General features: G+C 44.7%; 2 protein-coding genes and 1 pseudogene across 3 annotated transcripts; all 3 read right to left on the reverse strand.

Annotated features, from left to right (window-relative positions):
• Window positions 1–20488: 20488 nt before the first annotated feature.
• On the reverse strand, window positions 20489–28173 carry LOC148473253 (uncharacterized; annotated as a pseudogene). Its single transcript, XR_015872987.1, has 4 exons — window positions 28016–28173; window positions 26635–26793; window positions 25048–25168; window positions 20489–21761 (listed from the first exon to the last, which is right to left on the reverse strand). The product of XR_015872987.1 is annotated as an uncharacterized LOC148473253 (transcript).
• Window positions 28174–56098: 27925 nt separating this feature from the next.
• LOC148473254 (uncharacterized) lies at window positions 56099–100998 on the reverse strand. Its single transcript, XM_088459848.1, has 5 exons — window positions 100845–100998; window positions 74069–74249; window positions 71253–71382; window positions 61379–61483; window positions 56099–59754 (listed from the first exon to the last, which is right to left on the reverse strand). The coding sequence occupies exons 2-5, from the start codon at window positions 74135–74137 to the stop codon at window positions 56306–56308; spliced, it is 3753 nt and encodes a 1250-aa protein (XP_088315974.1). The 5' UTR covers window positions 74138–74249; window positions 100845–100998; the 3' UTR covers window positions 56099–56305.
• An 11251-nt stretch (window positions 100999–112249) lies between these two features.
• Window positions 112250–211095, reverse strand: LOC148473255 (NACHT, LRR and PYD domains-containing protein 12-like). Its single transcript, XM_088459849.1, has 12 exons — window positions 211016–211095; window positions 166992–167150; window positions 155700–155868; window positions 148795–148860; window positions 145092–146796; window positions 144417–144503; window positions 141197–141367; window positions 137582–137752; window positions 124500–124670; window positions 121970–122140; window positions 119280–119447; window positions 112250–114556 (listed from the first exon to the last, which is right to left on the reverse strand). The coding sequence occupies exons 2-12, from the start codon at window positions 167148–167150 to the stop codon at window positions 114472–114474; spliced, it is 3123 nt and encodes a 1040-aa protein (XP_088315975.1). The 5' UTR covers window positions 211016–211095; the 3' UTR covers window positions 112250–114471.
• Between the last annotated feature and the right edge of the window lie 77263 nt (window positions 211096–288358).

Consider the following 288358-nt stretch of genomic DNA (forward strand, 5'->3'; position numbering starts at 1 on the left):
GGACTGGAGTGTACTTTGGGGGTTACAGCACCCTTTAACGGTCAAGCCAGCCGGCCCTTTACTTATGACACAGGCGCACGCTTGGCACTACTTTGTTGATGCACGTGCGGCTACAGCGCACACAATTCACAAACACAGAAAATAATTTTTTTTTTGGTTTGGACTGGAGTGTACTTTGGGGGTTACAGCACCCTTTAACGGTCAAGCCAGCCGGCCCTTTACTTATGACACAGGCGCATGCTTGGCACTACTTTGTTGATGCACGTGCGGCTACTGCGCACACAATTCACAAACACAGAAAATAATTTTTTTTTGGTTTGGACTGGAGTGTACTTTCGGGGGTTACAGGCTACAGCACCCTTTAACGGTCAAGCCAGCCGGCCCTTTACTTATGACACAGGCGCACGCTTGGCACTACTTTGTTGATGCACGTGCGGCTACTGCGCACACAATTCACAAACACAGAAAATAATTTTTTTTTTGGTTTGGACTGGAGGGTACTTTGGGGGTTACAGCACCCTTTAACGGTCAAGCCAGCCGGCCCTTTACTTATGACACAGGCGCACGCTTGGCACTACTTTGTTGATGCACGTGCGGCTACTGCGCACACAATTCACAAACACAGAAAATAATTTTTTTTTTGGTTTGGACTGGAGTGTACTTTGGGGGTTACAGCACCCTTTAACGGTCAAGCAAGCCGGCCCTTTACTTATGACACAGGCGCACGCTTGGCACTACTTTGTTGATGCACGTGCGGCTACTGCGCACACAATTCACAAACACAGAAAATATTTTATTTTTTTAGCACTTGGGGGGAGCACCCCTGATGGACAGAGCACCCCCTGGACAACACTACAGCACCCCTTTAGGACTGGGACACTGCACAGGACTTTGGAGTGGACACAGCCTCTATGGAGAACTGACTGCACAACACAGTCCAGCCAGCCCCTATGGACTTTGAAGTAGTGGACACAGCCCCTATTAACAACAGCAGCACAGCACAACACAGCCAGCCCCTATGGACTTTGAAGTAGTGGACAACAGCAGCACTACACTACACTACACTACACTACACAGCCCTAACTCCCACCCTCCCTCTTCACTGTCCACAGCCGAGTGAGAAAATGGCGCCGACGCGGGTACCTTATATAGGATCCAAAACCCGAGAGACTCGGAAGGCGGGATGATGATGTTTTGCCTCGATTTCAGATCCGAGTCAGGCGGGAAAAGTCGAGCCTGACTCGGATCGGGGGGGCTCGGGGGGGTTCGGATTTCAGAAATCCGAACCCGCTCACCCCTAATATATATATATATTATATATGTGTATATGTACATATATATATATACACTTAAACGATCACATGGGTATCCACAATGCGTGCACACATAGATATACAGTTGCAATTATAAATAGAAACACACAGCGCACCTTTTTCCGCTGCATGAAGACACACAACGCATACTTACATATAATCATAAATATACACGCACTCATAAAAGGTTCCTGCACATTATGGTTTATATTAAAGTTATTGATTATGATATAAAATGCATGTATTTAATATTTATGGTATACAACATGATAAACATGGCATGTTTGGTACTAAACTGACACACTGTTTTTCTACTTCAGGGTCCATAGGGGTCCACAGGGTGACCTTGGGGTATAGCTGGATCCTCGGGCACCACGGAGTTAAAGCCTTTAGCTGCTCCCAGGATGCACTTGGGTCCATCCTCCTCTACACCCCGCCCCCGAGCCACAGGCACCTCAGTTTAAGCTGTTGCCCGGCCGGAGTCGGGTCACCCTGCTTTTTAGTTTTTTAACTTAGTTAAATTTTTTTACTACAGTTTTTTTCTCCAGAGCGGCAGCGATGGGCTGTCTGTACAGATGCCCACGCTGCCGCTCCTTCTCCCTGCTGGCGCCGCGACGCCAGTACTGAACTGGGGATCGCAGCGGGGGAAGCCAGAGTCTGTACTAGCCGGACTCTGATTTCCCCGAGGACTGCTGCCGGGGAGATCAAGGTAAGCCGCGCGCCGCTGATTAGCGGCGGTGTGCGGGTTCCTTTTAAATGCAGTCCCATGCCCCGGTCTAGGGGACAGACCGGGGGCGCTAGCGGTGGCGGCGGGCTCCCCCTCCATTGGAGGCATACCCCGCCAGACCACTAGACGACCAGGGTGAATAACGCGGCAAGCGGGATGCCGGCAACCCGGGGGTTAATATGCTAGCCAGGGGAGGAAGCCTTCCCTGTCTAGCGGCTCCTCCCCTCAGCTCAGTGCGCCTTTCAGCTCCTAGTCTGGCATCGCTGAGCTGCAGATACTCGGCCACTCCTCCTCTGAGGTCTCCAGCAGCCATTTTCTCCAGTGGCAGCGCAGATACTCTCAGAGAGCACGCGGACCGGTCCCCCTGTGTAGCTCTCCCCTTTAAAAGAACAATGTACACAGCACTATAGCCCTCCCAGACAGTGAATCTGGGCAGGTTGATTGTAGTGGAAAGGTGCAGTGAGTATATCTTCCTGCATGGTATGTGACTTTTGCTAGTGCTGCCTGTCTATGCTAATTTCTACTTACTGTCAGCCTATACCTATCCCTTTCCTTCTCCTACAAGCCCTACAGGTGTGCGGGGGAAGGGTGTTTCTACTGACCTCACTTATATAGATCACGTATTTGTGAGGTCCGTCACATACAGTTGTGTGCTACACAGGGCCATATTGTGGGCTGTTGTCCAGCACACTGGTGAGTGCGCACGTTTTCTTCCTATGTCATAACTGTATATTTAATTATATAGTCTGTCATGTCTGAGGAGGAGATTGAGCACTCCGTGGCTCCGGTATTGTTCTCCTGCAGGCTCCTGTTCTGCAGGAGTGGATTGGGAGGATTTGTCACAGGACGGCCTATGCGGACGGTGCCAGGCGGTCCCTGGTACGTCTAAACCTCCTATGTCGCAGGAGCCACCATGGGCGATGTTTTCCCAGGTGCTGGTGTCCATCGCGGACCGTCTGTCGGTCCCGACTACCGTCCCTACTAGGGCGTTGCCCCAGCCTACCATCCCCCATTCCCCGGGTGTCCCACACTTATTGCAGACTCCCCTGGGGTCTCAGCCTGTTGGTCCCTATGCGGGGTTGCCAATGTATATACAGTCCACCCCTGTGGCGCAGCAGGCTGTGGTGCCGTTTCAGGCTCCTGTGGCAGCTCCTCCACCCTGGGTGATGCGCTTTCCCACACTGTCCAAGATTTGGCGGCAGCATCTTCGGCTTTTCAGTCGATGTTGCGCAGTGAAGTGCCCTGCAGGGCATCTAAACGCACAGTTATGGCGCAGGCTGCGCATTTTTCGGACTCTGAGGGGTCCTCGGAAGATGGTGAGGTGCAGGATGACTCAGCCTCAGATGCCTCAGTCCAGGAGGTAGACACTAAGTCTTCCATCAATGTGCGGGCTCTGGTTAGGGCGGTGCGGGCCATCCTTCTGATTGAGGATGAGGCACCCGCTCCCAAGTCGAGGTATCCTAGTTTTAAAAAAGCTAAGGTTACTTCTGCAGCATTCCCCTTGTCTGATCAGTTGACGGATCACATGGCGGTGGCCTGGCAGACGCCCAGTAAGCGATTCCTGCCACAGAAGTGGTTGGCGTCCAATTATCCATTTCCGGAGGCGCATTGTAAGAAAACGGAAACTCCGCCTGCGGTCGATTCCCATGTAACACGCCTCATCAGGAGTGCTACTTTGCCATTGCCGTCTATATCCTCGCTGAAGGATCCTACAGACAGGAAAGTGGAGACTTGTCTAAAGTCTATAGTCTATATACTCTCTCTCAGGGGCTGTAGCCCGGCCGTCCATGACCATCTCCTGGGTGGCCAAGGCCATTGAGGGTTGGGCCAACGCCTTGGAGGATACGTTTACGGATGAAGCTCTGGATGTCCAGAGGGCGTGGTTAGGACAGATGAGAGATGCCGCTTCCTACATTGGAGAAGCATCTTTGGATGCTAGCCTGCTGACCTCTAGGGTTTCGGTGGCAGCAGTGTCTGCTCGCAGATCCTTGTGGTTGAGGTCTTGGAGAGCAGATGCTGATTCAAAGAAAGGCTTGGAGGCCTTACCTTTTAATGGAGAATTACTATTTGGTCCGGACCTGGACAAGATAGTAGATACCCTGGCAAAATCCAAGTCAGCTTTCCTCCCTTCAGCTACGACACCTGCTAAGGTCCGGAGCTCGGCCTTTCGCTCCTTTCGGGTTGAGGGCAAGGCAAAGGGTCAGTCCATCCCGAGGCGTCCGCAACCAAGACCGCCTCAAAGCCAAAGAAGCAAGCCTGGAGTGCTAGGCGCCCTTCTTCCAAGCCTTCTGCATGATGGGAGGTGCAGAAGATAAGCCTTCTGCATGATGGGAGGTGCCTCCCTCTGGGGGACCCCAGAGTGGGAGGCCGACTTCTTCAATTCACCCAGTGCTGGCACAATACCACCACGGATGCCTGGGTGCGAGAAGTGGTCTCCCAGTGGTACGCCCTGTCTTTTCGGCACAGGCCGCCTCGCCAGTTTTTTTGCACGAGTCCTTCTCAGGACAAAACCAAGGCCTTGAAGGTTCAGGACGCCATAGAGGCCTTGCTGATGGCGGGGGTCATTATACACGTACCACAATCTCAACATGGGATGGGGTATTACTCTATGCTGTTTCTGGTGCAGAAACCCAATGGCTCTCATCGCCCCATCCTCAATTTGAAGTCCCTGAACAGGTTTCTCAGGGTTCCCAAATTCAGGATGGAAACTTTGCGTTCCATCATTCTGGCGATGGAACCGGGGGATTATATGGTCTCCCTGGATATCCAGGATGCCTACCTCCATGTGCCTATAGCAACATCGCACCAGCGGTTTCTGCGGTTTGCTATCCTCCACAACCACTACCAATTCAGGGCTCTACCCTTTGGCCTCTCCACGGCACCAAGGGTATTTACCAAGGTGATGGCGGTCATGGCGGCTCACCTTCGGAGCCAGGGGATACGGTTGCTACCGTATCTAGGCGACTTCCTCTTGCTGGCAAGCTCCACGGAGGTACTGATCCAGCATCTCCACCTGACGGTCGCTTGTCTACAGGCGCACGGGTGGTTGATCAACTGGAAGAAGTCCTCCCTCATCCCATCACAGCGGATGGTTAATTTGGGGGCCCTGCTGGACTCTCGTCAGCAACGGATTTTTCTGACTTCAGAGAAGGTCTCCTCCTTACAGCTGCGGATTCACAGTTGTCTGAGCAGTGGCAGAGTGTCGGTGCACTCAGCAATGAGAGTTTTGGGGTCCATGGTGTCGGCATTCGACATGGTGGAGTTTGCCCAGTTCCATTCCAGGCCCCTGCAGAGGCTGATTCTTTCGGAATGGAACGGATTGCCACACAGGATCCGCTCTCAGATGCTGGTGTTGTCCTCGGAGGTGCGTCTGTCCCTGGCCTGGTGGCTACAGACGGCTCATCTCCTCGAGGGGCGCCCCTTTTGGATCCCGGAATGGGTTCTGCTCACGACAGATGCCAGTCTCCAGGGTGGCGTTGACAGGCTCCTTGTCACTTCAGGGTCGTTGGTCGGCGGAGGAAGCAATTCTTCCCATCAACATCCTGGAACTGCGGGCAGTGTACAGAGCCCTGCAGTCGTCCGGCACCACTCTTCACGGAAGGGCCGTTCAGGTGCAGTCGAGCTGCAATGTCGGGGGTGCCCCACGTCCTGGCTTGGGCAGAGCGCTATCTTCCAGCTCTCTCGGCAGTCTTCATCCCGGGAGTCCTCAATTGGGAGGCAGACTTCCTCAGCCGTTACGACGTGCATCCCGGGGAATGGTCGCTTCATCCAGAGGTATTCCAACTACTCGTGGACAAGTGGGGGCTGCCAGAGCTGGACCTGATGGCGTCCCGTCACCATCACAAGCTGCCCGTGAACGAGTCAAGGACAAAGGACGCAGGCGCAAGTCTGATAGACGCGCTGTCGGTGAAATGGCTGTTTCACCTGGCTTACTTGTTCCCTCCAATATCTCTGCTGCCTCGGGTCCTGCACAAGTTCAAGCAGGACGGAGGCACACTGATCCTGGTGGCCCAGAAGGCCGTGGTACTCCGATCTGCGGAGCCTGTCCATCGACGCTCCATACCTCCTACCTCAATGGCGGGACCTGTTGTCTCAGGGGCCCTGTCTTCACCCGAATCTGGGTCGACTATCTTTGACGGCGTGGCTCTTGAGACAGCCGTCCTGAGGTCTCGGGGCTTTTCTAGCTCTGTTATTACCACCATGCTGAGGGCGCGCAAGCCTGCTTCCGCGAGGATCTACCACAGAGTGTGGCACACTTACTTTCAGTGGTGCGAGGCCAGAAAATATGATCCCCAGGTGTTCCGGGTTTCACGTATTCTGGCTTTCCTTCAGTCGGGTTTGGAATTAGGATTACGTCTTTCCTCACTGAAGGTGCACGTGTCTGCTCTGTCGGTGTGGTTCCAGCGCAGGATTGCTGCTATGCCGGACGTACACACCTTTTTCCAGGGTGTTTTAAGAATCCAGCCTCCCTTTGTGCCACCTGTGGCCCCGTGGGATTTGGCGGTGGTTCTTTGGGCCTTACAGGGTCCTCCTTTTGAGGCCTTGGAGTCAGTGGAGCTCAAGTGGCTAACTTTTAAGACGGTTTTCCTCTTGGCGATTGCTTCTGTCAGGAGGGTTTCGGATTTGGGGGCGCTTTCCTGTCGTCCCCCTTTTCTGGTTTTTCATCAGGACGGAGCGATGCTTCGCACTCGTCCTGATTTCCTGCCTAAGGTGGTTTCCAGGTTCCACATTAATCATAAAATTGTTGTACCAGCCTTTCAGTCGCCTGATCTTTCGGCTGGGGAGGCTTCCTTAGACGTTGTCCGTGCACTCCAGGTTTATGTGGACCGGACTAGTTCTGTGAGGAAGTCGGATTCTTTGTTTATCCTCTTTGGTTTTCACAAGAGGGGTTGGCCTGCCAACAAACAGACTCTAGCCCGTTGGCTTTTATTGAGGTTTATATGCAGGAGGGTTTACCTGTTCCAGCCTCTGTTAAGGCTCATTCCACTCGGTCTGTGGGCCCTTCTTGGGCTGCTAGCCGTGGCGCCTCTGCTGTTCAGCTGTGTAAGGCGGCTGCCTGGTCTTCCATTCAGACCTTTTTGAGGTTCTATGCGTTTGACACCTTTGCCTCTCAGGATGCATCCATTGGACGCCGGGTTCTCCTATCAGCACAGGAGCGTCCCCGCCCTTAGTTGGACTGCTTTGGGACATCCCCAAGGTCACCCTGTGGACCCCTATGGACCCTGAAGTAGAAAACAAGAGATATGGTAAGAACTTACCTTTGTTATCTCTGTTTCTACGAAGTCCATAGGGTCCACAGGGCACCCGCCCTGACACACCTGGCTTCATATGGGCTCTGTGACTGGTCACCGGTTTTCCATCTCCCAGTTCTGTGAGTATGGTTCTTGTGTGTTCCAGTCTTCCTTCTCTCTGTTTCGTCTCGTCCTCCGGCCTTGGCTGCTTACCAACTGAGGTGCCTGTGGCTCGGGGGCGGGGTATAGAGGAGGATGAACCCAAGTGCATCCTGGGAGCAGCTAAAAGCTTTAACTCCGTGGTGCCCGAGGATCCAGGATCCAGCTATACCCCAAGGTCACCCTGTGGACCCTATGGACTTCGTAGAAACAGAGATAACAAAGGTAAGTTCTTACCATATCTCTTGTTATTTCCAGATATCTGAATCTATCAGCGAGGGAGTCGCATCTTGCGTTCAATGGTTATGGAATATAGGAAATTATTGGTTAGAATGTGTACACTGTAATGTAGTGTCTCTATCTAATTTAAATCAATTAAAGAACGACAATGTAATCTGGAGAATTGAGACATACCCCTAGTGAACTGCCCTATGAACTACAGCGTACTACAAAGACCAAGAGCAAGAACCAATGGAATTATGTTTGTCTGTCTACATTGTTGTTATCATGATCTGTTAGGGTATATAGCCTGTGTCCCGATCCCAGTTAGTAGCCATTCTCTAGGATGGCCACAGACCTCTGGATTGATGACTGTAACTGGGACCAGTGCGCTTGCGTATGTATCGACTATACCTTGTGATTGTATAATTTTTTTGTGCTAATTGTATTTAGATCACAGCATGTGCTGTGGAACCACAATCAAAGTCTGGAGAAAATTATTTCATATGCGTATGCAGCGCTAAACTGTGACTTTATGGTATAGAGGTTAAATGCTAACGCTATTTAGCGACATTTAGAGTGTATAGATAGGTAGGAATCAATAAATGGGGGCTCATAGTGAAATCACGCTATCATTCACACGGTAACACACAGTTATCGATCTCTCAGCAAATGGGTGGAGGCGCCATACGCAGGAAAGAACGCATTGTGCCTTCGAATATCTGCTACCACTTTGTTGCTGAGAGACCGCTATCCGTTATTATGTGAGTTCAAGGAGCGCTGATTAGAATCCAGGGACAAGGGAGGAAAAAGTTTGTTTTCCTTCATTGATAAAAGTTCATGTTAACAGTGGCGTCACAAGGGGGGTGCGGCCCGCACCCGGTTGTCACCCGCCGAGGGGTGACACCAAGGTGCAGGCTCCCCCTCAGTGACAGGAGCCGGGTGCTGCACTTTAGTATTAAGTGCAGCACTCGGTTCCTGTCAGTGAGGGAGCCAGCACCGCACATGCCCACGCCTCCTGCATCCCCCACCGGCACCATGCCATTCATTGATTTTGGTTACCACGGCCACGGGCCGCGGGACCACGCCCCTCGCTCAGTGTCACGCCCCTTCCTTGAAGACCAGGGCCGTGATGTCACGCCCCTCGCCTATTGTCACGCCCCTCCCAAAGGTCACGCCCCCTTTTGTCAGGTGCGCGCATAGCGTCTCTCCCCGCACCGGGTGTCACCGCGGGGAGAGACGCCACTGCATGTTAAAAAGGGGAAGTCGCACAATAGCGTAAGGGTAATAATACGTTTTGTGTAGCGGTCGCATTATTGTGTATGCGACTAGTCGCACAATAGCGTATATGTATTTCCTGTATTGCTGCCATGTGTTTAAACAAAGCCGTTGAGATTGCATTGTGATATTGATAGCGTGATAACATTGTTGTAAGTACCTTAGTCGGTGCTGCCATTGTCTGGGAAAACGTGTATTTTTCTGCGCAGGAAAAATGTGTGTAACAGTGAACGTGTATTGGTAGGGGTAACATGTTCCCTAGCTAGGGGTGTTGTAAGACTCTTAGGGGCTGGGCGCCTGGTGTCAGCCTAGTGGCTCGGTAGTAGATACCGGAGTCTATACACAAAGCAGGTGTAGTTGTTGTATTGTGTTAGGTATCGGCTCTCAGTGTGATTGCAGCATCCAGTGATCAGTTAGGGTTAATGGGCATTGTGATTGAACCGCACATTTGTGGCATATTGTGATTGTGAACTGAGCAGTGGTGGACGAAATCACTGAAAAGGGTAAGTGTTATTGGAATGCTTAAATTCTAGCAGTGCAAAGTACTCGAAAAGGGCTTAGGTGCGTGGAAGCAGCCTGGTTATTCTTCCATAGGTGTGTGGGCGCATCCTGTTAATATCGTCCACAGGTAAGAGTAGCCTTGACATTCTTTCACCAATTTAAATCTCTATTGAAAAGCTTAGTGTTATTTTCCCAAGATGGGAGCCAAGCAAACGGTAGAGATGTTAGATGATGTGCTGCTTTTGGAAGCGCCGATCGGGTCGGCACGGCATATTATGCATACTAGGTACGGTGCTTCTGCAACTAGGTACTGTGATGTATGGTTTAAAATAACGAAGAAAGAGTGTGAAACCGTTTCCCAGAATTGGCAGCTTTGATAAGGAGGTATAGAACAATGTACGAGATATCTGTATGATGCACTCTCGAAAGAAAAAGATAAAGTATATCGATTGTTTAAAGTTATGGCAGCACGAGGGGTATACGTGGCTTAAGGGTATGCACGCGACGCAAACCAGCGTCGCACACACGATGCAGGGGAGTGCGCACGCAGCGCTAAACAGTGTTGCGTATGCGCCGCAAAATAGCACGCAAGCGTAGCAAGGTAGTGTTGTGGAAGGTAATGTCAGTAGTTCACGCACACCACAACCACCTTATGCGGATGGGGGTGTAGGTACAGTCGATGTAAAAGCTCCGAAAAATGAAACAAGTAACATGTACCCTCTCTTGAGTAATCACAAGGAAAATATTTATGATGCGGATGATGAACCTGTTGTTATGTCTGCCATTTCCCATGCCGTACAAATGTTAGATGTTCCATTACAACGAGCACAGGAGGTGGCCCCTTCCTCATCAGTGGTAGTACAGGAAGTGTTAACATCCGCCGTACCTGTAATGGAAGTTGTTAATCCTGTACGTAGCAGTAATAGACTGAATCTCCAGCCAGGTAACAAATCCAAAGGTAGCAGTGCGGCCGGTCTCCATCCCGTCTGGACAATAACTGTTCCCAATGGGAATCCGGATGCGAATGGTGTGGTGCCCACAAGAGATGTAGTGATGCATTGTCCTTGGACAAGAGCCGAACTAAATTGTATAATGACCGACTTCCCTGACCCTAAGAAGGAATTAGCAAAATGCCAAAGATTTGTGAAAAATTTGGGTAATGCTCACGAGCCAACCAATAAAGATTGGCGAGTGGTGTTAAGGGCGTGTCTTCCGCACAATACCGACGTGAAAAAGTTTATCACGGATTGCGTATTGGAGGGACATGCTCCCTTAACAGACGAGGATAACCAAGGTAACATTACCCGCATAATAACTCAATTGGGTGTATATTTTCCGGTAGTTAACTGGAGTAAAATTTTCACCATAAAACAAAAAGACAGTGAATCTGCAGAAGATTACTGTACCCAAGCTCTGCAGGCTATATCACCCAGTACACTGGGATAGAAGATATTGAAGATAGCACTCACCATAGGGAAATGGTCATCACGGTACTTATGGACTTCACGGTACTTAAAGACAATCTGAAGACCCGAGTCCAGACATCCGTACCTGGCTGGAGGGGAGTTACTGTAGACACACTCAGGGAGTCTGCTATTGAGCACGATAAAAACATCCTCAAGAAGAGAAAGACCCAGAGCGAGAAGCTAATGGCTGTTAGCATTCAAGCTCTAGATGGAATGAATATACCATCACAGCCACCAGACACACATGCACCTGCACAGCTGCACGCGCTCACCAATCCCACACCACCACAAACAAAGCCTTACCCTACTTATCACACTCAACCACAAAGCCCATACTACCCTCAGCCACCATATTACCCTCAAAATTCATACCCACACTCACAATCTTTCTCTACCGCCCAACCTACACAACAACCTTTTCCCCCACCCCACTCACGAAAGTGTTTTAACTGCAACCAAGTGGGACATGTAAGTAGGAACTGTAACGTGAAGAGGGTAGGACCCCCTAACCAGGGAGTACCTAGATATCCATAAAAGGGATATATGCAGAATACAGGGAATTTTCCACAGTCACCTGTTTCAATCATGGCCTAAATGCTGTATTGGAGAGTGAGAGTCAACGATAGGGGTCAGGTCACACCTGTAGTCTACAGTCAGTCGAGTTAACTGGGAATGTTAGAGAAGAACCTGTAATGTTAATTGATATAGCTAGTACTAAACATTATTTTCTTGTAGACACAAGATGACCAGATCAGTGATAAAATATCCAACTAATTTACAGCGAAACAGTACCAGCAATGGGTGTAACGGGTAAAGTTCAACATTATCCTTTAACCAAATCCACAGAGGTTACTATCGGGCAATTGCATACCAGGCATTCTTTTCCCCTGGCAGCAGCGGCCCCTACTGGGAAGGGATTTGTTATGTAAGATGGGATGTGTCATATATTGTACCCCTGATGGTATATTCTTAGATATCCCATAGAGAGTTGCACACGAGGTGAGGGATATATTGGACACTCCCCAAAGGTTAATGTATCATTCTACTGGTTCAGGTAAAAATCCATCTCTGGTCGATCAAATGTTATCCCAAATACCAGATTCACTTTGGACCAAAGATGGACAGAATACTGGATTGAGGACAAATGTAGTTCCCGTAATGGTAAATTCAAAAAGTGTTAGGCAAGCTCCAAAAATTCCCCAGTACCCGTTAAAACAGGAGGTAGAGATAGGGGTTTATCCCATAATTGAGCGGTTATTACAACAGGGAATTTTAGTCCGTACGGCAAGTGTAGCCAACAGTCCCATCTTTCCTGTGAAAAAGAGTGGTGGGAGAGGTTATAGGCTGGTACAAGCCTTAGAGGGGTTAATAAGGTAGTAGAAAGCCAATTCCCCGTAGTGCCGAATCCAGCTGTCATTCTCATGCAGATCCCACCTATGTCTGAGCGAGCAGATCCCACCTAATGCAACCCATTTCACTGTCATTGACCTCTGTTCTGCTTTCTTCTCTGTACATCTTCATCCTGACTGTCCGTATCTATTCGCTTTTACATATAGGGGTGTACAATACACATGGATATGATTGCCCCAGGGCTTCATAGACAGCCCCAGTATCTTCTCCCAGGCCTTACACGACTGTTTACTATCTTTTCAACCTGCCAATGGATCTGTTCTAATACAATATGTGGACGATTTATTGTTATGTTCTGATTCGTTTATGTGATGTTTAAATGATACTAAACTTTTATTGTTTCATCTCTCGCAAACAGGACACAAGGTTGCTAAGGACAAACTACAGCCATGCCAGTCCAGGGTTAAATACTTAGGACATTGCCTAACCCAGGGGTTATGACATCTGACCACTGACAGAATCCAAGCCATACAGACCATGACACTGCCGCAGAACCAACAGCAAATCCGCACCTTCTTGGGAATGTGTGGATACTGCAGAATGTGGATCCCAGGTTTTTCTATTTTGGCCTTGCCATTACAGGACTTAGGGCCCGATTCAGACCCGGACGCTATTTGCGGACGCTCGTTCTTAAAAAGGGGCCAGATATTTAAATTGAGCGCTCGCTCTTTGCGGTGTGTTGATGCCTCTATGTCTTACATTTAAAACCATGTTAATTATTGCAGTCTATTATAGATATTTTGATCATTTGTATTCTTAGTGCTTATAGTGTGCACCTGTTCTTCCCCCCCCCCTCTCCTTTTTGCTGTAGAACTACTGGTCTCAGCATGGTAGCACCTATTATCATGATTAATATTAGGATGTGCAGCCCAGCCCCTCCCATTGCCTGTGTGTGTGTATTTAGGGTACATTCTGAAGGTGACCCCTTCTTTGGGCTAGCACTCTTCCTGCCTGCCCCAGGTGATTTTAACTGGTATGAGTCCTTGCATTGCAGTACACACATCTAATGGGCTCTATGATAGGTAAGTCCTAGATACATTAATTAGTGTGTCAGTATTAGAGATGTTAGGGACCCACCTGTATAAGGTTCACCGTGACGTGGTAGGTGGGTAAACATCTTTGGCCAAACATGTACTAAGAAACCTTACATTTAAAACCATGTTAATTATTGCAGTCTATTATAGATATTTTGATCATTTGTATTCTTAGTGCTTATAGTGTGCACCTGCTCTTTCCCCCCCCCCTTTCCTTTTTGCTGTAGAACTACTGGTCTCAGCATGGTAGCACCTATTATCATGATTAATATTAGGATGTGCAGCCCAGCCCTTCCCATTGCCTCTATGTCTGAGCGAGCATCCGAAAAATGGGCACGCTATTTTGTAAAGACGCCCCTTTGCCGTTCGCATCACACGTCATCTCCGTTATTTATTAGATTAAACGGGAACATCGAAAGGCATCTGAACTGCTCGCAGTGCTTGTGGTAGGATTTACTTCCCGCTATCACTGCGAGCAGTTCAGGCTAAAAGACAACCAAGTGACGTGGTCGATGACGCTCCTTTACTAATTATGCATTCCCATTAAACGCCATTTTGACCGTTAGGCACGCCTGCGTTCGGATCTCCACTCCTCCGTTTTCAAGCACCTTCCCCTGTTACCACCCACAAACGGTACAGTCTGTCAATCAAATTAGCAGCCCCTCGTTTTTACGAGCGCACGATTTCCGACCACAATGACTGGTATGCGCATTGCGAACCATACGCATGCGCAGTTGTGCGAACATCGCCCAGAGCGAACGAGCGTCCGCTTACGAGCGGCTCTGAATCAGGCCCTTAGTCTCTTGCCCGATCGTGTCATACACACAGAGAAATCAGAGCAGGCTTTCCTTAATCTTAAGGATAGTCTGACAAGAGCACCTGCATTGGGAATACCTGATTATGAAAAACCTTTTGATTTGTACTGTACGGAAGCTAATGGTTGTGCAGCAGGTGTCCTCACACAAAAACATGGTGATGCCAGTAGGCCCATAGCATACTACAGTGCACAATTGGACACTGTGGCAAGATCACTCCCAACGTGTAGAAGTGTAGCAGCAACTGCTCTATTGGCCAGTAAGAATTAGGATGTAGTATTAGGCCATGATATGATTGTTTATACTCCCCATGCTGTCTGCTTTGCTGAATTCTGCCCAGCTAGGTTCGCAAAATTGGAACTAGCCCTAATAGCACCTGCTAACATCACCATCAAATGGTGCAGTACGTTAAATCCAGCAACGTATTTACCATATGTGCAACAGGATGCACAAAGGGTGGAGAGAGGTGAGTCGTTGGCGGAAGGTGAGTTCTGCAGGTATATTGATGCACATGATTGTATGGAATATATGAATCAGACCTTTACTGCAAGACCTGACATATGGGATACACCTTTAGAAAATGTAGATGTGACATTTTACACGGATGGGAGTTGTCATAGCCAACTGACACTGGAGAGTTATGTACAGGTTATGCTGTGGTAAATGACGAAGACATCATAGAAGCCGAACCACTTAGTCCACCTCACTGGGCCCAAGTGGCGGAGCTGGTGGCACTAAAAAGAGCTTGTGAATTAGCAGAAGGTAAATCTGCTAATATCTACACTGACTCTAGGTACGCCTTCGGGGTGGTACATGATTTCGGTGCTCTATGGTGTCTGAGAAATTTTATGACAGCAGCAGGCACACCAGTCGCACATTCCAGACATATAAAAGGACTACTGACAGCGATCCAATTGCCTAAGTCAGTGGCGGTAATGAAGTGCAAAGCCCATACATGTGAGGATGATCCGGTGTCACTGGGCAACAACAGGGCAGATGAAGCTGCCAAATGGGCAGCAGGGTTAAAAGTGAATGTGCCAATTAACCAAATGACGTTTCAAATGATTGATATGCAGAAATTAATTGAGATGCAAAATTTTGTGTTCCATTCAGGAAAAGGCAGTCTGGAGGTCTAAGGGATGTGGGCAGGAATCCTATGGACTCTGGAGAGATGGACAAGGTAAGCCAGTGGCCCCCATGGCGTATTACCCAAGCCTGGCTGAGGCAGCGCACGGTCTGACTCACTTGGGAAATCAAGGTATGTGCAAATTGGTGAGAGCATACTGGTGTGCACCGTATTTTTCTTCCCAAGCGGAAAACAGAGCAATGTCCTGTTTGACCTGCTTCAGGAAAAACATTGGGAAAACAATCCCTACCGAACTATCCCACCATCCCCGACCGACGGACCTTTTCAGGTAATACAAATTGATTTAATCCAATTACCACCCTGCAGGAATCTCAAGTATGTATTAGTGTGCACTGGTGTGTTTTCTAATTGGGTTGAGGCATACCCAGCTGCCACTAATACTGCTGCGTTTACTGGTAAGAAAATTGTTCAGTAGTTTGTATGCAGATATGGTATCCCTAGAATTATTGAAAGTGATAGGGGTACTCATTTCACTGGTGATGTCTTACAAAACATATGTAAGCTGATGGGTATTAATAGTAGACTCCACACCCCTTACCGACCGCAAACCAGTGCCAAGGTGGAGAGGATGAATGGTACTATTAAAAATAAATTAAGATCATGGCAGAAACTGGACTGGGGTGGCTAGAAGCACTACCACTTGTCCTCCACAGCATCAGGACAACTCCTAGACCCCCTCTCAATCTGTCCCCCTTTGAAATACTGTTTGGTAGACAACCTCATTTAATTATAAGCCCACAGGAAGATTTGAAAGGTAACAAGGTAACTGTAAGGTATCATATCAATGAGTAAGCAGTTAAAGCAACAGCAGCAGAAACTGAAATTGTAGTCACATGATATGCCTGAAACAAACTGTCATGATGTTGAACCTGGAGAACTTGTTATGATCAGAAATTTCTTACGTTCAGGTTGTTTGACAGATCGGTGGGAAGGTCCATATCAGGTGTTGCTGACAAGTACGACTTCCTTAAAAGTGGCGGAGAGAGATACCTGGGTCCATTCTACTCACTGTAAGAAGGTCAACCAACCGGTGGAGAGACAAGGCGGAATTGAGGCAGATAGCGTAGACCTATCGATTGCGAACCTGTTCCAGGAGGGTTATAGGTTACAGTGAGATACCTGAGCTAAAGAAATTTGTAGATCATTGTTATCAGCAATGGATTGGTCTGCTGTGGTTACCTTTGTGTTTTCTCCCAGATTTCTCATTATCTTGGGCTGTTTCGGGATCTCTGGTTTCTGTGACAGAGGACAGAGGACGGAGAAGGGAGCTGATGGTGATATCAATGGAGTAGAGTCGGGAGAAGGAGTGCTAAACCAATCGGGGGAGTATCTGACCAAACCCAGTCCAGTAATTGTTAAGAGATCTGCTATTTTGGATACTCGGAGACAGTGTGAAGGTATATCGTCTGAGGATTATTGTATGTGTGAGTTCGGTGGATCCATAGTCGATGATAGATGCATCCAACAGTGCCAACCTAAGTGTAACCAGTATTGGGGTGGGTATCCTTTAGAGGATTATCATACCATAGTGGGCAAAGTTTTAAACCAAACTGACTGTTGGGTGTGGTCTCACGTGCCTCAAGGACAGCATAGTGTATTGTTAGTGCCATTCCCATTGAATGTCTCTGAGGTTTTCGAATCGCAAAGAGGGCATGCACTGGATGGAAAATTTCTTAAGTCCAAACCACCTCATTTTAAACTCCACCAGTACCAAGTAGATAAATCACTTTTATGTTTGAACATCACCAACTCCAATCACCCAGAGTTGGGAGGTGACGGGGAATAACCAGACGATGACCTTCTCACTAAGAGCTGATAATGAGCCTATAAATTTTGAACTGTTACGCACAATTCGGTTGGGTGGAAGACACTTCCGGTATAAATATACTCTAAGTAACATCAAAGAAATGATTGGTAGGGTACCAGAAGGATATTGTGCCAAGATATTACAACGAGAAACTTGTATGAGTCAAATGGGAGAACTTGAAGTAGGATCACTTACTAGGGAAATGTGTGGGTTACTGATGTTTACTATTCCTTTTGTTCTCCACGATGATGTATATTTTATATGTGGTAGAGAGGCGTATAAGTGTCTCTCTCCGAGTTCCGAAGGTTTTTTGTTATCTGGGAAGAGTAGTCCCAGAGGTTATGACCCTTACACATGGTGAAATGCTTGGTATTCATAAAAATACACCATCACCATATCTTCACACACAGTATGAACATAGAGACAAAAGAAATATGATACCTGTTGATGTGCATAAAGCCACACAGTTAATTAGTGAAACAACTGGCTTTCAAGTTTTGTTAGCATTGGATCCCACCAGGATCGCTCGGGGTACACTAAATTTGAGATACATCCAAGATCTTGCTAAATTAATAGTTAATATCACCGAGATGTATGATGACACGTTTAGGTATACAGGTAGGGAGTTACAGGCTTACAAGAAAGAACTGGTGCAACATAGACTAGTGTTAAATTATTTAACAGCTGTCACTGGAGTGTATTGTGTAACTTTGGCCACCCAATTTGGTGTAAAGTGTTGCACATACATTACAAATAACACTAGTGACCCCAAGGAGGTGATAGAGCGGAAGATGGATGAAATTCTGCAGCTGAAATGGGAATTTCGGAAGAACCATAATGCTTCAATGGCTGAAGTAGAGGAATGGGTTTCATGGTTGAACCCAGAGAAATGGTTCTCCAGTCTAGGGGAGTAGGTCCAGGAAATGGTTGCTAGTATAGGTAAACTTCTGATCCTCATATTGGTTGTCATCTTAGTAATTGGCTTATGTGTCAGGTGTGTTCCTACTGTGTTGAAATATGGAAAATGTAAAGATAAGGTAAACCGAAAGAATGAAATTTTGATGGTAGTTAGAAGTAAAAATATGAATATTGAGGTAAATGTAGGACTGCATTCCAACCCTGAACTAGAGTGTACCATCAGATGATGTATAAATTTAGCCATGCATGAAATGTGTTATTAAAATGTTATTTTAAAACACCTTAAATAATGTAAGTCCCTATCCCCTTCAAGACTTCCTTTATAGGTTAGGTGAATCCCCACATCTTTCCCATGATCTCCCAAGATCCGCGGTGTGCGTATAAGGGTAGTTTTGTGTAACCCCCCCTAGAGACACATTATTGATGGTTTAATGACCACACCCGGGTCCTAGCGCCTGCATCACCGTCGTCCGCACTGCCACCCGCATCACCGCCGCTAAAACCCGCTACTGTCCCCGGGTTCTAGCCGCAGCTGACGCCCGCGCCTTTCCGCCGGCTCCCGCTGCAGCTAACGCCAGCTTCTACCCCCGGACCTGGCCCCCGCTACCGACCGCAAATGACAGCCATCTTGCTGCACCCAAGTGAAGCCATACTTATTACACCTGCTGGAGGCTCCTACTGCGGCTGCGCAACAAGTTATCTATTCAATGGCGCATTCTTGAGGTAATAGTTTAAAAACTGTAACTTTCTAATTTACCTGAACCCCAAAAGCACGTACCCTGGCACAATAGCTACCTAATAAAACAAACCCCTACCCCTACCCTGAGTTTTGCCTTACCAAAAATCCCTCAGACTACAGCAGAAAAAGGTTCCTAATTGAGAATGTCAGAAAAATGTGACAGTTGGAGCTTTAGATTACTCCCAAATCCTCATTTTTTTATGTTTTTGCCCTGAAATTTGTCATGCAGCCCCCAGTGACAGTTCTACCTGGCCATACCAAATTTCAGATCCGTACCTCCTACAGCTTTTGAGGTGTAGCCCCTTAAACACCCTGCCCCCCCTTCAGAATTCTCTATGGAGAAATCTGTTTTTTTAGATGCAGCCTTAATATAAGGGCACAACTGTGCCCATATATATATATATATATATATATATATATATATATATATTTGTGTGTGTGCAGTTATTTTTTTCCCCTTCCCCCGTCTTCACATCTCTCTCCACCTGTTCCTCCTCCTCCCCACGTTCTCCCCTTTTCCTTATGTCTCCCCAAGTTATCTCCCCATTTTCTTTCTGCATTCCTACTGTCTCCCTGTGTTCTTCTCCTTCTGTGCCCCCATGTGTTCTCCACTGTCCATCCTGTCTCCCCATGTTCTCCCCCCCCCCCCATTTTCCTCGTCTCCCCATGTTCTTCCCCTTGTTTACCTCTTCCGTGGTGTGACTGGAAGGGGTGTTAAACGCGCGAGGAGGCTAGATGTATGTGGACATATATGTAGATTGCATAGTATAGAAACTACAGTTTAAGAAATTTCTCCCACAGAGCAGGAGTATAAGTTCATGCCACGTGCCCGGATGCAAAATAAAACAGCCCTTCTGCTCCACGGGAGGTTTCTGCCCTCCCTGAGCTCGCCTTAGGACACCTGCATTACGGTATGAGAGGTGTACCGCCCCAGTCAAACTCCCCACCTGCCACTGTCCCCGGAGCGGGTCGCGCGCCGGCCGGGTGAAGGGCCGGGCGCTTGGAACCAGAAGCGAAAGGTTCTTTGTTTTATGCAACTAGCAGGAAGCAGGCTCATTGAAAGGAGAAATTAAAATGCACCCCACAGATAGGTCCATCAGCAGCGCACAGGAAGCTGTTATAGATGGATTTAACTGTGTGCTCCTTGTAAAATGGCGGCGGCCACTTTCCCAGAGATCTGCGCATGCGCAGAAAAGACGTCCCCGGGAATATAGGCGCAGGCGCGATTTTTCCAGAGACCCGCGCATGCGCAGTAGATTTTGGCATGAAGCCAGAATCTACAGCGCTCAGTGCGCTGACAGAGAGGGGGGGGGCCCAAACAGGGGCTGCACACTGGCCCCCTCCTCTGTTAAAATGCCCCTGATTCTACCTATCATTTTATAGAATGTACTTGATAAATGCAACCTCAAAGCTGATTAGTTGCAACAGGCAACTTCGCCACTCTTTTAACTGCTTCATACATCTACACCAGTGTTGCCACCTGAGACAACCATCAGCTCTCTCTTCTGATATCTCCATTTTAAAGTCTTAATAGTACGTTTGCCAGGCTATGGATCATCGCTGCTGTCTTTAAGATGGTACTAATATCGCATAAGCAATGGCCTCTGATGCACCTATTTGTGGAATATTTTTATTACTTTTTTTTCATAACACATAAAAAAATCTTTATAGGAAACAAAGCGTTTTTGCGAGATTCCGTTGCCGTGCGATAAATGTCCGCAAACTTAAGACTTCTTCCGGGTATGAATTCTCCTGTGCTTTTTTTTAGAAGAGTACAATTGATAAAACATTTTCTACACTCTGGACAGGAATACGGCTTCTCGCCAGTATGTATCATCCGATGTTCGGTCAGACTTGTGTTGCGGGTGAATGATTTCCCGCACTCAGAACACTGAAAAGTCTTCTCGCCGGTGTGAATCTTCTGCTGTCTGGTAAAATTAGAGTGGTACCTAAAACACTTATCACATTCCTTACATTGAAAAGGCGGCTCGTCTGTGTGTATCATCATGTGCTGGATTAGCTGGGCACTCCTATGAAAACATTTGTCACACTCAGAGCACGCGTATGGTTTCTCTCCTGTGTGGATTCTCCGATGCATAACAAGGTGCGCGATATATGTAAAACACTTCCCACACTCGGAACAGGACAATACTTGCTCTGTGTGAAATCTTTTATGTGCAACTAGATGTGAGTGATACCTAAAGCTCTTCTCACATTCCGAGCAAGAAAAGGGCTTCTCTCCTGTGTGGGTCCTGTAATGTGCGATAAGATTTGCTTTCTGTGCAAAACCTTTCCCGCATTCGTGATTCTGAAGGCCCGAGGTGCTACTAGTTTATTTGCCACATTCAGCACACCTGAAGACTTTCACCAGGGAGTGATGGCGCTTTACGTGTCTGTCACAAGAGAGTTTGGAAGCAAATCGTTTCCCACACTCAGCACAGGAAAATGAATTAATTTCAGAGCCAGCGTCTTTGGAAAGACTGGACTGTAGATTCAGGCATTTCCCACAGGCCGCTCTGCCAGTTTCGGATGCTGAATCGTCAAACTCTACTATAGAACTGTACTGATTTCCGCAATCAGGACAGGTCGACCTCAGAACCTTGTGAGTTCTCCGATGTCTAATCAGATCCGTGCTGCTGGGACAACACTTCTGACACATAGAGCAGCTATATAGTTTATCTGTATCCTGTGATACACCACGATCTACAGCTAAAGACTCAGGATCACAATTTATCTCTTTCTCCATGAGTGATACATTGTTTGCTTTGCTAAAACTACCCCTCACATCAATGTATCCGTCTATACGGCTGTCTATGTTCTGTTCCTGTTTCCGCCTGACGACAGGTTCTTCGGTCACGTAGCTCTTTAGTTTTTTCCTTATATTCTGAGGTTTACTAAAAATCCTCCATTGTTCAGTATTATCATCATAATGATCTGCAGTTCCGCCATCGAGCAAGGTATGAAATGTGTCACCGGTGTAAGCCGAGGGAGGTCCATCTGTTGGAAAGACGCAGTTATTATATACATAAGACAAACTTTCTTTATATATAGAGGCTTAAAAATGGCCTCTGTTCAATGAAAAAAAAAAAAAGTGTACATCTTTATATGTAACATGTTTAATCCACTAAACACGCAATTCTGCTTACACCTCCCCCGACTCGTCCTTAGACCACTAAAGCTGGCCACACATCTAAAGATTATCTGTCCAACCAGCCAAGTAGTCGATTGATTGGAATGAAAATCTGGTAACGTATGGGAGTAACTGATGATCAGCAAATTGCTCCTAAATGCCGGAAAACTGATGAAAATGGTCGTCAGACAAGTTTGTTAAATGTTTGATCTAAACAATTTGTTCAAACAACAGTTTTTGTCCATTTTCCAGCGTTTGGCATGAAAATCTGGTAAGGTATGAAAACAAATGACAATCAGCAATATGCTCCCAAACAATCAACTAGTTGGCCAGATAATCTTTAGCTGTGTGGCCAGCTTTAGCCTACATGAAAACAGCCAATCACAGCGCAGTTAAACCCACTCAGATGCAATTGAGATGCACACGACTGTATACCGCCTGCAGCTGCTCTGACACATATGCGGCGCTAAAAGTCACAAGATCTGTCCGCAAGATGGATACAGGTGCAACTCTGAATCAAGTTCTTTGTCACTAAGACGCTATTTATGTAGGACTAAAACCCACAATATTTAAAGTTGGATATTTTGAGAACTCCATCCAAATCGAAAAAAATTTACTTTTGGGAGGAGATCCTTAGGTTAGGAAAGTTAAAAGGGTAAAGTCTCCAAAAGTCGAGTGCTGCTCTGCCTTCTGCTGTCATCTTATGTAACAAGGTAGTTTACAGAGGAGCAGCACTGACAATACTGCTGCCCATTTGACCTGCCAGCATACCGTAGAACAGTGGTGACCCATTGTATCCTTCATGTAACCCTCTAGTTTGGGAAAATACCAAACCACGGTAAGGTAAGTGTTCTTAGGTTGACTGTGACTTCCAGGGTGGTTTTGCGCTATGCTCTTCCCGACATCTTGTCAAGATGAGCAAATTTGGGATAAAAAATTAAAATGTAGCTATTTTAGGACTGTCCGTCTAGAGCCCAAGAGTTTTATGTAGAACACTCCCATTCTGGGAGGCATTTTCTTCCTTTATGGATATGATCTGTGGTTAATTCCACAAAACTTATTGACCAAATTAAGCGGGTTGATCTAGAATACGCAGGTCCTCAGGTTAGAACTTCAGCCAACAGGCATAGATAGCATAAAGCTAGAACGATACATGGCGCCGGCTGTACACACTGCACAATCCGGTGCACGACTGTGCAATGTATTGTTAGCATTGCAGCATGGCGTCGTTCATTGCATCGGCCTATTCACGGTGTGATGAACGACTGCTGTGCATGCACAATCGGGTGTACACATGAAAAGATGCGCACGATATATTGTTTCGAACCCCGTCCTCTCACTCCCACATGCTGCGCACTGCTCTGGAACTCACTTCCTCACCCGTCTCCCATTTCCCACCAGTGACACTGAACCTGTGTGTCTTGTTAGGTACAGATTCATTCAATGCTGATTTGCTTCCTAACCCCCCCCATTCCACCAGCAAATTTCTATTCCTTTCTTTCACTAGCCATAATAGTTGTTTTGCCCGACCCCTCACATCCCCCATTAATTCCACCCTGCATTTGTTATATCGTTTTGTTGTAGTAATCCTATGTATTGATGTATAATAGTATTGTTAATCTCTGCACAGTGCCATATAAATAAAATATAATAACTCTATTTTAGCCGTCTTATTACAAGGGAACATATTAACACTTACTAAGACCATCCTATACATCTAGGAGGTGAAATTGCTATGACTTATTCTGTATCTCGTAAGAATCTACCCAGATTTCTACCCAGACTGCATTGTGCATAGTGTGGAAAAGGAGATTGTCTGAATGGCATTCGGTATGAAATCCCGGCTGCCGCATAGCCGGCAGTTCGATTCCCGGCAGCCCGACAAAAGAGCAGAGCCCGGCAGCGGAAGCCCGGAAGCGCTGGAAATCCCTTTTCATCCCTAAGGTAAGTAAAAACTAACCTAACCAACCCCCCTAACCCTAACCCTCCTTAGGGATGCCTAACCCTAACCTCCCCCCCCCCAAGTGCCTAACCCTAACCTCCCCCAACCCCCCAAGTGCCTAACCCTAACCTCCCCCCTCTAAGTGCCTAACCCTAACCCCCCCTTCCCTACTGCCTAAAGCTAAGTCCCCCGGGGGGGTGCCTAACCTAACCCTCCCTCCCCCTAGCCTAACCCTCCCGGGGGGGTGCTTCACCCTAAATCCCCCCCAGGTGCCCTAAACCTAACCCTTGCGGCGTCCGGCATCCATTCTAGATGTTAGACGCCTGTCATTTAACCCTAGCTGGGATTGAGGATTCGGGAAGCCGGAGGTCGGTATTGTGGCCGCCGGCTTCCTAAACGTATCCCGTCTGAATGATGTGCAGTACTTGAGTGAAAGGACTCTATCCATAGTAAACGCTCCTATAAATGACATGTATTTGTGTAACATCAGTAATTATTATGCTATTTTGCATACATTTGATGCACTATGTTGGTTTGCAGAAACCTTACATTTTGAGAGGATGCATTTTAATTTGGAATAAAAATTATGTTTTTTTTAATTGTTACATAATCATTTCTGTATATATTAACATTGACCACTGTCCCTTTTTTCATATGTGTAATATGAATATTATCTGCTCACAATTTGAGGTGTTGCATTCTTACATAGCAAGAAATATCCCATTTTGGGGCTGACTTTGAGGCCGCTTATCCCTACGGCCGCCGCACTGTACTTACTTTCATAGGCTAATGCGATAAGATGCAAATCTGTGCCGCGCAACCGTCATGATTAGTATGGGCACGAATACCAGCCCCACACTGGTTGCAAGAGAACCATCTGAAACCGGCATCCCTTCCCCGTACATGGCATTCCTGTAATAAACAGACACTCCGTCTGTTTTAATACTAGCCACCCAGAAATGCCTACTTCACGCACATGATCTATACTGCCTGCACCAACTTGCATCTTCGAAACATCTTTCAGGACATCATGTTTTGCGATTCAGATGCATGTGGAGTCTGCTCGAAATTGGGAGATGCCTCTGTTTTCACAGATGCATCAAACTCAGTCATCCCCTAGATGGGCATGTGTTAGTGTAGTGAAACGGAATTTCATCATGTGACAAATTTTGTTGTTGGCGGCTGACTAAGCCACTACCAAATTCACTTACCATGCGGCACAAGGAGTTGGTGGCTTCCCATTATGTCCTTGTAGAGATCCCTGTGTCCTTCTACATACTCCCACTCCTCCATGGAGAGATAAACAGTGACATCCTGACACCTTATAGGAACCTGATACACACAATGATACAGTCATTACCCAGACACATCCCCTGATGTTACTGTATAATGTCCCATTCCCTGCAGTCACCTCTCCAGTCATCACCCAGACACATCCCCCGGTGTTACTGTATAATTTCCCATTCCCAGCAGTCACCTCTCCAGTCATCACCCAGACACATCCCCCGGTGTTATTGTATAATGTCCCATTCGCAGCAGTCACCTCTCCAGTCATCACCCAGACACATCCCCTGGTGTTACTGTATAATGTCCCATTCCCAGCAGTCACCTCTCCAGTCAGCAGCCAGACACATCCCCTGGTGTTACTGTATAATGTCCCATTCCCAGCAGTCACCTCTCCAGTCAGCAGCCAGACACATCCCCTGGTGTTACTGTATAATGTCCCATTCCCAGCAGTCACCTCTCCAGTCATCACCCAGACACAGCCCCTGGTGTTACCGTACAATGTACCATTCCCAGCAGTCACCTCTCCAGTCATCACCCAGACACATCCCCTGGTGTTACTGTATAATGTCCCCATTCCCAGCAGTCACCTCTCCAGTCATCACCCAGACACATCCCCTGGTGTTACTGTATAATGTCCCATTCCCAGCAGTCACCTCTCCATTCATCACCCAGACACATCCCCCGGTGTTACTGTATAATGTCCCATTCCCAGCAGTCACTTCTCCAGTCATCACCCAGACACATCCCCCGGTGTTACTGTATAATGTCCCATTCCCAGCAGTCACCTCTCCAGTCATCACCCAGACACATCCCCCGGTGTTACTGTATAAAGTCCCATTCCCAGCAGTCACCTCTCCAGTCATCACCCAGACACAACCCCCGGTGTTACTGTATAATGTCCCATTCCCAGCAGTCACCTCTCCAGTCATCACCCAGACACATCCCCCGGTGTTACTGTATAATGTCCCATTCCCAGCAGTCACCTCTCCAGTCATCACCCAGACACATCCCCCGGTGTTACTGTATAATGTCCCATTCCCAGCAGTCACCTCTCCAGTCATCACCCAGACACATCCCCCGGTGTTACTGTATAATGTCCCATTCCCAGCAGTCACCTCTCCAGTCATCACACAGACACATCCCCCGGTGTTACTGTATAATGTCCCATTCCCAGCAGTCACCTCTCCAGTCAGCAGCCAGACACATCCCCCGGTGTTACTGTATAATGTCCCATTCCCAGCAGTCACCTCTCCAGTCAGCAGCCAGACACATCCCCTGGTTTTACTGTATAATGTCCCATTCCCAGCAGTCACCTCTCCAGTCATCACCCAGACACATCCCCCGGTGTTACTGTACAATGTACCATTCCCAGCAGTCACCTCTCCAGTCATCACCCAGACACATCCCCTGGTGTTACTGTATAATGTCCCATTCCCAGCAGTCACCTCTCCAGTCAGCAGCCAGACACATCCCCTGGTGTTACTGTATAATGTCCCATTCCCAGCAGTCACCTCTCCAGTCAGCAGCTGAATGATCTTGTTGGTGAGTTCCAGGATCTTCTGCTCACTGTCTCTCTCATGTATCGCGATAGGGATCCGGGTCCTGCTCCGTCCTCCTAACCAACTGAGGCGTTTAACAGAGTCTCCAAACCTCTTCAATAGGACACAGTCCTATATATTGAAAGGGCAACGTTTTCAAACGTGAGCTAAAATTTGCCATATACATTTTATTAAAAGCAGTAATCCCAGAGCAGCAGGAATCCTCAACACTAAACAGAAGCCTATAAATATTCACTCAAAATGGCAGCCAGGCTCGCGGTTTTAATGATGTGACCAGGAACAACTGGTCAATGCAAACAGCACTGAAATTGAATGGTGGAAACCTATACAAAATTACATAAAATAAGAAAGTAAAACAAATTGCAGAAAATGCGTTTCTGTTTATGGGCCCGATAGCATAAATATGTACGGTAAGTACACGTTCTGTATGCTCACACTAAGGATGGGTGCTTGATTCACTTTTGATGCAACTTCCTGGAAATGTACTGGGGGGGTCATTCAGACCCGTTCACGAGCAAAGGACGCTCGCAAACGGGTCGATGTTGCCCCACTGCGCATGCACACGACGGAGGGAGCTCCATCGTGCGCATGCGCGAGACCCGGATAGCGACGGGCTCTCCGGCGTTCCGGGTCTCGCACCAAAGGGGACGTGCTGTCGATGTTGATTGACAGCACGCCCCCTTTGGTGGGCGTGCCAGGGACGTGACTGCCAGACGGAGGCGTTCCCATGGGTGGTCACCCACAGCTATGCGAGCGGCCAGGACGCCGCTCCAAATTTAGCTGGGACGGCCCTGATTCAGAGCGAGCGCTCTGGTCAGAGCGTTCAGCTTTGAATCAGGCCCTAAGTGCATAAAAACAACAACCTGATATAACAACCAACCCATCTACCCTGTGAGTGCAATCTTGCTATGAAGCCACACCTGTTATCTGAAGCAGAGAGCCGATTGGTCACCTTCCCTGTCGCTCACATTGGGGTATTCTGTTCTGGACTGTCTCCTTGGATCACTATTTAAGAAGACTACATTGATGGGAGCACTCCGGCTGACACCTTTACAGATAATTAGCAGCCTGACCAAGACACACTGGCTTACTTTATGGAGATGAGGTTTCGGTTGATCTCGATACACGGCTCTGAACAACCGTTGTTCTTGAAGAGAACATTTATTATATCTGTAGGGTCTGGGGGGCACTGTAGTGCTCCACAGAAGTCCACCCCAAACTCAACAGGTGTTTTTCCTGGTTAGCCCAAGACCCTCGGCGAACAGTGTCCTGACAGGTCAGAAGTAGTGTTATTGGCTGGTTAATTGTTCTGTGACATTTCCTAATCACTCACCTCTCCGGTCAGCAGGCACATGAGCTTGATGGCATGTGTCAGGGCTCTCTCAGTCCTTTCATCCCGGCCACTGTCCATGGTACACTAGTCGGTCAGACAGTCGGTGAACATGCCGTGTAAGAGGGGCGTTACATTTCTGCCAGTAAGTTTCACCCTAATGTGACAAGTGAAAACATTAGCAAGTAGCAGACAGAGAGGAGCGTTTGTCTCAGCCACAATAAATCAGCCCATTTTGGGATAATATACATGAACCTAGACTTGGCCCGGGGAAACGTTACGAAATACCGACAGTCGGGATCCTGGCGGTCAGAATCCGAATGCGGGATCCCAACTGGGTTAACATACCGGCACTTGTTGGTGGGTATGCTAACCCTCCCCCTCTCCCTAACCCTCCCTCTTTGGTGCCTAACCTCTCCCCTAGTGCCTGAATCTAACCCTACCCTCTTAGTGTCTAACCCTCCCCCTAGTGCCTAACCCTTAAACCTACCCCTAACCTTCCCATCAAACCCATTACTTACCTTCAGGATGCCGGCACCGGGATTATGACCGGCATTGGTATTCTGAAGCCGGTAATGCATACCTTGGCCCGGGTTTTAAAATATAGGATTTTCCTCACAGCAGATATTCCAAAGCAAAAAAATAAAAACCACGCACACACCCAATCTGACAGGGGTCAATTAAATCACTTTTAGTTCTTCTTGATCCTTATAGTCTGATGATGCATAATAAATAAAGATAAATCCTGTGTGAGAATATTCAGACTTTTATGTCTCAGGATCTGAAACACTATAGAATAGGAATTTGTTCAATTACAGGTTGAGTCTCCCATATCCAAATATTCCGAAATACAGAATCATTTTGGCATGACGGAGATAATGAAACCTTTGATTTTTGATATTTCAATGTACACAAACTTTGTCTAAGGCACAAATTATTAAAAGTATTGTATAAAATGACCTGCAGGCTGTGTGTATAAGCTGTATATGAAACACAACTGAATTTCATGTATGTACACAAACTTTGCTTAAGCCACAAAATTATTGAAAATATTGTATAAAGTGACCTGCAGGCTGTGTGTATAAGCTGTATATAACACATACATGCATTCTGTATGTATATTTGGGCCCCATTCCCAATATCTCTCATTATGGTATGCAATTATTCCAAAATACGGAATATTCCGTTATCCAAAATATCCCTGGCCCCAAGCATTCTGGATATGGGAGACTCAACCTGTACATATAGAGATCTACAAGTGCCAGCATAACAAGCAGTTTACGGCTTTCTGGGACCAGTAGTGCTACAACTTAAAATGCTATTTGGAATTTACAATAATTACCCCAACACCCACTGCCCTGGGGGTGTTCAGGAACAGAGGCTATATTTTATTTACGAGACCAATTCCTCTGGTAAATTCAGCCTCGTTTTGGACAGGCAACATACGGCATTCCAGCTGCTGTGGAACTACACATCCCAGTATGCCCTGCTACACTTTTAGCATGCCCCAACAACAAAACAGTGGCATGGCATGCTGGGAAATGTGTTTTAAAAACCAGAACAGATATTTGCAGAGGTTGGGCACCCACAAAAGATGTGCCTATTTCATCTGAAGTTGTGGCCTACACAGCAAACGCCACATCGCCACTTTCTGCAGTAGCGGAGTGTCACCAAGCCGCGATTGAAGGGAAAGATTTTCTACAGGGCCACGTACACGGAATTCCACCAAATCAAACCGAATTTGTCACACGCACAGGGCTTATACTTAGTTTCCATTGTGCACATATTAGTCTTCATCCTAGCACCCTGCACCTGTCACAGCCCCTGCAGTTCCTGTTTCCAGCCTGGGGTGTCACACTCTGCTCTGGTGCTTCTAGCACACTCAACTGATGCAACAAACGGTTGAGATACAGACCAGAGTGTGCTAGAAGCACCAGAGCAGAGAACGACATCCCATGCAGGAAAGAGGAACTGCACAGGGTTGGGTGCAGGGTGCAAGAATGAAGACTACATACTGTATATCACTCAAAGATTAAATAAAAAATCCCGTGACACACTACTCACTAACCCTTTCACTGTGCTCTGCCTCTCCCTGGTTTTCCCTTAGTGTTCTCAAACCACCCTATTCTTCTTTTCCCCCTCGTCTAGCGTTCCACTTTAATGTGACTGTGCCCTTTGCTTCCCCTTTATTTCAACACTTGTTTAACCTGTTTCTCTCTTAGGATATGTTGTTCCTCGCCATCTTTGCTATCTGTCAGCTCTACCCCTAAGTACTTTTTGGTCTGCCTGCCCCTCTGCTTCTGTGGTGCTTTTCATCAGCCACGGCCTGGCAGGTCAGCTATCTGTAAACGACCAATAATCGGCGTCTTCCAAGGAGTGGTGATATAGGCGCTTTAGAAGCACTGGGCCACCCTAGACACTCCTCCCCTAAAATCTGACAGTTAGGCACGTGCCACTAGCAGGTGAGCGCTCCCAACTTTCCAACCTATGGGACATACAGTAGATGCAGACAGTCAAGTTCAATCCCTCAAACCAGTTGGGAGGTATGTGTGTGTACTAGTAGTTTCTGCTTCAGGGTCCATAGGGGTCCACAGGGTGACCTTGGGGTATAGCTGGATCCTGGGGCACCACGGAGTTAAAGCTTTTAGCTGCTCCCAGGATGCACTTGGGTCCATCCTCCCCTATACCCCGCCCCCGAGCCACAGGCACCTCAGTTTAAGATGGTGCCCGGCCGGAGTCGGGTCACCCTGCGGGGGGGGGGGGGGGCTGCAGGAGCAGCCCCCTAAAGCTTTTTATTTAACTAGGTTAAATTTATTTTTTTTACTTTAGTTTTGTTCTCCAGAGCGGCAGCAATGGGCTGTCTATACAGACGCCCACGCTGCCGCTCCTCCCTGCTGGTGCCGCGACGCCAGCACTGAACTGGGGATCGCGGCGGGGGAAGCCGGAGTCTGTACTAGCTGGACTCTGGTTTCCCCCGGGACTGCTGCCGGAGACGCCGGGGAGATCAAGGCGTCTGATTAGCGGCGGTGCGCGGGTTCCTTTTAAATGCAGTCCCATGCCCCTGGTCTAGGGGACAGACCGGGGGCGCTAGCGGTGGCGGGGGGCCCCCCTTCAGCGGAGGCATACCCAGCCAGACCACTAGACCACCAGGGTAAATAAACGGCAAGCGGGATGCCGGCAACCCGGGGGTTAAATTTGCTAGCAAGGGGAGGAAGCCTTCCCTGTCTAGCGACCCCTCCCCTCAGCTCAGCGCACCTTTCAGCTAGTAGTCGCTGAGCTGCAGATTCCTCGGCCACTCCTCCTCTGAGGTCTCCAGCAGCCATTTTCTCCAAGTGGCAGCGCAGATCTTCAGGGAGCACGCGGACCGGTCCCCCTGTGTACCTCTCCCCTGCAAAAGGACAGTGTACACAGCACTATAGCCCTCCCAGACACTGAATCTGGGCAGGTTGATTGTAGTGGAAAGGTGCAGAGAGTATATCTTGCTGCATGAGATGTGACTTTTGCTAGTGCTGCCTGTTTGTGTCTTTTTTCTACTTACTGTCAGCCTATACCTATCCCTTTCCTTCTCCTACAGCCCTACAGGTGTGCGGGGGAAGGGTGTTTCTACTGACCTCACTTATATAGATCACGTATTTGTGAGGTCCGTCACATACAGTTGTGTGCTACACAGTGCCATATTGTGGGCTGTTGTCCAGCACACGGGTGAGTGCACACGTTTTCTTCCCAAGTCATGTCTGAGGAGGAGATTGAGCACTCTGGGGCTCCGGTATTGTTCTCCTGCAGGCGCTGTTCTGCAGGAGTGGATAGGGAGGATTTGTCACAGGACGGCCTGTGCGGACGGTGCCAGGCGCTCCCTGGTATGTCTAAACCTCCTATGTCGCAGGATCCACCATGGGCGATGTTTTCCCAGGTGCTGGTGTCCATCGTGGACCATATGTCGGTCCCGACTGCCGCCCCTACTAGGGCGTTGCCCCAGCCTGCCATCCCCCATTCCCCAGGTGTCCCACAATTATTGCAGACTCCCCCGGGGTCTCAGCCTGTTGGTCCCTATGCGGGGTTGCCAATGTATATACAGTCCACCCCTGTGGCGCAGCAGGCTGTGGTGCCGTTTCAGGCTCCTGGGGCAGCTCCTGCACCCTGGGTGGATGCGCTTTCCCACACTGTCCAAGATCTGGCGGCAGCATCTTCGGCTTTTCAGTCGATATTGCGCAGTGACGTGCCCTCCAGGGCGTCTAAACCACAGTTATGGCGCAGGCTGCGCACTTTTCGGACTCTGAGGGGTCCTCGGATGATGGTGAGGTGCAGGATGACTCAGCCTCAGATGCCTCAGTCCAGGAGGTAGACACTAACTCTTCCATTAATGTGCGGGCTCTGGTTAGGGCGGTGCGGGCCATTCTTCTGATTGAGGATGAGGCACCCGCTCCCAAGTCGAGGTATCCTAGTTTTAAAAAAGCTAAGGTTCCTTCTGCAGCGTTCCCCTTGTCTGATCAGTTGACTGATCACATGACGGTGGCCTGGCAGACGCCCAGTAAGCGATTCCTGCCACAGAAACACTTGGCGTCCAATTATCCATTTCCGGAAGCGCATTGTAAGAAATGGGAAACTCCACCTGCGGTCGATTCCCATGTAACACGCCTCATCAGGAGTGCTACTTTGCCATTGCCGTCTATATCCTCTCTGAAGGATCCTACGGACAGGAAGGTGGAGACTTGTCTAAAGTCTATTTATTCTCTCTCAGGGGCTGTAGCCCGGCCGTCCATGGCCATCTCCTGGGTGGCCAAGGCTATTGAGGGGTGGGCCAACGCCTTGGAGGACACGTTTATGGATGAAGCTCCGGATGTCCAGAGGGCGTTGTTAGGACAGATGAGAGATGCCGCCTCCTACATTGGAGAAGCATCTTTGGATGCTAGCCTGCTGACCTCTAGGGTTTCGGCGGCAGCAGTGTCTGCTCGCAGATCCTTGTGGTTGAGGAGCAAACGCGGATTCAAAGAAAGGCTTGGAGGCCTTACCTTTTAATGGAGAGTGACTATTTGGTCTGGACCTGGACAAAATAGTAGATACCCTGGCAAAATCCAAGTCAGCCTTCCTCCCTTCAGCTGCTACACCTGCTAAGGTCCGGAGCTCGGCCTTTTGTTCCTTTCGGGTTCAGGACAAGGCAAAGGATCAGTCCTTCCCGAGGCAACCGCACCCAAGACCGCCTCAAAGCCAAAGAAGCAAGCCTGGAGTGCTAGGTGCCCTTCTTCCAAGCAAGAAGATAAGCCTTCTGCGTGATGGGACGGGCCTCCCTCTGGGGGACCCCAGAGTGGGAGGCCGACTTCTTCAATTCGCCCAGTGCTGGCACAATACCACCACGGATGCCTGGGTGCGAGAAGTGGTCTCCCAGGGGTACGCCCTGTCTTTTCGGCACAGGCCGCCTCGCCAGTTTTTTTGCACAAGTCCTTCTCAGGACAAAACCAAGGCCTTGCAGGTTCAGGAAGCCATAGAGGCCTTGCTGACGGCGGGGGTCATTATACCCGTACCACAGTCTCAACGTGGGATGGGGTATTACTCTATGCTGTTTCTGGTGCAGAAACCCAATGGCTCTCATCTCCCCATCCTCAAGTTGAAGTCCCTGAACAGGTTTCTCAGGGTTCCCAAATTCAGGATGGAAACTTTGCGTTCCCTCATTCTGGCGATGGAACCGGGGGATTATATGGTCTCCCTGGATATCCAGGACGCCTACCTCCATGTGCCTATAGCAACATCGCAGCAATGGTTTCTGTGGTTTGCTATTCTCCACAACCACTACCAATTCAGGGCTCTACCCTTTGGCCTCTCCACGGCACCAAGGGTATTTACCAAGGTGATGGCGGTCATGTCGGCTCACCTTCGGAGCCAGGGGATACGGTTGCTACTGTATCTAAACGACCTCCTCTTGCTGGCGAGCTCCCCGGAGGTACTGATCCAGCATCTCCACCTGACGGTCGCTTATCTACAGGCGCACGGCTGGTTGATCAGCTGGAAGAAGTCCTCCCTCATCCCATCACAGCGGATGGTTCATTTGGGGGCCCTGCTGGACTCTCATCAGCAACGGATTTTTCTGACTCCAGAGAAGGTCTCCTCCTTACAGCTGTGGATTCACAGTTGTCTGAGCAGTGGCAGAGTGTCGGTGCACTCAGCAATGAGAGTTTTGGGGTCCATGGTGTCGGCATTCGACATGGTGGAGTTTGCCCAGTTCCATTCCAGGCCCCTGCAGAGGCTGATTCTTTCGAAATGGAACGGAATGCCACACAGGATCCGCTCTCAAATGCTGGTGTTGTCCCCTCAGGTGCGTCTGTCCCGAGCGTGGTGGCTGCAGACGGCTCATCTCCTCGAGGGGCGCCCCTTTTGGATCCCGGAATGGGTTCTGCTCACGACAGATGCCAGTCTCCGGGGTTGGGGGGCGGTGACAGGCTCCTTGTCACTTCAGGGTCGTTGGTCGGCGGAGGAAGCGATTCTTCCCATCAACATCCTGGAACTGCGGGCAGTATACAGAGCCCTGCAGTCGTCCGGCACCGCTCTTCATGGAAGGGCCGTTCAGGTGCAGTCAGACAACGCCACCACGGTGGCGTACATCAATCACCAGGGAGGGACTCGCAGTCGAGCTGCGATGTTGGAGGTGTCCCACGTCCTGGCTTGGGCGGAGCGCTATCTTCCAGCTCTCTCGGCAGTCTTCATCCCGGGAGTCCTCAATTGGGAGGCAGACTTCCTCAGCCGTTACGACGTGCATCCCGGGGAATGGTTGCTGACTACTACTCGTGGACAAGTGGGGGTGGCCAGAGCTGGACCTGATGGCGTTCCGTCACAATCACAAGCTGCATGTGTACGGGTCAAGGACAAGGGACGCAGGCGCAAGTCTGATAGACGCGCTGTCGGTGAGATGGCTGTTTCAACTGGCTTACTTGTTCCCTCCGATATCTCTGCCTCCTCGGGTCCTGCGCAAGTTTAAGGAGGACGGAGGCACACTGATCCTGGTGGCCCCAGCATGGCCCAGAAGGACGTGGTACTCCGATCTGCGGAGCCTGTCCATCGACTCTCCGTACCTCCTACCTCAACGGCGGGACCTGTTGCCTCAGGGGCCCTATCTTCACCCGGATCTGGGTCGACTATCTTTGACGGCGTGGCTCTTGAGACAGCCATCCTGAGGTCTCAGGGCTTTTCTAGCTCCGTTATTACCACCATGCTGAGGGCGCGCAAGCCTGCTTCCGCGAGGATCTATCACAGAGTGTGGCACACTTACTTTCAGTGGTGCGAGGCCAGAAAATATGATCCCCAGGTGTTCCGGGTTTCGCGTATTCTGGCTTTACTTCAGTCGGGTTTGGACTTAGGATTACGTCTTTCCTCACTGAAGGTGCACGTGTCTGCTCTGTCGGTGTGGTTCCAGCGCAGGATTGCTGCTATGCCGGACGTACACAATTTTTCCAGGGTGTTTTAAGAATCCAGCCTCCCTTTGTGCCACCTGTGGCCCCGTGGGATTTGGCGGTGGTTCTTCGGGCCTTACAGGGTCCGCCTTTTGAGCCCTTGGAGTCAGTGGAGCTCAAGTGGCTAACTTTTAAGACTGTTTTCCTCTTGGCAATTGCTTCTGCCAGGAGGGTTTCAGATTTGGGGGCGCTTTCTTGTCGTCCCCCTTTTCTGATTTTTCATCAGGACAGAGCGGTGCTTCGCACTCGTCCTGATTTCCTGCCTAAGGTGGTTTCCAGGTTCCACATTAATCAGGAAATTGTTGTACCAGCCTTTCTGTCGCCTGATCTTTCGGCTGGGGAGGCTTCCTTAGACGTTGTCCGTGCACTCCAGGTTTATGTGGACCGGACTAGCTCTGTGAGGAAGTCGGATTCTTTGTTTATCCTCTTTGGTTTTCACAAGAGGGGTTGGCCTGCCAACAAACAGACTCTAGCCCGTTGGCTTTGTTCTGTTATTATTGAGGCTTATATGCAGGAGGGTTTACCTGTTCCAGCCTCTGTTAAGGCTCATTCCACTCGGTCTGTGGGCCCTTCTTGGGCTGCTAGCCGTGGTGCCTCTGCTGTTCAGCTATGTAAGGCGGCCACCTGGTCTTCCATTCAGACCTTTTTGAGGTTCTATGCGTTTGACACCTTTGCCTCTCAGGATGCATCCTTTGGGCGCCGGGTTCTCCTATCAGCACAGGAGCGTCCCCGCCCTTAGTTGGACTGCTTTGGGACATCCCCAAGGTCACCCTGTGGACCCCTATGGATCCTGAAGTAGAAAACAAGAGATATGGTAAGAACTTACCTTTGTTATCTCTGTTTCTACGAAGTCCATAGGCACCCGCCCTGACGCACCTGGCTTCATATGGGCTCTGTGACTGGTCACCGGTTTTCCGTCTCCCATTTCTGTGAGTATGGCTCTTGTGTGTTCCAGTCTTCCTTCTCTCTGTTTCGTCTCCTCCTCCGGCCTGGGCTGCTTACCAACTGAGGTGCCTGTGGCTCGGGGGTAGGGTATAGGGGAGGATGGACCCAAGTGCATCCTGGGAGCAGATAAAAGCTTTAACTCCGTGGTGCCCGAGGATCCAGGATCCAGCTATACCCCAAGGTCACCCTGTGGACCCTATGGACTTCGTAGAAACAGAGATAACAAAGGTAAGTTCTTACCATATCTCTTGTTTTTGGACCCATGCCCTCACCCTTTTACATTTACCCTGTGCCAATGCTGCAGAGTTCTCCTATCCTGGCTTGTGCCGTCTCCGTGTGGGAAGGCTTCCTTCTCCGGCTGTGTATGACAAAGATGGGACAGGTCATCTTCTATAACAAAGTCTGCTGTAGTTGATACTATCACAGCACCATATTTTCCAACATTTAACATGGCCACAGGGCAGTGTGGTTGGGTGCCCTGTGCTGCGGCATAATCAGGGTCAACATGGGTTGGTGGTCCAGGACCAAATTATTTATGGTCAATGTGCCAGGCAAAACCAGTGCCAGTGGCTGCCAATCATAAAATATGTGGTCAAACAAGCGCAACCCTGTCCACCACCACATAACTCAACCGTAAGATGACATGCAAGCACAATTTACTTCATTTAATAGGAAAAAATTCTGAATTTCTCAATGAGAAACTTTTGGCCCAGGGCTACAAATTAATGATACTCTAGGTCACCGTGATTCAGGAAAGTTTGGCAACTACTGCCCCAGGAGGACACTTAGAACCTCATGCACTTCCTCATGTGACCACACACAGACTGCCCCACACATAACCCCAGCAGCAGTAGCAATACCCCAGTTACACACAGGTCACATTCAGGGGCATTGCTAGGGTGAAGCCGGAGGAGAAGTGCTCCAGGCACCGGCCACTGGTGGGGTCGCTAGAACGGAGCTATCTACATTTGTGTTTAGGGTAACTTACGGCAGTTTATTACTTTCCAGGATGTGAGCAAATTTGGCATAGAAGTAGCATCATGACTAATAACACAGGGGACGCAGCTCTTCCTATGTACATGGGGATGTAGTTAACATCCCAGTAGTCAAGATTCCGGTGCCGGTATTCTGAGCGCTGGCATCCCAAACTTAAGGATTAGGTCTAGGGGGAGGGTTAGGGCAGGGATGAAATAGCGGCTCATCTGTATACATAGAGGTGACTCAGCTGTATATTATACACAGAGTAGGCGCCCAGGCACTTTCCGGCTCCCCAGCTGATGGTGGACTACATGACCAAGCATGTCATGGCGCCGAGATGATGGTAAGGACTTACTGCTCTCCCTGTACACGGTCCTCTGACAACATACCTGCCACTCCCGGGCCCCGCACCCTCACAACAGGAAGTAAACATCCGGCTCCAGCAGTCGTTCATTGCTTCCTGACAGAAACTGGTGAAAAAACACTCCCCAGAGGTCACTGTGCCTAGGAGTGCCGTCAGCAGGACTCACCACGGGGGAGGTGTCATGGCGGGTGACTGACAGTGGAAGGGCTGTGGTTGCTATGGTGACCTGATTTCCCTTTCTGCCCAGGACCCGGATGCCTGTGTGAAGCCAGCGAAGAAGAGAGAGGAGCGCTGCTATAGACACACCTGGGAGCCACTGCTGGAGGTGAGCTGATGTCATCGCTCATATGACATCTCGTCTCGGCGCCCCCTTAAATCCGGCACCCGTGAGACAACAGGTGACTGCTATACATCTGTATGGTAGCCATATCTATCCAATATTTCATCTACATTGGATGCAGGTTATTTTCTTTGTTATTGCCGAGATCAAATCTCTCGATCTCTGCCAAAACCCATGCATAGATCAAAGTAGGAATGTCTTTGGTGGGGTGCCAGTCAATGGTTACCATCAAAGGGTCCATCGATGGCACAAAAAAAAAAATCTATGGTGACCATTGATGGTTTGCACTTTTCGACGGTCACCACTGCTGGGGGCACAGCGGGCTGCGGACCAATCAAATATGGGGGAAGGGCTAAGCTCCATCCTGTCAAAAAAGAACAGAAAAAAACACATTCGCTCTCAGCCATCGACTGATAACACCGTTGATTGCTATCAATGGTCTATGGCCATCCCTAGATCAAAATCTGGTAACAGGAGGGGAATAGCATGCTGAAAATTGTTGTAACGTTTCATGGGCCCCTATAATTGCATTTCTCCATTGGGCCCTTCAAGCCTCCGTCCCTTGCTGGCTTTTTATCACTTTATGCTGGGTACACACTAAATGATGTTTATTGTATACAACATTAGCGGGAGTGCCAGCATCACAGCGACGGATCGACAGTGGGGGGCATGGTCCCCGCTAACTATATCATCCGTCGGACCTGCATACAGGTCCACAGGAGGATGCCGCATGGTAGCACGCATCATCAGTGGGTACGCATCATCAGCGACATAGTGGGTACACACTAGATGATGTGCCCGATATGTCGCTCCGATCCTCTGAAACGGACGACATATCTTCTAGTGTGTACCCAGCTTTACTCCCAAATGCTGGCCATGCCCATCCCCATGTGCACTTCATTAGGAGTGGGTGGAGGGCGCCGTAGCATGCATTTGCTCCAGGCTACACCTCTGCTCACATTACACAATAACACATACTAATAGCACACAGGAGTCACTGGTAGTTTATCTCTGCAGTGGCCAGAAATGTAACACTGCTGACCTGGGGATCGGGCTCTGTACTCACCACCACGCTGCGAGTTGGAATATATATATATCTATATATAGTAAGTGGTAGAAGAGGAACTTACAAGAAGTTTCAGCCCCACAGCCGTGTCTCTGCAAGAGGTATCTGCTGCTAGGGATCATGGGAGTTGTGGTCCCAATATCCGTGGAATCACAGGCTCAAACGTGGAGTGACGTAATCGGCATGCAGCCGCCCTGTTGTACTCTTCTTACCAGGCTGAGGGCTGGATATGGGGTATCGGACACTGGAAGGATAACGTTTTTCCACAATGTGTCCTCCCTACGAAAGTCGCCGCGGCCATCTTGTTGTAGACTCTCTGCATAGGACAGATTTGTTTTTACGAAAAAAGTATATGGGGAAGAATGGGATCTATCCACTTCCATTAGGAGGGGGGTTACTGCATGTCCTGGACCTGGCTGTTATGTTTTTTTCACCGTAGACGGTGGTTTGCTTTCATTATAGATTTGTATTTGTTAGATTCTGTACATAATGTAGGTAATTTATTTTTCAAATTTGACTAACCCCCACCCTAAACAATTTTCTTGATTAACTGCAAAGTGCATTTTTTTAGGACAGTACTTAGGGGGTGATTAAGAAAAGGATGGAATGGCAAACCATCCACAGTACAAGCAGCTTTGCATTTCCGTCCTTGCTAAATTGCAAAAGCAGCAGGAGGTGTCTGACACCCCCTCCTGCATCTGCGGTCTCAGCCTGGGATTACCATTGGTCGCGATGTTGGACAGCGCCGACCAGCTGAGTAAGCCTCAGCTTGCGCAGCCTGGCTGGCTTGCGAGGCCAGAAATCGGCGTCTGTGCAAGCGCAGATTCACAATAACCACCCATGTGCAAGCTTCCCTGCTCTCCTGAAATGTACGGGAGACTCCAAACTGCTGCCTCAGGACTGCTTGAATTTTGATGGTGGATCTTCAATTGAATAGCTCCAGTTGCTTTATCCGGTAGATGAGATCGCACAGCAAAACCTGCGGGTAATTAAACCTGCTCCTAATGCTGGGCATACACTATACAATTATCTGTCCAATCTGGCTGGTTGGAATGAAGATCTGGTAATGTATGGGAGCCAATGACATTAGACATTTGCACCAAAACACTGGAAAACAGATAAAAATGGTAGCTCAGAAGAATTTAACCAATTTGAACATTTGTTTTTTGTCCGTTTTCCAGCGTTTAAAACCATATGATCGACTGTCATTTGCTCCCATACATTACCAGGTTTTCATTCCAACCAGCCAGATTGGACAGATGTCTGACAGATAATTGTATAGTGTACGCCCAGCATTAGGAGCAGGTTTAATTACCTGCAGGTTTTGCTGTGCGATCTCCTCTCCCAGATAAAGCAACGGGAGCTATTCAATTAAAGATCCACCTTTTATGAATTAAGGCATACATGCCTACTCTCCCGGAAGTCACGGGAGGCTAACGATTTTTCGGGTAACCCCCCGCACCCCTGGTAGAGTAGGCATTTCTCCCGCATTCTGCCCACTTCCTACTGTATGCCCAGTATTAGCATTTAAATAGCTAGTTGTTTTCCCCAAGTTCCTAACCATTAAACTACGTGCAGTCACTCATTACCATGTGCCATCCTCCTTTGTAGTTCTGTAATTAGTCTTCTTGCTGCGCTATAAACAATATTTAGAAAACCTTTATATTCAGCAACACAAACCAAAAATGTTTGCAGGAATAATAGGCTTACCACACAATGGTGTATTATGTTGCTGAAATCCTCACAGGTCTGCATCTTGACTCTATTGTCATATAATAATGGAAAGAAACAACTGTAGACGATGATGAAAAGACATGGCTTAAAGACACAGAGGGGATCTAGAAAGTGAATGCAAGAGGTATCAAGTAAAATATTCTAATAGATGCATCCTATTCTGTCAGTAGTGTGTAGCTGACTAAGGGCCCTGAGTCACTACGGATCGCTGCTGCGATTACGCACGCAGACCCGCTGCAAAAATATGCTAATGAATGCTATTGCAATGCCGTCGCACAGCCAGCGTAGAGACGCCCACTGTTGCTATCTCACATCAGTAATACCTTGCAGTCCTGCGTATACATCGGGAATGTCGAGTAACATCGGCCCCTCACGCACAGTTGCACTCAGAAATTTCTAACCTCGACGCACGCAGTGAGTACTCAAGCTGCGTATGCCATTGCAGTGGCTAATTTATACACGCCCATGCAATGGCGTTCAAACGTACAGGCACACCTGCGTTTCTCCAACCACTCCCCCGTTACCACCCCCAAACACTGACGACCTGTCACTCATTCTGCAATGGCAAGAGGGGGGGAGAAGGTACTAATTACATAGGCCTGGGCTTGCTGGACGGGCCAGACAGGAGCCTGGTTCCGACACTGCTCCCTTCCTCTTACCTGTCAGCAGCCCAACACACACTGCTCCCTTCCTCTTACCTGTCAGCAGCCCAGCACACACTGCTCCCTTCCTCTTACCTGTCAGCAGCCCAGCACACACTGCTCCCTTCCTCTTACCTGTCAGCAGCCCAGCACACACTGCTCCCTTCCTCTTACCTGTCAGCAGCCCAGCACACACTGCTCCCTTCCTCTTACCTGTCAGCAGCCCAGCACACACTGCTCCCTTCCTCTTACCTGTCAGCAGCCCAGCACACACTGCTCCCTTCCTCTTACCTGTCAGCAGCCCAGCACACACTGCTGTGTGCTGGGCTGCAATGGGAGACTGCTCGCTGCTGCTAAGCAGCAACAGTCTCTGCTCTGCCTGTGTGGGGAAGCGATCACAGCACCCCCTCCCCAGCTTTTCTCTTCTAAGGCTTCCCACAATTAGGTCTCACCCCCCTCTTCCCCCACACCCGATATGCAGGGGCATACTTACCGACATTTGGCCAACCCCCTCCAGGAGGGGGCTGCCAGGTCGGTGTGGGCGGATTAGGCAGGCAGAGCGGGAGGTGCCGACTCGATCGTGTCATCACGGCCCCGCCCCCACTTTATAATGCCGATAGTGCCGGCATTATAAAGCAGGGTGCGGGGCTACGATGACGCGATTCAGCTTGAATCGCGTCATCGCACCCCTGGACCACCCACTTTGCGGGGGACTTGCCTACTCTTGCGGGTTGCCGGGAGCGGCACCCGATTTTCGGGAGACTCCTGGCAGTCCCAGGAGAGTAGGCAAGTATGGGCAAGGGTGGCCCTGGTGGAGCTCGTGCTCCGGGCGCCTGCTCTAGCCAGGGAGGAGGATGGAGTCAGAGATCTCTCTGTGTAGATGATCTGTCCCTCATCGGATGCCAGATCTGTGCCCTGGATGTCTGATCTGCGCCCTGTGAAAGTGGGGAGGGGACATAGGAGCAGAGTGAAGGGGTGAGCTGTGTATGTGTTTGAAGGGAGGGGAGCTGTGTGTGTGTGTGAGCATCAGTCACACAGGAGGAGAGAACATGGCGGCTGTGCCCCTGCTGCTGAGGGGAGGCCTGAGCCGGGTGCTGCTGCTGAGAGCCCAGGTCACAGCGCCCGTTACTGGAGGATTGCGCGGTAGTACACACATGTTCCGTCACCATGGGTACATGCTACACCTCTGCCGATATGGATAGGGCAAAACTAATGTAGGGGAACACTGAAGCATTAAGATTTATAAAAGCTCAGGCCTCAGTGTTCCATGGTCTCTTGCATCCAGACAACAGACAGGACAAGTACTTATTCAAATTATCCCATTTCCCTACTTCCCTTTCCCCCTCTTTCCCTTTCTTTTACCCTACGAGGATGGGACAAAGGGGTTAATGATGCAAAGCTGTTACCTTGTGGGTTATGGCTGAAAAAGAGTTAACTAGGTGCAGAGTGGATAAAATGGCTGGGTGCTATGTGACGGCATATCTGTAGTTTAGTTCTGTGTAAAGGCCTCCATACACTAGCAATGGATTGTCATGATCCTGAGATACAGAGATGCTGGGTTGGTGAAATCCAACAGATTCGATTTCACTGATTTGAGATTTAACATTTAACTTCAACCATCCTCCGATGGATCACGGAACATGGATGGCATTTCAGATCGGACAATCAGTCGGTAGGCGTATGGGGCCTAAAATCATGAGTGTCCCGCTTTAAAGGTATAGTATGGTAAGCCTACAATATTATTATTATTATCCTTTATTTTGATGGCACCACAAGACCGCCTCACAAATGAGCAATACAGTACAAGAACACAGTGACTTACAGTACAAAACAATGCATGACAAGGACATGATATATAATCATTGCTGTATCCGTGATCATTGTAAGCTTGCGAGCAGGGCCTTCCTCCCTATATATCTGTCTATTATTACCCAGTTGTTTTCTATTAATGTTTACAATTGTAAAGCGCAACGGAATATGCTGCGCTATATAAGAAACTGTTAATAAATAAATAACACTTAAATAAGCAACAGGACGACAACTACAAAAGGTTAGGTGCCGTGGTAGGGAGGTTAAGTTAATGTAAGTAAGGGAAAGGAAAAACACATGAGGGAAGAGGGCCTTGCTTGTGAGAGCTTACAATCTAAAGGGGAAGGGCAGACAGGGGTGATACAGATGGGGTAGACAGTGAGCAAGGAGCAATGTAGCAGCGGGTTAGGATGAGAGCTGGAAGGCTTTGATAAAGTAGTGGGTCTTGAGAGCCTGTTTGAAGATTTGTAGAGAGGTGGAAAGTCTGATAGGGAGTGGGAGGAAGTAATCTGTTTGCAGGAAAGGCGGCATACATTTGTGGAGCGAAGTGGGCTGGCGGAGTGTGAAGGGAGATAAGGTCAGAGATGTAAATTATGAGAGGATTGGATGAGGGCTTTGTACAGTAAGTGAGTGTGATAAGCTTGTATTAGGTTCTGAAGAGGAAGTGGAGCCAGTGTAGGAGAGAGGGAGGCAGATGTAGAACGTTTGGAGAGGAAGATGAGCCGGGCAGCAGCATTGAGCATTGATTGGAGTGGAGGGAGGTGGGAGTAAGAGAGGCCTGATAGCAGGAGGTTACAGTAGTCCAATCTTGAGATGACCAATGAATGGATTAGTCTTAGTTGCCTCCAGGGTGAGAAAGGGTCCTATCCTAGAAATATTTCTGAGATGGAAAGATGGATGGATGGCAGGACTGTGAAAGGTATTGAATGAGTGGTATGAAGGAGAGGGAGGAGTCAAGGATAACTCTAAGACACACTTGGGGGATAGAGGAGATGGTTGTCTGCTACTAGATAATGAAATTGTGGAAGATGATATTATGAGAGAGTGTGGGAGGATGATCAGCTCAGTCTTAGACATGTTAAGTTTAAGAAAGTGCTGGGACATCCATGAAGTAATAGCAGAGAGACAGTTGGAGATAGGAGATAGGTCAGGGGTGGAGAGGTAGATTTGAGTGTCATCAGCATAGAGATGATATTGGAGGCCAAAAGAGCTGATGAGCTCACCTAGAGAGGACTTGGGGGACACCTATTGTTAGTGGAAGTGGGGGCGAAGTGGAGACATGAGAAAGAGCGGTCAAAGATGTAGAAGGACAGCCAAGAGAGGGCAGTATCCAACAGATCGAGGGAGTGAAGGATTTTCAGGAGGAGAGAGTGGTCCACAGTGTCAAAAGCAGCAGAGAGGTCAAGAAGAATGAGTAGCGCATTGTGGCCCTTGGATTTGGCAGCAAGGAGATCATTGTTGACTTTCGTGAGGGCAGTTTAAGTGGAGTGGACAGAAGCCAGTTTGAAATGGGTTGAGCAGGGAATGGGAGGAAAGAGCGGTTGTAGACAATCCGCTCAAGATGTTTAGAGGAAAATGAGAGGAGAGAGATGGGGCGGTAGTTGAAGAGAGTGTTAGGGGTAAATTTACTAAAGTAAGAGCTTTTAGAAGTGGAGATGCACCAATCAGATTCTACTTAATTAACTAGCACCTTCTAGTAGATAATAGCTAGAATCTGATTGGTTGCTATGGGCAACATCTCAACTGCTAAGAACTCTCATTTTAGTAAATTGACCCCTTAGAATCCAGGGTGGGTAAGATAAGGGAATGTTTGAATGCAGAGGGGACAGTGTCTAATGTGAGGCAAGGTAAGAACAGGCAACAGGAGAGGGGTAGTGAAGGAGGCTGGAGGTGATAAGGTCAAGAGGTGAGGTGGAAGGAGGGAGGACAGTATGAGGGCCATTACTTCATCTCCAGATACAGGGGGGAAAGATATCAAAGTTGGTAAGATGGATGGGGACGGGTGGTCTTAGAAAGGATGGGGTGGGGTGAGGTAAGTATTATATAACGGTGTGTGAGCAACGCACAACCTGCACCCATTATAGATGGCTATCCACAGTACAAGGTGCGGGAAATGTGAAAGAAGTCATCCATACTGGCACCCATCCTGGATTTAATATAAAGGTGCTCCCATAATTCCCCTACTTTATCCTTGGGTCCCCCCACCACTTCTATTATAGGGTAAATTGTTTGCTAAACATAGCTATTCCCTGAAATGCTGAACAGATGTGTTTATGTGCTATACTTCTCTTCAGTTGGTTCTATACTCTTGATGTTTAATATGACATTTTAGCACCTTCCTTACCACATGTTGATATTACTTTGTGCAAATAAACATTGCTAGAAGTTACAAGAACAACAGGCTCCCCAGGTCAAAGTTCTGACCAGCGTACACCAACGTGAGGTCCGACAAGGACCTCAACCCCCTAGTATGTCTTCTGGGATCCAATGTTATCACTCTGTGAAGTTTTCGTCCAAATCCATGCAATGGAAGGCCCAGATCAGGCTCCCCTGGGCAAAGTTCTGCCCAGTGTACACCAATGGGAGGTCCGAACGGGACCCTAATTCCCCTAAAACCTGTCCAGAATCCAACTGGACCACCTGGCGCTGGTTTCATCCCAATCAGTGGAGGGGTGTCCAAATGCATAACCGGACAGACAAACAAACAAACCAATGAATTTTATATATAAGATTTGGACACAATCAAGTGATTTGTACCAGAAAAAGGGTTAGAGGTTTAAGATCTTGTTATCGACTTGTTATTGTGGGTGTCTCAATTTTCATTTTCTCAAAGGAGAGAATTCCTCCAGTTCATGTAATGTATGTAGTTCATGTAATGGATCGCTGCATTAGTCCTTGATCCACCTGCAGTGGCATAAGCAGCTTTTGACATGAGAGGGAGCGAACATGGAAAAATAGCCTCCCCAGGTCCTGTTTTTTCCCATGTGACCCTTATAAGGATCCTTCACATGCCCCCATCAGACCTCCTACATGCCCCCAATGTCCTTTGTTGCGCCCCCATAATCTGTGTCCAATATTGTGCCTTTACTTGGTCTGTATTGTACCCCCCTCGATCTCCATATCCTATTTTGTGTTCTCCCCCCCACCCACACAATCTGTATTATATTCTCAAAAAATCAGTATGTACTGTATTATACCGCAATCCCTTCCCCTCATCTGTATGTTCTGTAGCGTACATTCCCCAATTTCTGTTTTTGTATGAGCCCCCATACCTATGTCCTCTACTGTGCTGCCCCACATCTGCATGTATTGTATTGCCCTCACCCCCGTCTTTGTACTGACCTCTCAAAGCCACCACCACACACACACACACGTAAATTATTTTACCTCATGTACAGCATCCTCCATTCCTGTCTGCAGTTCTATCGCTTGCGACTCTTCCAGTCTCTGATTGCCGGAAACTGGGGATCTGGGCACCGTGAAGCCCGGCTTAGGCACGGATTAGGCGCTGTTCTTCACCTGGGGGAGCGGTTGTTTTCACATTCAAAGAAAGTCAAACAGGAATTGTCATTTTTGTGACACACTAACTATAATGTAACTTATTTCATCTCAATAAAATATAGATTCAATACAGCGAAATATTAAAAACCATACATAAAGAAACATACAATTGTGAAGACAGTACGAAAAAAGAATGGACTAAAACTAAAAAGTCCCACTGTGTGTTATTTGGATATTAATTTAATTTTGCCTCTGATATGTGTCGATATATGTTCTCAATTTCAATAATATTTATTCAAATAACTTGTTCTAGCACATATTAGAGAATAGGATGATACTTATTTTCATTTCGATTATCAATGTGCATCCTATGTCCTGAATATATTAACTCAGGCCCTGATTCACTACTGATCACAATGCAAACTCAGCACAACATAAGGACGCCCACTTTACCTTACACACATCCCTAATCTTTTGCAGAATAGCAAAACCATCGGTACAATCGAGTACCATCGCAGCCTCACGCACACTTGCACAAGCCCTGACCTTACTCAGAAATTGCTAACAGCCACGCACGCTATGAGACCTCACACTGCGTAGGCCATCACAGTCGATAATTTATGCACGCCCCTGCAACGGCGTGTGAACGCGCTGGCACGCCTGCGTTTCCCCGACCAACCCCCCACCCCGTCACCACCCGCAAACGGTGCCTCCTGTCAATCACTCTGCGTAGCCTCTGCGGTCACAGTCCCGATCGCAATAGCTAGTTTACACACTGCGATGCATATGCATTGTGCAGAATGCAATAATTGGCCGATTGAATGCGTATTAGCAACTGCGATCCTTGCTGAATCAGGCCCTCAGCGCATAAATCCCCTTGTGAATTCACAATAACTTCCCATTGGGGTATAATTCATCCTGGTTTATTACCCTCTAATTAGTCCGTTAGCATATGGACAATTTACTCGTATGCACCTTGTATCCAAAATAAAATTATTCAATGCATAAATCTCCTTAAGTTAAGGTGCCCATACATCTGCGACAGATCGTCACGATGCAGGGATGCGATCGGAAATTTCCGATCGCCATCGGAAACTTCCGATCGCCCACCACCGATGTTCTGCGATCCGTCGCCGGATCCCAGACATTTGTCATGTTAAATGTCAGCGATTTGACGATTGCGATCATTTTTTGATCGCGATCGTCAAAATCCAACATGTTGGATTCCTGCGATCCCGCGAGGCTGGGTTGCAGCATTGCGAGATCGCTGAAATCCATCGCAAATGGATGGGGCCCATTAGGGATTCAAGATAACCATCCACTGGGGTATTTAATCCTGGTTTATTTCCCTCCAGTTAGTCCACTAACAAATGGACAGAAAATATAAGGAGATTTATGCATTGAATAATTTTACTTTGGATACAAGGTGCATACGAGTAAATTGTCTTGGAACTCATTAAATATTTTTTGTCCATATGCTAATGGACTAATTAGAGGGTAATAAACCAGGATGAATTATCCGCATGTAGCTTTGAAATTGTGATCCTTGCAGATATGGTAATGCAGCAGGAGGCATCACACCCCCTGTGCATTACTTATCCGAGCTGCGTTGTCCAACGCAGCATTGAATAAACTGCATAACATCGGCCGGCTAAGGTGACTTATGGGGTCCCGCAGCCGGCCGCCAAGTTGGAAGAGACCAGGAAATCTCTGACAGCCGACGGAGATCCTGGCCTCTTCCCTCCCCCCAACAGCGGCGACACACATTCGTTTCAGGAAACGGAGGACATCGCCGCTGAAAAACGGCAACAGACTTTCAATCACTGACAGTCCTGCGAGCGGGATCGCATACCCGTTCTACACATGCGCAGAATTGGTCATGCGCCTGTACAGATTCCCAAACATCGCCTTATGGTGCACTGCTGATCAGGCCCTGAGTTATTATGTTCAGGACATAGGATGCACATTGATAATCGAAATGAAAATAAGTATCATTCCATTCTCTAATATGTGCTAGAACAAGTTCTTTGAATAAATATTATTGAAATTGAGAACATATATTGACACATATCAGAGGCAAAATTAAAATAATATCCAAATAACACACAGTGGGACTTTTTGGTTTTAGTCCATTCTTTATTCGTACGGTCTTCACAATTGTATTTTTCTTTATGTATGGTTTTTAATATACCGCTGAGTATTTAATCAACATTGAAATTATCTTTAATTAAGTTTTGAGATTTTACAGAAGTTCACAAATCTCTCAAAAAGACACCCGAACGTTTGCACATGACATATTCACAGTCGTATTTGTACATTAAAATGTGGGCTAAGGGGGGAATGTATCAAACCTGCTATAGAATGGATAAGTGGACAATAACAACCAGCCAGCTTCTACCTATTATTTTATATAATGTACTTGATAAATGCTAGCTAGAATCTGACTGGTTGCTATGGACAATTTCCCTATACAGAAGGTTAGATACATTTTGCTCATGATCATGTTTAAGTTTGTAAGTTTTGCGCTAACTTCATGTCACTTGCTGCATACGCCTGGGCAAGGGGTCGCAGGAGAACCCAGCACCGGCTCTGGCCCCACTAATATAATTGACACCCTAATGTTAATGGTTAGAGCTTCAGTGAGCCTTATCTTTCAACTGGGGTCTAGAATGACAGAGGCATCTTCTATATTAGTAAAGCTGGTTACACACTCATAAATATATGCATTTCCATTGAACGACCGATATATTTATAGTACATCGGCCGGTGTGTACACCCAATATGTCTATAAACAATATCGATCACAGACATATCGGATCAGCTCTGTAGCACATGGTGGATATAGCTGAAAGATATATTTGTCATCTGCTGGTGTGTACTGACGAACTGCTGATCACCCGTACACATGCTGCAGAGACCCGGCGGTGATTGACAGCTCAACTGGGCGGGCAAATTTAAATGCCCGCCCAGTTGTGACATCAAGGCCAGCACATGGGGCAGACGATTGGTGTGTATGCACTTACCAATCGTCAGATAGGTCGGCGGGTGAGTCAAAACGCCGACCTAGGAGTAAATTTACTAAAGTGAGAGTTTTTAGAAGTGAGTTTTAAAAGTGATGTTGCCCATAGCAACCACTCAGATTCTACATAACATTTAACTAGCACCTTCTAGAAGATAATAGCTAGAATCTGATTGGTTGCTATGGGCAACATCACTTTTAAAACTCACTTCTAAAAAATATGAGATATGGTAAGAACTTACCCTTGTTATCTCTATTTCTACGAAGTCCATAGGGTTCCACAGGATACCTTGGGGTATAGGTGTGACGTCAGTCATCGGGCACCATAGAGTTAAGCTTTCAGCCTCCCAGGATGCACTAGGGTCCCCCTCCTATACCCCGCCCCCGAGCCAAGGCACCTCAGTTAGTTACCAAGCCATAGGCCGGAGGAGGAGAAGGAAGAGAGAGAAAGAAGATCTTGATACACACAAGAATCACAATCTCACCAGAGGGAGACGGAAAAACCGGTGACCAGAACAAAGCCCATCTGCAGCACAGGTGCGACAGGGCGGGAGTCCTGTGGAACCCTATGGACTTCGTAGAAATAGAGATAACAAGGGTAAGTTCTTACCATATCTCATATTTTCTACTTCAGGGTCCATAGGGTATCCACAGGATGCCTTGGGGATGTCCAAAAGCAGTATCCTTTAAGGGTGGGGACGCTCCTGTGCTGAAAGGAGAATCCGCCGCCCGAAGGAAGCATCCTGAGAGGCGAAGGTGTCAAACCTGTAATACCTCACGAAGGTATGGACAGAGGACCACGTAGCAGCCTTGCAGATCTGGACTGCAGAAGCACCACGTCGAGCTGCCCATGAAGGACCCACAGACCTAGTGGAATGAGCCTTCAAAGAAGGAGGAACCGGCAGACTTTCATGAAGATAAGCTTCAGAAATAGCCATACGGATCCAGGCTGCCAAAGTTTGCTTTGAAGCAGGCCAACCCTTTTTACGGAAGCCATAGAGGACAAACAAGGCGTCCGACTTCCTAAACGAAGAAGTGCGGTCAACATAAGTCCTTAAGGCCCGCACAACATCCAAAGTGGCCTCACCCACTGAAAGACCAGGTGAGTTAAAGGCCGGAACAACAATTTCCTCGTTAACATGAAACTGGGAAACAACTTTGGGAAGAAACTGCCCTGTTCCCATGAAAAATCAAGAAACAAAGCTATGGCCAGAAGGAAAACAGTCTTAGCCGTTAGCCATTTAAGATCCACTGAGCCCAGTGGTTCAAACGGCGGTCCGTAGAGAGCCCTCAGGACCACAGCCAAATCCCAAGGTGCCACAGGTGGAACAAAGGGCGGCTGAATGCGGAGAACACCTTGCATAAAGGTGCGCACATCCGGGATTGTAGCAATCCTACGGTGAAACCAGACAGACAGGGCCGAAATCTGTACCTTCAAAGAAGCAAGGCGAAGCCCATGATCTAGTCCCGCTTGTAGGAAGGCAAGTATCCTAGACAGACGAAACTCCCGCGGTGCATAACCTCTCGGTCGACACCATTGGAAGAACGATGCCACACGCGATGGTATATCCTCGCGGACGACGGTTTCCGAGCTCGCAACATGGTACGCACCACAGAGCTGGAAAACCCCCTGGACCTCAACATGGCTGTCTCAACAGCCACGCCGTCAAAGACAGCCGAGCCAGGACCGGGTGAAGACAAGGACCCTGCAGAAGGTCCGGCCGTAGTGGCAACCACAGAGGACTGTCCACGGACAGACCCTGAAGGTCTGAGAACCAGTGCCGTCTGGGCCACGCGGGAGCTATCAACAGGAGCGTCCCTCCTTCCTGTTTGACTTTCCGGATTACCCGTGGAAGAAGGGAAACCGGAGGAAACAGGTATGCGAACCGGAACGTCCACCGGACGGACAGAGCATCCACCAGAGACGCCTCTTCGTCTCTTGTGCGAGACCCGTACACCGGCAACTTGTTGTTGTGCCGGGACGCCATGAGGTCGATCTCTGGAAGACCCCACCTGTCCACCAGCAGTTGAAAAAGTCCGGGTGCAGGGACCATTCCCCCGGATGAACGTCCTGGTGACTTAGAAAGTCCACCTCCCAGTTTAGCACTCCCGGGATGAAGACCGCTGATATGGCCGGAAGATTGCGCTCCGCCCATACCAGGATCCGAGACACCTCTACGAGAGCCACCCGACTTCGGGTTCCTCCTTGCCTGTTTATGTAGGCCACGGTGGTAGCGTTGTCCGACTGGACCTGCACCGGATGACCCTGGAGAACCCGATGTGCCTGCTGGAGAGCATTGAAGCCCGCACGGAGTTCCAAGATATTTATTGGAAGCTCCGCTTCTGTCGGCGTCCACCTGCCCTGGAACAAGTGTGGACCCGAAACTGCTCCCCAGCCCCGAAGACTGGCGTCCGTTGTCAACAGGACCCAATTCGATACCCAGTACGGACGTCCCTTGCTGAGATGGGTCGTCTGCAACCACCAGGCAAGGGACAGGCGAACCTCCGGGGTGAGCACTATCGTCTGGGACTTTAGAGACTGAGGCAGCCCGTTCCACTTGGACAGGATCAGGTGCTGCAGAGGTCTGGAGTGAAACTGGGCATATTCCACCATGTCGAACACCGACACCATGGAGCCCAGTAACCTCATCGTCGAGTGTAGAGACACCCGGCGGCTGTGCAGACAACTGCGCACCCTCTACTGTAAAGCAGAGATCTTTTCCTCCGTCACAAAGATCCTTTGCTGTCCCGAGTCCAATAAGGCTCCGAGGTGCAGAATCCGCCGAGACGGGATTAGAGTGGACTTCTGCCAGTTGATTAACCAGCCGTGCCGTTGCAGCAGCGCAATGGTCAGGTCCAAGTGGCGTAGAAGGAGCTCTGGAGATCCTGCCACTAATAACAGGTCGTCCAAGTACGGCAACATGCGGACTCCCTGCAGCCGCAGAGAAGCCGCCATGACCGCCATCACTTTGGTGAACAGACGCGGTGCTGTCGCCAGGCCAAAAGGTAACGCCCGAAACTGAAAGTGGTCGCTGCGGATTGCAACCCTGAGGAACTGTTGATGGCGCAAAAGAATAGGGACATGCAGGTAAGCGTCCTGTATGTCCAATGACACCATGTAGTCCCCAGGTTCCAGCGCCAGAATGATGGACCGTAGGGTCTCCATCCGAAACTTCGGCACCCGCAAAGACTTGTTGAGAGCTTTGAGGTTGAGAATTGGACGATACGACCCATTGGGTTTCTGCACCAAAAAAAGATTTGAATAGAAACCCTGGCCCCTCTGGGAGAATGGAACAGGCACTATAACTCCAGCCTGGAGAATAGTGTGCAATACCTTCCGCAGCTCCGTGGCCTTGTTCCGGTCTGATGGTAGACCCGTGGTGAAGAATCGAGCCGGGGGTCTGTGCCGGAAAGAGAGGGCGTACCCGTGGGAGACCACCTCGAGAACCACAGTGTCTGTCGTGGTGACCGACCAACACCGGGCGAACTGCAGTAGGCGGCCTCCCACTTTGGGATCCCCCAACGGGAGGCCCGGACCGTCAGGCCGCAAGCTTGTCATCAGGCTTAGGGGCCGGACGTCTGGTACTCCATGCCTGCTTCCGGGGCTTGGCCGATTTTTTGGGACCAGCCTGTCGGGGAAAAGACTGTGGTTTGGGCCTGCGCTGGGCCCTATAAGACCGAAATGACGATGGTCCTGAACCAGAAGGAGCCGCGGCCGACGGGAGACATGCCGATTTGGTTGCCGCCAGCGTGGCCACAATCTTGTCCAGATCTGGACCGAAGAGAACTTCTCCGTTAAAGGGCAACGCCTCCCAACCCTTTTTGGAGTCAGCGTCCGCCTTCCAGGATCGCAACCACAGGGTGCGACGAGCAGCCACCGCTGCTGAAGAAATTCGAAACACCAGTGTACTAATTTCTAAGGCCGCCTCGTTGATATAAGTGGCCGAATAACGGAGATTACCAATCAACTCCGTTTGTTCGGCCGGACAGTCGAAATCAAAGTACGCCTCAAATGAATCCGCCCAGCGCTCCATCGCTCTGGCAACCCAGCAAATGGCCATAGCCGGCCGCGCTGCCCCCCCAGCAAGGGCATAAGCGGACTTCAGGCAGATCTCCACCTTGCGGTCCGTAGCATCCTTAAGGGAGGACATGGATGGCATAGGCAATGTGGCACTACGGACAAGACGTGTCACATGAGAATCCACCTGTGGAGGGGATTCCCACTTAGCAAAATAATTATCCGCGAACGGATAAGCCACTGCCAGGCGCCTCTGCGGCTGGTATCGCTTGCCAGGCTGTTTCCACGCCTCCTCTAAATGGTCCATTAACTGGCCCGAATGAGGAAAGACTGTGGCGTCACCTTCACATCCTTAAAAAAGGCATACTTAGATTTAGCAGCTGGGGGAACTTCGTCCTCAATCACCAAGGCTGTGCGGACTGCTCGAATAAGTCCAGGAATATATACCTTGGACCTAGCGTCAGCGTCCTTAGTATGGAGAGGTTCCTGATCGTAAGGATCCAGAATCTCCCCATCATCAGACGTCCCTTCGTCATCCTCATAAGGAGCCGACAGAGACGCCACCGGCCGTTTATGTGGCCGCACCACAGTCTCCCCCTGCAACACATCCGACAAGTGCTGTACTGAACTCGTCAGGGAGTTAACCCACGCCGGCTCCTGAGAAACCGGGAGAGGGGAAATAGGGAGACTGCGGGGTACCACCAATTGTCTTGGGAAACCCTGCATGGGTGACGACACCACTGACTGCTGGGACAAACCCATCTGAGTAAACGCGGGCTGCGGAGCTAACTGGCCCACTAAGGTTGTAAGCGTCTGAGCGAAACAAGCCCAGGGCGGCTCCTGTATCGGTGCTGTAACCGTAATAGGCCGCGCCATCGACAAACACTGCCGGCAGAGGCCCTCCGTGCTACCCTCCCCCTCCACTAAAGGTACTTTACATGTAGCACACTGTAGCCGGAGAGGAAAATCACTTTCAGACATGATGGTACTAAGTATGTGACCCCTCTCACCAATTGTATTTTAAAGAGGTGAGAGACCACCCTGCAGCACCGCACCGCAAGGGCTTAGCAGAAAGAACAGGGACAGTAATAAAGCTGAGTCAGAATAGAAGATACAGGTAGCAGCGCTAGCACAGTCACATACAATGCAAAGAAAATCAATTCCTGCACTAACCAGCGCTGATCACTCAACTACGCAGACACAGGGTCTGGTAGGACACAGCGCTGCAAACACAGACCTGACCACAAGCGGAGGAGAGGTATGCGGGGGGACCCAGACCAAGAGGCTTCCTTCCAGGCTTCCAGCAGCGTTCACCATGCGTTCAGGAAGATGGCCGCCGAGGAGCAGAGAGGAGGCTGGCCTGGGGGAGGAGCGCTGCCACAGGGCCAGTCGGCAGAGTGCAGAGAGGGCTGTGTGCAGCGGGGGAGGCGCCGGCTGTGAGACAGGGAAGGCGCGCTCCCCTGGCATGCATCTATCCCCTGGGACGCCGCAGTGCTACCGCTCTGCTGCGGTACGCTGTCCCAGGGGGGTAGTGGAAGCGCAGGTTATATACCTGGCTCCACGCTGCAGCCAGTCCCCAGGGAGCTCCCTGCCCGGGGACTCTGGACCATGTAACAGCGGGGACCCACCGCGGGACCCCGCTGCTTACCTTGCTGTCCCCCTTGAATCCGGCCATGGTCCAGAACATCAGGGGTCACCGCTAGCTGTGACCCCAGATGCTCACCAGCATCCCCGGATCGGTACCGGCATTCTGGTACCGGCGGGGGTGTAGGGAAGACAGCATGGACGTCAGGACTGTCCATGCTGTACAACCAAATGTGCAGCCACAGCTGCATGCAGAAAAGCTTCAGGGGCTCTTCTTAGCCCCCACTCCAACAGGTGCACCCGACTCCGGCCGGGCACCAAACTAAACTGAGGTGCCTTGGCTCGGGGGAGGGGTATAGGAGGGGGACCCTAGTGCATCCTGGGAGGCTGAAAGCTTAACTCTATGGTGCACGATGACTGACGTCACACCTATACCCCAAGGTATCCTGTGGATACCCTATGGACCCTGAAGTAGAAATTGTCACTTTAGTAAATTTAAGTGTGTATCTAGCTATAGGACACTATAACGAATGATTTAGGCTCTTAAAGCTTTGCCTTATCACTTACGCAAATAATGCAGAGGGAATGACATTGCTTTACTCTATAAACATTTCTAGAAGGAATATTCAATAATTTTTTAGTGTTGAAAGTTAAGTTTATTTTTAAAGAGAAATTAACACACAATACCATAACACTCAGGAATTAATAACGAGAGCTACAGTAAAAGATTTTTTTTTTTCTTTTTTTTTTACTATATTATTTCTCTTTTCTACTACAAAAGGTGACATATGCAGTAACTATCGCTAAGATGACAAGACACATACATTGAGGATATAAGCCTTGTACATGCAGTAATCAAGTACATGCAAATGGTTTCCCGTCTATATGAACTTTTTGATGTGCAACGTAACTATCTTTCTTGGTAAAACACATCCCGCATTCAGAACATATAAACGGCTTCTCATCGACGTGAAGTTTTTGATGCGCAGCGTACGTTGCTTTCTGTGTAAAACATTTCCCGCATTCAGAGCATTTAAAGGGCTTCACGTCGGCGTGAATCAACTGATGCCTGGCCAGGTATACTTTAGCACTAAAATATTTGCCACAATCAGCACAGCCGAAGGGTTTCTCCCCCGTGTGAATCCTTTGGTGTACTACACAGCTTGCCTTCTGGGTAAAACATTTCCCGCAGTGATTGCACACAAATGGCTTCTCGCCCGTGTGAACTCTCTGGTGCGCCATAAAGCTGGCCTTCTGAGTGAAACACTTCCCGCATTCGGAACACTTAAAAGGCTTCTCGTCGGTGTGGATTCTCTGATGTGCGTTATAACTCGCTTTCTGGGTGAAACATTTCCCACACTCCAAGCATTTAAAGGGTTTGATGTCTGTGTGGATTAACTGGTGCCTGACGAGATAGACCTTAGAGCTAAACCGTTTCCCGCACTGACAACATTCAAATGGCTTCTCCCCCGTGTGAATTCTCTGATGTACAATGCAACTTGCATTCTGTGTAAAGCATTTCCCACAGTGAGCACACGCAAACGGTTTCTCCCCCGTGTGAATCCTCTGGTGCGCCACGTAGCCAGCTTTCTGTGTAAACCGTTTCCCACACTCAGAACACTCAAACGGTTTCTGACCTGTGTGAATAATCTGATGCCTAACAAGGTATATCTTACATGTAAAGCATTTCCCGCACTCGGTGCACAGAAAGGGTTTCTGGTCCGCGTGGATACGTCGATGCACAATAAGATTTGAGGCACTGGTGAAGCGTTTCCCACACACAGAACACACAAACGGTTTCTCTCCTGTGTGAGTTCTTTGATGCGAAGCAAAGCTAGCTTTTTGCGAAAAACATTTCCCACACACAGAACACGCGTAAGGTTTTTCCCCTGTGTGAATCCTCTGATGTATGATACGATTTGCTGCATTGGTAAAACACTTCCCACAATCTGAGCAGGGAAACGGTTTCTCTCCTGTGTGAGTTCTTTGATGCTCATCAAAACTTTTCTTAAGTCTGAAGCATTTACCACAAGCAGAACACTCAAAAGGCCTCTCGCCTGTATGAATCCTCTGATGGACAACACAGCTTGCTTTCTGGGTGAAGCATTTACCGCACTGAGTACACACATACGGTTTCTCACCTGTGTGAACTCTTTGATGCGCGAGGTAACTTGCTTTTTGTGAGAAACATTTTCCGCACTGAGCACACACAAACGGCTTCTCCCCCGTGTGAATCCTCTGGTGCGTGATGTAACTGGCTTTCTGGGAAAAACATTTTCCACACTCGGAACACATGAACGGTTTTTCTCCCGTGTGAATTCTCCGGTGAGCAAGAAAATTTGCCTTTTGAACAAAACACCTCCCACAATCATCGCACTTAAACGGTTTCTCGTCTGCGTGGATTCTCAGATGCGCCATATATCCCGCCTTCTGGGCGAAACGCTTCCCGCACTCGGTGCACTGAAAAGGTTTTTCCCCTCTGTGGATAAGCTGATGTCGAACCAGATATATTTTAGAGCTGAAGCACTTTCCACACTCTGAGCACGCAAAGGGCTTTTCCCCTGTGTGGATCCTCTGATGAACTATACAACTGGCCTTCTGGGCAAAACATTTTCCACACTGGGAACACACAAACGGCTTCTCTCCTGTGTGGATCCTCTGGTGAACTATGCAACTGGCTTTCTGGGCAAAGCACTTTCCGCAGTGCGAACAGACAAATGGTTTCTCTCCTGTGTGAATCCTTTCATGCGCGAGGTAACTGGCCTTCTGAGTGAAACACTTACCACAGAGAGCGCACACGAAGGGCTTCTCTCCTGTGTGGATTCTCTGATGAGTAAGGTAACTGGCCTTCTGTGTGAAACATTTACCACAGAGAGAACACACAAATGGTTTTTCACCCGTGTGGACTCTCTGGTGGGCAATATAACTCGCTTTCTGGGTGAAACATTTGCCGCAGTCTGCGCACTTAAAGGGTTTCTCCTCTGTGTGGATTCTCTGATGTGTGTTGTAACTCGCTTTCTGCGTGAAACATTTTCCGCAGTCAAAGCACGCAAACGGCTTCTCCCCGGTGTGAGTGATCTGGTGTCTAGCCAGATAGATCTTAGAACTGAAGCACTTTCCGCAATTAGAACATTCAAACGGCTTCTCCCCCGTGTGGATTCTCTGATGCACAATACAACTGGCTTTCTGGGAAAAGCATTTCCCACAGTGGGTACAGATAAACGGTTTTTCGCCTGTGTGAATTCTCTGGTGCGCCAGGTAACTCGCTTTTTGGGTGAAACATTTCCCGCAGTGGGCACACGCAAACGGCCTTTCGCCCGTGTGAATCATACGATGCCTTACGAGATACACCTTAGAACTAAAACATTTACCGCATTCAAAGCAGACAAAAGGTTTCTCACCCGTGTGAATCCTCTGGTGTACGATGCAACTGGCTTTCTGGGAGAAACGCTTCCCACACTGAAAGCATACAAACGGTTTCTCTCCTGTGTGAATTCGCTGATGTGCCAGGAAACTGGCTTTCTGGGTAAAACATTTCCCACAGTGAGAGCACACAAACGGTTTTTCCCCTGTGTGAATTCTCTGATGTACTAAGCGGTTCCCGGCACTGCTAAAAGATTTCCCACAATCGGAACACGGGAATGGCTTCTCATGTTCGTGAGTTCTTAAGTGTCTAGTAAGATAAAGGCTAGAAATGAAACATTTCCCACATTCGGAACATACATAGGGCTTCTCGTCTGTGTGAGTTTTCCTATGACCGATGAGATCCGAGGCACTTACAAAACATTTCCCACATTCTGTACAAGAAAATGCGTTCTCCCTCCTGTGAAGTTTCTGATGTTTAATGAAACCTAACTTAGAAATAAAAACGTTCCCACACACTGGACATACAAATTGTTTCTGGTCTTTGCGGAATATCTCGTGAAGTTCGGACTCATAAGGGAACGATTTCCCCCCATCGAGACACGCAAATACATTTCCTCTGCGAAATATGCTCTCGTGCTTAACGAGACCGCCACTCATTATGGACAAGTTGATAGGCTTGTCTCCGTGATCATTTCTTTGGTTATAATGAGCTGCAGAATATTCTGTCCATGGGTTGAATTTGTGCGGAGACATGTGTAAAGGGAGATATCCGTTTGGTTCCTCCGATTTTATCCTGACAGGTATGATTGAAGCCTTGCTTCTTGTAATCCTGGAAGTAGGAGGATAAGCATGGGTCTGGAAAGAGTCGTCTGTTATCCAGTCCAATGGAAGGAAGTGCACCGAATTTCTGCCAGGAATACTTGAATTCATGGAAGTATCTGTAAAAAGAAATAATACTGTTTAATAATAAATTGAGAGAGAATAATAAGTGTCTAGTAAGTAATAATAATAATAAGACATAAAATTCATATGATGGTATGATGATTCAGCACTGGGGCTATGAGTTCAATTCCATCTAGGGCACTAATGTCCTCATTTATCAATGAGTTTTATTATTCTCAACGAGTGATAAAAGTCGCTGTGTATGATTAATGGTGCTCCAGCCAATCAGCTCCCAACTGTCACTTTTCAAACAGCTGGGAGCCGATTGGCTGGGAGCACCATTTATTGTATACAGCTCGTTTTATCACTCGCTGTGAATGATAAAACTCGTTGATAACTGAGACCTTAACTGTGTGGGGTATGTATGTTATTCCCATGTCAGCATAGGTGTCCTCTAGGTTCTCTGCTTTAGTCCCAGAGTAAAAAATGGAATGGACCCTTCTATGTTTGTGTAATAGAAAATTTAGACTGGAATCTCCATTTTCTGTGATGTGCTACATAATACATGGGCGCTGTATACATAAATGTTACTAATAATATACTAGAGAGAAACTACCAACATATGGTGCCACATACCTCAGTACTGTCCAGCTGACACTTGGACACAGAAGATAAAAAGTGAGAGGTACAGTACGTGAAATATGCTGAATTAAAGGCCCGAAACCTGTACATTAAATAAAAACCCCTTAAACTGTAGATTAAGCTATACATTTCTAGGCAACATTCACAAATGAATGAAATATTTGTTATATTGGGCCAGATTCAGAGCTGCACGCATTGACGATGACCATGGAGTTGAGCGATCTTTTGCTACTGTGTTTACGCAAATATCCCTTAAAATGGCGCATGTGCTGGTGTGTATGCACAAAGCCGCTGTCGTGATTGAGGCGCCTGGTATCAGAAGTGTCTTCAATTTGCGTCCGTAATCGCACTTGCATACACTACTTAATCAGGCACTCAGAAGCTCAATCATTTACACTGGAGGCCATACATCTGCACCTGCCATAGAGCTGGTACAGGTTTCGATGGTGCGTCTACAGACGCTCATAGTGGGCGTCTCAGTCCTGGTGCATTCATGCGCACAGATGTACACCAGGGAAGGGCTTCCTAGTGGCATTTGCATAAAGTCGCCAAAAGACAGACACGTCTGTGTCCACCTCTGAATGAGGCCCATTGTCTCTGATATAGGATACAATTGTCCTATGGATATAATTTGTCCCTTTTGTAAATATATTGAAGAAAATGGATAATTTACCAGAGAGTAGTTCTAACACTTAATGCAGCTAACTAGGCAATATACTATATCAAATATTGTCATTTCTACCATATACGATAAATATGTGATTGTTGATTTAGAAATATATCTGCTGGTCCTTGGTCTATTTGAATTGTAGGTATTTGCTTTTCCTTAATAAAACAGTATATTACCATAATAGCTTCGTAAACTCATTTTTCAGTCTATCAAGAAAGAAAATGTCCTTACAGTCCTCAGGAAAATAAAATAGTCCATACTGTCTGTCTAGATTTTGCTGCCCCCTTCAAAGAGCTTACCATAGAAACATTTAAAGATTCTACATCACATAAGCCCGAAGGCTTTCATTTTTTTGCGTGATCACTCACCTGTACTTGAATTCTCTAGAATTGTCCTGCGCTGGGGGCTCCTCAAATATGGCTCCTCTCCTCGCTCAATTACTGATACAATAGGTGGCTTCACATTGTCCCAACCTTATGTGGAAAATTAAATTGATCAATTACTTTATTGTACACCAAAATGCTCATATAATTGTACTTTTTGCTTTATTATAATATCCGGAAAAAAATAATAATAGAAAAAATGCATTTTATATATGTACAAAACCTCTCCCAACACAATATGAAATTGCAATGCCACTAGAGGGCTAATAGTGTGTGCTGCTTTATTCAGTCAGAAGCATGAAAGCAGTACATAGAGAATAATGAAAACAAAACAAGACAGGCACTGATTAATTCTCTAATATTCATCAAGAAAAATAATTTCCTCCTCTGCAACTTTACTAGGTGATTACGAATATATAACCTGACAGAGGTGCGCCTATGAGCACTAGAGATATATTTACACAGCAATATTATTATTTTTTTTTACCAAAGAAACTTTATTATCTGTCAACGGTATCCCAATCCCTTCCTTCTGGATTTCACTTTTACAGTCTCATTTTTAAGTCATATCAATATTCTAAAAAGGGACACATCTTCAGTTAACTTTCACCTAATCTCCTAAACAATTTATTTATAATCTATGCCAATGGTCTAAACCAGCACCACACTGACAATCATTGCTTGGAGGTAGACGTTACCCATTCTTCATCAGTGTCTAACTTTTCTAGCGCCTGTTTCACAGAACACCTGGGTTTTAATTTCCCTGCCTGCTAGAACAGATTATAATGTGCATTACCTCTTTGGAGGTAAAAGGGCATAGGGAATGAAGATAGACTGCATGATTCAGAGACACAGTCTTGAATTGTAATTGAGAATGTTGTGCATTATAATTAGGGATCCTGATTTTTAATTATAACTAAAACTAAACCACATTAGGGGCTTTCCTGGATTTTTAATTTAAATTAAAACAGAAAAAGACAGAAATCTTCACCAGAACTGGCATTACCCTATTGCAATCTGAATCTTCCCTGTGACCCTTCCCTCTTTTCTTTGGCAACCCAAATTCTGTTCCCTGTGATCCAGTCACCCACCCCTTTCTCACCCCTATCGTGACCTATGACACCCTCACCTCTGGCCTTGGCACCTTCTTTTCTGGGTCCCTTGGGATCATGTCCCCTAACATCGTCAACTCTGTTTAGAATAAAAACCAGATCTACACCAAAGTATAAGGAGCTGTTCACTTTGTATGGTATATTTACTGTGAAAACCACTGATTATTTTTATTTGCATGTGAACTGATTACCTAAAATACAGGCTTAATAATAAGCTCTGGAAGCCATCACTGTATCCTATAAAGCTGGCCACACACTAGACCAACTTTCATCCAACCATCCAACTAGTTGATTGGTTGGAATGAAAATCTGGTAAGGAATGGGAGTAAATGATGATTAGCAATTTGCTCCTAAATACCAGAAAACAGTTGAAAATAGTCGGTCAGACAAGTTTGTTAAATGTTTGATCTAAACAATTTGTTCAAACAGTTTTTGTCCATTTTCTGGTGTTTGGGAGCAAATTGCTGATTGTCATTTGCTTTCATACGTTACCAGATTTTCATTCCAACCAATCAACTAGTTGGCTGGTTGGATGTAAGTTGGTCTAGTGTTTGGGCAGCTTTAGACTATATCATAGCAATAGAGCACAATAATCAGATACAGTTATATCAGTCATGGCTGGCAGAAGAGCAGGGTAGAGCCAGAGAATTGCTGTCTAACATATTACAGCTAGGAACCCGGGAGCTGTGTAGAGATCACTGCGTTGGGCCACTGTGTAAGGTTAGCAATTTCTATCAAATGACTTTCACTGATGGCGTGGTAACTATAGTAACTGGGATTTTTTTATTTTGTCTCTATGAAAGTAAATTTACATCTCTTCCAGCACCCGCAATCTATATCACCGTCGGCATCTGGGAAAACCTGCATAATGCAGTGAAAATGCTCTTTGGTGACATCCATTGCATACTGTTATGTAATTGCATCCAGCTTTATGAAGTGCATGGCTTTGCAGTCCAACACAGCAGGGTCTCTGTCCCCCTCACCCAGCCTCCCATCTGCTCCCCTCACCCCCGTCTCTCATCTCTGTCCCCCTCATCCCCCTAACACCCAGTTTCCCTCACGTGTCTTCTTCTCCATCTAATTTCTCTCTCCCCTCCCTGTCTCTGTCATTTATTGAAGGGGTGCACGCCTGGTATGGAACAGAGGTGTCGCTGGGGGGTTGCCAGCTCCAGGGATCCAAACAGCACTGGTGGAGAAGAAAATAGAGGATGTTTAAGAAACTCAGCCAGACAGTGAGAGCTGTGAAGGGTGGGAGGGGGCTGGGCCTCCCTCAAGCTCTCACTGCGCCTGCGCAAGACAGACGTTTAGGATATATTGCATGCATGCATGCATTTATGATTCTTCCCAACTATACTCATGTATACTGCTTTCATGTTTGTCATTTATGGTTTGTCCTTCCCAATCTGTGGTGTTATAGTAGTGTTTGTACTTACACTATTGTTAGCTGGTGTTTTGTCCTTATACTTGTAGGGGCGTATCTATAATGGGTGCAGGGTGTGCGGGCCCACACCACACACTCTGCACCCATTTCTTTAATACTTACTTACCTTTCCAGAGTCCCACGTTGGCGTTATCAGCTCTGCGATTTTCCTACTGCGCATGCGCAGTACCCAGAGTCTACATCTGCGGCGCTGCACTCAGTGCGCTACCAGCCGCCGGAGAGAGAGGAGGGGGACCTGGACGGAGACTGTACACAGGCCCCCTCCTCTCTTAATATGCCCCTAGAGTGCAAGCATGCAGACAGGGCTCTCTTACCTCTATATCTATCTGTTATATTACCCAGGCTTGTTACGGTTTTGTTTTCAATTGTAAAGCACAACAGAATATGCTTGCGCTATGTAGGTCACTGTTATTATTAATATTGTACTTACACTCTGTTACATGTATTTTGCAATGTTTATAGGATTACCCCCCTGTACGGCGCTGCAGACACTTTGTGGACTTTTATAAATAAAAGATAATATTAATAATGTATACTGACCAATGATCATATACATTGTTATATCCTTATAGTCTTGCTATGGGGCTGTATATGACACAACTCTATGATAGTCGCATCAATGCATGCTCTTTAGGTACTGTAAAAAGTTCTTTCTGGTAATCTGGTAAAAAAAAGCAACACAAAACAGGATAATCATAAGATGTGAATAATGTTACTGTCACGGCTTAATATTACCCTATCCTGAACTTTGGAGGTACTGTTGCTCTTTTATCTCCGTCTCTCTCTTTCTTAAATGCAACCAGGTCACCTGATACATTTTTTTTATCATTTCTGTTGGTTCAAGCAACATAGTTTAGATTGGAGCGTAATGTAAATCGCCAAGCATCATGGGTAATTGCTGGGGTAGGATGCTGACAGATATATTTTCAAGGGATCTGGTCAAAATACCGACAGTTGGGATGCCAGCGCCGAAATTCCGACACCTGTCAGAATCCTGTACTGGGGTTAGGGGCAGGATGAGGGTTAGTGTTAAGGTGCGGGGAAGGGGAGGTTAGGTTTAGGCACCGGGTAGAGAGGGTTAGGGAGAGGGGGAGGGTTAGGATATTGACCGACAAGTGTCGGTTTCCTAACCCTGTCAGGATTCTAACCACCAGGATCCAGAGCGCCGGGATCCCGTACCCAACCCACTATCAGTAGCACCAGCTATTGCTGGGACTTTAGGGAGAAACCACATAGAGAGCTCCACAGCTGCAGTGAGGAAGATGTTTATGATATGTATAACAGGAGCTCAATCATTAACACAGCCTTCAAGTCTACTGTATGTAATACCCTTTTCAGACAGAGAAAAGGACCTGCTAATTTTCCGGGTCAACCCGGGTCCTTTCCTGTGTGAAAGGGTCAATCCAGGGTGAAATTTCCGGGAATTGCAACCCGGGTTGACCCTTTCACACAGAAGGATCCATGTTGACCCGGCAGTTTCATCATCTGTCTGAAAGGGGGTACTAGCCTGGGACCAGGAACAGACCCGTGCTCCAAAAGCCCGGGCTTCTGTGTGAAGGTGGTATAAAAAACCCAGGCATGAAGACACACAGAAGGTGATTTACCAAAGAGAGACTTTGATAGCAGGTACCAGACATCACCTTGCCCACGGGTGCCAGCTATTAATGCCTCCACAGCGCCGCATGTCACACTATTAAGCTTTATTCCATAGGAGTAAACCACAGATCACATCTCCCAGCTTTATCCTGGATTGCATCACACAGTATTCATTGTTCTTCAGCAGAATTCGAAGTGAAAGAGACTTGTTATAAACCAGATATAAATGTAACTCACCTGTTTGCGCCCCATAATCTATAAAAGGTACATGTTGGGTGTATTCATGTTTTTATGAATTGAAGTGTTGTTTTCACTTTCTATCCTATGAGTATCACTCATAAAGTGTCCATGTTGCCATAGACTGCAGTCTACTCACCAGGGACATCACTAAGCATTAGAGGTATCTTGTATGGATAACCTGCAACTTACTAAATAATTAGGTATCCCATCCTTATAGAGTTGGGTATAGAACTTCTGTGCATTCCTGACGTATAATATGGTACCTACTACCTCCCGGATTACTAAACTGCTAACACTTGGGGAGCGGTATGAGGATTTTAATAGCTCTCTAATAAAGTACCTCATATAAAATAATGAAAACAATTAACACTACTTGTTAATTATAAGGGCACCACTTAAAGCAGGAATGCCACCCACCAGCCATTTTGGATATGAGCAATCAGAAAGTAAGGCACGCTGTGTCTGGTATTTTGATTATGGGAGCCCCTTGTATGAGCTCTTTGTGTCTTTGCTATTCCCGACCTCTGATGCCCACTTTGTGACTTAAGGAACTATCCGTGCCCCTCTGATATGCTCACCCTTACAATGGGTACAGGCTCATTGAGTGCCAACCTGCCCTCTCCCTGCGACTAATGCTTGCCCTTACTCTTGTCCTACCTAGTTTGTTGCTTTATTGCTCATAAGACATGTCAACTTCCATTTTATTGTACTTATGATATGTCGTTACACTGTTCTATGTAAATTACCTGTACTTTGCTGCGGACACTATGTGGTGCCTTAAAAATAAAAGATAATATTACTGGCTTCAGACAAAATGGACCATAGTATGTGTGTGCTAGGGAATGTAGACTGTAAACACCAATATGATATGACTGCCATTATATATGCAATTGATAACAGTAACATGTATGAATAAACCGGTGTTAAACATCGATCTTACCCAGGCTCTGCAGCTTTCATCCTCACTCCTCACAAACACCAGACACCACGTACAGCCGATATCAGGGTAAGCAGAGCATGCTTCTAAATCTCTACATAACATTTAACTCATTCTTACCCAACACTAATTTATAAATCAATCCAACTATATTTATTACTTAAAAATAGTACTTCCCAATATAAGGAACGCCTGCCGTTTGGGGGCGGCCCCACTGACATCATTCGTGATGTCAGTGGTGAGCTTCCGGCTCTAAATTAGAGCCGAAAGCTCACTGGGGCTTGCGGCAGACGAGACCCTACCACAAGGGTCTCGTCGCAAGCCCCGATGGTCTTGACCATCGCGACCATCAACCTGGCCGCTCGCTGAAGCTGTGGGTTGTCACCCACAGCTTAGCGAGCGGCCAGGAGGCCGGCTCATTATAGAGAAGCGGCCGCCCTCCTTCAGAGCGAGCACTAGCATTTTGCGAGCGGCTCTGAATGAGGTCCATAGTCTTTACAGTTATTTATAATTATAAAATTACCTGCTCTATCCTTCCTCTACCCCATACTTCCCTAATGTCCCAATCTGATGGCTCTGTCCCGATGTTTCAGTTGGGACAGCATTGTCCCGTGGGTCAGGAAATCAGAGGGTATTGGTCTTTCAAAGCTGCACAGCAGTGGTGAATGGGTGCAGCAGCACTGGTGTGCACGGCAAGGAATGGGTGGAGAGGGAAAAGGACAGCCTAACACTTTGGGATGTGGTCACGCCATGTGTCCCCATTCCCAGCAGTAAAGGTGGGAGGGTATGCTAGCATATTCCATAATTGTTGCAATGTGACACTGCAGAAAGAAAATCACAGGACTTCTGGCTCTCCACTGCTTATTAGCAATAAGATGGTTCGAAGCACACATTGGGGCAGATGTACTAAGCTCTGGAAAGTGATAAAGTGGAGAGTGATACTAGCCAATCAGCTCCTGTCATGCTACAGGCTGTGTTTGAAAAATGACAGTAAGGAGCTGATTGTTTGGTCGTTTATCACTCTCCATTTAATCACTTTCCAGAGCTTAATACATCTGCCCCATTATTCCAAATCGCTACCTTGATACTTTAGAGCAGAGGTTCTCAAACTCCGCCATTACAGTCCAGGTTTTAAGGATATCCATGCTTGAGTCCATCAAATTGGCTGAGTTACTAATTAAGTCACCTGTGCTCAGGCATGGATATTCTTAAAATGTGGACTGTAATGGCAGAGGGCCTGATTCTGACCCGGTCGCAAGCGCTGTGCACTCGCAACCGGGTCGATGGTGGGCCAGTGCGCATGCGCGAGACCCGGATAGCGACGGCAATCCGTCGCTCCGGGTCTCGTCCCAAAGGGGGCGTGCTATCGATGTTGAGTGACAGCACGCCCGCTTTGGTGGGCGGGCCGGGGGAGTGGCTGCCCAAACGGAGGCGTTCCCACGAGTGATGTCAGTGGGAGAGATTTCGGCTCTGTTAGAGCTGAAATCTCTCTGGGGCTTGCAGCAACGAGACCCTACCACAAGGGTCTCATCGCAAGCCCGATGGTCGCGATGGTCAAGACCATCGCGACCATCTTCCAGGCCGCTCGCTATAGCTGTGGGTGGTCACCCACAGCTATGCGAGCGGCCAGGAGGCTGCTCTAAAAAAAAAATAGCCCGGCCCTGATTCAGAGCGAGCGCTCTGTCAGAGCGTCCGTCTCTGAATCATGGCCAGAGTTTGGCAACCTCTGCATTAGAGGACTGTGTGATAGGGCAGATGGAAATTTATTGAATGTCCAGCATATAGGACTAAGATTGGGTCCTAATAAACTGAAGAAGCCCTACACAACAGAACATAAATCTGCAAAGGCATTAATGTTCAGTAACTCCATGAAGAAATATGTATATAATCTTACACACACCGCACAGTTAGAAAGAGACACAGACGTGATGATATATGGATTTATTGAGATACTGTAATAGTAAGTGACTGCTCCCAAACGTTCACAGTTAGCGTGTTGCGTGATGTTATATAACATGTTTTTACAACATTTCTAATTGACGATGTGGTTTGGTAAAAAGAGCGTCGGTGAGGATTTCCTGAAAGGTGCTATTGTTTATTAAACCGATGAGATTTTCTCAATATAGAAATGAAGTTTAAGGATCTGGCAAATTTCAATAACAATTTTTTTCGTGTGACATTTTTCTTTTGTAGAATATACTGATCCGGAGCTAAACCTGGTGACTACAATTTAGAATTCAGGAGCCTGCAAGATGAAAATGAGATGAGCTGTTCTACTCGGTTCTTTTTGTCAAATTAGCCCAAGTTCGGATGAGTTGTAAGATGGTGACATTGCCCACAACAAACATACAAGCCACAATTATGCCTCTTATCCAGTGTTGCTAAGTGCAATGATGTCACAATATTCAGAAGTGTTAAAACATTTGGTGAAAAGGTTTAGATGTTGTTATGATCAGATTTATCCAAATTGAAGGTGAAATCATGGAAAAGCTGAACTCGTCCTGGAAAAGAAAACGCAAAACTTATGACGATTTAGAGAAATCGGCACTTCAGGTGGAAGTAACCAAGGCCTCTTCTCAGCGGTGATTGTACCATCAGCCATGGTCCTTAGAGCTGCAGGACTCCACTTCTCTTCCACGTTCTCGGAAAGCTCTCTTAATACCGACACCGCATTCATATGATCTCTGCTCGGACTAGACTCATTAATCCTGCTGTCTCCAAAGCTGGTACATTCACTAAAAGCAGGGACCTGCTGTTAGATTGACTCTACCTGTTTACAGCAGGCATTGAGAGTGCAGCCAATTCTGAATGATTGTCAGTGGGCCTGTAATGAAGGGCTGTTTGCAAACTACCTACTCTACATCATACAGAAGTCAGTTTATAAGTTTACTTTACCACAGTAATTTATGACAGGCAATCAGCTCGTGTGTAGTGAATAACCTCTACAGGGGAGCTAACAAACACTACTGATAATGACACTACTGATAATGAAACCATGACGGGCAGATGACCCTGAGTCCAATTCTGAGCTGATTGCAAAGGGACTGCTTGTAATATAATAATACACTAACCTAAACAAGCCCATTATCTGCAAGTTCTGAAGATGGGGACAGGGGGAATCTTACAGGGATGTAGTTAGCATCCCGACAGTCAGGATGCCGACAGATTGTGGAGGTTAAGTGTTAGGGTCAGAGGGAGACTTAGGGTTAGGGGGAGGGTTAGGGTTAAGCTGCAGGAGGGGAGGGTTAGGATGCTGGATGGGAGGGTTAATGTGCGGGGGTAGTAGGTCAGGGTTAGGCTGCGCTATGGAGGGTTAGGCTGCGGGACAGGAGGGTTAGGGGAGAGTTAGGGTTAGGCTGCGAAGGGGTGGATTAGGTGGGGACTTAGACACTAGGGGCGGGTTAGGCTTAGGGAGGGGTGGGTTAGGCTGCGCGAGGGGTGGGTTAGGGGCACGGTCAGAGTAAGGGTTATAATACTTAAAAAAATCTACTGGGATTCTGATCCCGTGTACTCAACCCATCGTACACTGTCTAAGGCAGTGTTTCCCCAAACCTCGTCCTCACTTACAGTCCATACATTAGGGGTATCACTGCTTCAGCACAGGTGATTAAATTAAAGTGACTGGGAAATAATTCAGTCACCTGTGCTCATGCATGGAAACCCTTAGTACCAGGACTCTGAGTGGGCCATGAGGGATGGGTTTGGGAAACACAGTTCTATGGTCCAAGAAATTAAACACCTAATCCAAGTCTTATGCTGGGTACACAATTGGGCATTCAACTGAACGGCCGATATATCGTGGGTGTGTCGGCCAGTGTGTACAGACGATATATCTGCGAGCGACGTAATTCACAGACCTATCGCGTCGGCTGTGCAGCACAACCGATGACAGACATATTTGCAGATATATCATCTCATTGTGCTGTGTGTACGGACGGTCAGCCGCCCACCCGTACACTTGCAGCACAGGCTGCTGGGGAGAGGGACCCCGGCCAGATAGCAGTTCGATGTTTATGAACAAGAATCATCTGCAGATATATCTTCCAGGTGTGTACACAGCTTAGAGGGGGTATTTATCAAAGCTCGGAGACAGATAAAATTGTGAGAGATAAAGTACCAACCAATCAGCTTCTAATTTACATTACATTTTACTTGTTTGAAAAATGACAGTTAGGAGCTTTGATAATTACCCCCCTAAATGAGTATCATGACACAGTATTGGCCTGGTAGATTAATGGAGAGCGATACAATGAGCCATAATTAATCTGTATCTGTAAAAGGTATTAGTGTTACACGTGGGGTTGATTCAGAACAATCCTAACTGAACTCTGAATTGCAGTGTAAATATAAAGCTGCCCAGCATTTGTGGACTGCATGCAAAAGCAGCCAGTATTTATCCTGCATGTAAAAAATATAAATTTGAAGCATCTGCACCCCTTGCATTGCAACATGGTTTGATCCAGGTGCAAAGTTACTTGCTTTTCTCCCAACTAAGTAGCCAGACCTTTTGAAAATAGCGTGTTAATGTCTTACCTAGAGATCGGAGGGTCTGGTAATTCTCCAACATCACCTCCCTGTACAGTTCCTTCTCCTCATTGCTCAGACAGTCCCACTCCTCCTTTGAGAAGTAAATTGCAACTTCATCAAACGTAGACTGTGGTTCCTATAAAAGAAGATTCCTAGATGAATGCAGTTATTCTCCATGCCAGGCGAGTTTCCTCCCAGAATGCAATTCTGCTATTGTCTCTACGACTGTGTCAGACAGATCCACATAGAACAGCTTTATGATCCAGAATCTGCCACACTAAAAAGCAAGATCTTTATGTACAACATAATAATGGGCTCCCAAAATCAGACACCATCACCTGCTAAGCTCAAAGCTGCTGCTAAGAGTCCAGATAGAGAGGGCGCGGTGCTGTGATGATCCGATTCAAGGTGTAACTCTCCCGACCCTCCCATCTGGACCTCCTCGGATCTCCCAGAGGCCAGATAGGAAAAAAGTTGGCCAGCATGGCACAAAGCCTTTTTGTCCTCGCAAAAAGACTCAAACTCTCCGGCTGGTCAGACATGCCAGTAACGTAACCTCTAATGAAATGCGCATAGCACCTTACAACTGTGCCTGTGCAGGAAGATAGATATCATTCTAGGTACACCTGAACCAACATAACAAAAAACAGAAATACACAAAAAAATAAAAATAAATTTAGATTAAAGATGAAGTAGGATGGATTTTATAGTGAACTTTTTACGTCTTTCACCATGCGTAGTTTGGCGCAGATTTCTTTAACATTTTTAAAGATCGGGCAATGGCTGATCCAGGGATGGGTGTCAAGGGGTCTAGAGGGGGCAGGCTCCCAGCGGCTGAATACTACGTAGAAGCATCTGGTAGCCGGGAGGCAGACAGAGGATTCTGCATGGCTGCCATGTGTTTTAAACACATTGGAACAGCCAGACAGCATCCTCGCTCTTCATCTCAGGCGTAGACATGCACTCTGATTGGTAGTTGGCACTGGTCATCAAACAGTAAGGGTACATGAGGGAGCAGGGTTATGCTAAACCACCCAATTTGGATCTGCCACTGCATTTGGCAGACAACTGTGTACATATGCGGAATTAGTAGGTAGGGACTGTGGCCCTCATTCAGAGGCGGTCGGAGGATGCAAGCAGTCGTTCAGAAACTGGGCGGCCGCTTGCATCCTGACCGGCTGCCTCTGTTTCGGTCGTTAGGCTGTGGGTTTACACCCACAGCTCTAACGACAGCTAGGATGATGGTCGCGATGGTCATAGACCATCGCGACCATCGGGGCTTACGACGAGACCCTAGGGTAGGGTCTCACTTGTCGTAAGCCCCGGAGAGCTTCTGGCTCTGTCAGAGCCGGAAGCTCGCCACTGACATCATTAGTGATGTCAGTGGGGCCTCCCCCAAACGGCAGGCGTTCCCATGAGAACGCCTCCGTTTGGGCTGCCACCCCCCGGCCCGCCTTCCAAACGGGGCGAGCTGTCAATCAACATCGACAGCTCGCCCCCTTTGGAAAGAGACCCGCTACGACCGGCGCTGTCGGTCGTAGCGGGTCTCACGCATGCGCACGAAGGAGCCGGCTCCCTCATGCGCATGCGCACTGGACAAACATCGAGGCGGCCGTGCGGTCGTAGACCGTACAGCCGCCTCTGAATGAAGCCCTGTATTCTGTGTGCTTCTAAAAAGCGAAGGAGGCACGGCCATAAAATTCAACTGCAAAGCTGCGCAGGTTTTGGGCGACATCCTGAGTTTATTCACTGGAAATCCATCAGTCACCCTCTACTCACTCTCAAGAAGGACGAATGTAGAAGCTTGGGGAGGGAAGGATATAGCAAAATACAAATAATCATAATTGGTATATTATTTAGCTACATAGTATACATAGCTAGTATTTACAAAAAAAAAAAGGGGGGGGATTTCATGTTCTTCTAGAATACTAGAATAGGATTCCCACTAAACAAGACAATCTCAGGGAAACTAAGAGCAAGAGAAATCATACGTACCCAGGACTTGCGGCCCAGCCTGCCTCCTCTGGGGCTGCTCCAGGTCATTATTTCCCTGCCGTGCCGGGGGGCGGTCACAGCCGCAGCAGAAAAACGGTAATAACTGATTAATTGTGTTATGAATGCAGCTATATCAGGGATACATATTACAGCTGTCTGAGCTCCAGGGGGGATCATTTATTGTATTTCAATAGTTTTATATACAACCAGGACCAAAGAGAAGAGCTGCACACTGTATGTACAAGGATAGCAATGCAATGTAATAAGAGATGAAAGCTATGCGGTATAGGTAAATGCTACTGAAACTAACAGATCTAGAAACAGAGACCATATAACAGAGGCTTTCTATCTGGCAGCATGGAGCATGAGAATACCGACGCAACTTGTGATTGGCCGCAATTGTACGGGGTGATCCATAAATGTGGAAACAACCTTATAGAAAGGAAATGAGTATGGAAATATTAATCCAGTGTCTACACATAGGATATGGGAGTAGGGGAAAACTTTTTAGGGTATGTCACCAGTATGGCGGCTATCTTGAATGCAACTTTAATTTTATTAATTGAGAAGGTAGTCATGTGACATACCAAACAGATGTAGAATTTCATAAGAAAAACAACAGTGTTCTTCGTTTTAACATATCTTTATTCATTCTCGCGTTTTAACAATCCTAGCTATAAAATACGATCACCCGTAAACTACATTCCTGCTGGAATTAAGTGATTTTTGTGGAAAGTTACTTATGTGAAATTGATGCTTGAAAATTCCATTTGGGCCTCGCTCCGCTATAGTTTCTCATGTGTTGAGTAGAGTATGACCTCACGTACCTTTCCGTTCAGGTGGTATAAATCTGAGGCGTGGTTCAGGATCTCCCCGGCAGCTGGCATGATGTCCATCTTCAGGAAGCGTTGTATAGTAACAATTAGTTCCTGTTCCTCCAGTTACAGAGATACATTCCTATGGTCAGAGACAGCTCTGGGGGGCTGCAGGTCCTGCGTGACCATCTTTCTGCAGGAGGGAAAACTCTATGTAACAGCCATTCATAAAACAAGTAACTACAACCCTGAGACTGGACCAGATAATCATTTCTAAAGGTACAGTTCCACCAGACAAAAGCTACATTTAAAGACAAATTACAGCCCTAAAGAACACTAATCACTTAATTGGATAATGTATTGCTTCATGTATGGTAGCTCAATCAGCCCTAGCTTCCAGAGAGGTGGTCAGGAGCCCTCACTATCATGATGTCCTCTGGAAATTGATTCAATGGGCAGAAAATTGGAGGAGAAAAGGGTCTGAGACCTCCCATGTCACCACAGAGAGATCCTATAGTGTGTGTACGCCAGCGACAGTTTCATCCAGGTTACAATAGATCTACATATTTGTCCTCGTAAATCTAGCCTCAATACGCCTCGCAACGTGACTTGCCTGGTGTGAGTGAGCCGCCAGGTCTCGTGCTACTCTGCTAGTGTCGGCACCTTTTTTTGCTGAGCTATTACGCACCAGCAGACTGTGCTGATTAATTTGCTATGCGACACTTGTATATTTGTGTGCACCTGAATCGACTAAGGCATTTTCGGCAAAAAAAGACGCCCGGCGTTAACAGAACATCACAGGACCTGGCTCACCGGGAGGGGTTTTTTAGCGTGACTGCAGCAAAGATGTGTAAGGACACATCTGTATCAATGCTGGCAATAAGGGGACGCATGAGATAGGCTTCACAGAATGTCTTTAAATAATCAAATAAAACTATATATATATTTTGATATGTTGTCCTGAGGAAGGGGTGAAAGACCCCGAAATGTCGACTCACAATAAAAATCTCTCTGGTGAGAGTATTGGATTTATTAGGTCTCTGAGTGCCGCCTTTGTATATGGATTCTATTATTTGGGGGTGCTGACCCCAAAGGAGGGCACGGAGCAAGTCCCAGGGGATCAGCAGTTTCTGAGATACTCAAAGCACAATGTCTAGTAACAACTATCATTCCACTGTCAAAGTTAAGGCGCATATCCACTAGACGATATGCTCCATGAGCGATATCGTCTAGTGTTTCCACGGCAGTGATGTGCTCTATGTCATTAACGACACTGAGCACCCACACTGAACGATATATCATTCAGTGATGTCACCTCTATCATCCCCGTACTTGCAGAACCTGACAATGTCGTCGGGTTGCCCTGCAAGTACGGGCGATGAAAGAGGTTGCCAACGACCAGCGGGAGCGCGCATCGCTGGTCGTTGACAGCATATCCACTGCAAGATATTGTGGACAATGAACGATAATGATATCGTTATCGTCCAATTTATCATGTAGTGGATATGCGCCTTTACTTAGATCGTATTTCTTCCCCATTCTATTTTTTTATGTGAACTATAACTGAACCTCTTCACCATTACTGCATGTTTTTATGCATTGAGATGCTGTCACATGATTGACTAATATTTGCATTATCGAGCAGTTGAGCTGGTGTACCTAATACAATGGCCACTGAGTGATATACAGTCAGGTGCATAAATATTGGGACATTAACAGAATTTTCATATTTTGGCCTCTATTCACCACCACAATGGCTTTGATATGAAACAAACAAGATGTGCTTTAACTGCAGACTTTCAGATGGTTTTTCTTCACAAGGGAAATAATTCTTCTGTCATCCACCACAGTTGTTTTCCGTGGTCTTCCGGGTCTTTTTGTGTTGCTGAGCTCTCCGATGCGTTCTTTCTTTTTAAGAATGTTCCAAACAGTTGATTTGGCCACACCTTATGTTTTTGCTATCTCTCTGATGGGTTTGTTTTGATTTTTCAGCCTAATGATGTCTTGCTTCACTGATAGTGACAGCTCTTTGGATCTCATATTGAGAGTCGACAGCAACTGATTCCAAATGCAAATGTCACACCTAGAACGGTGTAGGAATTACAACGGTTTCTATATGTGCCTCCCACTTTTTAAGGGACCAAAAGTAATGGGACAAACTAAACAATCCTAAATCTTACTTTCACTTTTTAATACTTTGTTGCAAATCCTTTGCAGGCAATTACAGCCTGAAGTCTGGAACGCATAGACATCACCAGACACTGGGTTTCATCCCTGGTGATGCTCTGCCAGGCCTCTACTGCAAATCTCTACAGTTCCTGCTTGTTCTTGGGGCATTTTCCCTGCAGTTTTGTCTTCATCAAGTGAAATGCATGCTCAATCGGATTCAGGACAGGGGTTTGAGTTGGCCATTGCATAACATTCCACTTTTTAGCCTTAAAAAACTATTTGGTTGCTTTTGCAGTATGCTTCGGGTCATTGTCCATCTGCACTGTGAAGCACTGTCCAATGAGTTCTGAAGCATTTCACTGAATATGAGCATATAATATTGCCCGAAACACTTCAGAATTCATTCTGCTGCTTTTGTCAGCAGTCACATCATCAATAAATACAAGGGAACCAGTTCCATTGGCAGCCATACATGCCCACGCCATGACACTACCACCACCATGCTTCACTGATGAGGTGGTATGTTTTGGATCATGAGCAGTTCCTTTCCTTCTCCATACTCTTCTCATCCCATCACTCTGGTACAAGTTGATCTTTGTCTCATCTGTCCATAGGATGTTGTTCCAGAACTGTAATGGCTTTTTTAGATGTTGTTTGGCAAACTCTAATCTGGTCTTCCTGTTTTTGTGGCTCACCAATGGTTTACATCTTGTGGTGAACCCTCTATATTCACTCTTGTGAAGTCTTCTCTTGATTGTTGACTTTGACACATATACACCTACCTCCTGGAGAGTGTTCTTGATTTGGCCAACTGTTGTGAAGGGGTTTTTCTTCACCAGGGAAATAATTCTTCTGTCATCCACCACAGTTGTTTTCCGTGGTCTTCCGGGTCTTTTGGTGTTGTTGAGCTCTCTGATGCGTTCTTTCTTTTTAAGAATTTATTTATTTATTTTATTTATTTATTTTATTTATTAACAGTTTCTTATATAGCGCAGCATATTCCGTTGCGCTTAAGAATGTTCCAAACAGTTGATTTGGCCACACCTGTTTTTGCTATCTCTTTGATGGGTTTGTTTTGATTTTTCAGTCTAATGATGGCTTGCTTCACTGATAGTGACAGCTCTTTGGATCTCATATTGAGAGTCGACAGCAACTGATTCCAAATGCAAATGTCACACCTAGAATCATCTCCAGACCTTTTACCTGCTTAATTGATAATGAAATAACGAGGTAATAGCCCACACCTGTCCATGAAATAGCTTTTGAGTTGATAGTCCCATTACTTTTGGCCCCTTAAAAAGTGGGAGGCACATATTGAAACTGTTGTAATTCCTACACCGTTCACCCGATTTGGATGTAATTACCCTCAAATTAAATCTGAAAGTCTGCAGTTAAAGCACATCTTGTTTGTTTCATTTCAAAGCCATTGTGGTGGTGAATAGAGGCCAAAATATGAAAATTCTGTCAATGTCCCAATATTTATGCACCTGACTGTATATACCAGTAGAGTTCCTGCTAGGAAACGGGGAGGACATTGCGCAGACTCACGGCCAAGGGCATCCTATGCGCGCACGCTTCGGAAAAGGGGCGTGGCCAATCATGGAGGGGGCATGTCCTTGCAGAACACCCCCAATTGGTCATACTTGGGGGCGTGCCCAGCACTTACGGAGGTGCTCGGCTTCCCCCAAGCTCTCCCCTGTTCACGGCTTCTATTCACACGGCAATGATCAGTCACTGCAACTTTTCCCACCCACGGGACACTGCGACCCGTGGGTGGGGAAGCCTCAGAGCATGATGCTTTAGCTGCCTAGTGGGAACACTATACTAGAGATGAACGGTTCAATTTTGGCTCAGATCCTCCCGCCAAGTTCGGATCTCAGAACGAGGCTAAATATCATCTTTCACAAACAGAGATGACATTTTGTCCATGAAAGATGATGTTGTGCCTCGTTCTGTGATCTGAATTTGGCGGGAAGACCTGAGTAAAAACCGAACAGTACATCTCGAATATATACTTACAGTGTCATCATACACCAAACCACAATATGTCGTGCAGAGCACGACGCCTAGCACGAGTGTGCCATGCCGTGCTGTGTAGTGTCTTTTTCTTTAAATGTGCATCTTATTCGAACCACAGACACAGCAATCTGTACCAAAGACAACTGACTGAAACTCTAATCGCACAGGAATTCGTTTTAAATATGTACAAAGTAACAGCTGAAGCACAACGGAACTTGGCATGAAAGAAAGACGCAGCCGCTGCTTCGTAGCAATTTGTATACAGATTCAGATATAAATTTAAGAAGTGCAGTCTCGTTACACGGTTTTGTTACATTGAACTGATAAAAACATGCTGAGCACAAGTCGAGTCGCACAGGACCTGGCGCGCCGAGAAGGGATGTTTGGCGCGACTGTGGTCAGATGAGAACACATCTGTAATAATTTCCTTAGCCTATTGGCATCATATCAGCATCAAACAATGGGCCTGATTCAGACCCTCTCGCAAGCGGGTCAATGGCTGTGCAGTGTGCGCACTGCGAAGTGCGCGAGCCCCGTAGCGAGTAAATTTTCACTCGCTGCGGGACTCGCCACAAGATGGGGCGGCTGTCGATTGTGATTGACAGCTCGCCCGTTTTGTAGGCGTGTAGGAGGGGGGTGGCTGGACAAACGGAGGCGTTCCTGAACGCCTGCCGTTTGTGGGCGGCCCTACTGACATCACCAGTGATGTCAGTAGTGAACTTCCTGCTCTATTAGAGCAGGAAGTTCACTGGGGCTTGCGATGGACGGGACCCTACCACAAGGGTCTCGTTGCAAGCCCGATGGTCACCCACAGCTTACCGAGCGGCCTGGAGGCCAGTGAAAAAAGAAAAACGTCCCGCCCTGATGCAGAGCGTGCGCTCGCAAATAGCAGGCGCCTCTGAATCAGGGCCAATATACTCACTGTGTTCATTTACAGCTTTAAATAAAGCAATATATTTGGAAGGTTGGAACCAATTCCAAACAATGAATGAAGACTAGCTTACACTACTATTAATAAACTGATTTCCATGTAACAGATAAATGAAGAATACCTGTAATATCACTTATTATCACCACCTTGCTAGAAGTTCATTAGGAAGGGAAAAATAATAAAAAACAAGACACTTCTGTTATACGCCTGAGAAAGAGAAAATGTCCAATGTATTCATAAATGTAGTCTCCTTTAGTACTGGCAGATAATTACTTTGAGGTTTTAGCAATGCCATTTTTGTTTCAATGCGTTCTATTAACACTAGTAATATTAATGCAAACGGATCTGACACTAGAAGCCATTGTGTCACCAACTCCACTGGCAGTTTACTTAATTTCTCACAGCTAAATGAGAGAGGGAGAGAGAGAGAGAGACAAAAAGGGAAAGAGAGGAGAGAGAAGAGAGACAACAATGAGAGGGACAAAAAGGGAAAGAGGCGAGAGAAGAGAGACAGCAATGAGAGAGAGAGGGAGGGAGAGTGACAAAAAGGGAAAAAGGGGAGAGAGAATAGAGACAGCAATAAGAGGGACAAAAAGGGAAAGAGGAGAGAGAAGAGAAACAGCAATGAGAGGGCAAAAAGGGAAAGAGGAGAGAGAAGAGAGACAACAATGAGTGAGAGAGAGGAAGAGTGACAAAAAGGGAAAAAGAGGAGAGAGAAGAGAGACAGAAATGAGTGAGAGAGAGGAAGAGTGACAAAAAGGGAAAAAGGGGAGAGAGAAGAGAGACAGAAATGAGAAAGAGAGAGGAAGAGTGACAAAAAGGGGAAAAGGGGAGAGAGAAGAGAGACAGAAATGAGAGAGAGGGAGAGTGACAAAAAGGGGAAAAGAGCAGAGAGAATAGACACAGCAATGAGAGTTAGAGTGACAAAAAGGGAAAAAGGGGAGAGAGAAGAGAGACAGCAATGAGAGAGACAAAAAGGGAAAGAGGAGAGAGAAAAGAGACAGCAATGAGAGGGAGGGAGAGTGACAAAAAGGGAAAAAGGGGAGAGAGAAGAGAGACAGAAATGAGAAAGAGAGGGAGAGTGACAAAAAGGGGAAAAGAGGAGAGAGAATAGAGACAGCAATGAGAGTTAGAGTGACAAAAAGGGAAAAAGGGGAGAGAGAAGAGAGACAGAAATGAGAGGGACAAAAAGGGAAAGAGGAGAGAGAAGAGAGACAGCAATGAGAGGGACAAAAAGGGAAAGAGTAGAGAGAAGAGAGACAGCAAAGAGGGAGAGTGACAAAAAGGGAAAAAGGAGAGAAGAGAGACAGCAATAAGAGAGAGAGGAAGAGTGACAAAAAGGGAAAAAATATGAGATATGGAACCCTATGGACTTCGTAGAAATAGAGATAACAAGGGTAAGTTCTTACCATATCTCATATTTTCTACTTCAGGGTCCATAGGGTATCCACAGCATACCTTGGGGATGTCCCAAAGCAGTATCCTTTAAGGTTGGGGACGCTCCTGTGCAGAAAGGAGAATCCGCCGCCCGAAGGAAGCATCCTGAGAGGCGAAGGTGTCAAACCTGTAATACCTCACGAAGGTATGGCCAGAGGACCACGTAGCAGCCTTGCAGATCTGGACTGCAGAGGCACCACGTCGAGCTGCCCACGAAGGACCCACAGACCTAGTGGAATGAGCCTTCACAGAAGGAGGAACCGGCAGGCCTTCATGAAGATAAGCTTCAGAAATAGCCATACGGATCCAGGCCGCCAAAGTTTGCTTTGAAGCAGGCCAACCCTTTTTACGGAAGCCATAGAGGACAAACAAGGCGTCCGACTTCCTAAACGAAGAAGTGCGGTCAACATAAGTCATTAAGGCCCGCACGACATACAAAGAGGCCTCACCCACTGACAGACCAGGTGAGTTAAAGGCCGGAACAACGATTTCCTCGTTAACATGAAACTGGGAAACAACTTTGGGAAGAATCTCGGGCCGAGTGCGAAGCACTGCCCTGTTCCCATGAAAAACCAAGAAAGGGGGTTTACAAGAAAGAGCCCCTAAATCATAAACACGTCTGGCCGAAGCAATAGCCAGAAGGAAAACAGTCTTAGCTGTTAGCCATTTAAGATCCACTGAGCCCAGTGGTTCAAACGGCGGTCCCTGGAGAGCCCTCAGGACCACAGCCAAATCCCAAGGTGCCACAGGTGGAACAAAGGGCGGCTGAATGCGGAGAACACCTTGCATAAAGGTGCGCACATCCGGGATTGTAGCAATCCTACGGTGAAACCAGACAGACGGGGCCGAAACCTGTACCTTCAAAGAAGCAAGGCAAAGCCCATGATCTAGTCCCGCTTGTAGACGAAATTCCGGCGGTGCATAACCTCTCGGTCGACACCACTGGAATAACGCATGCCACACGCGATGGTATATCCTCGCGGAAGACGGCTTCCGAGCTTGTAACATGGTACGCACCACAGAGCTGGAAAACCCCCTGGACCTCAGCATGGCTGTCTCAACAGCCACGCCGTCAAAGACAGCCGAGTCAGGTCCGGGTGAAGACAAGGACCCTGTGACAGAAGGTCCGGTCGTACGCAGAGGACTGTCCACGGACAGACCCTGAAGGTCTGAGAACCAGTGCCGTCTGGGCCACGCGGGAGCTATCAACAGGAGCGTCCCTCCTTCCTGTTTGAATTTCCGGATTACCCGTGGAAGAAGGGATACCGGAGGGAACAGGTATGCGAACCGGAACGTCCACCGGACGGACAGAGCATCCACCAGAGACGCCCCTTCGTCTCTTGTGCGAGACCCGTATACCGGCAACTTGTTGTTGTGCCGGGACGCCATGAGGTCGATCTCTGGAAGACCCCATCTGTCCACCAGCAGTTGAAAAACGTTCGGGTGCAGGGACCATTCCCCCGGATGAACGTCCTGGCGACTTAGAAAGTCCGCCTCCCAATTTAGCACTCACGGGATGAAGACCGCTGATATGGCCGGAAGATTGCGCTCCGCCCATACCAGGATCCGAGAGACCTCCACGAGAGACGCTCGACTTCGGGTTCCTCCTTGCCTGTTTATGTAGGCCACGGTGGTAGCGTTGTCCGACTGGACCTGTACCGGACGACCCTGTTGAACCCGATGTGCCTGCTGGAGAGCATTGAAGACCGCACGGAGTTCCAAGATATTGATTGGAAGCTCTGCTTCTGTAGGCGTCCACCTGCCCTGGAACAAGTGTGGACCCGAAACTGCTCCCCAGCCCCGAAGACTGGCGTCCGTTGTCAACAGGACCCAATTTGGAACCCAGAACGGACGTCCCTTGCTGAGATGGGTCGTCTGTAACCACCAGGCAAGGGACAGGCGAACCTCCGGGGTGAGCACAATCGTCTGGGACTTCAGAGACTGAGGAAGCCCGTTCCACTTGGACAGGATCAGGTGCTGCAGAGGTCTGGAGTGAAACTGGGCATATTCCACCATATCGAACACCGACACAATGGAGCCCAGTAACCTCATCGCCGAGTGTAGAAACACCCGGTGGCTGTGCAGACAACTGCGCACCCTCGACTGTAAAGCAGAGATCTTATCCCCCGTCACGAAGATCCTTTGCTGTTCCAAGTCCAATAAGGCTCCGAGGTGCAGAATCCGCCGAGACGGAATTAGAGTGGACTTCTGCCAGTTGATTAACCAGCCGTGCCGTTGCAGTAGCGCAATGGTCAGGTCCAAGTGGCGTAGAAGGAGCTCTGGAGATCCCGCCACCAATAAAAGGTCGTCCAAGTACGGTAACATGCGGACTCCCTGCAGCTGCAGAGAAGCCGCCATGACCGCCATCACCTTGGTGAACACACGTGGTGCTGTCGCCAGGCCAAAAGGTAACACCCTAAACTGGAAGTGGTCGCTGCGGATTGCAAACCTGAGGAACTGTTGATGGCGCAAAAGAATAGGGACATGCAGGTAAGCGTCCTGTATGTCCAATGACATCATGTAGTCCCCAGGTTCCAGCGCCAGAATGATGGACCGTAGGGTCTCCATCCGAAACTTCGGAACCTGCAAAGACTTGTTGAGAGCCTTGAGGTTGAGAATCGGGCGATACAACCCTTTGGGTTTCTGTACCAAAAAAAGATTTGAATAGAAACCCTGGCCCCTCTGGGAGAATGGAACAGGCACTATAACTCCAGCCTGGAGCATAGTGTGCAATACCTTCCGCAGCTCCGTAGCCTTGTTCCGGTCTGATGGTAGACCCGTGGTGAAGAATCGAGCCGGGGGTCTGTGCCGGAAAGAGAGGGCGTACCCGTGGGAGACCACCTCGAGAACCCAAGTGTCTGTCGTAGTGACCGACCAACACTGGGCGAACTGCAGCAGGCGGCCTCCCACTTTGGTATCCCCCAAAGGGAGGCCCAGACCGTCAGGCCGCAGGCTTGTCATCTGGCTTAGGGGCCGGACGTCTGGTACTCCATGCCTGCTTCCGGGGCTTGCCCGATTTCTTAGGGCCAGCCTGTCGAGGAAAAGACTTTGGTTTGGGCCTGCCCTGGGCCCTATAAGACTGAAAGGACGATGGTCCAGAACCAGAAGGAGCAGCGGCCGACGGGAGACAAGCCGATTTGGCTGCCGCCAGCGTGGCCACAATCTTGTCCAGATCCGGACCGAAGAGAACTTCTCCAGTAAATGGCAACGCCTCCAAACCCTTTTTGGAATCTGCGTCCGCCTTCCAGGATCGCAGCCACAAGGTGCGACGAGCAGCCACCGTTGCTGAAGAAATTCTAGACACCAGAGTACTAATGTCTAAGGCCGCCTCGTTGATATAAGTGGCCGAATCACGGAGATTACCAATCAACTCCGCCTGTTCGGCCGGACAGTCGGAATCAAAAGACGCCTCTAATGAATCCGCCCAGCGCTCCATCGCTCTGGCAACCCAGCAAATGGCCATAGCCGGCCGTGCTGCCCCCCCCGCAAGGGAATAAGCGGACTTCAGGTAGATCTCCACCTTGCGGTCCGTAGCATCCTTAAGGGAGGACATGGATGGCATCGGCAATGTGGCACTACGGACAAGACGGGTCACGTGAGAATCCACCTGTGGAGGGGATTCCCACTTTGCAAAATAATTATCCGCGAACGGATAAGCCACTGCCAGGCGCCTCTGCGGATGGTATCTTTTACCAGGCTGTTTCCACGCCTCCTCTAAATGGTCCACTAACTGAACCGAAAGAGGAAAGACTGTGGCATCGCCCTTCACATCTTTAAAAAAGGCATACTTGGATTTAGCAGCTGGGGGAACTTCGTCCTCAATCACCAAGGCTGTGCGGACTGCCCGAATAAGTCCAGGAATATATACCTTGGACTTAGCGTCAGCTTCCTTAGTATGGAGAGGTTCCTGATCGTAAGGATCCAGAATCTCCCCATCATCAGACGTCCCCTCGTCATCCTCATAAGGAGCCGACAGAGACGCCACCGGCCGTTTATGTGGCCGCATCACAGACTCCCCTTGCAACACATCCGACAAGTGCTGTACAGAACTCGTCAGGGAGTTAACCCACGCCGGCTCCTGAGAAACCGGAAGCGGGGAAATAGGGAGACTGTGGGGTACCACCAATTGTCGTGGGAAACCCTGCATGGGTGACGATACCACTGACTGCTGGGACAAACCCATCGGCGGAAACGCTGGCTGCGGAGCTAACTGGCCCACCAAGGTTGTAAGCGCCTGAGCGAAACAAGCCCAGGGCGGCTCCTGTACCGGTGCTGTAACCGTAATAGGCCGCGCCATAGACAAACACTGCCGGCAGAGGCCCTCCGCGCTACCCTCCCCCTCCGCTAACGGTACTTTACACGTAGCACACTGTAGTCGGAGAGGAAAATCACTTTCAGACATGATGGCACCAAGTATGTGACCCCTCTCACCAATTATATATTAAATAGGTGAGAGACCACCCTGCAGCACCGCACCGCAAGGGCTTAGCAGAAAGGACAGGGACAGTAATAAAGCTGACAGTTAGAAGAAAAGTTACAGGCAGCAGCGCTAGCACAGTCACATACAATGCAAAGAAAAATCAATTCCTGCACTAACAGCGCTGATCACTCAACTACGCAGACACAGGGCCTGGTAGGACACAGCGCAGCATACACAGACCTGACCCACATCGGAGGAGAGGTATGCGGGGGGACCCAGACCACGATGCTTCCATCCAGCGCTTCCAGCAGCGTTCACCATGCGTTGAAAAGATGGCCGCCGAGGAGCAGAGAGGAGGCTGGCCTGGGGGAGGAGCGCTGCTACAGGACCAGTCGGCAGTGTGCAGAGAGGGCTGTGTGCAGCGGGGGAGGCGCCGGCTGTGAGACAGGGAAGACGCGCTCCCCTGGCATGCATTTAACCCCCGGGACACCGCAGCGCTACCGCTCTGCTGCGGTCCGCTGTCCCAGGGGGTAGTGGAAGCGCAGGTTCAATACCTGGCTCCACGCTGCAGCCAGTCCCCAGGGAGCCCCCTGCCTGGGGACTCTGGATCATGTGACAGCGGGGACCCACCGCGGGACCCCGCTGCTTACCTGCTGTCCCCCTTGAATCTGGCCATGGTCCGGAACATCTGGGGTCACCGCTAACTGTGACCCCAGATGCTCACCAGCATCCCCGGATTGGTACCGACGTTCTGGTACCGGCGGGGGTGTAGGGAAGACAGCATGGACGTCAGGACTGACTGTCCATGCTGTTCATCCAGATGTGCAGCCACAGCTGCATGAAGAAAAAGCTTCAGGGGCTCTTCTAGCCCCCACTCCAACAGGTGCACCTGACTCCGGCCGGGCACCAAACTAAACTGAGGTGCCTTGGCTCGGGGTATAGGAGGGGGACCCTAGTGCATCCTGGGAGGCTGAAAGCTTAACTCTATGGTGCCCGATGACTGACGTCACACCTATACCCCAAGGTATCCTGTGGATACCCTATGGACCCTGAAGTAGAAAGAGGAGTGAGAAGAGAGACAGCAATGAGAGAGAGAGAGGAAGAGTGACAAAAAGGGAAAAAGGGGAGAGAAAAGAGAGACAGCAATGAGAGAGAAAGAGAGAGTGACAAAAAGGGAAAAAGAGAGAGAAGGACAGCAATGAGAGAGATAGAGGGAGAGTGAAACAAAAGAGGGAAAAAGAGGAGAGAGAAGAGAGACAGCAATGAGAGAGAGAGAGAGAGAGAGAGAGGAAGAGTGACAAAAAGGGAAAAAGGGGAGAGAAAAGAGAGAGCAATGAGAGAGAGGGGAGAGTGAAACTAAAGAGGGAAAAAGAGGAGAGAGAAGAGACAGCAATGAGAGAGAGGGAGAGTGACAAAAATGGGAAAAGGGGAGAGAGAAGAGAGACAGCAAAATGAGAGAGGAAGAGTGACAAAAATGGAAAAAGGGGAGAGAGAAGAGAGACAGCAAAAAGAGAGAGAGGAAGAGTGACAAAAAGGGAAAAAGGGGAGAGAGAAGAGACAGCAAAAAGAGAGAGAGGAAGAGTGACAAAAAGGGAAAAAGGGGAGAGAAGAGAGACAGCAATGAGAGAGAGAGGGTGAGTGAGAAAAAGGGAAAAAGAGGAGAGAGAAGAGACAACAATGAGAGAGAGAGAGAGAGAGAGAGAGAGGGTGAGTGACAAAAAAGGAAAAAGGAGAGAGAGAAGAGACAGCAAAAAGAGAGAGAGGGAGAGTGACAAAAATGGAAAAAGGGGAGAGAGAAGAGACAACAAAGAGAGAGAGAGGGAGAGTGACAAAAATGGAAAAAGAGGAGAGAGAAGAGAGACAGCAAACAGAGAGAGAGGAAGAGTGACAAAAAGGGAAAAAGGGGAGAGAGAAGAGAGACAGCAATGAGAGAGAGAAGGAGAGTGACAACAAGGGAAAAAGAGGAGAGAGAAGAGAGACAGCAAAGAGAGAGAGGGAGAGTGACAAAAAAGGAAAAAGGAGAGAGCAATGAGAGAGAGGGGTTGAGTGAAACAAAAAAGAGAAAAAGAGAGAGAAGAGACAACAATGAGAGAGAGAGGGTGAGTGACAAAAAGGGAAAAAGAGAGAAGCAATGAGAAGAGCGACAGCAATGAGAGAGAGAGAGAGAGAGAGAGGAAGAGTGACAAAAAGGGAAAAATGGGTGAGAGAAGAGAGACAGCACTGAGAGAGAAAGAGAGAAGACACAGCAATGAGAGAGGGAGAGTGACAAAAAGGGAAAAAGAGCAGAGAGAAGAGAGACAGCAATGAGAGAGAGTGCCAAAAATGGAAAAAGGGGAGAGAGAAGAGAGACAGAAAAAAGAGAGAGAGGAAGAGTGACAAAGGGAAAGAGGGGAGAGAGAAGAGAGACAGCAATGAGAGCGATAGAGGGAGACTGACAAAAAGGGAAAAAGAGGAGAGAGAAGGGAGACAGCAATGAGAGAGAGAGGAAGAGTGACAAAAAGGGAAAAAGGGGAGAGAGAAGAGAGACAGCAATGAGAGAGAAGGGGAGAGTGACAAAAAGGGAAAAAAGAGAGAGAAGAGAGACAGCAATAGAGAGAGAGGAGAGTGACAAAAAGGGAAAAAGAGGTGAGAGAAGAGAGACAGCAATGAGAGAGAGGAGAGTGACAAAAAGGGAAAAAGAGGAGAGAGAAGAGACAGCAATGAGAGAGAGGGGTAGAGTGAAACAAAAGAGGGAAAAAGAAGAGAGAGAAGAGACAACAATGAGAGAGAGAGGGTGAGTGACAAAAAGGGAAAAAGGGGAGAGAGAAGAGAGACAGAAAAAAGAGAGAGAGGAAGAGTGACAAAGGGAAAGGAGGGGAGAGAGAAGAGAGACAGCAATGAGAGCGATAGAGAAAGACTGACAAAAAGGGAAAAAGAGGAGAGAGAAGGGAGACAGCAATGAGAGAGAGAGGAAGAGTGTCAAAAAGGGAAAAAAGGGGAGAGAGAAGAGAGACAGCAATGAGAGAGAAGGGGAGAGTGACAAAAAGGCAAAAAGAGAGAGAAGAGAGACAGCAATAGAGGAGTGACAAAAAGGGAAAAAGAGGAGAGAGAAGAGAGACAGCAATGAGAGAGAGGGGTAGAGTGAAACAAAAGAGGGAAAAAGAAGAGAGAGAAGAGACAACAATGAGAGAGAGAGGGTGAGTGACAAAAAGGGAAAAAGAGAGAGAAGAGAGACAGCAATAGAGAGAGGAGAGTGACAAAAAGGGAAAGAGAGGACAGAGAAGAGAGACAGCAATGAGAGAGAGGGGTAGAGTGAAACAAAAGAGGGAAAAAGAATTGAGAGACAACAAGGAGAGAAAATAAAAGGTCTGACCAGCCGCAAACACTGCAGCTCTCCTTACATGCAGAGAGCTTTTATGCTGCGTATGAGATCGCAATGGCTAATTTATGCACACCCATGTAACAGTGTTTAAACGGTAAGATAGACCTGAGTACTTCTGACCACCCCCCGTTACCTCCTGCAAACGCCGACTACCCGTCACTCACTTTGTGAATCGGTTCTCTGTGCATGCGGAATGCCAAGACAATCGCAGCTTGTGCGCAATGGAAAACAATCTTTTGTTCTGCTAAAAATCGTGATTGCTTCCGTCTCTGAATTAGGCCCTCTGTCAACTCAACACGAGAGGCCTGATTTAGAAAGTGGACGCAATGTTGGATGTAGTGGAGCGAATTTTATGCAACCGCGCATGGCCCAAAGCTGCACAGCGCACGCACACCGATGGATTCGTGACAGCAGATGCAGTGTGGATTTATTGCAAAGTAAGTGGCAGGTGATCAGAGTTTGGGGGAATGTAAAGGGGGTGTCTAGAAAATTGCAAGAGTGTCTGGACCGTTTTCTGAGTGTGTCCTAATGAGTCTCTGCAAATTCGTACACAGCTGGAGAGGCCACGGTGTCTTAGGTGAGACGCTCAATTCTGAGACAGCAGAGGGTTGCTCAGATATGCCATGTGCGCCTGCTATTTTCTCTTTTGTATGTAGCGTCTCTGGGCCTGATTCAGCAAAGATCTCAATTGCAAATCTGTATGCAGGCAGCTTTGCAATTGCGATCCTTGCTATTATGCAAATGTAGCTGCATTTGTGATCCCAGCACTGCGGATCACCATCGCGACCACCGGTGGTCGCGATGGTGGACGGCACTGGGTGGCTGGCCAACTGAGTAAGCCTCAACTTACTCAGGCTGGCCTGCTTGCAAGCCCAGAAGACTGCGTACGTCCACTCAGTCCATGAGCTGGCCACTTCCGGAAAACAGGGTGGACACGCCCCGTTTCCGGGAATGCCAGCCGACCCCGCACCGCCCCTTAAATGCCTCTGACTGTCAATCAGGCAGAGGCATTCAAGGGCTTGCGCGCACTGTTGAATCAGGCCCTCTGTGCACAATACATTAACCAAGTCATCAGCATATTTTCGCATGTCTGCTGCGTCCACATCTGAATCAGACCAAGAGAGAGAAAGAGACAACAAGGAAAGTTAAAAAAGGGAGGGGGAGAGAGTAAAAAAGAGCGAGAGAGAAAAAGAGGAAATACAAAAGAAAAAAGAGAGTAAGAAAGAATGAAAGAAAGAAATAAAGCATGAGAAAGAGAAAACAAAAGTGCGTGAGAAGGAAAGAGAAACAAAGAAAGAAAAAGAAAGAAAAAGAAAGGCGTGAAAAAGAAGAGTGAGAGGGAAGAAGATGGTAAAAAAAGAAGGCTAAAAAGAGAGTTAAAAGAGAAACATTAAGAAGAGAGCAAGAGTGTGAACAAAGAAAAAGGGAAAAAAAGATTAGTAGTGATCGCTATTGCAATGCGATCTGAGCATGACATTACCGCCCATGATCGTATTGCAATATGCGATCATAGCGCCAGGATGTATTATCCGGCACATGCAGGGAGAGGGGCTCTGAAAAGATCCGTTCCCTGCGATGTGCCTGGAGAGCAGCCGGGGCTGCTGCACAAGCACAGGTCACGCTGACTGCACACGCACAGCCGCCACTGCCGAGGAACCCTCCCCCGGCTAGCTATGCACGGTGTAGCCCATAGGCAAAGGCAGCTAACGCCAAAGCAGCCGCAGGTGCCAATATAGGGAATGCATTGCATTCCGGATGTTTGTTAATTTGGTAGCATTGCATCCCCCATAGAAACCTATGGAGGATGCGGCAATACAGGGATCACAGCAGGTACTGTATCAGAGATACCTGCTGCGGTCCCTCGTACATACATTCGGGGGATACGGAGATTATACCTCAAATATTCAGTGATAAATGGGCCCTAAGAAGAGATACAAGGAGAAAGAGACACATATAAACAGAAAACTAAAGAGTGAAAAGGAGAGTGAAAAAAGAAAAGGAGGGGGGGAGAGAGTGAAATAGAGGATAGAGAGACAAGAAGAGACTGAAAGGAGAAACACACACATGGAGAGGGGTAAGGGGCGATTTCAATGTCAAGATTACCATGGCATGTTCCATATACTTTATGTTATATTTTTTATTTCATGGCATAAAGTTCCAGCAACATTCAACTCTTATATTCAGTTAGTTGGTATTGTGCTTTAAACTATGTCCTGTGCAAGATGGGATTATTAACATCATGTCCACTAATAGTCCTGTATTTAGCAAATTGACAGTATACACACTTGTAATACAAATAATTGCAATCTTCATTTGCACTAAACACCATTAATATTTTATTTATTTACATTCAATATGCATATACAAAAAGTACATAAAGCATGATAATGTGAAGGAAAGAACATACAAGAGCCGTAGAACAAGGCGGCACAGAGACCATACAAGAGCCGTAGAACAAGGCGGCACAGAGAACATACAAGAGCCGTAGAACAAAGCGGCACAGAGACCATACAAGAGCCGTAGAACAAAGCGGCACAGAGAATATACAAGAGCCGTAGAACAAGGCGGCACAGAGACCATACAAGAGCCGTAGAACAAGGCGGCACAGAGAACATACAAGAGCCGTAGAACAAAGCGGCACAGAGAACATACAAGAGCCGTAGAACAAGGCGGCACAGAGACCATACAAGAGCCGCAGAACAAGGCGGCACAGAGAACATACAAGAGCCGTAGAACAAAGCGGCACAGAGAACATACAAGAGCCGTAGAACAAGGCGGCACAGAGAACATGCAAGAGCCGTAGAACAAGGCGGCACAGAGAACATGCAAGAGCCGTAGAACAAGGCGGCACAGAGAACATGCAAGAGCCGTAGAACAAGGCGGCACAGAGAACATACAAGAGCCGTAGAACAAGGCGGCACAGAGAACATACCAGAGCCGTAGAACAAGGCGGCACAGAGAACATACCAGAGCCGTAGAACAAGGCGGCACAGAGAACATACAAGAGCCGTAGAAGAAGGCGGCACAGAGAACATACCAGAGCTGTAGAACAAGGCGGCACAGAGAACATACCAGAGCCGTAGAACAAGGCGGCACAGAAAACATACCAGAGCCGTAGAACAAGGCGGCACAGAGAACATACCAGAGCCGTAGAACAAGGCGGCACAGAGAACATACAAGAGCCGTAGAACAAGGCGGCACAGAGAACATACAAGAGCCGTAGAACAAGGCGGCACAGAGAACATACAAGAGCCGTAGAACAAGGCGGCACAGAGAACATACCAGAGCCGTAGAACAAGGCGGCACAGAGAACATACAAGAGCCGTAGAACAAGGCGGCACAGAGAACATACAAGAGCCGATGAACAAAGCGGCACAGAGACCATACAAGAGCCGTAGAACAAGGCGGCACAGAGAACATACAAGAGCCGTAGAACAAGGCGGCACAGAGAACATACAAGAGCCGATGAACAAAGCAGCACAGAGAACATACAAGAGCCGTAGAACAAGGCGGCACAGAGAACATACCAGAGCCGTAGAACAAGGCGGCACAGAGAACATACAAGAGCCGTAGAACAAGGCGGCACAGAGAACATACAAGAGCCGTAGAACAAGGCGGCACAGAGAACATACAAGAGCCGTAGAACAAGGCGGCACAGAGAACATACAAGAGCCGTAGAACAAGGCAGCACAGAGAACATAAAAGAGCCGATGAACAAAGCGGCAGAGAGAACATACAAGATCCGTAGAACAAGACTGCACTGCGCACGTGTGTATTGCGATTACGCTCACACAGAGGATTCACTAGCAAAGTGAGTGACCTGTAGTCAGTGGTTGGGGGAGGTAATGGAGGGGGGTGGTTAGAAAACAGGAAAGTGATGTGAGAACAATGCAACTTGCAAAAAGACAAAGGAGTCAAGAATCTAATTTTTTTCTTTACAAACGAAAAATCAGTAAATATATAATATACATGTATCCAATGTTCAATATATAAATCTACCAGCGGAATGTCTTTTATAGGTGCGGTCCACATGGAGCCCTGGTTTTGTGCAGTGTGACCCCCTCCCTATGTAAAGTGGCGGAAGTGCCATCTTTTGCGTGATATCTGTTGAAAGATGGCGCCACACAGTGGGGTAATTCAGAGGTGTATGTAAGCTTGATGTTTACGTCATCTCTGATGTTTTTAGATCTGCGCACGCACAGAAGCCGCACTAGGCATGTGCAGACCTGGGGCTGTGATGTCGCTCGCAGTGCCCCAAACGCCGACATGCCACTGTCGGTTGGGGGCGGCGACAGGCATTTCAGAAATCGGGGGTTACTCAGATGACCGATGTTCACGCCGATGACTCGATGCTGCATTCTTGGACGCAGCAGCAGATCAGAGAAGCCGGCAGGAGGCATCTATTTAAGCCTCCTGTAGCATCAGCATACTATCGCACAGCCGCTGCATACAATGACGCGGCTGTTGTGTGACCTGCATCCAGCTCTGAATCAGGCCCAGTAATAGCAAAGAGTCTGGTACTGTCAGAGCCTTCGCCTTCATCTGCACATGTGCCATGTTACTGAATATCACTGGGAAGATGGCACCCTGGGAGAAGGTAAGGAGCGTCCCACTGCACAGAGCGGGGAGGAGGACACACATGGTACAGTCCCTCCATTTCCAACAGCAAACCAGCCCTCATAGGTTTCCATAGCGGCTGCTATGTTGTCAGATTTACCAAGAAAGATGGCAGCCTCCGGACCCCTCTCAGTCGGCCACCAATGACGCATGTGCCGGCCAATGGCTGTACATGCGCATTATCCGCAGAGGACCCGAACCAGCTCTACGCCGGGACAGGCTCTTATCGGAGAAATATGCTAAATTTGCACGAAAGTTAACATTTGTACGTTGCTATAAGCAAAAGTGATCACATCCGCATTAAAAATGCAGATTGTGATAAATCTGGTCCTCTGTCTGGATAGAAAGCTCCATTTAATTTTGTCATTGGCCAGTAATTCTGGCCAGCACACTGATACCTCCCCAGCCAGTTCAGTGCTTCCTCCCTCCTCTAACAGCAGTCACTCTAGTCATGAGCAGTCTGGCCAGTAATATACAAGCTTCAAAACTGTGTCACTGTGACTATCAAGTATATCAGGAGTTTTATTATATTATTGTTATTAGTGTTCATTCTAGCACCCTGCACCTGCCACACCCCGTGCAATTCCTCTTATATACAAATCAGTGTGTGCTAGAAGCACCAGAGCAGAGAGTGACACCACCAACAAGAGAGAGGAACTGCACGGGTTGTCACAGGTGGAGGGTGCTAGAATGAACACTAGTTATTCTTTCATGTAATTAAGTTTTCCTGCACCTGACTGTTCTAGCTGCCAACAGCAGAAGCTCCTAAATGAAGACTACCAGAATTGATCTAATTAATGTTCTGCTTTTTTAAGAAACCTTTTGGATGATACCTAATAATTGAAGTCTGGCCACACACCAGCTCTGTAAAGGCGATGACTAGTTCTTACAAATCTGTATTTGTCTCAGTGCGATTGTTGTGAAGAATCAGTAAAAGGAATGGAACCGAGACACTTATTAGGACCTGTCTCTGTTCATGCTCGATCAGGAAGGAGCCATAGAGAGTCCTCTTACTGAAGCAGTGGCTGGCAGTGGGAGAGAAATTAAATCTACTACTGAGGAGAGGACACTTCATCGGAGATCGCCAGGCTGGACATCTGTGATAAATTCTAACGATTGCTACAAGCAGTGGAATTGAAATCCAGAGACCAAGTATTGATACATAGGGTGCAATTTAGCTGTTTTAATGGGACCGATCTCCCATCTAAAGTGGCGGGTGATGATATTTAATTGTTTTTGGGCGCGCATGTCACACCCAAATAGACTGGGTTTACGGCTATACCATATGACTTTTTACACATTTCTGCTAGACTCCTCAGGAGGGTGCAAGCAGAAATGTCTCCACCTGCGGCATTCGCGCCCGAACGGAGCAACAACTGAATTGCTCTTTCGAGCGTCTATTACTGATAGCCATGGGTGAAAACAATTCAATCGCTCCCATAAACCCCAGAGAGAGAGAGGGAAAGAAAAAGCAAACGAGGAAGGGAAAAATAAGGGAAAAAGGGCCCAAAAATAGAGGAAAAAGGGCAAAAAAAAAGTGGAAAAAGAAAAAAGATGGGGTGAAAGAGAAAAAAGGAAGGAAAAAGAGAAAAGAAAAGAATAAAAATAAATTGTGAAGACAAAAAGGGGAGAAAAGGGGAAAAGAAAAAAGGATGAAAGAGAAAAAAAAGGGGAACAGAGAAGAAAAAGGGAAAGGAAATAAAGAACAAAAGAGCAGAGGGACAGAAAATATAAAAAAATAAAGGGATAGTAGAGAGAGACACTATCATCCACACCTGCCACAATCCCACATAGTGTAGTCCATCTCCTTTATGGCTGCAGTCCATGTCTACGTGGCTGTCAGATTTACTTGTGAGCTAATTCTGTCACTATACAGTCCATTATTCTACATACCCATCATGCCTCGCTTTTCTACTATTTACATACATTTCAAATTGTTACAGAGATCATCTGTGAGGGGCAGATCCAGATGTGAGGTATGGGGGTAGGGTGCCGTGAACTACATCAATGTGACGCAATTTTCCCTAATGGCATTATCAAGCCCACGGACTGATCCGGAAGGCTGGTCTAGTGGGAGGATGAAATTCGGGCTTCTGGAAGAGGCAGTCCGGGCTGTGGAGCTCATTCAGACCCGCTCACTAGATGCATACGCTCGTACCCAGCGTATGCAAATTTAGCGCACACCCAGAAAGGCAGGCGATCGCACGGCAAGGCATTAGCACGCCCACTATGTCTTGGCGTGCAATCGCTTTGTGTATGCAGACACCCACCAGCCTGTCTTAAGACGCCCACTTGTGCACGTCATCTCCAGGAAGTATATGCAACCATCGGTACATCGGATTCGATCGCAGCGCTTGAGGTTGACTATACCCTACCGCAAGAACTGCAATCACTTCAGTGTGAAATACAGCCAGGTGACGTGTACTATGACGCTGCCTGTTAATCATGCACGCCTCTGAAACGGCGTTGAAACGCTCAGGCACGCTAGTGGCCTGCCCACGTTACCACCCACAAACGGCCTCTCCTGTCAATCATTCTGCTGGGCAGTCTATGCGCAGCGAGCGAACGCATCCTGAGCTTTCGCACTAGTTCGGGCATGCACATTGCGATGCATACGCATTTGCAGAATGCGAAAATCGGCCAGCTACGAGCGAACGTGTGTCTGCACCCGTTGAGGACTTTGCTGTGCTCTTATTTAGAACATAATGGGAGGGCTTGTGGGGGGCTACACTACAGGTGCCTGAGTGGAATTGCAGAGGTACACTCACCGACACCCACAGCGGCCACACCCTTGGTAGTTCCATCACTGCGCACTATTACAGCAAGGGTGGCCCACAAAACAACAATCCATTCATAATTAAATTAGAACATTACTGATCATGTTTAAAAATGACCACTACTCAGATCATCTAATTAAGGGAGTTATAAGAGGCCCCCATCTGTGTCTTTTAACGAACTACAGCCATGGCCAAAAGTTTTGAGAATGACACAAGTATTGGTTTTCACAAAGTCTGCTGCTCCAGTCATCATTTCATAGTGGGTTTCCAATGTTCATCCCTATATAATGAAGATATACAGTATGTAATGAATTGCCGGCAGACAAGCAGTCTATGTACTTTTACTATCACAGGTGCTGAGCAATGACAAGCTGCAAGTTTTTATTACACGAAAAAAAAAATCTTTTGGACTTTGTATTATTTGCCGGCAGATTTCTCTGCGGCCAAATATCCCTGAATGTGTCTTTGATCTCCTATCAGAAGGTCAGGACAAGGAGCGGTACTGTACATAGTGACATAGAAGTTGGCTACAAAAACTTGAAATCATTGTTCTTCCTCTGTTAACCATGATTACCTACAAGGAAACACGTGCAGTCATCATTGCTTTGCACAATAAGGACTTCACAGGCAAGGATATTGCGGCTAGTAATATTGCACCTAAATCAACCATTTATCGGAACATCAAGAAATTCAAGGAGAGAGGTTCAATAGTTGTGAAGAAGGCTTCAAGGCGCCCAAGTACGTCCAGCAAGCGTCAGGACCGTCTCCTAAAGTTGATTCAGCTGCGGGATTGGGGCACCACCAGCTTGCTCAGGAATGGCAGCAGGCAGGTGTGAGTGCATCTTCACGCACAGTGAGGCGAAGACTGTTGGAGGATGGCCTGGTGTCAAGAAGGGCAGTAAAGAAGCCACTTCTCTCTAGGAAAAACATCAGGGACAGAGTGATATTCTGCAAAAGGTACAGGGACTGGATTGCTGAGGACTGGGGTAAAGTTATTTTCTCTGATGAATCCCCTTTTAGATTGTTTGGGGCATATGGAAAAACACTTGTCCAGAGAAGGAAAGGTGAGCACTACCATCAGTCCTGTGTCATGCCAACAGTAAAGCATCCTAGATCCATTCATGTGTGGGGTTGCTTCTTAGCCAAGGGAGTGGGCTCACAGTCAATTTTGCCTAAGAACACAGCCATGAATAAAGAATGGTACCAAAACATCCTCCAAGAACAACTTCTCCCAACCATCCAAGAACAGTTTGGTGACGAACAATGCCTTTTCCAGCATGATGGAGAGCACCTTGCCATAAGGCAAAAGTGATAACTAAGTGGCTCGGGGAACAAAACAACTAAATTTTGGGTTCATGGCCAGGAAACTCCCCAGACCTTAATCCCATTGAGAACTTTTGGTCAATCTTTAAGAGGCGGGTGGACAAACAAAAACCCACAAATTCTGACAAACTCCAAGCATTTATTAGGCAAGAATGGGCGGCCATCAGTCAGTATGTGGCCCAGAAGTTGATTGACAGCATGCCAGGGCGAATTGCAGAGGTCTTGAAAAAGAAGAGTCAACACTGCAAATATTGACTCTGCATAAACTTAATGTAATGGTCAATAAAAGCCTATAACACTTATGAAATGCTTGTAATATTACTTCAGTATAAATTAGTAACATCTGACAAAGAGGTCTAAAAACACTGAAGCAGCAAACTTTGTGAAAACCAATACTTGTGTCATTCTCAAAACTTTTGGCCATGGCTGTACAATAAAGTCAACTGCACACAGAAGAGAAGCACCTTACCTGCATTGCCAGCTGTACGTATAGGCTAGTAGATACCTCATATAGGCTAGTAGATATTGGCATTCATGATGGAATTCCTGACACCCATACATATGTTACTTGTATTAGATCCCAACTCTTCCCTTATGATATTCCCAAGTAACCTGGCCCAGATTTCCTAGTTCATGAGATCAACACATCATCGACAACCTTTCTTCCCAACCTCTAAAGCAGAGGTTCCCAAACTCGGTCCTCAAGACACCCTAACAGTCCAAGTTTTAAGGCTAGCCATGCTTGACCGCAGGTGACTTAATTAGTACCTATTAGCACCTCAGTCAATTTGATTTAACGACCTGTGCTCAACCATGGATAGCTCTAAAACCTGAACCGTTGGGAAGCCTTGAGGACCGTGTTTGAGGTCCCCATCCTGGTAACTCTGCTATTTTCTGAATTCTGCAATGCCCAGCGGGAGGCTCTAATGGCTAGTCGCTGGTATGACCTGGGCATCAAAGGATCCAACATATGACTAGAAACTGATCAGAGGACCAGGACACTCTTCCGATTTGTGACCAGCCAGCAATCCTAGCGTGATCCCACCATCTTCTGACAACGGGAGAAAATTATAATGAGCAGATATCTCTGCTCACTGTGCTTACCTGGGGAAAATACCCACCAAAGTCCTAATGTGAGGAGGGGCACAGAAAAATAGCAGCCAAATCCTTTCATTATGGAATACTTTAAAAAAAAAAAAAAAAAAAAAAAAAAGATAACTGTAAGCTAAACTCAACTAGTTAAAGCACATTTCTGCTCTACTCCCCGAACTCCCTTCTGTTTTAGGGGTTAGCATGATTAGGGAATTCCTTGAATAATTGAGAAAAACTTTTTTTTTTTACTTTGTTTTATTTGGTTACCTATATTAATAAATGGTACTAATGTTCAATAATGTTCACTAGACTTTCAAGACCTTTCTCATGTATGGGAGGATGGTGCTTTCCCATTTTGCATGTACAGTGAGGGGGGGGGCTGTTCTCTATAAGCACCCTGCACCACATCACTCACAGGGCATATCGGAAAGGGGAGGAGACAATTGAAGGAAGGGGGAGGAGACAGTTGAGATGACTTTGGAGGGGGGTGGGGTTGTATTTGTAGTCTCTCACTGTAGCAAAACAGCAAAGGAAATAACACAAAGAAAAAAAAACAGAGACTTAGGGCTATAAGGACAAAGTGGTGGCTTTTATCATTATTTAAAGCGACACTAACAATAAAAGTAAAGGACGCCAGTATTTTCGCTGCAGCAGACCTGCCTCTCCTGTCCTCTATCCTTTCCATCCAGCAGTCATGCCCCCTGCCGCTGGATGCTATTTATGCAAGACTGTGAAGAAGTTGGACAAAACTATGGTTTTTATAGGAAAAAATAAAAGAAAATGTTTATATATATATATATATATATATAGCGCTGCGCCCTACCCTATTTCTGAAGGGCAGAAAGCACCCCGCCCTCCAGTGCGGCTCCCCGCTGAAACAGCCTCCGGGTTCTGTCCTCCACCCGCGGCCCCGCAGGGGAAACGGCAGAGCAGCGGTCACCGCCCATGAATGGACGCCGGGCGCATGCACTGTAAGCTTAGAATAGCATGGACATGTATTTTGTCATTATTCATATGGTGTCGCCAATTTTCCGTAGTTCCCTACAGGGGAAATTACTATGGCAATGACAAGCTGCATAAACAATACAGTATAAAAAAGTATGAAAAAATTAAAACAAACAATACACAGAGGAAAAAACAAACAAAACAATGAGATGATTATACAACTAAAGGAGTAACAGTAGGGGGTACATTTACTAAAGTGAGAGTTTTTAAAAATGGATATGTTGCCCATAGCAACCAATCAGATCCTACTTAACTTGATGGTTGCTATGGGCAACAACTCCACTTCTAAAAACTCTCACTTTAGTAAATTTACCCCTAGGAATCAATGCAGTGCCCAGTGCCCTTGAAGGGCATATAGAAAGGAGTGTAAGCACACTGGATATATTAATGGGTGAGGGTGGAGATGAGAACTTTCAGTCTTAGGGGTAAATTTACTAAAGTGAGAGTTTTTAGAAGTGAGTTTTAGAAGAGATGTTGCCCATAGCAACCAATCAGATTCTAGCTATTATCTTCTAGAAGTTGCTAGTTAAATGTTAAGTGGAATCTAATTGGTTGCTATGGGCAACATCTCTTCTAAAACTCACTTCTGAAAACTCTCACTTTAGTAAATTTACCCCTTAGAATCTATAGGTGTGATATGATGGCACATCTCAACTAGGGATGGACATCGGTTTCCTGTGGTTTGCAACCACTGATGTATTTCTTTTGATGGTAGTGTTTTCACTATTCGATGACAGCTTTCAGATGGTAGCTGTCATCAAAAGGTGTTTAAGCGATGGCCATACGATGTTACAATACAGCTGAATTCATTTATCAGCCGCAGGTTGCTACATTAAAATTTTTGATGGTGGAAGCCCAGTCATCATTTCATGGTCTGTTTCCGATGTTCATCCCTAAATAATAAAGATATATGTAATGAATTGCCGGCAGACAAGCAGTTTGTGTACTGACAGGTGCTGAGCAATGACAAGCTGCAAGTTTTTTATTAAACGAAAAAAAATCTTAACAGATTTTGAGAAAAGTACAAGAAGTTTTGGACTTTGTATTATTTGCCGGCAGATTTCTCTGCGGCCAAATATCCCTGAATGTGTCTTTGATCTCCTATCAGAAGGACATGACAAGGAGCGGTACTGTACATAGTGACACAGAAGTTGGCTACTAAAGCCGTCCTGCCAGCCTGAGGATAGGGAATGGAGGGTCCACTCTGAAGCACTTTCAGTCCTATTGGGAGAAAAGTGCTGTATAAATAACATTATTATTATGATTAGTTTATATTCATATTATTTGAATGCACTTATGATCAACAGGGTTAATGCACCATCCAGCCCATAGGCAGCTAAATACTAATACTAGGAATACTAATGAGTAATAATCTCTGTAGTATGTGAGTACAGTAGTTGCCAGCAGCATCCTGCAGCTCAGTCAGTCAGGGCAGAGGCTGCACACAGGGATGATGCTGCTGCAGGAGGTCAGGCAGCCGGCTACCTGCGGGATCCTATGCATCACCTATACGTGTAGGCCTCTCCCATCATCCCTGCTCCCATTGTGAGCTGCAGCTCCCAGCACACAGTACCCAGGCCTTTATTCTGTACCCTAGTCCCAGGCAGCGCCATGGCGGCCTCCGTATCCTCACCTACCTGCCAGGCCGCTCCCCGCCTCCGGCACTCCCCCCTCTCCTCTCCCCGCTGCCCGGGACCGGACACTATCCCGAAGGAAACGGGAGGGATCCCTCTGCGCATGCGATGGGGACCACACACAGGCAGCCGGGGAGGGAGCCCGCACTGCGCAGGCCTCACAAATCCCACTGTTACCACGGCAACCGCGATGCTTGATGTGACGTCACCGAAAAGATACGCGGCGGCCATGATTAAGCAGGGAATGAGTCCTGGAGAAGGTGGAGGCTGAGACATGCTGGGGGAGAAGGTGGAATATATATATATAATCTATATCTATATCTATATCTATATATATATATATATATATATATATATATATATATATATATATATATATATCTGATTGGTTGCTATCAGCAATTTCTCCACTTGTCCACATTAGAAGGTTTCCCTTCTAAATATATATATATTCCCTCCAGTGTGTTAAAAAAACATTCAGTAATAATATTTACACATAACATGTGGAAGTTCTTGTGCTATTCCACATACAGAAGTGCTTTTTTTTTGTTCCAGAGTATCTTGGCTCAAGACATAGGGCCACCACGTTTGTGTGTTCTTATTAAAAAAGTGACAACAGCATGTGGTCCAGAACATTGATGAGCCACAGGCGGTGGTCCAAACCCTTCCCCTGGTACACTATTCTCCTTCCTGCTTTATTGATTGATTTGTCTCGTTATAGCGTGCGACACTCATTTAAAATACCTGGTGATCTGTTATTACAGATATGTAGAACAGGTATCTTAAAATAGATACAGTGCATCCGGAAAGTATTCACAGTGCGTCGCTTTTTCCACATTTTATCTTACAGCCTTATTCCAAAATGGAATAATTTCTTTTTCTCCTCAAAATTCTACACACAATACCCCATAATGACAACGTGTAAAAAGTTTTTTTGAGATTTTTCCAAATTTATTAAAAAACAACAACTAAGAAATCACATGTACAGCCTTTGCCATGAAGCTCAAAATTGAGCTCAGGTGCATCCTGTTTCCACTGATCATCCTTGAGATGTTCCTACAGCTTAATTGGAGTCTACCTTTGGTAAATTCAGTTGATTGGACATGATTTTGAAAGGCATACACCTGTCTATAAAAAGGTCCCACACTTGACAGTGCATGTCAGAGCACAAACCAAGCATGAAGTCCAAGGAATTGTCAGTAGACCACAGAGACAGGATTGTCTCGAGACACAAATCTGGGGAAGGGTACAGAAAAATATCTGCTGCTTTGAAGGTCCCAATGAGCACAGTGGCCTCCATCATATGTAAATAGAAGAAGTTCGGACCCACCAGGACTCTTCCTATAGTTGGCCGGCCATCTAAACTGAGCGATCGGGGGAGAAGGGCCCTAGTCAGGGAGGTATCCAAGAACTCGATGGTCACTCTGTTAGAGCTACAGCATTCCTTTGTGGAGAGAGGAGAACCTTCCAGAATGACAACCATGTCTGCAGCAATCCACCACTCAGGCCTGTATGGTAGAGTGGCCAGACGGAAGCCACTCCTTAGTAAAAAGCACATGGCAGCCCGTCTGGAGTTTGCCAAAATGCACCTGAAGGACTCTCAGACCATGAGAAACAAAATTCTCTGGTCTGTTGAGACAAAGATTGATCTCTTTGGCGTGAATGCCAGGTGTTATGTTTGGAGGAAACCAGGCACCGCTCATCACCAGGCCAATACCATCCCTACAGTGAAGCATGGTGGTGGCAGCATCATGCTGTGGGGTTGTTTTTCAGCGACAGGAACTGGGAGACTAGTCAGGATAGAGGGAAAGATGAATGCAGCAATGTACAGAGACATCCTGTATGAAAACCTGCTCCAGAGCGCTCTTGACCTCAGACTGGGGTGACGGTTCATCTTTCAGTAGGACAACGACACTAAGCACACAGCCAAGATATCAAAGGAGTGGTTTCAGGACATCTCTGTGAAAGTCCTTGAGTGGTCCAGCCAGAACCCAGACTTGAATCCAATTGAACATCTCTGGAGAGATCTGAAAATGGTTGTGCACCGACACTTCCCATCCAACCTGATGGAGCTTGAGAGGTGCTGTAAAGAGGAATGGGCGAAACTGCCCAAAGATAGGTGTGACAAGCTTGTGGCATCATATTCAAAGACTTGAGGCTGTAATTGCTGCCAAAGGTGCATCAACAAAGTATTGAGGAAAGGTTGTGAATACTTATGTACATGTGATTTCTTAGGGTTTTTTTAATTAAATTTGCAAAAATCTAAAAAAAAACTTTTACAAATTGTCATTATGAGGTATTGTGTGTAGAATTTTGAGGAGAAAAATGAATTTATTCCACTTTGGAATAAAGCTGTAACATAACAAAATGTGGAAAAAGTGACGTGCTGTGAATACTTTGCGGATGCACTGTATGTGTCTCTTTTTCATTGATTACATTTATTGATTTTATTATTAGATAAAGAAACAACAACTTTTAATTAATGTAGCCACAGGCTGCTATAGGGCTGACATTGTGGAGTTCCAAACGTGGTTCTTTGATAATTATCGGTGTTGGCACGTGCTCAGTAGAGCCTTGTTTTAACTTTCAATTCCACTGCGATAACAAGTACCGTATATACTCGAGTATAAGTCGACCCGAATATAAGCCGAGGTACCTAATTTTACCACAAAAAACTGGGAAAACTTATTCACTCGAGTATAAGCCTAGGGTGGGAAATGCAGCAGCTGGTAGTGCCCCCAGTAGTAATGCCCCCAGGTAGTGCCCCCAGAAGTAATTCCCCCTGGTAGTGCCCCCAGAAGTAATTCCCCCTGGTAGTGCCCCCAGTAGTAATTCCCCCTGGTAGTGCCCCCAATAGTAATTTCCCCCTGGTAGTGCCCCCAGAAGTAATCCCCCCTGGTAGTGCCCCCAGTAGTCCTAATAAAAATAAAAAAAAACACTTACCTGAAACCCCCGCTCCTGGTCCCGCCGCTGCTATCAGCTCCTCCGGCCGCTTTGCATTATGGGAGAGACATCGTCATGACGTCTCTCCCATTACCCACTGCGGGAGCCGAAAGATGGCTCCCGCAGTGGGAGCAGCAGCAGCCGATGAGAGTCTGACAGACTCTCATCGGCTGCTGATTACAACAAACACGCAGCTGCCGGCTCCGGCGGCTGTGTGTGTGGCAGAGTGTAGCGCTGACCGAACTCCGTCCGGTCAGCGCTACACACGTGGTGCAGCTGTGTCACAGAGACACAGTCTGCACCGCGGCCCGTATGGTACGCTACTCAGCTGCGTACCATGCGGGCATCACTCGAGTATAAGCTGAAGGGGTGCTTTTTCAGCACAAAAAATGTGCTGTAAAACCTGGCTTATACTCGAGTATATACGGTAAGTGTTTTTTGCAGTAACAATGTGTGTACCCAGTGATGCGACGGACGTCTGCACCGCCGACAGGCCGACATATCGGGTGGCCGGTACACATTGCATAATCTGGTGATGAACCCTGGGGGATGGGAGGGGCCGCGAGGCCATGCCCCTTTGTATCTTTTTCGCGACTGGGTGTCACTGACCCCAGTAACACCACTTAAACTGACTGCAGTACGAATTAAGTCACGTGATGAAGCAGGGATATCCTTAAAACCTGGACTGTTCGGGTGCCTTGAGTACCATGAAAATAAATTCGTAAAAGGGGTAAATTGGAGAAAAGCCCTAAATCGAGTGAAAATAGGTGTTTTCACTGGCGATAGGATTTATGTCTGACTCTTTAGATCAGTGTTTCCCAACCTCGGTCCTCAAAGCACACTAACAGTCCAGGTTTTAGTGATATCCATGCCTGAGCACAGGTGGTTAAATCAAAATAACTGCAGTACTAATTAACACACTTGTGCTCAAGTATGGCTATCCTTAAAACCTGGACTGTTAGTGTGCCTTGAGGACCGTGGTTAGGAACCCCTGCTTTAGATGATGACGGAGCAGAGTATGGGAGCGTTGCATAAGGTGGAGTGAAACTATGGATATCAGCACGGATGGTGTCATGGTTAGCATTACTGTCTCACAGCACTGAGGTAGGGTTCAGTTCCCACCACAGTCCTGTGTGAATTTTGTATGCATGGGTTTCCTCCGGGTACTCCAGTTTCCTCCTACACGTCAAAAATATACTGATAGGTTGTCTCTCAACACAAAATGAACCCTAGTGTATATGTGTGTGTAAGGAATATATACAGGTGTGCCAAGAGCGATGCTGGGCCCGGGAGAAGGGGGCATGACCTAATCGCGGGAGGCGTGGCCACGCCCCCCTTTTGGGGGGGAAATAAAAAAAATTATATTTTTGCAGGGGAGGGGGCTCTGTGAGCCCCCTGAGCCCGGCGCATAGTCAGTGGGGAGACGATCAGTGTGATCGCTCCCCCCACAGGCATAGGAGACTGCTACGGCTGCTACTTAGTAACCGCGAGCCGTCTCTCAGTGCAGCCCAGCACACAGCAGCATGTGCTGGGCTGCTGTAATGAAAGAGGGAGGGGGGGCGGTGCCGGACCCGGGCTCCCAACGGGCCCTTCCAGGAAACCCAGGTCCGGGTAATTAGTATCCGCTCCCCCCTCTCTGTGCCCTTGAATATATATTGTAAGCTTGACTGGGGCACTGACCGATGTGAATGGCTAAATACTAGAGAATTACGGTCTGCAAGGTTGAGGATGTGTACATATGAAATTTAGGCTTAGCTCACATGGAAGACATGATGAGCCAATCCAGGAGTATGGATTCATAAATCAGAAATCTTGGCAGTTAAGAATAACGGTTTGCACATAGTAGTATTGTAAACTATTCAGCATAAAAACCAGTGATTGGGTGGTAATATAACAAGTAGCCACAAGGTGGAGCTCCAAGCTTGTCAGAAATCCTATTAGCAGAACAATGAACAAAGAAATGTTGGAAAGATACGTGAGGCAATAATATAATAGGTTAACATGATTGATGTGAGATTACAATAGCAGCAATATGAAATTATGGTATAGTGCTTCAAAAACAGCGAAAAGTCCCCCTGGTGAACCAAGATGGCATCTGGGCCAGAAAGTAATGCTAGCATCTCAACAAAATGTCAGCAATAAAAGTCTCTATTCCTGATTTCTATTGTTATATTTAAAACAGTCAAAGGGGGCGATTCAATTGTTTGCCTCCGTGGCTAATGGTGTCTGGCGCCCAACAGGGCAATTCAATTGTTGCTCTGTACGGGTGCTTACAGCCGTGGGAGCGCACATTTCTGCTCGCAGCCCCCGGGCAGGTGAGAAGAAATGTGTGATAAGTCGGCACTTTGGGCGCCTAAACAGGAGTTTGGACACCCAAAGCAGGACTTTAGATGGGTTTAGCTAACTTACACGGCTAAACTCTGTCTATTTGGCACGACATGCATGGGTGCCCAAAAGCAATTGAATATTGCACCCCGATCTCCCATATCTTTAGACGGACATAGGGTGTGATAAACCAATTGAATCGCCCACAAAATGCTGAGTCTGTTCCTGCGTGAATGTCTGCAGGGTGAGGGGACTCTATGTGCTGAGAAAACAAGTGCAGTGTATCCGGGAGGGAGATTTGCAGATTTTTTTGCCTTCCCTGTCCCCTTTAGTTTGTTGTACTGTGTTAATAGGGTGAAGTCCTTACCACATTCAGGGCACACTCCAGAGGAAAAGTGGAGGACTTTAGGGTGGTCTAGAAAGCCGGGGTAACCTGCCAATCCTCCAGATGGTGTGCGTTTGGCATCCTGGTGGTCTGGATGTTGACGCTTACCTTACCGTCGCCAGAATACCGATGCCAGTCACAATCCATACGCCGGCATCATGACCACTGGGATGCCGAAGGTAAGTAGTAGGGCTGGGGGGGAGGGTTAGGGTTAGGCACTAAGGGGGGGAGGGTTAGGTTTAGGATGCAGGGAGGGGGAGGTTAGGTTTAGGCACTAGGGGGGAGGTTAGGTTCAGGCACCAGGGAGGGAGGGTTAGGGTAGGGAGAGGGGGAGGGGGAGGGTTAGCATACCAACCACCAAGTGTCGGTATGTTAACCCTATCGGGATCCAGGCATTGGGGTTCTGACCGCCTGGATTCCTTCTGCCGGTATTACATACCGTATCTTCCCAGATGGGTGATGAGGTAAGTGAGATTAACAATGAGTCAAGAGTACTGCTGTGGGTTTAACAATATGCTGACACTTGGGAGAAAAGGGTGAGATGAGCCACAGAATGAGGGTTGGAGGCAATCTCTGTGGCAATGGAAAGTGTGCAAGCCAAGGCTCTGGGGACAGAGATAACTACGCAACTGACTCCAAAGGACAGCTAGAATATACACACAGGTTGCTGTCAGTCTTGGGGAGCCTAAACCCAAACAGGAGAGTAGAATGACTAACTTTCAGTTTAAAACCAGTGGAGATCTTAGAGAATGCATGCAACCATCTTGGCTGGCAAGCCAGGTCCCCTCAAAAACCAATCATTATATACTAGGGGGTAAATTTACTAAGTTTCGAGATAGGTCTAGATGACCATCTCGGGTGATTTATTCATTTTTTCCCTGCTTGCAGATTTACTAAAGGCAAAAGTCAGGTGAGTTAGAGAGAGATTTCTCTCATCTCACTCGTAAAACTCGGTGAGATAGCAATCTCGAATCAAATCACCATTGGGCCAAATCGGAAGTACTTTTCACCTATAACATACATCTCTCAAATTTACCAAGAATCAGGATGACAAGCTCGGGTGAGATAGGAGCAAACTCTCTGTCAAAATCACTTTTCAATCTCTCAACCCCCTGAGCTGCGAGATGGTCAGAATCATACACAAATCATTGTGATTTGTGCATGTTTCTTTTCTGTAAATCTTACAATAGGGTTAATTTTAAATAAAAAATTACGTGAGGTCCCCCCCCCCAAAAGACTAACCAGCCCCAGACTTGCCAGCCAGTCCTGGTTCTTAAAATTACAGGGTTCAAAATGTGTAGAAAAAAATTGGCGTGAGGTTCCCCGCATATTTAAAACCAGCTCCGGACTTGCCAACACAGTGAATGACCCCTTTATCACTGTATTAATAAATTCATTGTTATTTTTCTATGACAAGTTTGGTTATTAGCCAGATTTTAGCTTTCATACTTGAAATTTGGCTCTTCAAGACGTCTCATTTTTCTCAAGTAGCTCCCACCCCAATTAAGGTTGGAGACCACTGCTGTAGTGTATATGTAATACATTGGTGAATCTTTTTCAGCATGCTAACAAGTTTTCAAAATATTTTAAGTGAAACTAAATCTGTGTGCAATCTTTGCTAAGTTTTTAATAATATAAATATCATGGCTCATATGAATTAATTTCTAGCAAAAAAAAAAACATCTTAGTTAATTATAAACCATTATTAAACGGTCATTAATATATTTGCTTCACTATTATAACAATCAATGCTAATCCAGAGATAAATAGTGCTCTCTTTACCAATAAACTTCGTTTCATAAGACAAATATTCACCAAATTATATTGTGCCAAACAATGTAGTCTTCACATACCACAGCTGTTTTTCCCCCTGGGACTGTCAGTCTGGACTGTTGTAGCACAGAGCACTTCTTATGGGATGCCACTCCCCTGCTATAACTGCAGCTGATGCAGTCCCTAGATGCCAGCTGGCTTGCTACTTTGTGCTCATGCGTGGATCACTTTCCTGAGTATGCACACAATTACAGACCCCCGCTCATCCAAAGCAGCAGTCATCATTTATCGCATCAATGTAATGTCATACAGTATATAGTGGTAATTACCAGTATCCATTTCAGCATCTACATGAATATACCCCTTTGATAGTTATCTTTAGGTTACCATAGAGCCAAAATGCAGTTTTTAGAAGAGCTGGGGCAGGCACAGAATGGGAGGCACAATAGACTATTCCTGCAGCATTTTATTTTTAAATGGATTGTAGGGGCAAGATGAGAAGCATTGAAGTCATATGGAAGAGTGTTACAATAGTAGAAGTGAGACCATGGGCAACTACAGTGTGTGCTGGGGAACATAGGGGCAGCCCCGGGCGCCAGCCTAGCTTGCACCCTGCTCACATTAGCATTAGTGCCATAGAGATGTACCTATCTCTGTGAGAGATGTACCCAGCCTTCCACTTATGCCATCTGAGGTCACGCCTGCCTGCGGCTCCTCTGTGTGTCTCTCCACTGATGCTGACATAACTACAGCAGCACCAATAAGGAGACAAACAGATGAGTCGCCAGCTGACGTGGCACCAGAACATAAGGTAAGTTAATATTATGTTGAGACATCTTTAACCACCCCAAACTCCTGTATATAATTAACTATTCAGTTTCCTATCCCTCCCGCACTGACTCACACCATTTGTGACTGTACTATTCCCTTTACTGGTCTGATGGAGAGGAGCAGGGGGAAGTCCCAGGGCCATATAGCTCCTGTCGGTCTAATTCACTGCATGCTGTGATAAGATTGCAGTGGGCCCACTCATTGCTCCTGGTCCCATCATAGGTGGGTGCAGACAGAGGGGGTTACCCCGACACTCCCAGGTATACCCTTTCTTTTAGTGACTCGGTTACGAAAGATTTCCTGAAAGCCACGCCCCATGCCATTAGACCACACCCCCTTTTCCCATGCACGCACCTAGGTCTCGATCTCACTTTCTAGAAAGTTGGGAGGTATACTTAAGGGGGACTATTTTTCTGGTAATAAGCCCTAAATCCAGTGAAAACAGGTGTTTTCATTAGCAATAGAGCTTCTTCATATTTAAGAAGCTCCCAGGTCAGTGACTTCCAGCAACAGATTCCCTGTGCAATTCTAATCAGGAGTTACGGGTCTGTACGTAAGTTGGACTGAGTTGGAGTTGGACTGGTCTGGATTTGATTTTTCGGAGTGGGACATCCAAGTGTCTGTGGGTCTCTGTGTAACTTTGTGTATTTGATAAGAGCAGAAGGACACTGGACTTGGGGGAGATTGATCAAATCTTGGAGAGAGATAAAGCAGAGAAGTTCCCCACACCAACCAATCAGCTTCTAACTGTCATTTACCGGCTGTGCTGGAAAAATGTCAGAAGCTGATTGGTTGCCATGAGCAACTTCTCCACTACTACCTAGTGGCTGCACAGGTGGCTGCAATTATTAATTAGGTGGGAAATCCAGGAGCAGAGCATTTTGTACAGGGTGGAAGGGGTCATGTTGGAGGGCAGGGGTCTGTTATATGGTGAAATCCATCCGGTACTATTTGTGCTTTGAATCCAACTTTCTTTGCTTAACATTTCTGGACTTCACTGGGTGCACCAGCCTGACACATAAGGCTGCCTCCTGCTAACATTTTTCCTGATATCCTAACATTTTCTCATTTTGTTAGGCATTACTGTCACAATACCGTTACCACGGTCCAAGTAGGAGAAAGTACATGCAGATTTTTGAATCATATTGATTTTGTATGCAGCGCCATCTTGTGGCTATTTTTAATTATTACATTAGAACACTTTAGGTGCTCTTCAAGGGCCAACTACCTAAAAATTACTAATAAAATTGATCTGTGTAGTGCACAAAGCCTGCCTCTGAAATTTGAAATTAGCTACTGTATTATCATAATTTGTTCTGCAGTGGCCAGCATAAAACGGTGAAGAAATATATAGCGGAAATGCAGTTTGGTGAGAGAATTGCAGCATAAGCAAATTCTTAGCATGTAGGCTGTGTTTACATTTATAGCTAAGATAATTTACTATTGTTGGCATGGTGCATGCTGCACCATTGCCTGCCATACAGTGCACACAGAAATTCCATAACCAGTCATATATATTCATAGAGGCATGCTCCCATTCCAGCCATACACTACACAGAGATAACTCAATTTTCAGCCATATATTACCTCTATTAGCAGCATATGGATGATCCCCATTGCCAGCCATGTATTGCACAGACCTACCCTATTGTAGGCCAGTAAACTGCACTTTCAGCCATACATTGCATTATCCTGGTCACTGCAGCCTGCTTTACTTAGGCTCGCTATTTGCTCTGCACCTGTTTGACTTAACCACTATCTGCATTAGAAATTGCCTCTCCATGCAGTTATTTCCTGAGTAGACAGAGTGGGAGTTTTTAGAAGTGGAGATATTGCCCATAGCAACCAATCAGACTCTACTTAACATTTAACTAGCAGCTTCTAGAAGATAATATCTAGAATCTGATTGGTTGCTATATACCCCCTAGTCTGTCTCCGGTGAGGTGGGAGAAGATTTATCAGTTTTAAATGCATCACAGTGTTAAAATGTCCTGCCAATATTAAGGCAATAGTGTCACTTAGTAGAGTCTGGGGTGGTGTAAGTCAGTTGGACAATTGATCACGGTCCGATTTTCCCAATGTACGCACAAAGCTGTCACTGGGGTCTCAATCAAACTGACTGCACCTAGGCATACATTTGTGCAATAATCCTGTTTTATATTTAATATATATTAAAAAAACTATAAGATCTGCACTCTGGGCTTAGGGCCTGATTCAGAGCTGAACGCTCTGACCAGAGCGCTCGCTCTGAATCAGGGCCCTCCTCCATGAAAATGGAGCGTCCTCCTGGACGCTCGTATAGCTGTGGGTGACCACCCACAGCTATAGCGAGCGTCCATGATGATCAAGACCATCGTGACCATCGGGCTTGCGATGAGACCCTGCGGTATGGTCTCGCTGCCGCAAGCCCTGGAGTGATTTTGGCTCTATCAGAGCCAAAATCACTCCCACTGACGTCACTAGTGATGTCAGTGGGGCCGGCTTCAGACGGTAGGCGTTCCCATGGGAACGCCTCCGTCTGGCAGGCACGCCCACCAAAGTGGGCGTGCTGTCAATCAACATCGACAGCACGCCCCCTTTGGTGCGAGACCCGGAGCGATGGAGAGCCCGTCGCTCGCTAGGGTCTCGCGCATGCGCACGACGGAGCTCCCTCCGTCGTATGCATGCGCAGTGAGGGAACATCGACCCGCTTGCGAGCGTACTGCCGCTCATAAGCGGGTCTGAATGACCCCCTTAATTCAGAGAAGGCTGCAAATCTTGCTGTGGTCAAGCAGAATGACCAACAAACCTAAGACGCCGAAGCCTTAACAACTGCATATGGAATCACAGATGTAGGCTGTAAAACCCCCCCAAAATGGCCGCAACATGCCTGCATTTGAGTCGCCACCCCATTACCACCCACAAATGGTCCCTGATTGTCAATCACTGTTGCAAGTAAATCCTCCATGACCGCCGTCGCAAGACCATCACGATACATGCGCCATGACAATCCGACGCATGTGCAGTACTAAAAACATCGCCCCTTTGCTAAAACATTGGTATTGTGACCGTCTCTGAATCCGGCCTTATATAAATTGATAGTGTAATGGCAAAAACCACTAAATCAACTCTGAATGTAATAAAAAAAAAAATAATTTATTAAAACATGAAATACAATACACGACAATGTACATAAAAAAACAAATTCAAGCAAGGACTATAACCTGAAAAACTAGCATACTAAAAATAGCGGGGGACCTGTATCAGATTAATATAGAGCAATGTATGGGTTAGTCTTTAAACCGGAATACTCATTACTAAGCCCGTAGTAGATTTAATGTCACAGTGTAATAGTGTGATCAGGGTCAGACTTGCCCACAGGGGTACAGGGGAAATCCCCGGTGGGTCTCACTGCCTGAGGACCCCACTCCATCCACTAGAGGGCAGGTTCCAGATGGCGCACTCAAATTATACATTGTTACTCTATTAGAGGGTCAGTAATTTGATGGAGCAGGAAAACTGATGAACTTGGGTGTTTGGTTAGTTTCTATGGGAACTACACCAAAATGAGCCCTCCTGACAAGCAAAGTGGATGGTCTTGACACATGCCTGCCCCCTTCTTTTTAAAGACCCTGTTCTTTGCAGGCTATGTCCTCTCTAATGGTTGGCCAGGTCACTGTGTGGCGGTTGGCCACACTCCCTCTGGTGACCGGCAACACCCATTACGCCTGGCCTATATCACTGCATTCTCCGGTTGGCCCTTCATGCCCCAGTCCAACACTGAGTGTGATTCTTGGAATATAAACATGGCTGGTCACATTCATGGTGTGAATTGATATAGCAGGAGTACTTATATGCCCTGCAGTATGTCCTGTAATGTTGGTGTATGCTGGAAGCACAGTTGAATGTGGTAGCCACCGTTAAGATCAATGCTCCTGCAGGCGAGAGGCTGCCTGGTAGTGAGTGTCAAAAAAGACAATAATCCATCCTCCTTTTTCAAGTCACTGCTAGGCTTCTGTTAGTAGTTGGTGGATGTTAATTATATGACCGCCACTGTTACCTCTGGATAGGGCTAATACTAATGACTGGTCTGCTGTGGTCTAACGCGTTTCGTCTCGCTCCAGTTATATATACATTTTTCATCTGGGTTAGAATTATTAATGCCTGGGCATCTTTACCTGTTTTAAATGGATCACATTAGTAAACTACTGGAAATCTGTAAAGTATAGATTTAGCAAACTTGTCCTATATTCAATCAGTCTGATACAGCATGCAGTCAGGCTCTGAGATGGATATTCAAACATGGAGACCAATGGGATGGTGGCTCGTATGGATCGGTAAAATTCTGGCAAATGATATGTGTAGGACCTCCCTCAGAAACTAGCTTTATATAGTCTGGCAGTTAAATTAATTATCATGATCATAATTGTAAAATCAGTAGAATACAGGGAATATGCAGTAAAAAAAATTATATAATAATATAATAAAATATAACAAAAATAAATATAACTATATATAAAATCTTTTATCACTATAAAAAAATAAACAGTAGATCTACAAAAAAATAAAACAGAATGCTGTATAGCAGTACCGTATGGTAACAACACTTCACATATATGAAGAAAAGAAATATAACAACCAACGGGAAATAAGGGTCAAGATATTTACAACACTGACAGGTTGAAAACTTCATTTAGACCATATGTTATGTCATGGTCTGCAGCGCTGGCTTTATGGAACATCCGTTTGAGTAATGGGCTGTCTACTTGGCTCGTGGGAAGGTATAAGCATTGAATACCTGAGACCTGATTGCATTCCATTACACTCACCAACCAGCCAAAAGTAAACCCAGTGCTCTCCCTGAGACACATAGTAACTGGATAAAGTAGCACTCACTTGCCCAGTATGGATAGGACCAGATTTTGATAAAGCTGCGCAGATGTTGCGATGGATTTAAGATGGCGGTCGTTGTGTGGATTTGGACGCAGAATGAATGACAGGTAGTGAGCATTTGTGGGTGGTAACGGGGGGAATGGCGAGTAAAAAGCAAGTGAGTCATGACCGTTTTGGGGGTGTGTTGGAGCCAGCGACTGCGTTCCTGCATGCGATGGTACTGGCTCGGCGTCTTAGTTGCAAAGGACATTCTGAGCAATCATAGGGTTGCTCAGGACTTCGATGGTGCGACAGATGTTGTGTCTTTGTACTCAGGTGGCAGATTTGAGACTCTGGCGGTGGGCTTATCTGTACAAAAGACTGCGGCTGCCGCTTTAGCATATCATTTGCATCCACCTCTAAATCACGCCCTCAGCCTCATACAGTCTAACAGAAGTGCCCTGCTACAGCCCTGAATATCCAGTAGCTATAGGTGAGATCACTGGCCACCACAGTGTATCATTATAAAATCTCCAACTTCAGATCTGGTCTTTGCATGTCCATCAGGTCCTGTGTTTGTTCATCCGACCAGCCAAAGCCAGGAAGTCTAGAAGAGAAAATGAAATGACATTGGAATTACTGTTCATTCACCCCATATAAATACATTGCATCTCAGGATATAAGCAAGCCATCTCAATCCATGCATGCTGTTACATTGCACTGGTTCTGACTTTGATAATCGGTATAATGCACTTGCTACCAGAGATGAGCAAATCAGTTTAGCCGATTTGGGTATTTGAGTTTCACTGTTGGCAAATTAATTAAAGGTTAATCTTAATCCTCCCCCAAAAAATGCGGCAAATATTTAACACCAACTGTACTGCCAATCACATTGTAAGAAAGCCAATCAGAAAGCATCCATATATAACATGACTATAGCCTTATAAAAAGAGCTCACACTTGCTGGATTGTACACTGGGGATGAAGTTGTTGGGTGCTCTTTGAGCTGGTCAGCTTACAGTACTGTCATCTGTGCACTGAATTTGCTACACAGCTATGTAAACAGCTACTGGCTTTTCCCTCTTTATACCTTATATATAAAACACTGATTGATGATGCAAACACAATTTTATTTCTTTTTGCTGCATCTAAAAGGCAGTCAGTGCCCATACACAACACTTACAGAAAAAAAATTATCTATTAGTTACCAGGTAAAAATTATTTCAAGGACATGATGCAGAAGTTATTTTATATTAGGGGATGGAGAGTCTTATGGACAGAAACATAGTCAAAAGTATAATTCAAATCTTTATAATACTTCTACCAAATTATGATCCACTGGAATATTAACAGAAGGGACTTAACAAGTGCCCAGAATTTGTCTTTTAAATGCTTTACTGGCCATCATGTCCTAGTTTATTGTTTGAACGTTTGACAACAGTCCCTTAAGTTGTTTGACCCCCCTGCATAAGAGCCACAAAAATGATGCATCATGCATATAAATGACTGGACCATGATAGATCTAAAACATTCCATTGATTTGGAACAAAGAAATACTCATCACAAGATAAAATTGAATTCCGTAACATTAAATGGCAAATACATTTATATTTTTGTCGCAACCTTTTAATTTTTCATCAGAACCTGCTTGAAATATGTAGACTTGAAACTTATTTATGACGTATTGACAAGGCAAAGGATGGTGACATCATGTGCGGAGTCCTGAATGAGAGCACATAGGGCCTGATTCACTACCGATCGCAACTGCTATTACGCACGCAATCGGCCGATTGTTGTGTACTGCGCATGTGTAAGCATCGCAGAGCGTGTGCGCAAACCGGCCACTGCGATCGGGACTGCAATCTCAGTGACTACGCAGACCAGGGTTGCCTACCTTTAACATTCTCTTCCCGGGAGAAGCCTGGGTAAGAGATGCAGCAGGGGGCCGACGGGGGCGGGGCTTGACGATTCGCACCATTAAGCCCTGCCCCCTCACGGTAAAATTGCCGCGATTGGGCACAATTTACATAGGGGGCAGGGCCAAATGCTATGATTCATGCAGAATCACAGCTTAAGCCCCGCCCCCTTCACGAAGACCCGCGATTGCCGCGGGTATTCTCCTAATTCTGCCCACTTCACTAGGAAGTGGGCAGAATGCGGGAGAAATGCCTACCCTTCCGGGGGTGCGGGGGGTTACCCGAAAAATTGGGAGCCTCCCGCGAAAACCGGGAGGGTAGGCATGTATGACGCAGACCCATCGCAGAGTGATTGACAGGAAGTGCCGTTTGTGGGTGGTGATGGGGGGGTGGTTGGGGAAATGCAGGCGTGCTTGTGCGTTTGAACGCCGTTGCAGGGGCGTGCATAAATTATCCACTGTGATGCCGTACGCAGCCTGAGTACTAATAGCGTGCAATGAAGTTAGCAATTCTTGAGTAAGGTCAGAGCATATGTAAGTGTGAGTGTGAGGCTGTGATGGTTCTCGATTGTACCGATGGTTTTGCAGTCTTGCTAAACATTATGGATGCATGTAAGGTGAAGTGGGCGTCCATATGTTATGCTGTGACGACATAGCGATCGCAATGGATTAGCATACTATCTCAGTGAGACTGCATGCGTAATCACTATTGCAATCGCAGTTGCGATTGGTAGTGAATCAGGCCCATGGGCCCTGATTCAGAGCCGCTCGTAAGCGGCCGCTCGTTCGTTCTGACCGATGTTCGCACATCTCCGCATGCGTACGGATTTCAATACGCATATGCGAACCAGTCTGTGCGGCCGAAAATCGTTTGTTCGCTATATAGTGAATGCCTGCTATTTTGAGTGACAGAATGAGGCGTATGTGGGTGGTAACAGGGGAAGGTGCTTGAAAACGGGGAGTGGAATTTGATCGCAGGCGTGCTTAAAGGTCAAAACGGGCGTTTTAAGGGTGTGCATAATTAATACAGCAGCGTCATTGACCACGTCACTTGGTTTTTTTTTACTCCAAACTGCTCGCAAAATAGCGGTTGAAAAAACCAGCCACAAGAATAGCGAGCAGTTCATACGCCGTCCGATGTACTCGATTAATCTAATAAATAGTGGACATGACGTATGGTGCGGGCGGCCAGGGGGCTTATTTTTCAAAATTACAACCGCAAGTTTTGCTCGCTCGTTCAGACTTAGAGGCGTGAACAGACCGCAATGAGCGAACGGTTCATTTGAATAGCCACCCCTTGTTTTAGAACGAACGACCGCAAATAGCGAGCGGCTTTGAATGAGGGCCATAGTTTGTAGGGTGCCCGCTCTGCCACCTGGTCTGTCCCTGGGCATGGGAGCATGGCTAAAGCAGGGATACCTAGATAAGAGTGTTGCAGTGAACCTACTGCCAGAGAAGGTGGGCAGGGAGCTGAGCACAGACAGTAACAGCAATGACAGCTGAGCGTAGTGGGTCCAGCAGCTGAGTAGTTAAAGCATTGAGCACATTCTCTAAATAATGTAAATTCTAGAGAAATGTGGAAAAGCTTTAGGTAATGAGAGAGGTGGCTGTAAAGAGATAGGTTGATGAACTTTGATAAGACGTTAGCATCAGATACACCTACCTGCTACAAAATCAGGAGTAGGCTACTCGCAAAACCACAATGTGCCTTACAGAATCACAGCACCTGGGGGGTCCAGATATGTGTACTATTATAAGGCCAAAGCATTATAGGGGTGCAATCTGTATGTGTCTCAAATTCAAAACCTGCCATACCCACATGCACAAACACATTATATTGGCATATAGTATAACAGAAAGAGTATGTATAAAACTAAGGCCATGATTCAGCATGGATTGCAGCTGTAAAATCGCACGCAATGAAGCTGCGAAAATATGTTAATGCCTGCCATAGCTCAACCTGCATAGAGACGCCCACTGCTGCCTTCTCATATCCGTGATACCTCGCAGTCCTGCGGTAACATCGGTAACATCGAAGCACATTGGCCCCTCACGCGCAACTACCGTAAGTCTGGTCAGCAGCAGAAGCTGCAAGTCTTGTCGCACACAGTAAGTACTCAGGCTGCGTATGCCATCGCAGTGGCTAATTTATGCACACCCATGCAACGGCGTTCAAACGGACAGGAACACCTGCGTTTCTCACACCACTCCCCCGTCACCACCCCCAAACACTCATGGCAGTGCGGTCCCTGCGCACGTGCAGCGCAGTTAATACGCATGCGCAGCACTGAACAATTGGTCAATCTGCGTACGCCATTGCAAATGTGATCCGTGCTGAATCAGGCTCTAAATCAGTGAATGAGTGTGCTGGAATCTTTGTTAATACTGTACTGTAAAGAATGACTACATAAACAGTGTCGGACTGGGGCATGAAGGGCCCACCGGGTGTATGCAAATGTAGGGGCTCCATGCTTATGGGGTGTTGCCAGCCACCAGTCCATGAGCCTGCTCCACCAAGCTGCTGAGCTGTATAGTACCCCGCTTCACTAAAGCTCCACTCCATTACTAGTGTCCATGTAACAGTAAGTACGGCTGTACCAACACCACTGGTTAAGTAACCCGGCTGTCCATAGTTTTAGACATCTACTGGTGTGTGCCTACATAACTCTGCAATATCAGCACCTGCACACACATAATTTCCAACACTGATAAAGTAACAATGTATTAACAGAGTGTACAATCTGGATCCTGACCCGTAAGGGAGAGAAAGGGGCAAGGGATCTCTAGAAACGTAAAATTACATAATGAATAAATGAAATGATTGCTTGGCCATACCTTATCCAGGAGGCCGAATGAGCCAAAATCACTTACACATGACATAAGCTGCAATCTCCACAGAAGAAATGAGAGAGTGCAGTTAAATAGGAATAGAATGAGTTAGACCAGGACCACTCTCCCTGCCCATCACTGACATGGAGGAGGAGCACCAGATGACCGCTTCACAGGTAGGAACCTGCAGCTGCTTCTCCACATCAGAGGGTGGCTTTCCGTGTATGGGTGCAGTGGATAAATTAAAAAACAGTCCATGCGGGACATTATTTCACTCATTCAGTGTTTTAGGCAACCCCTAAGCATTGGTACCCTGGGATTACCTACTAGAAGTGCCGGCTATGGAAATATTGGCAAAAGGACACAGCATTACGCAAGTGAAATTATTGCAGGACGGTGTCAGCATCATCCAAATGCTCTCTACAGATAAGAGAAAATGGGCAGAAAAGGACTAAGCCGGCATGAAAGGTAAGACGAGGATGGACTGTACTACAAAGGCAAGATCCTCTGCATTTATGCCTCTGGTTCTGATTATGGATCATTCCTTCATCTGCATAAAACTTCCTAAGCACCTTAGTCTATGTACCTGATCTCTGTTAGGACAGTGGATTGCTGTATAATCTCCTTGATGATGGAGTAGCCATGGTCCTTGAAGACATTGGAAGTTAGATCTAGATGTGTGAGACTTGTGTTGTTGCTCAGTGAAGCCAGCAGTAGTGGAGCTTGGTCATCTGTCAATGTGGTATCCTCCAGACTGCAAGATATGAGATAAACACATTGTACACACTATAAATGGACACCCTGGGAGGTTAGGAAGCGAGTGTGACGCCCTGAGGATTGGGCAGTAGTGAGAGTCAGCTATCTGCTCATCCATCTTTCCCTTCTCCAAAAGCTCGCTACACCATTTGTTCACATCCCACGTTATTCACTACTCCAAAATCCTTGTCCTACCTCCTCATCTTTCAACCTACTGTACTTCAACCTCCTGGCATGTTATTATTACACAGATTGAGCATGGTTGCAGAGGGTCCAGGGAGGCTGCTGCCCTCCTTTCTATCCCTCCCCTATGTCCTGCTGCCCTGCTATACAGGGCCAACGGTAGTGGGCAGAGAGTTGTAACCACCCCCTCCCCCCGTAGCGATCCCCCGTGCTGAGCACGTTCCAGGTGGTAAAAGCCTATGGGAGCTGCTTTTGCAAGCAAAAACTGGGGACCACAGCTGATATCTCCGATATCTGCTGTGCTCCCCTGTACATAAATGCCAGGGATACTTAATATTTGCGTGCGTCCCCCCTGAAAAAGGGTATATTTTGTGGATGTCCTGTAAATATTAATTGATAAATAGGCCGCATAATGTTTTTCAATTACTTACATGGTGCAAAAAGCTAGGATATGCTGTAAAGCATCAAAACAGCCAATCAGAAATCTCTTTCTGGCTGTCTAGGGCAGTCACGTTAGCGTGAGCTGTCATCTGATTGGTTGTCATGGGTCACAGAGCAAAATCATAAGCCCAGCTGCAGTTCAGGGCTCAACACTTTCTGTACCCAGCTATAGATCTACTATACTCACAATATAAATGTGTACCTGGGAGACTAAAGGCGCACACCCACTACCCGATTAAACAGAGCGATTGAACGATAACGACATCATTATCGTTCAATCGCTTGTTAATTGGGCACAAATCGGGCATCTTAATGTCAATAACGACCACCGATGTGCACTCCCGCTGGTCATTTTTTACATCTATCATCGCCCGAACATGCTGGTCAATCTGCCGATAATGACAGATTGTCCATGTTCGGGGATTTAGGAGGGTGCCTACACTGAACGATTAATCGTTCACAGCACAGCACAGATTGTGGAACGACTGCACGTTTACAGTGTTATTATCACAGGGCTCACTCCCTAGGGTATATTTACTAAACTGCCGGGGTTTTAGAAGTGGAGCTGTTGCCCATAGCAACCAATCAGATTGTAGCTTTGATCTTCTAGAATGTGCTAGATAAATGATATGTAGAATCTGATTGGTTGCTCTGGGCAACAACTCCAATTCTAAAACCTACACTTTAGTAAATATTATACACCCCCTGTATTAATTTACAATTTATTTTAGTAACTCTGAAACATATCACATTTCCCATTACAAGTATGGGAAATGCGATCTGCTTACTAAAAGAAAGTGATAATTAGAATTTTGTGAATCCAATTTCCCTTTAGTACATTTAAGCGATACTAAAATAATGAGAAAAGGGTGTGAAAACACCTGCTTTCACACTATTTTAGTAAAAAGAATAAATATGCCCATTAAACCTCTTTCTGTTTATTTGCACACTGAGTGGGTAACACACGGAGGAGCTGGGCATCAGCTACACGGCAAGTTATGAAGTCTGGCAACTGTCAGCAGTAATATTAGAGGCTCAGCAATGTGGTACACAGGATTATATATAACATAGGGCCTGATTCAGAGCCACTCGTAAGTGGCAGCTCGTTCGCTCCGAGCGATGTTTGCCCAACTGCGCATGCGTACGGATCGTTATACGCATGCGCGAACCAGTCAGTGCGGCCGAAATTCATGTGCTCGCAAAATAGCGAATGCCTGAGTGACAGGAGGAGGCGTATGTGGGTGGTAACAGGGGAAGGTGCTTGAAAACGGGGAGTGGAGATCCGATCGCAGGCGTGCTTAAAGGTCAAAACGGGCGTTTTATGGGTGTGCATAATTAATACAGCAGCGTCATTGACCACGTCACTGGGTTATTTTATAGCCAGAACTGCTCGCAAAATTGTGGTAGCAAAAACCAACCACAAGAATAGCGAGCAGCTCATACCCTGGTCGATGTACTCGATTAATCTAATAAATAGCGGACATGACGTAGGATGCGAGCGGCCAGGGGGCGTAGTTTCCCTAAAAACGACCGCAAGTTTTGTTCGCTCGTTCAGACCTAGAGGCGTGAACAGACCTCAAACAGCGAACGGTTCATTTGAATAGCCACCCCTATTTTCTGGACGAGCGAGCGCAAATAGCGACCGGCTCTGAATCAGGCCCATAATGCGCTCTCTCCTGTAAATTACGTGGAGTTTACAAAACAGTGAGCTGTTCTTTTTATACATTTCACAGAAATCCAAGTTGACTAATGTCTGTAATAATTTTGCAAATGAACACTGCAGTGATGACATCATTATAAGCGATGACATCAGAACTCACTCTTTATTCAGAATGTGCTTATATTTTTTCTATTAAATCAATGTATTTGACATATATATAGATCTCTTATACTTACACTAGTTTCTCTATCCGGCATGTTGGACTGGACAGAGCTGACATCAGGTGGCCGAAGTGAGGACCAGCCAGGTCATTGCCAGATAGGTCAAGCTTCTTCAGGGACTGGTTATTGCTTATTGCAGAGGCCAACTTGGAACAAGAACTCCCTTCTAGACCAGTTTGCCTCAAGCTGTACAAAAGTAAAATGAAAAGAAAAAAAAAATTATAAGAGCTACCAAATCATGAATCGTGGTACAATCAAGGGCCTGATTTAGAGTTGTGCATGAGTCTATAGTATTAGAGAAATATATGCTTGTTGGCATACCTGCCTATTTTTGGGACCTTTGTGAGTAATAGGAAGCTGCATCACACCACCCAGGCACTGCCTAGGCAAGGCCGTCCCTCAAAGCACAGCAAGAGGGTGACTTGTGAGGGAAGTCACAGACTGGCCAACTATCAGTCTGAAGGAGCTACAGAGGTCACTGGCTGAGAGGGAAGTGAAGGTGCAGCGGTCACCCCGATCAACTGCTCTGCATGAAACTGGCCTGTATGGGAGAGTGGCTAGAAAGAAGCTATTGCTGAAGAAAAAACACATCTGGAGTTTGTCAAAAAACCATCAAAGTGACCCAGCTAAAATGTGGTCTACAGTTTTGTGGTGAGATGAGATAAAAATTGAGCTTTTTGGTCCCAATTCAAAACACTATGGGACCTATTCACCATCGGAGGCCATATGTCCCCCGGTGATTAAGTAATGCTCTCGCTGTGAGGGATACTTAAGTATCCCATTCGCAGCGGGGGATAGTTTACACCGGAGCAATTCATCATTGCTCTGGTGCGGGGACAGCTGCTCCAAAAACCAGCTGTCCCCTCAGTTAGTATAGCAGCTACAGATGTAGTTGCATTACTTACCTCCTCCCCATCGGCACGGCTACGCATGGGCACAGCCACCGGGGAGTCCATGAGATGGCGGTGGAGGGATCAGCTCGGATCCCTCTTCGCATCCCCAGAACTCCTTCCCATAGGAAGGAGCAGGGCTACGAGAACAAGTGCCATCTGAAGATGTCACTGTAAGTAAACTCCGAGCGCTTCCAATGGGGAGCCACTCCATTGCCTTTCCGTCAGCCCTACACGGCTTTTAGTGTTGATGCAAGCCGATGTTTGCGCACATGAGCTGCTCCCAGCACCTGCTAGATCCTTTGCACATGCCCATTAGACCTGGCAGACACAGTGACACGGACAGTACGGATTGTCATTCATCCAGACTGCAGCATGGACAGACTCTCTCATCTAAAAGGATAGAAGCTGCCACTGATTCCAACATTAAAGTATGGAGGTGGCAGCAATATGTTGTGGGGACGCTTTTCCTCACCGGGGACTGGGCATCTTCTTACAATCGAAGGAGGATGGATAGTGCAAAATACAGGGAAATACTGCAAGACAACACGTCTGCTAGAGCTCGGGAGAAAGTTCACCATTCTGCAGGACAATGATCCCAAGCACAAGGCCAAAGCAACTCTCGGCGTAGTTATACAACAAAAAGTTTAATATGCTGCAATGACCAAATGAAAGTCCAGGGGGGTATATTTACTAAAGTGCAGGTTTTTTAGAAGTGGAGATCTTGCCCATAGCAACCAATCAGATTCTAATTAACATTTAACTAGCACCTTCTAGAAAATAATAGCTAGATCTGATTGGTTGCTATGGGCAACATCTCCACTTCTAAAAACCAGCACTTTAGTTAATATATCCCAGAACACAACTATATAACAAATAATGCAGCTTTAATGACAAAGAAAACAACTTATTAATATCAGACCAGTGGCGGAACTCCCGGAGACAAAGGAGTCATTTGCCGCCGGGCTCCAGCCCTTAAGGGGGTACCTTGCTCCATTGTCCCCCGGGCCGTTCCGGGCACTGCTGTGGTGATGGAGCGCCGCTGATCGGCGCTCCACCTCCAGCGGCTTCAATATGGGGGGTGCAGTCGCCGGGCGCCCGTTGAGTGTGTTACCAGCGGGCGCCCGGCTCCTTCTTTCCCCTGGTGGTAACTGGACGAATGGAGCTCACTCCTGAGCTCCACTTCTGGGTCACGCAATGCACTATGGGAGTGACGTCATGATGTCACTCCCATAGTTCCGAGGAGTGGGCGCTGGGGATTGAAGGCAGCAGCACTGGAGCGGGGTTTCAGGGGGCATTACTGGGGGCACTACAGGGAGTTTACTATTTGGGGCTTACTACAGGGGGCTTACTCCTGGGAGCACTATAGGGGCCCTTACTACTGGGGCACTGCAAAGGGGGACCATTACTGGGGGGCACTACATAGGCGGCACTGGATAGGGGGACCTCTACAGAGGGCACTGCACAGGGGGACCACTACTGGCACTGCATAGGGGGCGGTGGCAGCTGGGGCTGGCACAGGTGCTGGGAGGGTGGTAAATTTAATTTGCGGGGGGGCACCAACATTTATCTTGCCTCCGGGCACCTGGGATGAAGTTACGCCACTGTATCAGACACCTCATGTCTCTTTCCTGCACAGGTCCTCTCATACTCACAGTAATTCCTCTATCTGGCAGGTTGGACTGGACAGAGCTGCTGCCAAGTCACCAAACTGAGGACCTTCCAGACTGTTGTGAGACAGACCCAGGATCCTCAGAGACTGATTGTTTGTTATTGCAGATGCCAGCTGGGAGCAGGAACTGTCCGTCAGATCATTGTGATTCAAACTGTAAAAGAAAATGAGAATACATTGGTTGTGATATGCAGTCTGCAGATGCTTGCGCCCGATAAAAAAGAGAAAATAGAGAAAAACAATGATGCACAAGACAATAATGATTTTTACCAGCTTTAATGCACCATTGTACCTTATTCAGTACTATAAATAACCTAGGGGTCTATTTACTAAGCTGTGTTAGGACAGGAGATAAAGTGAACGGTGATAAGGTAGCAGCCAATCAGCTCCTAACTGCCATTTTTCAAACACAGCCTGTGAGATGACAGTTGGGAGCTGGTACCTTATCTCATTTCACTTTGTCTCCTAACACTGCTTAGTAAATAGACCCCCTAATCCTAACTCATTAGTTAAATCCGTTATTTTTTGCAAACTTTTCATGTCCATTGTGATTTACAAGTCATGGACCCATTTATTAATCATATTAGTCAGGAGATATCACTGATATCTCCTGGTTACAATTCTCCTCCGATAGTGTCTGCTGCCTCATACTTTGGTATGGGGATGTAGAAAATATGTAATTGTCTTTTTGGAACTTGAGAGTGTAACTGTGAAAATAGCGTACTGTCTCCTGATAGTCTTGTGTGTGAGAGGCTATCGGCTCCACCTCCATCCATTCAGGTCTCTGTAGTCTATTGCCACGAGGAGCAGTGCCACCTGGATGTCAGAGAGGGTGGAGGGTCCCTTTGGCAGTATCACCCGGTCCCCTTATTTTACCACTGGGGATTTGGAACCAGAAGCTCGATCAGAAATTTCGGACACCTCGTGGTTGGAAGCCCCTGATACTTTTGCTGTGGATGCATGGACCTAGAAAATAGCTTAACATTTAGAGGAGGGTTGGGCTACCAGGGGGTACCACCTAATCTCTACCTCCCAGGGAACCAGATATTACGGGGACCAAAGATTTTATTCTTGGATCTTTAGTACCATCTTAATTAGCAGGGGACTATGTGGTATCACTGCCTACAATTTTGTTTTTTTGAACAGCAAAATAAAATGTACATTATACATATTAAGAATAAAATACAATACAATATTTGAGCAGTTGTCTACATTATTTCTTATTTCTTGACAGAAAGCAAAAATAAAGGTCGCTGTTATAATCTTACGTTTTACAATTACATAAATAAAAGAATATGGATAGAACACTTTACAAATGTGGAAGCATTTTTCTTAAAGTGTGAGGGATGTAGCATAGAACAGGCACATACATCAAATATACTAAGATACATAAGTACCATATACAATTAAACAAATTAAAGTATCAATATACTGTAGCAATGTAGCGCAATATATAATTCACCAATGTCGGGACGGGAACCACCTAGGAGGTGGCAAGATTAATTGCCTAAAGCTGGCCACACACTAGACCAACTTTCATCCAACCATCCAACTAGTTGATTGGTTGGAATGAAAATCTGGTAACGTATGGGAGTAAATGATGATCAGCAATTTGCTCCTAAATGCCAGAATACAGATGAAAATGGTTGTTCAGACAAGTTTGTGAAATGTTTGATCTAAACAATTTGTTCAAACAACAGTTTTTGTCCATTTTCCGGCATTTGGGAGCAAATTGCTGATCATCAGTTACTCCCATACCTTACCAGATTTTCATTCCAACCAATCAACTAGTTGGCAGGTTGGACAGATAATCTGTAGATGTGTGGCCATTTTAAGGCAGTGGTTCTCAAACTCGGTCCTCAGGACCCCACACAGTTCATGTTTTGCAGGTCACCCAGCAGCTGCACAGGTGTAATCATTACTCACTGACACATTTTAAAAGACCCACAGGTAAAGCTAATTATTTCAATTGTGATTGTCAGGAGACCTGCAAAACATGCACTGTTTGGGGTCCTGAGGACCGAGTTTGAGAACCTAAGGAGACCAAGAAGTGAAACACAATTCAGAACACACCAGGATGAGGGGGCATGTCCAGATACTGACACACAGCAAGCTGAACCAGATGTCCCAACACTAGTCAGTAACAATGTATTGGAATAGAACAAAATTATCTGATTAGAGAAATTAAAATGGAGTGGGAGAGTACATTAAGTGATTTGTTGCAACAGAAACCACTACGTATGGTCAAAAACCTTCCAAATGTTAGTTTGGGTCTGAGCTGGCAGACACTCAATATACATTCCCCATTGTTTTGAAAAGGCCGAGACTCCTTTTCCAATATTGAAAGTAGCCTTAGGGCTTTCACAATAGAAAACGTCTAGTACAGAGATCTTCCATTCACTCAATGTGGGGGAGGATCGTGAGATCCAATGCCTAAGTATCAATTGCTTAGCTACTGTCACCATAACCATCAAGGAGGGTTTCAAAGGATTCTGTCTCCCAGGTGGAGAAGTCAGCAAAAAGAAAAGCAGGAGCATTCTTAGATAGTTTTAGTTTCAGTGTGGAGTTTAAGAAGTATAAAAGTTTGTTCCAAAACCTACTAATTTTCCACAATACCATATGTTGTGGGATAGAGACACATTGGAGTGGCCACATTTTGTATCTGAGGGCACAAAGTGCTTTCTATGGGATATATAGGTACGATTCAGTCCTAAAATTAATATCTTGTAATCATGCTGATTTAAGATTAGGCAAAACAGTCTCTAATTTCTCAAGAACTGATTTAATTTTAATGGGTCTAGGAGTTAACCGGGCAGAGTTAGAGCCCTTTATACAAATGAACCTGGTTCATTTCTGACACCTCGCGGTTGAAAACTCCTCGCTCCGCTCGGCCTGGGCGAATGGAGCTTGAAAATGTTTAGAATTTTAATATGGGCCTTATTTATCAATGAGTTTTATCATTCACAACGAGTGATAAAACTCGCTGCGTATAATGTGCGCCGACCCACGTGTTTTGGTTTTTTATCCACATGCAGTGGCAGACGCAGAAGTTCTTGAAGGGGGTTTCCAAATGCCTGATTTTAGACTAGAGTGAGTGTGACCAGTCCATGAAGAGGGTAGAATTAGCACTTATCCATCTTTGTGTCATACAAAGTGTATTGTGTGTTATAATTGCAGCATACAGTATAGGACCAGCTATCACAGTAAGGCATTAAATGTGTCAGTAGGGCCATCCTGCCTTAGCTGATTTTTTTTGTTTCAGATGTGGGCACCATTCCAGGATATGGGAGCAAGTACAGGAGTCTGGGAGAGCAGCAGAAGAACCTAGTACTGCCCTGGACATATATGTACATATTGGTCTCGTTGGATAGTGTATTATTATCCAGTATTAATAATTAAGCCTATAGATGGCCTATAGCAGTGCACCCCTAACAGTAACATGTTTTCCAGATCTCCTAGTTGCATAGGTGTATTTATTACTGGCTGACACATGTTAAAAGATCCACAGGTGGTACTAATTATTTAATTTGTGATACTGAGAATAACATGCAGCGCTAGTAAAATTCTGATATATTACTCATTCTATTGTGGTCATGGTGTGGGCTGGGGAGGGGGGTTTCCAGGCAACCGGAAACCCCCTGCATTTGCCTATGGTATGTCCTTCGGGGTTTTGGATCTGAATTTGGTTTTTCAAAACCGCCCTTGCGTGTTTTGATTTGGATATGTATTTTCTTCAGAAGTTGACAAAATCAGCTAAAATCACATAATTTGGGCGTTTTTCTGTTCCAACTGTATTATTAACCTCAATAATTAATTTCCAGTCATTTCCAGTCAATTTTGACCACCTCACAGCTCACAATATTGTTCACCAACAAAGGCCAAAGGCTGGCTGGCTAAACTAAGCAACCAACAGAGCAGCGGCACAAACACATGGCAGTTATTTCTGTTTACAAATGTTGTGCAAATTAGTAATGTATTAGCAATAACCAATCAAACTAACTGGCAAGTACGTTCAATAGAAAACAATTCAACACTGAATTTGCTGTGCTATATAAGAAACTGTTAATAAATATCACAGAAATTTACTAAAAATCGTGCGTGGAATATCCTTGCTCAAAACAATTAGTCGTCGTAGCAGCAAACAAAAAAACCCAAAACCATGTGTAAAAAGCAACAGCAGACATGAATGCTCCCTACACAAGTGCACATGCTCCCAGCACATGCCTATTCTCAGTGCCCAATCTGTATTTCCCACCTGGGGGTGCGTGGCCATAGATGACTGGCACTCTGTGCCCATGTAAATCAGTCTTTTTGCAAAGAAAGCCCCAAAAAAAAAAACCTTTAGGGCGCTGATCCAATATGTGACAGTATATACCCAAATATAACTGCAGCTCCCAACTAAGGGTGTTGTACCCCTTAATGTTGCAATCTAAAAAATGGTATATATAGGCCTATAGCCTTACCTGAGAGCGCTGTTAGATTGGTTGAGGAAGCCGCTGATGGTGTTTTACTAGGCGGAGAAACGCGTCACACATGGTACCTGGATGACAGAGGCGGTAACATAATACTGACAGTTGTCATAGCGCTTTTTAAAGGAATTGGAGAGAGGATTGCATAAAGATACAAATGACTATTCATTATTGTGGGACAGCAGCAGAGAACATTATGCGCAGTATGTGCTGAATTGAAATGGGATTATAAATGGCTGCTTACCATAACATGCATACATGTGAATACTAATACTGCTCCATAAGCGCTTACTAACCGCATGGATTATTTATACTAACTAACTGGCTTCATGCATAAGGAGACTTTGGGCCTGATTCAGAGCCGGACGCTATTTGCGCTCGCTCGTCCAGAAAATAGGGGTGGCTATTCAAATGAACCGTTCGCTCTTTGCGGTCTGTTCACGCCTCTAGGTCTGAACGAGCGAACAAAACTTGCGGTCGTTTTTTTAAAAAATACGCCCCCTGGCCGCTCGCATCCTACGTCATGTCCGCTATTTATTAGATTAATCGAGTACATCGACCAGGGTATGAGCTGCTCGCTATTCTTGGGGTTGGTTTTTGCTACCACAATCTTGCGAGCAGTTCTGACTATAAAATAACCCAGTGACGTGGTCAATGACGCTGCTGTTTTAATTATGCACACCAATAAAACGCCCGTTTTGACCTTTAAGCACGCCTGCGTTCGGATGTCCACTTCCCGTTTTCAAGCACCTTCCCCTGTTACCACCCACATACGCCTCATTCTGTCACTCAAAATAGCAGGCATTCGCTATTTAGCGAACAAACGATTTTCGGCCGCACTGACTGGTTCGCGCATGCGTATAACGATCCGTACGCATGCGCAGTTGGGCAAACATCGCTCGGAGCGAACGAGCGGCCGCTTACAAGCGGCTCTGAATCAGGCCCTTTGTCGTTTGCTTTAAGAGAACAATTGGTTGCAAAAAGTAAATATTGCCAGTGATAAGCTTTGGACAAGCCCTGCCTATTTAAACTATATGAAATTTGAGGAGTCTAATAAGACATAGGTTGTTTTTTATTCATCAGGACTAAAGTCCTCATATATTGTGTATTAACTAATTATACTGATATATAGATATCGTTTTTGCTATGAATGTCATGGTATATACAACTAACCATTGAATTGACGGCTTTTTATATGTGGCTAAATGTAATTGTTTTTTACATGTCAATATAATATTTTATCTCAACCAATCTAACAGCGTTCTCAGGTAAGGCTATAGGCCTATATATACCATTTTTTTTGTTGAGCATTTCCCAAAAATCTTCCCAACCATAGAAACAGCATTCCATACCTGTGGGTCAGAAACAGTTGCGGTCAGATACAGTGGAAGGTATACTGCCGGGCAGATACAGGCCCTCATTCAGAGGCGGTCAGAGGATGCAAGCGGTCGCTCAAAAACTGGGCGGCCGCTTGCATCCTGACCGCCCGCCTCTGTTTCGGTCGTTAGGCTGTGGGTTTACACCCACAGCTCTAACGACCGCTAGGGTGATGGTCGCAATGGTCATAGACCATCGCGACCATCGGGGCTTACGACGAGACCCTAGGGTAGGGTCTCACTTGTCGTATGCCCCGGTGAGCTTCTGGCTCTGTCAGAGCCGGAAGCTCTCCACTGACATCACTAGTGATGTCAGTGGGGCCTCCCCCAAACGGCAGGCATTCCCATGGGAACGCCTCCGTTTGGGCTGCCACCCCCCGGGCCCGCCTTCCAAATGGGGCAAGCTGTCATTCAACATCGACAGCTCGCCCCCTTTTGAAAGAGACTCGCTACGATACGGGATACAGTGCGGGTCTGATATAGTGCAGGATACAGTGTGGGTAGGATACAGTGCAGGCCGGATACAGTGCATTATACAGTCCAGGTTGGATACAGTGCGGGTCGGATACAGTGCAAGGTACAGTGTGGATCTGATATAGTGCAGGATACAGTGTGGGTTGGATATAGTGCAGGCCAGATACAGTATGGTATACAGTGTGGGTTGGATACAGTGCAGGTCCGATACAGTGCGGGATACAGTGCGAATCTGATATAGTGTGGGATACAGTGTGGGTTGGATACAGTGCAAGTCCGATACAGTGCGGGATACAGTGCGGGTCTGATATAGTGAGGGATACAGTGTGGGTTGGATACAGTGCAGGTCCGATACAGTGCGGGTCTGATATAGTGTGGGATACAGTGTGGGTTGGATATAGCGCAGGCCAAATACAGTGTGGTATACATTGTGGGTTGGATACAGTGCAGGTTGGATACAGTGTGGGGTACAGTGTGATTCGGTTACAGTACATGTCTGATACAGTGCAGTTTATAGTGTAGGTCAGATACAGTGTGGGTTGGATATATTGTGGGTTGGATACAGGGCAGGTCTAATATAGTGTTGGATACAGTGCAGGTTGGAGACAGTGTGGGATACAGTGTGGGTTGGATACAGTACAGGTCAGATACAGGCCCTGATTCAGTACCGGACACTCTGACAGAGCGCTCGCTCTGAATCAGGGCCGAGCTATTTTATTTTTAGAACGGTCCCCTGGCCGCTTGCATAGCTGTGGGTGACCACCCACAGCTATAGCGAGCGGCCAGGAAGATGGTCGCGATGGTCAAGACCATTGCGACCATCGGGCTTGCGAAGAGACCCTTGTGGTAGGGTCTCGTGGCCGCAAGCCCCAGAGCCCAGAGAGATTTCGGCTTTAACAGAGCCGAAATCTCTCCCACTGACATCACTCGTGAGGTCAGTGGGCCCACCCCCAAACGGAGGCGTTCACATGGGAACGCCTCTGTTTGGGCAGCCACTCCCCCGGCCCGCCCACCAAAGGACGAACTGTCACTCAACATCAACAGCACGCCCCCTTTGTTGCGAGACCCGGAGCGACGGAGTGCCCGTCGCTATCCAGGTCTCGAGCATGCGTACGACGGAGCCAGCTCCATCGTGCACATGCGCACTGGCCCACCATCGACCCAGTTGCGAGCGCACAGTGCTTGCGACCGGGTCTGAATCAGGCCCACAGTGCGGTATACAGTGTGGGAGTGCCGGCAGTGCAAGGGGGGCTGATGGTATTCGTAGTATGGAGAGCGGCAATGCATGGGTGCGTGCAGTGTCCGCAGTGTGAGGGTGCTTATGGTATCCTCAGTACGGAGGCAGCAGTGCAGGGTGCTGGCAGTATCCGCAGGGTGCAGGGTGTCAGCAATGCAGGGGTGCCGGCGGTGTCGGCAGCGGGAGCAGCGGTGTCAGTGCAGGGGGATGGGCGGCATCATCCTTCCTTTTCCTGTGCCCATTGAAGTCTATAGGCAAGCGCCTATTTGCTGAGAGCTGTGGCAGACAGCTCTCTCAGCCAATCAGCTGCAAGCACATTGAATTTAATGGGACTTTGAAAATGGCAGCATCGGGGCTTATGACGAGACCCTAGGCTAGGGTCTCGTCAACCTTAAGCCCCAGGGAGCTTCCTGGCTGGGTTTCAGCAGGAAGCTCCCCACTGACATCACTGATGATGTCAGTGGGGCCGCCCCCAAACGGCTAGCGTTCCGGCGGGAACGCCTCCGTTTGGGCAGGCATGCCCCCTGCCCACCCAGCAAACAGAGCGAGCTGTCAATCAACATCGACAGCTTGCTCCGTCTGCTTCGAGCCCGCTAACGACGGATCACCCATCGTTAGCGGGGGCTCGTGCATGCGCATGACTGAGCCGACTTCGTCGTGCGCTTGCCCTGTGGACCAACATTGAGTCGGTTGCGAGCGCTCAGCGCTCACGACCGACTCTGAATAAGGTCCTGAATCCTGTCACATTATTATATTTACTATTCACAACAGCCTTCCTATTAGATAATAATTATGACCAAATACTAATATTTGGATTTATATATTAATAGTATCACCACTCCTGTATAATCAGGTGATGATTATCTTAAATTCATCCATATATATAATATTAGAGTCCTGGTTTCCCTTAATATCCTGCAAACATTAACTGTTGTTAATTATTATGCGGGCAAATTCTCCTCCGTAATAATAAGGTTCTCTCCTCATTATGAATGGGGGCTGAATACTGAATATAAATTGTATCAATGGGAGTTAGGAGCTCATTCAGAGTCGGTCGTAAGCGCTGAGTGCTCACAACAGACTCGATGTTGCCCCACAGCGCATGCGCACGATGGAGCCGGCTCCGTCGTGCGCATGCGCGAGACCCAGCTAACGACGGGGGGTCTTGTAACAGACGGGGCGAGATGTCGATGTTGAGTGACAGCTCGCCTCATTTGCTGGGCGGGCCGGGGGCGTGCCCGGCCAGATGGAGGCATTCCAGTCAGAACGCTTGCCGTTTGGGGGCGGCCCCACTGACATCATTGCTGATGTCAGTGGGGAACTTCCTGCTCAAACAGAGCAGGAAGCTCCCTGGGGCTTATGAGTGCCCAGACCCTACCCTAGGGTCTGGTCGTAAGCCCCGATGGTCTTGACCATCACCCATGTCGGTCGTTACCGATCAACAAGGAGGCGGCCGTTCAGGATGCAAGTGGCCGCCCTGATTCAGAGCGAACGCTAGCATCTAACGACCGCCTCTGAATGAGGCCCTTACTCCCTACTCCAATCGTACCACACGTGTATCTAATATAAAACACTTCAATTCCATTTCTCATGGTATTTAGACCCATGTGTTATAAAATATGTCTTATTACAGGAAAGACTCCCTATCTCACATACAAAGTTAATCTATCATAGGTAATTGCTTTATGTATCCTATTTCAAATGTCTCCCAAATGGATGTATTCGCCATTTATCACATAATGTGTCTCTTTCATATATGATGTTTCTGATCACTATTGCCGCTCAGGTCTCAGCGTGTAAGTTTTATTAAACATAATCTGGTTTATTCACTCCTATTCATTCAATTCTCTATTATAATGCAATTTGGTGATCCAGTAGAGTGTATAATGCACCTAGACTCAAGCTTACAAAGTATTGGTTAACCTCCACAATCTCTGGTTAACCTTATGCTGTTCATAAACATCCAAAGGGCACAGAAGATCTGTGTATTATTTTCTAGACACGTATTGGAAACATTGTGATTGATACTACTTCTGCACATAATAGAAACACTGTAACAATGTCACTGTATGTCTGGTCTCTTTCTCATGGAGCTTGAATTCTCAATATACGCTCCTTATCGTCAGTGTAACTAGTCACTATCGTAGGTATTTATATCACATCATTAATATCTGTGGACCTCATTCAGAGGCAGTCGCTCGGGAGCGATCGGTAGCACCCAAACTGATCGAGAATATGCAAAACGAGCGCTCCGTCGCAAAGCACATCGTGAGCGCGGAAACACCCACAACAATGAAAGCACACCTCCTATCTATACGGCCTCATTCAGAGTCGGTCGCAGGCGGCAACCTACGTCAGCACGATTAACACCTGTTACAGTGTTAATTGCTTACAGACATCGGTTGAGGCAGAAACCATCGCCTGCACTTGCAGTGCTTAAGGTAGACCCTGGGCTACCCTTAGATCTGCGAGCGGTAGCATCGTTAGTGCAACGAGATGACGTGTGTGATGACTTGCTCAGTAATATATGCACGCCCTTAAAATGCCCTTTTTAAGGTCAACCACCTTTCCCTGTGACCACCCACAAACGGCACAAAATGTCAATCTCAGCTACGACCTCGTAGTGACTAAGGAGCAAGAGGATTGCGGTCAGAAAGACAGGCTTGCGCACACACACTGCCATGTACACACATGCGCAGTTGAAAAATACATCGCTCGCTACGACCATTTGCTCTGTGCGAACGCCTCTGAATGAGGTCCAGTGTGCGGAGGCCATGGAGTGATCACAATAAGTAAATCAGGGGAGGAAGTAAGCATCTCTCCTACCTGCAATAGAACCGCGGCAGACATTTTGGATTCTTGTTTGGAGCTGCTTGGCTGTCATTAAGGAATGTAAATATCTCTCCACTGGGGGCAGGGCAGGAGGTGGTGCACAGTCCCCTAGATAAGACAGGGTTTCTCACCGTCATTTTTTAGGCCCGAAAAGGCAGTGCTGTGGCCACAATGGATCTGCACTATTTCACCGCTGTCTAATACCCCTTTTACACCAGAGCTAAAACCCGGGTTATTGCAGGGTTAACCCGGGTAGCTCCTTGGTGTAAAAGGGGAAAGGGTTGGATTGCTGGGTCAAGTGACGCGGCAAATCAACCCAGGTAACTTGCAGGGTTTAACACGGAAATAACCCGTGAAACCCTGCAGTGTAAACGGCGTGATCTGGGTCAGAGTGAAGAGGATCGTGCCGCTTGCCTGCCGATTGGCCGGCTACAGTGGCACTTGGAGATGACGTCATCTCCAAGCGTCCACTTCAATGCTGGAAAAGACAGGTCTGTGGGCGGAGTGAATGGCGCCGACTTGGGAATATCCTGGGTCGGTCGCCGGGGAAATTCCGGGTCTGATCCGCATTGGAACCCTTTTCCAACCTCCGGGTCAGACCTGGAATTTCGGTATAAAAATGGTATAAATGATTGTTGGAACCGGTAGTCCCATATTTTTAACAAAACAAGTGTAGTTGCTCATTATGATTTTGTTGCATCATCCTTTTCACATAACAGTAGATAAGTTCTCCCCAAATCAATGCAATAATAATGAGAAAACAATATTTCTGATCAGTACTTGCAAATACAGTCAGGTCCATAAATATTGGGACATTGACAGAATTTTCAGATTTTGGCCTCTATTCACCACCCCAATGGTTTTGAAATGAAACAAACAAGATGTGCTTTAACTGCAGACTTTCAGATTTAATTTGAGGGTAATTACATCCAAATCGGGTGAACGGTGTAGGAATTACAACAGTTTCAATATGTGCCTCCCACTTTTTAAGGGGCCAAAAGTAATGGGACTATCAACTCAAAAGCTATTTCATGGACAGGTGTGGGCTATTCCCTCATTATTTCATTATCAATTAAAGCAGGTAAAAGGTCTGGAATTGATTCTAGGTGTGACATTTGCATTTGGAATCAGTTGCTGTCAACTCTCAATATGAAATCCAAAGAGCTGTCACTATCAGTGAAGCAAGCCATCATAAGGCTGAAAAATCAAAACAAACCCATCAGAGAGATAGCAAAAACATTAGGTGTGGCCAAATCAACTGTTTGGAACATTCTTAAAAAGAAAGAACGGACCGGAGAGCTCAGCAACACCAAAAGACCCGGAAGACCATGGAAAACAACTGTGGTGAATGAAAAAATAATTATTTCTCTGGTGAAGAAAAACCCCTTCACGACAGTTGGCCAAATCAAGAACACTCTCCAGGAGGTAGATGTATATGTGTCAAAGTCAACAATGAAGAGAACAGTTCACAATGAATATAGAGGGTTCACCACAAGATGCAAACCATTGGTGAGCCACAAAAACAGGAAGACCAGATTAGAGTTTGCCAAACAACATCTAAAAAAGCCATTACAGTTCTGGAACAACATCCTATGGACAGATGAGACAAAGATCAACTTGTACCAGAGTGATGGGAAGAGAAGAGAAGGAAAGGAACTGCTCATGATCCAAAACATACCACCTCATCAGTGAAGCATGGTGGTGGTAGTGTCATGGCGTGGGCATGTATGGCTGCCAATGGAACTGGTTCCCTTGTATTTATTGATGATGTGACTGCTGACAAAAGCAGCAGAATGAATTCTGAAGTGTTTCGGGCAATATTATATGCTCATATTCAGTCAAATGCTTCAGAACTCATTGGACAGCGCTTCACAGTGCAGATGGACAATGACCCGAAGCATACTGCAAAAGCAACCAAAGAGTTTTTTAAGGCTAAAAAGTGGAATGTTATGCAATGGCCAAGTCAATCCCCTGACCTGGATCAGATTGAGCATGCATTTCACTTGATGAAGACAAAACTGAAGGGAAAATGCCCCAAGAACAAGCAGGAACTGAAGACATTTGCAGTAGAGGCTTGGCAGAGCATCACCAGGGATGAAACCCAGCGTCTGGTGATGTCTATGCGTTCCAGACTTCAGGCTGTAATTGCCTGCAAAGGATTTGCAACAAAGTATTAAAAAGTGAATGTTAGATTTAGGATTGTTTAGTTTGTCCCATTACTTTTGGCCCCTTAAAAAGTGGGAGGCACATATAGAAACCGTTGTAATTCCTACAGCGTTCACCTGATTTGGATGTAATTACCCTCATATTAAATCTGAAAGTCTGCAGTTAAATCACATCTTGTTTGTTTCATTTCAAAGCAATTGTGGTGGTGAATAGAGGCCAACATCTGAAAATTCTGTCAATGTCCCAATATTTATGGACCTGACTGTATCACATCAATACTATAAGTTTAAAGCATACATTTACACAATTCTCTCTGACGGTGTGTGGCCATGTCCATCTTATAAAACAAAATTAAAACTACTATGCGCACCGCCACGCCGTGGGGAGGGGGGCATTCTCCCACCTGCACAGCTGGCCCTGGCCCCTGATGGGTCCCTTAAACAAGTCCAGGCCCAGGTAATTACTACCCACTCCCTTACCCTCTCCGGTGTACAGATCTTTGTATACTCACTATAATTCCTCTATCATACATGTTGGACTGGACAGAGCTGCCGCCAATTCACAGAACTGAGGACCTTCCAGGCTGTTATGAGACAGATTGAGTTTCCTCAGGGACTGGTTACTTCCTATTGCAGATGCCAGCTGGGAGCAGGAACTTTCAGACAACCTATTGTGATCCAAACTGTAAAATAAGAATACAGAATACATTGTTTTTGTTTTAACCGGCATCAGGCAAGATTAGAATTAGTTTTTAATTAGTTTAAAATATGAATTAGCAATATTAAGTCTCCATGCATTGTAACACTATATTTTGAACAAAACATTCCCTAATTCTGACTTATGAAATATAAAAAGAAAATCCAGCCCTGCTAGTGTGCAATATTAGATGTCACCAAAGAGCAGCTCCATAACAGGGTTTCAGAGCACCCTGTGTGCCACCGCCCCTCCCCCTGAGCGCATGCCATCATAAGGTTGTGCCCCAGGGTATGGTTGGCAGGAACGCCATGACAAGAGCACAGCATCACTAGCTGAAGCTTCCTCAGGATGCTCCGACCAACTGAACGGGTGGCAGAGTGCCGTTCCAAGCACCCTGCTAACCAGATGCAGGGGTTGTGACAGTGCCGCCCCCCAGGGCTCTCCAACTTGTACGACGGCATCGGTCGCATTGCATCGCACCTGGGGGTCTTAATTATCTGACCACCATAGGCTATAAAGTTCACCGAACTGGAGGCTTCAATCACAGCATTCGGGGCGATACAGAAGACATTAAGTTACACCATTGTGCAAAATGGTTGAATATGAAACAAGCAATATGGCACTTGCATGCAGGGCATTTGAAGCGCTCAGAGTGATGAGACCACCACAGTTGACACAGCATTGTTGTGGCTATGACTGATGTTGGATGTCACAAATATTGTCTCTGTTTTGTTAAATTCCAGCACATTCTTATTTGATTGATCATGTAGCAGCCTGTTGATACTATATGTATGGCAGTTTCCAAGGCCAGTCCCTTTTCCCTTAGAAGGTGAGTGCGTGTGGTATTGTTGCCTATGCCACAAACTGGTATGCCCCTTATCAACTCATCAGTGAGTGCACCGTAGTCACATTTAAATGCTAACAGCTTCAACCGTACCACATATGCCTGAATACATTCAGCAGGGCCCTGCAATGCTGTATTAAATGCAAGTCTGTCCATTATCATGTACTTTACAAGCAGGCTTCATTGAATTTTACAATCAGTTCTTCAGGGTCCTCCGGACATACAAACAAAATGGCTGCAGGGTACTCCCGAGGCAGGGCACAGGGATCATCAGCCATCAGTCGCAATGATTATATTAACACCTATAACCCTTTATCATTTAGAAGATATTTGTAGTGTCCTGATTTATCCTGGGTAACGAGAAATGGAGGAACTTGCAACATTTTAAATATATATATATATATATATATATATATGAGATGTGAAATTACAATGCTTATCTGACTCTACCTATTTTTAAAAGTGTATTTATATAGCTGGCTATCAAGTTTAGTGTTGCGGATGCAATCTCACCTCTAAAATGTAACCACTTGTCTCTCTCATTTGACATATTCCAATAAACACATCTACATGTAGAGCAAACACTTGTAAAAGTGACTTTGACCCTGGAATGATTGTTGGTGTTAAACAGGGTTATGGACTATCACAGAAATGGCTGGGACTCCCCTCCTGGGGCTACATGCAGAACAATGTCTAGGGGGAATCAGTATAATTTACTCCTAACCTAATCCTCCCCCCCCTGCGGCTGTGTCCGTGCCCGTCGCCCGACTTACCTTCGATCGGGATGCTGGGCGTCAGGCTCCCGGCGTAGGTAAAATGACAGGCGTCGGGATTCGATGCCTGTCATTAGACTCTTGCCGGGATTAGACAGTCGGGATGCTGACGGTCGACTGCATACCATCTAGGGTTTACAGAGAATGGTGCAGAAAGCAATATAAACATCCACTGAGGGGCAGACAGGTGCAAGCTGCCAGGAAGGCGACAGCAATGTTGGACTGGGGCATGAAGGGTCCACCGGGGGAAGGCACTGGTAGGGGCCCATGCTTAAAGGGTGTGGCCAGCCTCCATAGGGGTGTGTCCAGCCACCGCAGAGGCTTGGCCTACCATTATAGAGTACATAGCCTGCAGACAACATGGATACTACACTGCATGGTCTGTTCATCCATGTTCCTACTCTGCCAGGTAACTGACTCTGTAATAGAATAACAATGTTTAATTCAAGTGCACTGTCTGAAACATGACATTAGAAGAGGAGGTGAGGCCCTCTGGTAGTGGGGCCCATCGGGAATTTATCCTGTTGCCCGGTGGGCCAGTCCGACCCTGGGCGACAGTAACTCCAAAAAAGAATGCATTACAGCAGTGGTATGCCGAATAGCATCTCTGAACTTGCAGCATGTCAAACCTTGAAATGGATGGGCTACAGTACCGGGCTCTACTCCTATCAGCTAAGAAAGACCCAGGTCCTCCAAAACTGGACAGCTGAAGATTGGAAAAATGTTTCCTAGTCTGACAAACCTTGATCTTGTCTGTGACATGAAGACGGAAGGGTTAGATCACAAAGTGGATGTGCGGGTTAGCAGTTCACTTGCTGACTAGCATGCAGAGACTACAAGACAATGCTTGGGGTATGTCCAGGTGTGGTGATTGGGTGTAGTGGCATTAGGGGGAGGAGCTACAGTATATCCACACACACACAGATTCTATATCCAATACCCTACCGTGGAATGTAACTTTGAGTACCGTGATTATCTTTATGCCCCTATAACAGCCAGACCTCATCCATGTTTTAGATTAGAAGAACATGGTCATTATTTTTAATAAAGTATAAGTAGTATGCTTAGTTACTGTTTAATATTTAGTTGCATCATATAATTTCTGGTCACAGCCATGATCTTCCCAAAATAATACAGTAATAATGATAAATAAAATGTACTTATTGTAAGAACAGTACTTGCAAATATCACACAGGTACTTTCTGTTCAACAGAAAGATTTAGGCCCTCATTCAGAGCCAGACGCTCTGAGCAGAGCGCTCGCTCTGAATGAGGGCCGTCCTCCATAAAAATGGAGCATCCTCCTGGACGCTCGTATAGCTGTGGGTCACCACCCACAGCACATACGAGCGTGCAGGATGATGGTCGCGATGGTCTTGACCATCGCGACCATCGCCAGTGCGACCAGAAGCCTGTGGTCGGGGTTTTCGACCACAAGCCCTGGAGTGATTTTGGCTCTATCAGTGCCAAAATCACTCCCACTGACATCACTAGTGATGTCAGTGGGGCCGGCTTCTGATGGTAGGGGTTCCCTTGGGAACGCCTCCGTCTGGCAGGCATGCCCCCAGCACGCCCACCAAAGGGGGCGTGCTGTCAATCAACATCGACAGCACGCCCCCTTTGATCAGACACAACGAGTGAAGGAAAGTCCTTCGCTCGTTGCGTCTGGCCCATGCGCACGACGGAGCTCCCTCCGTCGTGCGCATGCGCAGTGCACACCATCGACCCACTTGTGAGCGGACAGCCGCTTGCGAGTGGGTCTGAATGAGGCCCTTAGACAGTTCCCTTTCCCGAACAGATCTTTGTATACTCACAATAATTCCTCTATCCTACATGTTGGACTGGACAGAGCTGCCGCCAAGTCACAGAACTGAGGACCTTCCAGACTATTGTGAGACAGATGGAGTTTCCTCAGGGACTGGTTACTTCCTATTGCAGATGCCAGGTGGGAGCAAGAACTGTCCGTCAATCTATTGTGATCCAAACTGTGAACAAAATCAGATTCGTCAAATTAATACAATTGGTTATTTTGTTTGTCCTGCATCATACAAGAATACTTGTGTCAATTAGTTGAAAAACATGAGTTAGCAATGTTAAGTCAACATGTATTATGACACTAAGAGGTCAATCTAATTATATGCGTAGGGTGTGAGTTGCTGTTGCAACGGCGTCAAAACGCCGGCAATGGACCAGCGCCTCGCACCCTTCGCGTCCCGCTCTAAACCCGAATTTGCTTAATTTTGCTTGGAGCCCTATGGGACTGCGAGCACTTTTAAGCGAACCCGTGCTGCCGTTAAGTTTGCCCGCTGTCGCGATGACTCGCACCCGCAAGTACATTGCAGGTATTTGGATTGAGCCCTTAGGGGGAGATGTACTATTCATTATCGGGTTGTGGGAGCGAACACCATCTGAAGATGGTGAATGCTCCTGCAGTCAAGCTCCGAAAATATTGTATTTTCGGAGCTTGATGAATTACACTGCCCGCTGTCCCCATACACTAGTATGGGAACAGTGGACCACATCGGGAGAGAAAGGTAAGCAGGAGACAGATATCTCCTCCATTTCCTTTTTGATGAATGGCCTGAAAACGTAATCTCTACAAAAGCAGTATGTTAATTTTCACCTGCTTTTGTAGAAATTAAGTAATGATGAATAGACCCCTCAGACTCGAAAGAGATAAAGTGGACAGTGGACAATCAGCTCCTAAATGTCATGAAACAGGATGTGCTTGAAAAATGAGAGTTAGGAGCTGATTGGTTGGTACTTTATCTCTCTCCAAGGCTTAGTACATCTACCCCCATGTTTGGGACAAAAAATTCACCCCTCACTTCTGTGCAATATTAGATGTCACCAAGGAGATGAAGTTAAAACAGCATTAAAAATTTAGAAACAACACACTCCATCAACTATGTAACTAGCAAAAGGACCCTGCATATGCTGGGACACCTCAATCTGCCTGCCCCATCCCACCCCCCACTTTGTTCCACCTCTGTCATCTGCTCTGCCCCCTCTGTCTGTGCTCTGTTCCACCACCCACCCCCTCTGTCTGATCCCACCCTCACTATGTCCCATTCTGCCTCTCTCTCTGTCCTGTCCCCTCCCTCCAGTGGCTGCATACTATTAGCTTCCCATTCCTGGTGGGCCCTCACCAGCTAGGGTCTGCCCCGTCTCTCTAGCTCTGGGAGCTGTTGCAGGGGTGGTACACCGGCTCACGCTGCGCAGGCATATTGGAGACGGGACAGACCATAGCAGATTATTACATAATCTTTAGGAACAGATGCAATATAAGCAGAATATGTTACTGCACCTAATATTTATTTCAAATGCACGGCCAATGTTTCTGACCTATTTCACTGCTTCTGGGCTCTTTAATATGGATGCTGTCAGGTTTCCGGCGCCGGTATTCTCAGCGCCAGCATCCCCTTTGCCAGGATATTGACCGTATACCCGTTCAATATTAACAACTCTTCTGGGACAAGATGGGCAGATATGGCAATACCATATTAGGTATTACCTTTAACACGATGCCGCAATTGGCAATATTTGATACTCTTTAACATTTTCTGGGGTGGGCAATAAGCAGCCCTCCAGCTGTTGGACTACACATCCCAGAACCATTTAGTATGGCCAAATAGCAAAACTGTAGCAGGTCATGCTGGGATGTGTAGTTCTTCAACAGCTGGGGGGCCGATTATTTCCCAATCCTACTATAAATGATAGCCCTAGCATTCCCGCCAAGTCAAGCGGTTGGGCATCCTGCAGTAGTGGATCATGTAACCTGATGAATATTACATGTGGCAACTGCCAGCTGTCAACTTTATTTAGCATGGACTGGCTGGAAACAAGGAAATACATTCACACTTTGCCACTGGCAAGTAACTAGGCTCTCAGAAAAGCTTCTAACACACAACTTGTTTCACACTTCAAATCCCTTGCTGGCGGATCTTCCACCATCAATCAACCATTTAATTCTACTTCTCCTGCTGAATCTACCTCTTTGGGCAAACCTCACAACAATTGGTACATATACAGTACTTTCTCAAACGTCTTCATTGATGGATTGCATGAGTGGTTTTCAGTTGTTGATGTTACAGTTATTATTAGGTTTACACTTATATTTGCTATTAGGCAGTGTATGCAGCTACATTCTAACGCACTCATATAAAGATATATACATTACCAAGTATAGCGTCACACTATAATGTTTTACACTTTTTATTTCATCAAAAATTTTGTTTGGTTGCCTGGCAATAGTTTAGACTTGTCATATGACTCTATGGGGAGACTTATGAAACCTTCTAAAGAAAACAATTGGAGATGTTGCCCATAGCAACCAACCAATCCGATTCTAGCTATCATATATCCAATTCAGTTTTAGCTGTAATCTGATTCACTCCAAGTGGACTTTTTGAAGACAATCGTGGAGGGAGTGGATATATATAAGTTAAAGAGACCCTACAAAAATATCTGAAAGTGGCCCTCATGTAGGTGGAACCAAATCACCTGTAGGCAGGGCCAACATATAAATTGGCAGGGTTGGCATGCCTAGATGAGGTCACTGTAGCATGCAATGTTAGTTAGTCAAGGCAAGGATGCTGACATAGTAGGTGCTGCTAGCACACAAGCAGGAGAAGCATTGTACTGGTAGATGGAGCAAACACTGGTAGGCGCGCCAGTGGGTGGAGCACACTCATTGGTTATGTGAGTGAGGCTGCTTAATCCAGCAGCAGCAGCGAGTTCACAAGGTTAACATTGATATGATAGCAAGTTTGCCTTGCTCTTGCATGAAGCCTCACCACCATCATTTAGGGCATTCTAATACGGGCCTCTGATGCTGGAGCCCCATAGGGCCAGCGCTGTGTGACTCTGTCAATGAATAATGCAAGGGTCACTCCTAGGCAGATGCACCTGGCCAGCCACAGGGAGAATAAGAAAACATCAAGCAGCCCCGCAATGCCACCAGCTCGATAACGTCTATGACCCGTCCATTCCTGGAAGGTGATAGAATTAGAGAAGAGAAGAAAAAAAACTTACCACAGGTGTTGAATCCTGCACTGCTGATGTTCTAATGCAGATGTTATAAACTGAACATTTGAGTCCTTCAGGCCAGTGAAAGAGAGGCTGGAAAACAGATTAACATGAGATTACATTATGCTAGTTAGAGTAAAAATTACTCATATGAGACATGGGCCATTGGGCCACGAAGAACCACCAACAAACCTTCACCGGGCCGTGACGTAGACTCACCAACTGTCCAGAGGATGCAACAATTCTATTCCATGAAAAATTCCATCAGCTGGTGTTTTTTTAATGGCCCTTAAAACTCTCTCAGGCACCAACCCAGGGTATTGTTCATTCTTTGATGATGATATCACTCCCTCAAACTACCATCTGATCACCGTAGACAATGTTTCTGATGAATCCTCTCCAAACAGAACAGTTGTCTGTGCTTTGGCTATATGTACCTCAACACACTCCAGCCTCTTAGGGGTCTATGTACTAAGCCTTGGAGAGATAAAGTGGATGGAGATAAAGTACCAACTAATCCGCTCCTAACTGTCACTTTATAGCCGTGTTTAAAAAATGACCTCCATCCACTTTATCTCTCTCTGGGGCTTAGTAATAGTGTGAAGGTTATTATGTGCATTATAAAAACTATTCTGTTGACAATATGGGTTTCCTTTCCATATTTAATTTATACAAGCTTACTTGATGTCCTTGATAGTGTGTAGAACTGGAGCCAGCCTCTTCCAGCACTCACTCTTCACAGCACACTTGCGTAGGTCAAGCTTTTCTATCTTTCTGCAGGATTCCAGGACAAAGGCCAACGTGGTGCAGTCTACTGGTGTTAGATGAATGACTTTGTGTAATACAAAACTCCTACTTGACCCCAAACATTTTTCTACTAGACTCCTATTCTGGGACTCAAAAAGACAGGCAAATATATTTAGACATTTCCCCACATCAACATCTGTATCATGTGGGATATCAGCAAGAGATTTCTGTAGCCACTCGGTTACATCTGTCAAAGCTGTACTGGAGAACTCAAAACTCAAAGAAAACCTGGTGGGACTATCCAAAAAACCACAGAGGAAACGGAGAAATATTTTAGATCGGCTGTCTGCATAGATGTTAGTTTTATCAAGAAAACTTTGCAACTTCTCAGGAGAATAGTCAATATAATGGACCAAAGCAGCCAAAAACTCCTGGAGGGTGAGATGTAGAAATGAGCAGTTGACATCACGAGACTTGCCAGACTCTATCATGAAACTTGTGTAGAGATGCGAGGAAGCGTTCACACGAAATGATCCCAGATCTCGTTCATCAAATACTAGAATTTGATTCTTTACTCCATGTTCTGCCATCCGTCCAATAGATGCCATCATTTGTTGAGCATCACATGTTCCCTGACTGTGATTGGTCAGAATGTTGCTAACGAAAGTCACAAAGAGCTGTGTCAATGTTTTGGGAAATGACATCAGCTGACCATCGCTGGGCCTTTGGACTGTGAAGCACATTGATAGTACTGTGCAAAGAATCCAGCAGTAGGATGGGATATAACAGAAAGTGTACAGTGTGTCGTTCCTACTGACATGATCAAATGCCATATGTGACCATTCTTTATTTTGGAAAAATTGGTCAAAGTACATCCATCTTTCTTCTGGAGAGAATCCCATAATTTCACATACCCGTTGAAAAACATCTGTCTCTTGTGACGCTATCTTAGCTAACTTAGTTGGGCGGCTGGTCATTAACACAGAACAGCCTTTGATAAGAGTCTTTCTCAACAAGCTAACCACAATCGTGCCAACCTTTTGTGATTGTTTTATATTATCACACAACTGACCCGACTTGAAATCCATTTCATGATTACTTTCATCTAAGCCATCAAATATAAAGAGCAGCTTTCCTGGATCCTGTAAGAGGTTTCCGAGGCGACTCTCCAGATGTGGATAATACCTACTGATTAAAGCCTCTAAACTGACCACGTCCAGTTTGTTGAGTTGCCGGAATTTGAAAAAGAAGACAAAAGCAAATCTCTGGTAGAGTTTTCCATTCACCCAGTCATAGACAAACTTCTGCATCAGAGTGGTTTTCCCCACGCCAGGTACTCCACACACCATCACTACACTTGGCACGAATCCGGTTTGATGGGACCAGCGGAACAGTTTGCCAAGGGTTATGTGCTCCAGCATAAGCGACTCTTTTTTCATTCTGCGTTCATGCCGTTTCCCGGTTTCGGTCAGTTCATCCTGAGAGCGCTGTCTGAGATGGTCAATGGACACGACAGTCATGTTCACATAACGCTCGGAAATGTAGAAACTTTGCAGTTCCTGCGTTGATCTTGGGGGTCTGTGCTCCACTAGTTTTTCTGTTTTCTTTAGAAGAAATTTCTTGTGTTCTTCCTGAAGACCTAAAGAGGAAACAAATAAACCCAATAATAATATATAAATTATTAATAATGTATATTATTTCCTTACTCCAATTCCTTTCTCACTTTAAAGGAAACAAATAATGATCTTAGAAGTCATTCGTAATTAAATGGTTTTAACTGTTATATTGCAGATGAAAAAGGAAGAGTAAAACCATTTTATTTTACTATCTGTCTTTACTGTTGTGTATTGAACCTTCTTCCTGTCAATCAGTTATAATACACATGCACCATTTTTGTACATCTCTACTCAATAATGTGTTCAGAGGACTTGGCCTCCTGCAACTATTGCTAAAGGTATTGACACAGATATGCTCTGTAGATCCAATTGTCTCAATAGCAGATCTGTGTCGTATCTAAGGGCAATAAAAATAATAACTAAAAAAGACAACACTGGATGATTTAAAGACGTTGTTGAGAAGCATGAGAAAAAGCAGCAGGGTCAAATATACAAGCTCATAAATCAAAGTCATCTGACAAAGGACAGAGGGCGATTGTTTATAACTAGATATGTTTTGATTTCTACTCCTTTCAATCTAAAAAAAAATTAGAGTGATGTCATGTAATGGGAGCAGCCTATTTATTTAGAGAGGGCAGAAAGCTGGGTTCAATAGCAAACAGTGGGCCTGATCAGAGATGTACGCAATGCCGATTTTTATGCAGATCGAGCTATTATTAGCCAATGCGCATGCATGAAAGCCGTACTGTGCACGCGTAGCGATTGTTTTGTGACTACACTCGCACAGAGGGTTCACTGGCAAAGTGAGTGACAGGTAGTCAGCGTTTGGGGGAGGTAACGGAGGCATGACTAAGGAAACAAAGGCATGTCTGACTGTGTAAACGCCGTTTCATGGGTGTGCAGAGATTAGCCTTTGTGATCTCCTTCACAGCATGAGAGCTCTCTGTGTGTCATGAGAGCTGCAGTGTTTGCGGCTGGTCAGACTTGCTGCATATGCTGCATGGCTGCCCGATCTGCATTAATGTTACTGATGTTCGTCGGACGGATATGAGAAGGAAGCAGTGGGCGTCGCTGTGCTCGGCTGTGCCCGGATATGCATTAGCATATTTTAGCAACTGTCATCCGTGAGAGAATGCAGATGTGATTGCATTAGCGCAAATCTCAGGTTTGGTAGCATTTTTAATCAGATGTTCATTCCCCTAATAGTAAATTGACTAGTAAACTCAGCGGCATGGAGGGTGGATCAAAACCCGCCGGAGATTCCCGAAGGTTTGGTCTACAAATCTGCCACTAAATCAACACATCTATATGATCATTAGAAGGAAATGGCTCCCAATCAATTGGGTTCCCGAGGTGGGACTGCAGCACAATCCAATATCCAACTGCCACCTCAAACATCGGCAGCCAGGACTCACTGGCAGTTGGTGTGACTCTCCTATTTGAATTTTGGACTGGGCTGCAGCCCCACTTCTGGAGCCACCACTGCTCCCAATGCACTTTTAATGAAGGCACTCATTAGGTATTGGTGACAGAGGAAAATAACAGTAATAAATAATACTCTTATGGAGGCATGAATATGTTATCAATATAATTGGGTGCAAAAATAATGTTTCATTGATTGAGAGCAATATTATTTATTAATTGAAGAGACACTACCTGGCCCCGACTCCCTTCTCTCTTTCCCCGGTGCGCCTCCACTGTATATGTCGATTTCAGGACATACCCATCCTTGATAATAATTTAGTTAGGTAAGTTATGCAACAATAAAATCCATGCAGAAACCTTACTGGCAGTGCCATGGCCAATTGCTCATATCCACGCTCTGATGAGATGGGGAGTCCTACTCACTGCTGAATTTGATTTCAGCACAACATCTTGTACAAGAAGTAATCAAACCATCCTAATGAAGGGACACTATAACAAAGCTATTATGATGTAGTTTATTCATTACCAACTAGTGATCATATCTCAGTGGTCCAGGGTTAGAATATTTTACCACATTTTGCATAATAATTATTTACCTTTCAGTTCTGGAGTCAGGTTGTGTCCATATTCATTCAACAGTATCTCCTTAACCAGGGTGTCACCTAAATGTAAAAAAATACCTAATTGTAAATTGTAATATATGATAACTAAGATTATCATGTTGTTAGTACCTCTGTTACATATGTGGTGCAAAAGAAAAATCATTAATTTGCATTATTGTTTAGATTCTTTTCACATTTCATTTGACTAGGGTATGTTCGGGCAATATCTGTGGAGAGATAATAAGATAATAAGATCCCTATAACTGCTTCATGAGGTCTTCACCTATAGCAAGCCTCCTTTCCCATAGAGCTAAATATGCTCATCCGGTACTGGGATGCCCTCATGTCTTCAAGATCCAGATAGTAGGGACTTATTTTATCAGGGTATTCACAAAAAGACCTTACTTAATGGAACCTTACAGGAGGCTAGCAGGTGGTAGTAGGTCACGTGATATTGAAATAGATTTACAAGATGCTAGATACAGACAGACCAGGCATGGCAGAAATACAGTGCAAAGGGCAAGCTCCCCTTTGAATAAACTTTGTAGCCATATATTTAATGTGGCCAAATAGTTACTTGCTGCTCACTGGAAACAACCTATGGCCCCTTCTAAGCAGGCTCTTATTAACAAGATTTGGTATATTGCCTCCATGGAATATATCACTGCCTTGCTCCGCGGGTTGGGTATGAGATGCCGGCAGTCGGGATGCCACTGGTCAGAATACCAACAGTGGCATTCCAACAGTGAATATCCCAACAGTGGTAGATAAGTATAGTACAACTAATCCTAAACCCTTTCCAAACCCTCCCCGGTGCCTAAACCTAACCTACTCCCTAGTGCCTAAACCTAACCTCCCCCTCCCCACACCATAACTCTCCCTCCCCGGTGCCTAAACCTAACCTCACCTTCCCTGCACCCTAAACCTAACCTCACCTTCCCTGCACCATAAACCTAACCCTCCCCCTTAGTGCCTAACCCTAACCCTCCCACCAACCCTAACCCCTAAACCTAAACATCCCCTAACCTCTGATAATTACCTTCGGGATGTTGGAGGTCGGGATACTGGTGCCAGGATCCCGACACTGTAGAGATTCCGGCACCGGTATTTAGACCGTCTGCATTCTGCATGCCGGGTTGCTGACTACATCCCTTACTCCATGACAGTTCCATGATGTCTGGAGCCCCTGGTACCATTATTTTCAAAGACAGATCCTTGGAAACAAATAGTTATAATTCCTGAATTTTACATAAGATTTTGTCTCCTCGCCTCCTAACAGCCTGTACATATTTTGCATGTCATTACATGTATCATTGTTTGCCTCACTTATCCTCCATTTCCCTTCCCTTCTCTTATTATGTCCCTCCTTCTTGCCCTCCCCCTTTGCTTGGTTATAATATTTAATGTTTGGCACTCAGTAGCATTTCCCAAAACTACAAATACAAAAGTGGATTGTTTAGTCTTGGTAGCATACTTACAGTATATCTTATTATTAGCCATTTTTATTGTCACTGCATTGTTCATGCTGTGTTGAATGTTAAGTATGCTTGTTTTACACCTTTTCCATTATAAATAAAAAGATTTAAAAAAATAAATACAGTGCAAAGTCTAATTAGCAAGTGGAGGTCAAGGCAGGTAGCAAGCTAGAACAGGTCCAGTAACAATCCGAGGTAAGAGCAGGCAGTGGGCTAAAGCAAGAATCTGGTTAATAGTCAGAGGTAGAGGCAGACAGCAGACAAATCAATAGTTCAATAAACTATTAGAGGTCAGGACAGGAAGCAGGCAAGCATAAGTTCAGTGCTAGGCCAAGTTCAAGGCTGCAGGCAGTAAACAAAAGACAGTCTGGGTAACACAAGGACAAGACTCATATGAACAGCACACTGGGTGAGGCCAAACTGTTACCAGCACAGCCAGGGAGAGTAGTACCATTAGGGAGATAGCAGAAAAACACATGACTCACCGGGAGGAGAGTCATTCTGCAGAACCTGTGTGGATAATCCTGAAAACAGCAGGGTAAAGCGACGCTAAACTGGTTACTTGGCTACCAGCTCTGAAAGCCAATGGAGCAGCAGCACCTGTTTGGGTGACATCAGCAGCAGTGATCTGTCCACTCTTCTGATTATGATAGTTATGATAGGGTTTCATGTAACGGTGGAAAGGTCATGAAAAGAAGTGAGAAAGTGCAGGTAAGTGTGAAGCCATAGACTGAGGGGGAAATATAATAGTCTGTGACTTGCAGGCATCAGCAAGATTCCGGCAAGTCTGTCCAAAGTTTTAAAGTGGCAGTTCCTCTCAATAAACTATAAGAGATATAGGCATAGTGTATTATGGGCCTGTTTCACGGCTGCACGCAATGGCAAGTATGGACGCAGATCGAGTGATTGTGTGCCATCGCAGATGTGTATAAGCCGAACTACGCGCACACAGCGATCGCATTGTGACTACAGACGCACAGAGGATCCTTCGCAAAGTAAGTGACAGGCTGTCAATGTTTGAAGGTGGTGACTGGGGGGGTTTCTGAAAAAAGCAGGCATGGCTGTCCTTTGAACGCATGTGCCTAACCCTAGAAGTCTCTAAACCTACCCACCCCCCCGTCCCGACGCCTGGCTTACCTACATTCAGGTATGCCGGGCGTTGGGATTTCGGCGTCTGGATAATAATAGGCGTCGGTATTTCGACGCCTATCATTAGTCCCATGCTGGGATTTCACAGTCGGTAAGCCGGCGGTTGTCATTTTCACCGCCGGCTTCCTGAGTACATACCATTTTATTGAGAGGAAATTCAGAATGAAGGTGAAAGGACTCAGGAAAAGATGTGATATTGTTCCTTGTTCAGATAAACTCTATATTTTAATTTTTATGTTGTCACTAATTGTTTGGCTTATATCGTGTGGAATTATATGTGGATATATTGCTCTAGGCGGTGCTCTTGGTATTCACTTTTTTATACATTTCATTATTGACTCCAGTGTGGTTGTTATCAATGTGCTGCCGCCCTTTTGATTAGAGCTACTTAGGCATCTAAAGATTGGCATATTGGAGGACAGTATCATCTATTTTATATTGGTGATTTTCACAATTTATTTGGTGAAGTTATTCTTTGGAAGCGCTCTATCTATCTATCTATCTATCTATCTATCTATCTATCTATCTATCTATCTAATCTATCTATCAGCAGAAGATGCTGGTGAGTGGTCTATGTCTTGTGGGTGCTGTCGCTCACCTATTACCCACAGCCGAAGCACGCCTATGAGCAGAACATAATGTGACCTTGAAAACGTTCCTTAAAAAATTCTAAGGAAACGACAAGAAAGAAAAAAACGGGTGGATGAATGATGTATCTCGTTTAGAACAAATCCTACTTGATAGCAAAACTACTGTACTTTTGGAGTCATGCACAAATAGCAACAGAACACTTGTTATCACTCAGTTCCTGAAAAAATGGGCTAGGAAGGTGCTTAGGCTGCTTATCACAGAGATGTGCACTTCATTAGAGATCTTTATTGGAACACACAACAAGTTGGTGTTCAAACGCACAAGCTTTATGTTTTCTGAAGGCCAAGAGGATCAAGATCCGAGGATCTGACAGTCTAAAGCTAGGTACAAGCTATAAGATTATCTGTTCCATCTGGCTGGTTGGAACGAAAATCTGGTACTGTATGGGAGCAAATAACAATTGACCATTTGCTCCAAAACGCTGGAAAACGGGCAAAAACGATAGTTCAGACAAATTGGTTAAATATAACTAATTTAACCAATTTGTCTGAATGACCATTGTCTGTTTTCCAGTGTTTAGGAACATACTGTATGGTCGATTATCATTTGTTCCCATACATTACCAGAATTTCGTTCTAGTCAGATTGGACAGATAGATATGAGCTCGATTCAGACCCGCTCGCTAGATGCATATGCAAATTCAGCAAGGCAGGCGATCGCATGGCAAGGCATTTGCACGCCCACTATGTCTTGGCGTGCGATCGCATTGTGTATGCAGACAACCACCAGCCTGTCTTAAGACGCCCACTTGCACACGTCATGTTCAGGAAGTGTATGCAACCATCGGTAACATCGAGTACCATTGGATGTGATTGCAGCACTTGTGGTTGACCATACCCTGCCGCAAGCACTGCGAGCGCTTCAGTGTGAAATACAACCAAGTGACATGTTCTATGACTCTGCCTCTTAATTATGCACGCCTTTGAAACGGCGTTAAGATGCTCAGGCACACCTGTATTCGCACCTCCACTCCCCCATTTTTAGCGCCCAGCCTGTCACCACCCACAAACGGCTTCTCCTGTCACTTAGTCAGCCTGGCTGTCTATGCACAGCGAGCGAACGCTTCCCGATCTCTCACACTGGTTCGAGCATGCGCACTGCGATGCATGCGCAGAATGCAATCAGCTGGCTGCGTGCGAACGCATCTTAGCGAGCGGGTCTGAATCTGGCCCCATGTACCAAGCTTTGGAGAGAGATAAAGTGGAAGGCGATAAAGGATCTGATTCAGACCCGCTCGCTAGATGCGACCGCTCGCTCCCAGCGTATGGAAATTTTGGTAAGTGACGTCAAGGCAGCCACTCGCTCGGCAAGCCATAAGCACGCCCACTATGTCTTGGTGAGCGAACAATTTGTGTTTATAGACGCCCACCAGCCTGTCTTTAGCCGCCCACTAGCGCACGTCATCTCCAGGAAGTATATATAACCATCGGTACATCGGGTTCCATCGGATCTGACAGCAGCGCTTGCGGTTGACTGTACCCTACCGCAAGCACTGCGAGCATTTCAGTGTATTTTTCAATGCTGCCTGTTAAATATGCACGTCCCAGAAACGGCGTTGAAAAACTCTGGCACGCTTGCATTCGTAACTCCACTCCCCCGTCACTACTGCTTTGCCCCTGTTACCACCCACAAACAGCCTCTCCTGTCACTCATTCCACTAGGCTGTCTTTGCAGGGGGCGAGTGAGCAAAATCTGATCGCTCGTACTAGTTTGAGCACGCACACTGCGAACTACACGCATGCGCATATTAGCGAACATCGTCTGCAATGAGCGGCCGCTTGTTAGCGAGCGGGTCTGATACAGGTCCAAAATATCAACCAATCAGCTTCTAACAGGCTGTGGGGTCTATTTACTAAGCCTTGGATGGATATAAAGTGAACAGAGATGAAGTACCAGCCAATCAGCTCCTAACTAACCATGTCACAGGCTGTGTTTGAAAGATGACAATTACGGGCTGATTGGCTGGTACTTTATCTCTGTCCACTTTATCTCCGTCCAAGGCTTAGTAAATAGACCCCTATGTTTAAAAAATGACAGTTAGGGGCTGATTGGTTGGTACTTTCTCAGTGCACTTCATCTCTCACCAAGACTTAGGACCTGATTCAGACCCGGTCGATAGCAGGCGTCCGCTCGCTGCTGCCGATGTTTGCTAATCTGCGCATGCATCGCAGTGCGCGTGCGCAAACTATTCATAGTGATCGGGATCCGCTCGCTCACCCAGCAAAGACAGCCCAGTGTAATGAGTGACAGGAGAGGCCGTTTGTGGGTGGTAACAGGGGCAGGACACTAATAACGGGGGTGTGGAGGTGCAAACGCAGGCATGCCTGGGTGTTTCAACGCCGTTTCAAAGGCGTGCATAATTAACAGGCAGCGTCATAGTACACGTCACCAGCTTTTTTTTTACACTGAAATCCTCGCAGTGCTTGCGGTAGGGTAGAGGCAACCATAAGCACTGCGATCGCTTCCGATGGTCCTCGCTGCACCAATGTTTGCTTGTTTGTTAAGCTAATGGGCGTCTGCATACACAAAGTGATCGCTCGCCCAGACAAAGTGGGCGTGCTTATGCCTTTCCGAGCGAGCGCCTGCTATGCCATCACTTTGCCGAATTTGCATCTGCTGGGGGAGAGCGATCGCATCTAGTGAGCGGCTCTGTATCAGGTCCTTAGTACACAGACCCTTTAAAGTCCCATTGATTACGCTGTGTGTTGTTCCCATATACAGGGCCGAAACTAGGATTTTTGTCACCAGGGGCAAGACAGTAATTTGGCGCCCCCCATGTAATTCCCCCTGCAGTAGTGCCCATATTGTAATGCCCCCATAGTAATGCCCATATGTTAATACCCCCATAGTAATGCCCCTGTAGTGGCCACCATACAGTAATGCCCCTGTAGTGCCCATGCTCCCATATTAATGCCCCTGTAGTGCCCATGCTTTCATAGTAATGCCCCTGTAGTGCCCATGCTCTCATAGTAATGCCCCTGTATTGCCCATGCCCCCATAGTAATATCCCTGTAGTGCCCTTACAGTAATGCTCCTGTAGTGCTCATGCCCCCACAGTAATGCCCCTGTGGTAATGCCCCTGTAGTGCTCATGCCCCAATAGTAATGCCCCTGTAGTGCTCATGCCCCATTAGTAATGCCCCTTATTGCCTATGCCCCCATAGTAATGCCCCTGTGGTAATGCCCCTGCCCCCATAATAATGCCCCTTTAGTGCAGCTTATTAAAAAAAAAAAATACTTACCTTGAACCCCGCTCCTGCATCCAGCGTCGCGTCCGGTCCGCCGGCTGCTCCTTGGAACTATGGGGGAGATGTCATGACGTCTCCCCCATAGTGCCCGTGGGGAGAGCCGGAAGCTGGAGTTCGGGAGAGAACTCCAGCCTCCGGCTCAGGCTACACCGCGTCGCTGCAGAGAAGGAGCTGGGCGCCCGCTGGTAATAAATATTACCAGCGGACGTCCGGCTTGGAGCCTCTCTGCAGCGCCGGGCTGGAGGTCACTGGCACCAGGTACAGCGGCTCACCCGGTGCACGTGCACCTCCAGCCCCCCCCTAGTTGCGGCCCTGCCATATACAGAATTTAGCTAAATTATATTTTACCTGTCTATAGACACAATACATGTAGTTACCTGTGTGTATAAATTCATCCAGCATGGTGAGTATGTTAGGATGTGGGCTAACAGTGCTTACAGCATAGATACTTTTCCACAATCCTATAACAGCTTCTCTTCCGGCATTCCAAACATCCTCTACCAACTTCTGAGCAAATTTATGGTCTTCTTTAATTGACATATAACCCTAGAGAAAAACACAAGAACACATACATCATGTTATAATAGACACTGCATAAAGAAAACACACCTGCCACTCAATACGTTTTTGGGACAACTAGTATTTAAAGTGGTCCGAGAGAAAGCGGTGGAATCCCCCCCCTCCCCCCCTCTGCGCTTTAAAAAAAAAAAAAAAGGGACAGCGCGCCGTTGCCATGCGTCAAAAAAGGGCATGTTCTCAAAAGAAAGGGGCATGATCACACAATAGTATTCCCAATTCAAATTACACCATACAGTATCACAATCTTGATTCACCCATGATTCACATTACACCACATAGTAGTGTCCCTTATTCCTGTATGACACACAACAGTGCCCCTTTTACACAATGCCCACATTTCGATCCCTTATACACAATGCCCACAGTAGTAGTGCCCCTTATACAATACCCACAGCAGTAGTGCCCCTTACACATTATGCCCACAGCAGTAGTGCCCCTGATGCAAATGCAATGGCCATTGTAGTGGTGCCCCTGATGCAGTGCCCCAGTAGTGGTGCCCCTTATGCAGGAGTGCCCCTTATGCAGTGCCTCCAGTAGTGGTAGTGCCCCTGATGCAGTGGCCCCAGTAGTGGTAGTGCCCCTTATGCAGTGCCCTCAGTAGTGGTAGTGTCCCTTATGCAGTGCCCTCAGAAGTGGTGAGTCTTATGCAGTGCCCTCAGTAGTAGTGCCCCTGATGCAGTGTCCCCCAATTGTGGTAGTGCCCCTTATGCAGTGCCTTTTATGCAGTGCCCACAGTGGTAGTGCCCCTTATGCAGTGCCCCCAGTAGTGGTGCCCCTTATGCAGTGCCCCCAGTAGTGGTGCCCCTTATGCAGTGCCCACAGTGGTAGTGTCCCTTATTCAGTGACCCCAGTAGTGGTGCCGCTTATGTAGTGGTGCTCCTTATGCAGTTCTCCCAGTAGTGGTGCTCCGTATTCAGTGCCCCTAGTAGTTGTGCCCCTTATGCAGTGCACCCAGGCAGGAGTGGTGCCCCTTATGCTGTGCCCCCAGGAGTGGTGCCCCCAGAAGCTATGCCCCCTATAGTGCCGCTTACACAGAAAAAAACCTAGAAAACAATACTTACCTTAAGCCCTGCTCCTGCGTGCCTCTGGTCTGTCTGACTGCTCCGAGTCCTCTGAACTATGGGAGAGACATCAAGACGTCTCTCCCATAGTGCCCGTGGAGGGAGCGGTGCTCAAGAGGGAGCTCCTGTCTCCGGCTGCTGCTGCGGGGACAGAGCCGGGCGCCCGCTGGTAACAATATCTCAGCGGGCGCCTGGCAAATGGAGCCTCCCTGCGGCACCGTGCTCAGGTGGGTCAGAGAAGTCGGAACTGGTTCCGTCTCCAAATAGAAGTGATGGAACGCAGTTCCGCCCCGTTCCAGCCCACTTCAACCCCTGGGGACAACTAAAACAAATCATAAGAATATATCATCTGTAAATTTAAGAAATGTATAACTAGTGTCCTTTAGTCCTTTTGTGACCGTACATTTTTATATGTTGATGATCTGCCAATTATCCTGTAATTAATGAATTCCTTAAATTATGTTTGTTAGTAATGCCAGAATTTACAATAAGAAACATACAGCAATAGGGGCTCCAATAGGAGTCCGTCCCTGGGATGTGTAATGTGATGATTTTATTTCCGGGCTGGGACCCTGGTCACACTACTGCGCATGCTCACCCACCATGCTGCCATGTACATGCTAAGGTCCTACAGATCTACTGAAACATTGAGGGTCCCATTATACAGCGAGACATAACACCTTTAGCACTCATTTAAAGGGGTTATGTCTACCTTTCAATATTTAACAAGCAGTGTTAAACTAAGATTACTGCTGTTTGTCACTGTATTGCTTACGCCATCTATAGACACCGAGAGCGATACAGTCCCCATTGACAGCAATGGGGACCCAGCAACAGCCTTTCCGGTTTTAGCGAAGCCTTCCAAGCTTTGCTGTGCCCCGCTGGATAACAGCGCATATGCTGGTAGCGGTAGGCTGCCAGCGGCAGAGTGGAGGATGCCAACCAAGGAGGGAGATGTCACTCGACCTCGCCGAAGGTAATGTTGACTACCAATGGCATATTTGTTAGTATCACTGAGATACTAAACGAAATATGCCGCTGGTAATAAGACTCGTTATTAAATGGAGCCCATAGTGTAATGTAGAGATGTGCGGGCTCGGGTTTCTGAAAACCGAGCCTGCGCGAACTTCATGGATCCGAGTGAATCAGAGAGGTAGCTTGGGTTTTCCTGCCTTGCTGGGATTCCAAATCAAGGCAAAACGCCATAATCCCGGCGTCAGATTCTCAAGGGCTTTGGATTTTATAGAAGTCCCTTACGTGGTGATTTGGGAGCCATTTCACACTGACTCCAGTCTGTGCTGTGCGTGCTAACGTGTCCAGTGGCTGCTGTGCTGTGTCCATCCTTTCCACCTTCAGTGACTGCTGCTGTGCTGTGTCCAGTGGCTGCTGTGCTGTGTCCATCCACTCCCTGTGCCCAGTGGCTGCTGTGCTGTATCCATCCTCTTCACCTCCAGTGGCTGCTGCTGTGTCCATCCAGTCTCTGTGTCCAGTGGCTCCTGCTGTGTCCGTCCACTCCCTGTGCCCAGTGGCTGCTGTGCTGTATCCATCCTCTTCACCTCCAGTGGCTGCTGCTGTGTCCATCCAGTCTCTGTGTCCAGTGGCTCCTGCTGTGTCCATCCTCTTCACCTCCAGTGGCACCTGCTGTGTCCATCCACTCCCTTACTAGTTCAACTATCATACAGTGGTGCTGCACTGTGACTCTGCAGGCCATACCCCATTGCGATCATATAAGCACTGTGACTCTGCAGGCCATACCCCATTGCGATCATATAAGCACTGAGACTCCACAGGCCATACCGCATTTCGATCATATAAGCACTATGACTCCGCAGGCCATAACCCATTTCGATCATATAAGCACTATGACTCCGCAGGCCATAACCCATTTCGATGATATAAGCACTGTGACTCCGCAGGCCATACCCCATTTCGATGATATAAGCACTGTGACTCCGCAGGCCATACCCCATTGCGATCATATAAGCTCTGTGACTCCGCAGGCCATACCCCATTGCGATCATATAAACTGTGACTCCGCAGGCCATACCCCATTGCTATCATATAAGCACTGTGACTCCGCAGGCCATACCCCATTGCTATCATATAAGCACTGTGACTCCGCAGGCCATACCCCATTGCGATCATATAAGCACTGTGACTCCGCAGGCCATACCCCATTGCGATCATATGAGCACTGTGACTCCGCAGGCCATACCCCATTGCGATCATATGAGCACTGTGACTCCGCAGGCCATACCCCATTGCGATCATATGAGCACTGTGACTCCGCAGGCCATACCCCATTGCGATCATATAAGCACTGTGACTCTGCAGGCCATACCCCATTGCGATCATATGAGCACTGTGACTCCGCAGGCCATACCCCATTGCGATCATATGAGCACTGTGACTCCGCAGGCCATACCCCATTGCGATCATATAAGCACTGTGACTCCGCAGGCCATACCCCATTGCGATCATATAAACTGTGACTCCGCAGGCCATACCCCATTGCGATCATATGAGCACTGTGACTCCGCAGGCCATACCCCATTGCGATCATATAAACTGTGACTCCGCAGGCCATACCCCATTGCGATCATATAAGCACTGTGACTCCGCAGGCCATACCCCATTGCGATCATATGAGCACTGTGACTCCGCAGACCATACCCCATTGCGATCATATGAGCACTGTGACTCCGCAGGCCATACCCCATTGCGATCATATAAGCACTGTGACTCCGCAGGCCATACCCCATTGCGATCATATAAGCACTGTGACTCCGCAGGCCATACCCCATTTCGATGATATAAGCACTGTGACTCCGCAGGCCATACCCCATTGCGATCATATAAGCTCTGTGACTCCGCAGGCCATACCCCATTGCGATCATATAAACTGTGACTCCGCAGGCCATACCCCATTGCTATCATATAAGCACTGTGACTCCGCAGGCCATACCCCATTGCTATCATATAAGCACTGTGACTCCGCAGGCCATACCCCATTGCGATCATATAAGCACTGTGACTCCGCAGGCCATACCCCATTGCGATCATATGAGCACTGTGACTCCGCAGGCCATACCCCATTGCGATCATATGAGCACTGTGACTCCGCAGGCCATACCCCATTGCGATCATATGAGCACTGTGACTCCGCAGGCCATACCCCATTGCGATCATATAAGCACTGTGACTCTGCAGGCCATACCCCATTGCGATCATATGAGCACTGTGACTCCGCAGGCCATACCCCATTGCGATCATATGAGCACTGTGACTCCGCAGGCCATACCCCATTGCGATCATATAAGCACTGTGACTCCGCAGGCCATACCCCATTGCGATCATATAAACTGTGACTCCGCAGGCCATACCCCATTGCGATCATATGAGCACTGTGACTCCGCAGGCCATACCCCATTGCGATCATATAAACTGTGACTCCGCAGGCCATACCCCATTGCGATCATATAAGCACTGTGACTCCGCAGGCCATACCCCATTGCGATCATATGAGCACTGTGACTCCGCAGACCATACCCCATTGCGATCATATGAGCACTGTGACTCCGCAGGCCATACCCCATTGCGATCATATAAGCACTGTGACTCCGCAGGCCATACCCCATTGCGATCATATAAGCACTGTGACTCCGCAGGCCATACCCCATTTCGATCATATGAGCACTGTGACTCCGCAGGCCATACCCCATTGCGATCATATAAACTGTGACTCCGCAGGCCATACCCCATTGTGATCATATAAGCACTGTGACTCCGCAGGCCATACCCCATTGCGATCATATGAGCACTGTGACTCCGCAGGCCATACCCCATTGCGATCATATGAGCACTGTGACTCCGCAGGCCATACCCCATTGCGATCATATAAGCACTGTGACTCCGCAGGCCATACCCCATTGCGATCATATAAGCACTGTGACTCCGCAGGCCATACCCCATTGCGATCATATAAGCACTGTGACTCCGCAGGCCATACCCCATTGCGATCATATGAGCACTGTGACTCCGCAGGCCATACCCCATTGCGATCATATGAGCACTGTGACTCCGCAGGCCATACCCCATTGCGATCATATAAGCACTGTGACTCCGCAGGCCATACCCCATTGCGATCATATAAGCACTGTGACTCCGCAGGCCATACCCCATTGCGATCATATAAGCACTGTGACTCCGCAGGCCATACCCCATTGCGATCATATAAGCACTGTGACTCCGCAGGCCATACCCCATTGCGATCATATAAGCACTGTGACTCCGCAGGCCATACCCCATTGCGATCATATAAACTGTGACTCCGCAGGCCATACCCCATTGCGATCATATAAGCTGTGACTCTGCAGGCCATACCCCATTGCGATCATATGAGCACTGTGACTCCGCAGGCCATACCCCATTGCGATCATATAAACTGTGACTCCGCAGGCCATACCCCATTGCGATCATATAAGCACTGTGACTCCGCAGGCCATACCCCATTGCGATCATATAAGCACTGTGACTCCGCAGGCCATACCCCATTGTGATCATATAAGCACTGTGACTCCGCAGGCCATACCCCATTGCGATCATATAAGCACTGTGACTCCGCAGGCCATACCCCATTGCGATCATATAAGCACTGTGACTCCGCAGGCCATACCTCATTGCGATCATATGAGCACTGTGACTCCGCAGGCCATACCCCATTGCGATCATATAAACTGTGACTCCGCAGGCCATACCCCATTGCGATCATATAAGCTGTGACTCTGCAGGCCATACCCCATTGCGATCATATGAGCACTGTGACTCCGCAGGCCATACCCCATTGCGATCATATAAACTGTGACTCCGCAGGCCATACCCCATTGCGATCATATAAGCACTGTGACTCCGCAGGCCATACCCCATTGCGATCATATAAGCACTGTGACTCCGCAGGCCATACCCCATTGCGATCATATAAGCACTGTGACTCCGCAGGCCATACCCCATTGTGATCATATAAGCACTGTGACTCCGCAGGCCATACCCCATTGCGATCATATAAGCACTGTGACTCCGCAGGCCATACCCCATTGCGATCATATAAGCACTGTGACTCCGCAGGCCATACCCCATTGCGATCATATAAGCACTGTGATTCCGCAGGCCAAACTCTATTGCGATCAAATAAGCACTGTGACTCCGCAGTTGTCATTTGTGGAAAAAGTTAAAAAAAAAGAAAACTTTTTAAAAAATGTTTTTTTTTTTTTTTTACATATACAACCTGGGTGAGGTGTCGCCCAGTGCATTTGTCCACGTACATATAAGCACTGAAATGCAAATGAAAAAAAAGTATAAAAAAAAAATATTCTCTTCTATTCTTTGTACTACATCTGTGCGCTGTCCCCCAGTGAGTTTGTTCATGTACATATAAGCACTGTGACTACACGCAGCGTGAGCTGGGCTGCGAATTTTAAAAAAAGTAAACAAAAAAAAATATCTTCTACTGTGTGTTCTACATCTGTGCGCTGTCCCCCAGAGATTTTTTTAACGGTCACATAAAAGCGCTGTGTCTCCACACAGTGGGCATGATTCATTACCGATTGCAACTGCGATTATGCATGCAATCGGCCGATTGTTGCATTCATCGCAGAATGATTGACAGGAAGTGCCGTTTGTGGGAGGTGATGGGGGGGTGGTCGTTGAAACGCAGGCGTGCCAGTGTGTTTGAAGTGAACCCCGTTGCATGGGCATGCATAACTTATCCACTGTGATGCCGTAGCAAGCCTGAGCACTCATAGCGTGTAATGAACCTTTGAGTAAAGTCAGAGCTTGTGCAAGTGAATGTGAAGCTGCGATGGTACTGGATGTTATTGATGGTTTCGCAGTCTTGCTAAGGATTACGGACGTGTGTAAGGTAGAGTTGGCGTCCTTATGTTGTGCTGCGACGGCATAGGCATCACAATGGATTAGCATACTATCACAATGAGACTGCTTGCTTAACCGCTATTGCAATCGCAGTTACGATTCGAAATGAATCAGGCCCAGTATGAGCTGAGTGTTGCAGTTGGTGGCCAATTTTTTTTTTATTTGTCCTTTATGTGTTTGTGTTATATAAAGTTCAGGTGATGATACTGAAGTGTTTAAGAACACTATTGGTCAGTAGGGCAAGGGCCATTGCCTTAATATCTGTGTGTTGCAGTTGGTGGCCAATTTTTTTTTTATTTGTCCTTTATGTGTTTGTGTGTTATATAAAGTTCAGGTGGTGATACTGAAGTGTTTAAGAACACTATTGGTCAGTAGGGCAAGGGCCATTGCCTTAATATCTGTGTGTTGCAGTTGGTGGCCAGTTTTTTTTTATTTGTCTTTTATCAAAATCATTTTTGTGTGTATTATTATCCCTCATATCCAGACTCTCTGGTGCACTTAAAAAATGTACTACAGGGGTGTGTTACTAAATTAGGGGGGGGATAGTAGGTCAGCCCCCTAATATATGTTAGTATAAGATAGGCTCATTTGGAGTTAGCTGCTCCGTAGTGCAACTATTAAGTTTATTGGCTTCGCTTTCAACGCTTGTGGAGAATCTATTAACAATGTAATATTTTATGCACTTAAATTGAATTTTTTAATCAATAAATCAATCAATTATAATTAATGAATCAATTCATTAATCAGTTCATTAATGACCCATTTTCATCCATTTTGGGTGCTTGTGCTTTAATAGCATTTTCCACTTCCCTGCTTTATTTTTTTATAGCAGTAATAAAATTAATCAATCAATTACTCAATCAATCAATCTCTCTTCCACTACGTACTCCACCTCCATTTCCCTGTACTGCCCTCAGGCCTATGATCTAGTTCTTGATTAATGAATACATTCTATAGCGTCGTATAGTTTATATAAAACTGCCATCCTGTCTGCCACTCTGTTTCCTAGATGTGCCATATTTGAAGTTAAACTGCCACATGTTTTTGATGCCCACTGTTGTCGCTTAGCTTAGTCAGCCAGCTAGCTCGGTGCAACCTTTTGGCCTAAACCGGATGAAAATAATATTGTGAGCTGTGAGGTGGTCAAAATTTACTGGAAATTAATGTGATTGAGGTTAATAATACTGTAGGAACAAAATAGGCCCAATTTATGTGCTAGTTGTTTTTAGCAATTTTTTAAGAAAAAAAAAATACAGATCCAAAACCAAAACATGCGAGGGCGGTTTTGGCAAAACCAAAACCCAACGACGAATTAAAAGTTGTAGAACCAAAACCAAAAAATAGGGGTCTCGTGTAATGTAGTCGACAGGCTACAATGGCTAGCGTTAGTTACCAGGGCAGTTTAGCAGCCCCCCAAAAAACGGGGGCTGCTTTTGCAAATTAAAATGGAGAGACTCCCTTCTTAAATCCTGTTGATACTGAATGTTTGCAGGTACCCATAAAATTTATTTGATATATATGCCCCTAGGGAGAAACTTTTTTTTGTTGAGAGCATATTGAAATTAATATCTTATTTACATTCTTATTTTGATTTGGGGCATCACACTGGTAAAGTTGGCAAAAGTCTGAGTAAAATAATTTTTCTATGAAGTTTCCAAAGTTATATTAAGACGAAGGCCCTCATTTATGTCCAAAATGTACAAGTACGATATACGTGACAAAAATTATACATTACGTGTTTACTCTGAGTTGCGCATATCATAATATACATGTAGCTTGGCAAATGCATCCAAATTATTTATTTATTACCAGTTATTTATATAGCGCACACATATTCCGCAGCGCTTTACAGAGCATATTTGGCCACTCACATCAGTCCCTGCCCTGGTGGAGTTTACAATCTTTATTCCCTACCACATGTACACGCACACACATACAAACTAAGGTTAAGGTTTGGTGGGAGCCAATTAACCTACTAGTATATTTTTGGAGTGTGGGAGGAAACCAGAGTACCCGGAATTACCCGGAAACCCACGCAAGCACAGGGAGAATATACAAACTCTGCATAGTTAGGGCCGTGGTGGGAATCATACCCACGACCTCAGTGCTGTGAGGCGGTAATGCTAACCATTACACCGTCTGTGATGCCCAAATGATGATACAGTATGTTTAAAGAGCATCAAATTGATGATGGCCATTAATAAAATTTAAAAAGAGAAATAAAACGCCCCTCCTCTCCAAAAAAAGGGAGTTAAGCAACAGAGCTCATAGCAAATGTAGGAAACTGCTAATGCAAGGGGATGAACAGAGGGCCTGATTCAGACCCGCTCGCAACCGGGTCGATGGTGGGCCACTGCGCATGCGTACGACGGAGCCGGCTCCGTCGTACGCATGCGCGAGACCCGGATAGCGACGGGCACTCCGTCAATCCGGGTCTCGTACCAAAGGGGGCGTGCTGTCGATGTTGAGTGACAGCACGCCCCCTGTGGTGGGCGGGCCAGGGGAGTGGCTGCCAAAACGGAGGCGTTCCCATGTGAACGCCTGCATTTGGGGGCGGCCCCATTGACATCACGAGTGATGTCAGTGGGAGAGATTTCGGCTCTTTTAGAGCCAAAATCTCTCTGGAGCTTGCGGCCACAAGACCCTACCACAAGGGTCTCGTCGCAAGCCCGATGGTCGCGATGGTCTTGACCATCGCGACCATCTTCCTGGCCGCTCGCTATAGCTGTGGGTGGCGAGCACTCTGTCAAAGCGTCCGGCTCTGAATCAGGGCCAAAGTGGGGTCATTCTGCAGAAACTGCTAGCCTATTTGGTGCTGACCCCCACGGCACAATGCTACGAATTGCAGCTTTGTGCAGAGGCTAGAACGCAAATCTCTGAGGATTTGTCATCAAACCCCATCTCATTCCACCGATTTCACTAGGAAGTGTGTGGGATGCGGACAGGCTCCCCATTATTCCGGAAGTTCTTGGGACCCATGCAGCATGCCTTGGAATCCTGGGTCCTGCTGCTGAGACCTGAAGTGACACACAGATATTTAGCCCCCATCCTCTCCTGGCCAGTAGTTTCCCGGAGATGCCAGGAGCTATGCACACTGGGACCCATCCAAGATGCTGCATGAACATGTGACAAGATGGCTGCTAAAAGAACCATTAGCTCCATCTGGGAGTGACCTGAGCATAATTGATTTGAAAGGCAGAAGAGCCAATGGAGAGCCGTGTTTCAGCGGGAAATGGAGAAGCAGAGCCTTTAATAGGGGCTATTTGGTGCCAAACAGTATACTTAAATGAGAGTAGAGGAAGCAGAGCCAGGATGCTGACTGGGAGTCTGCAGTCGGGCCTGCCTGGGTGCATGGCTGCCAAAACGTGACTGCTGAGGAGCTGACAGACAGGACTGTCAATCCTTGGATATTCAGTAATATAATGCCAATTTTAGAAATATCAAACTGTTACAGATGTGAGGCTTCAGTCACACCAAACAACCCCTCGTGGCACGCCAGGGCCTGGTCATGGCAGATTTGGTTGCACTGACCAGCTTTCTCGCTCAAAATGTGCGTCTTATTCACAAAAATAAAACAACTGGAGGCGACAAAACTACTCTGCTAGATTACACTGCACAGGTGTGTGCAAATGAGCCTGAGGGGTCTACAGTATTTACTAAGCAGTGTTAGGAGACAGAGTGAAAAAGGTGCCAGCCAATTAGCTCCCAACTGTCATCTCACAGGCTGTGTTTGAAAAATGACAGTTGGGAGCGGATTGGCTGGCACCTTTTTCACTCTGTCTCCTAACACTGCTTAGTAAATACACCCCTGAATCTGTATACAAGGTGTTAGGGGATGCAGCGTTTTCTCACCCCAACTTTGGTTGTGCTTCATCTGTGACTTTCTTTGCATTTACAACTAATTCCTGTACGGTTACACTTCTAGTGGAGCTTCGCTGCATCTGCGATGTGAATAAGATGCCACATTTACAGACAAAGGCGTTATACTCCACCGCTCAGTCACACGTGTGTCTCGCGCCGTATGGTGTATTGACGCTAGGTGTATGAGGACACATCTGTATAATAAACATTTATTGGTAAATATGACAAGAGTTCCCATACCTCTACCCTAAGTGTTGTCCATTCTTTCAGTTCACCGAGAAATCGTATTCTGTTTAAGGATTTTATAGCGTAGGTGAAATCATCTCTGAAATATTCATATAATATTCGCAGTGCTGAATCTTCATATCGATTGAGGTGCTCATGGAAGTTTTGCATCATCTAAAAACAGGCAGAGAACAAAACACTTCATAGATAATAAATAATAAAACATAATTATCCCACAGGGCACTGCAGTGATCAACAGAATATTTCATTACATTTGTCAACTTAATTGACACATTCCTGGTTTTGCCTTTTTTTTAAAAATCGCTGCTTTAAATCCCACAGAATAAAAATGCCGCCATTATGCTTATTGTCTTAGGGGAAGAAGTGTGAATAAAGGGGGTCATTCAGACCCGTTCGCGAGCAAAGGACGCTCGCAAACGGGTCGATGTTGCTCCACTGCGAATGTGCATGACGGAGCCAAGCTGTCGCTCCAGGTCTCGCACCAAAGAGGGCGTGCTGTCGATGTTGATTGACAGCACGCCCCCTTTGGTGGGCGTGCCGGGGGCGTGGCTGCCCAGACGTAGGAGTTCCCATGGGAACGCCTACCGTCTGAAGCCGGCCCCACTGACATCACTAGTGATGTCAGTGGGAGTGATTTTGGCTCTGATAGAGCCAAAATCACTCCAGGGCTTGCGGCAGCGAGACCCTACCATCATCATGGACGCTCGCTTTAGCTGTGGGTGGTCACCCACAGCTATACGAGCGTCCAGGAGGACGCTCCATTTTCATGGAGGAGGGCCCTGATTCAGAGCGAGCGCTCTGGTCAGAGCATCCGGCTCTGAATCAGGCCCAAAGTTTGTTACTGTTTGCATCAAGATGTCTGGCACTGCGCCCCTTTGCATGTGTCTGCTCCACCATATCGCTCAGTGCTAAGGCTATAAGCCTCCTGGGTGGGGAAGTCATCACACCTATGCCATAGATGGAGCACGGGAAGATTACTGTGATTGGATGTGCCACACAACATCTATTATTGCAGATAAGTGTACCAGAGTACCAGAAGGGTTCATACTAATGGTGCATACACAGATTTGTCAGATCATCGATTTCGTTGAACGATTGAACGATTTCATCAACGATTTGAACGATTTTGTGAACGATGAACAATTTCTGACATTATTAAAATGAATGAAATCGTCAAACTCTTACTATAAACACAGTCGATGGCAGATATCATTATCTGACATGCGGGCACGCGCATCGTTGCTCGATGCATGCCCAACATGTCAAAGATATGAATGATTGAACGATTTTTACAATCGTTATCGTTCAGATCTTGAACAAAATCTGAATGTGTGTATGCAGCATTACAGCACAAATTTACTTTAACCCAGTGAACGGTCTTTGGAAGTTTCTCTTAGTTGAGCGCATGTTGAAATAATGTACAGTAAGCAAATATCTGTACAACTATTATAATTGTGCAAATCAATAAGGCTTGGACCATAGCCTTGCAGATATTACTACATATAGAAAATAAATGCTGATCATTTTCTGCATAAAGTGATTAGAAATGGTGCATAGGATTTCCATGTTAGATTGCAGCTCCTCCAGTGTTTGTACAATCCCCTTTAAGCAGAAAATCCATCATCTCTTCTCAAACTCGTGCCCACTGACTACGGGTAACGTGGTGAACTGGCTATGGGGCATCCTTTGTACTGAAGAGCAACTTTTTTACCAATGTTTAGTGACCTATTGGTTGCCGGCATTATTGCTTGGCTGAGAGGGACCATTGAGTGGTTGGGAGTATCAGTAACTCTACTTCATCATCTTGATAAATCGTGGTTATGGTAACCAGTCTTTGTATAAACCATCACCTGTTACATTACAGTACTTACTAGCGTAATGCCTCATTGCACCTATTCTTGCAATGGGACTTAACTCGCAGCTGCCTGACCCTTTCCTGACCGATTTGTGGGCCACTGTTTCATTAGCTGCTCTACCATGATTGGGAACCATCATTGCTGGACTCTTTTAAGTGTACCAATCTAGATTGTCATTTTTACTGGGACGCCATTTTAGCGGTGGGAAATCTTCACAATGCAGCACCTGCTGTATTGCTCACCACAGAGCTACATCATTCAAGGAGTACTGGGCCTGATTCAGAGCCACTCGTAAGCAGCCGCTCGTTCGTTCCGAGCGATGTTCCCACAACTGCGCATGCATACGGATTGTAATACGCATGCACAAACCAGTCAGTGCGGCCGAAAATCGTGTGCTCGCTAAATAGCGAATGCCTGCTATTTTGAGTGACAGGAGGAGGCGTATGTGGGTGGTAACAGGGGAAGGTGCTTGAAAACGGGGAGTGGAGATCAGAACGCAGGCGTGCCTAAAGGTCAAAATGGGCGTTTTAAGGGTGTGCATAATTAATAAAGCAGCGTCATCGACCACGTCACTTGGTTGTTTTATAGTCAGAACTGCTCGCATGATTGTGGTAGGAAAAACCAGCCACAAGAATAGCGAGCAGTTCATACGCCGTCAGATGTACTCGATTAATCTAATAAATAGCGGACATGATGTATGATGCGAGCGGCCAGGGGGCGTTTCTTTCAAAATTACGCTCGCATGTTTTGTTCGCTCGTTCAGACATAGAGGCGTGAACAGACCGCAAAGAGCGAACGGTTAATTTAAATAGCCACCCCCTTTTTCTGAACGAGCGAGCGCAAATAGCGTCCGGCTCTGAATCAGGCCCACTGTACCTGTGCCTGCCCTTGGGGACCTTGTTACTACCTTAGATATCTTTGATAGTTGCACACTTGTTTCTACAAGTGGATTAACATTTTTGATGGGAACTCAACTCCATCTTCCCTTTTTCTGCACCTCCTGGTTTAACCGCCTGTTGCAGGCTCTTTATGAATAATCTGGTGACTGGTGCTGCTAGGCTTTTTCCTGTACCCTGTGTCCCTACTGCTCCATCAAACTCATAATCACCTGTGCCTCTGGCATTTGCTTTCCTTGTGGTGTTCGCTCCTGTAGACTGACATCTCTGCAATTTACTCTGAAAAAGGGTGGTGGTCGCACAATAGTATGCCCAATTCAAATTACGGCACAGTTGCACAATCTTATTCACATTACACCGCATGTAGTGCCCCTGATTTACATTATACCACATAGTAGTGTCCTTTATTCATGTTATTTCACATAGTAGTGCCCCTTTTACACAATACCCACTTTAGTGCCCCTTATACAATTCCCACAGCAGTAGTGCCCATTACATATAATGCCTACAGCAGAAATACCCCTTATGCAATGCCCACTGTAGTGGTAATGCCCCTTATGCAGTGCCCACAGTGGTAGTGCCCCTTTTGCAGAGCCCACAGTAGTGGTGCCCCTTATGCAGTGCCCCCTGTAGTGGTGCCCCTATGCAATGTCCCTTTAGTAGTGCTCCCAGTAGTAATGCCCTCTGTAGTAGTGCCCTGTGTAGTAGTGCCCTCAGTGGTAATGCCCCCAGTAGTAGTGCCCACAGTAGTAGTACCCCCATTAGTAGTACCACCAGTAGTAATGTGCCCTGTAGTAATGCCCCCTATAGTAATGCCCCCAGTGGTAGTGCCCCCAGTGGTAGTGCCCCAGTAGTAATGTCCCCTATAGTAATGCCCCCAGTTGAAGTGCCCCCAGTTGAAGTGCCCCCAGTAGTAATGCCCCCAGTGGTAATGCCCCCAGTGGTAATGCCTCCTGTAGTAATGCCCCCCAGTAGTAATGCCCCCATTAGTAGTGCCCCCTGTAGTAGGGCCCCTTACATAAAAAAAACACAATACTTACCTTAAGCCCCGCTCCTGCGTCTGGCCGTTCGCTCCTCGGAACTATGGGAGTGACGTCATGACATCTCTCCCATAGTGCACACTGAGGGAGCTAGAATCCAGAACTCAGGAGTGAACTCCAGCCTCCGGCTGCTGCTGTGGGGAAGGAGCCGGGTGCCCGCTGGTAACAAAATCTCAGTGGGCGCCCGGCAACTCCCTGCAGCGCCGGGGCTGACATTGTAGGTTAGGTGGGCCGGAGGAGACGGAACTGACGGAAAGCAGTTCTGCCCCGTTCCGGCCCTCTTTAAACCCTGCGCAATAGCAGAAAATCACTTAACTGATGGCATTGTGTGAGACTCAGAATCAGGTCCTTAATGCGGATGTTGATGAGGAAGAAGTGCGATTGGCCATAAAATGTTTAAAGTTGAATAAAATGTATGGGGCTGTCCCACACCGCATATATTATTAGTATCTCCCTGTGTCTTTTGTGTGGTCTTTAACCTTTGCTATCTTTAGCTTAGTTGAAGTATAAGACATAGTGGAAACTATTAGTTAATGAAAAGAAAGATGGGATGCATCCGCTATATTTTTAATTTATTACCAATTACTTATATAGCGCACACATATTCCGTAACACTTTACAGATAATGGCCCTCATTCAGACCCACTCGCAAGCGGGCGCACGTACGTTAGGCGTACGTACAAAATTATTTAAATTCAATGGCTCGCTCGTATTTTCTTTCGCATCTAAAATTCCTCCCTAAACTCAGGCGACTCCTCCTCTAACTAACGAGCGTGCGAAATAGCGAGCGTACATCCCCGAAATGGCTTGAAGGGAACGCACGCACAAGTGAAACCGGAAGTGGCCTTGTCAGATGTCGATTACCTGCGCCTTTATTCTGCCTACCTCCCTCAATCGTATCATGCCAATCAATGTATCAATTAGCTTAATTGTTTTTTTTTTTTCAACACAATGCAAGAAACTTTACTCTTGTCCGTGTTTGTGTTTACCCGCAGAATACGTACGGATGGAACATTCGCTTTTATTGTTCAAAAAACATGTGAACCACAATTAAACAATTGTTCTATTGCTGTGGATCCTCGCATATTTTCCGGGGTTCATTTCTTTATTTAAATTTGCAAACGCATGTCACTGCATCAAGCCTATCATAACTCTCCAGAGATTTCTGGCCCTGTTGAACACATGACTCATACACTAACCAATAAAATTGCTCCTGTTAATTTCCAAAATACATTAGCCAATCAGAAATTTATTGCACACTTTATCAAAAATGTTTTGTATGAAAAACTCCATTGCCATCATGAGAGCCTCCGCATTCACCAGGCGCGAGCTGCTGGTGCTTACGGAGGTGATGGATCGCCGTATCACCAGCCAGCCTCCACCCATCACCAACCGGCAGAAGCGCTCCGCGTATGCGGAGGCACGGTCCCGCCTGCGGTCCTTCGGTTCACGCCGCAACATCGAGCAGCTGGAGCGCAGGTGGTCAGACCTGCAACGGCGAACGCCCCGCTTGCTGGCATGCTTTCGCATGCAGATCCTGGAAAGTAAGTGTTATGTATTGTGGTTTTCATGTTTGTGTTTGTGGGGCAAACTGCGTGTGCATGTTTTCCTGTCTGTCCTATTTATTATTTGTCCTCATATCTGCGTGTGCATGTTTTCCCTCTATTTCTGTTTTTTTCATTCTACTCCTATTTGCATGTTTTTTGTTGGTGGTTTTTTTTTTTTTATTTGGGCCCCGGATTTGCCCAGAAACTAACCTCAATTTGTTTGACATATTTTAGGAGGACAGCCAAGACTACGCCGTCACCGTCCGGCCAGACGGCGTTCCCGGCCACTATCCCCAACCCCCAGCCAACACTCCACCCCAAATATTTCCCCTATACCCCACTCCTCCCCAGCCTTCCAAGACCCTCTCCCGGAACTGTCGGGCCTCCTTCCCCTCCGTCCCACTTCCCCCTCTCCTCCACCCACCCCTCTTCCAATTACCCCCTCCCCGGAGTCCGTCATTACCCCTCCCCGTTCTTTGGGGAATGAAGGCTCCTCCGAGGAAGAACATGGAGGGACTTCCGGAGCTCCCGTTTTGGCTCCCGGTATGTTTTTCTTTCACATTTTTTTTAACCACAAACTGTTTGTATGTAATCATGTGTCGTGCCTTTATTCGTGCTTGTTTGGTTTACTTTTGGTGATTTAGCAGTTTGCCTTTACCTCTTCCTGCTGATTTCAACATACACATATCACACCTGTGGGAATTTGTACATAGGCCTTGTATTTTTGGCAGCACCCCCTTTTTGTTTTGGTTTTTTTTTTTTAGGTTTAGGAGTGATTTCGTTGTGTTTTTGTTTTTTTAATGTGGATTCCCTATTGTTTTATTAATCCACACACTTTTCTCACCCACAGAGGAACAGAAGCGTCGACAAGAGGTGGACGAATGTGTTCGCCAGATGCGCCAACATGTCATTGGCATTCTTGTGGGCCTTGACTGGCTGTCTGGCATCCTTCGCCAGTAGTTTTTTTGTTTATTTTCGTTTTCTAAATAAATTTTTTTGTTCTAATATACGTTCTGGCTCATTCTTTTTTTCCAAAACAAAAATAGTTTTGCCTGACATAAGTAGACTGTTCCTGCAAGGATTTCCCTTTTTTAAAAGTTAGATTGTGTTTTGTATTTGTATGTTAAACAGCCACAAGAAACACATAACAGTAACAATGTCATTTCCCTTTTTGGGTGTAGTGTCAATTAGATATTTCGACATTTTACAGGTTCCTAGTTGGTGTGCAAGCTGCTTAGGCCAATCTTCAAAATCCAAAGGTTTGGACAGGCTTCCTTTTGGTGTGGGTTGGGAACCTGAAAACATATTTCAGTTTACATCAACTGGTGTCAGTACTGGATTACCCCTTAGTCAAATGTAAGGTGTGTTAACCTGGTTACACTTGCTGTTAACGTCCAAAAAAAGGAAGACCATTTCACTCTCCAAACATTTATTCACAACATAAATGAGAAATCAAAGTGGTCACTCCCAAAAAAAAAAACCAGTGATAATCTCAAATACAACACATACAAATAAAATATTTAAATAAAAAAAACAATCAAGAACTGGTTGACGAAGGACCATGCCAACATGATTCCACAAACATGGCGTTGCGATATGGGTTCCAGAGTATATGCCCAAAATCACCAGATCCAGGTTTGGTAAGGGTAGCAGGAAGTAGTGAGCGTTGGAGTGGCAAAGATTATGTGAACAAACAGAAGATGGTGAAAAAAATAAAAATAAATTAGATGTTCGCAAACAAACACAAACACATTAATTAGGTATAAACACTGTAGTTTTGGTCAAACTTACCTAAAAAATCTGGCCACCACATCATCGCGTATGGCCCCCCCACATACTGACCTCCGACCAACCTCGGGGGGGCCATCCTCAGGTAAGGCATCCTCTGGCTGCATTGGGACACCACTCCTTATGGCGATGTTGTGAAATATCCCACACAGGACCACAATTTTCGACACCATATCCGGCAAATACATGAGCTCGCCACCAGAGCGGTGGAGGCATCTGAATCGGCCTTTTAAAAGGCCGATACAGCGCTCCACCACTTGCCTGGTGGCTGTAAGTGCGGAATTATACTCACTTTGTGGGCCTGGTGTGGGAGCCAAATAAGGAGTGAGCAGCCAGGACATGCAAGGGTATCCACTGTCTCCTGTGAAAAATAAGAGACAACATCAGGAACACTGTGTATCAAGCTTAACATTGTTATGTACTAAAGGTCTCCACTTACCCAGAAGCCACGCATCACCAGCTTGTAGGTTGTTTAATTTCTGCCATATCCCTGATTGCCGGATGACGAAGGAGTCATGTGCACTTCCTGGTAATTTAGCATTCAGGGACAGGATCTGGAGGGAGGCATCACATACCACCATTACATTCAGGGAGTGATAGTGTTTCCTGTTTCTAAATATTGGCTCCAGCCGTGCTGGAGGCTGAAGTGGTATGTGAGTACCATCCACAACCCCTATGATGTGTGGGAAGCCAGCTATTTGGTAAAAATTGGCCTTGGCCACACTAAGGGCACCCATATCCAAAGGCATTTGAATAAAATGATGGAGGTGCTTGAAAAGTGCCTCCATCACTGCCCTCAGGATCCGGGAAAAGGAGGATTGGGAGATGCCCGCCACTATTCCCACCGTTGTTTGAAACAATCCTGAGGCACAGAAATGTAACACCGCCATAAATTGCGTCAGTGGTGGTATTGCTGTTGGACTGTCAATTTGCCGCTCAAGATCACTTTCTATTAATGAGAGAGTGTCTATGATGATTTTGGGAGGTAGACGGTAGCGTCTTAAAACCTCATCATCGGGCATTCCAAAAAGGGTGACACGTGTTCGAAATATCTGGGGCCTTGCATGCCTACGATGCCTACGCCTGGGATGAGATTGAGGTTGGTCGGCTTCCGGGAGCATGGCCAGAACAATCCGCCCCAGATCAACCTGAAATTCAAAGATTTCAAAGTAAGGCTTTTGACCCACCCCAAAACTATATTAAAACAACTTAGCTTGATGATACCATCCATTGCTGCTTACATGCCGGGGTATTGTCATGATACGTCCAAACTGAAAATAAACACCAAAATTACTTGACACATTTCACTCTGTGCATTTTTGTTTAAAAATTTTGTGCTAGACCAAAATTAAAATATGCCAAACACCCATTTAGCAAAACCGCAAAGCGACATTTAACACAGTACATCAAAACGGGTCGAAATGTTGGCTCAAAAAGCGAAAGATAAACCACCAAAAAGTTAGAATGATTATTAAGCTGTTTAAAATGCGCTAATTAGTTCGCTAATACAAGTCACAAGAGTAACTACTAAAAATGCGCTAATTAGTTTGCTAATACAAGTCACAAGAGTAACTACTAAAAATGCGCTAATTAGTTCGCTAATACAAGATAAAAAATGGACTTACCAAGAGCAAATATCTAAGATGCAAAATCAAAAGGTCTTTGGGGTCGAAAATAAACAAAATCTAAAATAGAAAAAATTAGGGATCCAAAAATTACAAAATATACGAAACACAATGAAACAACAACTGAACAAAAGTTAGACTTCACAAAACTTACCAAATCAAGAAACGAGGTCCCAAAAATATAAACCAACAAAGATAACGGAAAAAAAAACGCAAATCTAACCAACAAACGAATCTCCAACCGCCAACTCCTTTCTACGCAATCAATAAACTCCAGCCAAGATAACCTCCAACAATCCAAAAACGCCACCTCGACTTGAGACACACCAAGCCATAAATAGTGTTTCGTTTCCCACACAAATTAAGGAGGGATCATAGGGCCGCACAATCAATGATGCGGCCGCAAAATAAGGACGCATGTATAAATACGTCACGAAAACACATTCAAATTCTGGTGTATTTCTTGTTTGGACCTCAGACATGGCGACAGACCAGGGAAAAAATGGCCAAGAGTCAGGCGGTAAGTCTTTCATGCATTTTCTATCAACGATTAATTTGAAACATAAGATTAGGCAAGTTGTGATTTTGTGAATTCTGTAAATTTACACAAATAGGTGAGGAGGATGACATGGAAGAGGCTGCTGGGCCCAGTATTCCGGCCAAAGCGGGCAAAAAGAAAAGGCAGCCACATTTCACAAGAAAGGAGATGGAGGTTTTGATCCAGAAGTGTGTGGACATCCTGCCACAGGCAGACAGGAATATGAGTCTAAGCCAGAAGTGGAGAATGTGGGAAGAGGTAGCCGTTGCTGTCAATAGAGTGGGTGATTATGTCCGTCTAGCCCGGGATGTCAAACGGCGGTAAGTAAACCCTTGCCCCCCCTAAAAACAAACCCCATTTTAAACCAAAGGATAATGGCTTCCATTTTTCCCCACAGATGGGGCGACTTCAAATATCGCCTAAAGCAAAAACTCGCGGACAGGGCTAGGCATGCAAGGGGGACAGGTGGGGGTCCCACCCCTGTGTCATTGGAGTTGACGGATTTAGAAGAGCTGGCACAGGGGTGTGTGCAGCCTGTGGAGGTGTTTGGCGTGTCCAACATGGATACGGACATGCCAGACTTTGCGGCTCCTCATGTTGGCCCAGGTAAGTATTGTGATGTCACCAACTCTGAAATGCTATTGTGCCAATATGTAGATTCTAATGTGACTCTTTTCTCATTTTTCCAACAGAGACACAGGCGGATGAGTCTGCTCCAGAGGGAAGCCTTGGCCGCAGAATTTCTGCTGGCTCTGCAGGGGAGGAACCAGTACATCCGGCTGAGGACCCTGCAGAAGCCAGTCCAGGGCGTGCCCCCTCGCAGGCAGTGGGCCTCCTCACAGAACTCAATTTAACATTGGATTTCCATACGGAGATTCTGCAGAGGATGGACGCCAGTCTGATACGGGTGGCTGAGGCCCTGGAGCAAAATGCTGCGGCCAACGTGACCATTGGTCAGGCCCTGGCGGAAAATACCAGGGCCAACATCCGCATCGCCGATGCCCTGGAGCAGCTCGTTCGCCAGCACATGGTGGAGCCGACCTCCCTTCCTGCCGGAACATCAGGATCCTCCACCTCTGGCACAACATCAGCCAATCCTCCAAATGTGCCTAGCCCTGTGCCTAGTCCAGAGGCCACAACATCTGCCTCTGGACAGGCCAGCCCGATGGCATCCCGGACCCGGTCTGGCGCCCACCCTCCCCCATCCAAACGGGCGAAAAAACGGTGACAGCAATGGTGACTTTTCCCACACTCCTTCTGTGCTTGGCTCATATTCCTTTCTGGTCAAAACTTCCCTCTCCTTTCTTGTGAAATGTTTTTAATTTATTTTTGTACGTTTATGTTAGCAGTTATTGATTATTTATTTTTGATAAAAAGTATCTTTGCAAGAAAAAAACAAAACAAAATATTAGGCCAATTGGTTTGTGTTTAAACAATAAATTTATGTTAAAAATCTGACATTGTATTGTGACATTATTGTACAAATGGGTTACATTTAATCCTGGCCCTAAAGGCAAAAAAGGACACCAAAAACCATTTCATTTTTTTTAAAAAAAGGCCTCTTGAAGGAACGTTTAAAAAATCACATAACGATGCAAATTCCACATTAATAAAAAAAAGGGGAGCTAATTAAAACATGATGACATTATTGTCACAATAGGCCATAAACAACAAATTGAGGCCAAAAAAAACCCCAAAAAATGTACGCCAATTGATTGTGTAATCCTGACATTAGCAGGTATGATTTCCACCTGCGTACGGTTTTGTGCTATCCCAATAAACTGCTTTCCAAACACATACCAAGCCGGTTTTCAATACAACACTAATTGCTTTTGTGACCACCCGCGATTAATCGCTGCAACATCATGGAGTCCCGGGACGGAGGAGAAGGCCATCGCCAATGTGGTCGAGTAATCCAGACCCTAAACTGTGCGAGCATTTTGAAGGGAAAGAGGATGTTCCAGTGACGTATGTGACGGTCCGAACACATTTGACGTTCGCATCTGCTAATGTATGTACGCCCCAGAAACGCCTCGCCACGCCTGCGTTTTTCCATCTCCACCCCCGTCAACACCCAAAAACGCCCTGTTCTGTCAATCACATTTGACATGTCACTTCCTGTACGCTATTTTAGGAACAAGAGAAAAAAAGCTCGCAATCTGCCGTACGCACATGCGCAGTGTAACACCGACGCATGCGCGGTTAGTCAACATCGGAACGTGCGGCTCTGAATGAGGGCCAATATTTGTCAATTCACATAAGTTCCTGCCCCTGCAGAGCTTACACTCTATATTCCCTAACTCCAATTAACACTTAGGGCTCTATTCATTTTGTTCATTATTATTGAACTTGCTGTAAGCACCAGGGCAATTCATCATTCATCATCCGAAAATCAGCTGTCTCCCTGAGTTTTTTTTTTTCGGAGCAGTGAGCCAAGTGTGCATGCTATACCTACAGGTGGAAGGAGCTGGACAGGGGCGGAGGGATCTGAAAGGTGAGCGGCAAGTGCGGGAGCATTCGCCATCTGCAGATGACCTGCATGCTCTATAGGAGCTCAGCATCACCTGTGTATTTTCGGAGCTTGATGAATTCTGTCTCCATACTAGTGTATGGGAACAGCAGGCCATTCCGGTAAGCAGGAGATATCTGTGGTATCTCCTGCTTTACCTACTTGATCAATGTCCCGAATACTTAATTTCTACAATTGCAGGTGAAAATGCTTTTGTAGAAATTAAGTGATGATGAATAGACCCCCAATTAACCTAAAGTCGTAAATCACCTCAGCGCTCCTGAATCAATTAGTCAATTTTGAAAAAAGGTCCACCTGCTGCACTTCACTAAAAAGGATAATTTGCATAAAATCCTAAAGTATATAGCAATATAACAAAGGAAAAGAATGTAAATGCACTAGTGAACATATAATTTGAACCGCAGTTGGTATTTCAGCATTAAGGCATAATATTTATGTTAAGATATATAAAAGCCAAAAATTTCAACACATAAAAAGAATATCTCATTAGTCTCTTAATAACATATGCCGGTATATATTCTAATACTGGTTACACACTGGCCAATATATTGACCGATCAATTGATCGGCCAATATATCGTGCCCCCATCGGCCAGTGTGTACAGACGATATGTCTGTGAACAACGTTAATCACAGACATATCGCATTGGCTGTGCTGCACAGCCAATGAACAGATATGTCTGCAGACATATCTGTCCATCGGCAAGTGTGTACGGGCCTATCGCCAGTACACAGGAGCGCCGAGAGGGGGGTGGAGCCGCGAGTTGGTACTACTTACCCGAGTCCGGCACAGCTCCCCATCCACAGCAGCCCAGCACACACTGCTGTGTGCTGGGCTGCACTGGGAGACTGTCTGAGGCTGCTAAAGCAGCAGCCCGAGCAGTCTCCTATGCCACAGGAGGGAAGCTATCATGCTGATCGCGACCCCCATTGGCTGTGTGCCAGGCTGAGGGGCACACAGCGCCCCCCTCCCCAGCACGCAGCGTCGCAAATATTTTTTTTTCCCGAAGGGGGAGTGGCCACACCTCCTGCGATAAGGCCATGCCCCTTATCTGCCCCCAGTCCAGCCCGACCCACTGCAGCATGCAGTTGATGGTTGTTCAGTGTGCATGAATGACCATCATCTGCAGATATATCTGTCAGGTGTGTACCCACCTTTATACAATCAAGTAACAATGGATACATTCATATTAAACAAACAGATACATTGACAATCACAGCTTAAAAATAGCGTCCTAAAAATAACAATGTATCATATTGCATTTGACTTAAATGAACCTCTAAAATACTGTCAGTTCTCAACAGAAAAAAGACGTTGGCTTAGATGAAAAGAATTTGTATACTGATCAATGCTTCAATCAGTTATTTCCATATGAATTTGTAAAAACCATCACATTAGGTAGTAAAATAGTCCCAATCGTAAAAAGTAACACACTGACTCGATTTAATAGTCCCTCTTTCCTGGCTGTCCTACAGTCCAGTAAATAGCGTCCGTAGGCTGATAGGTAAGGCACAATGTAAGGATCCGGTTTGGTCAGTAACTTGTACTCACAGTCTCTTTCGCTCCTGGTCAGTTCAGCAGTTTGCCCGTGGAGCGCCAATCACCGACTACTGGGTGCGGCACTACAAGGTCCGTAATAAGCAGTAGGTAATAGCTGTCCAGTTCCTAGTTGGTGTGGAATGGACACGTGTATACAGTCTCACTTGTTGGCCGTTTACACAGGAGCTGTTTGACTTGGGCCAAGCACGCAATTAAGTTATAGTTACCAGTCCTTTAATTTGTCAGTGGGTCACATATAGTCCAAAATCGAAAAGCAGACAGCAACGTGTTTTGTGCATATTTTTGGACTTTTTCAAGCTGAATGACATCTCTTTTGGATCCAGGATTTATATAAGAAGAACCCAATTCCCATTGGCTCCAGATAATTGGGAGTTGGGAATGAGAATTTAGCACAAGCCTTCACAGATTATTTAAATTCTAACACTATTAGGTAAATTTACTAAAGTGAGAGTTTTTAGAAGTGAGTTTTAGAAGAGATGTTGCCCATAGCGACCAGTCAGATTCTAGCTATTATCTTCTAGAAGGTGCTAGTGAAATGTTAAGTAGACTCTGATTGGTTGCTATAGGCAACTTCTATTCTAAAACTCACTTCTAAAAACTCTCACTTTAGTAAATGTACCCCTATGAATCTTTCCTTTACATCACTATTTTATGATCACAATAATAATTATTTAGACGTCACCCTATCCGTAAATAGTCAATTGTATCCACGACATATACCAAACCAGTGGACTGTAGCTCTTATCTTCATTATCACAGTGGACATTATTGTCACTGGATAAATAACATTCCTATAAGTCAGATGGGCAGAATTAGAAGGAACTGTACTAGAGATAGTGACTTCGAATTTCATGCAGATTGTCTAGAGATAAAAATCCTTGATAAAAGATACTTGCTGAAATTGATAAAGTTCAATTCAAAAGGGACCCCAAAATTAAATGATTAGATCAAAAGATCCTATGTATAATTGATGGGGATGCTGCCACTAACAATATGGAAGACCATATGTATCAAATTCTAAAGACGGAAAAACGAAGAAATTGTACAATGTGGCGCTCAAATATGGGAATAATTGTATAATAAAACATAACTTTTAATGATATTTAGATATAAAAAACCTTGTTCAGTGAAATATTAAAACCATAAGAAAAGATACGAATATTGTGAAAAATAAATGAAAAAAGTGAAAATTAAAAAATGTCACTGACACACCATATGCTGCTTACTTATAATGGTTTATTATATATTACTGTAATTATTTAAATTCCTCATAAATGATTCACGTGTGAGAAATCAGAATAGACAGAAAGATGTCTCTAAAAGTACGTTGATAAAATGCATGTATATGTATATCAACACAGTGTATTTCCAATGTCAAGTTGGTTTAGATCTTAAGTCAAAACAAAAGTGCAACAATATTAAACCAGTTGTCCCCATAAATGTAGGAATACTTTTCGAATATCACTGTTAGGTATCCACAGTATATAAATTATTATAGGTGTATTTCACTATCTTCCAAAATACTCCGTGGTATGTGAATAAATATAAAATGGCTGTGTGCTTGTAATAGCAGCCAAGAGTCACACAGACTCTCAAAGGCTGCTGCAGCAATGGAGGGAGCCAGCTGGAGCTCACTCATGAGCTCCGCCTTCCGGCTGCCCCGTAGCGGGTGATGGGAGAGACATCATGACGTCTCTCCCATGGTGCAGGAGAAGAGCGGGCCAGGACTCGGAGTGGACAGCGGCAGTCGCGGCAGGAGCGGGGATTCAGGTAAGTTTTTTTTTTCTTTGTGTGTATGTGTAAGAGTTAATGGCAATTTATAGGGGGGCTGCTTCCTAGGGGCACTGTATAGGGGGGGCGCTACTAGGGGCAATGCATAGGGGGGACTACTCTGGAGGCAATGCATAGGGGGGACAACTATGGGGGACACTGCATAGGGGGGATTACTACTAGGGGCAATGCATAGGGAGGATTGCTACTGGAGGCAATGCATAGGGGGGACAACTACTGGGGGCACTGCATAGGAGGGACTATTGCTGAGGGCATTGCATAGGGGGGACTACAACTGGAGGCACTGCATAGGGGGGACTACTACTGGGAGCACTGTATAGGGGGGACTACTACTGGGAGCACTGTATAGGGGGGACTACTACTGGGGGCAATGCATAGGGGGACTACTACTGGGGGCACTGCATAGGGGGGACTACTGCTGGGGGCACTGCATAGGGGGGACTACTACTGGGGGCACTGTATAGGGAGGACTACTACTGGGGGCAATGCATAAGGGGACTACTACTGGGGGCACTGCATAGGGGGGACTACTATTGGGGGCACTGCATAGGGGGGACTACTACTGGGGCACTGTATAGGGGGATTACTACTGGGGGCAATGCATAGGGGGGACTACTACTGAGGGCACTGCACATAAGGGGGACTACTACTGGGGGCACTGCATAAGGGGGACTACTACTGGGGGCACTGTATAGGGGGGACTACTACTGGGGGCAATGCATAAGGGGGGCTACTACTGGGAGCACTATAAAAGGGACACTGCATAGGTGGGGACCACTATTGGGGGCACTATATAAGGGGCATTGTATAGGGGGGACCACAACTGGGGGCACTGTATAAGGGGCACTGCATAGGGGGGACCACTACTGGGGGCACTGCATAAGGGGCACTACTACAGGGGGCTCTGGATAGGGGGTACCATTACTGGGGGCACAGCATAAGGGGCACTGCTACTGGGGATATTGCATAAGGGGCACTACTACAGTGGGCATTGCAAGAGGGGCATTACTACTGGGGGCATTAAGGTGAATAGAAAGAAAAAAAAATGCTCCTAGGGTGACAAGAAATGGTGGAACATAGGACCCCCCACAAGTTTGTTGCCCATGGTTCCCCACAGACCTTAATCTGGCCCTGCATTATACCATAATATTTAATGTAACCTTCAAATTCACATTTACATTGGTACACCGCATTTAAAAATCATTAATAAGTTCAGTGAAGCAAGATACAATGGATACATTATAACCACGTTGTTGTTTTAAAGTTATGATTCCTTGTATCAACTCTTTGTGGATACAGACACTGAAACATTTGTTTCTAATTGCAAGTTCCTGTATTCTAAAACAAGTCAGCGTGCTTTTATTTGAAAAAATATATTAGGTCTGCATGCATAATAAAGATTATTGCTCGAGTGTGCACATACTGTAATACAAATAGTATGTCTCTAATAGCCTGTCACTGTGGGCCTGATTCAGAGCCGGACGCTCTGACCAGAGCACTCGCTCTGAATCAGTACCCTCCTCCCTAAAAATGGAGCGGCCTCCTGGCCGCTGGTATAGCTGTGGGTGACCACCCACAGCTATAGCGAGCGGCCATGATGATGGTCGCGATGGTCTTTGACCATCGCGACCATCAGGCTTGCGACGAGACCCTCCGGTAGGGTCTCGCTGCCGCAAGCCCAGGAGTGATTTCGGCTCTATCAGAGCCAGAATCACTCCCACTGACATCATTACTGATGTCAGTGGGGCCGGACTCAAACGGTAGGCGTTCTCATGGGAACGCATCCGTCTGGCAGCCACGCCCCCGGCACGCCCACCAAAGGGGGCGTGCTGTCAGTCACCATCGACAGCACGACCCCTTTGGTGCGAGACCCCGAGCGACGTATTCCTCGTCGCTCGCCGGGTCTCGTGCATGCGCACGACGGAGCTCCCTCCGTCGTGCGCATGCACATTCAGCAAACATCGACCAGCTTGCGAGCATCCTTTGCTCGCGAGCGGGTCTGAATGACCCCCTGTGTCCACTCAGAAATATACAGTACTCCAACTACCCAGCCTGTGATGTGCGGCAAAGTTAATAACTCGACCTTATAGTGACTAACTAGTGGAACGTATTGCACAAGGTTGGTAACAGTAGGTTTGTTGTCCATAAGCACTTCTAAAGGTTAACTGATATCTCCGCTCGGTCTCTGTCTGAGTCATTAATTCTACATTGAACATTGCTGGATTAAATGGAATTCGGCTGCCAATCATCTCGATCTTCTGGGTCACGTGATTAATTCCTCCAATGAGGATGCACCCTATGTTAAAGATGGTGTATTCAACATGATGATTGATGGATTAATGTTAAGGGGTCTATTTACTAAGCAGTGTTAGGAGACAGAGTGAAAAGTGATAAGATGCCAGCCAATCAGCTCCCAACTGTCATTTTTCAAACACAGCCTGTGAGATGACAGTTGGGAGCTGATTGGCTGGCACCTTATCACTTTTCACTCTGTCTCCTAACACTGCTTAGTAAATAGACCCTGAGTGATTTAAACTTCACATATATTTTGGTTGAGCCAAATAATAAGTATTGCATATACATTTCTATATATATATATATATATATATATATATATATATATAAAAAACAAATCTTTCATTCTGTTAGATAGGTTAAACGTTATGTTTTATTAAAAAATGATTCCCAGATTTGTACGCCACATTATACAATGTCTTCGTTTTTCTGTCTTTAGAATTTGATACATATGAAATTGATAAAGGAAGCTGGAGAATATGGGCCTGATTCAGAGCCACTCGTAAGCGGCCACTCGTTCGCTCCGAGCGATGTTTGCCCAACTGCGCATGTGTACGGATTTTAATACGCATGCGCGAACCAGTCAGTGCGGCTGAAAATCGTTTGTTCGCTAAATAGCGAATGCGTGCTATTTTGAGTGGCAGAATGAGGCGTATGTGGGTGGTAACAGGGGAAGGTGCTTGAAAACGGTGAGTGGAGATCAGAACGCAGGCGTGCTTAAAGGTCAAAACGGGCGTTTTAAGGGTGTGCATAATTAATAAAGCAGCGTCATTGACCACGTTATTTTATAGCCAGAACTGCTCGCAAAATTGTGGTAGCAAAAACCAACCACAAGAATAGCGAGCATTTCATACGCTGGTCGATGTACTCGATTAATCTAATAAATAGCGGACATGATGTAGGATGCGAGCGGCCAGGGGGCGTAGTTTTCCAAAAAACGACCGCAAGTTTTGTTCGCTCGTTCAGACATAGAGGCGTGAATAGCCACCCCTATTTTCTGGACGAACGACCGCAAATAGCGTCCGGCTCTGAATCAGGCCCTATGCTTCAAATAAACTTAAAAAGAAAATGGAAAAAGAAAAGAATATTAACGATAGAAGTAATGAAATAAATAATATGTGGCAAAGAAAATATATTAGAAAAAGATAGACTGAAAAAATTAGAACTTTAAATTAGTCTTTATTTCCCAATTTAACAGTAAAGCAAGGAAAATTAGATCAATAAGTAACAAAAACTATACTATACTTCAACAAGATAAAATTTTGGCAGAATATCTGGAACCAACCCCGAAGGTAATCTTCAAGAAGAATAGAAACCTAAGAAGCATACTAGCACCCAGTAAATTGAAAGGGATAGAAAGAGAGAGATACTGTATGTGGTTGCCTAGGAAACCATTGGGTTGTCCTAAATGCAACCATTCAAGATGTCTAACCTGTGAATATATTACTGACAAGATGAACCAAATTACATCCCATGTTACTGGTAATTCTTATAATATCAAACAATTTATAAACTGTGAATCTAAATTTGTAATTTCCGTACTAAGTTGTACGTGTAATTTACAGTATGTGGGACATACTACAAGATCTCTAAAAGAGAGGTTCAGAGAACACAGACTAAATATAATAAAGGGTATACCCAAAAACAGTGCCTCCAGACATTTTGCTCTTGTGCATGATAAAGATCCTAAAGATATTACTATAACTGGGGTAGAGATGATCGGGATGGTTGTAGTAGGTATTACCGCCGGGCCGCATGTCCGGCGGTTCAAATGCCGACAGCGGCAGTCCGGCAAGGGTGAAAATCCTGATCATCAAAAGGTAAGTATCGCTAAACTAATTCTACCCCCTAACCCTCCCTTAGGGGTGCCTAACCCTAACCTCCCCCCCAAGTGCCTAAACCTAACCCCACCACTAAGTACCTAAACCTAACCCCCCCTTCCCCGCAGCCTAAACCTAAGTCTCCCGGGGGAGTGCCTAACCCTAACCCCCCCCCGGAGTGCCTATCCCTAACCCTTCTTTCCCCTAGCCTAAACCTAACCCTCCCGGGGGGGTGCCTAACCCTAACTTCCCCCCAGGGGTGTCCCTTCACCTTCCCCTCCCTGGGGGGTGCCTAACCCTAAGTCCCCCGGGAGCCCTAAAAACTAACGCGCCCCCCCCCCCCTGTGGCTGTCCTCACTCGGCTTACCTTCATTCAGGTAGGGGGCATGAGTTCCTGGCATATGGATAATAACAGGTGTCCAGTTTTCGACGCCTGTCATTAGTACCACGCCGGGATTAGAGAGTCGGGAAGCTGGCGGTCGGCATTTAGACCGCCGGCTTCCTGACTACAGGTTTAGACAATTATGTGTTGCAGAATCAAGGTGGATATTCTGTTTACATACACTCCATCCTGAAGGTTTAAACGAGGCTCTGGAATTTTATAATTTAATGTGGATTGGGTAGGATAAAAACTTTGTCTACCTGGGGGTTCCTGCCCCTACACTGGGACATATCTGATGAAGCACATGTACTGTCCGGTCAGTGCTCTGTTGATTTGTCTTAGTGGATTAGGGACTGAGAACGTAAGAAGATATATAGGACCTGATTCAGACCAGGTCACTAAGAAGTGTTCGCTCATAGCTGCCGATAGTTCGCAATGTGCGCATGTGTATGCATCGCAGTGCACGTGCGCAAATTGGTCCGACCGATTGGGAAGTGTACGCTCGCCGAGCATAGACAGCCCAGCTGAATGAGTGGCAGGAGAAGCCGTTTGTGGGTTGTAACAGGGGCTGGCCATTAAAAGGGAGTGGAGGTGCGAATGAAGGCGTGCCTGAGCGTCTTAATGTTGTTTCAGAGGCGTGTATAATTAGCAGGTAGAGTCCTAGTACACGTCACCTGGCTGGTTTTTACACTGAAGTGCTCACAGTTTTTGCAGTAGGGTAGAGTCAACCTCAAGCACTGGAATGCATCCGATGGTCCTCGATGCACAAGTGGGCGTCTTAAGACATGCTGGTGGGCGTCTACATACTCAAAACGATTGCACGTCAAGACATAGTGGGCGTGCTTATGCCTTACCGTGCGATCGCTTGCCATGCCATCACTTAGCCGAATTTGCATACGCTGGGAGCGAGCGTACGCATCTATTGAGCCGGTCTGAATCGAGCCCATAGTCTCACATATAGTCTCATGTATGGTAGTATAGACTGTATTTACTATATTGGGGATCAATTAAAATGAAGAATAACTGTTGGGATGTTAGGTGTTCTCTAATCAGTATGCACATAAATATATATATATATATGTATATATATATATATATATATATATATATATATATGTATGTGAGTATATATGTATAATGATTTAGATCTGATATTTTAATAGATTATATTGCTTGTATACATGAGGTGGTTATATGGAAGATGACAATCCTCTACAAAGCTGGATTCCTCTGAATAAATTATAGATTGATGTAATAACTTCTGCCAGTGGGAAAACAAAAGTACCCCATTGTAAAAGGATTAATTTAGCAATATATGTGTATGTATGCATAAGGAAGATTCTGGTTATAACTGGAGATAAATGAAGGTATATCAGAGTTTTTTTTTTTTAGATTTATGTTGTCTGACCGCAATTGATATTCAGTGAACTGATTGTTGTAATAATATTGGTGTATGTACTGTATGAGTTATTAATATAACTTATTAACTGATAAGTTATTAACTGAGACATGTGTGAACCTAAAAATGGTAATATTATATTAATAAAACTACAGAATTTAAAAGCATGAAAATTAATGGAACAGTAAGGGCTAAAAACTCCCAATTATCTTGAACCAATGTAAATCAGGTTCTTCTTATATAAATCCTGTATCCAAAAGAGATGTCATTCAGCTTGAAAAAGTCCAAAAAGCTGGACGAAACGCGTTGCTGTGTGCATTTGGATTTTGGACTTAGGCCCGTATTCAATTAGCCACGATAATTTTGCCGCCACTGGCGGAATCTAGTTTCTGTCTACATCCCGTGTTTTGGACGCAGGAACTTATAGGGCATGCCCCCGCTATTCGCCCTATTCAATTCCAAAGACGCGAAAACGGCAAGCGTGTTTTGGATGCGGAAACTTATCGGGCGTGCCCCCGCTATTCGTGCTACTCAATTCCAAAGGCCGCAAAAACGACAAGCCGCAATGTAGGAAAAGGCGTAAAGTGCTGTTAGAAATAGGGAAAACAGCCTGAACCCCCCAAAAAGGTGCGCTGTCATTGGGGATCAATAATGTCCCCGAATAGGACTAATTAAGCTATTTGGGGTTCTTTAGTTGTTTCAATAGCTTCTAATTAGCGTCTTTGCACATGTGGTGAAGAATGGCATAAAGCAGTATTTCTGGGAGAAAATAAGTAGTCCTGTCAAATTTGAGTGAAAAACCCACCAGTTGCAAGCACCTGCAATCAGAAAAACACCTCAACCCTACTTGCAGACCCCCCCCCCAAAGTCTATTTTGCTACTCTTTATGTTTGTACCCCAACTTTGTACTTTTTCACTCCCTTTTTAAAAGTAATTTTTTGGGGTGTTCCTTTTTTTTTTTTTTAGGTTTTTTTTGATGCAGTTATCCTTTGGGGGGCTGTCCCAAGGGTGCTGAGTTGCTTCCCCAACTTTGCACTCCCAAACCGCAATTCTGCACTTTTTTTCCTGAATACTTTCATAGGAGAATCTTTTCCGCCTATTAAACTGCATTGATTTTCCACGTACGCGAAAAGTCTTTGCAATTGAATATGGCGTAAAGTTTCCACCTGGCGAAATGACGTCATCTGCGATACTTTTCCACGGATTCGGACTTTTTCGCTGCTAATTGATTACGGCCCATGTAACCCACTGACAAATTAAAGGACTGGTAACTATAACTTAATTGCGTGCTTGGCCCAAGTCAAACAGCTCCTGTGTAAACGGCCAACAAGTGAGACTGTATACACGTGTCCATTCCACACCAAATAGGAATTGGACAGCTATTACCTACTGCTTATTACAGACCTTAAATAGTGCCGCACCCAGCAGTCGGCAATTGGCTCTCCACGAGCAAACTGCTGAACTGACCAGGAGCGAAAGAGACTGTGAGTACAAGTAACTGACCACCCCGGATCCTTACATTGTGTCTTACCTGCAAACAAAAAGTATGGTGGTCGCTCATATCAGCTTAATGACATAGCACAGGTGGTTGTAAAGGGTGCCTTACCTATCAGCATACGGCCGCTATTTAATGGGCCGTAGGACGGCCAGGAAAGAGGGACTATTAAATCGAGTCAGTGTGTTGCTTTTTACGAATGGGACTATTTTACTACCTAATGTGATGGTTTTTACAAATTTACATGGATATAACTGATTGAAGCATTGATCAGTATACAAATTCTTTTCATCTAAGCCAACGTCTTTTTTCTGTTGAGAACTGACAGTAATTCATTTAAGTCAAATGCAATTTGGACAGAGGTTCGTTTAAGTCAAATGCAATATGATATGATACTGGGCCTGATTCAGAGCCGAACGCTCTGACCAGAGAGCTCGCAATGAATCAGGGCCCTCCTCCCTAAAAATGGAGCGGCCTCTTGGACGCTCGCATACCTGTGGGTTACCACCCACAGCTTATGCGAGTGTCCATGATGATGGTCGCGATGGTCAAGACCATCGCGACCATTGGGCTTGCGACGAGACCCTGCGGTAGGGTCTTTGGCTCTATCAGAGCCAAAATCGCTCCCACTGACATCACTAGTGATGTCAGTGGGGCCGGACTCAGACGGTAGGCGTTCCCATGTCACTCACCATCGACAGCATGCCCCCTTTGGTGCGAGACCCCGAGCGACGTATTCCTCATCGCTCGCCGGGTCTCGTGCATGCGCACAACGGAGCTCCCTCCGTCGTCCGCATGCACATTCGGCCACCATCGACCCGCTTGCGAGCGTCCTTCGCTCGCGTGCGGGTCTGAATCAGGCCCTCTGTACATTGTTATTTTTAAGTTGCTATTTTTAAGCTGTGATTGTCAATGTATTTGTTTGTTTAATATGAATGTATCCATTGTTACTTGATTGTATAAGAATATAAACCAGTATATGCTATTAAAAGACTAATGAGATATTCTTTTTGTCTTTGATATATCTTAAAATAAATATTATGCAATAATGCTGAAATATCAACTGGTGTTCAGATTATATGTTCACTAGTGCATTCACACTCTATATTTTTGGGAGTGTGGAAGGAAACTGGAGCACCAGGAAGAAACCCACCGTAAGCACAGTGAGACACTCCACACAGTTAGAGCTGTGATGGGAATCAAACTCACAACCTCAGTGCTGTGAGGCAGTAATGCTAACCATTACACCGTCTGTGCTGCCCCACAATCCACTATAATTCAGTCAGTATCATCCATATTGGAGATAAAAAGGAAAAACCACAGTAGACATTAAGTATAAAACTATCATCTTTAGTATGTTTTCATAAAAAAAAAAAAAAAATCAGATTCCTAGTGTAAGCAGTTAGTAATGATACTATTTCATATTTATATTCACTCTTAATTTTACAATCATACGCACCCTCTGTTCAGTAATCCTGAATTACAAAGAGGCCATTCTGCATTTCCTTTTACTAGTTGGGCTAATGAAGGACTAATCTTGCTTAGAACACTGGTAGGTCCCACTGCTCACAAGCTCCTGCCCTTTACGCAGGCTATAATGCAAATATGGAATTTCTGTATCACAACCCTAGGGCCAGGATGGCAGGCTCAGCATTATGTGAGCATGGTTGCAAAACTTTCCTTGTCTGACTAGAGTAACACGTTTGATAACATGTTTTTAGTCAGACAGCGAACACCAAAAGTAATTTTGCTCTTTTATTCATATATGCGCTCTCCTTTCTTCTCTCGAGAACACAGGACAGGTATTACGGGTGGGCAGGGGCAATTCTCACATCTTTAGCCTTCTGTTATTCTGAGTACCTGTACCTTTTTTCAGTCCATTCAATTTCTGACAGCAAAACCATATCAGAGAAATTATTTGCAATTGTTTTTATATTTTAAAGGGGGATATCTGTTGCCATCTCTATCTTGCTCAAGTTGGATAATGGATTCCCCCAAATGCTTGTAATGTTGTGCTTCTACTTGCATCATATGAGGCTGAGAGGCACAGGGGGTGGGGTGAGGCGGAGAGGCACAGGGGGTGGGGTGAGGCGGAGAGGCACAGGTTGGGGGATGAAGCTGAGAGACATGGGGGGAAGATGAGAGAGACGAGTCAGGAATGAAGCTGAGAGACACATGTGGGGGAATAATAATGCTAAGAGACACGGGAGATGAGTGGATGACTGGAGATTGTGCTGGAGCAACACATGAGAAGATGAGGCTGGAGATGAGAGAGACATCATGACGTCTCTCCCTTCACCCACTGTGGGAGCCGGAAGGCGGAGCAGAGGAGAAAGCTCCAGCCTCCGGCTGCTGCTGCAGGGAAGAAGCTTCTGGGTACTCGCTGGTAACAAAATTTCAGCTGGTATTGGCAAATGGAGTAGGCAGTGGCAGCGCCTTTCCAGCCCGACGCTAACCCTGGTTCAGCAGCCAATTAGAATCTGCCTGGCTCTTGTTGGCTGCTAAATATACTATCTGGTGCCAGCGGTGGTGTTTGTTTTACTGTCTGGATCGGACCACACTGACCTGGACGGTGCGCCCTAGCAGCCGGATACATAGCAGCTGCAACAGCATGCTCGGAGGTTGATGTTTAGCAGCTCTGCCTCCTTGAGCTCTGATCTGCAAGATTCCTAGCTGCTTGTAAGTCACAAACTTAATGTCATGATGCCACGTCGTGCATACTATGAAGAGGAGCCACCGGACATGGTGCAGCAGTCAGCATCAGCTGAATGAGTTAAGGAGGTAAAGTGAGGCGAAAAGACTGAGTGGTGGCTGAAGTTAGCGTCTTATACTGGGCACCCAATAGCTAATGTGTACCCAGCACCAATGTCCCGACAGTGAGTCCCGGGGGTGGGGGGGGGGTGCTGGCATCAGCAAGTGCCTACACACTTGCAGATGCTGGGAATGATGGCACAACAGCGGGGGCCATGCTGCATATGACAGCATGGATCCCACTGCATGCAGGTCCAATGGGAGATGTCACTGGTAATGCGTGGGAGTGTGCATCATCAGTGACATAGCGGGTACACACTGCCCAATGTGGACAATATTGTGTACCTGGCTTTATTCTGCCAGCTTTATATTCACTTAGCTAATCCAGCCTTGTGGGGGAGAGGTGAGGTGTAATGACTAAAGGAGGAGACGTGAGGTGCAATTACTAAAAGAGTAGATGTGAGGTGAAATAACTAAATGAGGAAAGGTGAGGTGGAATGACTAAAGGAGGAGAAGTGAGGTGGAATGACTAAAGGAGGAGAGGTGAGGTGCAATGACTAAAGGAGGAGAAGTGAGGTGGAATGACTAAAGGAGGAGAGGAGATATGCAATGACTAACGGAGGAGACGTAAGGTGGAATGACTAAATGAGGATATGTGAGGTGGAATGACTAAAGGAGGAGATGTAAGGTGGAATGGCTAAATGAGGAGAGGTGAGGTGGAATGACTAAAGTAGGAGAGGTGAGATTGAATTACTAAAGGAGGAGAGTAGAGGTGGAATGACTAAAGGAGAAGATGAGAGGTGGAATGAGTAAAAGAGGAGAGGTGAGGTGGAAAGACTAAGGAGGAGAGGTGAGATTGTATGACTAAAGGAGGAGAAGCAAGGTGAAACTACTAAGGAGGAGATGTGAGGTGAAATGACTAAAAGAGGAAATGTGAGGTGGAAAGACTGAGGAGGAGAGTTAAAGTGGAATGACAAAAGGAGGAGAAGTTGTTATGGTACACCGAAGTCAAATGCATAAACCCTCTAGAACCTCACTATAGAGGTCTTCTGTCTATATCCAGCTTTATTCTGCCAGCTTCATATTAATTTAGCTAATCCAGTGTTGTGGGGGAGGGGTGAGGTGCAATGACTAAAGGAGGAGATGTGAGGTGAAATAACTAAATGAGGAAAAGTGAAGTGGAAAGACTAAAGGAGGAGAGGTTAGGTGCAATGACTAAAGGAGGAGAGGTGAAGTGCAATGGCTAAAGGAGGAGAGGTGGAATGACTAAAGTAGGAGAGGTGAAGTGCAATGGCTAAAGGTAGAGAGAAGAGGTGGAACGACTAAAGGAGGAGAGGTGGGGTGGAATGACTAAAAGAGGAGATGTGAGGTAGAAAGACTGATGAGGAGAGTTGAAGTGGAATGACAAAAGGAGAAGTTGTTATGATACACCTGAATTAAATGAATAAACCCTCTAGAACCACACTATAGAGGACTTCTGTCTATAACAACTGCCCCTTTCCCATAGTAAGAACGGTACTGAGATGCCATCAAGTCTTAAACTCAAGATAGTAGAGGTTTATACAATAATCAGGTGATCACAGGGTTAACGATCAATTAGTAGAATAACATATGTGAGTACAATAATACTGTATAGTAAAACTTTTTTTGATAATAACAGGTGCTGTAACAATATGTAGTTTTACAATGGTAACTGTATACAAATGAATCTTTTCAGATATTAAGTGAGGTGATACTTAAAAACAGGTGATGCAGGGAGCAGGAAACTATGGATCAAACTGGAAATCACACAGAGATTCAGGATATCAGCAGTACTGTATGGAGTATTCACCAGGCACTCAAATCAGCATGCTTACACCAAGGCATAAAGCTATAACTGACAAAGAAATGAAGGCCTGGATGCCTTTTAACACACACATAGACCAAAGTGAAATCAGGTACAGGTATGCTGCTGCACATAGGAGAACTAGTGAGAGTCTCAGCAATTAAACACCAGCTGCAGACATTCCTGTGCAGCCTCTAATCACCTACACTGGCATCCCAAGTCTCCTAGCCATGACTGGGACCAACATGCAAAGCGTCTACTGGAGCTGGTGATCAGATCTCTTAGCAACCAGTGGGACCTGAGGAGGTGGTGAAACACTGTGCTGGCCATCACAGCTCGTAACAGTACCCTCCCATGAAAAGGGGTTAAAGAACTCCTAGATCCTTGCTTACCCGGAAACAATCTAAAGAAGTCCTTCTTTAAATTAAGTTCATGTAAATTCCTATCAGGAACCCATAACCTTTTCAGTGAACCAGAAAATGTGTTTTTGACCATGAACTCTTATGGAGTCCAACATTTTCTTGACTACATATTCCTGGTGACCTTGGACCATTACTGGAGTTGGTTTTCTAGGACGAACAGACTTGAAACTACAGGCTCAAGCAATGAACAAAGGAAGGTATTAGGAATTTTCAAAGACTAAAGCCGCGTATCCACTGCATGATATAAATAAACTATTGAACAATAACAACATCATTATCGTTCAATTGTTCATTAATTATACAGGGAATATGCTGGCAACAACCAACTATGCGCGCTCCCGCATCTGTCATCGCCTTAACATACTGCCCAACCTAACGATATCGTCAGGTTGTGCAGGTTCAGCAATGAGGGAGGGTGTCTGTGCTGAATGACATATCATTCAGTGTGGGCACATTATCCACTGCACAATATACGGAACGATTGAATCGTTCTTTCATCGTGTAGTGGATATGCGCCTTTAGGCAGTCTGAGATGGAATGCCATAGGATTTACTTGCTTAATTATATGAATTTGCCCAATGTACAGTACATGGGGCCAAATTTCCTCAACAGTTGACGAAGTCGAATATTATGAGTGGATAACTATATTGCCCACTTTAAAAGTACAAGCTGTACAATGCTGGTCTGCAAAATATTTTGAGCGATAAGAAACTCTATTGAGAGCAAAATTAACTTTTTCCAAATAGTCTTAAGGCGAGAAGTCATATTGTGAGTCAGAGGAAAGTTACTGGGCATTAATGTGGAAAAGTAATTTGCTCTAGTATGATATCCATAAACACAAAAGAATGGAGATACCTTGGAGGAGGAATTATATATACGTTATTACAAGCAAATTCTGCAATTGTAAGTATTCTACTCAATTATTATGCAGTTTTGAAATAATGTTGCAATGATTGATTAACTCATTCTGTTTGTCTGTTAGGCTGTGGATGATATCCAGAAGACACATTGAGATTAATACCCAAAGAAGAGCAGAAAGTTTTCCAAAACTGGGCAATAAATTGAGAGCCTCTATCAGATTTAATATCAAGGGGTAGACCATGCAATCTGAAGATGTGTTTAATGAACAATGATGCCAAATCCTGAGCACTGGGCAATTTGACAAAAGTAATGAAATGCGCTGATTTGCTGAACCGGTCTCCCACCACCCAGATGGTATTACATCCTGAAGCAACTGGCAAGTCCACAATAAAATCCATTGAAATGTGAGACCACGGTTTCTTAGGAATAATCAGAGTAATAAATTGGGTGTTTTATTTCTTGCACATACTTCACAAGCTTGAATGTAATCCTTAGCATCTTGAGTGAGTGTAGGCCACCAAACTATCAAATCTAAGTTCCTGGAGATACCTGGAAGACTGAAGACTTTACTGGAATAGAACTCAGATAACACAGAACCCCTAAGAGTTTCAGGAACAAACAAAAAACCGGGAGGCGTTTCTGGTGGCGCCTGTGCTTGTAAAAATTGAAGCTGTGAAGACAGATCCTGGCCAATCCAGCAAGAGTGGAACAATATGTAGTTTAGTAGCCATTAGGTCATGTTTTTGAAAAAAACTACAAGATAAAGCATCAGCCTTAACATTTCTGGAACCAGGTCTGTATGTAATGATGAAATTGAATTGTCCTAAAAATAGTGCCCAATATCCCTAACTAAGGGCCTGATTCAGAGCCGGACGCTATTTGAGCTCGCTCGTCCAGAAAAAGGGGCTGGCTATTTAAATTAACCGTTCGCTCTTTGCGGTCTGTTCACGCCTCTATGTCTGAACGAGCGAACAAAACATGCGAACGTACTTTTGAAAAAAACGCCCCCTGGCCGCTCGCATCATACGTCATGTCCGCTATTTATTAGATTATTCGAGTACATCGGACGGCGTATGAACTGCTCGCTATTCTTGTGGTTGGTTTTTCCTACCACAATCATGCGATCAGTTCTGACTATAAAACAACCAAGTGACGTGGTCAATGACGCTGCTTTGTTAATTATGCACACCCTTAAAACGCACGTTTTGACCGTTTGGCACGCCTGCGTTCGGATCTCCACTCCCCGTTTTCAAGCACCTTCCCCTGTTACCACCCACATACGCCTCCTCCTGTCACTCATATTAGCAGGCATTCGCTATTTAGCGAGCACACTATTTTCGGCCGCACTGACTGGTTCGCGCATGCGTATTAAAATCCGTACGCATGCACAGTTGTGCGAACATTGGTCAGAACGAACGAGCAGCCGCTTACGCGCGGCTCTGAATCAGGCCCTAAGTCTTTTAGTGGATTCAATGTAAAGTAAATTGTGATCACTGTGATCGTGTGCTTAGCTCACTCCAGCCAATGTCTCCAATCTTCAAAGGCCCATTTGATCGCAAGAAATTCACAATTTCCAAACATCATAATTGAATTCTGCAAAAGAAAATTTCCGAGACAAATAGGCACTACCTATAGATTGTAAGCTTGCGAGCAGGGCCCTCTTACCTCTATGTCTGTCTGTTATTACCCTGTTTTGTTCTATAAATGTATCCAATTGTAAAGCGCAACGGAATATGCTGCGCTATATAAGAAACTGTTAATAAATAAATAAAATGTTAATAAATAGGCACATGGGTGTAGCTTGTTATCCAATGGATCTGTCTGCAACAAAATGGATCCAACCACTACCTCAGAGGCATCTACTTCAACAACAAAGGGCAATTCCAAATTAGGGTGACAAAGGACTGGAGCAGAGACAAAGGGGTATATTTACTTAAGTGCAGGCTTTTTGAAGAGGAGTTGTTGCCCATAGCAACCAATCATATTCTAGCTATCATCTTCTAGAAGGTGCTAGAGAAATGATAAGTAGAATCTGATTGGTTGTTGTGGGCTACATCTCCACTTCTAAAAACCCCCACTTTAGTAAATATACCATTAGGACTTGTTTTAATGTATAAAATGCTCACAGAGTTTGATTAAGGTAGTAATAGGAGCTGCCGTGTCAGAAATTGTGAAGCTTAGAAATCTCTGTATACTGTAGCATTCAAATTCATGGGTTGGACCCAACGAGAATGACTACTCACACTCAGGCCTGGATTTCCCACAAGGCAACCTAGGCGCTCGCCTAGGGCCCCATGAGTAATAAGGGGCCCGTGGATGGGCCCCTTCTGACTCGCAGGGCCCTAGACCGGCCCCTTTTCAACTACTCTAATATAGATTGAATTATGTAGGATTTATTTTTTATGGTAGATGGTGTCTGGGAAGTGGACAGGACTGCCTTATATTACAAGCATATAGTAATATACGTTATGATGATCATGATATTATTAGTATTATTAGTACATCAAACTAGGATGATGGTATTTTCATGTTAGGTACTTGTAATATACTATACGCTAATGCAGTCCTGTCCACTCCCCACCTACAATTACATATATAAATCCTATAGTGTACTTTAAAAAAAAAAGGGGGAGGTGTAATGCTGATGACTCATCCCCATCATTGTACTCAGCTGAGCACAGTCACAAACAATACTGGGCATGGCCACACCACAACCGACACTGCAGATGCCACCTCGCAGCTACCTTCTAATCCTTAGCACTTCTCAGGCTTATATGATGTATTCAATGGATAATGAGGAGTAAAACCTTAGGGTATTAGGTTTAGTTTGGGTTATGGCATTAGGGGTAAGGTATTAGGGTTGGTATATCAGTTTGGGTTAGGGTATTAGGGTCAGATTAGGTGTTTGAATTAGGGTATTAGGGATGGTGTAGGGTTTAGCGGTTAGGGTATTAGGGTTAGAGGTTATGGTTAGGGTCAGGTTTGAGCTTAAGGTTGAGTTAGGGTCAGGATTAGGGTAGGGATGCTTTGCATGAATCAGGAATGCAAATAAAGTGCTATGGATTGTTTGAGGTAGGGGGGCCCCAAACTGGTATCTTGCCTAGGGCCCCATGAGGTCTAAATTCGGCTCTGCTCACACTTGTCAAGTTTGGCAAATGATTCGCTCAAAGTTTTTATAAAACCTGCTTCACATGAACACGATGTGTCTCAATAGACTGAGAAAATATCAAGATGTCATCTAAATACAGCAGACGACCATAAAGATACTCCCGTAAAACATAATTTATCAAATCTTGATAATACAACAGGTGAAGACCAAAAAGCATTCCCAAGGATTCGTAGTATCCAGACTGGGTATTAAATGCTGTTTTCCATTCATCCCCTTCCTAGATGCAGATCCAGTTATAAGCACTTTGCAAGTCAAGGTGATCAAACAATACAGATATAAGAGGTAACAAATAGGTATTTTTGACTGTGATCTTATTCAAGCCTCTAAAATCAACACAAGGCCGAAAGCGACTATGAAAAGACAGTACAGTTACAACATTGTAATCATACAGACGTTCCTCATCCTCTGTAGTGCCTACACTGAACAATATATCGTTCAGTGCAGGCACCCTCCCTCATCCCCAAACATGCCCAATCTGTCGTTATCGGCAGATTGACCGGCATGTTCAGGTGATGGCTAATCGCTGGTCGTTTCCAACATTATAATGCACGACTTGTAAACGATTAATTAATGAGCACGATTACGACAATGTAATCGTGCAATCGCTCATTAATTATGCACAAATTGTGTGCTATAATGTCGGAAATGACAAGCAATGCACGCTCCTGCTGGCCGTTTCTGACATCAATCATCGCCCGAACATACCGCTCAATCTGCCGATAATGACAGATTGGCCATGATCGGGGACGAGGGAGGGTGCCTACACTGAACGACTAATCGTTCAGTGTAGGCACTGCAGGGGATGGGGAACAACGGTATGATTACAATTTCGTAATCGTACTGTCTTTCACTAGTCGCCTAGTGGATGTGCGGCTTAACACTGATATATAATGCAGTGATAGTATGCTCTGTGTTCTTCTAACACTGATATATAAAGCAGTGATAGTGTGCTCTGTAATCTAACTGATATATATATATATATATATTAGGGGTGAGCGGGTTCGGATTTCTGAAATCCGAACCCCCCCGAGCCCCCCCGATCCGAGGCAGATCCGAGTCAGGCTCGACTTTTCCCGCCTGACTCGGATCTGAAATCGAGGCAAAACGTCATCATCCCGCCTTCCGGGTCTCGCGGGTTTTGGATCCTATATAAGGTACCCGCGTCTGCGCCATTTTCTCAATCGGCTGTGGACAGTGAAGAGGGAGGGTGGGAGTTAGGGCTGGCTGGGCTGTGTAGTGTAGTGTAGTGCAGAGTAGTGTTGTGCTGTGCTGTGCTGCGCTGTGCTGCTGTTGTCCACTACTTCAAAGTCCATAGGGGCTGGCTGTGTTGTGCTGTGCTGCTGTTGTTAATAGGGGCTGTGTCCACTACTTCAAAGTCCATAGGGGCTGGCTGGACTGTGTTGTGCAGTCAGTTCTCCATAGGGGCTGTGTCCACTCCAAAGTCCTGTGCAGTGTCCTAGTCCTAAAGGGGTGCTGTAGTGTTGTCCAGGGGGTGCTCTGTCCATCAGGGGTGCTCCCCCCAAGTGCTAAAAAAATAATATTTTTTGTGTGTTTGTGAATTGTGTGCGCAGTAGCCGCACGTGCATCAACAAAGTAGTGCCAAGCGTGCGCCTGTGTCATAAGTAAAGGGCCGGCTGGCTTGACCGTTAAAGGGTGCTGTAACCCCCAAAGTAAACTCCAGTCCAAACCCAAAATAAAATTATTTTCTGTGTTTGTGAATTGTGTGCGCAGTAGCCGCACGTGCATCAACAAAGTAGTGCCAAGCGTGCGCCTGTGTCATAAGTAAAGGGCCGGCTGGCTTGACCGTTAAAGGGTGCTGTAACCCCCAAAGTACACTCCAGTCCCAACCAAAAAAAAAATTATTTTCTGTGTTTGTGAATTGTGTGCGCAGTAGCCGCACGTGCATCAACAAATTAGTGCCAAGCGTGCGCCTGTGTCATAAGTAAAGGGCCGGCTGGCTTGACCGTTAAAGGGTGCTGTAACGCCCAAAGTACACTCCAGTCCAAACCAAAAAAAAAATTATTTTCTGTGTTTGTGAATTGTGTGCGCAGTAGCCGCACGTGCATCAACAAAGTAGTGCCAAGCGTGCGCCTGTGTCATAAGTAAAGGGCCGGCTGGCTTGACCGTTAAAGGGTGCTGTAACCCCCAAAGTACACTCCAGTCCAAACCAAAAATATATATATTTTCTTTGTTTGTGAATTGTGTGCGCAGTAGCCGCACGTGCATCAACAAAGTAGTGCCAAGCGTGCGCCTGTGTCATAAGTAAAGGGCCGGCTGGCTTGACCATTAAAGGGTGCTGTAACCCCCAAAGTACACTCCAGTCCAAACCAAAAAAAAAATTATTTTCTGTGTTTGTGAATTGTGTGCGCAGTAGCCGCACGTGCATCAACAAAGTAGTGCCAAGCGTGCGCCTGTGTCATAAGTAAAGGGCCGGCTGGCTTGACCGTTAAAGGGTGCTGTAACCCCCAAAGTACACTCCAATCCAAACCAAAAAAAAAATTATTTTCTGTGTTTGTGAATTGTGTGCGCAGTAGCCGCACGTGCATCAACAAAGTAGTGCCAAGCGTGCGCCTGTGTCATAAGTAAAGGGCCGGCTGGCTTGACCGTTAAAGGGTGCTGTAACCCCCAAAGTACACTCCAGTCCAAACCAAAAAAAAAATTATTTTCTGTGTTTGTGAATTGTGTGCGCAGTAGCCGCACGTGCATCAACAAAGGAGCAGCGCCAAGCGTGCGCCTGTGTCCCATAAGTAAAGAGCCGGCTGGCTCATTTCTTAAAGGCTGGTGTAACCCACAAAGTGCACTACTCTCCAGCAAAAATATAGAAATATTTTCTGTGTTTAGCCGCACGTATATATCAAATCGATATAACATAAATGGAGGACCAAACTTTCTCCGATAAAAATAAAATAGAGAAAGATCAAGAACCACTTCCTCCTAGTGCTGAAGCTGCTGCCACTAGTCATGACATAGACGATAACATGCCATCAACGTCGTCTGCCAAGGCCGATGCCCAATGTCATAATAGAGGGCACATACAATCCCAAATGACAAAGTTCAGGAAAATGACCTTGAAAAAAACATTTAAATCAGCTGAAGAGAAATGTAAACTTGCCAATATGCCATTTACGACATGGAGTGGCAAGGAACGGCTAAGGTCGATCCCTAGTATGTTCATGACTAGTGGTTCAGCTTCACATGACGATGGAAGCCCTCCTCCCACTAAAAAAATCAAAAGAGTTAAGCTGGCAAAAGCACAGCGAAGAACTGTGCTTTCTAAGAAGATATCACAAATCCCCAAGGAGAGTCCAAGTGTGGTGGTGGTTGCGATGCCTGACCTTCCCAGCACTGGACGGGAAGAGGTGGCTCTTTCCACCATTTGCACGCCCCCTGCAAGTGCTGAAAGGAGCACCCACAGTCCACTTGCTGATATGCAAATTGAAGATGTCACTGTTGAAGTACAACAGGATGAGGATACTGGTGTAGCTGGCACTGAGGAGGAAGTTGGCGAGGAGGATTCTGATGGTGATGTGGTTTGTTTAAATCAGGCTCCGGGGGAGACAGTTGTTGTCCGTGGGATGAAAAAGCCCATCACGGTCATGCCTGGGCAGAAGACCAAACATTCCACCTCTTTGGTCTGGCAATATTTCTATCCAAATCCGGACAACAACTGTCTTGCCATATGTACCTTATGTAAAGGTGGAATAAGTAGGGGTAGGGACGTTAACCACCTAGGAACATCCTCCCTTATACGGCACCTGCAGCGCGTTCATAATAAGTTACTGTCAAGTTCAGAAACTTTGGCTAAGACCGTAAGCAGTCCAGGGACACCTAAATCCCGTTGTCCTGTTGTATCCAAGCGCCTGCAAACCACACCGTCAACTCCCTCCTCGTCAATTTCCTCCTTAGTCAGGATCGGAAGTAGTCCTGCAGGCCATGTCACTGGCATGACTGACTCTCCTATCCCGGATTCCTCTGGAGGATCCTGCATTGCTACGCCTCCTGCTGCCGCTGCTGCTGTTGCTGCTGCTGGGAGTCGTTCATCATCCCAGAGAGGAAGTAGGAACACCACTACTTTTACTAAACAATTGACCCTCCAACAGTCCTTAGCGAGGAGGATGAAGTACGACAGCAGTCATCCTGAAGCAAAACGTATAACTGATGCCTTGACTGCTATGTTGGTGTTAGACGTGCGTCCGGTATCCGCCATTAGTGCAGTGGGATTTAGACAATTGCTGGAGGTAGTGTGTCCCCGGTTCCAAATCCCGTCTAGATTCCACTTCACTAGGCAGGCGATACCGAGACTGTACAGGTACAGAAACGTCAGAAAAAGTGTCCTCAGTGTCCTGAAAAATGCCGTTGTACCCAATGTCCACTTAACCACGGACATGTGGACAAGTGGAACAGGGCAGACTAAGGACTATATGACTGTGACAGCCCACTGAGTAGATGTATCACCTTACGCAGCAACAGCAGCAGCGTCACCAGTCGCAGCATCTCAGAAACGCCAGCTCGTTCCAAGGCAGGCTACGCTGTGTATCACCGGTTTCAGTAAGAGGCACACCGCCGACAACCTCTTAGAGAAACTGAGGGAAATCATCGCCCAGTGCCTTACCCCACTTAGACTCTCCTGGGGATTTGTGATATCTGACAACGCTACCAATATTGTGCGGGCATTACATCTGGGCAAATTCCAGCACGTCCCATGTTTTGCTCACACAATAAACTTGGTGGTGCAGAATTTTCTGAAAAGCGACAGGGGTGTGCAGGAGACGCTTTGGGTGGCCCGAAAAATTTCAGGCCACTTTCGCCATTCAGCGACTGCGTGCCGAAGACTGGAGCGCCAGCAAACACTCTTGAACCTGCCCCGCCATCACCTGAAGCAAGAGGTTGTGACGTGGTGGAACTCAACCCTCTATATGCTTCAGAGGATGGAGGAGCAGCAAAAGGCCATTCAAGCCTATACATCCACCTATGACATAGGCAAAGGAGGGGGTATGCATCTGACTCAAGCACAGTGGAGAATGATTTCCGTGTTGTGCAAGGTTCTCCAGCCCTTCGAACTTGCCACACGTGAAGTCAGTTCAGACACTGCCAGCTTGAGTCAGGTCATTCCCCTCATCAGGCTTTTGCAGAAGCAGCTGGAGAAAGTGAAGGAGGAGCTAAGATGGAGCGATTCCGCTCGGCATGTGGGACTTGTGGATGAAGCCCTTCATTCGCTTTGCCAGGATTCCAGAGTGGTCAATCTGTTGAAATCAGACCACTACATTTTGGCCACCGTGCTCGATCCTAGGTTTAAAGCCTATGTGGTGTCTTTCTTTCCGGCCGACACAAGCCTGCAGAGGTGCAAAGACCTGCTGGTGAACACACTGTCAGCTGAAGCGGAACGTGACACGTCAACAGCTCCTTCTTCATTTTCTCCCGCAACTGGGGCTGCCAGGAAAAAACTTAGGTATCCTAAGCAACCCGCTGGCGGTGATGCAGGGCAGGCAGGACCAAGTTTGGACATCTGGTCCGGACTGAAGGACCTGGCAACAATTTCTGACATGTCTACTGTCACTGCATATGATACTGTCACCATTGACAGAATGGTGGAGGATTACATCGGTGACAGCATCCAAGTAGGCATGTCAGACAGTCCATACCTGTACTGGCAGGAAAAAGAGGCAATTTGGAGGCCCCTGTACAAACTGGCTCTATTTTACCTGAGTTGCCCCCCCTCCAGTGTGTACTCCGAAAGAGTGTTTAGTGCAGCCGGGAACCTTGTCAGCGAAAGGCGTAGGAGGTTGCTTCCACAGAATGTGGAGAAGATGATGTTCATCAAAATGAATTATCAGCTCTTCCAGGGAGACCAGCCTCCAGAACGTACAGAGGGACCTGTGGTGGTGGATTCAAGTGGGGACGAGTTAATACTTTGTGAGGATGAGGATGTACACACTGAAGAGGGTGAGGAATCGGTGGATGAGGAGGATGAGGATGACATCTTGCCTCCGTAGAGCCAGTTTGTGCAGGGACACATTAATTGCCAGCTTGTTTTGTGGGGGCCCAAACGAACCAATCATTTCAGCCACAGTTGTGTGGCAGACCCTGGCGCTGAAATGATTGGTTTGTTAAAGTGTGCATGTCCTGTTTATACAACATAAGGGTGGGTGGGAGGGCCCAAGGACAATTCCATCTTGCACCTCTTTTTTTTCTTTGCATTATGTACAGTTTGGGGCCTAGTTTTTCAAACTGCCATCCTGTCTGCCACTGCAGTATCACGCCTAGATGGGTCACGTGTTTGTGCCGCCCACTCGTGTCGCTTAGCATAGTCATCCAGCTACCTCGGTGCAACCTTTTGGACATAAAAACACTATTGTGAGGTGTGAGGTGTTCAGAATAGACTGGAAATGAGTGGAAATTAAGGTTATTGAGGTTAATAATAGCATAGGAGCAGAAAAACCTACAAATTCTGTGATTTTAGCTGTTTTTATGCTTTTTTTCAAAAAAATACAGATCCAAAACACAAAACCCAGAACCCAAAACACGGAAGGGTGGTTTTGACAAAACCAATCCAGATCCAAAACACGAAGAAAGATCCAGATCCAAAACCAAAACACAAAACACGAAAAGTGGCCGGTGCACACCCCTAATATATATATATATAATACAGTGATAGTGTGCTCTGTGTTCTAACACTGATATATAATACAGTGATAGTGTGCTCTGTGATCTAACACTGATATACTGTACAATACAGTGCTCTATAATCTAACACTGATATGCTGTATAATATAGTGATAGTGTGCTCTGTAATTAAATACTGATATACTGTATAATACAGTGATATTGTGCTCTGTAATTAAATACTGATATGCTGTATAATACAGTGATAGTGTGCTCTATAATATAACACTGATATACTGTATAATATAGTGATAGTGTGCTCGGTAATCTAACTGATATATATATATATATATATATATATAATACAGTGATAGTGTGCTCTGTGATCTAACACTGATATACAGTATAATACAGTGATAGTGTGCTCTATAATCTATAATCTAACACTGATATACTGTATAATACAGTGATATTGTGCTCTGTAATCTAACACTGATATGCTGTATAATACAGTGATAATATGCTCTGTAATCTAACACTGTTATACTGTATAATTAATACAGTGATATTGTGACCTGTAATCTAACACTGATTTGCTGTGTAATACAGTGATAATGTGCTCTGTAATCTAACTGATATACTGTATAATACAGTGATATTGTGCTCTGTAATCTAACACTGATATGATGTATAATACAGCGATATTGTGCTCTGTAATCTAACACTGATATGCTGTATAATACAGTGATAGTGTGCTCTATAATCTGTAATCTAACACTGATATACTGTATAATACAGTGATAATGTGCTCTGTAATCTAATTGATATGCTGTATAATACAGTGATAATGTGCTCTGTAATCTAACACTGATATACTGTATAATACAGTGATAATGTGCTCTGTAATCTAACTGATATGCTGTATAATACAGTGATAATGTGCTCTGTAATCTAACACTGATAGGCTGTATAATACAGTGATAATGTGCTCTGTAATCTAATTGATATGCTGTATAATACAGTGATATTGTGCTCTGTAATCTAACACTGATATGCTATATAATACAGCGATATTGTGCTCTGTAATCTAACACTGATATGCTGTATAATACAGTGATAGTGTGCTCTATAATATAACACTGATATACTGTATAATACAGCGATATTGTGCTCTGTAATCTAACACTGATATACTGTATAATACAGCGATATTGTGCTCTGTAATCTAACACTGATATACTGTATAATACAGTGATATTGTGCTCTGTAATCTAACACTGATATACTGTATAATACAGTGATATTGTGCTCTGTAATCGAACACTGATATGCTGTATAATACAGTGATAGTGTGCTCTATAATCTGTAATCTAACACTGATATACTGTATAATACAGTGATAATGTGCTCTGTAATTTAACTGATATATATATATATATATATATATATATATAATACCGTGATAGTGTGCTCTGTGTTCTAACACTGATATATAATACAGTGATAGTGTGCTCTGTGATCTAACACTGATATACTGTACAATACAGTGCTCTATAATCTATAATCTAACACTGATATGCTATATAATACAGTGATAGTGTGCTCTGTGATCTAACACTGATATGCTGTATAATATAGTGATAGTGTGCTCTGTAATTAAATACTGATATACTGTATAATACAGTGATATTGTGCTCTGTAATTAAATACTGATATGCTGTATAATACAGTGATAGTGTGCTCTATAATATAACACTGATATACTGCATAATATAGTGATAGTGTGCTCTGTAATCTAACTGATATATATATAATACAGTGATAGTGTGCTCTGTGATCTAACACTGATATACAGTATAATACTGTGATAGTGTGCTCTATAATCTATAATCTAACACTGATATACTGTATAATACAGTGATATTGTTCTCTGTAATCTAACACTGATATGCTGTATAATACAGTGATAATGTGCTCTGTAATCTAACACTGTTATACTGTATAATTAATACAGTGATATTGTGCTCTGTAATCTAACACTGATATGCTGTATAATACAGTGATATTGTGCTCTGTAATCTAACACTGATATGCTGTATAATACAGTGATATTGTGCTCTGTAATCTAACACTGATATGATGTATAATACAGCGATATTGTGCTCTGTAATCTAACACTGATATGCTGTATAATACAGTGATAATGTGTTCTATAATATAATACTGATATACTGTATAATACAGTGATAGTGTGCTCTGTAATCTAACACTGATATACTGTATAATACAGTGATAATGTGCTCTGTAAACTAACACTGATATACTGTATAATACAGTGATAATGTGCTCTGTAATCTAACACTGATATGATGTATAATACAGTGATAGTGTGCTCTGTAATCTAACACTGATATACTGTATAATACAGTGATAATGTGCTCTGTAAACTAACACTGATATACTGTATAATACAGTGATAATGTGCTCTGTAATCTAACACTGATATGATGTATAATACAGTGATAGTGTGCTCTATAATATAACACTGATATACTGTATAATATAGCGATATTGTGCTCTGTAATCTAACACTGATATACTGTATAATACAGCGATAGTGTGCTCTGTAATCTAACACTGATATACTGTATAATACAGTGATAATGTGCTCTGTAAACTAACACTGATATACTGTATAATACAGTGATAATGTGCTCTGTAATCTAACACTGATATGATGTATAATACAGTGATAGTGTGCTCTATAATCTGTAATCTAACACTGATATACTGTATAATACAGTGATAATGTGCTCTGTAATCTAATTGATATGCTGTATAATACAGTGATAATGTGCTCTGTAATCTAACACTGATATACTGTATAATACAGTGATAATGTGCTCTGTAATCTAACACTGATATACTGTATAATACAGTGATAATGTGCTCTGTAATCTAACACTGATATGCTGTATAATACAGTGATAGTGTGCTCTGTAATCTAACACTGATATGCTGTATAATACAGTGATAATGTGTTCTATAATATAATACTGATATACTGTATAATACAGTGATAGTGTGCTCTGTAATCTAACACTGATATACTGTATAATACAGTGATAATGTGCTCTGTAAACTAACACTGATATACTGTATAATACAGTGATAATGTGCTCTGTAATCTAACACTGATATGATGTATAATACAGTGATAGTGTGCTCTATAATCTGTAATCTAACACTGATATACTGTATAATACAGTGATAATGTGCTCTGTAATCTAATTGATATGCTGTATAATACAGTGATAATGTGCTCTGTAATCTAACACTGATATACTGTATAATACAGTGATAATGTGCTCTGTAATCTAACACTGATATACTGTATAATACAGTGATAATGTGCTCTGTAATCTAACACTGATATGCTGTATAATACAGTGATAGTGTGCTCTGTAATCTAACACTGATATGCTGTATAATACAGTGATAATGTGTTCTATAATATAATACTGATATGCTGTATAATACAGTGATAGCGTGATCTGTAATCTAACACTGATATGCTGTATAATACAGCGATATTGTGCTCTGTAATCTAACACTGATATGCTGTATAATACAGTGATAGTGTGTTCTGTAATCTAACACTGATATACTGTATAATACAGTGATAGTGTGCTCTGTAATCTAACACTGATATGCTGTATAATACAGTGATAATGTGCTCTGTAATCTAACACTGATATACTGTATAATACAGTGATAATGTGCTCTGTAATCTAATTGATATGCTGTATAATACAGTGATAATGTGCTCTGTAATCTAACACTGATATGCTGTATAATACAGTGATAGTGTGCTCTGTAATCTAACACTGATATGCTGTATAATACAGTGATAGCGTGATCTGTAATCTAACACTGATATGCTGTATAATACAGCGATATTGTGCTCTGTAATCTAACACTGATATGCTGTATAATACAGTGATAGTGTGCTCTGTAATCTAACACTGATATGCTGTATAATACAGTGATAGTGTGCTCTGTAATCTAACACTGATATGCTGTATAATACAGTGATATTGTGCTCTATAATATAACACTGATATACTGTATAATACAGCGATATTGTGCTCTGTAATCTAACACTGATATACTGTATAATACAGCGATATTGTGCTCTGTAATCTAACACTGATATGCTGTATAATACAGCGATAGTGTGCTCTATAATATAACACTGATATACTGTATAATACAGCGATATTGTGCTCTGTAATCTAACACTGATATACTGTATAATACAGCGATATTGTGCTCTGTAATCTAACACTGATATACTGTATAATACAGCGATATTGTGCTCTGTAATCTAACACTGATATACTGTATAATACAGCGATATTGTGCTCTGTAATCTAACACTGATATGCTGTATAATACAGTGATAGTGTGCTCTATAATCTGTAAACTAACACTGATATGATGTATAATACAGTGATATTGTGCTCTGTAAACTAACACTGATATGATGTATAATACAGTGATAATGTGCTCTGTAATCTAACACTGATATACTGTATAATATAGTGATAATGTGCTCTGTAATCTAACACTGATATACTGTATAATACAGTGATATTGTGCTCTGTAATCTAACACTGATATGCTGTATAATACAGCGATATTGTGCTCTGTAATCTAACACTGATATGCTGTATAATACAGTGATAGTGTGCTCTATAATATAACACTGATATACTGTATAATACAGTGATAGTGTGCTCTGTAATCTAACACTGATATACTGTATAATATAGTGATAATGTGCTCTGTAATCTAACACTGATATACTGTATAATACAGTGATAATGTGCTCTGTAATCTAACACTGATATACTGTATAATATAGTGATAATGTGCTCTGTAATCTAACTCTGATATACTGTATAATACAGTGATAATGTGCTCTGTAATCTATAATATAACACTGATATGCTGTATAATACAGTGATAGTGTGCTCTGTAATCTAACACTGATATACTGTATAATACAGTGATAATGTGCTCTGTAATCTATAATATAACACTGATATGCTGTATAATACAGTGATAGTGTGCTCTGTAATCTAACACTGATATACTGTATAATATAGTGATAATGTGCTCTGTAATCTAACACTGATATACTGTATAATATAGTGATAATGTGCTCTGTAATCTAACACTGATATACTGTATAATATAGTGATAATGTGCTCTGTAATCTAACTCTGATATACTGTATAATATAGTGATAGTGTGCTCTATAATCTGTAATCTAACACTGATATACTGTATAATACAGTGATAATGTGCTCTGTAAACTAACACTGATATGCTGTATAATACAGTGATAATGTGCTCTGTAAACTAACACTGATATGCTGTATAATACAGTGATAATGTGCTCTGTAATCTAACACTGATGTGATGTATAATACAGTGATAATGTGCTCTGTAATCTAACACTGATATACTGTATAATATAGTGATAATGTGCTCTGTAATCTAACACTGATATACTGTATAATATAGTGATAGTGTGCTCTGTAATCTATTCACTGATGTGTGAGGTAATGCAGCAAGCATGAATGAAATCTAATATCACGCTGTGATCTAAACACAAATCTATATTCTTTTTATTTTTTAGAAAAAAAAAAAAAAACAGTTGAGCCTCTAAAAGTCTCTGCTACTAGATGGTAAATAAAAATGAGTGCATAAAATCCAGGAATCTAAAATACACATTTCATTTCATCAGAAGGTTTTACCTTTATGTCTTGTCTGGATATAAGCACCTTGCTGCTCACACTACATGGAGATAATGTCCAGGAACAATACCTACTGTAGGTCATACATACATGACGGAAAGTATTAAATGAGAATGCTGCTAGACTGGTTTGAATGGTAATGTCTGCAAGTAAGCCTGCCATTTGTTACCTGTTGATAGGGGCGGATTGGGAAAGTTTTGAGAATGACACAAGTATTCGTTTTAACAAAGTCTGCTGCTTCAGTTTTTATCATGGCAATTTGCATATGCTCCAAAATGTCATGAAGAGTGATCAGATGAATTGCAATTAATTGCAATGCACTTAGGGCCTGATTCAGAACTGCTGGCAAAAACCGAGCGCTCGCTTTGAATCAGGGCAGCCGTTTTTTTTTTTTTTTTAAACTGGCCTCCTGGCCGCTCGCATAGCTGTGGGTGACCACCCACAGCTTTTGCGAGCGGCCAGGTGATGGTCACTATGGTTGCGACCATCGGCTTGCGACGAGACCCTTGTGGTAGAGTCTCGTTCCCGCAAGCTCCAGTGAGCTTTCGGCTCTAATAGAGCTGGAAGCTCACCACTGACATCACTTGTGATGTCAGTGGGGCCGCCCCCAAATGGCAGGCGTTCCTTCGGGAATGCCTCCGTTTGGCCAGCCACCCCCTGACCCACCTACCAAATGGGGCGAGCTGTCGATCAACATCTACAGACGCCCCTTTTGGATGAGACCGCCGGAGCAAGTGATTTCTCGCTCGCTCAGGGGCTTGCGCATGCGCAGTGCGTGCACACTGTTGGCCATCGACCCGCTTGCGAGCGGGTCTGAATCAGGCCCTTAATCCCAAAAACAACATTTCCACTGCATTTCAGCCTTGCCACAAAAAGACCAGCTGACATCATGTCATTGATTGTCTTGTTAACACAGATGAGAGTGTTGACGAGGACAATGCTGGAGATCACTCTGTCATGCGGATTGAGTTAGAATAACAAACTGGAAGCTTTAAAAGGAGGGTGGAGCTTGAAATCATTGTTCTTCCTCTGTTAACCATGGTTACCTGGAAGGAAACATGTGCAATCATCATTGCTTTGCACAAAAAGGGCTTCACAGGCAAGGATATTGCTGCTAGCAAGATTGCACCTAAATCAACCATTTATCGGATCATCAAGAACTTCAAGGAGAGAGGTTCAATAGTTGTGAAGAAGGCTTCAGGGCACCCAAGAACATCCAGCAAGCGCAAGGACCGTCTCCTAAAGTTGATTCAGCTGCGGGATTGGGGCACAACCAGTGTAGAGCTTGCTCAGGAATGGCAGCAGGCAGGTGTGAGTGCAGCTGCACGCACAGTGAGGTGAAGACTTTGGCGGATGGCCTTGTGTCAAGAAGAGCAGCAAAGAAGCCACTTCTCTCCAGGAAAAACATCAAGGACAGACTGATATTCTGCAAAAGGTACAGAGATGGACTGCTGAGGACTGGGGTAAAGTTATTTTCTCTGATGAATCCCCTTTCAGATTGTTTGGGGCATCTGGGAAAACACTTGTCTGGAGAAGGAAAGGTGAGCGCTACCATCAGTCCTGTGTCATAACAACAGTAAAGCATCCTGAGACCATTCATGTGTGGGGTTGCTTCTCAGCCAAGGGAGTGGGCTCACTTACAATATTGCCTAACAACACAGCCATGAATAAAGAATGGTACCAAAACATCCTCCATGAGCAAGTTCTCCCAACCATCCAAGAACAGTTTGGAGACGAACAATGCCTTTTCCAGCATGATGGAGCACCTTGCCATGAGGCAAAAGTGATAACTAAGTGGCTCGGGGAACAAAACATCAACATTTTGGGTCCATGGCCAGGAAACTCCCCAGATCTTAATCCCATTGAGAACTAGTGGTCAATCCTCAAGAGGCGGGTATCAACACAAAAACTCACAAATTCTGACAAACTCCAAGCATTTATTAGGCAAATATGGGTGGCCATCAGTCAGCATGTAGACCAGAAGTTGATTGACAGTGCATAATAGTGGGTTTTGTTCTGATTGAATTGAATATTTATACCACATAACCAAATGAGTGAGTACAAATTAACACACTTATTTATAAGTAACAAACAAGCAACAAACAAACAATTAACATACAAAGTATACAGTATACTCAAGTTTTGTCTGTATTCAGACAACACAGGTGATTCATCATCTTCAACATAAGATGTAGTTCATCTTCATCTAGGGAGCCCTAGTTTTATCAACTCCCATGTCTTCCAATTTACATTGAACCCTACTGCAGTCTCAGGTCCATACACAAGCCAAAGAGCCTTTGTCTAGGTCTTGATTTATATACCATAGTCTGGGTGTTGGATTTCTGGATATTAAGCCCATATTAGTTACATACTGGGTATCAAAACTGATTGGTACAACATAGCATGGACCATTCTTATCTCTTGCACATGCTCAGTAAGCACTAACATATAACTAGACAAAGAAATACAGCAATGACGTGTCCTAGAATGCCTGGAGTTACACTGTCTCAATGCTCCTCTTTGTCTAAAGAATATGGACATCATTGTCAATAACCCATAATGCTTAGCATCTCTACACATCTTACAAAGGTAATTATATTGGAATGTGGCTAATTGTCTACAACTAACACCATATAAGAGCTTAAGGGCTCATTATACATCTCTGATAATGACAGCTACAAGTAGGCCCTTCAATATATGTCTTGTCTGACCCCAAAGGTGAATCTGACAAGTCTATGCATAGACTGCATGAATACAATCTCTTTTCAAACCTCAGTGGAGCCTAGCACAGGTTGTGTGTTACAATTTATATACCTTTTTAGAAATTAATTATTTAACCCACTGGTTACAGACAGCATGCCAGGGCGAATTGCAGAGTCTTGAAAAAGAAGGGTCAACACTGCAAACATTGACTCTTTGCATAAACTTAATATAATTGTCAATAAAAGCCTTTGACACTTATGAAATGCTTGTAATTTACCTTCAGTATACCATAGTAACATCTGACAAAATGGTCTAAAAACACTGAAGCAGCAAACTTTGTGAAAACCAATACTTGTTTCATTCTCAAAACTTTTGGCCATGGCTGTAGATGTCCGGCGCCACTGGCAAAGTAAATGACTTGATGCCAACCTCTCCCACCCCCCCATTTTTACTTAGACCTTGGCCATCAGGGGATGGACAAGTTTGGTATGTCTCCTGCCACTACAAAAAGATTCACCCTGTCACGACCACTGTAGAGAATTCCCCTTTGGAGGGAGTGAAAGCTTAGGTCCTGGGTTGAGGAAGGAACTGGAGGGTGGGGCATGTTATATGATCTCCTCATCCATGGATGTCAGACATTGATGAGACCAGTCCAAAGGCACAGAGTCTAACCAGCTGGGAGGTGTTCACCAGTGACCTCACCAATTGTGATATGGGTTTAAGCTGCACCCAACTGGCAGGTCGTGGCCCTTTGGACTGGTGTCTGATACTGTGGGAATAGAGACAGATATAAATGGCCCAGAAGATATACTTCTAACAAGAAGCACCTGAACAGGAGTTTGATACTAATCCTAGGATGCTGGTAGTGTTAGGGGTCCAGTAATGACAAGGGGAGCACTCAAGAGTTTGTACACTGGAGAGGAGCTCTGACCCAATACTGCATTGAGATTGGCACAAATAACTAGTACACCCAAAGGGGTCCTTGACGCAATCCTGCATCGGAATTCGGTATTTGTCAGCACACAGGGAAGATGTTAGGACACACTGTTGCACAAAGAGTTGGCACTTGTCAGCACACAGGCAAGATGTTAAGACGCTCTGTTGCACAAAGAGTTGGCACTTGTCAGCACACAGGCAAGATGTGAAGATGCTCTGTTGCAAAAAGAGTTGGCACTTGTCAGCACTTGTCAGCACACAACCAAGATGTTTAAGACGCTCTGTTGCACAAGGAGTTGGTACTAGTAGACACAAGGATATCATGCAGAGGGAACCTGGAACAAGATAGCGGCAGTAAACACTAGGTAGCGACAACATTGCACAGGCAACTTCCTGCTGTCCGGAGACTGGCTTTATACCCTGAGGTAGCAGATCATTGGTGGACAGCGTCAGCTGACCACCACCATGCTAACATTGGGTAAAGGGTAGTCAGGTGATGAAGACTGTCATGGCTGCGCCCATGATAGCAACTGCAGTAACCATGGCACGGCACAGCTCATGGATGTCCACATGGCTCTTAGGCATAATACTGAGTGCATCACTCGCCGCCGCATCTGACGTCTGACCACCCGATGGATCAGGGGAAGCCGGCGCTGAGGCAAGTAACAGCCGATCCTAGGCCACAACATGACACACCCTCTGTATTACAAGGAACTATGTCAACATCTTCTTATACTCCCTAATCTGTTTCTGACCTTCCAGCCTCTCCATTAGCATATGATGATGTGATCCGTGCCATCAAGGATATTATGGCCCCTATTATAAAACACCACACTGCACAATTCACTGAGGCTATAAAGTAAGTTGAAGTTCAGCTATCTGCCACAGATTTTCAGGTGATGGCGAACGAGACAAAAATTGGTGAACATGAACAGGCAATATTTTACCTCCAACTACAAATGGCGGCCCTACAGAAAGATAATTAGCATCTACTGTACTTAATAAAGTGGATGATATAGAGGACCACTCCCGCAGAAATACTGTACAGATAGTGGGACTGTCTGTAAGCCTGCGATGTCCTGACCTAGACAAATTTCTCTCTCATTTTCCATAAATTCTTGGAATAATGGATGCTATTTCCAATTTCGCTGTTGAGAAGACTTACCATTTAGGTCAACCACGAGACACTGGTCGCCCTCGTACTGCTCTTTTATGTTGCAATAACTTTGTTATTCTGGAAATGCTGCTTGTAAAATTAGTAAGATTACGTGAATGATCCATCGATTACTTCTCTTTGAAGACTATTCTTCAGAGGTCACATGGGCTCGGAAAGCTTCCTTTCTAATTTCCAGCAAGATTGAGGGCGGGATGAATATTACATCGCATTTGGGATGCGGTGCATCCCGCCACTCTTAACATGCATGCCAGCATTAATTACGCCACTATGCATGACCACAAAGAACAGCTCTCTCGGTAAGAGCTGTCCTTTGCAAATAAAGGGACTTCTGAGTCTATGACACAAAAGTCCCTCTGGCGTTCTTCTGTGAATACCATGGGCGGTGCTGGGAGGGATCTAATTGGAGCGTTCATTGGCTGAGAAAGGCGAGCCTCCACCTCTGTCAGCCATTGATGGGTTCCCACCATTGACTTCAATGGTGGGAATTATTCATTGGTTGAGAGAGGCAGAGGCTCGCCTCTCTTAGCTAATGAATTGTCAGCCAAAGCATTTTTATGGGAAATGCAGTGGCTGAGCTGTCATTCACAAGGTGCTGTCCTTAGAGGACAATAACTGTCCGTGGGCTCGTGTAATGGCATTTTTTTTCTCCCAAAGATGTGGATGCCTACAGGGACAGAAGAAGTCCGGAACAAAGAGGTAGGTGAGTATAGATTTTTTTACAGGTGTTGTGGATGCTACAGGACAAGTGGACATGGATGGCTACAGGGATTATAAGTATGCGTCAGTGTGAGTATGAATGTGAGTGTCCAAGTATGTTTTAATAAAATGTTACTTTCATGTGTGTGTCTTGTGGTAAGAAAACTTTGGATCCTCACCATTGCAGGGTTAGCCATCAGAAACCAAACCATCGATGGTTCCCAGGAAACACCACCCTAGTCCAGAAGATGCCCATCCCAGCCAAAGGTCTAATTAGCCAGCACTCCAGAATCACTTCCTTATAACTCACCTTGTCTCCCCATGCATGGTCAAGGAGATGAATGAATAATAATAATCTTGCTTGTGTATCTACTGAGTATGGTAGAGATATAATTAAATTTGAAGGTGCTTTCTTATAAACAACTAAAAGCTACCACTTTTTGAAGAACTTTTATTTCTCACATAGAGATGTATCATAACATTAAGGGGGAGAAGTATCAAATCTTTCACAAAGATCAAATGAAGAAGTTGTCCAAACCAAACAACCAATCAGCTACTAGCTGGCATTTCATAATCTGTACTTGATAAACCAAGGGATTCCAGCCCTGGATTGACCACATTGGGGCTGGTTAGCATTATGATAGGGGGACCCCACGCTGTGTTCCTCCCTGCTATAGTGTTATCCCCTGGCTGGTTCAGCCTAGTGCCGGTTATTGGCAACTAGGGGGAACCCCACACCATTTCCCCCCTATTTTTAAATACGAGCCCGGGCTTAGAGGTCCAGGGCTGGTTATGGATTTGAAAAGGGATCCCAGCACTTTTTTTTCTTAAATTTAACTATTTATGGTCATATTGACATTCATAATATAAGCATGTCTATATTATGACTGTCAACATTTTAAATGTATCTAAATTTTGACTGACGACAATTTGACTGATGACATTTTTACAGTGTTTACATTTTAACTGTCGACCTTAAGACCCCGTTGACCTTTGGGTTGTCGACATTTTAACACTTGACATTTTGATTGTCTATGTTTTGGCTGTCTAAATTTTGATTACATCCAGTCACCTACATACCATCCTTCAGGCCAATTGTGGCCTCTAGTATCACAGATTAGGAGGCACAGAGAAGCAATCAAATGGAACTGGATCAGACACTGTGTTGCTTTAGGCTGTCTGTGAGCATATTTGATTGCAGATCCTTTGAAGAAATGTTGTGATTGTGAATAGTAGTTTTCCCCCTTCAGCCCCTCTATCCTAAGTGGGCCTGAAGAGGAGATGAAGAGTGAGTACCACCTATAAGACACCATTATTATTATTATTTTTTTTAAATCAGGTGTTTTTTATTGAAAGTTTTCCATAAACATAACATTCAAAGAAAAAACGAAAATAAAATAGCATCATCATTATATTGAAACACAGTCATGAGTAGGCTGTTATAGATTATACTGTTACAATAAACAGGGAAGAAAATTATTGAAATAGACATTATATAAGCAAACATGACATTTGTAATTATTTTGCGCCGACTAAAAAGGTTATAAATGATTACGAATGCAACTGTTGCATCGTAACATGCAATGTACAAATTGCCAGAAAACAATAAAAAAAAAAACCAGGTTATTACATAACATCACATCAGTATAACACTTTAATTAGTAAAATATTGGGAATACATTTATAAATTCACTACAAGCCAAGGTAAGCCAGATACAACTCGACTCCAATCAGTATATTTATACGTCAGTCTCTGCCTCATTCGCTCTGGCCAATTCTGAGTGACACCATCTGTCCCATTTTTTGTGATATGTATTCATAGCATTGCGGGACCTAAACATGTGTCTTTCATGTCTGATTACAACATTCACCAACGCTCTCCACTTATGTAGAACGGGGAAGTCAGCTGTAAACCACGTGCGGGCCACAATCACTTTAGCCATTGTGGAGAGACACATAACATATCGATAGAGTACTGGGGAGTGCGTTTCTTCCAAATCCAGTCCGAACAAACAAGTCACAGGACTAAAGTCTGGCAGAGAAGGTTCCGTAATCAAAATATCTCCCCATACCTGCCTCCAAAATTCATTTACTAATGGACAGCTCCATAATAAGTGCCAGAAACCAGCACTCTCTTCCTGACATCTAGGACAAAGTGAGTCCATTCTAAATCCAGCTCGGTGCAGGGATACAGGTGTACGGTATACTCTGTGCAATACGTAATAATGCACCTGTTGATACCTAATACATGGAGTAGTATAACTAATTGAACCCAAGATCTGTAGCCAGTGCTCATCGGAGATGGGGCCAAAGTCAACTTCCCACCTCAGCCTGAGGGGAGCAAGCAACTCTGGGTTTAATTTATTATTAAGAGTCGCGTAAATACAGGATACCTTACCCCTAGACCCCAAGGCAGAAAGTAGAGTTTTAACAGGAGATGGAGATAGTATAGGAGCAGCTCCAGTAAACTGCGCCTGCACAGCATGTCGTAACTGTAAATACCTAAATAAGGCTACATTGGGGACAGCAAATTCAGTTTGTAATTGTGAAAATGATTTAAGATGACCATTCTCATATAACTGACCTATAGATTTAATACCCCCTAAAAGCCACAGATTGTCATTAGACAGTTTGAACAATTCAGCATAAGAACTGTTAAACCAGAGGGGGGAGTCCGCGTCTGTCCCAGACCATTCAAACAGAGTATGGGTATATCGCCAAATCAGCATAGCTTGTCGCAATAGAGGGGGCAATCTAGAGGTGGACATGCCTGATAGTAAAAATAACAAAGGGGTAAAAGAGAATCCCACCCGTTCAGTCAAGAAACTCTGTAACGTCAAACTGGAGGTATCAGATATCCACTCAGATAAATGTACTAACTGGGCAGCAATGTAGTAAAACCGGAGATTAGGAAGACCTAAGCCCCCAGAGGTTTTATTTTTACAAAGGGTTTTGATAGAAACACGAGCAGTACGACAACCCCAGATGAAAGATATAATAATACTATCAATACTACTGAACACCCTTTTAGGTAAATAAACTGGAGAATGCTGTAAGATTTATAGATACTTGGGCTGGATAGACATTTTAAACAAGTTTATACGCCCCAATACTGACAGAGGTAATTTTTTCCAAACGTGGATTTTTGCTTTAAAATTAGTGGTTATGGGGTCTATATTTTGTGAGATATAATCTGATGCCAATGGAGTAATCCCCGGCTTAGCAAGTACTACAATAATAGCCTCACACATAGACGGGGGAATAGCTCCATAGTCAAATAGTGAGTTGAATAAATTTAATAAGTAGGGATTAAAAAAATCTTTACATTTCCTATACACTTCTACAGGAATCCCATCACTGCCCGGAGCCTTAGAAGCAGGAAGGGAAGACACAGCGAAATCTATCTCCTCCAAAGTGAATGGTGCATCTAAACATGTGATAGCCTCTTGAGACAGCTTCGGCAGAGTAACACAATCCAAATATTCCCGAAGTTGATCTGGGGAATAGGAAACTCTGGAGGCATATAGGGAAGAATAGTAGTCATGAAATACCTTAGAAATATCGACACCAGAGTAGCGTAACTGGTCTCCAGAATCTCTAATACACTGTACAGTGCCAATATGGGAGTCTACCTTAGCTAAAGAGGCTAAATATCTACCCCCAATCTCCGACTGAAAATACTGATTATGTCTAGAGAAGAGTAGTCTACGTCTAGACCTGTCAAATAAGTATTCTGTCCACTCCCGCTGTGTACTCAACCACAATTCACGATCACATGGTAATCGAGAGAGGACATATTGACCCTCCAGCTGTGAGCACAAGAGCTCAAGACGAGACCCCTCCCCCCTACTATACTTTTTAATCTCAGATACCCGTCTAATAAACGAGCCTCGCATGTAAGCTTTGAAAGCATCGTGCCTAATACCTGGATTTGGACATTGGAAATTATCTATCTGGAACTCCTCCCATGCCGCAACCAGTTCAGAGCCAGCTCCCATCATAGATAGCCAGAATGGATGTAATTTCCAAAACCGCACCCCTCTATCTTGAGACATGTTTATAGCAAGTAAAATAGGAGAATGATCTGAGATACCCCTAGACAAATATTTTATATCGCTTACCATGGGCAAAATATGAGAGGACAACAAAGCTAAATCAATTCGGGACAGTGTCTGATAGGAGGTAGAATGACATGAATATTGAGTGGCATTCAGATTTCTACTACGCCAAGCATCAATCCAACCCAATTCAGCTATAAGATTGGCGAATGGAGTGGGAGAGGGAGAGGGCAGCATCAAATCAGTACTCTCCCTCCACCTGTCCAACCGACGATCTACAACGTTATTAAAGTCCCCCACACAGATCACAGGGGTATCAGGAGATTGAGCAACAAACATAGCAGCCTGCCGCATAACATCATTGCTATATGGAGGAGGGATGTATATGTATATGAAGATGAACACAATTAACAATAGCACGCATAAAGACATATCTACCTTGGGTATCAATCTGGCTGGATTCCAAATTAAAACGTAGTGATTTACTAATAAGGACCGAGACTCCTCTTGCATTATTTGAGAAAGTAGAGTGGTACATGTGACCTATCCAAGGCTTTTTAAGGGCCAATACCTTACTACCATATAAGTGAGTCTCAGAGAGACATACAAGTTCAGCCTGGTATTTCTTAATTTGCGTCAGAACAAGAGAGCGCTTGACTTTATCATTCAGGCCTCGGACATTCCAACCCAATATACGTAAATCACCTACAGACGTAGCCATGAGTTATATATCTCGACAGATTCAGGATGGCGCAGCAGGGATCATTAATGGGGAACAATACTGAGAGAGCGATGAAACATAAAGGAACGAACCCGTGTGCATCTAGCCGGCAGGGCAGCAACGAACAGCATATCACATTCAAAAAAGCAGAGACATTACAACCTGATGACAGTAAAAAAAAAAGATATAAACAAACATCCACCCCTTCCCTAACCCTCCCTGTATAACCTCGAAAACTTAAGGCATACCTAGTTCCCATGCCCTAAACTCCCCCCCCCACCTAACACTAATTAACTAACTAACCAGTATACTTCAATTTAGAGCTTGAGTTATTAGGGAATAGGAAATATATCCTACTGCTATATTCAGCAAGGAACTCCCTAAGAAAAAATAAACGTAATTGGTCCCCTGGTGGAGACAGACATCTATATATAAATCTTTTTTCTTCCCCCCCAGAGTCACACTGGAGAAAGAGAAAAAAAACAAACAAAAAAAAACACATCAAACCATTACAAAATATGGACAATAATATTTGCAAGCATTAATTCCTTTCAGCGAGGAGCACGGGGCTGACGTTCCAGCCAGGATTCCGCCTCCTTAGGATTAGCAAAAAAATGGGTGTTATTATCATGTACTACCCGCAATCTAGCAGGGAATAGCATAGAGTACTGAATATTACAGTCACGGAGTTTGCGTTTGACTTGTAGGAACTGTGAACGACTCTTCTGCACCTCCAGTGCGAAATCAGGAAAGAATGAGACGGATTGATTTTCAAATTGAAGTGGACCCCTGGTGCGGGCCAATCGAAGAGCAGTGTCCCGGTCTTTAAAGTGTAGTAAGCGGGCAATGAAGGTTCTGGCAGGAGCACCCGGTGGAGGAGGCCTGAAAGGAATTCTATGGGCACGTTCCACAGCAAACTGCGGACTAAACGCCTCACGAGAAAATAGATGAATTAGCCAGTCCTCGAGGAATTTCTCAGGCGTCGAGCCCTCAGCCCGCTCAGGGAGCCCAACAATACGGATATTATTGCGCCTGAGGCGCCCCTCCACATCCGAAAGTTTGGCCTGGATAGATACTACTTGCGAAGACAAATCCTCCACTTTATGTTTTAGGGGCATGGTGATGTCCTCTAGGTCGGAAATACGGTGCTCAGTTTCGCCGACTCTCTCTCTTATTTTTTGCATGTCCTGACGTAATAAAGACACATCGATCTGCACCTGACCAATTTTATCGGTGACTCGTTGTTCGGATGTGGATATTGCCTGTAGGATCTGCTGAGTAGATTGTGATGTATCATTAGAGTCCGTGTCACCCTCGACAGACAAAGGCGACGGGGGATGAAGAGCACCCTGACCAGATGGTTGATGCACCTGAGAATTTCTAGCGAACTTTTCTAGTTTAGCAGCCGCTCCAGCAGCATTGCTAGTTTTTCCCATGATGTAACTTAATATGTGGGCAGTCAGGCAGTGCTAATAACAACTGATAAATCCACCCTAAGTGAAAGAATCACTATATGTGCCCAAAGTAACAATGGTCAGAGCAGCCCAGCAAAACAGGGGAGTTGTAATGGAGGAACACAGCGTCAGGTGACCTAGGAGCCGTCTGAAATGGTGCCCAAGGACGAGCTTACCAAGCCAAGGACCAGCGGAGAGGCACCAACAGCGGAGGACACCCACTGTCAGGATTAAGGAGCGCAGAGACTCCAGACAGCGCGCGGCAACTGAGAGGGAGAGGAGCAGCGCAGCAGCGCGCCAGCGGGTCCCGCCGATCAGAGGGATTCAGCCAGGAGAGAGGAGGCACAGACCTCACCGTGTCACAGGCCCCAGCAGTCCGAGACACAAAGGAGCCTCCCGGAGCGCCGATCGCGCCCGCACCAGACACCGGAGGCTTCAGCGGGAGTTCATACACCCCCAGGTAAAGAGCCAGCACTAGACCACCAGGGGAACAGGATATTTGCTCGGATCTCGTCGGGAGTTACAGCGACGTGCTGCTACTCCATGCTGTGTCAGGCCACGCCCCCCAAGACACCATTATTATTGGTATACTAGAACTTGCTGGGCATTTTTACACTGGCTTATTAGAGAATGATGGTTATTATTATACAGTATGTTACCTTATAACTTGATCACGGGTAACAATACTTTAGCAATGCATTGCATGGACCAATAGGTAAATTTGGGTAGGGACCCAAAGATGGAGATCCAGCCTTCCTGGCCACTGGCTCTGTTCTCTTGTGCCACAGGCTGTTCGGGGGCAGAGCTATACAGCTGCAACTATGTTAATAGATTTTGAATTGTAGGAGTGCAGAGGTGGGCTCTTTTGAGAGCAGAGAGAGCAGAAAGGTGGCTTCAGGGAGACACAGAGGACTCAAAAGGGGGAGGAGCCAGCCTTATCAGCCACGAAGCAGCTGCTCCAGTGTTTGGCGTGGACAAGTCCTGGCAGCATGGCTACACCCACTGGAGAAAAGTTTTATAAAAAACTACTATGAGCACCAAGGAGGTGAGCATTTATTTAACCTGCACAGCTGGCCCGCGACCCTTAGACAAGCCTGGGCCTGTGTATTAGTGCCGACTACCCCCTCTTGGTAAGTATAGTAATGGAGATAATGCAGGGTCAAAGGCAAAGAGCATTGCAATATACAGCGCTAAACCTCTGGTAAATCACTGATATTTAATCAACTTCTCTCAGCTACTTATAGTAATAGACAAAAAGTAACCTTTGTACTGTATAACAAAGTATATAATTAATAGGTACTGAGGGCCTGATTCAGCAAGGATCGCAGCTTTGCAATTGCGATCCTTGCAATAATGCAAATGCAGCAGGAGGTGTATGACACCCCCTGCTGCATTTGCGATCCCAGCACTGCGATGGAGGTCGCAGGCTGGGATCACCATTGCGACCATCGGTGGTCGATGGTCACGAGGGTGCATGGCACTGGGCGGCCGGCCAACTGAGTAAGCCTCAGCTTACTCAGGCTGGCCGGCTTGCCAGCTCAGCAGACAGACTGCGTACGTCCACGCAGTCACTGGACTGGCCGCTCCTGGAAAACGGGCAGGCACGCCCCGTTTCCGGGAACGCCAGACGCCCCGCCCCCGTGCCTCCCCTTAAATGCCTCTGTCTGTCAATCAGGCAGAGGCATTCAGGGGCTTGCGTGTGTCTTAGCAGGACCCTTTATGCTCACTCGCAGATAATCGGGAATCTGTGTTCAGCAATGCACTTGCGTGTACTGCTGAATCAGGCCCTGAGACCAATGATTTTTCTTACAGAGTTTATGGGATATAGCATTAGCTCGTGCCATACCGTCCTTAGCTCGTGCCATACCGTCCTTAGCTCGTGCCATACTGTCCTAGAACTTCCCCTCTATCCTCTGCCAATAGCACTTGAACGTCACCTTTAGCATACAGTTTTAAAAACAATCAAATTTGCACTTGTGAGGACTCACACCTACTCTGTACTCTGTGTGGGTGCAGCTGTGCAGTACAGCTTGTTTTTCTTGTTTTGTGTGCTCAGTATGTGTGATACAGTAACTTTATAGTATTGTCTGGAATACTATAAAGTTCCTACAAAGGTCATTTAGGTGAATGTCAGATGGACATACAGTATCAGAATGTCTGTGTTTTTGATGAAGAAGGCAGTATACAGTACAGTAGTTCAGGGTCTCCCATTGTAACTTTTGGGGGCATCTTTGTTAAAGTATATTTGCAGAATATCCCCCGAGAACACCCATTTTTGGGGAGTACCGACAGATATAAAGCATCCCAGGATTTAAGAAGGAGGGACTGCAGGCAGAAATCTCTGATATTTGCCGCAGACCCTCCACAGTAGTGGAAATAGCGAGTAGTGGGCTTTGGGCTCGTCCTCCCTGCGCACCCTACCCTAATACATACACAAAAGTATACATCCCAACATTGGGGAAGACGGCAACGGGATTTTCGTGACTGCGCGCCGAAGGTGATGCGCATCCCCACTTCCCTGTGAGCACATTTTGGGGGTGGGGCTGCACATCATGTCACCATGTTCATCATGCTGGGGGCTTGGTGAGAACTCTCCCGGCACAGTGCGGATGAGAGCGCATGTGCGACAAAGTACCCAACTAACCCCCCTTCCCCCTGGCCTGCAGGCCACAGTGGCATCGATGTCTCAAGCAGTGAAAAGGGTGAAGAAGTGGTCCAGTGGAGAAGATGACCATAGCAACCAATCAGCTGATACCTATTATTTTATAGAATGTACTTGATAAATGCTCCCTCAAAGCTGATTGGTTGCTAAGGGCAACTTCTCAATTGTCCACTATACACTCTTTTCTACTTATTATGAATCAAATATCTTCTAGAAGACAATAGCTAGAATCTGACTGGTTGCTATAGGCAACATCTCTACCTCTAAAAAACTGCACTTTAGTTAATATACCTCCATGACTTTCTCCCTCAAAGTCTCCTGCTGCTTGTACAGAGCTTGGGATCTGTGGGAAAGATGTACAACAAGGTGGTAAGTATCAATGCGCTATAACCAGCGCTATTTGACATATTGAACATTCGTATGTATGAAAGCAAATAACGATGAACAAAAATCATTTTTCTCTATGATATCTGCAAACATCTAACAATGTTACTGTTGCCATGCTCTTGTATGACGACTGAAAATCATTAAGATGTTACTGAAAAATGATATGCACGATTTTGTGGTTACACATTTCTGTGAGATCTCGTGGGAAATCACAGAGCATCCTCCTGTGTAGGAATGGGATAGTTTTGTCTCTATACTACATCACCCCCAGTGTCTCTGGGCCTGATTAACTATGGATTGCTATTTTGCTAATGCACATGCAACGTAGTTGCTAATACCAGCGGTGATAGGCAAACAATTGCATTAGCATTGCGATTGCAGCCCAACATAAGGACACCCACATCCCCTTGTTCACATCCGTAATACTTAGCAGAATAGCAAAACCATCGGTAACATCGAGTACCATCGGACCCATACGCACACTTGCACAAGCCCTGACCTTACTCAGAAATTGCTAACATCCGCGCGCGCTATGAGACCTCACACTGCTTATGGCTACGCAGTGGATCATTTATGCATGCCCATGCAGCTGTGTTTAGACGCGCTGGCACGCCTGCATTCAGCTAACCACCCAGCCGTCACACCCACAAACGGCACTTCCTGTCAATCACTGTGCTATGGGTCTGCGTAGCCTCAGCGATCGCAGTCCCGATACGCATACGCATGCACAATGCAAATTAATCAGCCAATTGCGTGCGCATTAGCAGCTGCGATCCTTGCTGAATCAGGCCCTCTGTCTCTTTCCCAGGACTAGTGAGACATGATACTTTGTGGTAAATTTACTAAAGTGAGAGTTTTTAGAAGAGCATTTTAAAAGTGATGTTGCCCATAGCAACCAATCAGATTCTAGCTATTATCTTCTAGAAGGTGCTAGTTAAATGTTAAGTAGAATCTGATTGGTTGCAATGGGCAACATCACTTTTAAAACTCACTTCTAAAAACTCTCACTTTAGAAAATTGACCCCCTTGTCTCAGCACTTATTGTTTACCTGCATTCCATCGATTATGATGTCACTGGTAACCAGGCAACCAAAGCAAACATTGACCAGTGATTCACCTGTCTTGTGCAAGATGATAACACTGCTCAACCTGCTTTAATTTCAATGATTGTTGGCAAGAATGTGTGAGACATTTAAAGAAAGCAAATGTATACTGTACATAAATAGACCTCACTTTTGCCCTTCAAGTGTAAAATAAACATTTACCTCCTTGAATTTCAGTTACAAATGAAAAGTACATTCTTCAAATTTGTATTACTCCCCATGAACTTACACGTAAGGTGGTGAGTTATTCTGTGCACACTACAAGAATGCTGCAGATTAATGTCAGTAATAGTAGGGAGGTCCTGTGGACATCTAGCTCTGATCATTTATGTGTCAGTCCTCTGTAGTGTGTAGTGTGTGGATGGGGCAGTTCTTATGGGAATTTTTAGAATTTGTCTGTTGTTTTCCGTTTGTTACAGATTAAGACAACAGAATATCTGGTTTTATTGTTAATGAAGCAGTGAGAAGAATTTTATGGAGTAGGATAGGGCAGGGGAAGATTGTCAATTTCTGATTTCCACTTGTGTCTTATACAGTATATACAGAAATTGTGAAAGCAGTGGTGCTAATATAGGCCCTCATTCAGACCCACTCGCAAGCGGGCGCACGTACGTTAGGCGTACGTACAAAATTATTTAAATTCAATGGCTCGCTCGTATTTTCTTTCGCATCTAAAATTCCTCCCTAAACTCAGGCGACCCCTCCTCTAACTAACGAGCGTGCGAAATAGCGAGCGTACATCCCTGAAATGGCTTGAAGGGAACGCACGCACAAGTGAAACCGGAAGTGGCCTTGTCAGATGTCGATTACCTGCTCCTTTATTCTGCCTACCTCCCTCAATCGTATCATGCCAATCAATGTATCAATTAGCTTAATTGTTTGTTTTTTTTCAACACAATGCAAGAAACTTTACTCTTGTCCGTGTTTGTGTTTACCCGCAGAATACGTACGGATGGAACATTCGCTTTTATTGTTCAAAAAACATGTGAACCACAATTAAACAATTGTTCTATTGCTGTGGATCCTCGCATATTTTCCGGGGTTCATTTCTTTATTTAAATTTGCAAACGCATGTCACTGCATCAAGCCTATCATAACTCTCCAGAGATTTCTGGCCCTGTTGAACACATGACTCATACACTAACCAATAAAATTGCTCCTGTTAATTTCCAAAATACATTAGCCAATCAGAAATTTTTTGCACACTTTATCAAAAATGTTTTGTATGAAAAACTCCATTGCCATCATGAGAGCCTCCGCATTCACCAGGCGCGAGCTGCTGGTGCTTACGGAGGTGATGGATCGCCGTATCACCAGCCAGCCTCCACCCATCACCAACCGGCAGAAGCGCTCCGCGTATGCGGAGGCACGGTCCCGCCTGCGGTCCTTAGGTTCACGCCGCAACATCGGGCAGCTGGAGCGCAGGTGGTCAGACCTGCAACGGCGAACGCCCCGCTTGCTGGCATGCTTTCGCATGCAGATACTGGAAAGTAAGTGTTATGTATTGTGGTTTTCATGTTTGTGTTTGTGGGGCAAACTGCGTGTGCATGTTTTCCTGTCTGTCCTATTTATTATTTGTCCTCAAATCTGCGTGTGCATGTTTTCCTGTCTGTCCTATTTATTATTTGTCCTCATATCTGCGTGTGCATGTTTTCCTGTCTGTCCTATTTATTATTTGTCCTCATATCTGCGTGTGCATGTTTTCCCTCTATTTCTGTTTTTTTCATTCTACTCCTATTTGCATGTTTTTTGTTGGTGGTTTTTTTATTTTTATTTGGGCCCCGGATTTGGCCAGAAACTAACCTCAATTTAGTTGACATATTTTAGGTGGACAGCCAAGACTACACCGTCACCGTCCGACCAGACGGCGTTCCCGGCCACTATCCCCAACCCCCAGCCAACACTCCACCCCAAATATTTCCCCTATACCCCACTCCTCCCCAGCCATCCCAGACCCTCTCCTGGAACTGTCGGGCCTCATTCCCCTCCGTCCCACTTCCCCCTCTCCTCCACCCACCCTTCTTACAATTACCCCCTCCCCGGAGTCCGTCATTACCCCTCCCCGTTCTTTGGGGAATGAAGGCTCCTCCGAGGAAGAACATGGAGGGACTTCCGGAGCTCCCGTTTTGGCTCCCGGTATGTTTTTCTTTCACATTTTTTTTAAGCACAAACTGTTTGTATGTAATCATGTGTCGTGCCTTTATTCGTGCTTGTTTGGTTTACTTTTGGTGATTTAGCAGTTTGCCTTTACCTCTTCCTGCTGATTTCAACATACACATATCACACCTGTGGGAATTTGTACATAGGCCTGGTATTTTTGGCAGCACCCCCTTTTTGTTTTGGTTTCTTTTTTTTAGGTTTAGGAGTGATTTTGTTGTGTTGGTTTTTTTTTAATGTGGCTTCCCTATTGTTTTATTAATCCACACACTTTTCTCACACACAGAGGAACAGAGGCGTCGGCAAGAGGTGGTCGAATGTGTTGGCCAGATGCGCCAACATGTCATTGGCGTTCTTGTGGGCCTTGACCGGCTGTCTGGCATCCTTCGCCAGTAGTTTTTTTTGTTTTTTTTAGTTTTCTAAATAAATTGTTGATTTCGAATATACATTCTGGCTCATTCTTTTTTTCCAAAAAAAAAAAAAAAAAACCCTGACATAAGTTGACTGTTCCTGCAAGGATTTCCCTTTTTTAAAAGTTAGATTGTGTTTTGTATTTGTATGTAAATCAGCCACAAGAAACACAGAACAGTAACAATGTCATTTCCCTTTTTGGGTGTAGTGTCAATTAGATATTTCTACATTTTACAGGTTCCTAGTTGGTGTGCAAGCTGCTTAGGCCAATCTTCCAAATCCAAAGGTTTGGACAGGCTTCCTTTTGGTGTGGGTTGGGAACCTGGAAACATATTTCAGTTTACATCAACTGGTGTCAGTACTGGATTACCCCTTAGTCAAATGTAAGGTGTGTTAACCTGGTTACACTTGCTGTTAACGTCCAAAAAAAGGAAGACCATTTCACTCTCCAAACATTTATTCACAACATAAATGAGAAATCAAAGTGGTCACTCCCTCAAAAAAAAACACAGTGATAAACTCAAATACAACACATACAAATAAAATATTTAAATTAAAAAAACAATCAAGAACTGGTTGACGAAGGACCATGCCAACATGATTCCACAAACATGGCGTTGCGATATGGGTTCCAGAATATATGCCCCAAATCACCAGATCCAGGTTTGGTAAGGGTAGCAGGAAGTAGTGAGCGTTGGAGTGCCAAAGATTATGTGAACAAACAGAAGATGGTGAAAAAAATACAAATAAATTAGATGTTCGCAAACAAACACAAACACATTAGGTATAAGCACTGTAGTTTTGGTCAAACTTACCTAAAAAATCTGGCCACCACATCATCGCGTATGGCCCCCCCACATACTGACCTCCGACCAACCTCGGGGGGGCCATCCTCAGGTAAGGCATCCTCTGGCTGCATTGGGACACCACTCCTTATGGCGATGTTGTGAAATATCCCACACAGGACCACAATTTTCGACACCATATCCGGCAAATACATGAGCTCGCCACCAGAGCGGTGGAGGCATCTGAATCGGCCTTTTAAAAGGCCGATACAGCGCTCCACCACTTGCCTGGTGGCTGTAAGTGCGGAATTATACTCACTTTGTGGGCCTGGTGTGGGAGCCAAATAAGGAGTGAGCAGCCAGGACATGCAAGGGTATCCACTGTCTCCTGTGAAAAATAAGAGACAACATCAGGAACACTGTGTATCAAGCTTAACATTGTTATGTACTAAAGGTCTCCACTTACCCAGAAGCCACGCATCACCAGCTTGTAGGTTGGTTAATTTCTGCCATATCCCTGATTGCCGGATGACGAAGGAGTCATGTGCACTTCCTGGTAATTTAGCATTCAGGGACAGGATCTGGAGGGAGGCATCACATACCACCATTACATTCAGGGAGTGATAGTGTTTCCTGTTTCTAAATATTGGCTCCAGCCGTGCTGGAGGCTGAAGTGGTATGTGAGTACCATCCACAACCCCTATGATGTGTGGGAAGCCAGCTATTTGGTAAAAATTGGCCTTGGCCACACTAAGGGCACCCATATCCAAAGGCATTTGAATAAAATGTTGGAGGTGCTTGAAAAGTGCCTCCATCACTGCCCTCAGGATCCGGGAAAAGGAGGATTGGGAGATGCCCGCCACTATTCCCACCGTTGTTTGAAATGATCCTGAGGCACAGAAATGTAACACCGCCATAAATTGCGTCAGTGGTGGTATTGCTGTTGGACTGTCAATTTGCCGCTCAAGATCACTTTCTATTAATGAGAGAGTGTCTATGATGATTTTGGGAGGTAGACGGTAGCGTCTTAAAACCTCATCATCGGGCATTCCAAAAAGGGTGACACGTGTTCGAAATATCTGGGGCCTTGCATGCCTACGATGCCTACGCCTGGGATGAGATTGAGGTTGGTCGGCTTCCGGGAGCATGGCCAGAACAATCCTCCCCAGATCAACCTGAAATTCAAAAATTTCAAAGTAAGGCTTTTGACCCACCCCAAAACTATATTAAAACAACTTAGCTTGATGATACCATCCATTGCTGCTTACATGCCGGGGTATTGTCATGATATGTCCAAACTGAAAATAAACACCAAAATTACTTGACACATTTCACTCTGTGCATTTTTGTTTATAAATTTTGTGCTAGACCAAAGTTAAAATATGCCAAACACCCATTTAGCAAAACCGCAAAGCGACATTTAACACAGTACATCAAAACGGGTCGAAATGTTGGCTCAAAAAGCGAAAGATAAACCACCAAAAAGTTAGAATGATTATTAAGCTGTTTAAAATGCGCTAATTAGTTCGCTAATACAAGTCACAAGAGTAACTACTAAAAATGCGCTAATTAGTTCGCTAATACAAGTCACAAGAGTAACTACTAAAAATGCACTAATTAGTTCGCTAATACAAGTCACAAGAGTAACTACTAAAAATGCGCTAATTAGTTCGCTAATACAAGTCACAAGAGTAACTACTAAAAATGCGCTAATTAGTTCGCTAATACAAGTCACAAGAGTAACTACTAAAAATGCGCTAATTAGTTCGCTAATACAAGATAAAAAATGGACTTACCAAGAGCAAATATCTAAGATGCAAAATCAAAAGGTCTTTGGGGTCGAAAATAAACAAAATCTAAAATAGAAGAAATTAGGGATCCAAAAATTACAAAATATACGAAACACAATGAAACAACAATTGAACAAAAGTTAGACTTCACAAAACTTACCAAATCAAGAAACGAGGTCCCAAAAATATAAACCAACAAAGATAACGGAAAAAAAAACGCAAATCTAACCAACAAACGAATCTCCAACCGCCAACTCCTTTCTACGCAATCAATAAACTCCAGCCAAGATAACCTCCAACAATCCAAAAACGCCACCTCGACTTGAGACACACCAAGCCATAAATAGTGTTTCGTTTCCCGCACAAATTAAGGAGGGATCATAGGGCCGCACAATCAATGATGCGGCCGCAAAATAAGGACGCATGTATAAATACGTCACGAAAACACATTCAAATTCTGGTGTATTTCTTGTTTGGACCTCAGACATGGCGACAGACCAGGGAAAAAATGCCCAAGAGTCAGGCGGTAAGTCTTTCATGCATTTTCTATCAATGATTAGTTTGAAACATAAGATTAGGCAAGTTGTGATTTTGTGAATTCTGTAAATTTACACAAATAGGTGAGGAGGATGACATGGAAGAGGCTGCTGGGCCCAGTATTCCGGCCAAAGCGGGCAAAAAAAAAAGGCAGCCACATTTCACAAGAAAGGAGATGGAGGTTTTGATCCAGAAGTGTGTGGACATCCTGCCACAGGCAGACAGGAATATGAGTCTAAGCCAGAAGTGGAGAATGTGGGAAGAGGTAGCCGTTGCTGTCAATAGAGTGGGTGATTATGTCCGTCTAGCCCGGGATGTCAAACGGCGGTAAGTAAACCCTTGCCCCCCCTAAAAACAAACCCCATTTTAAACCAAAGGATAATGGCTTCCATTTTTCCCCACAGATGGGGCGACTTCAAATATCGCCTAAAGCAAAAACTCGCGGACAGGGCTAGGCATGCAAGGGGGACAGGTGGGGGTCCCACCCCTGTGTCATTGGAGTTGATGAATTTAGAAGAGCTGGCACAGGGGTGTGTGCAGCCTGTGGAGGTGTTTGGCGTGTCCAACATGGATACGGACATGCCAGACTTTGCGGCTCCTCATGTTGGCCCAGGTAAGTATTGTGATGTCACCAACTCTGAAATGCTATTGTGCCAATATGTAGATTCTAATGTGACTCTTTTCTCATTTTTCCAACAGAGACACAGGCGGATGAGTCTGCTCCAGAGGGAAGCCTTGGCCGCAGAATTTCTGCTGGCTCTGCAGGGGAGGAACCAGTACATCCGGCTGAGGACCCTGCAGAAGCCAGTCCAGGGCGTGCCCCCTCGCAGGCAGTGGGCCTCCTCACAGAACTCAATTTAAAATCGGATTTCCATACGGAGATTCTGCAGAGGATGGACGCCAGTCTGATACGGGTGGCTGAGGCCCTGGAGCAAAATGCTGCGGCCAACGTGACCATTGGTCAGGCCCTGGTGGAAAATACCAGGGCCAACATCCGCATCGCCGATGCCCTGGAGCAGCTCGTTCGCCAGCACATGGTGGAGCCGACCTCCCTTCCTGCCGGAACATCAGGATCCTCCACCTCTGGCACAACATCAGCCAATCCTCCAAATGTGCCTAGCCCTGTGCCTAGTCCAGAGGCCACAACATCTGCCTCTGGACAGGCCAGCCCGATGGCATCCCGGACCCGGTCTGGCGCCCACCCTCCCCCATCCAAACGGGCGAAAAAACGGTGACAGCAATGGCGACTTTTCCCACACTCCTTCTGTGCTTGGCTCATATTCCTTTCTGGTCAAAACTTCCCTCTCCTTTCTTGTGAAATGTTTTTATTTTATTTTTGTACGTTTATGTTAGCAGTTATTGATTATTTATTTTTGATAAAAAGTATCTTTGCCAGAAAAAAAGAAAACAAAATATTATGCCAATTGGTTTGTGTTTAAACAATAAATTTATGATAAAAATCTGACATTGTATTGTGACATTATTGTACAAATGGGTTACATTTAATCCTGGCCCTAAAGGCAAAAAAGGACACAAAAAACCATTTCATTTTTTAAAAAAAAAGGCCTCTTGAAGGAACGTTTAAAAAATCACATAACGATGCAAATTCCACATTAAAAAAAAAAAGGGGAGCTAATTAAAACATGATGACATTATTGTCACAATAGGCCATAAACAACAAATTGAGGCCAAAAAAAACCCCAAAAAATGTACGCCAATTGATTGTGTAATCCTGACATTAGCAGGTATGATTTCCACCTGCGTACGGTTTTGTGCTATCCCAATAAACTGCTTTCCAAACACATACCAAGCCGGTTTTCAATACAACACTAATTGCTTTTGTGACCACCCGTGATTAATCGCTGCAACATCATGGAGTCCCGGGACGGAGGAGAAGGCCATCGCCAATGTGGTCGAGTAATCCAGACCCTAAACTGTGCGAGCATTTTGAAGGGAAAGAGGATGTTCCAGTGACGTATGTGACGGTCCGAACACATTTGACGTTCGCATCTGCTAATGTATGTACGCCCCAAAAACGCCTCGCCACGCCTGCGTTTTTCAATCTTCACCCCCGTCAACACCCAAAAACGCCCTGTTCTGTCAATCACATTTGACATGTCACTTCCTGTACACTATTTTAGGAACGAGAGAAAAAAAGCTCGCAATCTGCCGTACGCACATGCGCAGTGTAACACCGACGCATGCGTGGTTAGTCAACATCGGAACGCAAAGAGCGTACTGTTGGTAACGTGCGGCTCTGAATGAGGGCCCTAGATAGTCAGATAGAGTCCCAAACAAACCAGATACGACTCCCTCTGAATATAATATACTCTCCAAACTCCAGGTGGCAGCTTTAATGTGAAGATCCTATGGCTCACATAGGAAATTAATCTGGGAAAAAGGGACACAACAGCACCCCTAGTGTAGTATATCAATGAGACTTCAAACTGTAAAAAATTAAGTAAATCCCAAGTACACCTGTACCATAGGGATGTAGTATCGGTCTCAATCCCGACATTGGAATCCCGGCAAGGGATTTAAGATATGCGTCGAAATACTGATGCCTATCTTAATCCCGATGCCGGAACACCAAGGACGCCAGCCCGAATGATGGTGAGTCCGGGGCGCCCTTAGCGTTAGCTGCTTAGGACTAAACAGCCACCGGTATTTCAATCCCATCCCGTACCATATAATGATGGCAAAATATATGTATATTTTTTTTTACTACAAAGCTTTAGTGAATAGCCATAGAGTAGGGATGCTATATGTTCCAGATTTCCCAGGAACGTACTGGTTCCTGGGTGTGCACCCGATTGGGTGTGAAATTGTTTTTGGATGCCCACGTGTCCCGAATTCAGATGGGGCAGGCTGGAGGGGCAACCGTGGTATGTGGGCAGAAGATGGGCTGGCCCAGCAATCATCAGTGAGGGCGCAAGACTGGGGTCAGAATACCGTGAAGAGAGGCCGGACATTATTTTCTTTCCAACCAACGCGTGGCCATTCTGACTGATTATTCTAAAGTTTGGTTTCTCAGAGGTGGGCACTTAAAAGCCTAGAGTACACATGGATCAAAAACATATATATAAAGGGTATATATAAATGGGACCTGAAAGAAGGAGAGAGAAAAACAATGGGTTGAACCTTCTTTGATAGTTTGTCTTTATATAGGTTCTTAATTGGGAGGTGTGGAGTATTCTAGGATAACCAAATGTACCGTACTCACTTATAGAGTGAAGAACTCCAAGACACACGTGCTACCACAATCAAGGATCTAGACAACCAAGATTCTCATACTCCACTCACACTAACACGTGCATGTTCACACTTTGAGCAGTTTCTTTAAATGTGAGCAAACATATTACTCACATATAGCCGCAGGAGATTTTTCATATAAAGGTATCTTTATGGTAGTTCATACCCAATCAGACCTCCACAAATATTCATATAAAATTAAGGTGCTTTATTCCATAAAAATAGACCAAAAGTCATTACTCACACCTCCAAAACCAATGAGGGAACAACCCAGTTGTTGGAAACTCGATATAACTCTCCGGATAAGTTATAGAATAATACAATGGTACCTCATGTGGTCAGGGTAGTCCAATTGATGAGTCCATATAAGTTAAAGTCCTAAAACAACGCGTTTCGACCCGTAGGTCTTTTTTAAGATGCACCTTGGTTATCCTAGAATACTAGGATACCATCAACAGACAGAAAGAACAGTGAGAAGATTGGAAACAACACTATATAACATGGATGTGTACCACCTCCCCTTTATATATATGCTTTTTGATCCATGCGTACTCTAGGCTTTTAAGCGCCCACCTCTGAGAACCTAAACTGTAGAAGAAGGTGACATATCTGTGGGTGTTAGGTGACACCTGTGTTTCTTGTCAAAGTAGACTGCCTGTAGGGTGCACAGTGGTGTGGTTTCATTTTTGAATTATTGACTCTGCTGTTGGACTGGAAGGATCACTCCTTCTCAGTCTCCAATTTCCAGAGACTCAGCCGACCTGAATTCAGTGAACCCAGTGACTGGGACACACTCCTTTGTTGCTAATGCTGCAGCTACTATTAGTAGTGACAGGCAGCTGCTTCTCCACAAACACTGTCTACTATATATAAATTTTATATACACTGACTAACATAATTTAACACTACTACACTATCCTGCCACATTGTCACACTCATACCAGAAAGAAAACTAACATGTCCTCACAGTGATAGGAGTCATTCATTAAGAGTAGTAGATGACAGTCAGTGTCGTAATTATAATAATCAATGCAGTCACTCACAGTCCCCTGCAGTTAATTAAATCAGTGGACTGTTACTGTTATATGCTGCTTTAATTCAGTGCCCAGTGTGTGATAAATACAGGTTGAGTCTCCCATATACAAATATTCCAAAATACAGAATTTTTTTGGCATGACTGAGATCATGAAACCTTTGATTTTTGATGGTTCAATGTACACAAACTTTGTCTAAGGCACAAATTATTACAAATATTGTATAAAATTACCTTCAGGCTGTGGGCCTGATTCAGAGCCGCTCGTAAGCGGCCGCTCGTTTATTCCGACCGATGTTCGCACAACTGCGCATGCGTACGGATTTTAATACGCATGCGCGAACCAGTCAGTGCAGCCGAAAATCATGTGCTCGCTAAATAGCGAATGCCTGCTATTTTGAGTGACAGAATGAGGCATTTGTGGGTGGTAACAGGGGAAGGTGCTTGAAAACGGGGAGTGGAGATCAGAACGCAGGCGTGCCTAAAGGTCAAAATGGGAGTTTTAAGGGTGTGCATAATTACTAAAGCAGCGTCATCGACCACGTCACTTGGTTGTTTTATAGTTAGAACTGCTCCCATGATTGTGGTAGGAAAAACCAACCACAAGAATAGCGAGCAGTTCATACGCCGTCCGATGTACTCGATTAATCTAATAAATAGCGGACATGACGTATGATGCGAGCAGCCAGGGGGCTTTTTTTTTAAAATTATGTTCGCGTGTTTTGTTCGCTCGTTCAGACATAGAGGCGTGAACAGACCGCAAAGAGCGATCGGTTAATTTAAATAGCCAGCCCCTTTTTCTGGACGAGCGAGCGCAAATAGCGTCCGGCTCTGAATCAGGCCCTGTGTGTATAAGGTGTATATGAAACATAACTGAATTTTATGTATGTACACAAACTTTGTTTGAGCCACAAAATTATTGAAAATATTGTATAAAATTACCTGCAGGCTGTGTGTTTAAGGTGTATATAACACATAAAAGCATTCTGTGTGTATATTGGGGTCCCATTCTCAAGATATTTCATTATGATATGCAAATATTCCAAAATACGGAATATTCCGTTATCCAAAATACCCCTGGTCCCAAGCATTTTGGATATCGGAGACTCAACCTGTATAGTAATTCAGTGCCCTGTCCTGTGTATGCCTTTGCCGTCTTGAATCAGTACCTAGTTGTTAAAAAAAGGTTGCTGATAAATAATAGTTAGTAATTCCATGCCCAGTGCCCAATGTGCTGATACAAAATAGTAATTCCATATCCTGTTATAGACTGCTGTTTGTGTTATTTTATTTCAGGATAAAAAATATATAATTTGTATTTCAAGATGGTCTCTTGGGTTTAAGATTTTAAATCTTATGTTTTCTTTAAGCTAATAGTTCTAATTGTAATTATTAAAGAATGCCAGTTAACTGATAGATTGCGCACTGACTGACTTTTATTAAGAAATAAAAAAAAACGACAATGAAACTGTGTTATGCTCAATGTGGGTTGGGTACGGGTACCCCCCGGTCAGAATATCGACAGCGGCATCCAGACAGTCAGAATCCCAACGCCTGAAGGTAAGTAATCTAACCCTAACCCCTAACCCAACTTTACCGCAGTCTAACCCTAACCATCCCTTCCCGCAGCCTATCCTTAACCCTCCCCCTAGTGCCTAACCCCTAACCCTAAACATAACCCTCCCCCTAACCTTAATACTTATCGTTGGGATGCTGGTGGTCGGGATTCTGACTATGTCCCCTCAATGTGCAGTGCTGTGTTTTCAATTGGCCATGATGGGAGATCTGACATTACGGATCATATCAAAGCAAATAAACTGAGCCTTGCATCTCAGGCTTCTTCATCTTCTGGGAAGGTGGCCAGTTTTTTTACACTTGCCAAAGCAGATAATGAGTCCCATGAATTGGCAGCATGTGTTGGAACTATGGCTTTCCATATGGTAATTCATAACCATAGTTTCAATTCAATGAACTACACCTCAGAAACTGTAAGGGACCTCTTTGCAAAAAATAAATTTTCATGGGTATGCAGCACTGCCATCAAAAATTGTGGGGCCCAGGATTGGCAAAACAGGCAGGGCCCCATCTCCCCCAGTGTTTCTGCAACTCCAGCCCCTCAATGTCTCTCCAGGACCAGCCAGTCCCCTTTCTGTCTCTGCCTGCCAGCCTCCCCTTATGCCTCTGCCAGCTAGTCTCCCATTATGTCTCTGCCAGCCAGCCTCCCCTTATGTCTCTGCCAGCTAGTCTCCCCTTATGTCTCTGCCAGCCAGCCTCCCCTTATGTCTCTGCCAGCTAGTCTCCCATTATGTCTCTGCCAGCCAGCCTCCCCTTATGTCTCTGCCAGCTAGTCTCCCCTTATGTCTCTGCCAGCCAGCCTCCCCTTATGACTCTGCCAGCCAGCCTCCCCTTATGTCTCTGCCAGCCAGTCTCCCCTTATGTCTCTGCCAGCCAGCCTCCCCTTATGTCTCTGGCAGCCAGCTTCCCCTCATGTCTCTGGCAGCTAGTCTCCCATTATGTCTCTGCCAGCCAGTCTCCCCTTATGTCTGTGCCAGCCAGCCTCCCCTTATGTCTCTGCCAGCTAGTCTCCCCTTATGTCTCTGCCAGCTAGTCTCCCCTTATGTCTCTGCCAGCCAGCCTCCCCTTATGTCTCTGCCAGCTAGTCTCCCATTATGTCTCTGCCAGCCAGCCTCCCCTTATGTCTCTGCCAGCCAGTCTCCCCTTATGTCTCTGCCAGCCAGCCTCCCCTTATGTCTCTGCCAGCTAGTCTCCCCTTATGTCTCTGCCAGCCAGCCTCCCCTTATGACTCTGCCAGCCAGCCTCCCCTTATGTCTCTGCCAGCCAGTCTCCCCTTATGTCTCTGCCAGCCAGCCTCCCCTTATGTCTCTGGCAGCCAGCCTCCCCTCATGTCTCTGGCAGCTAGTCTCCCATTATGTCTCTGCCAGCCAGTCTCCCCTTATGTCTGTGCCAGCCAGCCTCCCCTTATGTCTCTGCCAGCTAGTCTCCCCTTATGTCTCTGCCAGCTAGTCTCCCCTTATGTCTCTGCCAGCCAGCCTCCCCTTATGTCTCTGCCAGCCAGCCTCCCCTTATGTCTCTGCCAGCCAGTCTCCCCTTATGTCTCTGCCAGCCAGCCCCCGCAGGACATGACACTTACCTTCTTGATCGGCTGTTATGGACACTTCTCACACACTGCGGGCCGTGGCATGATGCGCACACTCTGGCCCGGCTCGTAAATTTTTTTTATTGCACATTGGCAGCCACGGGGCATGGCAGTACAATGCAGCGGGGCCCCCTAAATGAATGGTAGGAACGGGAGGGAGAGCGGGTGGTAGGAACAGGAGGGAGGATAGGCGTTAGGAACGGGCAGGCCCCCCTTCTGTATCTGAGCGTCCGGCCCCTGTACTAGAGTCCCGGCAGTCCCCCCCTGATGGCGGCCCTGTGTGTGTAGCAAAAATCAAGAGACATTGTTGTTAATGTACTGGAGCAGTACATGATGGAAGAAGTTGTTTGTGAACTGGAAGATGCATGATTTGTATCTGTTATGACAGACAGTCCAATCATAAGGCCAAGAAGTTATTTCCTGTCCTTCTTCGCTACTTTGTGCCAGGTGTAGGTTATCATGGTGAAAATTATTCAAATTACTAATCTTCTAGGAGAAACTTCTGACCTGATTTCGGGCTTGAATACTGAAGTTGTGAACAAATACAAGCTGACAGATAAAATAATAGCATTATATACAGATAATACGAACACCAACTTTGGAGGATTCAACCTCGGGGGAAAAGGCAATGTTTTTGTGAAACTACAATCACATTTAAAAAGAAACATTTTTGGAATGGGGTGTGTTGCTCACATTTTACACAACAGTATTGCTATAAGTGCAGTAAGTGCCAGTGATGTAATACCAGTTGATGTAGAAACAATGGTATGTAAGATATTTTTAGATATACAACTGATACATAGGTACTGTAGAAATTCACTGAGCAGGTTATTTAGTGGCTATCTTATGGGAAATTCCCTACATGAGATATCAGTGCTGGAGGTTATTATTACACCTAAGAGAGGTGTTATGTCATCTCTAGACTGAGGCTGAACACAGCTGGGTTCTATTAAGGATTATAATGGAGAAGTCCAGCAATTAGTAACCTGCTGAGTATTGGAGACAGGCCAGTGATGTCTAATGCCGTGTATACACTAGACAATATGTTGTCCAAACCGGCTGGATTGGACGACATACTGGTCACGTCGTCTAGTATTTACCCTCAATGTCACTGATGATGCACACTCCTGCGCATCGTCAGTGACATCACCGCAAACCTAAATGCAGGTCCAACAGGTGACATCATTAGCGAGGGCCATGCTGCCAAATGCAGCATAGCCCCCGCCGTCACGCTGTCGCTGCCGGCATTTGCAAGTGTGTATGCAATTGCCGATGCTGGCACCCCACAGAGTGCCACCGCTTAGGAGGTTGGTATACACTAGATATCGTCTAGTGTGTACCGGCCTTTAGATTGCTGGTATGTGCTTTCAGTGGATCTCCTGCTTTGTATATAGTTTAGACACACGTATCACCCAACACGTTTTGTCGTGTCAGCGACTTTCGCGGGTGTAACTTTAAATTGGGGTGTGTAATTTTGTACAATACAATCACAATATTGACTTCATTCCAAGAGATCATGGCAATTTAAAATAAAAAAAAAAACATCTAGCAAGTTACTATAAAAACGTCATAAGAGAATGCTACTGCATATTTTATCATCTCCATTGACTAGAAACCTTAAAATAACTTAGTACACTAATGGGGTTAACTTGATTTGATTTCAAGTATCCATACTAAATGGTAAACCTTCTTGACTATAAAACGATTCCATTAGTCAACTTATAGCAATAATAGACCCAATACCAAAAATATAAAAAACATAATTTTTTTATTTTTTTTTAATGTATCACATTTCCAACTTTATTTCACTATTTCTTTATTTTTCTATATATTTTTAATATTTCACTGAACAAGGTTTTAAATTAATGAATAAAAGTTACATTTTATTGAATATTTCTTTTTTTGTGCGCCATCACATGACAATCTTTTCCTTTTCAGTTTCACAAATATAGTCTTCCATATTATCTGTGGCAGCAACACCGCCAAATAATTTTTGTTTATATTTATCGAAATCTGGGTATTTGAATTATTACTTGCAGTGGTCCCCTTTTCCCTGGTTCAAGACATTCTTTTTAATCCCTTCTTCTAGTATGTACATCCAAATCTGGGTCTCTTATTCTTTTGGCATTCCCTGGTATGACTGATTGTATCTGTTTCGAGTTTGATAATTGAATTCCCTCCCTAAGTTTGTAGCTTCTTCCCTCCTTCTCTGAAAAGGGTACTGTTATACATGATAAGTGTTGTGAGTGATAAAAGTGGAATGCTTTAGTCTGGTTCCTCCATATTGTTTGGCATCTTTATATTATTGAGCGTGAGGGGATTCTTCTTCCATGTTGGAAGATGATCTATTGGGGGGTGGCATATTGTAGGCATGTCCCTCGGCTTCTCTTTCTCTAATTGTTGTGCTTCTAATTCTTTTTTTATTGCTATTAAGTCTTGACTGACTAATGTGTACTCTGCTGTTGAGTTTTGGGAAGAGGGAAGGAGCGTTGAGCCCTAGTATCTGCAGTGTGGCTAATATGAATGGATTATAATCTAGGTAATCCATATTAATTTTTTGTTTTTTGTTGAATGAGATCTTTTCTGTATTGCTCCACTGTTTTATTAATGTTTTCTATTTGGCTTCTTAGAACATCTATGACTTTTTCCAAAATATGAATTTTATATTCCTGATAGTTAATTAGTAATCTCATTTAGGTGAAAGAGTAATCATCCAGGGTCTCATGTAGACATCTCTAAATGATAGTGAGTTAAAAATCCTGAGACCCCTAGAGATTCTTTTGTACTTAATATATTTCAGTACTTTGGTCTTGTCCCACCAATGTCTAACTTCCACTTTAAGTACAGGTAAATCCTCCAGTTTATTGAAAAGGTTTAGAATTGTGGAGGATCTACTAATTGTGGCACTGATTCATCTTCATAGTAGTAAATTTTTTCTCCTAGAGCATCTCTCATTGTAACATAATAAATGAATATTCCAATGAAAATAAATAAAAATAATAAAGATAAAATATCAGGATAAATCAGCAGAGGTGCTGCCCTAACTGGCAGAACCAAAGACAAGAGAACCAGAGCAAAAAAATTATGCCCACTCTGCAACAATATCTAACAAGGGAGCAACTTCTAACCTAGGAGTCCACCAACACCTATAAGGCAACAAGAAAGATTGGTAGCATTAAACATTCCTAGTAAGAATAATAATCAGGGATTAAATACCCCATATCATTGTAAATAAATATAAAAAAAAAAAATCTCCAATCCGCTCTTATAGCAAACAACAAATATACATTTATTAGACAAGAGAAAACATATATTAAAACAATATGTAATAAAAGCAAAAAGTAATAACTGGCAGTCTTCTACATAAGATAAGATATAATGAATTTTGTAGATATGTTGAAAGTGACATGTATCATTTAATAAATTTTTACTCTAATAAGCTTTTACTCTAATAAGCTTTTAATTAAACCTCCAATTGAATTCAAATAGCACAATGGTAGTCACAGATGAGTTGCCACAAAATGGTCAGTGTAAAGAATGGAGCACTATGATTCTGATATGCTCACAATCAGGGAAAGGCACCTGTAAAGCAGTGATAGTATACGTACTTCATTTGATTTATATGCCAGTGCAAACATTGCCGGCGGTCAGAATCCCGGCAGCGTATCTACGAAGGTTGAAAATCCCAACTCATGTAGGTAAGTATTGTAACCCTTCTCCTAACCCTACCCCAAATCCCATCTTTCCCCTCCTGCAGCCTAACCCCAACCCTTCCCCTAGTGCCTAACCCTAACCCCTAACTCTAAACCTAACCCTAATACTCACAGTTGGGATCGCAACCATCAGGATTCTGGAGCCGGGATTGTGACAGCCAGCATTGTGTGCACTCGGATGCCAACTAAATCCAAAATTAGATCGTGAGGTTGAAGTAATCTTTGGCAGCCTAATTGGCAGGAGTGATGATCAGCTTTATTAGGCGGAGCTGGATGACAAGTTCAATGACTGTAAAGAATAATAGACAAATGTGTTTAAAATTAATTAACACACCAGCATATATTTGGAGGATACATACTGAGGTTGGTTATATACATTGATTCAATGATTTTCTAAGGGGACAAAATTTGCTCCTTCCTCTAGTCCAAAGTTTTTTGTTTATTGAACTTAATGGAATTTTGCCTCCAAAAAAATTATAACAAGGAATATATTAGGGACAGATCATCTACACAAAGAGATCAGTGACTCCATACTGGGAACGTGGTTTAGGCAGAGCAAGTGTTGCTTTGCCCACACAATGCTCCTTGTCTGGAGTCACTGACCACTCTATGTGCTTCAGGCTCTGCAGGTGATCTATCCCCATTGGATGTCTGATCTGCTCCTCCATGGCTAGTGATAAAGCAGAAATAAACCTTGCTTAGTTATACAAATGAAATGAATATTAAATTAACTTTAAGGATTAATTGACCTTATATACATATAAAATATATAAATTTACCAGTAGCATTTATTTTCTAATAAAATATGTTAGTGCAAGATAATAGTATCTTTCTAGTCATTTTATGAATTTAATTAATACTATCTAAAATACTGTGCTTTAAATTTTTTTTTACTAAGATATGTTTTATGTGAATAATATATTTAATTATGATTAACAGTGAAGTAATTATGGCTAAGAATGTGTTAATAAAATAGTAGGTAATGGAAAAATATAGAAATAAAGGAATCAAGAGTTTTTAGAAAGAGATTTAAAATGACTGCTACAGACATTTTACAGATGCATCTTCAGCTAATTTTTTAATAAACATACAAGAATAAATTACAAATATTCAACTAATAGCATGTCATTGTTTTCTGATTTAGAATGTGACAGCAAATTAATGAGAAATAAGAATACAGAAATTTTCATTAGAACAAGAAACATGTTATATATTTATTCTTTTTAGAAATTTTCACTAACCTTGGATTAGAGCAGTGGTTCCCAAACTGTGTGCCGTGGCACCCTGGGGTGCCTCAGGACACTTGCAGGGGTGCCTCAGGTTGGTGGTCCAGTGCCAAATCAAATTATTTATGGTCAATTTAATATAAATATGTGGACAAAAAAACCCTCAAACCTGTCCACCGCCCCATAACTGAACCTAAGCACAATTTACTTCACTTTACTACTTTACAAAAAAAATTCGGAATTTCTCAATAACAAACTTTTGGCTGAGGGGTGCAGTGAAAACAATGCTGATACTCTAGGGTGCCATGATTCAAAAAAGTTTGGGAACCACTGGGTTAAAGTAACTATTATGATGGAGATAAGTCTGTTCTAAAGAAATAACATTTCTAGTTATAAAATGTTTATAAATTCAATGCAGAATAGCGATGCAGACAGTTCTATTTGTAATAACTAGTATGGATGTAGAAAAGTTCTATTTGTAATAACTAACAAATAAAAATATAATAGCGAATCCTAAATGGCCTCCGTGCACTCGCTACATAGTTTGTTCTGACATATGTTTCAGATAAGGAATACATGTGCGAAGATGACATTGACTAATTATAAAGGTATTACAATATTTTTGTATACAGAAAAAAAGGTGTCAGTTAAATTCTGGGTTCTTAGATGAAATATGTCAATCACCAATATCTGATTATGTATATATGGTTATGTACAGTATAATCTTTATTGTTTTTCATTATTATTATTATTTTATTCTTCCTATTATATGATGTAATATATGTCCCTAACCCCCTCTTCCCCTAGCCTAACCCTAACCTCCCAGGGGGGTGCCTAACCCTAAGTCCCCCCCAGGAGCCCCTAAGCTAACCCCCCCCATGGCTGTCCACACCCGGCACCCAGCTTACCTTCGATCGATAAGCCAGGTGTCGGGCTCCCAGGGTAGGTCTAATGACAGGCGTCGGGATTTCGACGATGGCCATTAGACACTTGCCTGGATAAGACAGTCGGGATGCTGACGGTCGGCATTTAGACCATCGGCATCCCGACTGCATCCCGTTCCTGAGATCTGAAAAATCAGTGAAAGGTATATAGGTTTACATAATCATATATACTTCCCTTTAAGAATATTTAGAGTTACCCATAAAGTGAGTATAATTTGGCTATCAATTTTTTTTTTGTTAGGACCATTAAGGTATGTACTATACTGGATATAAAAGTATTTGAATTGATACTTTGATATATCTAAAATTCTCATATTCCAATGAAAACATGTTTGTTTTTTTCAATATTATATTTATTTGATTATATTTCTATAATTATTCCTATTTTTATTATTTAACCTCATCTTTATATAGAATATGTTCTTCATGATCGTCACTCCCCATTAAACTTTATGTTATTAGACTTTTAGATTGTAGTTTCTAAGTAACCATTGCTTTATATACAACTGAGTATAGACATGGGCCAACACAGGTGTCTCATAATGAATTCATTAAACTGATTGGAGGTTCCTTCAACCTATGTAGCCTAGTTTTTCCTTCTGAATATGTTTTCCAAAAGAAAAAGAAATGCATCAGAGTGGTAAAAATTACTTGCAGTTTATTCTATTCTACAGGAGAGGTACTGACCCAGCATATATAGTATATCCCAGCAGAAAGTACCCAATACATTGCAAATTTACCGTAAACGCACATGCTGGACTTGTTTTATGATTGCGGCTTTGCTGCATATTTTATTAGTGGTTAGAACACTGTGGTTGAATATGCTGACCTTCCTATCCTGCTCTGAGGCACTGCCGTGGCTTAATAATGCACCATATCCCGATACATTTAACCTGACAGCTGCTAGAAGCACTGGGTTGCCAAACATAGAAGTATCACTGATACTTAAATAATGATACAGTTGTAGATATATTGAAAATATAGGATCAATAACATCACCTAACTGTCTAAACCCCTCCTGATTTTAAGGGAAATCTCGCATTGCCAATCTACTTTCTAGAACATTTATGTTATTTAATAAAATTAGATAGATAGTAATATCATCATCCCACAATATGAGCTCATCCCAACTGCAATCCACTGTTGTATTCTCAGTATGTTGTAATTGGCAGCAAAGCTCTTCCTCATAGAATTTGTAGTTCATTTTGATGAACATCAGTCTTACCACATTTTTTAGATGTAGCCTCCTTCACCGATCGCTCACAAGGTGCTGAAATGCTAATTCATACAGTATTATTAAAGTAATCATTAACCATTCTATTGATGCTTACTGTATCGGATTTAATTACAGTAGAGGTATCAATATATGTGTGCAATTCTTTAATTTAATTTACTTAAGCCTAACCAGATGTCATTATGTTTCACTCTGTTGTGCTCAGTTGACTCATCATCAGCAGTGGGTCTCTTGGAAAAGGTTATTTTTTTCCTGGCAGAAGCATTTGCAGGAGAAATGGAAACATGAGACATGTCATGTGCACCTTGAGCTGACAACTTGCTCGCAAGAAGCACTTTGCATCTCTTAAGTTCTGAGTCAGTTGGAAAGAAAGACATTACAGAGGACTTAAACTTAAGATTGTGCATGGTTGCCAAAATCTACTGATCCAATTACAAGATGATGCAAACTTTTGGGTCTTGGCTAAGCAATTAAAGAACTTTATCTACAAGTCCAACATACTAGTTTCATCTCCTCCTTCAGCTTCTCTAGCTGCTTTTCTAGTGGTTTAATTAAGGGTATGACTTGACTCAGGCTGTCAGTGTCTGAAATCACTTCACAGGTTACAAAATCAATGGTTTCAGTAGCCTCTATAAAATGGAGAGTATTCTCCAGTGTGCTGCAGTAAGGTAACATGTCCCCCCTTTCCCTATCTCATGGCTCGATGTGTACATCTTGATGGTATGTTGATGTCCCTCTAGTTACTGAAGCATATTAAGGGTGGATTCCACCTCATTACTATTCTTTGTTTTGGTCGGTGGCATGACAAACTGAACTTTTCTTGCAGCTGCTGCGATGTTTACAAGCAGTTGCTAAATGCCAAAAATACCCTGAAATTTTACTGGCCACAGCCAGCATCTCCTGCACAGACCTGTAATTTTAAAAGAAATGTGGAACCACCAAGTTTATTGTGTGCGCAAAACATGGTATGTGTTGAAATTTACCCAGTTGTAATGCTCATTCAATGTTAGTTTTATTATCAGAAATTATAAACCCTGAGAATTGTGTTCGCGGAGTATGCCATTTTGCTATCATATCTCTGAGTTTTTGCAACAGACCGACACTGGTATGCTTTTTTAGTAAAGCCAGTGATACAGGGAGTAGCCTGCCTATGAATTAGCTGGCATTGTGTGTTAGATACTGCTGCTGCTGAAGGCGATACACACACCCAGTGGGCAGTAATGTAATCTTTAGTTTGACTAGTACCGCTTGTCCACATATCTGTAGTTAAGTGGATGCCATTTTCTAGGCAAATAATAACTTTTTGTTTAATATCCTGGAACAGGTGAGGAATTGCTGTTCTGAAAAAATAGAATCATGATGGAATTTGGTAGTGTGGACACATGATCTCAACTACTCAGCTAAAACCAGATGCATTGATGGCACACACAGATCTAATGCTAGCATAGCCATTATGGCCTCAGTGATCCTCTGTGAAACAGGATGGCAGCTGTAATACTTAGTTCGTCTTGCAAATTATTATTTCACTGATCATTTTTGTTTAAAACTACTAGCTTTCTTGGTCCCCTACTATGATGAAGATTCACCCCCTGCAGCAGCCCAGGCATTAAATATTTTTTTTTTGAATCATGGATTGCATGAGGGGAGTCAGTTTGCCTCTGCAAATTGGATGGAGGAGGACTACTACTGATCGCTAATGAGGAGGTTGATGATGAAGGTGTTAGCAGTGGAGATTGTATGTGCTGGTATCTATTCATGCTACTGATAGCTGATGCTGAACTGCTTGTTAATATATTTTCTAGAGTTAGATAAACAACTTTGCTGAGCTTGCTGCAATTGACATAACAGGGAGAATGATTAATGTCCCTATCTTTACTTACTTTGGCACTACAAATGCCACAGATGTCTTGACAAATGTCAGGATTCTATAAAATATTTCCTCATGGAAAAGGTGGCATTTACAACTTCCACAGTAGCATCTTAAATGTCTAAAATATCATCATCATTACTTTTACTACTACTCATCCTCACATTCGCAGAGGCTTCAGAAATGGTAAAACACAGAATGGCAGTTGCTCAAAACAATTTATTGGCCCATCACAGGTGCTTGTAAGGAAGGGGCTAATCTAGACAAGAATAAAATCACAGAATTCCCTAGCACACTGCAAAGGACCAGCAAAGGAGATTCTTATCCTACATAATCATAATAATAGTAAGGCCACCAAAAAACAGAGATGCCTTTGAGTGGCTGGAGGCTAAATCATATGCTTGCAAATATATGTAACTGAGTTATTGCATTGCTCTTATTATGTAGGATTAGAATCTCATTTGCTGGTCCATTGCAGAGTGCTGGAGAAGTGTGTATTTTTTCTGGTTCAGAAATGGTGAAAGGAGGCTTCTCTAGGATTACAGTGTCAGAATCAGAAATGTCAGACTCACACATAGCACTTGTGGACACCCTTACGAGTTCATTCAGACCCGATTGCTAAGCAGCGGCCGCTCGCTTGCAAAATGGGCTGGGTATGCAAATCAAGCATTCGCACTTTGCGGTGTAAGGATGCCCTCTATATCCTAGAGAGCGATGGCAGTGAACATACGCAGGACTATAAAACCTCCCACCTGTCACTACCTGTACACATCATCTCCAGGAAGTGTGTATTTAATCGGGAACATCGAGGGCCATCGGAGCTGCTCGCAGCGCTTGTGATAGACCCTACCCTCCCACAAGCACTGCGAGCAGTTCAGGCTAAAACACAACCAAGTGACGTGTTCAATGACGCTACTTTGCTAATTATGCACACCCATTAATCTCCGTTCTGATGGCCAGACATGCCTGCATTCGCACATCCACAACCCTATTCACAAGCACCTTCCCCTGTTACCACCCACAAATGGCGCTGTCACTCAAAGTAGCAGCCAGTCTGTGTGCAACAAGCGTTCAATTCCCGATCACTAAGACTGGCGTGTGTGTGTGCACTGCAAACCATAAGCATGCGCAGATGTGCGATTATCGGCAACAGCAAGCGGCCACTGCTTAGCGATCTGGTCTAAATGAGCTCCATAGACTCTCCTCATTAATCTGTGAAGTTTGTGAACACACAATTCATTCTTAAGCCTTAGTGATTTCTTGTGCACTAATTTGCCTATGATACATCTAGGGGTAAATTTACTAAGATGGGAGTTCTATTTAGGAAGTGATGTTGCCCATAGTAACCAATCAGATTCTACTTCTCATTTATCTAGCACCTTCTGGAAGATAATACCTGGAATCTGATTGGTTGCTATGGGCAACATCACTTCTTAATAGAACTCCCATCTTAGTAAATTTACCCCTAGACTCAGAGTGAGAAGGTGGTGCATGCTAGGCTACAGAAAATGACTGACTGTGTTTGGCCTTGGCTTTTGCAATACGCATTCTAGTGCATGAAAGAACAGTAGCAGGACAACAACTTTCAAGTAAAGGCCTTGGTCTGAGCCTTCCCTTGCCATTGTGTGTGGTGTATGGCATGTTGGCAATTGTATGTTTTTTGACAGTAACTTTTCCCTTCATAGTTAGGGGTGATGTTTTTTCTTAAAGATTGTCAAACATTGTTTAGATTTGGAGTGTCTTCCCTTACACCTTCTTATTACCCCTTGACTTCTTTTAAAGAAGATGTTGAAGAAGTAATATGACTGCAAGCACCAGTACTGGGTTGCTCCTGTTCTTCTATCAATTGATAGACAAAAAAGGATGTCATCAGCACTAGTTTATATATTGAATCTGATCAAAACTCTGTATACTTTTAAATTGTCTATAATATTCAAAAATGGGGGTGCTGCCAGCGACAACTGTAATAACTATTGAAAACTTGGAAAGGAAGATGTTATCCTACTATAGGAAGGCGCATTCCTCTCCAAGTTTCCAATAAATTCTATCAATTGAGCCATGATCGAGTTTTACACCAGGACAGGAGTAAAGCTGTTGTAGTTTAACTTAACTGTCACCACAACAAGTGAACGTACAATGAGACAGGGAAATGAGGGTCTGTTATCTTTAACATGCAATTTTATTAAAATACTTGAGTTGGGGCGGGGCCTGGCAGCCATCAGGATTGGACGTGTGTGGCTCTAGCTCCTGGTTGGAGTCAAATTAAAGGCTTTGAAACCTGGCTTTGGCCCCTACTTAGGGCTCATATCTATCCCATCCTGCCTGCCACTGTCAGGGGATAGGGATTGCGGAATTTGGGGACACCTCCTGTGTCCTTGTGGATTGCAGCCTATCCACCCTCCAGAGACCCCAGACTTGCCTGAGACGTGAGGCCCGGTGGCGGGGCACGGTGGTGATGTGGCCCACGGTTGCATCCAGCAAGTTCCTGCTCACCCCCGACTGTCTTATCTCTCCCTCTGGACCTCCCCTCACCACAAGGTACCTCTGTCCTGGCCTGTCTCTGGCTGGCAGCTCGCGTGATTACCGCGGGGATGGCCTGCGTCACCTGGGAATCCAGCAATGAAGGCTTTTACTTCCAGATTGATCATGGTCCCTACACATCAGCCCTACAGCCCAACTTGTCTCTCCTTATTGGTTGCAGGTCTGCTTATCCCCTGGTGTTGCTGCTGAAAGAACAACAGGCGGCTGTCTTAGACCTGCCAGACACCAGGCTGCCTACTTGGAGGTACATGGGGGTAAATCTCTGATGTGGATCATTCATCCCCAGCTGATGCCCCTCTACTAATCTATTGATTAATTATTAATACTTATACCATCTCCCCCCATAGATTCATTCCATCTCAAATTGGATGTTGAGCTTATGGGGATTTGCATAGTTCTCCTTTATAGCTTTGCCAACCTATCAATGTTCTCTTTCCCTGCTGTACAATACTCCAGTTCACTTTAGATTTTCACTATTAATACTTTGGCTCCCTCCTATGGTTGCACACTGAAGCTGCTGACAGACAAGCTTTGACATTGCTATGCTCGGACTGACCAGTTGTTTCTACAACTCATTAAACTGCTTTATGTACAGTGTCCCCTAACTTACTACTATCACAGTATACTAAGACATCTCCTATCATTAGCCCTTACAGAATGTTGATTTTATACTGGAGCTATCTGATACCTGCCGTTTTTCTTTAGTGAAAATGCATCTGTCTGGTCTGTGATGGCTGCCTAATTATTGTCCTCTTGGGAACATGCTCGACTGTGGTCCTTCCATATGACATCTATACGCTAATATATTTTCACCCAGCCCATTCATCACTTTTACATATTAATCCTCTTTAAATATGGGCAAAGATAGGAAATCTACTAATAAAAAAGATGAGACTCGTCCCAGGAATGACTTCCTAACCAGATCTGCATCCTTTTCTTCTACCAACACCCACACCTCTGACTCTTCTCTGTCTCACTCTAACCCCCTGAGCCCCTGCTCATTTGAATATCCATCTCTCCACCCCTCATTTAAAGCTGGCAAGGAGATTAAGGAAATCTTGATTTATATTAAAACTCTGCCGACTAAATTAGATCTTCAAACTACTATAAGACAAGAAATGGCATCTGTTAAACACAATTTATCTCTACCTTCAGATCGCCTTACTTCCTTAGAAGAGAGTCAAGAATCTACAGATACTACCCTTTCTAAATTTACTGAGATTATTTCCTCTCAATCTGCTGAACTCCAGGCCTTGAAGTCCAGGATGGATGATCTAGACAACAGAGGCAGACGGAACACTATCCACATCAAGGGCTTGCCTGAGGATGTCCAACACTCCAATCTGACTGATGCTCTGATGAAGATTTTTAACGAGAACCTCGGTAATGACCCGAATGATAAAATTGTCTTTGACAGGGCTCATTGGGCCCTACCCCCTCAAGGCTCCCCCTCAGATAGACCGAGAGAAGTAATTTGCTGACTTCACTACTTCACCCAAAAAGAGGAAATAATGTGCAGTTAGGCAATTAGATGGAGTTGATTTCAACGGTGATACTATTCACATACTGTATATCAGGATCTATCCTGGCACACTCTACAACTCCGAAGAGCACTACGAACATTGACGGATGAACTTCAGAAATGCCAATTAAGATATCGTTGGGGCTTTCCTTCCACCTTCAAATTACATTCTCTGGTAAAATCCATTCCATCCATATCCCGTCTGAGCTTTCCTCATTCTGCTCTACCCTGGGCCTTCCCAAAATTGAGACACTTGAGTGGAAGGATCCACTGACCCAGCTGGATCTCCTCCTCACCCTGAAAAATGCATTTCTTGGCAAACAATCCAGCATTCAAGACGTCGATCGTGGACCACCTCTGACCACCATATGATGGAAGACACCTGAGGTATTGGTGACTATTTCATATTATTGTTCTTGCTAACTTTTTTCCATAGGTTTCTCTCCAGACCTTGTACATGAATGTTGAATTTGGACTAATTTCAGTCTCCCATTGCCTGAGGTTCAACATTATATTATTCTTCAGGTACTTCTGATCTCCATTTGCAACATAGTTAGTTTCCCTCTTATTTGGGACTTATAATTGTTACTGTTTCTATATATTATGATATAATTATCATTATGTATACTTTTTTTGTTCTTATTTATACTACTATATTTGCTCTATCAATTTTCCTAATTTAGATAAGATGTCAATGTTCTGATTTGTTACTTATTTTACTAATTTGGCTGCATTAGTACCCCCACTCCCCCGCACTTCACGTTTTCATTCACTGAGATCTCGGACTAAGTTTCGTGTTCCGTGGTCTCAGTTGTGGGTATTTCACTGTTGTATTGTTTATTATTTCTGTCTGTTTCCCCCCCCCTTTTTTTTTCTTTTCTTTCTTTTCTCTTCCCTGGGATCCTTGCTACCCTTTTTTTTACTTAGTTTCTTTCAATGACTACAGATACTAAACTTAAAGTTTCTCTATTAAAGCCCGAGGTCTAAATATTCCTGAAAAAAGCTAAAAACTTTTGCGATCCTTATGGGCTTACAGAGTGGATATAGCCATGATTCAGGAAACCCATTTTAAATCTGGCCCTCAAACTCCCTCCCTCCAAGACCTCCGTTTCTCTACCACATTTTTTAGTAACAGTCTGGAAGGGAAATCTAAGGGTGTAGCAATTATATTTTCCCCAAAACTCCCTATTACTAATATTGAAGTTCATAGACTAATTCCAGGCAGAGTCCTCCTGATAAATTGTCAGATTTTTAATCAGGTCTTTATGTTCATTAACATTTATGCTCCCAATCAAGCTCAACATACTTTCATCAAATCCACTCTAGACCAGATTGACTCCTTAATGAAGGGAATAGCTGTTTTAGGAGGTGATCATAACTGGACCCTAGATCCCATTCTAGATACATCCAATAACTCCCCACGCCAAGTAGCGCCAAGTTAGACGGGTGTTTCATGAACACCAGTTGGCCGACTCTTGGAGAATCAAATACCCCTCAAGTCGTGATTATTCATTCTGTTCCCATCCTCATAACACATGTTCTTGTCTCAATTACCTGTTTTTGAGTCATAGACATCTCCATTTGCTCGTTGATGCTTCTGTTGGCCAGATTACCTAGTCAGATCATGCTCCAATTTCGCTGAAGTTGGCTCTACCCCATACTTTTCCCAGACAGTGGAGGCTCAATGAATCTCTTATACAAGGTGCTCATTGCAGGGCTGAGGTTGCTGCAGCTCTTACTGAATACGTAGCCCATAATGATACTCCTGATATTTCCTAGATTTCTGTCTGGGAGGCTCATAAATGTGTTTTCAGAGGTAAGTTCATTCAACTTGGTTCCTTTATTAAAAAACAGAGATCTACACAGATCTCAGCCTTACTCCAGCATATTAAACAACTTAAGACCTCACACAAGTCTTCTCTCTCGGGTGATGTCTATCTCAAGTTATTAGAATCTCATACAGCACTTAATAAATTACTTTCTGACAACATTAAATCATCACTACAAAAATGCAAAACTCGATTTTACCAATGGGGAACAAACCAGATATACTTCTAGCCCGAGCCCTAAGAGCGCAGCGAGCAACTGGGTTTATACATGCTATCAAAGACAATTCTGGCATCTCACATTCACAGACATCTAAACTCACCTCCTGCTTTCACCAATACTTTTCCACTCTTTACAATTTGGCAGATTCCTCCCCAAGGTCATCTACCCTCCCTTCAGCCCAAGATGTTTTAGACTGTCTTTCTTCAGTGTCTTTCCCAATTCTTTCTCCCTCAGATAGAGAATCACTTGAGCTTCCTTTTACTCTGCAAGAGGTTGAATTAGCAATTTCCTCCTCTCCCTTGAGCAAAGGCCCTGACCCTGATGGACTAACCATAACCTATTATAAAATGTTTAAGGATATATTGGCTCCCAAGCTTCTTCATGCATTCAATTCTGTCTCTGCAGACTTCCAGTTTCTAGTCAATTTTTAGAAGCACATATTTTGGTCCCTAAGCCATGTATGGACCCCTTCCTGTGCCCGAGTTACAGACCCATTTCACTTCTTAATGTTGATCTCAAATTATACGCTAAACTTATAGCCAATAGAATCCATCTCTTATAGCCAATAGAATCCATCCCCTTCTCCCACAATTGATCCACTATGATCAAGTAGGTTTTGTTAGGGGCAGAGAAGCCCGTGACAATACCACAAAGGTCCTTAATCTTATGCATCTAGCATCAAAGACGAATACACCCACCATTCTCCTGTCCTCTGATGCTGAAAAAGCATTTGACAGGTAAATTGGACATTTCTGAGGTCTGTACTAGTCAGGGCTGCCCATTATCCCCAATAATTGTTTTACGTACTTTGTATTGAAGCTTTAGCAAGATCTATAAGAGCCAACTCAAATATCTCTGGCATAACTTTGGGTGAGGTAGAGCATAAACTCGCCTTATTTGCAGATGATTTGTTAGCCGCCATCTCCCACCCGACTATATTTTTGCCCACTCTACTGGTAGAATTTGCAAAATTTGGAGAATTGTCCAACTTGAAGATTAATTTTTCAAAGTCCAGGGCCCTCAATATCTCCTCTCCCTCCTCAATAGTAGCTGGCTTGCAAGCTGCCTTCCCTTTCTCTTGCCACTCCTCCTATATTACATATCTAGGGATTAAACTCACTAAAAATATGGCACAACTATTTCACACTAACTTCTCCCCTCTCCTCTCATTCATCCATCTGGGCTATAGCCATTGGCATCTCAAGCAGCTTTCTTGGCTCGGGAAAATTAATGTGGTCAATATGAACACGCTTCCAAAGTTACTCTATGTCCTCCAGACTATACAGATAAAAGTGCCAGAGTCTTGGTTTCGTTCACTCACTCTATTTATTTGACAGTTCATTTGGTCCCGGAAACAACCCAGAATTCGACGAGATTTATTGTCTCAATCGAAACAAGCAGGGGGCCTCCAACTTCCAGATATTAAGTCTTATTACCACGTCATTCACCTAAATAGAGTTCTTGAATGGACAAGGAATAGAGACATTAAACAATGGGTCAACCTAGAAGGCTGCTTCAAGAAACAACACCTTGAAATTGTGCCTTGGCTTCCCTCTCTTACTAATTTTTCTCCTCCTCAACCAACAATAGTCCTCAGATGACTTTAAGAATTATATGATATCTTTACATCATTCTACATAATCTATGACCCTCAGCTATGACTATTGTTTTCTTTATTTTTGAAAGATCCCTCTCCATGTTATTTATTTATTATATTTTTTCAATTTTGCTGATTTTTTATTTTTAAGTTGGATATGTATATGACTATATTCTTTAACAGATTTTATACTGTTTTGATACATATGCAATATATGTTATTATTTCTGCTTATGTGAAACTTTAATAAAAACAGAATATATAAAAATAGACTTGAGTTGTTTTTTAGCACCAGAAACAAAAAAATTTTTTTGCAATGTGAACTGAATTATAAAAGTAGACTGGAGATTTTTTTAGACCAAAAAAATATCAGAAAAAATATATATTTTGCAATTATTAATTTGGGGTGCAGCTAACTAGGGACTCCACCACACCCAGAGTAAGTATAGTAATATATGCTGCCTCTCAAAATCACACACTCTTGAAATATTATTTCAAATTGAATTACAAAAGTAGACTGAAGATTTTTTTTTTTTAAATAGGGGGAAAAAAGTATTTTTTGCAATTATTATTTTGGGGTGCAGCTAACAGGAATACAACCACACTCTGAGTAAGTATAGTTATATAAGCTGTCTTTCAAACTTTTGAAATACGATTTAAATTGAATTATAAAACTAGATTGGAATTTTTTGGGGATGCAGCTGACCGAGGACACCACCTCTCACAGAGTAAGTACAGTACTGTATGCTGCCTGCCAAATCACACACTTTTGAAATACTGAGATTTTTTTTTTAAAACAGGAAAAGATGTCCTCTTTAAGATCCATGGAGTGCAGCTCACTCAGACACAGTACAATATTTTTGGACAAATAACCTTGAAACTACTCACACTGTCTCTGCCCTCATACACATTTGACAACATATATTGCAGTGTAGATAAAACAAGTGCAAGTTCACTGTACACACATGAGCCTGTTTTCATGGGATTGTAGGTGATACTAGTGTCTGACAAACAAATGCACAGTGACAGTAGCTTGTTTGCAGTATGCATTAGGTTGCAGTGTTGCTAGCTTGTGTGTCTGACAAACACATTACACAGTGACAAAGATGCCTGCAGTCACCTTTCCCACTTTCTCCATCTACCTACAACTCTCTGTAATGGTATGTAATGGTGTCCTAATGACATCTATTTGAAGCACAACTACAACTCACACCCTCACTATACACTCTCCTGTCTGAAATGGTACCTGTTCATGATGGTGGGACTCTTATATGCAATTCAAAACACCCAAGATCCGAGATGTCCAGGAAAATCACGTTTTGCCTTGTTTTGAGATCCGAACTTGGCGAGAAGACCTAAGCCAAGACTCGGAAACCCCAAGTTTGTATGTGTTCAGTTTTCAAAAAAGCCGAATTGCTCATCTCTAGTCAAAACTGAAATATAAATTGCTATGCACAAATAAAGTTGCCCAGCATTTGTGGACTTCATGCAAGAGCAGCCAGTACGTATATCCTGAAGGCAGCAATGGAAATCTTGGGGCCCGTTACACATGTTTTTGGGGCCCCCTATTCCCTCTCCTAGCACTTATCCTAGCCATCACCCCCTCTCTTCCCCAGCCCCTGTGTATGTCACACACACTCCCTCTTCCTCAGCCCCTGTGTCTGTCACACCTCCCTTTCTTCCCCAGCCCCTGTGTCTGCCATCCCCTTCATCTGTAGCTCCCCACCTCATGACTCTCTCCAAGCCCGGCCCCGGCCAACACTTACCTGCTGCGCTGCCTGCATTCCTCAGTCTTCCCTGGCAGGTGGCTTAGACCCGGCAGCTCCTCTCTGATTCAGCGGCATGACGTCATGACGTCACGTACGCTGCGCCAGCCCAACCTCCCCTGTTGGCTGTTCCCTTTCACTGCCGGGACTCAGCAGGATCTGGCAGCAATAGTTGTGCCGGGTGCCCTTACACAGCAGGTGGCAGAGGCATGGGGGGACATGTGAACTGGACTCCAGAAATCTGTGAGTGTTCGGGGCCCTTCAGAATCTCGGGGCCCGGTACAAGTGTCCCCTTTGCACCCCCCTGTCGCCGGGCCTGTGTATCCTGCATGCAAATATGGTTTGTTCCAGATACAAAGTTACTTGATTGTTTTGCTTTGTTCCCAACTCAGGATCAGACCCACAATGTATATAATTGTGGACAGCCAAAAGATTTACACATCCTACACATGTGCTACTTTCCTAATTGACAGCACCAGTTCTGTAACTAGGGGTGTGCGACTGTTGCTGCCGCACAGAACACAGTGCTCTTTGGGTGGCATCGTCGCTGCCCTGCAGCCGTTGATTCTGGCTAGCAGGGTGCCTGGAACATGTGCAAAGGGAACGGGATGGCAAAGGGCTTTGTTAAGGCGCTCCACAACACCACCCATCTAGGATTTATATCTCCCCGACACTATACCGTTTAGTAATAAATCTGGCCTCACAAGCAGAACTAGTCCTTTTTTCCATGTTAGGCTAATATTGTACCTTGCATGGTCAGAGTTGAGGATATTTATGAACTACTAAAATACAATGAGACCAAATTTAATCAGAAAAAAAAGTCTGGCAGGTCAATCAATCCCTCAACATTTGTGTGAGGTCCTTGGTTAATCCCATCTTTTGTATTTGTTTGTGTGATTAGGCGTTTATACCTCTGTGGCCAGTGAATAAAAATGTGATCACAGGGGTTTGCATGTTCACTGTATTCAATTGTATTTTCAATGTAGTGTATTATTTTTAATGTTTCTTTTTGAAGAAAACAAAACAACAACCTGGTTTTGCCTTAAAATTACTTGCAGCTTTAAACCTAGCAGTATATTGCAGAAATTAAGTTAGCACCTGCGAATCGCAGGCTGTTACATTTGAGCCTGGTCCAGGGGCAGTTTAAGAGAGGAGCAGGCCCATCTGCAGACTCATACACAAATAAATCGAAGCGCTGATGTGTGAAATACCACACAAAATTAATAAATATACAAAGTTTCTTAAAAACAACAATATATTCAACATATGAATTTTCAGTACTAAGATATCACATAGGTGCTCACTCAGTATGAATGGGGTAACATAAACCATATATCCATTGATATTATATAGTTCAATGAAAGTCCTGTATAGTAATACTTGTTACTGTATAAATGTCACAAAGGATGGCTCACAGTGGCCAAATATTACCCGTTCCTTTAATAAATATAAAAGGCTGCTATATGCAGTATGATTGCACGCACAAATTGTTCGTCAATTATGTTGGGATGCTCACCACTCTGAGTATATAGAGACACTCGCCGCTCGTCAGCGGGGGTCTATTAGCTGGTCACCGAGGTGTTTCAGGCGTCGGGAGCAAAAGAGTAGACCTCCGACTTCTGTGGACAGGTCTCAGACTCCGTGCGGCTGCCGGGGCACCTGGATTCATAAGAAGAGAGCAAACGCTGCAGCTTCTTTGGGTTCAATTGTATGATATACCGGCTCCTGAAGGTGTAATAGCCGGGGCACCAGCAAGGGCCCAGTGCTGTGCAGTATTGGGTCAGTCTTCTGTAGGCTCTAGGGCCCAATCATTCCTAGAAGACCAGTCTGGATTGCATGGCACTCGGCTGTTACGTAATGTAAAAGGGTGGAAGAGGGTTTTTTTTCCCTTTAAATAATTTTTGTTTTATTTGTTTACATTATGGCCCGTATTCAATTTGAGGCGAAAAGTCCGTTTCCGCGATACTTTTTTGCCGATTACATCATTTTCGCCTGTTTTGACTTTTCTCTGTATTCAGTTTGGAACACTTTTCGCCTAGGCGTAAAGTCAATGCAAGGTAATAGGTGAAAAAGTTTCACCTGTGAATAGCAGGCGAAAAAAGTGCAGAATTGCGGTTTTGGGGTACAACATTGCTGGAACCCCCGTGCAGCCTTAAGACAGTCCGCTAAAGGTAAACCACGTCAAAAAAAGTTACAAAAATAATCGGAACACCCCAAAAAAATGATGTTTAATTTTGGGGGTAAAAAAAAAAGGGGGGAACAAAGTGCCAAACTATCTAAATTAACTCAGGTCGGGTCCCCATGAATGCGGCAGGTGTTTTCTTCATTGCAGGGATAAGTGGAAGGTGCAATTTTGCAGATTTTTTTTTTTAAACTTTAAGGACTTAAAAATATGCTTACCCCCATTTTCATGTACCCCAAATTTGATAGGAATAGTTATTTTTCCCCAAAAAATAATCTAAGTGCTATTCTTTACCACTTCTTCATAGCCGCAAAATTGCACCTTGCGCGGCTATTACAAACCCCGACTTCCTTCAGGATGCAAAAATGGGGATACCCATAGTGATTAGTGGCTGATACATTTTAAAAAAATGTCAAGAAGAGCTTATAATTTCAATTGTGATACTGATGAGAGCTTTAAAACATGTGCTTTTAGGGGTCCGAGTTGAGAAACATTGCCCCAGTATGTAACAGTATAGCTCAGAGATTCACTAAACCTTTGCTCTAAATGTAAATTACAAACAATTCTCAATGTTACATTGATCTTTTCATTATCACTTCCCTTCACTTGTGTTAGAAGATCCCATTGGCCAGAGGAACTGCCAATATAATCTCTTTGCTGTGATTGGATGACTTTGCTTTAAATAGCGCAGCACTGGGCTGGCATTCATTGTTGCCTGAGGAAGGAGCTAGTTATGTAGTGTTGGCTATGAAATTATACACAGGCATCCTTCCTTGTATTAATTTGAGGCCCTTCTCTATCACTACTAATATGTCTCAGATGTTCACAGCTTCAGGGAACACTGTTCTGTAATAATTAGCAATGCTGCTGTATTTACCTGCTGTTCTCTCAGTTGAGGCCTCTACATTAACAGATTTATGTTAGTGAATGCTAATGACAAGGTTGATTTCATTACAGCCTCCACTAAAATAGATTTAGGACCACAAAATGAAGTAATTTTACTGTTAATAGCTTTTGCATGATATAGACATTAAGTTAAAGAAATATATGCAGTATGTCATGTGCACTTATGATTTACCATTTTAAAATCTAATACAGACATCTATCTTATATTCAGCTCCATGGATGTGTTGCTAACCCTGAACATAATTATCACTAATTAGCTCAGCTGAGCAAGCTGTGAAACTGTAGCCTGTGACAGAAACAGGCAGCCTGGAGACCATGAATGAGATCTACACAGGAGAGAGCAGTGTGCCAACCTATGTAATCATTTCATAATTATTTTAAAATAAAGATCTCATGTTTGCATGCATATGTTTAATGCTGCATAGAAGAATCAGCTTCTTTATATCTACAGTATATAGCAGTACAGTTGACAGACTGGGTTTTAGTGTGTACTGTGATTCTGCATTATAGTTTTATCAGTGATTAGTTACATGAATAAATACTATGACTGCATAAATGACCAGACATTGACTGCAAGTGACTTAGCATTATAACGGACAAGAACCCGATACAATATAATTATCTGCAATAATTAAATTGTAGGAATTGCTGTGATTTTACAATTTGACAGTTTATTACTGGAGAAATTACACTGTACACTACAATGTACTAATCTGCTTACTTCATCCATGCTATAGCCAGGGCTGGGTTAGGGGCCAAGAGGGCCTGAGGCTGAACATGTTCAAGGGCCAATACTGAAAGAGAAGAGCTGTGACTGGTGCTGTGTGGGTCATGGTCCACGTGGGCATGTACAGTAAACCCCTACACTATCTCCTTAAATACATAACAAAATAAAAATGGTGTAATTTTGTGAGAACTAGAATTATTTTAATACTTATGATTTATGGCTGACTGTGGTCATGCTGTCATGATGGGCCTATTTATATGTGGAGGCCTGGAGCTGGAGCTCCATCCCCCCCATTGTTAATCTAGCTCTGGCTATAGCTTGATCATTTTCAGGTTAATGCCATTTTGTGTTATCACTTATAACTGTGCACTATTATAAAGACAGCCTGGCACAGATTTGTGAGCCCATGTAATCTTTATAAACACAAAGACAGACACATTGGTGGTTTATATTTTGAGAGGTGCTCTCTAACCAGATGATAGACCCATGCTTGCCGACTTTTGAAAAAGCATTTCGGGGAGATTGTGAAAGCAGCACCTAAGTAAAGGCCCCCATACATCAGAGATTGATTGCAGCAATTTGCAATTGATTGTGTATAAGAATCTTTCCCTTTTTCAATCGATTGCACGATTGCACAATCAATCTCTGATGTATGGGGACCTTTAGATCTACTTGATGAAAATACCCTGATACTTTTCAGGGCTTGGTCATGTATTGCGTTCCACAAGGGGTTCCATATAAGTGGGCATGAGTAAAATTATTTGAAAATGCATATAGCCATAGGGATCATCATGCCATAATACCAATGATTATCCCATTTGAATGTATATGTGTGTGTATATAAATAATGGGGTTTTGGTTCGTGGATTGATCAATGCATTTAAGCCCTCAGCCCTCATCACGGGACCCCACTTCTCTGCAGGTCCTACACTATCTGTCATACTTATGGAAACCTGGTAGCTGCATCAGAGTTTAAAATGAAAACATGTTAACCGGTTTAAAGCTCTGGGAAGGCCTGGGAATGGTGAGTGCAGGTTTGCATCACAAATCTGGAAGTGGCGAGCGCAGTGGATTTCAGAGTTGGCATATATGGATAGACCCGATATCTGTAGAATTCACATTGGTATAGAATTTTTGTTCTAGTAATATATAGGAATAAAAGAGCACTTTAATAAAACTTATTACAGGCAGATGATGGCTTATTTTTGTCATACCAAATTGAGCTATCTATATTTTAACGAACATTAAGAAAAATGACAAGACAATGTAAAGAAAGGTCACCTTTTATTGATAACATATATCTTCATTACCAGTTATTTATATAGCCCACAGTCCGCAGCGTTTTACAGAGAATGTACTGTATGACCATTCTCATCAGTCCCTGCCCCAATGGAGCTTACACTCTGTTCCCTACCACACATGCGCTCACACATACACACTAGAGTTCATATTTGTTAGGAGACAATTGTAGGAGGAAACTGGAGCACCGGATGAAACCCATGCAATCACATGGAGAATATGCAAACTCCACACAGTTAGGGGCGTATAACTATGGTGGCAAAATAAGTTGCATATATCAATGCAACTATTACATGCATTGCATTAATGGGGAGGGAGTATCCCCTGCCTACGTAGGACCAATTCAACTGACATGCATTTTAGGAAAGAGAAGAAGCAACATGCTGCACCCCAGGTGCCTATCAGGATTTCATCCTCTCGTTCATATCACACTGAAATAATGAGAACATCTGGAGTAGAGGGGAGAGTTTTAGTGAAGCATTTAAAGTATAATGTGCAGAAAACACCAGGAGCAGGGCTTTCACTGGTCCAGCAGAATGGCCGCTCCATCGCTCAGTGACACATAGAATTTTTAGAGGGGGTTTTCAAAATGCTTGATTTTAGAGTGAGTGTAACCAGTCCATGAAGAGGGCATAATTAGCACTCAACCAGCTTTAATATGCGTCATACAATGTATTGTCATAATTCCAGCATATACAGGACAGTAAGCTATTAAATGCGGCAGTAGGGCCATCCTGTCTCAGCACCATTTCAGAGCATTGGAGCAAGTTTGAGAGTTTGGGGGAGCAGCAGAAGAACCTAGTTAGTGTGTGTGTGTGTGTGTGTGTGTGTGTGTGTGTGTGTGTGTGTGTGTGTGTGTGTGTGTGTGTATATATATATATAGATATAGATATAGATATATATTTTGGAAAGAGAGGGGTAACAATGTAGTATTATGTGCAAGTGGCTCAAGTGCTCAACTAAGAATGTGCATACCAAATATAAATAATTATAGACACTTATCTGATATCCAAAACGTGTTTCTTTTAGGATAGGTGGAATCACGGTGTCATCAAATAGAATATAACAGCAGGGTTGAAGGAGTAGTACCAATAATTCGTCAGCTGGAAAACCTTTAGAAAGGGCATAGAAAAGCCCATAACAAGGAATAGTAATATAGTGTAGTACTTATTCATAGATGGTCAAGATAATAAGTAAAATGGCTGCGTACCGGAAAATGCTTATTTGTAAGCATGTAGTAATCTGTTTCCTAGATACTCCTGTAAAGTCCCACTAATACTTCTTAACCTAATGTACATAAGATGGCGGGCTTCAAATCAGAATACAGAGCGACCGCATCAGTACTTTTTCAGGTTATTTATTAGATATAGAACATATGAAAACATAATCATTAAAATTTCTAAAAACACTTATCTTTAGTGTTTAGTAGGTAGCAGCAGTCCACACTGTGGGGGAGGTAAGGTCAGTGAACCTAATGCATTTTGTTCTCTAGGACTTCCTCAGGGGTGATGCCATAGCATTGGAGTGCCCTTTTTATACCCTCCATACTAAGCGGAAGTTTGCAATTGCGTCTGGTGCTATTTTTCCGTCCACGCATGTGCAAATCATGGCGGCCATCTTGTTTCACATCACTGATGTCAGCGGCAGTCTATAGCTGCATAAGTCTGTTTACCAGTGGGAACTTGTGTGCGCGGGACACGGCGGGCATCTTATTGTTGTAGCCCAATGTGGTGCGCTATTTCACACCTATATAGTCTCTGGGGTGCGTGTAACAGTCATTTTTACTCCAGAAAGAAGTGACATGCACTTCCAGGTTGGTGGCCATCTTTTTGGATCTCATATAAGAGAGGATGGTGCCAGTATGATGTTTAGGATACATACACACATAGCTGTGGCCATCTTTTTGGTTGTCACTTTAGTTCAAATAAAACATAGTAATACACAGATTATATATGCACATAGCGGTGGCCATCTTTTTGGTTATCACTTGAGTTCAGGTTGAGTAAAGCAGTGCATGGAGACACATATTAGGATTTATGTAAAAAGAAAAAAATATTATATACTGTATATATAGATGTTATGTTTATCCAGGCCAGGAGGGGGGAAAAAAACAGGATGAAATAGTAAAAATGCAAAGTTCCCACCATCTCCGCTGGCAACCATTCCATTGGTGCCATATGCATGTATGTGTACATGTACAATGCAAACAGAATATAAATAATGAATAATAAAAATACATTAGCAAAAGAAATACAGTAAAAAGTGGATATAATGAAAAAAAAAACTAATCATAAAATCACATGCGTGTGTGTGTGCATATATATATATATATATATATATATATATATATATATATGCATATATGCAATTAGAGCAGCACTCGCTGGTCTTATTCAATGTCAATAAATAAGGACACACAGTCCGTGTTGCTGCAACGTTTCGAGGTTTAATCCTCGTCCTCAGGCAGTAGATACTAATATAAGAAAATTAAAAGCTTACCTAAATAGACACCTTGTGCAGGTAAAAACGCCGGTCATCTGCCCGCTTCCTGTGTTGGTGTCAGATGGATTTCCAGCTAGCATCCAGCCCCGTCCAGTCAAAGACACTACCACTGTTGCTATGGCATCGCGGTGTATACAAACCGTGACAGGAACCACCACCAACAATAGATCTAAAAGAGCTAAGACATAAATGAAGTATATTGTACACTGAAAAACATATTGATAACTATACCATAATCAATAATATAATAGATACTGTAATCAAAAAACTATTAGCTGCAATGAAGAGAGATAATCAAATTGACTCTAACATTAAATATGACAACATAATTTTAAAGAGATATTACTAAGATATCCAATAATTCAAAGAAAAATATTCCAATTAAGATGGTCATTCAGTCCTCGTGGCTTCAATGTATCCAAAATATAAATCCATTTGGATTCCAATCTGAGAAGTTTTTTATGCCTATCACCCCCTCTAACATCCTCCAGGACATGATCAATAATTATGTGTTTAAAGCTAGATAGACTGTGCCGAAATTCAGAAAAATGTCGCGCTACTGGTTGCTCTGATGTCTTGCCACCCAGTGCAGCTCTGATAGAGGACCTGTGTAACGCCATACGCTCTTTAAAAGAGCGGATGGTTTTTCCCACGTAACATAATCTGCAGGTGCATTTTATTAAGTACATTACAAATGTACTAGTGCACGTCTGCACATGCCGTATATAGTATTTACGCCCATTATGGGGATGGTCAAAAATTTTGTTAATCATATGGCAACATGTGGTACACCCCGTGCATTTATAACAGCCACCTGCTTTTTTCTGTTTCCCACCATCAAGACTTCCATTACATCTGGGTGCACAGTCCAATCCCGTATATTTTTTCCTCTTTTGTAGCAAGGTCTTATTCTGGTATTCTTAAGACATTTTAACTCTGTCTGTTTGTATAATTGGCCACAGGGTTTTAGTTATCGAATGTACAGTTCCTGATGAAGTGTTGTACTGCTGAACCCAATTTAATTTATCCTCTTTATATTCTGCCGAGTTCTTCTTCATTAGAGTATTCTCTCTCGGGATCTTATCCACCTTACTCCTGGATGTCAATAGTGTCGAATTTTTGTAACCCGTGCCTTGAATTTCTGAGTCATTTCATCTAGACTTAATTAAAATTGATCTTTCTCACTAGTTATTCTCTTTACTCTTAAATATTGTGAAAAAGGAAGTCCTGTTTTAGTTGTCATTGGGTGATGGCTTTCTGCTCTCAAAAGGGTATTTCTGTCTGTTGGCTTTGGAAACAAAGACGTAATAATCTTATTATTTTGATGAATAATTTTTACACCTAAATATGTGATAGATTCCACACTCAGGGAGTAAGTAAATTTAATGGGACAGTCCCATTTATTAATACATTCCATCATATCTTGGAATTTTCCAAAACTACCACTCCAGAACAGGATCACATCATCGATGTATCGTTTGTAGAAAAAAATGTTGTCCCTAAACTCTCTGGTGAAAAATAAATCCTTCTCAACATAAAACATGTATTTGCATATGTAGGGGCTACATGAGAGCCCATTGCACATCCATTACACTGTAAATAATAATCTCCATTATAATAAAAATAATTTCTTGTAAGAACCATCGTAAAAAGTGTAAGGAAAAGATCAACATCCGGTCCAGTATATAATGAATTGTTCATTATCAAATTTCTAGTGGCCCAAATGCCCCCCTGATGTGGTATATTTGTGTATAGGCTAATGATGTCTAATGTGCATATCCAAATATTGTCCAGCAGTTCTCCCAGTGCTTTCAATTGATTAATTAAAGCTGTAGTATCCTTAAGATACACAGATTCGGCCTGTACACATGGCTGTAGATGAAAATCAAGACATTTTGAGATATTACTAAATAATGAGCCACGAGCCGATATTATGGGCCTCCCAGGCAGATTAATGGGGTTCTTGTGGATTTTCGGCAAACTGTATAGGAGGGGAACAATCGGGAAATCACATTTCAGGAAATCACACGTATCTGAATCCAGTAAACCTTCACATACTGACATATCCAAAAGCTCATCCAATTCAGTTAGGAAATTGATGGTCGGATCAGATGTTAATTTACTGTAAACCTTGGTGTCATTTAATTGTGATAAATTTGTGATGCCATAGCAACAGTGGGAGTGTCTTTGACTGGACGGGGCTGGATGCTAGCCAGAAATCCGTCTGACACCAACACAGGAAGCGGGCAGATGACCGGCGTTTTTACCTGCACGAGGTGTCTATTTAGGTAAGCTTTTCATTTTCTTATATTTGTATCTGCTGCCTGAGGACGAGGATTAAACCTCGAAACGTTGCAGCATCACGGACTGTGGGCCTGATTCAGAGCTGCTCATAAGCGGCCGCTCGTTCGCTCCGAGCGTGGTTCGCACATCTGTGCATGCGTATGGGTTGTAATACGCATGCGCGAACCAGTCAGTGTGGTCAGAAATCATGTGCTCGCAAAATAGCGAATGCCTACTAATCTGAGTGACAGGATGAGGCGTTTGTGGGTGGTAACAGGGGAAGGTGCTTGAAAACGGGGGAGGGGAGATCCGAACGCAGGCGTGACAAACGGGCGTTTAATGGGAGTGCATAATTAACAAAGCAGCGTCATCGACCACGTTACTTGGTTGTCTTTTAGCCTGAACTGCTCGCATGATTGCGGTAGGAAAATGCTACCACAAGAATAGCGAGCAGTTCATACGCCATTCGATGTACTCGATTAATCTAATAGCGGAGGTGACGTATGATGCGAGCGGCCAGGGGGCGTCTTTACAAAATAGTGAGCACATGTTTCGTTCGCTCGTTCAGACATAGAGGCGTCAGCAGACCGCAAAGAGCGAGCGCTCAATTTAAATAGCCAGCCCCTTTTTCTGAACGAGCGTCCGCAAATAGCGTCCGGCTCTGAATCAGGCCCACTGTCCTTATTTATTGACATTGAATAAAACCAGCGAGTGCCGCTCTAATTGCCTTCTTGTGAATTTTCTGGGGGTGAGCACCGTGGCTGTTTATTGCATCATTAAAGAGTGCCGGCTACAAGAGATTCATTTTATATATATATATATATATATATATAATTTTTTTTTTTTTTGTAGGTGGCCACAGAGAGAAAGCTAAGAAGTGAAAGGGGGAGTGGGCAGGATGCAATAAAATGAGATATATAATTACAAGGATGCACAGTTTTTACATATAAGAATCAGGAAGGTGTAAAACTTAAGACAATTATAAAATGCGCTGAGAGACTTATAAAAATGGGGCAATTTCATAACTCTCATTAAGACCATGGGGTAAGAGTTTTAAGTTAAAAAATCCAGAACCTCTCTGTGAAAGTTTCACCGCGAGATCACTGTCTCTTGGTCCTAACCTAATGTGTTCAATTCCCCCTATATGTTAACTGTTCTGGATTAGAATTATGGTGTATTTTAAAGTGTCTGGAGACTCTTTCAACCTTGTTGTTAATGTTTCTCACATGTTCCTGGATTTAAAATTTGAGGGTACATTTTGTCTTCCCAACAGATTTTTGAACACACGGGCATTCTAGCAGATAACTGAACATTGCAATTGATAAAATGTTTCATGTTGTAGGTTTTTGATCTGTTATAATTGGAGAAAGCTTTTCTGTTAGGGTGTAGATTTTTACACATGTTACACTTCCTGCATTTCTAAGATCCAATACATCTATTAAAGTCTATTGTTTTTGGATTCAATGTGCTTCAGCATGCTTGGGGCCAGGATATCTTTTTAAGATTCTTGGCTTTCTTGAAGATGTTTATCTGGTAGGATATCAGTTAGGATGGGATCTATTTTGAGGATCCCCCAATGTTTACTCATGAACTGTCTGATCTTCTTTCAGTCATTGCTGAACTGGGTCACAAAAGGGATCATATCCTTTTTTTTCTTTCACTTTATATTGAAGGAGGTCCTCCCTCTTTAAAGTTTCTGTTTTGGATCTATCTTGGGAGATCAATTTTTCTGGGTGGCCTCGTTCTTTAAACCTTCCTGAAAAGACATCTATTTGTTGTGAACAAGCATCTGTGTTAGTGCAATTTCTTTTCGATGCGGTGAAATTGTGAATAGGGGATGTTGTCCTTCCATTTCTTAGCATGTGCACTTTTGTAGTGGAGATAACTGTTCATGTCAACCGATTTTAGTGTAGTCATGGTATCAGTTTCTGTACCCTCTAAAACAACATCTAAAAATTCTATTTCAGTTTTTTGTAAATTGGATGTAAATTTGAGGTTATATTCATTGAAGTTAATAAATTCCATAAAATTTCTAAAATCTGTAATTTCCTTTCCATATAATTATAATATCTATATAGCATTTATAAAAATGTATCTTTTCTTTAAAAGTATTAGTCGCATAGATGTGTTCTGTCTCCCATTGACCCATTAATAAATTTGTGTAACTTGGCGTGAAAATAGTGCCCATGGCCGTTCCGCATGTTTGTAGGTAAAATTTATCTAAAAACAAAATAATTGTGTTAAAATAAATAAGATCAATTATATATAAATTCTTTGTATTGGACATTAATATCTAAATCTTGATTCAAAAAATCTCTACATGCTTTAATGCCTTTGTGATGTCGGATACATGTGTATAGGGACTGAACATCAATTGCGGCCCACATGAATTTCTTACCCCAATGCATATATTGTAGAAGATTCAAAAGGATTGTCGTATCTTTAGGTATGAGGGCAGCTTTTTAACATATTTATTAAGGAATATATTAACATATTCTGATGTGTGTGAAGTGAGGATGTCTATACCTGCAATAATTGGTCTGCCTGGTGGGTTTTTAAACATTTTATGAATTTTGGGCAGACAAAATTAGGGCAACTGGGTTTGATTGTATTAAATATTGATATTCATCTTTAGTTAGTATGTTTGTTTATATGCATCATACAATGTGTATTCTATCATAACTCCAGCATATACAGAACCAGCAATAACAGTAAGCCATTAAAGCGGCAGTAGGGCTATCCTGCCTGAGCACCATTCCAAAGCATTGGAGCAAGTCTGGGAGTTTGAGGAAGCAGCAGAAAAACCTAGCACTGCGTTGGAAATATATATATAATGTCTCCTTATGCACTGTAAATAACCATAATTATGGTCTGTAACTGTGCACCCCTAAAGGTGCATACACACACAATGATTTTCAGGATGATTTCACTATAAGGACATCGTTATATTGAAATAGTTTTTAAAAATCGTTCATTTAACCAAAAACGATGAACGAAATTTGTTCATCGTTTATCATCCATTCTGACCATCCAACAGAACGATTTTCGTTTGGAAAATCGTTCATGTTTGGCAGAATGAACGAAAAATGATAAACAACGGACCATCCCACAACACTCCCCGCCGGACTACAGTCATTGCCGTGCCTGGACACCTGCAAGACGCCAGCTTTCTGTGGAGTCCCCGACCAGCAATTTCTTGTGGTAAGTAGCCATCTCGCCCTCCCCCCACTGTCCACCAATGCTTTAGGGGCTCATGTGGCAGCATATTAGGGGGCATATGGCAGCATTTGAAGGGCCTGAATATGGCAGCATATTAGGGGCCTATGGCAGCATATAAGAGGTCATGTTGCAGCATACAAGGGGCATTATGGCAGCATATAAGGGGCATTATGGCAGCATATAAGGGCAGCATTATGGCAGCATATAAGGGTCATGTGGCAGCATATAAGGGCGGCATTCTGGCAGCATATAAGGGCGGCATTATGGCAGCATATAAGGGCGGCATTATGGCAGCATATAAGGGCGGCATTATGGCAGCATATAAGGGTGGCATTATGGCAGCATATAAGGGGTCATGTGGCAGCCTATAAGGGTGGCATTATGGCAGCCTATAAGGGTGGCATTATGGCAGCCTATAAGGGTGGCATTATGGCAGCCTATAAGGGTGGCATTATGGCAGCCTATAAGGGTGGCATTATGGCAGCCTATAAGGGTGGCATTATGGCAGCCTATAAGGGGTCATGTGGCAGCATATAAGGGGCATTATGGCAGCATATAAGGGGTCATGTGGCAGCATATAAGGGCGGCATTATGGCAGCATATAAGGGGTCATGTGACAGCATATAAGGGACATTATGGCAGCATATAAGGGGTCATGTGGCAGCATATAAGGGGGCACTATGGCAGGCTTCTGGGCCCTGGGGGTTGTTTTGCAAATTACAAATTGTGTACATAGCATCTTTGGTTGAACAACTCTCAAATGTTATGTGTGTTTTCCAGGCCAAGTTGGTCAGTGGAAGTTGGTGAGCCCCCAAAGAAGTGTCCACCCCCTCCCCCACCCAAGCACCAGAGGCTTCCACTGAAGGCCGAGGCTCTTCCCCGCACCCCTGGAGCGGTGGTTAATGGGGTAATGGGGGGGCCAAATAATGTCAAACTATTGTATGTTACAGTGGAAGTACAAGTGCCAGCCTGCCTGCCATTTTGCACTTGTGCAAATACAAGTGCCAGCAGACATGCAGTACCTGTAATTTCAGTGTAAAGATTAATATTTTTATGCAAGAAAACACACACCGTGACAGTCTAACTTTATTACACACACCTACTCATTCACACATACTTACCTATACCAGAATAATCTGTCCTCTTTACCACTAGAATATCCATGATTGTCATTGTAAAAAAAAAAACACATACTCACCTATACCCTCACGCTGGTCTCGCCAGAACCCATACTGCTCAGACGCCACATGCAACAGCTCTGAATATGTGTGAAGACACACATATTCAAAGCTGGTGACTGGGATCTGACGGGACATGCAGGGATATCCATGTCCCCACAGCGAATAATCGTTGCGGCTTTGTGAATAACGTCCCGCTGATTTGCTCTGGCTACTGACAGTTCCCACGTGTCAGCTGTCAGTAGCCGTACCCAAACACCGGTTGTTTCTCACAAAGCAGCGCCGCTGATTGGCTGAGGGGACATGGATATCCCTGCATGTCCCGTCAGATCCCAGTCACCAGCTATGAATATGTGTGTCAACACACATATTCATAGCTGTTGCGTGTGGCGTTTGAGTGGTATGGGTTGTGCGTAGACCAGCGCAGGATATTGGTGAGTATGTAAATTTTCGGACAGGCCCAGTCATCATGGTTTTAGACTGTAGAAGGGGAGCTAAACATCTAGTATAGGTAAGTATGTGTCAATGGGTAGATGTGTGTACTAAATTTGTAATGGAGACGGTGTGTATGTTTTGTCTTTTTTTTGGAAAATTTTTGGAGTTTGAAGTGACAAGTGTGGCATGTCTGCTGGCACTTCTACTTCCACTGTAAATTTAAATTTTTTAACATTATTTGGCCCCCCTATTTGGCCTAAAAGTCAACATTTTGAAGACCAACATGTGTAAAGGAATGCATTTTTCCTGTAATTAGCCCTCCATAAGCATCTTCACCGCAACTTGACAATTTTTGTACCCCTCTATTTTACCAACAGAAATGGCTGCTAACCGAGAGTTCTGGACAGGATTCATTGATATATACAGAGATCATGAGTGCCTGTGGAACCCAAAAATGAAGTCCTTCTTAGATCGGCAAAGGAAGGCAGTAGCATATGAGAAATTGGTCACATATGCACAAACCCGGGATTCTAAGGCAAACCTAGCTTCTGTGAAGCAAAAAATCAACAATTTCCGAACTGCTTTTACAAGGGAACACAACAAGTACCTGAGCTCCATGCGTTCCGGAGCTGGGACAGACGAGGTCCACAAACCAACACTATGGTATTATGATCTATTCACCTTTGTCTTGGATAAAGAGCCGGAGATGCCGTTGGTGGGTACGCTGGATGAGGATGTTCCTTGCCAGGATTTGTTCTTCAAAAGGACTATTTGTTTAACATTTTCCCTAAAAATGTTTCCACCATATGTCATATGTATTACAATAATGTCTGTTAACATTTTCAAACCACATCTTCGTTTTTGGAGTCAGCAAGTAGGGGGAAAAATGATCATCTGCCCCCCGTAAAGGTGTTTAGAAATGTATTTACGGGCAATTTTTAGGGTATTTGGGGTTGTAATTTTTCAATGTTGCCCTCCAGGTGTATATTTGTGTGCAGAATTTTAAATTTCAAAATGTGTTTTTGGAAATGCCAAACTCACAACTTGTTATAACAATGTCATTATTGTGCTTGTTTCTCCTAGTTCCCTGCTTCGGAAGTTGTTGTTGGCTCTCCAACCAGCGTACACATTGACCGTGGGGAGAGCAGCATGGTGCAGCCAACAGCTGAAGAGCCTGCCCAAGAAGCCTCTGAGCCACTGGCAAAGAGGAGGAGGCCAGGTGGCAAGGCTGCTGCGAAATCCGCACGGTCGGGACGGTCGGAGGAAGAGGACGAGTTTGAGGCTTGCAAAGGAGGTGTTGAATAGAAACACTGACGGATTTACAGTGTTCGGGCTTAATATGGCGAACGACATGCGGAAAATGAAGCCCCAGGCACAGGTGTATTTTCAAAGGGTCGTATATGAGGTGGTGCGTCGTGGGTTAGTCAATACTCTCGAAGAAAACACGACGCTAAGCTCATATAGTGCCCACCTGCTACCACCACCATCATATCCAACCTTTGCTCCCCTTCGTTCATTTCCCCCAAACCCTCCATATGAATATCACTCCCACTATGCATCGGGGTCCACTGCTCCCCCTTCCCAACAACCTGGGCCATCCACGAGTACTGTGCAATCACTTTGGCACAGTACTCATGCAGTACTTCATCCTGATGAGTATTGATTTTTTGACAACCTAATTTTTTTTTAAATTTGCTTGTTTTTTTTGGTGTAAGTTTCATAATTTTATCCCTCCTCTATCTCCAGCTCTTTATTTAAGATAATGAGTGAATAGATCATATTATCATAGAGTTGGTTTATTACCCTCATTTATCCCTGCTCTGGAATTTTGGAGCTCAAATATTTAGTTGTGATTCCCTTGTATAGTGGTCAGAAATAGTTTTTTTTTTTGCTTCACAAAGCTAGGTCTGTTCTTTGCATTGTGGTTTGTGCCAAATGTGACCAATTTCTCATGTGCCTGCTTCCACCGATCTGAGAAGGACGGATGTTAAGGGCACCCCATGATCTCTGTTTATTTCTTTGAATACAGTCCAGAATCAGGTTTATTATAATGGCCAGGAATGGCATTATAAAATTCCTAAAAAGAAAAAACTTGTCTGTTTTTTTTAAAATAACAATGTTGTTGGTACAAAAACCGCACTTCAAAAGTTTAACAATATTTAGTGGACATTTTATTCTGTTATAAAAATGTACAAAAACAATTTAAAGAAAATCCTGTCCAAACTAATGCAAAATTTGCACAATGTAGATAGCTGAACACGGCACCCAAGGTACTAGGGGAACACATGAAAAAGTACCAAGGTAACACAGTAAACTGTGCTAATACATGGTACCAAGGTAACACAGTAAACGGTGCTAACACATGGTACCAAGGTAACACAGTAAATGGTGGTAACACATGGTACCAAGGTAACACAGTAAATGGTGGTAACACAGTAAATGGTGGTAACACAGTAAACGGTGCTAACACATGGTACCAAGGTAACACAGTAAATGGTGGTAACACAGTAAACGGTGCTAACACATGGTACCAAGGTAACACAGTAAACGGTGCTAACACGTGGTACCAAGGTAACACAGTAAACGGTGCTAACACGTCGGTACCAAGGTAACACAGTAAACGGTGCTAACACGTGGTACCAAGGTAACACAGTAAACGGTGCTAACACAGTAAAAGGTGCTAACACATGGTACCAAGGTAACACAGTAAATGGTGCTAACACATGGTACCAAGGTAACACAGTAAACCTATTTAAATTTTTATTTTTGTTTGGGGGGTGTGTGTGTGATTTAGAAAATGTTTGCTAGTAGTTCTCTCCAAAATGTAGAATCTAACTAATATATATACATATATATATATATATATATATATATATATATATATATATATATATTAGGGATGTGCAGGCTCGGTTCCGTTCGGTTTTTTTTACCGAATCTTATTGGCTATCCAAAACTCGTGACAGCTGAAACCCAATAAAATTCGGGGAAAAAAAACGAACGGAACCGGGTAGAACCGAGCCTGCACATCCCTAATATATATATATACACACAATCCAATGGACCGGCACTCTGTAGGCAGTGCTCCAGAACAATACTTACTCCGGTGCCCTCCTGTGGGTAGAACACACAATACCCTCCAATAGCACAAACGATGCAGGCGGCACTCAGAGACTCCCAAAGTAGTAGAAGAAAAAGTTTAATATGATGTCAACGTTTCGGAAGACGAGCCTCCTTTCTCAAGACAATACAATACAACAATGGACAAACAAACATATAAATACCTTCCACCATGACTCAATAACTCCTCCCCGCCCGATCAGCACGCGCACCTGGTTTCCGGCATCACAAGGGTATGCGTCACTACAAGGCGCAGCCCCCAGCCGTCACCAAAAGCGCTGGCATGGCAACCGTAAACAAAACGGGAGCCAAATGCCAGACGATCAAAGCAGAACCGCACGTCTGAAATTGAAAAACAAATGTAAAACATAAATGTAGCCATCTGACATACACATAATAAACATAAGAAAAAGAAAGAAAAAAAGCAATAACTATAAATAAAAATAATATATGGTGTCCAAAAATGAACCAAAAATGATATATCAGTGTAATGACATATATAAACAAAAAACAAAAACAGACATAATAAGAACCCAAAATAATGTTATATATCAATACTAGTATGAAAATAAAGAGGTTTAAAAAAATCCAGCTATATTACTAATAGAACAACATTCCAAAAAAAAAATAAAAAAAAATATTCAATAATGCACAAGATACACCAAAGCCAAAAAAGAAAGTTACAAAAAACAGTTCAAACCCAAGGATTCGTTCAGATTCAGACCCCCTATCCAATAGAAAAATCCACTTGGACTCCAATTGCAACAAGCGTTTAGGTCTATTGCCACCCCGCAATGAGACAGGGACGTGGTCGATCATGCGGTAGCGTAATGTCGCAACCCCATATTGTGCCAAAACAAAATGACGCGCCACCGGCTGCTCACTACCACCCATAGAAATGGCTGCCCTAATAGCAGAATGGTGTTGCGCCATCTGCTCCTTAAACTGTCTTTCTGCCTTGCCCACATAGTGTAACCCACATGGGCAAGACAGAAGATATACAACAAATCTGTAACTGCATGTAAGGGAATGATAAATTTTAAATTTCCTACCAGAATATGGGTGAAAAAACACATCCCCTACTATCAAATATCTACAGGTTAAACATCCAGTGCATTTAAAGCAACCAAATCTGCGGTGTAGAAAATGAGTAGGCAACTGTCGTGAAAACCCTGTGATGTCAGTCTTGACAAGAAAATCACTGAGATTACGACCCCTAGTGTAACATGGACGGATCCTAGAGTCAACCAACGATGGTAACTCAGGATCCGTTTGGATAACAGGCCACAATTGTTTGGACTTGCTATTGCTAAATCTACTGCTAGTGCTAAACCTGTTGACCCAAGTAATAACATTGGAATCCACTGGTTTAGTAGATGGCTGTAACAAATCTCTCCTAGCAATATTTAAAGCTTTCTGTTTGGCTTGCAATAGTTCAGACAGGGGATAGCCCCTTTCCAAAAATTTATGTACCATCACTTCCAATTTCTCATCTCTATCAATGGGGTCACTAGAGATTCTATACACCCTCAGCATTTGAGAGTAAGGTAAACTCTTGATGGTAGATGCCGGATGGAAACTATTGTGCCTAAGGATGGTGTTACGATCAGTAGGTATACACAAATAAGGAAGTCTGTAATACACCCATGTTAGAACTAATTTTTACATCCAAGAAAGTCACCTCCTTAGTATCAATGACATACGTTAATTTAACCGGAGAATCCGATACATTATGCCTCTGAATAAGATCACAAAACGCCTGCTCTGAGCCTGTCCAAAAAATCAATATATCGTCTATGTAACGTAGATATAGACAAATCCCACAAAGGGTATCAGGACTATTGAAGAACAAATTCTGTTCAACACTGTGCATATATGCATTAGCTTACGATGGGGCCACACAGGACCCCATCGCACATCCAGAAAGCTGTAAATAAAAACGCCCATCGTACAAAAAAGTGTGTTAAGATATAATGCAAAAGTTTCACAAACACATCAACCTGAGGCCCCTGATAGAGCTCATTATTAGTGATAAGACCTTCCACTGCCGCAAGTCCCTCACTGTGAGGTATACAAGTGTAGAGACTTGCGACATCAACACTGCAAAGAAAACAATTGTCAGGTAATATAGTAAAATCCAACAACTTGAGCAGTAATGCTGACATATCCTTAAGGTATGTAGGTAACTCTTGGATGCATGGTTGTAGTAATGAATCAAGATAAACAGCAACAGGATGGCACAGAGACCCCCTACTACTTTGGGAGTCTCTGAGTGCCGCCTGCATCGTTTGTGCTATATATATATATATATATATATTAAACACAATATACCAACAAATAATGACATGACAAGATCTTATATTGTGAAGGGTTCAATATATTTATTTTCATGTGAAATAAACGTGTAAAAATAAAGGCTTTAATTTGGGAAATTTTGCGAAGGCCAAAAAGGCATCACCAAATAATTATAGTGGCCATCACTAATATTATGTAATTTTTCACTCGTCTCCATCTCTGATTCAGATAAGGTTGTATGCACCACAAAGATCCAATTTAGAGAACATACAGTAGTTGCACCTTTAACAACTGACAGCTTGTGTTTCTGGCAGAGATAGAGGATAGACCCGACCTCTTGGAGGAGTCATGCTGGGAAGATTAGTAGGACAGTCCCAGTTTCTATAAGGTGGAAGTGTTTCTGCTGCTTGTTTGCTGAATATATCTTTAAATTCTGCATAGACTGGTAATAATATCTCCTTGGAAATCTGAGAAGTTTCAGTGGGTAAGACATGTTGCAGGCAGGTATCTTTGATTGGTTCACCCCAAACCAAGACCTTACGAGTTAACCAGTCTATATGAGGGTTATGCTTTTGGAGCCATGGGTGACTAAAAACAACAGGATGTGAAGCATTAGAAATAATGTAAAACTTTTATTCTTCAGAAAGTAATACCCTACACAGACCACTTCCAGGTTCTCAGGTGATCTCAGTCAAGATGGCGGGCGCATGCTGCAAAGGACCACATAAACTGGAATCCTGAGATGACCAATGGGCTCATGCCAGCTAGTAAATTGGCAGTGCCAATAGTAGTAAAATCCTAAGTACCCGATTTGTGACCAGAGACATCAGTGTCATTAGTGGCAATTAAGTCTTCTAACATGGCTTCCAGTTTGTGTTTACAGGTCGAATCTTGGAGAAGAAGTCCATTCAGTTGCGAACACTTCTGAAATGTTGCTTGTGGGATCTCTAGGGTATAGGAGACCGTGGAGTGGTGGAGCCAATGGTAGAATCTCTATCTGTGAAAATCAATAAGTGACCATTTTTGATGAGAGCATCCTTAAGGTTTGATTTACTGTACATGCTGAGTTTCCAGTCTCCTGCTGACAAGTTTTGATTATAAGCAAAAACAAAGTATGTACTGTTCGCGCTAGTACAACTTGGTGCTGCTTCAATCCAAAATTGGAAATCACCAACCACTAAAATAGTCCAACAAAACAAATGGGTATCAGCACTCCCTTTGTTGGGGTATTTCTATTACAAATTAATCTGTCACATACAAAATAAGTTTAATAGTCTTCTGTCATCAAATTTTGCTTAGAATATCCAAAAATTCACTCTTACGTCATCATCCTGGGATGCTTCACAAATACCTCAGACATAAATTGAAGCTCCACATAGAGTAAAAACAGATATAATTTATTGATACGCAATCAGCAAAAAAAACTACCACAATTTATGGGGTTATGGTGTACTGCATATGGCTTATGAGTAGGCACATTTTCGAGCATGAGGGCAGAGTGGCAAAAATCCAGGTATATCACCTTCTCTTTATGATTGTGTGTCCTTTAGGTGTTGTGGGTTAGCAGCAGCCTCCCTCTACCAATGTGTTTCGACTTGTAGGTCTTTGTCAAGGTGTGTTACGGTGGTCTCAAAGTAGTCCTTTTTATAGTCTCTTACTTAGACCCTCCCCTTCCCTATTCTAATGGAGGGCAGGTCTATAGGTATCTAATTTTTCTATTGAACATCTTGTTAAATACATACAAAGGTATTAGGAAAACATATGACCTGTGCCTCTACATAGTCCCATGATAAATGCCCAATTTTAGCACTTATAAATTAATTTAAACCTCAAAATGGCAAGGATAGTGCCCATGCATTCTACCGCTTAAAGGAAGAATGCTGTAGCTGCGACTTCCGGGAACAACAACCGCACATGTGTGGAGGGGAGGGGGGGGAGTCATGCTGGACTGCCCGACTCTTCCCCCGGAAGTACGTCACCACTAGATGAACTATTGCAATAGTGACTTCTGGTGAGGAAATTGTGCATAGTGATGCTCACTGTGCATCTGTCAACAAAACCATTATGAAATTGTAAACAGGGGAATAATATAAAAAAAAATTGTTCATATTATAAGAACCACTTTAACTCAAAATCGCTATTTAGACCTAGTAGTTCAAGGGTTTTCAGATCATACAGTATATGGTTTTCATTTCTGCTTTAACCAAACAGACGACAGATTCTTTAATTCTTCATTTACCCTCAATCTTGTTCATGTAATCTTTCTGATCCCTGCTGTTGAACAGGCATATTCAGATCTCTCCAGAGATGTTCAATCGGATCCAGGTCTGGGCTCTGACTGAGCCACTCAAGGACATTCACAGAGTTGTCCTGAAGCCACTCCTTTGATATCTTGGCTGTGTGCTTAGGGTCGTTGTCCTGCTGAAAGATGAACCATCGCTCCAGTCTGAGGTCAAGAGCGCTCTGGAGCAGGTATTCTTCCAGGATGTCTCTGTACATTGCTGCATTCATCTTTCCCTCTATCCTGACTAGTCTTCCAGTTCCTGCTGCTGAACAACATCCTCACAGCATGATGCTGCCACCACCATGCTTCACTCTAGGGATGGTATTGACCTGGTGATGAGTGGTGCCTGGTTTCCTCCAAACATAATGCCTGGCATTCACACCAAAGAGTTCAATCTTTGTCTCTCATGGTCTGAGTCCTTCAGGAGCATTTTGGCAAACTCCAGATGGGTCTGAGAGTCCTTCAGGAGCATTTTGGCAAACTCCAGATGGGCTTCCGTCTGGCCACTCTACCATATAGGCCTGATTGGTGGATTGCTGCAGAGATGGTTGTCCTTCTTTCAGGTTCTCCTTTCTCCACAGAGGAATGCTGTAGCTCTAACAGAGTGACCATTGGGTTCTTGGTCACCTTCCTGACTAGGGCCCTTCACCCTGATCGCTCAGTTTAGACGGCCGGCCAACTCTAGGAAGAGTTTTGGTGGTTCCGAACTTCTTCCATTTATGGATGATGGGGTCCACTGTGCTCATTGGGACCTTCAAAGCAGCAGATATTTTTCTGTACCCTGCCCCAGATTTGTGCCTTGAGACTATCCTGTCTCGGAGATCTTCAGACAATTCCTTGGACTTCATGCTTGGTTTGTGCTCTGACATGCACTGTCATGTGTGGGACCTTATATAGACAAGTGTATGCCTTTCAAAATCATGTCCAATCAACTGAATTTATCACAGTTGGACTCCAATTAAGTTGTAGGAACATCTCAAGGATGATCAGTGGAAACAGAATGCACCTGAGTTCAATTTTGAGCTTCATGGCAAAGGCTGTGAATACTTGTGTATACGTGATTTCTTGCAAAAATCTCAAAAAAACTTTACATGTTGTCATTATGGGGTATTAAGTGTAGAATTTTGAGGACAATAATGAATTTATTTCATTTTGGAATAAGGCTGTAACTTAACAAAATGTGGAAAAAATGAAGCGCTGTGAATACTTTCCGGATGCACTGTATGTGTGTGTGTGTATATATGTTTATGTATGTATGTATATGTGTGTGTATATAGCTGATTATGCCAACATTACAGATGTTTTTACTCATCTTTAATCAAGGACAGCAAACAATACAAAACTGCTTACCTAAATACCCATCACCATCTCCCTCATGCATCTTAGCACTGGACTGCTGGTCGTAGGCATCATGATGTCATGACGTCCGCAACCATGTAAGTCGGTGGTCAGGCTGATGTCATAGAAACATCAAACGTAAACTAATAATACCACAATAAAAGATATCCATAGCACTTAAACTCTGTGTCGAGATCCAATACTTGATACACATTTAAAGCACATAAGTAGATAGAGAACACTTTTTCATCAAACTTAATTTGACAGGCACCACACCCACAGCCCCTCCCATATTCCCTCCTTCTGGCACTCCCACTTTACCTCCCCTTTTGATATCGCTTCATATAAAATTTAAATGCCTTAATATAAATTTTATGTGGAGCGATATCTTTTTGATAGGGTTTTGATATAATATTCGAAATCAAATGTATATAAATGCGATAGGCCTTGATATAAAATGTTATATCTTTTTTGATAGGTTTATATAAAATGAGTTCAATGTTTAATCAGACAGTATTGTTGTTAACCCTTCGTGATAGCTATAAAAGTAAATACATCTTTATCTAGCAGGCAGGCATGCCTACGAACAAAAGAAACGGTGCGTCACGCCACGCCGCTAATCGAAAAAAGCGGATGAAAAAGGCATATTACACGGTATTGAACCCTGGCAGTTATAGCGGCTTTGATAAGTATTATAAGGCTAATAAAGACGCGTTTAAAAGAACGGAAATAAAAAAATGGATGCAAAAACAAGATGCGTATACGTTACATAAACCGGCTAGGAAAAACTATAAAAGGAACATGATCTGCATGTCTGATATAAATCAGCAATGGCAATGCGACTTGGTATCGCTCATAGACCTTGCGGAGTACAATGATTTTAAGTATATATTAACCATTATCGATATATTCAGTAAGAGAGCCTGGGCCGTAAGCCTAACGTCTAAGAGCGCCGCAATCATCGCAAGCGCTTTTGAAAAAATATTTCAGCAGGGCTGAGTACCAAAGAAGCTGCAAACTGACCGTGGTAAAGAGTTTCTAAACAAAATCCTAAAAAAAAACTGTTAGAAAAATACGATATACATCATTTTACGGCCAACAATGACGTAAAGGCGGCGGTTATAGAAAGATTCAACAGGACTTTAAAAACATGGATGTGGCATTATTTCACAGCGCAGAATACCTACAGATATATAATGTTTTACAGGACTTCATATACAGCTATAATAACACGTATCATAGAACGATTAAGTGCACGCAGTGTGATGTGAACGCCTCTAAAGCTTTGAGCATTTTTAAGATGACGTACGGCGAATACTTTAAAACTAATAAAATACAGCGTCAATTAGCCATCGGTGCACACGTACGCATCTCCAAATATAAGGATATATTTCAGAAAGGCTATAAGCAGAATTATTCTGAGGAAATATTCGTCATACAGGCTGTGAACACTAAAGGACTTATGGAAAATTGGGTAAACAATTCGTGCGCTTCACAGAACGTTAGGAGCTGCTGCAAAGGGTTAGGTGTACACCCGATAACAAACACCAAATATGGAATTGAAAAGTATATAAATATAACCCTGAGCAAAACCTTAAATTGGGGTCATAATAAAAAGTTAATAACAGTTATTTGAGATCTTTTTTCATAAATCCTTTACAGTTTCTGGATACTATTGTTGGCTCAATGTCAATAGATATCTTGTAAAGTACTTCACAATTCTGTCAGTCTGCCCACAGATAAGAACATTTCTCTTGTGTTTCCTCTTCACACCGACTTGTAATCACCCTTGTTCCTCAAATGATAAAAGGGGACAGATACAGGTCACCAATAGTGTGATAAGGTTTTATTAAAAAAATGAAATTATATATAAAACTACAGAGAAGCAGAGTACCAAAAAACCAGGTATATACAAACACCATCAAGCGTATATAGTATAACTTTCTGGAAAGGGTACCTCCTGGGATCAAGAATCTACCTCCTCCTTCCTGGTTAGTCTGGTTACCTCCTCCCTGGTTCACCAACGCGTTTCTGCTTTTAAAAGCCTTTGTCAAGGTGTATGGTGCTAGACTGACTATTCACTTTAAATACTCCTCCCTCTTCTTTAATTGGTTTATTGTTTTAGATAGGGTCAAAACTAATTAAAATTCTTTTTTTCTTCACATGAGCCTTATAGGTATGTAATCACCTTAAAATTACTTTATTTCGATTTGAATTGTTACTATGATTGTTGATCGAAAGGAAATTTGTTTAGTTTTAACCTATGCGTTCCACTTCGTTTTGTATGTGGAACGCAACCTATTTCCGGTTCCTGGTCAGAGGTTAAATTATATTTTCACATCAAAGTTTTTTCTGGCAAACATAGGTTTTTTATTGTTATCATTGCCAGATGGGCACTTTAACCGATGGTTCCCCATCCCTTCCGTATCACTGATTCTATTCCATTCCACTTGGTGGAACGGATTGTCCGCATTTACTTCCGGTAGCGGAAGTGATGTAATCTTGCGTTCCACCCTGCTCGCGCCTTGGAACGCAAGCTTGCCGTGGGTAACGGGGTCCCTTTACTGCCGACTTCTATTAGCGGCTATGGTCAGGATAGATTTATGCATTCCACCTCTTAGATGGTGGACTGCATTTACAGCAAAAATGTTTTGGTTTGAGGTCTGCTAGATTGTTACTCATAATGAATGATCTAAATCGTTGATATTACAAGATAATGTACATAAGGTATATGGGTGGAGAGTGGGAATAAATATGATACAGATAAATAAATAAATTATGCATAAAACACTAAATTTGCATAAAAGATTAAATATGCTTGAAACATTATTTGGGAGATAGTATATAAACCACATAAAATATTGAAATTCATAAAAAGTTCTATAGAAACTCATAAAAACCATTTCAATTCAAAGTCCATATTCATACCCTTGGGATGTAGAGTGCCCAATTCGTACATTTTGTTCATTTCCATTCTTTCCAAATTACCATCTATTTTTTTCTTTCTCCAATTTTTTTCATTATTTGGATTCCCATCACTCTATGGATATCTTTAATTGAATTGTTATGATATTCTTTAAAATGTAGAGACAGGGAGTGTTTTTCAAAACCCTTCTTAATGTTCCTGACATGTTCTGACCACCTCTTTCAGAGTTCTTGAGGTGCGGCCCACATATTGAAGTCCACATTTGCATTCTATTAGGTAAATGCAGTTGACACTGTTACATGTAATAAATTGTGTGACTTCATGTTTGGCTCCAGTGGTTTTAGAGATATAAGATTCCAGCTTACTAGGTTGGTTAACATGGTTTTTGCACATTAAGCACATGCCACACCTATAGAATCCTTTGGATTTGATTCTATTGTTCCTTTTTATTGGGACCGCACTTTTTACCAGTCTATTTCTTAAGTTGGGGGCCTTCCTATAAATAAACGTGGGTTGGTCCGGAATAAAAGGTCTAAGGATAGGATCTTTCTGTAATAGGTGCCAATATTTACGTATCATTTTCTCCAGTATTTTGTATTGGCCATTGAACGTGGTAATGAATGGTATTTTTAATTTGTCATCATTCTTATGTTTACTTTTATCTTTTGGTTTCAATAACATTTCTCTATCTGTTTCTCTCATTTCATTAAATGGGGTCTCTAATTCTTTATTCGAGTACCCTTTTACTAAAAATTTCTTTTTCAGGTCTTTTGCTTGTTCATTAAACACTTCGATTTCTGTACAATTTAGTCTAATTCTACGCATTTGTCCTTTTGGTATGTTTCTTAACCATGTAGGATGATTACTTGACATATTGATATATGTATTGCTATCAGTTGGTTTAGTATAATTTCTGGTGTGTAAACAGTGATCTTTGATATATATGTTTAAATCTAGAAAATTTATATTCGTTTTGCTCTGATTAAAAATTAACTGAATATTAAAATCGTTAATGTGTAAATAATCACAGAATACTTTAAGTTCTTCTTTGCTGCCTTCCCATATAAAAATAATGTCATCAATGAATCTGTACCACATTTTAATATGATCTATAAAAACATTGTTGGTCCAAATAAAATGTTCCTCCCAAAACCCCATAAAAAGATTGGCGTATGACGGTGCAAACCGGGTACCCATCGCTGTACCCCTAATTTGTTCATAGAAAGTGCCCTTGTGCCAGAAAAAATTGTTGTTTAAAATAAATTTAATGCTATCTAAAACCAGATTCATTTTCCTTTTATCCATTTCACTTTTGTTTAAAAAGAACTCTGTAGCCTCACTACCCATTGTATGGTCAATGATAGTATATAGACTGCTTACATCGGCCGTTACCAAGATAAAATTTTCCTGAAATTCCACATCTTTAATTTTAGTAAGAATATCAGTTGTGTCTTTAATATATGACCTCAGTTTATTTACCTCTGGTTGTAAGTAATGGTCCACATAGTGTGACAGATTTGATGTAATTGAATCTGTACCTGCCACTATGGGTCTACCCGGCGGATCATTTAAATTTTTATGAATTTTGGGTAATACATAGAATACTGGAAAAGAGGGGTTTTCTTTAATAATATATTTAGCCTCATTGTCTGTAATGGTATTATTTTCTTTATATTTATTAATCAATAAGTCCAGCTCTTTTTCTATACGTTCACTTGGGTTATTCCTTAATGGTTTGTATGTAGTTCTATCATTCAATTGATGAGTGATTTCTTTTTCATATTTACCCGTATCCATAATGACAACCCCTCCCCCTTTGTCAGCTGGTTTGATCGTTATTAATTCATTGCTTTCCAGATTTTTTTTATTGCATTTCTTTCTTCTTTACTCATATTTTTCTTTACCTTGTTCCAGGTAGGGTCTATTTTTTCAATTTCAGAGCCAACCACTTTCTGGAAACTTTCTATGAAACATAGGTAGGATTAAAGTTAGATTTAGGTTTAAAAATTTCTATAGAATTCTGACTCTCTCCTCCTTCTTGAGTGTGAGAGTATTTCTTTAAGGAAATTTTACGAATAAACTTTTGGAGGTCTACATATGTTTGCAAATTTTAAGCCTTTTTGTAGTACATTAGTTTCTTCATTACTGAGAGTATATGTACTTAGGTTATAGACTTTGGTAGCAACTGCCTCATCTTTATCTGGTATGATGGTGGGGTTTTGGTTGAGCTTTTTAAGAATCCCTTTGCCCCTTGATCCCCTCTTTTTCTTTTTCTATTTTTCTTTTATTCTTGTATTTTCTAGATGATTCTGTTCTTCCTCCAATTCCTGTCTAAAAAATCCCTGTCCCTAAAAGTATCAAATCTGTTTGTGAAATTTCTTTTCCGATTTTCTGGATAGTATTTTGAAGAGTGCCATTCATCTTTGATGGTAAACTTATTTTTTGGGGATTCATAGTGTCTTTCGTAATTCCTAGTCTCATGCGGTCTCCGTGAATAGTTTTTATATTTATTTTGTCTGGTTTCATGATAGCTAAGATTTTTTTGTGGGAAATATCTATCTGATCTTAATCTCCCCCTATTGTTTTCTCTTTCTTTTTCTTTGACCTTCCATTCTGACATATGAGGAGCTCCCCTTTCTCTTCTTAGACTGGGGGTATTTTCTTCCTCAGAATAATCGCAAGGAGTACTTGTGTGTCTCATGTTTCTGTACATGCTGTCGGAGAATGATTCATCATTAGGTTCATCTGAGATCTCCTGAAGTTCAAATTTACTTTTTTTATCCCTTAGGAATTTCTTTTGTTTTCTTAATATAATGTCTTTTTCCTTTTTAATAACTCTTTCTTTCATTTTTATTTCCAAATTTTGGTATTCTTCTGAGTCTCTTAACGGTTGTAACCGGGCTGTTAACTTTGTTAGTTCTTCCTCAATATTATCTAGATTTTTCTTTCTTTCCTGTATGATCAGGTTAATTAGTGCAAACGAGCATTCCTCCAGTATTTTATCCCATTTAAGATAAAACTCATTGCTTTCTTTATTACCTGCCGCAGTTTTCTTAATGATTAGGCCCTTGGGTATCATGCCTTCAGAGATGTATTTTTCCAGGGTGACTGTTTCCCACCAAATTTTACTTTCCTTACATAAAATTGATTCTAGTTTTTTCATGTTATAATC

Source organism: Taudactylus pleione, unplaced genomic scaffold, assembly GCF_031769625.1.
Source record: "Taudactylus pleione unplaced genomic scaffold, aTauple2 ptg000946l, whole genome shotgun sequence".
In the NCBI taxonomy this organism is placed as follows: domain Eukaryota; kingdom Metazoa; phylum Chordata; class Amphibia; order Anura; family Myobatrachidae; genus Taudactylus; species Taudactylus pleione.

Excerpts from the sequence above, each read along its gene's own strand:
- LOC148473254 (XM_088459848.1), bottom strand. The coding sequence starts at position 74,137 with ATGGACATCATGCCAGCTGCCGGGGAGATCCTGAACCACGCCTCAGAT. Across the intron at positions 71,383-74,068 it reads TATACCACCTGAACGGAAAG|GAACCACAGTCTACGTTTGA; the intron begins GTACGTGAGGTC and ends CTTCTTTTATAG. Across the intron at positions 59,755-61,378 it reads TCTAGAGAATTCAAGTACAG|ATACTTCCATGAATTCAAGT; the intron begins GTGAGTGATCAC and ends TTCTTTTTACAG.
- LOC148473255 (XM_088459849.1), bottom strand. The coding sequence starts at position 167,150 with ATGATGCAAAACTTCCATGAGCACCTCAATCGATATGAAGATTCAGCA. Across the intron at positions 148,861-155,699 it reads GGATGAATTTATACACACAG|GTGACACCCTGGTTAAGGAG; the intron begins GTAACTACATGT and ends TTTTACATTTAG. Across the intron at positions 124,671-137,581 it reads TGTATGATAGAGGAATTATA|TTTGAATCACAATGATCTGA; the intron begins GTGAGTATACAA and ends TTTCTTTTACAG.